General features: G+C 39.0%; 9 protein-coding genes and 1 long non-coding RNA gene across 13 annotated transcripts in view; 4 read left to right on the forward strand and 6 right to left on the reverse strand.

The window, feature by feature from the left end:
* Positions 1–15,416: 15,416 nt before the first annotated feature.
* On the reverse strand, positions 15,417–17,072 carry LOC130428317 (uncharacterized). The gene is made up of 3 exons (XR_008907439.1): positions 16,625–17,072; positions 16,051–16,366; positions 15,417–15,807 (listed from the first exon to the last, which is right to left on the reverse strand). It is a non-coding gene; the product is annotated as an uncharacterized LOC130428317 (long non-coding RNA).
* Positions 17,073–27,483: 10,411 nt separating this feature from the next.
* Positions 27,484–29,280, reverse strand: LOC130423334 (protein NLRC3-like). Its single transcript, XM_056749568.1, has one exon. The coding sequence runs from the start codon at positions 29,002–29,004 to the stop codon at positions 28,054–28,056; it is 951 nt and encodes a 316-aa protein (XP_056605546.1). The 5' UTR covers positions 29,005–29,280; the 3' UTR covers positions 27,484–28,053.
* A 2,338-nt stretch (positions 29,281–31,618) lies between these two features.
* LOC130423318 (protein NLRC3-like) lies at positions 31,619–58,098 on the reverse strand. The gene is given in 11 exon segments (XM_056749567.1): positions 31,619–32,988; positions 35,546–35,719; positions 36,395–36,568; positions 43,319–43,453; positions 43,695–43,868; positions 44,002–44,674; positions 44,677–45,857; positions 52,350–52,421; positions 53,017–53,130; positions 55,506–55,628; positions 57,885–58,098. Coding segments are annotated over 10 exon segments (2,820 nt in total). The 5' UTR covers positions 55,616–55,628; positions 57,885–58,098; the 3' UTR covers positions 31,619–32,975.
* A 2,510-nt stretch (positions 58,099–60,608) lies between these two features.
* Positions 60,609–76,764, forward strand: LOC130417568 (zona pellucida sperm-binding protein 4-like). Its single transcript, XM_056743201.1, has 14 exons — positions 60,609–60,805; positions 66,114–66,202; positions 66,291–66,357; positions 68,106–68,253; positions 68,331–68,406; positions 68,477–68,543; positions 75,042–75,295; positions 75,370–75,557; positions 75,625–75,722; positions 75,796–75,953; positions 76,060–76,252; positions 76,324–76,471; positions 76,549–76,624; positions 76,694–76,764. The coding sequence occupies exons 1-14, from the start codon at positions 60,609–60,611 to the stop codon at positions 76,762–76,764; spliced, it is 1,830 nt and encodes a 609-aa protein (XP_056599179.1).
* An 11,731-nt stretch (positions 76,765–88,495) lies between these two features.
* LOC130420696 (zona pellucida sperm-binding protein 4-like) lies at positions 88,496–90,480 on the forward strand. The gene is made up of 8 exons (XM_056748190.1): positions 88,496–89,014; positions 89,088–89,275; positions 89,343–89,440; positions 89,512–89,669; positions 89,776–89,968; positions 90,040–90,187; positions 90,265–90,337; positions 90,410–90,480. Exons 1-8 carry the CDS (start codon positions 88,699–88,701, stop codon positions 90,478–90,480), a joined length of 1,245 nt encoding a protein of 414 aa, XP_056604168.1. The 5' UTR covers positions 88,496–88,698.
* Positions 90,481–97,064: 6,584 nt separating this feature from the next.
* Positions 97,065–117,188, reverse strand: fes (FES proto-oncogene, tyrosine kinase). 3 transcript variants are annotated; one of them, XM_056751051.1, is made up of 20 exons: positions 117,027–117,188; positions 116,320–116,373; positions 115,858–116,084; positions 114,857–115,030; positions 111,164–111,260; positions 106,896–107,079; positions 106,336–106,473; positions 105,656–105,775; positions 103,946–104,068; positions 102,276–102,468; positions 101,039–101,122; positions 100,721–100,930; positions 99,942–100,064; positions 99,809–99,862; positions 99,481–99,599; positions 99,307–99,401; positions 99,107–99,230; positions 97,872–98,029; positions 97,628–97,759; positions 97,065–97,497 (listed from the first exon to the last, which is right to left on the reverse strand). In XM_056751051.1, exons 3-20 carry the CDS (start codon positions 116,080–116,082, stop codon positions 97,364–97,366), a joined length of 2,487 nt encoding a protein of 828 aa, XP_056607029.1. In that variant the 5' UTR covers positions 116,083–116,084; positions 116,320–116,373; positions 117,027–117,188; the 3' UTR covers positions 97,065–97,363. The 3 variants fall into 3 exon arrangements, with proteins under 3 accessions (XP_056607029.1, XP_056607022.1, XP_056607036.1); XM_056751044.1 differs by having other exon boundaries at positions 100,721–100,957; XM_056751058.1 differs by having other exon boundaries at positions 97,065–97,513; positions 100,721–100,957.
* Positions 117,189–119,506: 2,318 nt separating this feature from the next.
* furina (furin (paired basic amino acid cleaving enzyme) a) lies at positions 119,507–196,141 on the reverse strand. Of its 2 annotated transcripts, none has more exons than XM_056758097.1 (16): positions 195,985–196,141; positions 192,010–192,334; positions 158,695–158,793; positions 153,554–153,649; positions 151,222–151,350; positions 151,036–151,112; positions 140,624–140,712; positions 132,862–133,034; positions 130,027–130,239; positions 128,780–128,880; positions 128,365–128,468; positions 128,044–128,161; positions 126,696–126,875; positions 126,455–126,579; positions 124,236–124,364; positions 119,507–122,552 (listed from the first exon to the last, which is right to left on the reverse strand). In XM_056758097.1, the coding sequence occupies exons 2-16, from the start codon at positions 192,211–192,213 to the stop codon at positions 121,942–121,944; spliced, it is 2,448 nt and encodes an 815-aa protein (XP_056614075.1). In that variant the 5' UTR covers positions 192,214–192,334; positions 195,985–196,141; the 3' UTR covers positions 119,507–121,941. The 2 variants fall into 2 exon arrangements, with proteins under 2 accessions (XP_056614075.1, XP_056614067.1); XM_056758089.1 differs by lacking the exon at positions 195,985–196,141 and adding an exon at positions 194,794–194,938.
* Positions 196,142–197,967: 1,826 nt separating this feature from the next.
* LOC130417573 (stereocilin) lies at positions 197,968–209,894 on the reverse strand. The gene is made up of 30 exons (XM_056743215.1): positions 209,810–209,894; positions 209,410–209,589; positions 208,181–209,314; positions 207,768–207,792; positions 207,176–207,674; positions 206,205–207,092; positions 206,042–206,104; positions 205,800–205,925; positions 205,483–205,649; positions 204,966–205,152; positions 203,386–203,501; positions 203,177–203,309; positions 202,896–203,078; positions 202,778–202,816; positions 202,511–202,687; positions 202,271–202,420; positions 201,732–201,790; positions 201,172–201,295; positions 200,813–200,895; positions 200,595–200,730; positions 200,304–200,500; positions 199,874–199,964; positions 199,638–199,797; positions 199,383–199,552; positions 199,152–199,307; positions 198,934–199,076; positions 198,697–198,845; positions 198,509–198,606; positions 198,226–198,373; positions 197,968–198,065 (listed from the first exon to the last, which is right to left on the reverse strand). The coding sequence occupies exons 2-30, from the start codon at positions 209,480–209,482 to the stop codon at positions 197,968–197,970; spliced, it is 5,772 nt and encodes a 1,923-aa protein (XP_056599193.1). The 5' UTR covers positions 209,483–209,589; positions 209,810–209,894.
* Positions 209,895–213,018: 3,124 nt separating this feature from the next.
* Positions 213,019–217,040, forward strand: slc39a1 (solute carrier family 39 member 1). Its single transcript, XM_056749456.1, has 4 exons — positions 213,019–213,315; positions 214,324–214,454; positions 214,925–215,230; positions 215,963–217,040. Exons 1-4 carry the CDS (start codon positions 213,198–213,200, stop codon positions 216,314–216,316), a joined length of 909 nt encoding a protein of 302 aa, XP_056605434.1. The 5' UTR covers positions 213,019–213,197; the 3' UTR covers positions 216,317–217,040.
* A 3,953-nt stretch (positions 217,041–220,993) lies between these two features.
* Positions 220,994–224,789, forward strand: part of rlbp1a (retinaldehyde binding protein 1a) — a 5,842-nt gene continuing 2,046 nt past the window's right edge. The window contains exons 1-5 of the mRNA XM_056755025.1: positions 220,994–221,002; positions 221,272–221,400; positions 221,536–221,737; positions 223,501–223,679; positions 224,478–224,636. Coding sequence (XP_056611003.1) covers positions 220,994–221,002; positions 221,272–221,400; positions 221,536–221,737; positions 223,501–223,679; positions 224,478–224,636 — 678 coding nt within the window. The remainder of the gene's footprint in view (positions 221,003–221,271; positions 221,401–221,535; positions 221,738–223,500; positions 223,680–224,477; positions 224,637–224,789) is intronic.

Raw genomic sequence — 224,789 nt, forward strand, 5'->3', positions numbered from 1 at the left:
TCAACAGGGTCGAACAATCACCTCAACTACTAAAGATAGTTTTGTAAAGAACTTGCCAGATATGACTCCTTTAATAACCTTGTCAACAAATATAGAAAGGCTCGATGACATGACCAGCAACATGGGCACTATTTTCTCTAATACATTTGAAGCGGTCGCACCTATTGTCATGCCCGGCTTTGCCGTGCTGGGTGTGCTCACTCCACCATTGAAGAGAAAGTGTTTGGGCCGACTCTCTCCTCCCAGGCCGAAGGGGGAGCAGTCTGTTTCTGGTCCATCTGGTGGCAGCTGATTGGCCGAACTGTTTAAAAACCTCTCCTGCCAGTTGCTCTGGGCTCCGGTTGCTCTGGCTGCGCTGCTTTTGTTTTGCTCTGGCCGTCAGGCTGGCGGTATCACCATCCTATTCTTTTTTGTTGTTTGTGCATTACACATAGTCTATACATTTTACTGATCTGCACTACACTTTTGATTTGTTTTCTTGTGCTTCTCATTTACTGACTTTTATACATCCATCCATCCATCCATTTTCTACCGCTTATCCGAACTACCTCAGGTCACGGGGAGCCTGCGCCTATCTCAGGAGTCATCGGGCATCAAGGCAGGATACACCCTGGATGGAGTGCCAACCCATCGCAGGGCACACACATTCACTCATTCACTCACGCACTCACACCCTACGGACAATTTTTCCAGAGATGCCAATCAACCTACCATGCATGTACCCGGAGGAAACCCCCGAGGCACGGGGAGAACATGCAAACTCCACACACACAAGTCGGAAGCGGGAATCGAACCTCCAACCCTGGAGGTGTGAGGCGAACGTGCTAACCACTAAGCCACCGTGCCCCCGACTTTTATACATGTGATGATTTAAATTATAATTACATCGTATAATTTAATGTTTAATAAATTACTTTTGGTTTAACTGTACAAATGGTGTGGTCTCCCTTATGTCATTGCTACTGGAGCCAGGTAGTCGTGACACTATGAAGTAAAAAAATGTTTATCAAAAGATCATAGCACCATGGTACAATAGCACCACTCGCTCCCTAAAAATAGAAATGCGTAAACTGGAGCGCAAATGGAAACAAACCCTATTAGAGGTGTTTAAAATCGCATGGAAAGAGGGTGAAAACTGTTGTAAAAAGGCACAAAAAGCAGCAAAAGCCGCGTACCTCCGTTACCTCATAGAAACTAACAAAAACAATCCAAGGTTTTTATTTTGTACAATTGCTAAACTAACAAACAAACAGACTTCACCTGACCTGGCTGTTCCACCGCACCTTGGTAGCAATGAATTCATGATTTTTTTTTACAGAAAAAATGCGAGACAATATAGTTAAAATTCAACCTCCAAGTGGGTCTGATGAATAAGTATCATCCATCGCCCCAAAAGAAAAGCTACAGTGTTTTTCACCTATAAAACAGGAAGATTTAATTAAACTTATAGCAACTTCCAAATCGACAACATGCTTATTAGACCCCATTCCAACTAAATTATTAAAGGAGTTACTACCTGTTGCAATTGAGCCCATTTATAACATTATCAACTCGTCAATTAATCTAGGCCATGTCCCAGGACCTTTTGAGCTGGCTGTTATCAAAAAAACAAACTTAGACCCCAATGAACTTGGAAGCTATAGACCGATTTCAAATCTCCTGACTTGTCTAAAATACTAGAATAAGTAGTGTCCACTCAGTTGTCCTCTTTCCTACAAAATAATGACATACACAAAAAGTTTCAGTCTGGCTTTAGACCGCATCATATCACTGAATCTGCGCTCGTTAAAATTACAAATGACCTTCTTATTGCATCAGATAAAAGTAACATCTCACTCTTTGTCCTGCTTGACGTTAGTGCTGCTTTCGATCTTGTATGTAGACCATAAAATACTATAGATTGTTTACACAATCATACCGGTATTCAGGGACAGGCCCTAGAATGGTTCAGATCCTATTTAACAGACAGATATCAATATGTCCATTTAAATGGGGAATCGTCAAATCTAACGCAAGTAAATTATGGATTACCTCAGGGATCGGTTTTAGGACCCTTGCTTTTCTCCATATACATACTGCCCCTTGGCAATATTATTTGAAAATATGGAATTAGCTTCCACTGTTATGCAGACAATAGTCAGCTGCATATCTCATCAAGACCAGATGCCTCCTTCAAGCTATCCAAACTGGCAAAGTGCATCGAAGATATAAAACATTGGATGACTAGGAATTTTCTTCTTTTAAACTCTACCAAAACAGAAATACTACTAATAGCACCAAAAACACGTAAACAGAATATCTCAGATTATAACCTGCAAATTGAAGGCTGCAGTGTTACTCCAACAAAAACAGTTAAAGACCTAGGCGTTGTATTAGACGGCAACCTGTCATTTAAAAATCACAACTCAAATATCACAAAAACAGCCTTCTTACACCTTAGAAATGTTGCCAAATTACAAAATATTTTATGTCTTGCTGACGAAGAAAAGCTTATTCATGAATTTGTGACCTCAAGACTAGACTATTGTAATGCTCTACTTAGTGGTTGTCCTGTATCATCAATAAACAAACTACGGTTAGTTCAGAATGCAGCTGCCAGAGTTCTTACCAGGTCAAGAAAATACGATCACATAAACCCAGTTTTATCATGGCTTCACTGGCTATCCATTAAGTATCGTATTGGAACTCTGGAATAGCCTTCCCGATACTATTCTAGGATCAGACACACTCTCCCAAGTAAAATCTGGATTAAAGACACATCTTTTTAGCCAAGATTTCACTTAATGCATAGTTAATGAACACCAGCTACGTTAATTATTCTCTTTCTGCCTTCGCCTTGGGATGCCCATCCCGAGGTAGGGAGAAATTCCGCCAGGTCCAGATGATTGACATATGCCCATCCCCAACTAGAGATTTCGCCAGCTACAGCTGCAGACTGACTCACTCCTGAGGTTTGATTTTAATGCAATTCAATAGACACTGGACTGAAATGACTACAATACATCTAGAAATACTGATTAAATGAACATTTGAAATGGTCTATAAATTTTTCCAAGGCTGTATATAGGTACCTTAAAACATGTTAACCATCATACATGTTTTACATTCTTACTGATTGCAGGCATCTTCCACAAATCATGCACATGCAGGATAACATTCAAATTTAAAGGAGGGATCAATTCAAATCACAAATTTAACCCGAGATTTGTTATAAAACAAACATGCCGTTAAAGAAATATTGTGCCACCCCTGGATGTGGAAGAATACAGTCGCTGCATAACCTTCCTTCGGATTCCGACATTAGTACTGTTGGGTTAAAGTTTAATTTTAAAGATGTTCCAGCTCATGTGGGAAAAACATGAAGCGTGTGTTTGTTTAATTTCTCTGAGGGTTCCTTCGTGAACAAGGATCAACACTGAATTTTTCGAATGACTAAAATTTAAAAGCCGTGCTGTGTCGTGAATATTGGATCCATGTGACCCACACGGAAAAAACCTATATAAACCTATATGTTTTAATATAGGTTTTGATATAGGTTTTTAATATATGTGACATATATAAAATTGGCCGTTTTCCTATATTATATGTACATATATGCACATATATGCACATATATGCGTACATATATGCATACATATATGCGTACACATATGCGTACATATATGCACATATATGCGTACACATATGCCTACATATATGCGTAAATATATGCACATATATGCGTAAATATATGCACATATATGCGTACATATATGCACATATATGCATACATATATGCCTACATATATGCACATATATGCACATATATGCGTAAATATATGCACATATATGCGTACATATATGCGTAAATATATGCACATATATATGCGTAAATATATGCACATATATGCGTACATATATGCGTACATATATGCACATATATGCGTACACATATGCCTACATATATGCGTAAATATATGCACATATATGCGTACATATATGCGTACATATTTGCGTAAATATATGCACATATATGCGTAAATATATGCACATATATGCGTACATATATCCACATATATGCTTACATATATGCGTAAATTTATGCACATTTATGTGAACATATATGCGTACATATATGTGTACATATAGATGCATATATATGTGTGCATACATGTACCTATATAGGTACATATATGCATGTATATATGTGTGCATATATGCATGTATATGTCCACATATATATTCGTAAAATTATTAAAATCCATAGATGCTAGACAACATAAATAAAAGCCCACAATGTAGAAATTTACATTTTTTATTTACTTACAAACAATGAAATAGTACAAGAACAAAAATAAGACAAAAAATTATCTTGATGATCGTCTCAGCTCCGAGAGCTTCAAATTGATAAAAGTGCCTATTTGCCCTCAGGTGGCTGCTGGCCACTTCTTCAATGTAGTATCTAGAGGAGACAAAAATAATAATACAGTGTAATAATATTAATAATATATTGCTTCACCAGGAACCCAAACTGCTTATAGTACAGCTACAATTGGACACATATTTTGGATAAAGGGCTGATCATAATAATGCGTCATGTAAACACGTCATCCCCACTTTTTTTTAGCGGCATCGTTCTTTCGTATGCACGGTCAATCATGTGCATCCAAAGCAGAGAAAATTCTTGGATAAGAAAAATTTAGCCACTCCTGCAATTTTTTGGTTTGCTTCAAACACAAGTAAAGTACAATTTCTGCAGTTGTTCGGCAGACTGGTAGTGTACCTTGTTCGTTGCCTCCTCCTCCTCCTCCTCCTCCTCCTCCTCCTCCTCTTGGTTGTATTTAGAAGAACTTCTCTTCTTCACGCAAACCTTCGGAGGGAGAGGGAGAAACAGAGGAAAAAGAAAAAGCAATTTAATGGCGACAGTGGCACAGATGGGAGAGCGGATCGTCCTATGATCGAAGGTCGGGGGTTTGAATCCCAGCTCCTGCAGGTGCAGACTGTCATTGTGTGACAAGGCACTTGGGCAAGAGACTTTACCCAATCCTTATGTGTGAATGGTTCGTGGTCGTCAGAGGGACCGTTGGCGCAGATGTGAGCAGCCTCACTTCTGTCAGTCTAACCCTTGGGAAACTATGGCTACAATTGTAGCTTACCACTATCAGCATGGAGTGAATGAACCCCCTCCCTTTCATGTGTGAAGCGCTTTGGGTGTGACTTGTGTGTCTTGTGAAAAGCGCTATACAAATAAGATTCCCTTATCCCCCATAAAAATCATACTCATCATGAATGAAGTGTAACACCACACACACAGGATGCAGACTGGTAGTGTACCTTGTTCTTTGAAAGTCTGTCATGACCCTCCTCCTGCTTCTCACCCTCCTGGTGCTTATATTTGGAAGCCCCTCCCTTTTTGTTGTCAATCTTGAGAGACAGAGAGAGACAGACTGACTTTTAGCCCAACTCTTATTAACTTAAGTTACACCACCTTGCACATACATCTTGTCAACAAAGCACATGAAATCATCATAGATGAGACAATAACAAACCTAAACACATGCCTACACATTAAGAAACAAGAGAGAGAGGGGTAGATAACTTTAAGTAAAGCACCAATTGGTGCAGTCAGTTACCTTTTCTTTGAAGCATTCCCAGTCTGTCCCTGCTGCTCACTGTACTTTGATTTGGGGATGTGAGGACGTTTTGTTTGCCCTTGTGTGTCCCCCGGATGACGTCATCAACTACGCCGCATGCGGATGACGTCACAAACTAGAAAACATTGCATTTTGCATTGCATTTGTTGGATGTAACGGTGAATGTGTGGATGTGTATGAGCTGTAATGTGAATCTGGAAGTGACTTGAAATTGGAAAAAAGGCTTCATTGACAGAATAAAAATCGCCAAACCATTTTGTTGTACATTTCCTTCCTTTCCACTATCTTTATTCAAGAAAGAATTTACCTTAAATGTTTCAGGAAAACGTGTAGACATAGCTTTCCATCTCCTCTCACTTATTTGCCATATTTAAATTCCATAACATGCCAATTGCATGTGATACCAATTTCACATGTTCGCACATACATACGTTTTTTGCATTTTTTTTAGTTTGTTAATTATTGCCTTGATTTTAGAAAATATGAGCTAGGCATCATGTATGACAGTTGCCAAAGTGAGATATGAGCTACAAAATCACCAGATCCTGCCATGAGCTATATAGGAGACATATCTTGTATGTACATATAGGGCTTATAGGTGGATATAAAGGAGCAATATAGGAGACCTATATGGCCTGTATATGCACATATATGCACCTCAATTTGCCTATATGTGGCCTATATACTCATATATGTACGCATATATGTACACATATATGTGCATATATGTACGCATATATGTACCCATATATGTGCGCATATATGTGCATATATTTACGCATATATGTGCATATATGTACGCATATATGTGCATGTATGTATGCATGTATGTACGCATATATGTACGCATATATGTGCATGTATGTACGCATGTATGTGCATATATGTACGCATATATGTACGCATATATGTACGCATATATGTAGGCATATAAGTACGCATATATGTACGCATATATGTACGCATATATGTGCGCATATATATATATGTATACATTTACGCATACATGTACGCATATATGTGCATGTATGTACGCATGTATGTGCATATATGTACGCATATATGTACGCATATATGTACGCATACATTTACGCATACATGTACGCATATATGTGCATGTATGTACACATGTATGTGCATATATGTACGCATATATGTACGCATATATGTAGGCATATAAGTACGCATATATGTACGCATATATGTACGCATATATGTACGCATACATTTACGCATATATGTGCATGTATGTACGCATGTATGTGCATATATGTACGCATATATGTACGCATATATGTACGCATATATGTAGGCATATAAGTACGCATATATGTACGCATATATGTGCGCATATATATATATATGCATATATATACGCATATATGTGCATATATGTACATATAATATAGGAAAACGGCCAATTTTATATATGTCACATATATTAAAAACCTATATCAAAAACTATATTAAAACATATAGGTTCATATAGTTTTTTTCCGTGTGGGATATGAGCTACAAAATCACCAGATCCTGCCATGAGCTATATAGGAGACATATGTTGTATGTACATATATGGCATATATGTGTATATAAAGAAGCAATACAGGAGACCTATATGGCCTGTATATGCACATATATGCACCTCAATTTTGCCTATAAGTGGCATACATACGCATATATGTACGCATATATGTACGCATATATGTGCATATATGTACGCATATATGTACGCATATATGTAGGCATATATGTACGCATATATGTAGGCATATATGTACGCATATATGTAGGCATATATGTGCATATATGTGCATATATGTACATATAATATAGGAAAACGGCCAATTTTATATATGTTACATATATTAAAAACCTATATCAAAACCTATATTAAAACATATAGGTTTATATAGGTTTTTTCCGTGTGGGATATAAGCTACAAAATCACCAGATCCTGCCATGAGCTATATAGGAGACATATGTTGTATGTACATATAGGGCTTATATGTGGATGTAAAGAAGCAATACAGGAGACCTATATGGCCTGTATATGCACATATATGCACCTCAATTATGCCTATATGTGGCATATATACGCATATATGCAGCACATATGCAGCAAATATACGCATATATGCAGCATATATGCAGCAAATACACGCATATATGCAGCATATATGCAGCATATATACTCATATATGCAGCATATATATGAGCATATATCTGCATATATACTGCATATAGGTTTCATATATGTGCATATATCCTCATATAGGTTCTTTCCATGTGGGGAGTAAAACATGTTTGTACTATACGTCACTTTTGCTTTGTTAAAGATCGCTTGATGTACCCTGAGCACTATAGCACGAGATTAGTATTACCTGGGGACCTCTAGTCATTTGTAATACTTGCAGCGGTTGTCTGTGATCTGAAGCCTGTGTGAATCACCATCTCTGTAATTTGTGGGGCTAATATATACATTTTCAAGGTTTTATCCACTGTTTGCGAATAATGGAGGCTGTTTTGAAGTGTTTTGGTATTATTTCGGGTGCTGGGTGATATCCATAAGTCACAGAGAGTCTCCCGTTTGTTTATTTATAATGGAAACCCTCGAAACATTTGAGACATGTGACACGTTGATATTTTTTCCGGTTTGCGATCACGGGTCTCAAATGCAGACAGGTAAGGTCAGATATTATTAAACGCAATACAACTATAGGCTATACAAACTATACCGAAAGCCTTTCAATCAAATACGGGAAATAAGTCATTAAATTTGAGTAAAATTATAAATCATAGGAGCAGGGGCGTAGCTACATGGTGGCCATTAGTGGTCACGGCTAACCCTGATGTCAATCACACTCACCCCTTTAAAACCATCACCACTTCTCACTTTTCCCTTGTGCGATCGTTGAGGTTAGTCGCAGTGCTGTTCACTGGCTTCTAGCCTAGTCTTGTGTTCCTTTTTTTTTCAGTCCTCCTTCATCGTTAGACGCTGTCGTACACTGGGACTTACACTACTTCTGTACATCTGCTGAACCTACTGTCTGTCTGCTCTTCTTACGAACTCTTACACAGTCTGTAATGTGAATCTGTCAATAAAACTTACTGCAACCGCAAATGATTCCTTGAGTTCTGACCATCCCTGACATATACGCTGACGCAAACAGTATAAGCGCTATAGCTGAAAAGCTGCTAACCGCTTCGTGACAGTGTACTATTTTGTAGGAATGCAATGTCATTTGATTTATATAATTCAGTTCCATGTAGTCTTGCAAAGAATTTAGATGTTAGATTTTTCTTGATTTAAAAAAGTACATATACAGCACTATAATGTGTAATTGTTAAAAGAATGTACATGTGGTTGATAACAGAAAATGACTTCAGTTTCTTGTTTTACACACTTTGTTTCATATAATCCCTTGTTAATGTTCTTGTAATTTCTAACATCTTTTTTGTAATGATCCAACAGTTATCTGTTTGTATGGCAATTTTTTCATTTGCCCAACAAAAAACAAACACGTTGAGGAGTAAGCAGGAAAAGACATATGAATGCTTTTCAAATAAAATGTTTACTTTACGTTCTTTTTGTATGTTTTTGAACAGCAAACTATGTGTAATGAAGAATTGGTGTAAAAGGTAGAAACGAAAGAATTTCTGTCTGTAAGGATTTTTTGGTCACCCTATTATAATCACTGGGTCTTACCTGCCCATTACTAAAAAAAAGTGTTCTGGCTACGCCCCTCCATAGGAGGTCTCCAGATAATACTGATGCCGTGCGAAAACTGTGAATGGTGCTAATGTGTTACCATTACCCATTACAACCAAACATTTGCAGAGCTGGCCTCAAAACCAGTGTGGAAAATAGCCTATTACTTTTTGATTTTGAGGTTTATGAATATAAAGACAAGGCAAGGCAAGGCAAGTTTATTAATATAACACATTTCATACACAAGTGCAATTCAAAGTGCTTTACATAAAATGATTGACAGAAAGAAATTAAATGTATCTTTACAGTGCAAATGATTTAAGATCACAAAAACTTTAGATTTTTAACGAACAGTGAAACAGCAATAAAATTGATAAAAAAATGTTAAAAGAATAAGAGCAAAATAAAAAAAAATTATATAAAAGTATATAATTTATAAAGTATATTATAAAAAAGTGCAGTTGATGTAAACCAGCACAGTGCTCAGGTTGTGAATGCACAGCTAAACAAGTGTGTTTTTAATCTGGATTTTAAAGTAGCTACTGTTGGTGAACGTCTGATGTCTTCTGAGAGCAGATTCCAGCTACGGGTGGGGTAACGGCTAAACGCTGACTCGCCCTGTTTTGAGGGAACCCTTGTTATCTCTAACTGACTTGATCCTGATGATCTGAGAAGTCTGTTTGGTTTATATTCAATGAGCATATCTGAGATGTATTTAGGTCCTAGACCATTAAGTGATTTATAGACAATTAATAATACTTTGAAGTTGATTCTTAAAGTAACTGGTAACCAGTGTAAGGACCTGAGGATTGGAATGATATGCTCAGATTTTTTGGTTCTGGTCAGAATCCTGGCAGCAGCGTTCTGATTGAGCTGCAGCTGTTTGATGGTCTTTTTGGGAAGACCTGTAAGGAGTCCATTACAGTAATTCACCCTGCTGGTGATGAATGCATGAACTAGTTTTTCTAAATTTTGGCTTGAGACAAAACATCTGATTCTGGCTATGTTTCTGAGATGGTAGTAGGCTGATCTGCTTATTGCTTTGACATGACTGCTGAAACTTAGGTCAGACTCTAAAATTACCCCAAGATTTTTTACCTTACTTTGTGTCTTTAGACCTCTTAAGTCAAGGTATGTATTTAACTTGTTAGTTTCATCCTTGTTACCAAAAACAATGACTTCAGTTTTGTTTTTATTTAACTGAAGGAAGTTTTGACACATCCAGCTGTTAATTTCATCAATGCATTGGCAAAGAGAGTCAATAGGCCTGTAGTCATTGGGTGAGAGGGATAGTTAGATCTGAGTGTTGTCTGCATAGCAGTGGTAGGCAATTTGGTACTTTTTGATTATTTGGCAAAGTGGGAGCATATACAAATTGAAGAGGAGCGGAGCAAGAATTGAGCCCTGTGGAACACCACAAGTCATGGGTGTCAAATCAGATTTGTGGTTCCCTATGTTCACATAGTAACCTCTCCCTTTAAGGTATGACCCAAACCATTTAAGTACCAATCCAGAAAGCCCTACCCAGTTTTCCAGCCTATGTAAGAGTATGGTGTGATCTACCGTGTCAAAAGCAGCACTGAGATCTAGTAAAACCAGAACAGATATTTTGCCTGAATCAGAATTCAATAGAATATCATTAATTATCTTTATGAGCACTGTCTCTGTGCTATGATGCTGACGGAAACCAGACTGATAATTGTCCAGGTAGCCATTTAAATTCAAGAATTTGGTCAGCTGATTTAAGACAACCTTTTCAATGATCTTGCCTATAAAAGGAAGATTTGACATTGGTCTGTAGTTAGACAGTAAGGTTTTGTCTAGATTGCCCTTTTTTAGAAGAGTTTTGAACACGGCATTTTTTAGGGACTCTGGGAAAGTTCCTGAGAGCAGTGAGGCATTAACTATTTTCAGGAGATCTGCTTCCAAACAGTTAAACACTCTTTTGAAAAAGGATGTGGGAAGTGTGTCAAGGCTGCAAGTTGATGCCTTAAGATGCTGTACCGTTTCCTCCAAGGTTTTGAGATCAATTGTCTGAAATTCAGACAAAGTAACTAATTTCTGATGTACTGAAGTCACACTGACCTGACTGCCGCATGGAGCTTTGGCGATTTCCATTCTGATATTACTGATCGTTTGAAGGAAAAAAGTTGTTTATTTTGGAGTTTATAATGTTAGAGAAAAAAGTTTGTCTAGCTTTGCCTAAGTCAACATTGAATGCATGCAGACTGTCTTTATAGATGTTATAGCGAACTTCAAGTTTGGTTTTTCGCCACATACGCTCTGCTTTTCTGCATGTTCTTTTCATGCTTTGTACTTCTGGTGTGTTTCTCCAGGTTGCTTTACGCCTGCCAGTTATCGCCTTGACCTTTACTGGAGCAATGGCATCGATAGCATTTTTGACTTTTGCGTTAAAGCTATCGAGGAGAGCATCCATAGAGTCTGCAGATATACTTGGTGACAAAGACATAGCATTCATAAATAGCTCACTGGTGTTCTCATTTATGAATCTCTTTTTTATAGAGACGGGTCTATCTTCAGTGGCAGGACTGATTGATATATCAAAGAAAATACAGAAATGATCAGAAAGTGCCACATCTCTAATAATAGTGGATGAAATGTTTAGACCTTTCCTAATGAGCAGATCCAGAGTGTGTGCACGATTGTGTGTGGGATCGTGTACATGCTGGATCAGATCAAAAGTGTTTAAAACATTTAAAAGTTCATTTGCAGTGTTGTTTTCTGTCTTGTCTACATGAATATTAAAATCTCCAGCAATAACAAAGCAGTCAAATTCTGAGGAAATAGCTGATAGCAGTTCTGAAAAATCATCAACAAAGACTGGGGAGTATTTGGGAGGTCTGTAAATAATTGTAATCAGAATGCGTGGTGCACCTTTTAAAGCAATACTCAAGTATTCAAAGGACAGGTAGTCACCAAGTAAAACTTGCTTGCAGTCAAAGAGATCTTTAAATAGAGCAGCTATTCCTCCACCTCTCCTAACAGCTCTGCAAACATTTATAAAAGTAAAGTTTGGGGGGGCAGATTCATTGAGGATTGTAGCTCTACAACTATCATCTAACCAAGTTTCGTTTAGAAACATGAAGTCCAGTTTGTTACTGGTGATGAGGTCATTGACCAAAAAGGATTTGTTTTTTAGTGAACGGATGTTTAAAAGTGCTAATTGAATAGTAACTGTTTTAAGTTTTTACCCCTGTCATTCTCAGAATGACGTCTAAAAGGTATTAGATTAGATAGCTTTGCCATACGACTGGAAAGGGCCTTAGTTTTGCGTTCACTTATCAGGACAGATATAGGGAAAACTAAAGGAACACTGGGTTCCCACTTGTTCTGTAAATATTTGAGATTGTTGCTGTTATCATAGCAGGGACCCAATTCATATTAGTTACCAGTGCTCTTTGCAGTCTTGTTAAGTCCATCTCCAACAGATGGGGGTTTGTGTGATCCCTGTCGTTGTGGCAGAGGCCGGAGAGCTCTTTGAGGTTGACCCAGAGGCTTTGGTGGTTATGGGGCCCGTCGCTTTTTAGTTGAAACCTGTGGACTCGCGACAATAGAGTGGGAGAGTTTTGTTCCTGCAAATACTAGTTCCTCCATTTTCTCTGAGAAGCTCAAAAGAGATGATGTGGTAGAGAGGGAGAAAGTGTGTAGTGAGAGGGGCTGTGAGTCTGGTGTTTCTGAAGACTGAAGTATGTTGTTTTGGCTCTCCCGGTTGTTATCCACAGAAACGTCCTTGGGTGTCGAGTCCTCGTCATCATCCAACTGATGTGATGTCACTGGGCAGGGTACAGCCTGAGTAAAATCTCCAAATCTCCATCCAACTGCTGAGGTGGGTCACAATGGCCAGGTGTATTTGTGGCATTTAGGAGTGGAGTGGTCAGAATAGATTTAAGTTGTCAATGAAGTTCAGTCCTCTCATGGTGCAGGTTTTTTGCAGCCATATGTTCAGACTGAGTAGCCGAGAGAACATATTCGATCCCCGAGCTGGGAGAGGTCCACTGATGAATGACTGAACTTTTAGCTTTCCAAGCATTTCATAGAGGTCATTAAAATCCCTTTTTAGGAGCTCTGAATACTCTTTTCGAGTATCGTTTTTCCCCACATGTATGACAATCCGATTAACAGACTTATGTTGTTTCAGGATGTTTGACAGTTCCTTGCTTACATCAGCAATCATTGCTTGAGGGAAATAGTATGTACATATAGCCCTGCTACGAAGGTTTCTGATAATAGAGTCCCCCACTATCAGAGTATTTGGCTCGGCTTCTTTCTGAGCAGAGTGCCGTTGCCTGTTTGACACAGAGCGTCTGCCAACTGCAGTGTCCACTTTTGATTTTTGCCTGACCACATTTGGGTATTCTTCACCCATGTTCATCAGTGCCTCATATCTATTTTCAAGATGTACAGGGGGTGGCAGAGTACCAACATTGTCTAGTCGAGTCTTAGCCATATCTGGGGTAGATGAAGCTAATGCGGCAATTTGTGAAACTCTTGACAGTCTGATATTACGAGAATCTTTAGGTCTTGCGCCCTTTTTTTGCCAAGCCTTGTGTCCTCAGCTACCTTTCTTTGCATCTGTTCAGGTTTGTCTGAGCTAATTATAATCTGATGAGAAGTGCTGGGTTCATAGAACTCACCGGCTGTATGCTGAGGGGTCCACGGCGAGTATCAGCTGTGTGTTCTTGCAGGGACGGCAATATTGTGAGTAGCTTTGTTTCGAGTACTGCAATCTTTTGTAGAAGTTTGTGGCAGTGTGAGCAGCAGGTGGTTGTTGATCCAAAAGAAGGCATTTTCACACCAGTTTGAGAGTGGGCAGCGGAGTTATCCCAATGAGTTTCAATTGTCAGCAGTAAGCTGGTAAACTACCTTCCTAAAATAAATCCTGGTTGTTTGGCATTCGAAAGTTTTGAAGTATTTCCCAGTCTTTGGATTTAGTGCCTAATTGTTAAGTCTGAGCACTGTACTGAACTGCTGGTGTTTAAATAAGATAAAGCATAAAAGCAAAAGCGCAAAGCAGGGAGCGCTAGTAAATGCGTCCGATCAGTAGCAAAGCCGGAAGAAGAACCCCCATGCAAACGTCATAAATAGACCTCATATAATAGTATAGAACAATAAACAAGCACAGTTCATCAGGGGCCCGTTTCAGAAAGCAGGGTAAATGCAAACACCGAGTAAGTCAACCCCAGAAAACGGAATACTCAGGGTTTTTGGTTTCAGAACGTGGGGTATGTCAAACCCGCGACCGCGGGTCGAGTCAAGCCCATTTCAGAAATCGAGGTATCTTATACTCCGAGTGAGTAACCAGAGTAACATACTCCATGAACCTAACCTGGTCGGGGGCAGGTTTTATTACGCAAACCTAGGGTTTGTTCCAATCTCTACCCCTTTTCGAAGCGCGAGCGGTGTTGAAATGGCATACGCCATTTGATTATTGATTCGTGTTCCTAATCGCGATCAATTTAGTCACACAGACCTTAAAATGGTATGTCCATTTATTCAGGAACCCATAGATGATGAAGCTGCATTAATTCGTAGAGAGTTACATTTATGTCGGGAGAGAATGTTGAGGGCCCCGTTTGGAAGTTTTATCTTAAATTTTAAGGCCAGTTTAAGTAGTGCTGTCTTTTAACTTTCACTTGAGTAAAAGTACAAAAGTATTTGCCTTCAAATGTACTCAAGTATCCAAGTACTATTTTTCTTTATGGCTATAATGTCCTATTCTCTTTTTTGTCACAAGACTCTTGCTTAACTAAGTCTATGTGAAGACTCTAATGTCATTCTTGGCACACCAATCTATTAATAAAATTACATTCATTAGTCAGACAGACACTGATGTCTATTAAAATTACATAAACCCAAAACCTTGAAGCCAAACAATTTCCTTCAGAACAAAATTAAATAACAAGACTTGAGAGCAGGCAGTTTCAGATTAACATTTATTTGTAACAGTAATCCACGTTTATTTTTAAACTTAAACTTGCAATGGAACAAAAGAGAAACATTTTGTGGGTACTTGAATGTATAAGATGCTTTGGTGAGCATGCTAGCACGGTATGGCACTGATGATCTTAATTAACAATCTAACTAAAGTTGCAATATCTTTTATTCAGCTTGAGAAGGAGCTGATTCTCAAAGTTGTTTGAGTCCATTCTTGCCCTCCTGGGATGAAAATAAGCCCTGCTGTGCTTAAAAGACGTTCACAAGCTGCAGAGGCGGGTAAAGCAGTATTGAGCTTCTAAGACAACTTACAGATTGATGGGAAGGACTTGATAATTATTTTGTCATCAGCTTTGCAGGCAAGGTAGCCATCTAACTGCTTGATACCTTCCTGACCATGAGTAGGCTTCATGCTCGCAAAGAAGTCCTCTTCCTCAGAGCCACTGGAACCAACAACTGGCAGATGATTCAAAGTCTCTTCCTCCAGATGGTCCTTGATGTAGTCCAGGCCTGAAATGGACATTACCATGCTTAGAATCAAAACTTCACTGTAATCATACAGTTCTCCAGATTAAAATATCAAAAGAACAGTATTGCCCCATGTATTTCCGATGTGCATTTAAAACGAACCTAAACAAATTGAGAATGTCAAGATACAATTTTAGTTGGATATCTTTAAAAACGAAATAACATTTGGCTTAGTTTCTCTGAATCTTTAACTAATGACACTTTTCAAAAATAAAATAATCTTACCTAGTTTGACAATGTTTTCATCTGATGTCAAGGATGTTTTAAATTTCGGGACAAGGATTGCAGCCGCAATTAACTCTGGCTCCACCAGCATGTCTCCAAAGGGCTGCTGCAGGCCTTTTGGAGGGAATCAACCAGAGGTTTGCAGTACCTGGAGGTAATGCCAATTCGGTCAAGTTTCGAGATGAGGAGGGTCAGAGTAGGCAGAAGCCATATCATCTCAACATCAATTTCAGCCTGAAGAATGTTGAGGGCTTTGGCAACGGGGCTCATGGTTCTGGCATACTCCTCCACAAGGATAATTTAAACTGGACTCAACCTATCAGACATTGAAACGACAACAATGAATCATTTCATGTCATTATAATTTTACAAACAGTGGAATAACTAGGCCCTCAGGAGATAAATTCTTTTATTTCTCCCTGAACTGTATCTACTCCTATCCAATCCTTACTGAGCATGGAGTAGTCAAGCAACTATTCAAAGAAATGCATCAAAAAAAGCAGTTTTACAATTAACATTACTGGAACATGAATTTAAAGAAATTAAAAGAAAAAAAAACATCAACAGCACTTACATTGGCAACTTAAGTGAAGAGCAGACGGTTCTGATAGCCCCCTCTCCCTGATTTTTTATTATTCGAAGCATTCTCTCAATGGCGAGAAATAAGGAATTCCATCTTGTTGCGTTGGGACGGATCAGCTGAATTTTGCAAGCGTCTTCTATAATCTCTGTAGCAGCAGATCTGCCACACTTATTCCATAGTGCATGACACTTAGAGAATGCTGATCGGGACAGCTTCTTGTAAGCTTCATTTGAACAGGCTTTTGCTGCGTCCACCGTGGAAACCAAGTTTAATAAGTGGCAGGCACATCGATGATGTTTCGGAAGTTGGAATTGTAAGCCATCATCTTCATCTAAAACAGTTGTGAGCTCTACAAAGTCCACCTCAACACCATCCACATCCTCATTATCATCACATATCTCGTCATTGATCTCATCATCTTCAGCCTCACCTGAAGCAGAGATGTTGTTCTCATCTTGCTCTCCGTATATACGTAATGCCTTTAAAAAATTTGACCCATTGTCTGTAGTAGTTCGAACAAGCTTGTTCTGTATGCCGAATTCAGAATGTATGTAATTTAGTGTGCAAGCTAAAACATCAAAAGTGTGGACCTTTGAGCTGCCTGCATGCTAGTGCTACTGAGCACCTCTCCAGACTGTTGGGATCAACCCAGTGGCCAGTGACACTGATGAAACCTCATCTCCTTGAACTCCAACAATCTGTTGTCGTTGCTATGAAATCGATCTCCGACATTTTCATATTTTTCTTCATTTCAAGTGCTGCCACATCCATCTTACGTCGCAAAGTGGTCCTTGACATGAGAGAGGCGTCAGGCTGAAGTTCATGCAAGAAAGCTTGAAACGATGGCTGGTCCACCACACTAAAGGGTTGTAGACTCTGGGTCACAAAATTCAACAGTGCATGATCAACAATCTTCTGTGTGACTAGCTTGGTTTCTCTCAATTTCAACCGCTGGAAGTTTAAGGAGCCTCCTCGCTCTCCATTTTTCTTGTCCTTGGTGCTGTAATGGCAATATATCTCTGCATGTGGCTACCATGTTTTCTCAGCAAAAAGGCAACATTCAAAACATTAACTACATACCAGAGATCAGTCTCCACTCTTTGATTAAATAAAATAATAAAATATATTTTATGTGCTTTTCTTTTAGCATGTCATAAGAAATACAGAGTATATACAGAGTATATTATTTTCAGCATAGGCTTAGTTAAATCAGTCTTTGGAAGCTTTTGAAAAAAACAATACCTGTCAATAAGGAGCACTCCACTTCACCAGTCAACTGTTTTAGCATCATACATGCACCAATGCAAAATTTTCTTATAATATAATCATTGTGTTCCCAACTTGAAATAATTACTTTAATTAGCTCATTGTTTCCTTCTCTAAATTAATACATGATATTAGCTATAGTAGCATGATTTGTATTATCTTAAAACTGTACATTTAGATAACTTAGACAGTCACCTCTGATAAAAGATCACTCAAAATATTTATGTAGACAAATTCAAGCTGCTTTGAAACTATATGTATTGTGAAAAACACTAATACAAATAAATGTAAATCGATTCGCTGCAGCGTAGTCAAAATATAATCAATTTAAATTCCAACATAAAATTTTAAATTCAAATGATTCCAATTTCACAATATCAGAGCACTCAGCTTGAAAAATTTCAAATTCAAATATGAAATAAGGTGAAACAGGTAAATTTACATCTTCTAAATATATTTTCACAATCAAAGATTGTAAACTTTTAATAATCTAACAGTGTTCACTTCATTTTTTACTCAATCTTGTCATAGTTTTATAAACATAATTTTTCATTTCAGTTTTGTAATTAAAATGTTTTCATTATCTTCATGACGGACATGATTATCTGTTTGGCATAATGCGCATTAATACAGAAAGCCTTATTTGTTACTCAATTCTACCATGTTAATAGCACACACAGAACAATTGAATTAATCAACGTGATATATAGAGCCTATTGATTAAAGAACGTTCAACTACCACATATTGTTTAATAAAAATAACATAAATAATTGGTTCCAATTGCATCTGAAGTAGACTTTGAACTTGAGCTCGCACATAAAGAATGTAAGCTATGTGTTTTGTTTGCGATACAGAAATGTATGTAATATCAAACTGCATATACTTTGATTCTAACTAGTTAGTGCATGCCTGTGTGTGTGGGTCCGAGTAACTGTGTGATGCATGATTTGCCGATTCAGAAACAACACTGCAAAAGATTGCAAAGTAGACATTGTTATCTTATTATGAAAAGTGAAGGAAGATTTCCGGTTCATTTTGAAACTATGGCAAAATAAATTAGACTGTGGCAGGCCGGCAAAGTCTAAGTAATGAATGGGAAACACCTCATTTTGAAGATAATAACATACAGAGCAATTATCCCAAATTTCTCTGAAGCTCAAACAAATATAGGATTTGACAATTTAAATATTGAGAGCAGACAATGCGCCTCAACACATATATAGAATTTGACAATTTAAATATTGAGAGCAGTCAATGCGCCTCAACCCAATAATCTATGACAGTAACTGAAAAGAGCAAAAACACACTGAAATGGTTATGTTCGATGCAGTTGTTGTGATACAAAAATTTCTAGTTTCCACATTATGTGTTCTACAGACATTCCTCTTTAAGAAAGATGAAGTGCCAGATTTGTACAAATTGACCCATGTATGGTTTTTAATGACTGAAATGTGTACATTTTAACAGTTTCCTCATGAAGGGACTGAATCTCGTCTAGGACTGAACATTATGGGGCCTTAAAATGTAGTTCTCAAAATAAAAGCTGGTTGAGCACAAGAATCTACAGGACATTACAGGCTGGAACTGTCCAAGAATAAACCTGAATATCTCAGTTTATTTTTAGACAGATCCAGTTAACACCAAATGTAATTTATCACATCTTCGAACTGTCACCATTGGCATAAAATGTACCAAGGATTGCTAAAGTTAACAGATTTTAAATAAAGATATACAAATCTATGAAAAAAATAAATTAAGATGCTGGCATATTTCTCATCGTTTCTCAACCCATCTAATATGGCTTCAAATTTCATGTAAACATTGTCATTTTTACCCGTTTCTACAAATGAATGGAATACTCAGTTACTTTTTATTAGTGGCATTTAATATTTTGGATTTAAACACTTTCAATGTTTTTTGCTTCATTGAACAGGGAAATATGCAAATTTGTGTTGATTTGACATGGAATGAATCATTACAGATGTTGTAGTCTCCATATAGTCTCACTATAATCTATGTGATTTCTGTCTGAGCATCAGATTCTTACCCAACATTCTTACCCAAGTTTCTCCAGTTTACAGTGAGAATTCTCCAGTACAGTAGAGATCAGCTTCACTCCTGAATCTCCTACATTATTATCACACAGATCCAGATGTCTCAGGTGTGAGGGGTTTGATCTCAGAGCTGAAGTCAGAGCAACACAACCTTCGTCTGTGATCTTACACTGACTCAACCTGTAGAGAGGTAAATAACTGTCAGGCTTTGCCTGTTGTTTTATTTTATTTTTGGGTTTATTCTTATCCAGTTTGCTGTGTTTTGTCTTTTGCCTTTGTCTCACGTCTGGTACCCCATTTAGGCTCTTAGTGTTGTTGATTTCCCTCACCATTTGTGTTCCCTCTATTTCAGCTCGTTTTGCCATTCTCTCCGTGTGGCGATGTAAATTGTTTGTACCGTTTTTTGCTGTTTGTACCTGGAGTTTACCTGTTCTTCTATTCCAACATAGGATCGAGGCAGCCTGTGAGCCGGTTTGGATTTATTTTTCCCTTACGGCTCTCTTTTGGTTCTCGTGTTCCTTATTTGGATTTCAGTTGGATTATTCACTCACGGTGTCTTATATTACGGAGTACCGGTGTTTCGGTTTGGATTTCCCTGCCTGTCTTCTCTCTCACGGAGGTTATTGCCGGCCGTGTCTACTTTGTTCCCGTCAGGAGTGCCCTGCCGATTTATTGTTTGAACTGGTTGACGTTGTGCAAATAAACTGGTTTTGACTTGCCTGCATCTGAGTCCTTTTGCGAACCGTGACAAATAACAAAATGTTATTGTTAACAGTGACCATATTTGATTTTAATAATGTATGAATAAATGCTGAAATTAACAATCATTAATATTAATAAATGCTGTAAAGGTATTGTTCATTGTTAATTGATGTTGGCTAATGCATTAACTAATGGCACCTCATTGAAAGGGTTATCATTTTAATATATTTGTTGTGTTTGTTGTTAACGCGGCACTACATAGGATTGGCCTCTTTGTCACCATCTCAGTTTGTAATTGCTACTGCAGGTGATGTTCGGAGGTATGTTCTTTGCATGAGTTGTGGTTGGGCACTGCTCAACTATCCATGATATTTCATGCCACATGAAATACAGATGTGACGAGGTCATTTCTAAATCACACAAGGTCCTCAGATAATACTAATCCTGTTTGAAAAGAGCTTACATTACATTTATCTTAATGAACATAAAGACAAAAAGAACAACCTATGAAACTGTATCTGTCTGTATTAACACAACAAGGGAGCAACGGATTTTGTGTTATCTATTGAAATATTGAAATGTCCTACCTGTTTAGAAGAAATAAAGTCATGTCTGCATCTGTTTTAAATCCTTTCAGCTCACAGTAGACTGCGATTTTACGGACCCATTTCCCAGACATGATGGCAAGGCTTTGCGTATAGTTTATGTATATATAAATATTTGTATGGTGTAAAATGATATAATGTATGACCGAACCTGTCAGTATTTGAGACCCGCGGTCACTTTCGAGGATCTTCTGTCCGGTTGCCATCACGGGGGTTTCCATGATAAATAACAAAACAAATCGCTGCCAAAATTACAGTTTTGCGCTATTTGGGACTGGTTATGTTCTTATTTGTTTCTTGTTATATCATCTATCATGTTGACTCATCTATGCAGTTGAGCAATGCCCAATCACAACTCATGTAAAGAAAATAACTCTGCACATCACCTGCAGTAGCATTTACAAACAGAGATAGCGACAAAGAGGCCATTCTTACAGACAGCCACTTTAAGTTGATTCCTCGAGTACTAAAAATAGCGTGTGGTTTACAGTATTTTTGATTCTGTACCTAAGTGGTTGTGCATAGGCCGTAAGAAACTTGTGTAGTTTGCGCATAGGAAGGATCAGCTCTGATTGGGTGTAAAAACAATATCTACGTGCTCTTTGATTATGCCATTGTCACAAAAAAACATCAAACCAAGGAATTCGAGAATGTAGGAAAAATGTATCAACTGGTGTGAAATCAAGTACTTGGTTATGTTCCAGTGCAGGAGATTACAGATGTGTCAATTGCATTCATTGTAAAAAAATATTGTGAAGACAAATAAGTTTATAGGTTGAGAACTTAAAGTAAAATGATTTAGTTAATGCAATTCTTCATTTATTGTATATTGAAAGTAGTAGAAAATGTTCCTATGTACTCTGTGTTGTGTTCTTTCTTATTAATCTGCATGTTAATAGAAGACACCAAAAACACCGAGCTGTTCTCAAGTCTTTTTACTCTTTATTTGGCGCCGTCCTTAAAAGGGCCATACCAATTATTTTAACAACGCAGGGGAATACTGGACTAAACCATTAGCTGCATATACTACATCTCCCCCCTTTAGCTCAAACAGTAATAATGGCATAACTGGAGATAATAACAGTACAACTACTGTAGCCCTTATACATGTGAATGAAACACATCTTATGAGGAGTAACATAAACATTAACCGTAAACAGTAGCATAAACACTTATGGAACAGTTTAATAAACATCTGTTATGAACAAGTGACATGAATACTACTCTATGTCAGCAAATAATCATTGAACCTCACTGGTCGCCTGATGTTGCGTCCAGCTCTTGTGAGTCCCGAACTCCTTTCCAAGTTTTGAGGATCTACCTGTTCTGTTATCACATTGTCATTCAGGTCATCATCAGTGTAAATGGAACAGTCAGTTTGTGGCTCATTGTTTGCTGATCTGTCAGGCCTGAGGTGCCGTCTGTTCCTGCGGTAGGTTGTACCTGATGGTGTGATCACATCGTAAGAACGCGGTTCGTCTCTGACTCTGACCACTGTTGCAGGTTTCCAAGAGTTTTTATTTTTCATGTGTACCCTCTGTCCCCTCTGCAAGGTTGGTAGTAGAGCAGCTGTTCTGTCATACCACCTCTTCTGCTGCAACTGACGATGTTGTAGTTCCTCCTGGACACATCTGGGCGTTGAAGGTCGCAGTACAGCTTTACTTGCTGGTAAGTTGGAGCGAAGAACACGACCCATAAGGATCTGAGCAGGAGAGTATTTGAGACCAGTAATAGGCGTGTTGCGGAGAGCCAGTAATGCAAGGTAGGGGTCGGTGCCTGACTGAGCAGCAGCTTTCAGCATGGCTTTAACAGTCTTTACGGCTCTCTCAGCCATACCATTGGATTGAGGATAATTGGGGCTGGAGTGTTTGATGGCAAAACCCCAGCTATGGGCAAATTGAGCCATTTCAGCACTGGCAAAGGGTACATGATCCGCAATTAGAATCTCCGGCACTCCGTGCCTTGCAAAAACAGTCTTGAAATGTACTATCACAGACCCTGTTGTTTTATCTGGTAGCTGCAGGACTTCTGGGAATTTGGAGAAATAGTCGACTATCAGGAGAAACGCTTGTCCTTGAAAATCAAAGATGTCAGCAGCAATTTTCTGCCAGGGCCCTTCTGGAACTGAATGTGAAATAAGTGGTTCTTTCTGGTTATCAGGAAAGTTCTCCTGGCATGAACTGCAGGCCTCCACCAGTCGGGATACAGAATCACTGAGGCCTGGCCAGTAAATACATGATCGGGCATGAGCTAGAGACCGTTGAATACCCTGATGCGCAGCATGAAGTCGATTCAGCACATCTGATCGCAGCGCACGAGGGATGATGATGCGATCGTCTTTCATGATTAGCCCATCATTTATGCTGATTGTGTGTCTTACTGGCCAGTAGGCATGAGCAGCTAGTGGGACGTTTTTCTTTCTATCAGGCCATCCTTCCTCGTGCAGCTTCTTTATCAGACACAGTTCTTGATCTGTCTGTGTGGCGTGTTGAATCTTGCACATAATGTTGCTATCAAGTGAGTCTGCATTCAGTGCGTAGATTACCTTCTCTTCACTCAGGTCAAGGCTCTCCGCTTCGTCAGCCTGGATGTATGCTCTTGACAGTGTGTCTGCAATCAGCATCTGATTTCCTGGAGTGTAAACAACATGAATGTCATACCTTTGTATCTGTAGCAGCATTCTCTGGAGACGCGCTGGTGCGGCTCCGATGGGCTTGGTGAGGATTGCCTCCAGAGGTTTGTGATCCGACTGGACTCTGACAGGAACACCGTAGACGTACTGATGAAATTTTTTCAGAGCAAATACTATGGCTAGGAGCTCCTTTTCTATCTGGGCGTAGTTCTTTTCTGCCACAGATAGTGCTCTTGAAGCATATGCTATGGGCTGTTGTCTTTGCAGCAATGCAGCTCCCAAACCATCTTTCGAGGCATCCGCCTGTACCTCAACAGGCTCTGTCGGATCAAAGTATCTCAGCACTGGGGCTGTTGTTATGGCAGTTTGTAGTTGCTCTAGTGCTGTCTGCTGCTCCTGTTGCCACTGCCAGGTTACGTCTTTTCTTAGGAGAAGTCTGAGTGGGGCAGTGATAGTGGCTTCATTGGGTATGTAGTTAGCCAGGTAGCGAATCATTCCTAACAGGCGTTGGAGTGCTTTCCTGTCAGTAGGAGGAGGAAACTGCTTGATTGCTAACACTTTGTTATCATCTGGTTTCACTCCTTCGCTTGTGATTCTGTGGCCTAAATAAGTCACCTCACTGACCATGTACTGTAGCTTGTCTTTGTTGAACTTGACGTTAAGAGCTACGGCTCTCTTCATCACTTTTTCAAGGATGGCGTCATGTTCTGCTTTGGAAGACGCTGCTATAATCATGTCGTCAGCCACCATGAAGACACCGTCGATGTCCCCAAAGCTCTCAGAGTTCAGACGCTGAAATACTTCACTCGCCGATTTGATGCCAAACGGCATGCGGTGAAAACGATACCTGCCCCACGGCGTGTTGAAAGCACATAGGTTTGCTGATTCCTCATCCAGTTTAAGTTGCCAATATCCATCCTTTTCGTCTAGAATGGTGAACAGTTTTTTGCCCGCCAGTTTACACCGTATGTCTTCAAGGGTTGGTATTGCGTAATGCTGGCGTAGAATGGCCTTGTTCAAGTCTTTAGGGTCCAGACAAACTCTGAGGCTGCCGTTTTTCTTTTCCGTGATACACAAACTGCTGACCCATGCTGTGGGCTTAGTAACTTTGCTAATCACTCCTCTTTTCACTAGATCATCCAATGTTGCACAAAGTCGATCATGCACCGCAAACGGAATCTTTCTACAGCCATGTATTACAGGTGGGACTGTAGGATCGGTGTGTATATGATGCAGTCCTGGAAACTGACCTAGACCCTGAAACACAGAAGCATAACGTTCGAAAAGCTCTGTCTTTGTCGTGGGTGGTGACGTAGTGAGGACCTCCACTTTTCTAATGAGGTCCAGCTGAACGCATCCCTGTCTTCCAAGGAGGGCCGTGTCTGATGCAGTGGTAACATAAAACATCATGTCGGTGGTTTTATTTTTAAACTGCACTTGTAGCTTGATAACACCTTCTGGTTTGATACGAGTGCCACCATACGATATCAGCACTGTTTCTGTTTTCTGCACTCTCACAGGAGTTTGCAGCTTGTCAATGATTCTTTTTGGTAGGACATTGGCTTCAGCGCCTGTGTCGAGCTTAAACTCTACGACTGTGCCTCCTACACACAACTTTGTGTGCCAGCCTGTATCAGACTTGTTTGCCTTTTGTACAGTCCCTATGAACAAAGTGTTTATGTCATCCAACTCTGTTTCTACATCAAGTGTGTCCATGTTAACTTTTGACATGCACATCACCGCAAAGTGGTTCTTTTTGCCGCATTTTTTACACACCTCATTATAGGCAGGGCACTGTCTTGGCATGTGTATGCGTCCGCATCTGCTACAAGGCTTTGTTTGTCCTCTAGATGATTTTGGGGTTTGTTTTTTTACTGTTGTTTTGTTCATTTTGTGTGCAGCCCACTTCTTTGTAAGGGCGTTCACATACTGTGTTTCTGCTGTCGTAGCCATTGCAATCGCTTGCGCTTTTGTGACCTCTTTGGCCCTGCATATATCGATAGTCTTTGCTAGAGTTAGATCTGAGATTGACAGCAGACGTTCACGCAGTCCTGCGTCCGTTATACTGAATACAATCTTGTCTCGTATCATGAGATCTTCCGTCACGGTGAATTCGCACGTGCGCGCTTTGTTTCTCAACTCTGTAACAAACTTATCAATGCCCGCATGTTCAGCGAATTTGTGAGCCCAAAATTGATGTCGCTCAAAAACAGTATTTTTCCGCGGTGCACAATACTTCTGAAATGCATCGAGAACCTCTGACAATCGTTTGTTTTGTGGGTCAGCATACTCGATTTCTAGCGAGTTATAAATGTCTAGGGCCTCTTCACCAACGCAATGTAACAACACAGCGATCTTTCTCGAATCATCTTTATTCGACAGTCCAGAGGCAGTGAGATATAAATTGAATCTTTGCTCCCACTTACGCCAGTTTTCAGCCAAGTTCCCCGTCAAAGCTAAAGATGGTGGCGGATGCAGTGTTTCCATGTTTTCCGATCCTCTTGCCGTGGTCTTTTTTTTTTTCTGTAGCGGCGTGTGTTTTAACCTTATAATCCCACTTCTGACACCATGTTGTGTTCTTTCTTATTAATCTGCATGTTAATAGAAGACACCAAAAACACCGAGCTGTTCTCAAGTCTTTTTACTCTTTATTTGGCGCCGTCCTTAAAAGGGCCATACCAATTATTTTAACAACGCAGGGGAATACTGGACTAAACCATTAGCTGCATATACTACACTCTGTGATAGCGTCAGGTTTATCATATGCATTTCTGACTGAATTCTCAATAAATAACATGTTTTTCTGTACTAAACAACTCAATATATAAAAGTGATATTTACTTGCCACTATCACTGCTAAATGCTTTTCAGACAGCGTACACAATGAACCACTTCTTCTTCGACTCTTGTATTGGTTGGACACTGACGCCTAGTGGCCAATGCCAGTCGATGGTGAATAATGATGCACAAATATAAACGAAAACCATCGCCTTGCCCAAGGCGTAGGTCTGAGTCCTTTGAAGGCTGCATTTTAAGACCAATTGTGTCACAGCAGCTCCACTAAAGGCTGGTTAGGCCGTCCCAATTCGAAGACAGTTTCAAATGCAGCCTCAAAATGCTTATTTCTGCAGGGTTTTAAGGATAGAACGAATATATCCTCCACAGCCTTGGATATCCCGAGATTCATTGCGTCTCTGTCACCAGTCAACAGGAGCAGAAGGTGACACAATTAGGAAATCCTCCGCAAGGCTACACAGTCTCATTTCAGTTCGCTTCATGGACTTCTGGGACTAAGTCCTTTAAAGACAGAGTCCTCTTTTTTTTTAAGTCCCCCATATTGGGTTATATAAGAGTTACAAATCAGGTATTTTATAACAGCTTTTTCCTTTGAGGTTTCTGTATGCAATAAGGTGATTATGTCATGTGACTAATTGTTTGCAATATACAAAGTACCTTGTTATGTGTTTGTACACAGCAATGAATGATAAACACTTATTAGCCACAATGCGTTTGTGTATGGTTACTTGTTCATTTTAAATGCCTAAGCAATCACAAAATAAATACTTTATATTTTTCACTACATTCTCGAGTGCACTGGTTTGATGTGAGATGTTTACCCTTATAATTCTGCTATAAAGCTGCTTATAATTCACACACCAGATACTGTATACTGAATAATACATATAAACCCTCTGTACTGATGAAAAGATCAAAAGAAAATCATAAAATTAAGAAATTGTATTAATATGTTAACAGTCAACTGATTGTTGTTAGTTTTACTTACTGAACTTTTATCCAATACATTTATTCAGATCAAAGTTCATCCAAATGCTGTTCAGACATCAACAACACAAAAACTAAAGCTGACCACTGTGAAGAGGAGAGTTTGAAGCGTCCGACTGATTCATATTTCACATAATGTTGAATCTCCTGCAGCAGTGAATCATCATCCAGTTCACTGAGACAGTGATTAAGATTGATGGATTTCTCTGGAGACAGATTCTCAGTGATCTTCTGTTTAATGTACTCAACAGTTTTCTCTTTCTTGTAGGAGCATCTTCTCATATGTGTCAGTAGATCCTGTAAGAGAATCTGATTGGACTCTGATTGGAAACGCAGGAAAAGATCCAGATGTCCATTCTGACTCTGTAAAGCTTCATCTACAGCTCTCTCATGCAGCTCAAATAGTGAAACCTGCTCTGTGATTTTTGATTCTCAATGGTCCAATTGCTTGGAAACTGATCTGCAACAAACACATTTCTCTTGTTGTTTGTGATGGAGATGTGAGCATAAAGAGCTGCGAGATGTTCGTGAACGCTCAGATGAACAAAGCAGTAATCTTTCCCCTGATACAAGCCAAACTCCTCTCTGAAGATCTGAGTGCACAATTCTAAGTACACTGATGCTTCTGCTACATCAATGCCACACTCTCTCAGGTCCTCATCATAGAAGATCGGGTTCCCTTTCACAAGCTGCTCAAAAGCCAGTTTGGCCAGTTTGAAGATCATGTCTTCATCATTCTTCACTTTCTTCTCATAGTCCTTCTGATGTTTGATGTTTGTCTGAATGATCAGGAAGTGTGTGTACATTTGAGTGAGAGTCTTGAGGATCTCTCCTTCACTCTCTGCTTCACTCAACATTCTCTCTAGAACAGTGGCTGAAATCCAGCAGAACACTGGGATGTGACACATGATGTAGAGGCTCCTGGATGACTTCAGGTGTGAAATGATTCTGTTGGCCAGACTCTCATCACTGATTCTCTTGCTGAAGTATTCCTCCTTCTGTTTGTCAGTGAAGCCTCGTACCTCTGTGACTCGATCAACACACTCAGAGGGGATGAGATCAGCTGCTGCTGGTCTGGAGGTGATCCAGATGAGAGCAGAGGGAAGCAGATTCCCCTTCATGAGGTTTGTCAGCATCACATCCACTGAGGCTGATTCACTTACATCACACAACCTCACACTGCTGTGAAAATCCAGAGACACACGACACTCATCCAAACCATCAAAGATGAACAACACTTTATATTCACCGCTGGAGATTTCCATTTCTTTTGTCTCTGGGAAGAAAAGATGAAGAAGATGTAAAAGACTGAGTGTTTGGTTCTTCATCAGATTGTTCTCTCTGAAAGGAAGAGGAAATATGTGAATATGAGGTGGATGTCCTGATTCTCTTTCCCTTCAGCCCAGTCCAGAATGAACTTCTGCACAGAGACTGTTTTTCCAATGCCAGCGACTCCCTTTGTCAGCACACTTCTGATGGGTTTTCTTGTGCAGGAAAAGCTTTAAAGATGTCATTGCATTTGATTGGTGTGTCCTCTGTTGATGTTCTCCTGGATTGTGTCTCAATCTGTCTCACCTCATGTTCATTACTGATCTCTCCACTTTCACTCTCTGTGATGTAGAGCTCTGTGTAGATCTCATTCAGCAGTGTTGGGTTTCTCTCATCTGATGTTCCTTCACACAAACATTTAAACTTCTTCCTCAGGTTTGATTTAAATGTTCTCAAGACTTCAGGAGGTATAGCTGTTTAATGAAGATAACAGATTATATTCAAGATCGAAAACTAAATGCCTAGAGCAAGAATTCTTCTATGTTTTAGTATCATAAGCTGCAAAACATTTATAATGTGTTTAGAGGAATTGTTCACTCATTCTCTCATCGATTACTCTTCCTTAGGCCATCTTAGATGTATATTACTTTAGATAAATTCAGATGAATCATTTACAATTGTCATCATTTTAACATCTTATGTAGTTGATGTTGTTGACGCCCCAAAAATAACATGCACCCATTAAATTAGTCCAATCTAAAGCACAGTGGGTTAAAAATGTCTTCTGAAGTGGAACAATTGTTTTTTGTATGTATCGTGAGAAACAATAAGATCATGTATTGCTACAGCGCACACAGTTTTGACTTTATTCTCGAAATGTTACAATCTTTTTTTTTTATCGTACCACTTAATGCTGTTGGAAACGTCAATTATCTGTTGATTACTTGAGAGACATCGCTGAATCATTTCAAATCTGTTAACAGCAAGTACGAACGACAGGTGAAGGTTTATTTGACGTCACATGTTGTGAACATGACGAAATGTTTCCTTTATACACAATAAAATCCTCGTAAGAACATTACACGAAGCCTTCCATTTGGCTTTAATATGTAACTCTAAATGACATACTTTTGGAGAAGCACAATTTCTGTAGGTTCATAAGAATTCAGATTACGGTCTCTCTATTTAGCACCAATCAATAATGAAGCTGCTCTATAGACATTGACTCTCTTTAAATAAGCAGAACCAAATCTGCTGTCATCAACTTATTTTTCATTATCAGTAATACAGTTAGTTTTGGGAAAATGTGAATAAATGCATTGCTGACAGATTTAAGGTGCGCTCCTAAAATTTCAGTCAGGGGCTTCAGTGTTCCTAGTAGAAAAAGTTAGTCTGGAGCCCTGACTATGGCTTAATCATGATATTTTAATTGACACTGATGTGACCAGACATCCCCGTTTTCTGGAGACACAGTTTTAGGAAAAACCGAGAAACTGCTAGCACAGATATGTACATGAATAGTCACAGATTTACAGTCCATTTCACGTGTATTTCTTCCATACAATCGTATATTTATAATTTTTATGAATGTACATAATATGTATTTATTAAATAAAGCGATGGCAGTCAAAGTTATATCTTGTCATGAACGAGACCAGATTCAACGGGAGAAATATAGACTTTTATTGAACAACAGTATTGAAAAATAATACTTTTACTGCCGCAGAGGGGTCTCATTGCTTGGAACGAAATGCACACGACACAGTCCGCCAGCGCCCAGTCCTAAGATGGGAGCAAAGGGTCCAGATGCTTTGGCTGCATGGCCGGAGATGCTGCACCGGCTGCGCGGAGCCAGAGACCCAGAGAGATGACCCCTCGATGAGACCCTTTGCAAGACACGCGGTCAAAACATAAAGCCATGTGCTCGACACAACCACATATGCACACTGACACAAAAACAACAAAGCTAGGGAACCAGACCGTGAACATGAGACTTTCTGATTTTGACTTAGGCCTACAAATGAATTAGACTATTTGTATTTGAGCAAAGACAAGAAAATATACGTATAAAACCCTGTGTTGGGTGTGCACCTTTTAACCTATGCCTGCTTATTTGTCTTGTTTTTTTTGTGTGTGCGGGTAAAATGTGGGGATTATATTTTCATATTAACACATCAGAAATGTTGTAATGCTGATTTTCGTTAGAGAAGGAATTTATTTATCCCTCTATAATTTAAATTACAGACGAATCTTTTGAATGTATAGAAAACCAGAGCAAACATAAGATTCTTCTTCTTAAGTGTGAAACTAGTTTTATTCATACCGGTTATATTTGTTCATATTAATATTCAAGAAAACTAATGAAAACCTATTTCATTCTAAACATTTAAAAACCACACTAATGCTAGCTCTTGTGAGTATTATTGATTGGCCAACATGTGCTTATCTTATGAAAGCAGTCATTTTTCTATGCTCACAAATTATGTGTTCAGGCGACAAATTTGTTTTTTTTATATTTGTTTAATGTATTTTTAAAGAAAAAAAGGATTTCTATAAATAAATTCTATAAATAAATATAAATTCGTATTTATTTCAATAAAATTGTATTATAAAACATTACTTTAATTTCATCAAGTCTGATGAAACTTTAAACCTATTCTTTCTAACTGAAAATAAATAAAAAAGGGCCGTAGACAAGGTTTGAAAATTAGTAAGAATATAAAACCTAATATTACCAATATATTTTATAAATTATTCAACATGAACAAATTATAAACATATGTATTAATGGACAGAGCTTAAAACTGTGGATGGAGGTTTTCTAAAACTCATTTTGTTACAGAAGAATTAGTCTTCGAGGCGAGAGGGCTTCAATCCTACATTCACCCAGACACCATAATACAATGAATATGGGCAGCGTCTATAGCCCTACACCACTGAAACTGATACATCACTGGCGTCTTTTATTAATTTGTCTCTGCCACAACAGTCACTAACACGACCGGCCAATAAACGATAAAAAAGATTATAAACATCTATATCTAATAGCTTATTAGATAAATGGACACATAAAAAGATAATTGGATCTTTCGCATGTTACGTGCATTGTGATGGCAAGGAATCAGAAATGGAAGGCAGCCCGCCTAGGCCTACACTAATGGTTTAACCCTTCCGCTCAGCAGCCAATGGGAACTCATCACGCTTACACGTTCAATCTGGGCAAGTGGCCGGATGGCTCAAAAACGTGCGAAATTGACGTCTGACATCACGCGTAGAGTACGCATTGTTTGCGCGTCGAGAACGCGTTGTTTGCGCGTAGAGCACGCGACGATTTTGACGTGTTAAAATTTGCACGTTTTTGACCCTCTTGGCGTTCCATATGCCAACGCACAATTACGATCACGTTCGCAAAAAAATGTTACGTGTGGGTTAGGGTTAGCAAACCGTGTAAACACAAAAGATATTTGAAAGAAAGTTAGTAAGAGAAAAACATTTTTCCACATTGATTTTTCTTCATACAACAGAAGCAAAAGCAAAACCATTGGTAAATGATGACAGAAATTTCGTTTTGGCGGGGAACTACGGTACCTTTAATCATGACTTGACTTAATTTGACATATTACACATTTTACACATAGCTTACTGGAACATACTGCATTAGTAATGTTATTTTATTTTCCGTGGGTTTTTCTTTAATTTCTTTCCGTTTTTTGGTTTTCCACAAGGTTAAGCTGGATATGGATTTGAGATTCAAATCTACTGGAGTTTACACAACATTTGTGTGTGTTTAATGTCCTGACAACATTGTGAACATCATTTTCTTTTGTTGAAGAAGTTTTTAAGTCACTTTATAAAGACTATCACAGAACTATGAAACTGAATGTGTAGTGATTGTTTTCAAACAGTGTTATCAGTGTGAGGTGTTATTGTGTTAGTGTGTCTGTGATGTCACTATAGTGTCGTCTTCTTATTGTCCATTAGAAGATACTGAAGATCACATACACACCTTTAAACACACACATTACTGTCATCACCAGTGGGGCCTAAAAGAGAAACACAAAGACAGAAGTAATGTATCATCACTACACATATCAACAATAATAAACTCACTTTAATCTTCCTCTGTTAAATGTATAACCTGTATTATATGTGTCATCTGTCACTTTATTGTGTATTTGTTTTGTGTATATATTGTGTGTTGTTATTTCTACAGTCTGTCAGTATTCTGCAGTGTCTAAAGCACTCAAGACTTTCACTCACTGCACACGTGTGATGATGATGATTTGATCAATAATAATGATCAAGAGCATCACATAAAAACATCTACCCATGTGTGAACAAACACATCCATCAAATAAACAGCAGGAAATAAAAGAATAAAGTTCCAAATAAATACTAATCATATGTTTAAGAAGAGTAAGATGACAGAATTAAATCCTGAAGTGAACAGACTCTTCATCACACTCATTGAATTGAATTCTTATTGTGCTGCACTTATAAAACATCAAGTGTGTTGATCCGGTTAGAGCTATCTGTGATAGGTCATATAGTATCCGGGCCCAAGGGGGAAGGCTGCTCTGCCCAGCCAACCTCCAGGGGGTGCTTGTTTAGTGATGGATGGAATGCCTGTTCTTAACCAGTGTTTGGGTAAGAAGGGAGGTTGGTGAGATACCTGTTCTTAGCCATATGTTTGGGTAAGAAGAGAGGTAGATATCACACTGACCTAACCTCTTGGAGGGTGGGAAGGTGCTTTCGCAGGCATACGCCCCCCCGGATGCCAGTCCTACATGTCGAAACCGCAGGACGTGGGCTGACACCGGGTTTCCTTTGCGAAGGTGTTTGGGCATAGCCTTACCTGCAGCTCTACAGATGTCTGCTAGAGAGGCGCTTCTGGCCAGTGCCCCAGAGGTGGCTATACCCCTTGTGGAGTAAGCCCTCACTGCCAGTGGGCATGGGAGAATCTGAGATCGGAATACCGTTGTAACGGCATCCACGACCCAGTGCGCCAGCCTCTGCTTGTAGACAGCCTTCCCCTTCTACTGTCCTCCAATACAGACAAGGAGCTGGTCAGAGCTACTGAAGCTTTGCGTGCGGTCCAGGACATAACACGGATGTGGTTGGGTGCTCCTCCCGATGGGGAGCGCCTGCAAGTCAACCACTTGGTCCCGGAAGGGAGAAGTGGGAACCTTGGGCACATATCCGGGCCTGTGTCTCAAGATAACGTGAGAGTTTGCAAGGGCCGAATTTAAGGCAATCCGGAGACACAGAAAATGCTTGGAGGTCCCCTACCCTCTTGAAGGAAGTGAGCGCCCACAGGAGGCCGTCTTAATCGTCCGGTGAGGAAGATCGGAACCTCCGAGGGGCTCTTGGACCCATGACTATAGCGGTCCGTGAGTGGAGCGCTCAAAGTTTTACACAGCTCCTCATGCACCTCCGGGAAAAACATGGCTCCGGGGTGGGCGCGGTTTGCACCACGCTCCGACCTCAGGAACCACGTATCCCCGGGTTAGCACGGATGACATCACTTCTGCTTCCTCCTGAGCTCGACCGCTTGGGGTGGAGCTCGGATTCGTCAGAGTCGGATGCCAGTCTCCCTCCGATGCTGCGAGCTACATCTCATCTATGTCACGCATCGTTTCCGAGTGCGTGCCTGAGAATCCGGACGGTATGCCACCGCCGGTTGGGGAATATTCAGAAGAGCGAATCGGGGTGCGATCGGCCCGTGAGCACTTGGCTGTCGGGTTTACGTTCGCAGAGGTCCCCACATCACTAACGCTGCTAATACAGGCGGACATCGGGGCCGTAGACACCGATGTCATGCTCGGGTAGCAGACGAAATGGTGGCTGGTCCCCGTAGGAAGACAGCCACCATGACCGCAACTTTTGAATGACAATCTGCCCGCAGTGCGGGCAAGATGTATCAAGGAACACTGCTTCAGCGTGCTGGACGCCCAGACACCAAACTCAGCGATCGTGTACATTCCCCTCCTCGATGAGGGTGCTGCACCCAAGAGAAAAGCGAGACATGCCGCGCTGGAGATTGCTCAGTCCTGAAAAGGACCTTTTTTAGAAAAAATCTCTAACACCTCCGGAATTGCCGAGACTCCGAGGGGAAGGTCGCTGTAGGTAGGGACGATCCACTGCTCCATGTCGTAGATCCGGCAATGTAGAAGAAGAAGAATTTGTTGAATTCTTTTTTGTTCGTAGTCATGAGCGAAGGCTCTAAAGAACAAAAGGTAAATGAATGCTGCAAGCCGGCTTCCTTTTATACCGGACATCCGGGGGCGGAGACCGGCATGCAAATTTCATTCGCCAAATTTCATTGGCCTTTTCTATAGTAGTCAGAGTTGACTGGTTCTCAAGGGGGAACCCCATCTGTCGTTCTCGACACAACGTCGAGAGACCGACAGAAAGGGAACTTCAACTAGTCAGAGGGGTAGAGATGGGTAGAACGATTTTAAAAAACAAATTATAAGGAAATAATAATGAGAAATGTCTTAAAACAGCACCACTGATCTTATTACAGCACCAGAGTCATTTCCATTTATTTGAGTAAGTTTTATAGTTGTTGAAAAATTTATTTAAATGAGCTCTACTTACATCACTGTCTCTAGTTTATAATGTGGATCATCTCTCAGCTCACAGAGAAGCTTCTCTCCTGAATCTCCTACATTATTATAGCACAGATCCAGATTTCTCAGGTGTAAGGGGTTTGATCTCAGAGCTGAAGTCAGAGCAACACAACCTTCATCTGTGATCTTACACCTCCTCAACCTGTAGAGAACAATAACACACACTTCAGTCTCTCACTTCAGCAGAATGTCATGAATGAAAAAACACATCTTTCACTGAATAACATTCATCATCATGTTAAATCTTCACCTCCTTATTAAAATGCTGTTCTCACGCTCTCACAACACACATCTGTTTTCTTACACAGGGCCGTACGCACCATTGTTTCTATAGTGTGAAATTTTGTTTTTGTTTTTTTCTGGTGGTTGTTTGGGTACGTTAAGTGGTTTTCAGATTAAGCATTTTAGAATGTCCCAGTAAACAGTGTGGCTTTGAAAGTTTGTTCATTCGTTGAATCTATTCAAACAAAAATCTTATTTGCAAAACTTAAATTCATCATTTAACAATAAATTCTAAATGAGAAACTGTTTTCCTTTATTTGTCTTTATTTCTGTAGTTTTTTTCTTTATGGCGAGATCTTCATGTCTGTTCTGCGCTCAAAATTTAAAGGGACAGTTCACCTAAAATTAAAAGTAATTTTTGTTATCAAATGTTTTGACAATCAGAATACACTTATAATGCAAGGTTTTGTGTTTGTGTTTTTATAACATTCCTGCATCTCAAATACTCAAATACCCAACCAACCCATGAACATGAATATAGAAGATGATAAACTAAGAATCAGTACATTTGTGACTATCAGAGAGATGATCTTACTTCAGTGTCTCCAGTTTACAGTGAGGATTCTCCAGTACAGTAGAGATCATCTTCACTCCTGAATCTTTTACATTATTATAAGACAGATCCAGATGTCTCAGGTGTGAGGGGTTTGATCTCAGAGCTGAAGTCAGAGCAACACAACCTTCATCTGTGATCTTACAACTCCTCAACCTGTAGAGAACAATAACACACACTTCAGTCTCTCACTTCAGCAGAAATGTCATCATTAAATAAACAAGAAAAAAATCTCTAGATATTTTGCATTTTTCAGAGATTGTAATAGTCTTATGCTGTACTAGGTTTGTTGATTGTATGATTTCGATTTTTACATTATTAATGGAAACAATAGATTTAAAAAGATTCTCTCATCAAATTCTGTCATCATTATTTCGCCCACATGTGATTTTTAACCTGTCTGACTTTCTTACTTCTGCAGAATTTAAAAGATATTTGAAAGAACGCTGGTAACCAAACAACATTGAACCCTATTGACTTTCATTATATGGACACAAAACCACTGAGCCATTCCTCAAAATATCTTCTTTTGTGTTTCACAGTAGAGAAAAGGTCATATACAGGTTCCCTTTCTGTCGGACTCTCGGCGTTGTGTCGAGAACGACAGATGGGGTTCGCCCTTGAGAACCAATCAACTCTGACTACTATAGAAAAGGCCAATGAAATTTGGCAAATGAAATTTGCATGCCGGTCACCGCCTCCGGATGTCCGGTATAAAAGGAAGCCGGCGTGCAGCAACCATTTACCTTTCGTTCTTCAGAGCCTTCGTTCATGACTACGAACAGAACAAATTCAATGAATTCTTCTTCTTCTACATTGCCGGATCTACGACGTAGAGCAGCGGATCGTCCCTACCTGCAGCGACCTTCCCCTGGGCGTCTCGGCGATTCCGGGGATGTTAAAGATTTTTTCTAAAAAGGTCCTTTTCAGGACTGAGCATTCTCCAGCGCGGCATGTCCCGCTGTTCTCTTGGGTGCGGCACCCTCATCGAGGAGGGGAATGTACACGATCGCTGCATTAGGTGTCTGGGCGTCCAGCATGCTGAAGCAGTGTTAATTGACACATCTTTATTGTCATTCAGAAGTTGCGTTCTTCCTACGGGAACCAGCCACCATTTCGTCTGCTACCCGGGCTGTGACATCTGTGGCTATGGCCCCGATGACCACCCACGTTAGCAGCGTTAGTGATATGGGGAACTCTGCGAACGTAAACCCGCAAGCCAAGTGCTCACGGGCCGATCGCACCCCGATTCGCTCTTCTGAAAGTTCCCCAACCGGCGATGGCATACCGTCCGGATCCTCACGCACACACTCGGAAACGATGTGTGACATAGATGAGATGTCGCTCGCAACATCGGAGAAAACTGTCATCCGACTCTGACGAATCCAAGCTCCACCCCCAGCGGTCGAGTTCAGGAGGAAGCAGAAGTGATGTCATCCGTGCTAACCCGGGGATACGTGGTTCCTGAGGTCGGAGCTCGGTGCACACCGCGCCCGACCCGGGTGCCATGTTTTTCCCGGAGGTGCATGAGGAGCTGTGTAAAACTTGGAACGCTCCACTCACGAACCGTTCCAGTGAAACCAGCTCCGGCTCCCTTACTTCCCTCGATGGTGGGGCAGCCAAGGACTATGTCGAGATCCCCCGGGTGGAACGTCCGCTCGCGGTGCACCTGTGCCACGGACGGCTACCACCTGGGGGGAATCGGCCACGCCTACCGTGTAAAGCGCGCAAGACTTCGGCATCACTGGTGTCGAAAGCTTGCAATGCCGCGGGCCAGGCTGCCTCCTCTCTATGCCATGGCCATCCTGCAGGTCTGCCAGGCCAGGGCGTTGAGAGAGCTCCACGAGGGTATGGCCGACCCGGGTATAATGAAGGATCTCTGTGCCGCCGCTGACAGCACTCTACGGGCGACCAAGGCAGCTGCACGGGCCCTGGGTCGGACGATGTCCACGTTAGTGGTCCAGGAGAGGCACCCCCGGCTGTACCTTGCGCAGAAGAGTGACACCAAGGAAGTCCGCTTTCTTGATGCACCCATCTCACAGCGTGGGTTGTTGGTAACACCGTCGAGGACTGCGCTCAGCAGTTTTTGACGGTGAAGCAGGCAGTGGCAATTCGCCACATTTTTTCACACCGCAAATCGGCCGCCTAGAGGCCTCCGAGATCCCGCGTGACGTCTGTCACAGGCGGCACTACGGAAGCAGAGGTCGAGGGGGAATCCTCCACACCGTCAGCAATCTTCTCACGAGAAGGGACACTGACGTGAAGAACCCAGGGAGAACAACATCGGCGAGGCGTGAGGTCGTACACATGCGACAGCTGTCACCACTCTCAAACCGACAGTGCGTGCCGTTCTCCCGCCAGGCAGGCAAAAAGGCGGAGCCAACCTTCCCTGCAGGGACCCCCGGGGACAGACGGTTAGTTCCGCCAGCCGACGAACCAAATCCCTGTGGGAATGATGAAGCTGACCGTCCCCTTGGTCACCCTGTCACAGTCCCTGGGAGCTCGAGAGCTGCCCACACTGTCTCGCTGGCTTATGCGGGCGGTCCGTCTTGTTTACTCGATCCAGTATGCCAGACACTCTTCCAAGTTTCGGGGCATCATCTCTCCCTCTGTCAGAGGCAGGGACGCCTCCGTACTTCGGGTAGAGGTCACCAACCTTCTGGCAAAACAGGCATCGAGTTCGTCCCTCAAAACCAAGATGTTCAGTGGGTCACCACCCGCACTTCATCGTTCCCAAGAGACGGCGGGTTGCGCCCCATAGGTCTACGTACCCTGAACAAAGCACCTTCACAAGCTGCCGTTCAGGGTGCTCACGCAGAGGCGCATCTTGACATCTACCAGGTGTCAGGATTGGTTTGTGGCAATCGACCTGAAGCACGCTTACTTTCATGTCTCTATCCCCCTCGACACCAGCGTTCCCACGGTTCACATTCGAGGGGCGGGCATATCAGTACAGAGTCCTCCCTTTCTCCACGGGTCTTCACGAAGATCGTGGAAGTCGCCCTTTCTCCCCTTCGGGAAAAAGGTGTGCGGGTACTAAACTGTCACAGCGACTGGCTTATCTTGGCACACTCGCAAGATCTGTTGTGTACACAGAGGGACCTGGTGCTCCGGCATCTAGATCGATTGGGATTTCATGTCAACCGAGAAAAGAGCAAACTCTCCCAAGGTCAGAGCATTCTCTCCCCAGAGCAGAGCATCCTCTTTCTCGGTATGGAACTAAACTCTATCACCATGACGACGCAGCTGTCCGCAGCACGCGCCCAGTCAGTTTTGAACTGGAGGCTCCTGGGACACATGGCGTCCTCCGCGGGGGTAATACCCCTCGGATTGATGCACATGAGACCGCTTCAACACTGGCTACAGAGTCGAGTTCCGAGGACAGCGTGGCACACCGGCAGCGGATTACCTTAAATTCGGCCCTGGTAACTCTCACGTTATCCTGAGACCCAGGCCCGGATCCAGGCCCGGAAACCCGGTGTCAGCCCACGTCCTGCGTGGCGACATGTAGGACTGGCATCCGGGGGGGCGTATGCCTGCGAAAGCACCTTCCCACCCTCCAAGAGGTTGGGTCAGTGTGCTATCTACCTTTCTTCTTACCCAAACACATGGTTAAGAAACTGGTACCTCACCAACCGTCCTTCTTACCCAGACACTGGTTAAGAACAGGCATTCCATCCATCACTAAGCAAGCACCCCCCCGGGGGTTGGCTGGGCAGAGCAGCCTTCCCCCTTAGGCCGGGATACCATATGAACTATCACAGATACCTAGTGCTATCGGACGCAGTAACAAGCCCCCCCCCCCTTGGGCTGTTCCGTCTGATATGTCCTCATGGCAACGGTTCCAACACATGGTAACCCATGAGCTTCCCCAGGTGGGCCTCCACCTCGCAGTTAACTACCCAGTACGCACGTTCCATGCATTGTCCTCCAAGGACGAGACTATACCTATATCCACCATTCCCTCCCCGCGGGTAAGAGGTGGCCTCTGCAGGGCTTCTCTGATTAATAGTTGTGCTCACCCGGTGTAAACCCGAGCCAGACGGCCTCTTGCCAGTAGAGAGCTAAAGCCCCGTCTGTGAAAGGTTACCGGTCAGGGCTGTACCCATCTTTCACAAGAAAGCTCTGGGACCTTAAAATTGTATACGAGTGCTTGGGTCTTATGGATATTTATCTGTATCCTGAATATAAATTGTATTTTTTTTTTTAAGAGAGACATCCATTTAGTTAAGCTAGATTTAGGGCTTGTCAGGAACAGAAAGACGATATCTGCGTACATTCATATCTTGTGATCATCTCATTTAATTGTAATTCCCTTTATCTTAGGGTCCTCTCTTATTGCTTGAGCTAATGGTTCAATAAATAATGTGACCAAAGAGGGACTTAGTGGGCATTCCTGACGTGTCCCTCTTTCCAAAGTGACTGTTTTAGATAGATGTCCATTCATTTCGACTCTGGCTGTTGTTGAGGGGTATAATGTTTTAATGCACTAAATACATTTACTGTTAAAGCCAAAATTTAAGACCTGATACAAATAATCCATCCCACAGAGTCGAAAGCTTTCTCATCATCTAGACTCAATAACACCGTACTTGTATCTTCTTTCATGATATAACTGATATAACTCATTATTTGCACAGTTCTCCTTAAGTTCTCCTGTGTCTGTCTATTCATTATAAATCCAATTTGGTCCAGGTCTATCAGCTCAGGAATAATGCCCTCCAGCCTTTCGGACAGAATAGAAGCAAATAATTTGTAATCCACATTTAGGATGGATATCTGTCTATATGAGCCACATATATATACGCGCTCTCGTGGTCGTTCACCTCTCGACACATGTCCCCCTCCTTGGAGACAGCTTCTTCCAGCAGTTTGCTTCATCTAAGTTCGTTCTACCTTCGTCAGCCAATCCGGTTCTTTGATTTGAGCACCTTCAGGATCCCCGCATATGCCTTCCTTTTCTTTAAGATCTCAGAGGGGTAGTCATGGTGAAAATAGATCCTCTTACCCTCAAATCGCAATTTCTTTTTTCTCCATGCTGTGGACAGCACCTGCTCTTTCACTCTGTGCTCAAGGAAGCAGAGGGCCAGCGATCTGGGAGGTGCATCACGGGAGGCTTTGGAACAAGCGCTCGATGGCAGCGTTATATACCAAGCATATCCGTTAGCGGCAGTCACAGCTCAGATTTGATAAAGCCCTTCACAAACTCCAGCCAATTACTTCCCTCCGAGATTCCATATACGTGGAGATATTCTGCCTTGAGCGGGCCTCCAAGTCGATTAACTTTGCTTTTATCTCATTTGGGTTCTTCCCCCACAATTCATGACAGAATGACCAAACCTTCACAGAACCCAGTAGGCAGCAATATGGGCGATGCAGCGTCGATCCTACGGGCTCGCCAAGCCTGCTTGCTGTTTGGATTCCGTCAGGGGGTCCATGGGACCAGGGGTTCGCTGAGGTCTTTTCTTCTGTGGCTAGGAAGTCTGACTTCTGGGAGGCAGAGATAAAGGTAATCTTTGATGGCTGCCTCACCCGTCGTCTCACCCCATCGGAGAAGAGGATGATAAGACCCCTGGGGTTTGATGACATGGTCAGGTTTGTGATCAACCAGGGCAGCCCCGAGTCTGGGGTCCCAGTTGGGGCACCGGTTCCGTTGGCTTGTGTCCCGTGGGGATTGCGTCCTGGCTGTCACCAAACTTGGGTACTCGGCAACCTATGGCTCTAGCTCCAGCGTTTCGCTTCCGCCTGGCGGTCTCCGAGGTGAGCGGGGGAGGAGAGTTTGGTTGAAAACGTCTGCAGGCCTCCCCGACGCAGAACCTCCTCCCTCTCCCACTGCTTCTATGCAGTCGACCACTAGTGCATAGGAGATGGAGTCACAAAGATGTGCCCAAGCCGGTGCAGCAGCCGGCATCAAGCCCTGTCCAGCCGGCCTACCAGCCAGCGCAAAGCTCTGTCCATCTGGCCTTCCAGCTGGTGTCAAGCCCCATCCATCCGGCCTACCAGCTGGCGGCAAGGCCTGTAAGCCGGCCTTCCAGCTGGCTTCAAATCCCGTCCAGCTGGCCTTCCAGCCGGCGTCAAGCCCGGTGCAGCAGCCGACGTCCAGCCATGTGTCCAGTCCAGTGTCCAGTCCGGCAGTCCAGACGGTTGATTTTGACCCCTTAAAATAGTCTTCATGTTTCGTTGTCCTGTGTTCGGTCATTGTGTTTACTGTGTTGTAATTTGGATAGGTTTCTAATGTGAGTAACATTTGAAATAGCAGAGAAAATGATTACTTACATTGATATATCCAGGTAAAAATAAAAAAACACTATCATCAGAGAACATCACTGTCATTGAGGGATGTACACGGTCTGCAACAATCTTTACGTGAGGGGAACGTGTAAAAACAACATCCATATGAAAGACTGGACTCAAGACTTTCCAAAAGAAAATTATCCAGAACACAAACACTGCCTCCGAACAACCCATTAACCACCTGATATTAAAGAAATGTGATTAAGATTTTCATCACTTTAAACTCCAGACGTTCTTCACATCTGATCTGATCAGACAAGCTTGGCTTCACTCCACATGTTCATCAGTAAGTCTTGGGCACCTCTGACCCTGATGCCCATTCACCAGGAATGAGGAACACTGACAGGTCAAAGTGTTTTAAACATGAGCTGACCCAGTCTCTATCATCTCTATCTGGTCCTTGTCAAAGTCACTCAGATATTTTCACCACCTGATTTTTCTGCTTCAACACATGAACTTAAAGGACTGACTCATCACTTAATGTCGAGCCAAACAACTGAATTTAATGGACTGTTTACAGTATTATTTATCTATGTTTTAAAAGTACACACTGATAAACATGAATGAATGTTGTGTGGTCAGTGTGTGTGACTATCAGAGAGATGATCTTACTTCAGTGTCTCCAGTTTACAGTGAGGATTCTCCAGCACATCACAGATCAGCTTCACTTCTGAATTTCCTACATCATGTGTTGAAGTCAGAGCAACACAACCTTCATCTGTAATTGTGATCATACACCAGTTCAACCTGTAGAGAACAATAACACACACTTCAGTCTATCGGTTCAGCAGGAATGTCATAATTAAATAAACATGTTACATAAATGACAGTCACCTTTTTGTCTGAAGTGACAGAAATGTTTTTTTTTGTTTGTGTTTTTATAACATTCCTGCATCTCAAATACTCCCCAACCAACCCATGAACATGAATATAGAAGATGATCAACTAAGAATCAGTACATGTGTGACTATCAGAGAGATGATCTTACTTCAGTGTCTCCAGTTTACAGTGAGGATTCTCCAGTACAGTAGAGATAAGCTTCACTCCTGAATCTCTCAGATGAACCCCAGACAGATCCAGATGTCTCAGGTGTGAGGGGTTTGATCTCAGAGCTGAAGTCAAAGAAACACAACCTTCATCTGTAATCTTACAATCACACAACCTGTAGAGAAATGAAGACAAGTCTTGTGAAAACACTGAACACTAAACTCTGTTTGACATCTGCAGTACTGAAGATTTGTGAAACTTTTCTTCATGAATAATGTTTAAAGAGTGAAGAGACTGTTCACACTTACTGAACTGATCTGGATTCATGAATCACAGGCAGCAGATTCTTAATAACCTTCTGAATTTCAGCTTTGTTTCCTGTTTTCACATATTCATAGAGTTTAAACTCTTTCAGCTCGTGTTCTGATGTCAACAACACAAAAGCTACAGCTGACCACTGAGATGAAGACAGTTTGGTTCGACTTAATGTTCCAGATTTCAGATGATGTTGGATTTCCTCCACTAGTGAACCATCACCCAGTTCATTCAGACAGTGAAACAGATTGATGGATTTCTCTGTAGAGCGAGTGCTCCTGATCTTCTTCTTGATATACTCGACTGTTTTCTCATTGCTGTGAGAGCTTCTTACTGTCTGCGTCATCAAACCTCCTAGAAGATTCTGATTAGACTCCAGAGACAAACCCAGAAGAAAACGAAGAAAAAGATCCAGATGTCCATTCTGACGCTGTAAAGCTTCATCTACAGCTCTCTGATGCAGCTCAGATAATGAAACCTGCTCCGATGATTTATGAGTCACTTTGACAAAAATCTTTAAAAACAGACCTGGACTTTTAGCTTTATGGGGGTTTTCTGTCATTTCAGGACTTTGATCAAACACATTTCTGTTGTTGTTTGTGAAGGAAATGTGAGCATAAAGAGCTGCAAGATGTTCCTGAACGCTCAGATGAACAAAGCAGTAAACTTTCCCTGATACAAGCCAAACTCCTCTCTGAATATCTGAGTGCACAATTCTAAGTACACTGATGCTTCTGCTACATCAATGCCACACTCTCTCAGGTCCTCATCATAGAAGATCAGGTTCCCTTTCACAAGCTGCTCAAAAGCCAGTTTGGCCAGTTTGAAGATCATGTCTTCATCATTCACTTTCTTCTCATAGTCCTTCTGATGTTTGATGTTTGTCTGAATGATCAGGAAGTGTGTGTACATTTGAGTGAGAGTCTTGGGGATCTCTCCTTCACTCTCTGCTTCACACAACATTCTCTCTAGAACAGTGGCTGAAATCCAGCAGAACACTGGGATGTGACACATGATGTAGAGGCTCCTGGATGACTTCAGGTGTGAAATGATTCTGTTGTTCAGACTCTCATCACGGATTCTTTTGCTGAAGTATTCCTCCTTCTGTTTGTCAGTGAAGCCTCGTACCTCTGTGACTCGATCAACACACTCAGAGGGGATGAGATCAGCTGCTGCTGGTCTGGAGGTGATCCAGATGAGAGCAGAGGGAAGCAGATTCCCCTTCATGAGGTTTGTCAGCATCACATCCACTGAGGCTGATTCACTTACATCACACAACCTCACACTGCTGTGAAAATCCAGAGACACACGACACTCATCCAAACCATCAAAGATGAACAACACTTTATATTCACCGCTGGAGATTTCCATTTCTTTTGTCTCTGGGAAGAAAAGATGAAGAAGATGTAAAAGACTGAGTGTTTGGTTCTTCATCAGATTGATCTCTCTGAAAGGAAGTGGAAATATGAGGTGGACGTCCTGATTCTCTTTCCCTTCAGCCCAGTCCAGAATGAACTTCTGCACAGAGACTGTTTTTCCAATGCCAGCGACTCCCTTTGTCAGCACATGTCTGATGGGTTTGTCTTGTGCAGGAAAAGCTTTAAAGATGTCATTGCATTTGATTGGTGTGTCCTCTGTTGCTGTTCTCCTGGATTGTGTCTCAATCTGTCTCACCTCATGTTCATTACTGATCTCTCCACTTTCACTCTCTGTAATGTAGAGTTCTGTGAAGATCTCATTCAGCAGTGTTGGGTTTCTCTCATCTGATGTTCCTTCACACAAACACTCAAACTTCTTCCTCAGATTTGATCTGAATGTGTTCAGGACTTCAGGAGGTTTAGACTCATGGCTGTGAAATAACAGATTATTACAGTTAGATGAGTAAGAGAAGTAAACGTCTGGAACAAACCAGCTTTTATGTTTTTGTATCTTAAGACACAAAACATATCTACAGACCACTATCCCATGTGTCAACAAAACATCTCTGGTCCAGAAGCACTTCCTGTTTCAGTATTTAAAACTAAACAAATTTTAGCACAAAACACACCCAAGAGAACATTTAGAAACTGACCTGAAACGTTAAACAAATATATTTAAGAGTTTAACTGTTTATGTGAAATAATGAAAAACTAAAAAGTTGAAACAGGAAGTGCTTCTGGAACAGTGTTGTTCTGTAGGGTTTATAAAATGGCATTTATTTATAATGTGTTTAAAATAATTGTTCACACATAAATAATAAATGTCTGATAGTTTACTCTTCCTCATGTCATCTTAGATGTACATCACTTCTTCAGTTAAATACAAATGAATACATTTTTATTAAACTGTCGTCATTATATCTTCTGTTATGTATTTCATTACGTTATTTATTTGTTTTGGTATGTCTGTGGTCGGGTTTGTTTGGTTTTGCAGGAGCGCCTCTTGATGACCTAATTTCCAGAAGTGGTTACACCTGGATGTGGTTACAGGCGGTTATAGGATGGCACTCTCTTAATCGGTCTCCGTTTACCGCTCTGGGTAATTCTGGAGTTACCATGTTTCCGGGATGCCATTGGCTTCCTGTTTGTTTGGTTCCTCGGCTTATATTCTTTTGTTCTTAGTTATTACCCATCGATTCATTAACTTATTATTCTTATGTTAATAAATTTATTATTTTTGACTTTTATCCAGCGTGTAGTTTCCTTTGTCATGGCTTACTGCCGGCTGTGAAACTTCTTATATAGGTTTCGTCTTGTTGAAGAACCAGAAAACAAACGCATCCATCATACAATCGCATGAGCCATAATAAAGACACGTGAGAACCAACAATTCTGTCAGAACCTCTATCGTCAAATGTATGAACAATTGTGATGCATTGTGATGCAGACATTGATGCAAGATAAACTTAAAGCATACATTTTTATTTGGCGGAATTGATCTGTCTTGGGCAAGCTACTCGCTCATCATGGCAGCTAAACTGGACAAAGCAGAGAGCAAAGCGTTAAAATTCCCCAAAACAAAACCATTGCAAACAAATTATAAATACGAGTTACCCCCAACAAAATATAAAAGGCAAAAAGCAAATCAATGATGAAATAGATAATCTATAAGCAGCGAGCTGTTGTTGAGCACTTCTAATATAAAATGAAATAATTTCAACTGCTGTTACTGAGCAGATTTCTAAATAAATAAAATATATTTGAATGATGCAGCAAGCTGTTGCTGGGCGCTTTTCTAAATGGGAAGATTACTTGTATTTATTTGACGTTATAAAAGGCACATGAATTAGAACATACCCATGTGTTGACAGCTAAATCCTGTTGTTTATAGAGACCAGTGAAACGCTTAAGTCTTACGCTAATAAAGTAGATTCCATCCTTCTCTGCATGATTAGGATGTCCTTGGCTTCCGGGCGAACGTATCACCTGTAAGCACCAGAGGACCACCTCCCCATATCCTTTAGTGTGGAGACTGAAGTGAAGGATGATGCTGTAGTTGCTGCTCCAATATGAAAAGAGTGCGTTGTTTGTGATTCTGGGGAGATACCACAGATCTGGCAAATTGTCCGAAGCCGTGCTGCAAACCAGGTTCTTGATTTACTTTTCCCCTTGCTGATGATGAATAGTTGATTGTTGGGTTGAGCAAGAGGGCGAAGGTCCATAAAGCGAGAAAAAGAGTCAAAAGGGCAGAAAAGAGTGTTAATGCGAGCCATGAACACAGAAACACCTTTATGTTGTAGTGTATTTCGGGGGAAACTATGAGTTTGATCACAGTAAAAGACGTATAATTAATGATGATTAATTATACCTGTTTTATACACTTTATCGGATTCGGCAGACCTGATAATAGCGACAAACTAAATTCACTTGTCCAGCGAGTGATCCGCAGATCGTATATCCATCCATCCATCCATTTTCTACCGCTTTATCCGAACTACCTCGGGTCACGGGGAGTCATCGGGCATCAAGGCAGGACACACCCTGGATGGAGTGCCAACCCATCGCAGGGCACACACACTCACTCATTCACTCACGCACTCACACCCTACGGACAATTTTTCCAGAGATGCCAATCAACCTACCACGCATGTCTTTGGACCAGGGGAGGAAACCGGAGTACCCCGAGGAACCCCCCGAGGCACGGGGAGAACATGCAAACTCCACACACACAAGTCGGAGGCGGGAATCGAACCCCCAACTCTGGAGGTGTGAGGCGAACGTGCTAACCACTAAGCCACCGTGCCCCTTAGATCGTATATCAAATCTAAGAAATATTACTTTCCTGGCCTTGGAAACATAACACTCTTACTGTATGTAGTACAGTACCGCTCCAGAAATTATAACGAAATCAAGCAGTTTAAGTGACGTTAATATGTGATAAAGAGACTGAGCAACAATTCGAGCGTGCAGACAAATGCAGGTTTATTGACCACACTAAAGGGAAAACAAACCGACTAACTAAGAAATAACAAACAAACATGAAACGTAAAAGCAGTAAAGAAATGGAAGAAATAGAAAAAGCAAAGAGTGGCAGTATTACAAACAACTATTCACATCTGCATGAACCATCGAGGACCGTCTCCTTAGTTACAAGAGGTTACAGCTTAAACACACCTATTTAGGAAATAGTTGATACTTGCATTGGTTTCCTTTTGAGAGTGCTTGGACAAGGTTTTGTGTCCGTGGAAAAGTGTTCTCAAAGTCCTGATGGTTTCAAAGCAAGCGGGTGAGTCCGTCTACTTCTCTCTTAGAGCCGGGATTGGCTGACGAAGTTAGCCGAAGTAATTCTGCTGAAAGGAAAAACTGTCTCCGAAGAGAGGGACAGGTCTCAGGAGGTGTTCTTGAACTGGAACGCGCGAACACACGGAAGAGCTGAGCATCGTTTGCTCAGTTTACGGATGTTTTAAGCTTGGGCTTCACGCCCCTCTAAAGTGAGTGGTCCAATGTGATGAGCTGATTTTGGGGCGAGATCAAGATACTTTGTTCCGCTTATTAGCTCATTTGCATTTAGGGTCACTTAGGAGTTTGGTGCTGTAAAACTCTTAGAATTACATAAAATGAGTATGGTAGGAAACACCTTACTGTGCTATACATCATCTTTCAAGGAATGAAAAGAGAAACATTTAGATATAAAACATGCCAGGATTATAAGTACATTGACCTGAAGTTTGTACAAGAATGAAAATATAAACAGAATACAACTAAACACACATGCTTTTGAGGTTATAGGCGAGGCCGAATAACATGGGGACAAACATACAATGTGGAGATATAAAGGTATATCCATTTAGAACATTCTTTTGTGGATAAGGAGAAAAGACAGACAATTTCCAGAGGAGATGAAACCTAGGCCACATTCCTTTTAGAGCAAATGGTCCATCGTTGGAGAAGCACCCCATCCTCCCCGTTGGGACTTCTTTGAAGTCCAAGGGAGGTGTTAGAAACTATCCTGACCAAATGACGGATGCTTAAGAGAGAGGAGTTGGATCAGATCAACTCGCTAGGCAAGAGAATCTGTCGTGCCTGGTAGCGGATGTGGTCCAGAAGCAGTGGAACTGCCTGGTGAGGTGGGGAATCGCAGTCTGGGATGCCAACGGGATCTGTTGTAGGTGTAGTAGGGTAGATGACGATGCAGGAGAGAGAGAAAACATATAACTGTGATAGTGTAACACTAAACTAGGGCTGGAGCGGAGACGAAGCCAAAAGGCTAAGGCTAAGGCTAAGGCAAGAACTTGCTAAAGATGTCTAGCACACGCTAGAAACTCTGGCAGTCTAAGCTGGCAAAACATGCAACGGTCAGACAGGGAACGAGGGAAAACAGAGGGGTAATAAAGGTAAATCTAAGGAGAGGCAATAGACGGCAGGTGGGGGGTTATTACGGGAATGGGCTGCAGGTGTGCGTGATAATAACCAATGAATCACCGGTGAGGGGGAAAGCCCTGACCAGGGAAACACGAGCGCGGGGTGAATGACGTAGACACCTAGCGCGTGCTAGCCGCTAAGCCACGGGTTGCATGTGCTCGACAAAACAAACATAACACACCTCCCGTGCCAGACAAACACCAAGACGAAAACGGGATCATGACAGAGGGATTTCCCTGAAGACTGCAAACTAAGGGGTCTGGACATCTTAGATGAAACTAAATTCCTGATATTTTAATTTTAATAGATGATGCATGTAGTTTTTTGACAATGAGTGATATATTCACACACCATGTTAATATTCACAGGCACAACAGGGGCTAATAAAGACTGAGCAAACAGAAATGAAATAAAGCAAAGTGTGGCCATAGGTTTTTAAGGTGGATTTTGCTAAACCCTCTCGCATGAGTTTGGCAGCTGAATGTAAATAGCTTTTAAAGTAGCGTTTAGTTGAGGATGGTCTGAAAGAAAGGCAAGTACATCAGACTGCAAAGCATTGATTGTTAAAAATACCTCCAAAACCGATAGAAGGCGCGGCGTCTGTGAAAACCCTAAGCCCTAAGCCCCCCGGTCAGGTCCACTGGGTAAGCTCTATCTACCCAAGGGGGAACGAGCTACAGAGACCACATCCTACCGTAGGTAGGTTAGTGGAGATATCAGCATGGCTTTTCTTTTTGGAGGTGAGGTGCTTGGGCGAGATGACTTCTTTTTTGTGTAACATTATGTTAATGATTCTTTATTAGCATTACCTAGTTCCCTTCAACAGGTATCTTAGAGAATTCAAAAAGAGGGAGAAGACTGGTTTACAAATTGTAATCTCAGTTTATTATCACCACAGGTATGGTTTAAATATTTAAGGTTGACAAACAATACTATCCAGAGGCACACAAATGACCAACAGCAAGTCCTCACTACCACACAGAAACACAGTGCATTAAATACCTCAATCTCTGTTAGCAAAACTCTGTACCCAGCAAGCTCAAAACACGTGTGAAACCAAACCAAATCTAAGCTAGAGGCTGGCTTTGGCCAGTGCTTCACAATGTTATAATAATGTTTGTCAGACCATTCAAAGAAAGAAAACAAAAAGGAAAAAAAAAAAACGAAACAAATAAACAAAATATACAATAAACCTTGGAGGTACAGTATAATTGATACAATTACAATAGGGGGGAAAAGCGGCAATTACACCCAGAAGCACTCAGTTTCTTGCACTAAGGATGCCCGCTCTTAGTTGCATTAACTACTGGTGCTCTGCTTGGCCACTAAGCTTCCGGTTTGAGACCAAGGAGGTCCCCTTGCTTTCAGCTGAGAACTAAGGCGATGGGCCGACCAGTATGAATTAATTGTTCCCCTCCAACTTTTAACAAGTTGTACTTGACGCGGTAGATGAGAGTTCTGATTCCAGTGTGACAAACTTTTACCAGCTCGCACTTAACGCACACTAACCGGGCCAACCAAAAACAATCCCTCAACTCTGCACGCAGCTTTTATCTACTTCCTAGATGCAACCACACCCTATAGGACCCGAGTGGGAAACTAAGCAAAAGAGATTAACCTGCAACAGACTCCCTCTGGAGGAAGGGAGAAGGTATAGATAGCCTACATAGGTGTCTAGATCTTAACAAAACCGCTTCATCCGGTCACATCTGTTTTCCTGGGACCTGCAGCTGGTTGAGTAAAGGAGGATGTCTGGTTTGGTTCATCTAAGCTGGATAACAAAAAGAATTGAAATAGCTCATCGTGAGACGCTCCCAATGGGGCTTGAATTTCTTGGTCGTGCAAATTCTTCAGGATTTTCTCGGCTGGCCATTCGGAGATAGATAGCAAAGGTGATTTATTAGTGAGACGAGAGATTCGGCGTATGATTGATGAGCTTTGATCAGTTTCTGAAACGTCAACCAGAAGCCCATTGGCTGATCTGACGCCTGGTCGTCAGATATATCCGAAACTGACATGATAAGTGAAAATAGAGATACTAAATGAAAAATAATTAGAAGTGCAGACATCTCGAATAGCATGGACATTAACATGAAACCATGATCTGTTTACTAAGCAAATGTGCTGAAGTGGCCTTGCATGCCGAAATGGAGAATTTATAGCCCCGGTCTATTACGTGGGGCTTCCTTATTGGTTGACCTGAATCAGCTGACAGCGGGCTTGACTTGCGTGGCCGGCCAGAACTGACGCTAAAGCTTAATTTATGTTTCTTCCTAATTTTGACTTTCTCTAATATTGTAATATGATTGTTTTTATTTTTTTAACACGACACTAAAACACTGATGTAAGGATCTATAAAGTGACATATATGTTTAGCTAAAGGACAGAATAAACATTCTGTGAGGACATTAGGGTGAGTAAATTATTACAGCATTTTTATTTCTGGACGAACTATTCCATTAAGTTATGTATGCTGGGAACTCTTTCATCTTGTGATTTACCTGAAAGCAGGACTCATGTCTTCATTGAAGTGTTGTGGTTGATTCTCAGACGGATCAAACTTCATCTGGGTTCTGGTATCAGGACGATTGAAAAGCAAGAATCAGACACTTTGATATTAATGATTTTTTCTCATTACTTTAATAACTCTACAGTTTTTACACTGTTGTGAAAGTAACTTGCGAATAAATCCTAATTCTGATTTGTGTGTTAATAGGCTTAAGGCCGAATGTCACATGCAGAAAGCAGTTCAGGTCTTATGTATGTGATTCACTACACATAGAGCTGTTTTACTCAACATGATTTCAAATGAACAGAGTTGATGTCAATCACATGTTCAGATTGATAACTGAACTGAAAACTGAAACTAATCGTCTTCTTACTAACATTTGAATAATAAAAGAGAACAAAATGATAAAAACTTGTTTGGTTTGCTATTCACTGTTAGTTCATACGGCTGCAAACACTTTCTCTTAAAACCTGTTTTCTGGTTTAGTCATGTGACATACATTATTCATGTATGAGGGAATTCATGTTCATGCTCTTTCTGTGTGAGCGTGTATAATAATGAAGGGAAACAAATCATCACAAGAACAATTTCTCATCCCTTTTGCCAAATAAATCAAATCAAATGTCAAACTATAATCACATTTTTAAGCTATTTTATACCTGACATCAGGTCTTGTATCTCCACTCTTAAAGTTGAATGGTCGATGCATAGACCGGTTACTCTTCATAGACACACAGCTGAACTCTGGATCTGATCTCATCTGATCATCTGATCTATAACACACAACACATTACACTTCATTACTGTATTCCAACAAATAAAAGCATCTGTTATCTCATATTCATATTCATATTTTCAATAATAAAATTTCAATTGAACGGAGTGTTTATTAGATTTCATCTTGTCTTTCTGAGTTCATAAATGACATTTTATGAATCTGTTTCTCTTTGTGAACAATTTCGACAATGAGGATAAAATTTCTTCTTAACAATTTCTCATCAATTGAACTAAATAAATCCTCAAATAAAAAGTCAAACTATAGTCATTCAGTCATGAGCAGAAATATTGTCACTCTTGGTGAAAATGAGCAAAGAAGGCTTTAAAAATCAATCTGCATTGTTTCTCCTTTCGATATTTTATATAAAAATTTAATTGAAGTTAAGTGGAAGTGGGAACTATCTTCTTTGTTATACACATTATGATGAAAGATTTAAGGGGTTTGGCTTTATGTTACTATTATTTTATTCTCCTATTCAACAAGAAGTCTTGACAGGACAACATTAAGTTTCTAGTCACTGTGTTGTGATTAGAACATTTAATGGGAATATAATTGAGAGATATTTTACTCATAAGAATTATTAACAAAGCGTGTATAAATTTTTGAATTTTTTAGATTTCTTAATAAAAGATCAAAAGGAAAAACAATGCGATTTATTTTTACAGCCTTCTTTGCTCCTATTTTCCAAGGGTGCCAATATAAGTGGAGGTCACTGTAGATCCTCAACTACTCTGATCTATTTTCATGCCAGAACACCAGAAGGAATCCTCTCAGTCTCTTGCTCATGTTGTCACAGTGTGAGCTGATGTTTTATTAGTGTTGGTGCTTCACAGAGATGACGACTGTGAGAAAGTCTGATATCTTGTCAAATGTTTTTGTCAGGCACTAAAAGGTGGTTCTCACTTTCTTCTGTTAACAGTAAAGCCCGCCGTCTGTGATTTGATTGGACAGTACCTCACGCCTTCATTCTGTTGATTGGCCAAATCAACCATTTTTAACATTGACGAGCAGATCACCCTAAAATGCAACTTACAACTTGTCATCCTAGCAACATACATATTAGTGCGTAATAAAGAAGCAGCAATAAAAATATGAAGTATTGGGGTGAGGACTAACAGTGTTGAAGAAAAAAATCTTTCCAAATCTAAGATATTCTTTCTGGGAAATCATAAGATAAAACATGTTTTGATTAAAGTATTTTTTATATAAATCTTTGAATTGATTTCATGATCCTTGATCATTCATTAAAAGATAATTATGACATGAATGACTCACTCTCAAGTTGTTCTTAACCTGTAGAAATGTCTTTGGCTAAAAACAGAGAAGGATATTTGGACGAATGTTCTTGAACCTCATTGAATCCCACAGTAGGAAAATGACAATGATAGTCAAAAGTGGCCCAGAACTGTTTGCTGTCCAACATTCTTCAAAATGTTTTCTTTTGTGATCAACAGAACAAACAAATGTATCAAGTATTTTTATGGGAGTCAATGGGGGTCAAATCTGTCTGGGTATGTGCATTCTTCCAGATATCTTTCTCTGTGTTCATCAGAACAAAGAAATGTATACAGATTTGTAACAACTCGAGTGTGAGTAAATGATTACAGAATTAAAATTTTCGGGTGAAGTATCACTTTGAATATCACGTGCTAAAAAGTAGCTCTGAGTACTTCTTACCTTTACTTACTGTTAAGTAAACAAATACTGTTTCATTGCTGAACTTTTGATCACTTACAAGTCAAAGTACTGGTGTAGAAGTACTTAAGTCGAATTTCCACTTATCTTTCCATCACCAATGAGTTCTTATACTTTCTGCAAAGGGTTCTTGAATGAGAGCAAAATGAATAGGGGAAGTGGGGCGTCAAATCAAACAAATTCATTGAGATTTGACTGACTGGGTCAATGAAAGCGTATTAAACTGTTTCTGTGTGATATTACACTGGTCATGTATTGAAAAGCAACACAGACACACAATCTTTCCATACACTCAAAGCGGATCACTTCTGGCATTTTGAGCATCACTGATCCGAGTTTGACATCATGTAACAAGTCTTAGTGAAAATTAAACTCTGTGGAAAAATGAGAGAATTTCTGAAACTGCCACAGATATTGCAGAATTTGCCTGATTTTGTGTTAAAATCTACAACAAATTGAAAAATCCTGGAGGGACTGATGAGGGTCGTGACAAAACAAGAACCTCTTCTACCATCAGAGCAATTCAAGCCACACTTTTATACAAGTGATTTTAATACGAGATAAAGAACCACCCGAGACGAAGTGGAGGACATTAAAAATCCTTGAAATAAATAAATAAATATCATAAAGAATATAATGTAACATTATTAATATATTTATACAGAAACTGATTACCTGAAGTGAGGTTTCATCTCTGCACCTCTAAAATCTCTTTTAGGATCCATAGACGCGTCACTCTTCATGGACACACAGCTGAACTCTGGCAAGTCTGATCTCCTCTTCATTGTAAATGTCTCGCTGTAACAACACATTTTAAAGGATCATCTGATAGAGTTTCATGTTTTTCTTTCTCTTCAGTGTGTCATATAGTTGTTGTACAGATCTTTACGTTACAAAGTTCAAAGTCTCACACAAGATGAGAGAAGTCTGACTCAGACCTAAAGCATCTCAATCAAACACGGCCCATCATGTCTTCATCACGGAGTAGTTTTATTTACATAATGCCACATGAATGAGCAAAGAAAGAAGGCGTACAGTTTCAGTTAACCCAGTTGTGTGTCGCCGCCAGTTCAATAACATCACAGCTGACATGTACAAGATCAAATAAGAATGAACCTCTATAAAGAATCCTTCTGGTCTATCTGATTGTGTCATTATCTTAACAGGTTTGAAGGCAAAACTGACGCTGTTATTTCTGTTAATGCAACCGGTCTGATATGAAACTGGTCTAATGCCAAACCGCTCCGAGTGAGAGCCGAGCTGAACCGGTCATCCGTCTGACATGTGAGCTGCCAATCAGAGCACACTGCGCTTTTCAGAAGATCTCTGAGAACGATGAGCTTTGTGTCAATTAATGTGTTTAAGAAAGGCTGGACAGAGAGGAGCTAAAATAATGTCCAGTATGTGAAGATGATGTGTTTTCAAGCCTAAACCGTGTAAACACATTACATCACACCAATACACACAATAATGATCTTTTAAACCTAAATTATAAATAAGAAAAATGTCAGGAAGCATGATGTAACAAGAAATTATTCTACTTTGATCAACAAGCCTGACAGAAAAATAAAAGGACATGACGAGTTCTTCTTTCTAAAGCGCTTCAAATGATTAACATGAAGAATAAATAGTTAAAATTTTTGTTCAGGTCTATAGATCCAAACACGTTTTACTATTGTTTGTAATACAGACTACATCAGTCCAGATGACATAAAAGACCCAAACAAGCGTTAAGAAAGACAAAATACACCACTAGACTTAATTCAGTCTTAATTAAATGAATGTCACTGTGCGTTCACACCGCCACCGGCGAGAGCATCATATTCAACTCAACTCAACATTATTTATAAAGCACTTTTCACATTTTTTATTGTTACAAGGCAGCTGTACATGAGACATATTGACTATAAGCAAATCGATTAAAGTTATATTCCTGTAAAAACAGGAAAAAGGTGAAAACACAAAAGACGGACATACCCACGTACAAACACTCCACACACACAATATGCACACACATCGACATGGACACACACACGCACGCACTAAAGGCCACAACGTCAGAAGTCATTAGTCATTAGTGTGTGTGTGTGTGTGGTGTGTGTGTGTGGTGTGTGTGTGTGGTGTGTGTGTGTGGTGTGTGTGGTGTGTGTGTGTGGTGTGTGTGTGTGGTGCGTGTGTGTGTGTGTGTGTGTGGTGTGTGTGCGGTGTGGTGTGTGTGTGTGGTGTGTGTGGTGTGTGTGTGTGGTGTGTGTATGTGGTGTGTGTATGTGGTGTGTGTGTGGTGTGTGTGGTGTGTGTATGTGGTGCGTGGTGGTGTGGTGTGTGTGTGGTGTGTGTGGTGTGTGTGTGTGTGTGTGTGTGTGCGGTGTGTGTGGTGTGTGTGTGTGTAGCTGATTCTTGTAGCAGAAACTCTTGTGTTGATTTGGCTACTAATTGTTAACACATTATTTCAAATATTTATTGTGTTCTACAAAGTCAGTCATAGACGTCTAGAATGACACGAGTGTGAGTAAATAATATTTTGGGTGAACTTTCCCTTCAAAACAACGGAAAAAAAATGATTTTTGAATCAACAATAAAATAGACAAATAAATAAATAAGATGAAAATCGCATGTAATAAAAACTGAAATCTAAATAAAAACACTCGACGCAGCTTAACAAAATCTCTAGTAACGTAATTTCAGGCCTGTGGTCTTGAATAGAAATGAACGCAGCGTTACGTTCCGTAATGTAAATTTACATTACATTAATGTAGATGACAGAATTATAACATCCAACGAAAATATCGTTAGAATGTATCAAAAAAAATACATGATTAAACATTATGCATTATTAAATACAACTATTATCAAATACATCATTAAACATGTAAAAAAAATAAAAAATACATTCAATCCAATGAGACCGTTATCTCGACACGTGGCCGATAACAAAACTATGAAACAATTCTGAACGCAGATTTAAAGCACAACTCTTCTTTTCAACACTAATGATGTTTGTTTGTGAAATATAAATGTCTTTCTAGATAATAAATGATGAATAATTATACTTACTTCGTCTCTTAAAAGTTCATGAAACAAGCGCATCCTGAAATGCGTTTTCACTTTCGACTTGGAACACGTGTTTCCGGAGTCCAGCGGTCTAAATAATAATACTGTCAACTTACACACTTATCGACTATTACAACTTCTTCTATATTCTGATCAGATACAGGTTTAAATCCTATTGTGCAATACTTCACTGAATCTATTTGTGTGGTTAATGTCTTTTATCAAACGCTCTCATCATCACACTGTCTATGTCGCCCTCTGCTGGTGAAACACTGTAAACATCAGATCACAAACATCCTCACAGCAGCTGAAACACTCAAGTCTGACTGAACAATAAATAAATATAAATATATATATTTAAAGCTGTGAATAAATCGTTTTTTTAATAATAAATTATTGCTCTCGGTCACCTCTCAGGTCTGACATTTAACCAATAAAAGTATTAAAAGACTTTTGACTAAACCTGTAGTCTGTAATACCTCATATAAGTCCACAACGTCTCTATTGTGACTGAAGTGCTGAACACATTTTGAAGAGTCTCTGTTTGCACTGCTGCGTTTGTTTTTCTCCACAATTATCTATATTATAGAAACGCTAATGTTTTGTTGCACATTTACTTAAACCACATTCTTGTTTCCTTTTAGTATAACATCTAAAATCTTCCATTGGCCATATTATGGCCATATGACCATACTTAAATGGTTTGGGTCATACCTTAAAGGGAGAGGTTACTATGTAAACATAGGCAACAATAAATCTGATTTGACACCCATGACTTGTGGAGTTCCACAGGGCTCAATTCTTGCTCCTCTTCAATTTGTATATGCTCCCACTTGGCCAAATAATGAAAAAGTACCAAGTTGCCTACCACAGCTATGCAGATGACCCTCAAATCTACCTATCCCTCTCACCCAATGACTACAGGCCTATTGACTCTCTTTGTCAATGCATTGATGAAATTAACAGCTGGATCTGTCAAAACTTCCTTCAGTTAAATAAAAACAAAACTGAAGTCATTGTTTTTGGTAACAAGGATGAAACTAACAAGGTAAACACATACCTTGACTTAAGAGGTCTAAAGATACAAAGCAAGGTAAAAAAAATCTTGGGGTCATTTTAGATTCTGACCTTAGTTTCAGCAGTCATGTCAAAGCAATAAGCAAATCAGCGTACTACCATCTCAGAAACATAGCCAGAATCAGATGTTTTGTCTCAAGCCAAGATTTAGAGAAACTAGTCCATGTTTTCATCACCAGCAGGGTGAATTACTGTTATGGACTCCTTACAGGTCTTCCCAAAAAGACCATCAGACAGCTGCAGCTCATACAGAACGCTGCTGCCAGGATTCTGACCAGAACCAAAAAATCTGAGCATGTCACTCCAATCCTCAGGTCCTTACACAGGTTACCAGTTACTTTAAGAATCAACTTCAAAGTATTATTAATTGTCTATAAATCACTAAATGGTCTAGGACCTAAATACATCTCATCAAAATCAGGGCGAGTCAGCGTTTGGCTGTTACGCCACCCGTAGCTGGAATCTGCTCTCACAAGACATCAGACGTTCACCAACAGTAGCTACTTTTAAATCCAGATTAAAAACACACTTGTTTAGCTGTGCATTCACAACCTGAGCACTGTGCTGGTTTACATCAACTGCACTTCTATTTATAATTTATTTTTATTTTGCTCTTATTCTTTTTATATATACATTCACATTTTTAATCAATTTTATTGCTGTTTTATTGTTTCTTAAAATCTAAAGTATTTGTGATCTTAAATCATTTGCATTTTAAAGATACGTTTTATTTCTTTCTGTTAATCATTTTATGTAAAGCACTTTGAATTGCCCTTGTGTATGAAATGTGCCATATAAATAAACTTGCCTTGCCTTGCCTAATCCAAGAAGAACTAGCAGAAAGATCAGAGCGAAACCTGCAGCAGGTTTGATGATGACAAACAGGAAAAATGGAAAGTTATTATTACGCTTAGTAATGATAAAGGTCCTTTTCATCCAGTTCAGGTAACTAAAGCAATTGAGAAGGAAACAGGGAAAATATGCTAAATTGCTGAATAACAGAAGAATTGTAAATTCAGCAGTAAATAAGAAACAGCAGGAGATGATTCTGAAAATGAGAAGCCTTGGTGGTGGAAAGATTGAAGTGCATGTAACAGGAATGGCAGAAGAGTTACGAGGAGTGGTATCAAATGTGTGTCTGAAAATGTCCATGAAGGATGTGAAGAATGAGACACAAGGTGGGAATGTAACAGAAGCCAAAAGACTCCAAATGAATAAATGTGGTGTTAAATAAGATAGCCTGTCTGTACTGCAAGTGTTTGAAAAGAGAACGCCTACTGAAGCTCACATGGGTCGGATCAAATACAAAGTCACTGCATCCATTCCACCACCGATAATGTGCTTCAAGTGTCAGAGAATGGGACTAACAGAAGACCAAGATGTGCGACATGTGGAGGAGAACATGACAATGGCCGGGCTTGGTGCCGGTGGCTGGACCGGGCTTGGTGCCGGTGGCTGGACCGGGCTTGGTGCCGGCTCCACTGGGGATCCTGCCGCCGAGCGGACCGCTCGGACCTTCACCTCCCCACGGCGATCCCCCAAAAAACTTTTTGGACTCGGGACCTCCGGACTCGGGACCTCCGGACTCGGGACCTCCGGACTCGGGACCTCCGGACTGCCCTCCGTAGTTTTTTCCTCCCCCGCTTGCCAATGGTACTGGTGGGCGGTGGAGTGGCAGAGGAAAGCACGGTTACCTCAGTGCTGGCGGAGTCGGACGGGGACAGTGTGGAATGCCCAAGGGTCAGAGCACCCACCATACAGTCCTCCGGAATGGAGTCCATCCCCGTGGGAGAATCCGCCCCGGAAAGATCCCTGGACCACTGTCGCTCCAGCAAGAACTTAACAAGGTCCTCAAACCTCTGATGTTCAAGCTGGCGCATTTCAGCAGGTCCTAGGGGCTCATCGAGGCAAGTATTAAAAATAACAGTCAGCTCAGCCTCGCTGAATCCCAAAAAACGTGCAGTAGCCAAGAAGTCCATAACAAAGTCCTGTATGAGCTGCCCCTTCTGCTTGACCCCAAATAACAGGCGGGCTTGAAGGCTCCTTAATGCAGCTGCTTCTGTCTGCTGGGTTTGTTCTGGCTGGTTCATTCTGTCAGGAGTGGGGATCGAACTCGGTGCTCTGGCGTAGCAAATCCCCGACTCCACCACTGAGCCAGGGATAAGTGTGAGGGAAACCCAATTGCAGGCCGAAACAAAGGCGATGGTACGGGTAACAAAGGATATTTATATAATATATAACAAAAAACAGGAACAAAACAAAAACCCACGAGGGGGAAAAACAGATCCAGATGATATATTAAACAAAGGAACAAGAACTAAATAAACTACAAAACAAATACTTGAAACAAACAATTAACTAAGGAATTAATTAAGGAGTTGTTAATTAACAACTCCTAACTAACTGGTTTGTAAGTAATGTAATCCTTAGTTTAGAAATGATGAATTCATCCTTAATAAAATATGAAAATTTGATTATTAAGCATATTATATACATGCTAATAAATCAAGAACAAAGCATTTATAACTGTATTTATAAACTGCTTACTTATGTCTATTAATGTGGGGCCAATGCTTCATAAATGATTAATTAACTATGTACTGATGCTTAACTAATGATTCATAGCGTGCAGTTATTATAAAGTGTTACCGGAAAATCTAATGAATGATCAGAAGAAAAAGGCTGAAGCTGGACGAGAATTGAAGAATAGTAAAGGAAACACATGGAGGAGTTACTGAACTAGTATTGGAGAGAAGTTGAAATAGGAGAGATATGGTCAATGCTGAAGAAAATGAGTGGAAATAAAGTGGAGGTTAAAACAACAGGAGGAAGGAATAATGACCATGACAGATCAGGAAAAGACACATATATTAGGAAAGAATATTGGTGACCATTTAAAAGATATTCACGGACAAAATAAAGAAAAGATTGTAAATGAAACCAGGGATGTGTTTATTAAATAAGATCATGTGGAAGGTGTCATGAGTGAAGAACTGAATATGAATTAGTGATGGTATTAAATGATCTCAGAAATACTGCTACAGGAGAAGATCAGTTGAGCTGTGTCATGTTTCAGAAATGACCAGAACAAATATTAGAGATAATATCGTCTCTGTTTAAGAAGATTTGGGAATAAGGTCAAAATGCCAAAAAGTTGTAACTACAGACCCATCACCCTAACATCCAACCTGTACAAGTGGATGGAGAACATCTCATTTTCTTGAACACAAAGGTTTATTTGAACCAGAGTGCTTTCAGAAAAGGACGTTCTACAATGGATGTTTTTTGTGAGGGTAAGTAATGAGAAAACATTTCAAATGAAACAATTCATGAACACTAACAATCTTTGATCTTGAAAAAGCTTACGAGTGGAGTGAAGGGTTATGAATGAAACTAAATAAGATTGGAATAAGAGGTATGTGCTGTAATTGGGTTTTAGATGTTTTATCAGAAAGAAGACTTTGAGTTAAAGTGGATCAGAAGCGTCTGAGGAATTGAAATTATTAATGAAATAAGTCCAGTGCTGTTTAATGTTATGATTCATTATATTATTATGAATTTGGATAGAAGAGTCGGGTCAGCACCGTATGCAGATGATGGAGCCATTTGGGTAAGAGGAAGAGATCTCATAGTGATGAGTCAAATCAAGGAAGCAAAAGGAAAAGTAGAACAATGGTCATACAATTGGGGCTTTAAGATTTCTCAAAGTAAATCATGTAATGTGCTATTTACCAGGAATAAAGGGATAGACAAACACAACTTGAAGTTAAATGGTCACGATATGGAAACAGTCGACTGTTTTAAATATTTGGTTATGTGGTTAAATCAAAAGAGTTCATGGAAAGTACATCTGGAAAAGCTGGAATAAAAATGTAAGAAAGTTATAAACTGAATGAGAGCATTAGTTGGGAAAGACTGGAGCAGATAAACAATCAAAGATGTATATTAATAGGGCTGGAATGAGGTCAACAATAGATGACGGATGCTTTTTGTACAGAAAACACATTGAAGGAAAACAGATGGAGTTATTAATAAAGCTTTGGATTTGTTCTGCTGCGATGAGAGCAACACCAACTAAGGCAATCCAGGTAGATTTAGGAGAGGTGTCCTCAGACCTGAGAAGTGATAAACTCATGCTCACATACTGGTGTTGCTGACGTGGGTGTGCTGAGGAAAACCGCAATAGTGTTATTAAAGAATGATGGGAGTAGAACTCTGTTACCCATCCAAAGCCATGACCTTGAACAAAGGCCAAATCATAGGAATATAGATCACACAGAATCTGTTTTAACACTCCTACTCATGTTAGTAATATCCCTGTTGGGTTGTTTCCAAAAACTGAGGTGGATTTAAATATAATGAAACTAAAGGACACATGAGAAGAGAGTGAGAAAGGACACATGGCAAGTCAATACATAGAAAGCAAATCTGACAGTTATTTAGATATTTATACACATGGATCCAAAGATGGAGAAAATAGGGGAGAAATATGAATATACACACTGACATTTAATGCAAGTATAGAAAATATGAGCTGATCTGTTGTCAGAGATGATGGAGATTATTGTAGCGTTGCAGTGGGTAGAGGAAGTAAAACCAGATGAAGAGGTGTGTTGTGTTGACTCTATAGCAGCACTTTACACTATTCAATATATGAAATATTATAGAGAAGATTTAATCCATCAAAATTGATTAAATTTGAAGAGGCTTCAGATAGATGTGAGATTCTGCTCATGTAAATATAAAAGAGAATGAGGAAGAAGAGCAAAAAACCATCAACCAGGGCGAGCGATGTTATAAATATTGCCTTTGGTAAAGAAGAAGCTATAAGGCAAAATTTATAAAAGAAGTGATGAAGAAATGTCAGGACAGATGGGACATGGATAATAGTGGAAGGAAATATTATAGTATAGAGAAATAAATCAATGCACACAGGGTGTGAATGAAGGAATAGAAGGAGGAGTCAGTTTTAACCAGACTGAGGTTTGACCACACAGGGTTCAAGAAAACATTGTTTCTGTGGTCAAAGTAAAGCTGATGAATGTAAAATCACAGAAAATGAAGTATAGAGAAGAGAGGATTAGATTAAAGCAGAAGATCAGTCAGACAGGAAGAAAAAGGATCCTTGAGGCTGTTTGGGATCAACAGGAGAAAAGATGCACAGGATGCTGTTGTGGAATATGTGAAGGATGTAGATTCAGTGAGATATGATTCATACTGCATACAGTAGGTGGCGGTATGTACCTAATAAATGATGGTTGTAATCCTCCATAAAACGAAGAAGAAGAAGACTCAGGAGAGGAGACTGAAGCGAATCATCCGAGCAGAGCTGAGCTCCTTTATGGCTTATTTTGTTACCTGATTCATTTCTTTTCACACCGTTGTGTTTATATTTTGTTATTTAAATAGACACCCCTATAAACCAAGATGTGTGTTATATCCCTCCTTGTGTTATGGCAGTGTCTGAGAACTCACACCGTCTGATAGATTAAACTCCAAATGTGACAAACACCCCAGAGAATCCCTGCACGCTGAATTCTGTAGACACAAGAGTGAAATATCTGCTTGTATCTATAATAAATGCACATATCCACACACTGAATGTGCTTGAAAAGTCAAAGAACATGATTCTGACAGATGCTTACAGTTCTCAAGATGAACAAAAACCCTCACGTAAAAGCATGTAAATAAGAGCATCATCCACACCTATATAGGGCTGGTGTCCACTCTGGAGGAGATAAAAGTGCACACTTTAAGCCCGAGATAAGAAAGAACCCATTTCTCAAACGTCTTCATGATATAAGAGGTAAGAGCAACAGGAGTACTGCTGGATGTTTCACTGTGGGAACAGGAACTATACATCAGGTTTTCATGCACGTGGAAGGAACGCTCTTCAATTACAAACTCAGATTAAACGGGTGAGAAAGAATTCCTTGCAACTGTCTGAAGCTTTTAGGCGTTTAGGGCTCATCTCATCAGGCCCAGCCACCTTTCCCTGCTTTAGTCGATCCAATTCCCTCTTTACCTGAAGGGAGGAGACATTTAGAGGATTACTGTGGGTGAATTGGAAAGTCATCATTCCTTTCTGGAGTCAGATGTGGAATGATGGTGTGATCAAATCTATTCAAATACATCTTCAGCTCATCAGAAAGGTCTTGGTGTCCAATAAGCAGCGACCCCCCTTCTGCTCAAAACCTGTCATTTGTCTCATTCCAGACCAGACCTGCTTTGCTCCGTCCTGCTCCAGCTGATGTTCAATTTCTGTCTCTACATTTGATCGCTCTACAAAAGCGATTTAACACTTTTATCATCTCTGCAGTCTTACGTGTTTTCAACACCTCAGAAGAACACACGTAACTAGCGATTCTGGCTCCGCCTTCACGCAATGACGCTGTGTCGGGGGAGGGGGCGTGGCCATCTCAAAATGCATTTTCAAGTCCACATTGAATTTCTCAACGCACTGTATGTAAATGAAAATGCAATCCCAAATGTTCGACTGTTAATGTTAACGTTAATGCATTCATGCATTTTGCTACAGTTTGTTTGACTATCTTAAACGCATTTAATGAAACAGGGGAATGAATTTTAATTGTAATTTTGCAACTTAAATGGGCAGATTTTGATTTACAGCGGCCACTAGTGTTGCATTATAGATTTGCAACGAATGAGAGAGAGCGAGAGAGAGACAGAGAGAGAGAGAGAGAGAGAGAGAGAGAGAGAGAGAGAGAGAGAGAGAGAGATTGTTTGTCAGTTTAGGGCTTCTGTACAAAACATGGCGGTGAATTCAATGTATATATATAAACATCTTATTCTAAGGTATTACAAACATAACGGTTCACTATGTAAGGTCTTTGTACACCTCTGAAGAAGAAGTTTTTTATATTATATTGCATTTCTGTCAATAGATCCTGTTAAAAACCCTTTATTGTTCCTTTAAAGAGAGTTAAAAATATCTATTTAAATAACAAAACTAGTGTAGGAACTGACAAATGTTATTGACATAGAATTTTTATTTTCATTCTGCACCTAATGTTGCATGTATGTAATTTTAAATGTATATTTAAATACACATTTGCATTGTCATTTTACACACTATTGCCAATTTGCATGTTGCATTTCAAATTGATAATTGTAACCAATATGCTTCGGTCACAGGTCGGGCCAGACCACCAATACTCTAGCCCCGAACAACAGTACCACCTTGAGGAGACCCCGGAGTTCCCAAAATGCAGACAGCCAACAAAGTTAAAAATGAACAAATTTTATTTTATTAATTTAGTTTAAAACCGAGCACTCTAAAAACTAATCTTCTTTCCGGCTTCTCTCTTCCAGCCCAGCCAGGGCAGGTGGACGACGGGCCTCTTGCCCGTACTTCTCCTGAGGCCGGCCCAACACAACGGTAAGTATACAGGGGGGGGCTTCCTTTTACAGTTCGTCAACGGTGAGTATACAGAACAACTTCCCTTGGCAGGTGTAGAGTAGCAGATATGCTGAGGGAACTTCCCTTACAGGTCAGCAGCAGTAAGCAACCGGTAGGCTGGAGTGGGGGTTTCTCAGAAAGGGCTTTCCTGTGAGAGCAACAATAGGTATGTGAATGGAACTTTCCTTCTTCAGCAAGCAACAATGGGTACCAAAAGGCCATCCTGTGTACACAGACAGTGGTAGATATACAGACAGGTTTTTCTGGGTATGTAGGCAGTGGTAGATACAGAGGGGGCTTTCCTGTGCGGGCAGCAATAGACGTGCAGACGAGACGTCCCCTTGGGGACAACAGTTGCTGTGCCAACGAGTCGCACTTGTAGCATTGGTCTAAAACTCTAGATTGAGACCGTAGTGCAAATGTTAATCCTCAGGAGATGAGGCGTATACGTCCTATTACGGTGAGCAGTGGCGTTGCTAGGCCCTTTTTAGTGGAGCTAAAGCCCACCTAAAGTTCTAGCTCAGCCCCCCTAAAATCTTGTGTATTGTGTAATGTAATCTGTACAAGAATTCGAGATCGCTTTATAGCCCCCTTTGAAACTCTTTTTATGAAAACGGCGTTAGGCTGCGTTATTTAGCGCATTCTTCAGTTCACACACGTCACCACATTGGAGTTAACGTCATTAGCAGAGTAACTTTACAAGGTGTGTTCATTAACATGACATCTGCATTTTTTGCCATTCTTTGTGATAAATGCATCTTAATATGATGTGGAAGCAATACAAGACCCTTTCCCATTCACTGTTTAAAAGTTTAATGTGCGTTCACCCCTCTAACTATTTGTTAACGTTACCTCAAGCTAAAAAAGTAAGCACCAAACACCAATGGCGGCATACCTCCACGATCAAGATGATATTGTAGCGCACAGAAAGTGTCATTAATGATGATGTGCTAGAGTTATAGAGAGGTGACGGTAGTTTTGACAGCTCTGGGAAGAGGACGAGCAGATAAGAGTTACTGTAGATCAGCCCGGTGCGGAAGTGTTATTCATTGTTCTGAGTTCAGAGGAAATAAAAGTGTACAGAAGCTCTATGTCGTTTTTCAGACGCTTCAGTATTTTTATCATTAATTGAAAACATATTGTGGAGATAATAGATGAACACGCAGTCATGCAGAGAGTGACAGCGCTAGTGCTTAACAGAATGAATGGCAGAGAAACATATTAAGTTATTCTTACTAAATAATGATTCAGCAGTTGATTGTGACATTTTATTTTATGGATTTGTGGCTGTTGTTGTCACTTTGAAATATAAATGTTGCAGATTGACCGATTAGTGTGATATTCATTTGAATAACAATAACTTGTATTTATGCTTTTCTGCATATTCTTTATTTATTTTAGTAATGTATACAATATGTGGTGATTAGAGTGTGGCTCTCTCTATATATATCCTCATTGGAGGCTGAGCCCCCCTAATATTGAAAACCTAGAATCGCCCCTGACGGTGAGGATGAGTATCCAGTCACTAAAGTTCTGCGAGAGCCTGTGTATGTTGAGGTGCGTATTTTGGAGAGAACTGACCCCAATCTTGTTCTGCTGTTGGGCGACATCAACCCCTAGTCCTCTGTCTACCCCAGTGGGATTTTCTAGTTGATGGGTGAGTAAATCCCAATCATTTGTCCAGGTAGTCGGTGCTCGTTCACAGCGCACTGTCACTTCTGTTTTAGATGCCCTTACCAGGATGATCGTTACCTGACTGCACTGGTTCCCGTAGTTGGCTCGTATGGTCTTCAGTTCCCAAACCCCTACAATTGCTTTGTGGTGAAGATGTTCACGTTTGTGGATCCAGCGTCACTGGCCCCTCTGCAGGAGGCCGTATGATTTCTTTGCATCCTTGGGTGTCATCTATATTGCATTTTGTGTTTGCTAAAGCTGATCTCTCTGTTTGTCAGATCTACATTCACTGTAGTACTGCGGTGTGCCACCCTGCTTCTGGCTCATGTGAACAGAGCTGTGCCAGGAAAAGTAGTATGTTTCACTTGCTGGTTTGACTTGCTGTTTTACAATTTTGTCATCCTGACACTTTCTTGTGTTCCAGGGAAAGCGGTTGCTGACAAGAGCCATGAACAAACCGTGGTTTCCAGTAAAGGGATTTCCTTCACAATGTAAACTGAATTGCACTGTTTAATAAAGTCATTAGCCTCTAATGCATTTGTGCGGAAGTGTTAAGTAAATTACATGCGGAAAATAACTGCATCCCATTGAGATTAAATAAAGTGATCATATATTATTATATAGCACCGTTAAAAGTTGCTTTTTCATAGTGTTTCACACAGACATAATGTCAGGTAAAATACAATGACAACACTTTGTAAAACAACAAAGAAAACAAATAATTAAATCAAGTGAAAGCAATCCTAAAAACGTTTAGATATAAAAGTCGCTAGTGAATTTGCCTCCCTGATGTCGGAGATGATTAACTTTAGGACATTACCTGCACTCCTCTCAGAGGAGTGACTTTATCAGAGAATCCTTTTTGCAGATAGATTGAAATCCCATTTGATGATCTCTTAGCCACAAGTTAGACTAAATTTCACAATAACCATTGTTTTCATGATTCTTACAGAATGACCATTGAATTCATGATTCTTTGTTACATCTGGGTATATAAGGTACATTTGGGCAGTCGTGGCCTAATGGTTAGAGAGTCGGACTCATGACCAGAAGGTTGCCGGTTCGATTCTCAGGGCCGTTGGGTAATGGCTGAGGTGCCCTGGAGCAAGGCACCTTACCCCTACTTGCTCTCCGGTATCTGCAGTGATAGCTGCCCACTGCTCCGGGTGTATGTGTGTTCACCACTTGCTGTACATGTGTTCACTGCTCCCTGGATTGTTTAAAAGCATTTCACATTTTGGAAATGGGTCTCCACATCTGACAAACAGGTCACATTCACTTCAATTAACAAAGACTCCGGGAAGAATTTTTAACCAGAACTTCCCACACTGCAACTGTGTGTTTCGATTTTGCAAAGTATGATATACTTTGTTGTTTTATTTTGTTCTTATACTATGTTGATAATCTTTGCTTATTAAATTAAGATTTTCATAGTATGTCCATTCTATGACTTTGATTAATGTTGTACCTGCCTGGCATCATAAATTGTTATTGTTGATATCTGAATTCTTCCGAGTCTGTTATTACCGGTAGATTGAAAGGAGCCTGTTCTGTCATCGCAAAATTGATATGTCAGGATAGGATTTACTGTAGTTTTGATTTTAAACTACAACTGGGGCATAATTATTGAAGCTTACATTTAGTCATTAAGCAGATGCTTTTATCCAAAGTGACCTACAGGTGGGGTACGCAATGGAAGCTATTGGGACAGCATGAGGACAACAAAAAGCATAAGTGCAATTAAAAAGGAAGACTGGTCTAACCTAACACATTATACAGAGTTAAGTTAGATTTTTTTTTTATAAAGAGTAGAGCAGAAATCGAAGTCAGAACTGATCAGTCAGGTGTTGTCGGAAGAGATTGAGACGATTCTTAAAGATGGCTACAGAATCTGCAGATCTTGTAGCAGCAGAAAGATCATTCTACATAGGTGGAACAGATCCGGAGAAGGTATGTGAGAGATTTTTTACCTTTTTGGGATGGCACCACAAGACGTTGTTCGTTTGCAGAGCGTAGGGATCAGGCAGGTACATACTGTATGTCTGCATTAGTGAGTAAAGATAACGGGATGCCAAACCAGTGGTGGTCTTGTAGGCCAGGAGCAGAGTCTTGAATTTGATGCGAGTGACTATAGGGAGCCAATGTAACTTAACGAAGAGAGGAGTGATGTGTGCTCTCTTCGGTTCATTGAAGACCACTCTAGCTGCTTCATTCATGATCATCTTTAGAGGTTTATGTTGTGCAAGCTGGATGTCCACCCAGTAGCGCATTGCAGTAGTCTAGTCTGGACAGGACAAAAGTCTGTACTAGGACTTGCGTAGCATGCCCTGATAGGAAGGGTCTAATTTTCCAAATATTGTAGAGGATGAATCAACAGGACCGGGCAATGCTGCCAACTTGATCTGTGAAGTTAAGCTGATCATCGATCACCACTCCCAGGTTTCTTGCCTTTCTGGAAGATGTGATGGTTGATGAGCCCAGTTAAATGGAGAAGTTGTGATGAATCTTTGTGTCGGCTGGGATTACAAGCAGGTGATGGCCATTCATCTTGAGCAAGATGTCGGCTAGGCTGGCTGAGATGCGTGCAGAAACAGTTGGCCGTCAGGCCGAAAAGACAGGTAGAGTTGTGTATTATCCGCATAGCAGTGAAAGGAAAAGCCATGTTTCCAAATGAAAGAGCCTAGGGATCTCATAGAATAGCAACGGACTAAGCACTGAGCCCTGAGGCACACCTGTGTCGAGATGTTGGGACTCAGACACCTCATCTCTCCAGGATACTCTAAATGACCTACCTGAGAGGTAAGACCTGAACCATTGTAGCACCATTCCGGAGACACCTATAGCCTTAAGGGTGGACAGGAGAATTTAATGGTTAATGGTCTCAAAGGCGGCAGATAGATCCAGTAGAATGAGAACAGATGAGTTAGAGGAAGCTCTTTCCAGTCTCAGAGCTTCAATGACAAGAGAGCAGTGCAGTCTCAGTGGAATGACCGCTCTTGAAACCAGACTGGTTGCTGTCCAGGAGGTTGTTCTGGGTGAGAAAGGATAAGAGCTGGTTACATACAACACGTTCTAGAGTTTTAGCAATGGAGGGGAGGAGGGATACCGGTCTGTAGTTTTCTTACACTGCAGGATTAAGAGTGGGTTTCTTCAGTAGTTGGGTAATATGGGCCTCTTTGAAGAGTGTAGGATATGTACCAGTGTTAAGAGATGAGTTGATAATGTGGGTCAGAGAGGGAACAAGAGATGGAGAGATGGCCTGGAGGAGATGAGTGGGGATGGGATCTAGGGGCAGGTAGTTGGGTGGTTAGAAGAAATGACCTTGGAAACGTCCTCTTCAGATAGGAGAGAGAACGAGGGGAGCAAGCATGTGTCTGGGCATTAGGCATGGTCAAGAGACGGTGGCGCAGAGGATTGATTGCTGATGGTGGTTGTTTTCTTTACAAAGAATGACGCAAAATCGTCCGCTGTTAAGTCCGATGGAGGTGAGGGGATAGGGGGGCAAAGAAGAGAGAAAAGGTTTTAAAGAGAGTATGAGGGTCAGGAGAGTTGTTGATTTTCGCCTGGAAGTACTGGGTTTTCGCAGAGGAGACATCCGCAGAGAAAGAAGAGAGAATAGACTGATATAGAGAGAGGTCAGTAGGTTATTTTGATTTGCTCCACTTTCTCTGAGCAGACCTGAGAGTGACATGATGCTCACGGAGGACATCAGATAACCAGGGGACAGAAGGAGATCAACAAGATGGCCTAGATACAAGAGGGCATAAGATGTTTGCCGATTTTTAAGCTGCAACAAACTGCTTTTCCCACGGCAACCTCTGGCTAAAATCCAGAACTGCCAATTTTTTAACTGTGAGATCCATGAACCCACCCGGCGTGAGACACTGTGCAATTGCAGGTCAAAATCGAAAGGATAACTAAATATATATATATATATATATATATAGAGGATGAAGATTTACAGATAAAATAAAGATCAACAAGATACATTAGAAATGTCACATAACTTATTTGACATTATATAAAATTGGAGTCAGATCGGTCCTAACCACAGAATTGTAACAGTTTTTAAATAACTTAATGTAGAAATCATTGAGGGGAGAAGCAGATCACGAGATCCCTTCAACCACGCCATTGGATTCCGTTGTTGGGCCAGTGGGTGGTCTTTTACACAATAGTCAAGGCAAGACGTAATCAATGAATGAACTTGTGAGTCTGCATCTACTGATAAAAGGCGAAAGTTGCACAATTCGACGTGGATGAGAAAAAACAGATTTGGAGAGTTTGTGGATGTAGGCATCCAAGGTAAGTGAAGGGTCTAGACTGAAATGGAGATGGAGGACCAGATGTTAAAATTTAAGTTTTACCCAAGTTCAGGCTAAGAATATGTAACTGTAGCCAGACATTTAGTATATATCTGGATGTCATCCGCATAACAGTGGTAAATAAATCCATGGGGGTGAGTACACATTTATACTGAAGTGCTAAACTGAACCGGTCAAGATGTGTGTTCCAAATGGAGTAAAGCCACACCAGAGGTGCTTGTAAAAGTGGCAACTGCCGCGTCTACCACAAGGAAGGGCTGTTCCAAACTGATGTGCTCAAATCTGATCGCCTCAAAGGCTGTTTAGGGTGATGGATTTTGAAAGGGTAGCTACAACTGATGGACCATTCACTCTCATGAGTCTGTGTGTGACTGTGCCTCAAACACACCTGCATGGAAGTTTCTAGTGGTTGAGGACCCTGGTCTTGTCCTGATGCATCATACATTACATACATTGGTTAATTTCTCATTATTTCGCATTTGCATCACAAATCTCACCTCCCAGAACACCTCATCATAAAAGCAATTATCATCTGATGGGTCAAAAAACTATTATGTGTAATGTAACTGTTATGTGAGTGGAACGTAAGTGAAAGTGTTTATGGTTTTTAATGTCTCATGGACAAATTGATAAGGTGTTTTCATTTCATTTTAACGCTGTCAGTCTTTCACATTGCTGTTGGATGACTTTATGTCACTCCTGAGGTTTGATTTTAATGAAATCCAATAGACACTGGACTGAAAAGACCACAATACATCTAGAAATACTGATTAAATAAACATTTGCAATGGTCAGTTAATTTTTCAAAGGCTGTATATAGGTAACTTAAAAACTGAAATTGTTAACCATCATACATGTTTCACATTATTTCTGATTGCAGGCATCTTCCACGTATAATGCACATGCAGGATAACATTCAAATTTAAAGGAGGGATGAATTCAAATCACAATTTTAACCCGAGCTTTGCTATATGAGAGGGAATTGTATTCACGCGAACATAATGCATGTGTAAGAACTGAAAACGGCCTTGTTACTGAGACTACATGTTATTGACACCAGGCCCAGCGAACGCCAGGTTCTGGAATGCACCTCCATAGCAAAATATGAATGACTACTTCTCCAGCCTCGCCCAATGGTTCGCGCGAGACAATTCTGAAGTGGGGCTGAACCAGGTAGAGCGAGCAAGCTATAAACAAACATGCTGTTAAAAATAGCCAAATATTGTGCCACCCCTGGTTGTGGAAGAATATAGTCGCTGCATAACCTTGAGCCCTGAGCACTATCGCACAAGATGAGTCTTACCTGTGGACCTCTAATCATTTGTAATACTTGCAGCGGTTGTCTGTGATCTGAAGCCCGTGCGAATCGCCATATCTGTGATTTGATGGGCTCATATATAATTTTTCAAGGTTTTATCAACCGTTTGCGAATAATGGAGGCTGTTTTGAAGGGTTTTAGTATTATTTCGGGTGCTGGGTGATATCCATAAGTTACCGGGATTCCCCAGTTTGTTATTTATCATGGGAACTCTCGTAACATTTGAGACCCACAATCGAGTTAATCTTTTTTCCGGTTCGTGATCACGGGTTTCAAATCCAGACAGGTACAGTCATATATAATTAAATGCAATACAACTATAGGCTATTCAAACTATACGCAAAGCCTTTCAATCATATACCGGAAATAAGTCAGTAAATTTTACCATCCCGTGCGAATGCCTCACATGAAATACTGTTGTGGGGAGGTCATTTATAAACCATAGGAGGTCTCCAGATAATACTGATGCCATGCGAAAACTGTGAATGGTGCTAATGTGTTACCTAACGTTACATCTCTAATCATATTCACAGAAGGCTCCAACTACGCAAACTGCTGTCCAATCAAAGCAGTGGACGTTTACTTATAAAGTCTGCAATGCTGCACACCCATTAAAACCGTTTGTAGAGCTGGCCTCAAAACCTGTGTAGAAAGCCTCTTACTTATAGATTTTGAGGTTTATGAATATAAAAACCATGTGAACGTCATAAGTAAACCTCATATAATAGTATAAAACAATAAACAAGCACAGTTCATCAGACTTTAAGTGTGGCTGCTTTCTAAATCGACTTTTAAATAGCATTTGAAGTATGCTTGTTTAACAGTGGTTAAGAAGATCATTTATATGGCTTTTAATACATCACAGGTCAAAGAGAATTTAGGTCACGTCACAATGAAAACATGGTAAATGTTCCAGATGTTCATACCGCATCCACACATACTACATAGAACATATTAGTTGATATGTGTACTTCATCTTATTCAGTTTGTACTATCATACTTTATATTTCATACGCAGCCCTGCATTTTGATTTTATGTGCAGAAATAGTCTGTGGAGAAGCCCTAGTGTTGGACAAAATTTACACATGTTCACTACATTCAAATTTGTTTGGTAAGTGCTGTTCCCAAAAAATCTATTGTTTAACTTATTGATTGTGCAGAGCTGGACTGTGATGGATGCTAATTACAGAGCAGGGGTTCTCGTTATCTCTGATGAATCTACAGAGTAGAAAAAAGAAACTGCCATTCAGACTAACAGTGAGTGTATTCTTTTGTTGTAGACAATGGCTGGACACAGAAATTTACTGATTCAAGTACTTTTTCTTCTACTGAGCTCTGTTTGCAGAGCTGTTCCACAGAGAGGGATTCCAGCTCAAAGTCCACAAGCTCTTGGGTTCCAGCAAACTGAACAGAGATTTGTACCCCAACACCAAACTGATCAACAGTTTCAGAAGCAAGTTGTACAGTCAGAACCTCTTGACAAGTGCTCTGTAGCTGATTATGAGCAGATCCATTGTGGACAACCTGGTATCAGTGGTGCGGAGTGTGAAGCTATTAACTGCTGCTTTAATGGACAGCAGTGTTATTATGGGATGTCAGGTGAGGATGTTCGACCAGTTAAGTGTGTCTTGCCAAGTGATAACTCTGATAACTTCCTCTGTTTCTCTATACAGTGACTGTCCAGTGTATAAGAGATGGTCAGTTTGTGTTAGTGGTGGCAAGAGATGTCACTCTGCCTCGTCTGAGTCTGGACACTGTCCGTCTGCTGGGTGGAAATGAAGCACCTTGTGGTCCTGTTGGTTTCACACTTTCCTTTGCCATTTACCAGTTTCCAGTCACTGCCTGTGGCACCAGCATGATCGTGAGTTTAATGTGTTTGTGATCTGCCTGTCTAGAACAGACTTTGTCAACCATGTTTCCACTTGCAGGAGGAAAATGGTTATGTGGTGTATGAGAACCGAATGACTTCATCCTATGAAGTGGGGATTGGACCTCTTGGCTCCATCACAAGGGACAGTAGTTTTGAGTAGGTCATCTGTGTTTTCTCATGACTGAGAATCTTGAACAAGATGTCAGAAGCTCACTGTTTGCTTGTGTAGACTTCTCTTTCAGTGTAGGTATTCTGCCACTGCTGTGGAAGCTCTGGTTGTGGAGGTCAACACTGTTCCACCACCTCCACCTGTAGCTGCTCCTGGACCCCTCAGGGTGGAACTTAGACTGGCGAATGGCCAATGTGTCACTAAAGGCTGTGCAGAAGGTATTGATATGCTAGTCTTCAAAAACTGTGCCACTCGAAAGGAGTCGCACTTGTAGAATTGGTCTAAAACTCTAGATTGAGACTGTAATACAAGTGTTAATCTCAGGAGATGAGGCGTATACTTCCTACTATGGTGAAGATGAGTATCCAGTCACTAAAGTCCTGCGAGAGCCTGTGTATGTTGAGGTGCGTATCTTGGAGAGAACTGACCCCAATCTTGTCCTCCTGTTGGGGCGCTGTTGGGCGACATCAACCCCTAGTCCTCTCAGTCTTCCCCAGTGGGATCTTCTAGTTGATGGGTGAGCAAAATCCAAAGCATTTGTCCAGGTAGTCAGGGCTTGTTCACAGCGCACTGTCACCTCTGTTTTAGATGCCCTTATCAGGATGATCGTTACCTGACTGCACTGATTCCTGTAGTTGGCTCATCTGGTGTTCAGTTCCCAACCCACTTCAATCGCTTTGTGGTGAAGATGTTCACGTTTGTGGATCCAGCATCACTGGCCCCTCTGCAGGAGACAGTATGATTTCTTTGCAGCCTTGTGTGTCATCTATATTGCATTTTGTGCTTGCTAAAGCTGATCTCTTTGTTTGTCAGATCTACATTCACTGTAGTACTGCGGTGTGCCACCCTGCTTCTGGATCCTGTGAACAGAGCTGTGCCAGGAAAAGTAGTATGTGTTTCACTTTGGTTTGATTTGCTGTTTTACAATTTGTCATCCTGACACTTTCTTGTGTTCCAGGGAGAGCGGTTGCTGACAAGAGGCATGAAGAAACTGTGGTTTCCAGTGGAGAGATTTCCTTAACGATGTAAACTGAGTTGTCCTTTTTAATAAAGTCATTAGCCTCTTAAGCATTTGTATAGTGGTGTTTTCTCCCCAATGAGGATTTGGGGTTTTGTTCTGGTAAAAACTGCAACTATAAAAGAGATGTAAGGTCAAAGAACCGAAAACTAGCAAACTGATGGTTTGTGTTCTACAGTAGTAATGATCCTAAATGTTTCAATTTATATAGCGCCTTTCCCAGACTCAATGATGCTTTACAAGGGACACCAATTCAACAAATCCTTACAAAATGACAAAAGTGTGTTTGGACATATGTCCAATCGAAGTCACAAGGTGGTTGCATAACCATGTCATGAAGACAATATGAAAAGGTAGGTACAATAAGCAATTCATGAAGTGAACCAAAATAAGAGCAATACACAATGAATTTATGCTATTCAATACGTTCAAGAGATATCAAGGTAAGAAAGACTGTCAAATTAGCAACAGACATTTTAACTGATAGAGCTTTGGGTTAAATTCACTTGAAGTGGTTACTGTTCTGAATGCTAAGGGGAGCGAGTTCAAAAGTTTGGGTGCCGAAATAGTCCTGTTGCCAATTGGAGATAAACTGAACCTAGGCACGTGTCGAATTTCAGAACTGGAAAACTGGAGCAAACGTGATTATCGGAGAGATAATGAGCGAAGCCATTGAGTGCCCTGAAAGTGAGCGGAAGTGTCAAGTCACCCGGGAAAATAACTGCAACCTGTTGAGATTAAATAAACTGATCATATATTTATTTTTATAGTGCTGTTAAAGTTGCATTTTCATAGCGTTTCACACGGATATCATAGCATGTAAAACACAATGACAAGACTTTGTAAAACAAATCCAATCAAGTAAAAGCAATCCTAAAATAAAAAGTTTAGGTATTTAAGTCGTTTTTGCCTCCCTGGTGTCTGTCGAGAAAGAGTTCTAGGCCTTGGGAGCGTATGAGAATTCTCTATCACTCATGGAGTTGAGCCATGTCTTGGGAACGACTAAAAGATCACACTGAGAATGCAGATTTCAACATGGTGTGTAAGGCAATAACAGATCAGACAGGTACTGATGACCTAGTCTGACCTAGTCATGAAAAGCCTTAAATGTTAACATGGGGATTTTAAAATCAATACGATACCTGACAGGGAGCCAGTGTAAAGACTCCAAAACAGGAGAAATATGATCACCAGACCTGGTCCCAGACAGAATTCTAGCGGCGGGGTTTTGAACATATTGTTTGATAATGTAGGTTTTAGATACTCCATCAAGAAGTATCCAAGAAGTATCCACCTGTTGATCCATTGTAATGGTTTTCTTTATAAAAGGCTCAAATGAGACAGAGACAGATAATTATCAAGTGTTATATTAGGGGTGATACGAGCAGATATTTTAAGGAAGTTAGCATCCTGGCAGCAGAATTTTGTACTGCAAAACGGGAGATGGAGCGAGCTGGTAAACCAGAAAAATTGAGTTACAATAGTCAAGGCGAGATGTAATCAATGCATGAACTAATGATTCTGCATCTTTTCTACTGATAAAAGGGTGAAGTTGCACAATTCGACATGGCTGGGAAAAAGCAGATTTGGAGTGTTTGTGGATGTAGGCATCCAAGGTCAGTGAAGGGTCTAGAGGAAAACCTTAATTCATAACAGTGGCCGATGAAAAAATAGAAGTAGTGTTATTGTCAAGGCAAAAATCTTTTTATTAGAGATGGGGGACCAGATTTTTTAATTTCAGTTTTACCCAAATTTAGGCTTAGAAAATTAAACTTTAGCCAGACATTTAACTCTCTGATACATAAAGATAATGAGGCTATCAAGTGGATAGATCTGGCTGACAAACATATAACAGTGGATATAACAGTGGTAATTAAAACCATGGGGGTGAGTACACATTTATACTGAAGTGCTAAACTGAACCGGTCAAGATGTGTGTTCCAAATGGAGTAAAGCCACACCAGAGGTGCTTGTAAAAGTGGAAACTGCCGCGTCTACCACAAGGAAGGGCTGTTCCAAACTGATGTGCTCAAATCTGATCGCCTCAAAGGCTGTTTAGGGTGATGGATTTTGAAAGGGTACTGATGGACCATTCACTCTCATGAGTCTGTGTGTGACTGTGCCTCAAACACACCTGCATGGAAGTTTCTAGTGGTTGAGGACCCTGGTCTTGTCCTGATGCATCATACATTACATACATTGGTTAATTTCTCATTATTTCGCATTTGCATCACAAATCTCACCTCCCAGAACACCTCATCATAAAAGCAATTATCATCTGATGGGTCAAAAAACTATTATGTGTAATGTAACTGTTATGTGAGTGCAACGTAAGTGAAAGTGTTTATGGTTTTTAATGTCTCAATGGTCAGTTAATTTTTCAAAGGCTGTATATAGGTAACTTAAAAACTGAAATTGTTAACCATCATACATGTTTCACATTATTTCTGATTGCAGGCATCTTCCACGTATAATGCACATGCAGGATAACATTCAAATTTAAAGGAGGGATGAATTCAAATCACAATTTTAACCCGAGCTTTGCTATATGAGAGGGACCCAGCTAACAGGGAACGTTCCCGTAACTTTGGCTAACGTTCTCTGAAGGTTCTCTCAAAGTTATCAAAAACGTTCTTGCAATAACGTTTGTAGAACGTTTTCTTAACGTTATCTGCAATTTATAAACGTTCTTAAAACGTCAGCATTAAAAACGTTATAGTTGCATTGTTAGCAAAACGTTCTAAAAACATTAGCATTGAAAACGTTACCTTTGCGTTGTTAATGCAACGTTCTTAAAACGTTAAGATTAAAAACGTTATAGTTGCATTGTTAGCAAAACGTTCTAATAACATTAGCATTGAAAACGTTACCTTTGCGTTGTTAATGTAATGTTCTTAAAACGTTAGCATCAAAAACATTATAGTTGCATTGTTAGCAAAACGTTAAAAAAACATCTGCTTTGAAAACGTTACCTTTGCGTTGTTAATGTAACAGCCTTAAAACGTTAGCATTAAAAACGTTATAGTTGCATTGTTACCAAAACGTTCTAAAAACATTAGCTTTGAAAACGTTCCCATTGCGTTGTTAATGTAACATTCTTAAAACGTTAGCATTAAAAACGTTATAGTTGCATTGTTAGCAAAATGTTCTAAAAACATTAGCATTGAAAACGTTACCTTTGCGTTGTTAATGTAACGTTCTTAAAACATTAGCATTAAAAACGTTATAGTTGCATTGTTAGCAAAACGTTCTAAAAACATTAGCATTGAAAACGTTACCTTTGCGTTGTTAATCCAACGTTCTTAAAACGTTAAGATTAAAAACGTTATAGTTGCATTGTTAGCAAAACGTTCTAATAACATTAGCATTGTAAACGTTACCTTTGCGTTGTTAATGTAATGTTCTTAAAACGTTAGCATCAAAAACGTTATAGTTGCATTGTTAGCAAAACGTTCAAAAAACATCTGCTTTGAAAACGTTACATTTGCGTTGTTAATGTAACGGCCTTAAAACGTTAGCATTAAAAACGTTATAGTTGCATTGTTACCAAAACGTTCTAAAAACATTAGCTTTGAAAACGTTCCCATTGCGTTGTTAATGTAACATTCTTAAAACGTTAGCATTAAAAACGTTATAGTTGCATTGTTAGCAAAACGTTCTAACAACATTAGCATTGAAAACGTTACCTTTGCGTTGTTAATGTAATGTTTCCTAAAACGTTAGCATCAAAAACGTTATAGTTGCATTGTTAGCTAAACGTTCTTAAAACATTAGCATTGAAAACGTTACCTTTGCGTTGTTAATATAATGTTCTTAAAACGTTAGCATTAAAAACGTTATAGTTGCATTGTTAGCTAAACGTTCTAAAAACATTAGCATTGAAAACGTTACCTTTGCGTTGTTAATTTTAACGTTCTTAAAACGTTAAGATTAAAAACGTTATAGTTGCATTGTTAGCAAAACGTTCTAAAAATATTAGCATTGAAATGTTACCTTTGCGTTGTTGATGTAACGTTCTTAAAACGTTAGCATTAAAAACGTTATAGTTGCATTCTTAGCAAAACTTTCTAAAAATATTTGCTTTGAAAACGTTACCTCTGCGGTTTTAATGTAATGTTCTTAAAACGTTAGCATTAAAAACGTTACAGTTGCATTCTTAGCAAAACGTTCTAAAAATATTTGCTTTGAAAACGTTACCTCTGCGGTTTTAATGTAACGTACTTAAAACGTTAGCATTAAAAACGTTATTGTTGCATTGTTAGCAAAACGTTCCAAAAACATTTGATTTGAAAACGTTACCTTTGCCTTGTTAATATAATGTTCTTAAAACGTTAGCATTAAAAACGTTATAGTTGCATTGTTAGCGAAACGTTCTAAAAACATTAGGATTAAAAACGTTACCTTTGCGTTTTTAATGTAATGTTCTAAAAACTTCACACCCACCACCAGACGTCTTTTTGACGACTGGGATAAGCATTACAAAAGCTATAATTGCATTGTTAGGGGGACATTCAAAAAAAATTAGCAATGAGTGCCATCAATCAGCCGGACTTGGTTCTGTGGTGCAGCGCCAGGACAGTCCTCATAGTTGAGTTGACTGTACCTTTGGATTAGGTCATTAACAAAGCATTTGAAAGAAAGAATCTAATGCCAACTTGTCAGCGAAGGCTGAAGATCGGAGCTGGACATCGAAAGTGTTCCCCGGTGGAAGTGGGCTACAGGGGCTGTGTTTCCAATTCCACTATAAGGCTGCTTAAGAAAGTGGGGATCATAGGAAAGACCAAACGAACACTAGTCAAAGAACTTGCCACTCTCGTTGCGAGTTAGGCCACTGGCTCTGGTTGAAACAGAATGACAGAATATGGGCTGCCAAGTGACCACATAAAAAAATAGTGTTGTTTTATGATGCCATATGGGACCAGGGGCTCTGAGCTAACATTAACGGAGCCAGTGGGGCTATAACAGCCTTAGCCAATGGTTTGGTGTATTTGGTTGCGTTCATTTTGGTAATGTGTTGTAATGGTATGCCATACAGGACTGTGGGGGACTGAGCGCGCATTAACGGTTTGGGTAGTCTTGGCCTAATGGTTAGAGAGTCGGAATCGTGACTAGAAGATTGCCGGTTCGATTTCTTAGGTGCCGCCAGGAAACGACTGTGGTGCCTTTGAGCTGCTGTGATAGCTGCACACTGCTTCTGCCAGATGACCTTGTAACAATGCGCAACACACCCAGGTCTGATTAATCTGCGGTGGGCCTAGCTTGGCTGAGGGTGTCTTGTGATAAAGGGCTGAAACACCCAATGAGGCTGAGGTGCACAACTGACGATGTGTCGCATTGATGGGAACCATACAAAGGGCACTATCAGCAGCACCTCACCAAAAGGCATGGTATTGTGATGAAATTGGGACACACAACTCATGAGATGTCTCTCTGACAATGACAAGGAAAGGTAAGTATGCTATGTATTATAATCATTTATGCCCAAACACAGAGGATGGCTTCCCGACGAACCAGTGCAATCTCAGACATCCTTTACTCTATTCATATTCTTGATTGCTTCCCTCTGTATAAGGCATGGGAAATGTCTTATTGGGCAATTTAACTGTGCTGTAATGCGATTATAACAACTAGTCCTATTAAGCGAATCTGTTAGGAGATTTTTTTCGCTCATTTTTGCTCATATTTCTGATCCGAAATACAATTCTCAAAACTACTTATTCAAACTCCACAACATTTCTCAGCAGCGGAAGTTGTAGTGAATGGGAGAGTACCACAAATATTTTTTCCATTCCCATTTGCTCAAATAGCCAAAAATAGCCACAAAATAGGAAAAAATATAGAACTGAATGCAGTCAGCAGAGAGAATGAAATCAAGTTTACAGAAGCTGCATAAGAAACACCCCCACATTAGCATTAACTAGTTTTTTTTCTTGTTATTTGATACAAAGGCAGTATAATACCAAATATAATCTTATAAATGTACATTAGTTTAAAAAATATAAATACATATGAAAAACTTTCAAGGATTAACGATGCTGAAGACCGTGATAGTATGGGCGTGGTTTAAGAGAGCACACCACATGCGTTTTCAAACAGCGTGACTAACGGACGGACGACTTCAGAGCTACTTCGAATTTCAGGTAAGAATAGAGACCTTTGCTGATTCTATGAAAAATACATTAATAACAATGTTGATAATCTTAGTTTTGCAGCAGTTACTATTGTTTTAATGAGGTTATGATTGGGTTAACCGTAGGATTGAATTATCTCGAAAACTGCGGCCGTTATTCACAGAGCTGTTAGCTATAGCTATAGGCTAACGTTATTTAACGTAAGGAATACAGTTGAATGTCTTTGATAAATGTTTTTGCTAAGGCGATGTTTTTCCCGACCATTTAGTTCACTCTTTTGATTTATCGAAATGTTTTTCGTTGGACCACTTTCTTGATATTCAAACCAAATCGGCTAAGAGCATCGTCGGTCCTTGAGGGCCGCGTTAGAGTTTATAGCTCCAACCTTAATAAAACACACCCTAAAAAGCTAATCTGTGTATTCGGGATTAACGTTATTAACCCAGATAGCAAGACTTGTGTTTGATAACTTGGGTTGGATCGAGTTAAACTCAGCTAGCGCGGCCCTCAGTACCGACGTTGCCTTCACTGGGCTAAAATTAGATGACCGGATGAACAAGCCGCGCAATTTTACCCAAAGAGTTAAAGTTAGTTTGACGTTTGATATTCATTAGACATTTAGGTCTTTGCGCGTGTTATGTTTTCATATACGGTACTGAATCCATGTTTTTATGTTTAATATCCATCCATCCATTTTCTACCGCTTATCCGAACTACCTCGGGTCACGGGGAGCCTGTGCCTATCTCAGGAGTCTTTGGGCATCAAGGCAGGATACACCCTGGATGGAGTGCCAACCCATCGCAGGGCACACACATTCACTCATTCACTCACGCACTCACACCCTACGGACAATTTTTCCAGAGATGCCAATCAACCTACCATGCATGTCTTTGGACCAGGGGAGGAAACCGGAGTACCCGGAGGAAACCCCTGAGGCACGGGGAGAACATGCAAACTCCACACACACAAGTCGGAAGCGGGAATCGAACCTCCAACCCTGGAGGTGTGAGGCGAACGTGCTAACCACTAAGCCACCGTGCCCCCCTTATGTTTAATATGATGTACTTAAATTAATTTAACTCTGCCACCGTTTCAGATAAAGTTATCAAACCAACTGTCAAATTATCAGAATATTATTCACTATAACGCATCAGGCTGGTTTTATTTTCAGATTAATTAATTTCTCTGTTTTTTCTCATTTCTTTGACAGTGGTAAGTTTACAAAATATATCCCTCATGGAGTCTGACCGGGACTGGGTATGACCATTTTGTTCCCCCCTTTTAGTTTTTTTTATTTAAATTATTTTTTATATTTAAATTCAATTATTTTCAATATTTGCCATGTTAAAAATGTCTTTAAAATATTATTTTGCGCAAGGTAGAAAATTGAAACTCTTGTAAATAAAAAATATTTTTAACGATACAATAGCAAGACTATTTTGATGCAGTAATGCTCAGTGTTTGAATATTAGTTGTAAATACAAATGAAGAGTTTGGTTTTCAATTTTCAAAAATCATGTTTTTTTATTATGTTTCATTGTGTTAATTAGCTGTATTTTTTGAGTTAGTATGTCTTAAATCAAAACAAACAAACTGCAGTTTGATTGATATCACTCAATTGGAATGAACAATAATTTTTTTTAAACATAACTTTATTTTGGAATTATTGTTATCTCATTTTGGAGCATACTCTTCAAATACTAACTTAAAGGAACACCTGTCCATAACTCTGACTAATCATTAGTTCATAATACTTAAACAATAAAAAAAATATTCGCTCCTTTTTTTATAAGATCTTCTGCATGAGCAACTACAGTGTTCCAGTTATTTTATACTAAATCTCGCCTCACTTAAAGGGGAAGTTCACCCAAAATTATACTTGGTGTGATTTTTTTTTTTTTACTCACCCACATGACGTTAATCATGTTTATACAACTTCCGGCATCTTTGGACTACAAATAAAGTTATTTAGGTGACATCCGAGAAATTTCCAGGCCTCCTCATAGACATCATGGTGTCAGTTTTGCTAAGGTCCAGAAAAGTACTACAGACATCGTCAAATTGGTCCACCCGTGCATTGTGGCTCAGTTGAAATTTTTTGAAGCGACGAGAATGCTTTATGTGCGAACAACACACCAACATACAGATTTAATCGATACATTCTCCTCTGTCTTTTCAGTGTATTCACAAGAGCACTTCTTCATCTTCTTCTTCTTGAATGAGAGCACATTGACGCATGCGTATTAGGTTTGTGTGCCGAACAACGCATGGGGATTGCCCCTATTGGGCATTCTTACTCATAACACGGAAGCGCAACTCTGTGTTTCTTCATGCAGAAGAAGTGCTCTTGTGAACGCGTGGCATACACTGCCATTCGTCAGACACTGACACAAAACGGTAGTTTGGTTTGTTTTTCAAACATAAAGCATTCTTGTCGCTTCAAAAAATTCAACTGAGCCACTATGCACGGGTGGACCAATTTAACAATGTATTTAGTACTTTGCTGGACTTTGGCCAAAATGCACACCATGATGTCTATGAGGAGGCCTGGAAGTCTCTCTGATGTCACCTAAATATCTTCATTTGTGCTCCAAAGAAGCCGGAAGTTCTCTAAACCTGTTTAACGTCATCTGGGTGAGTAAAAAATCACACAAAATTGATTTGTGGGTGAACTTCCACTTACAATACTGTTGTCTTTTTGTCGTTCCAGTATCTCCCAACATTCTCTGAAGCTTAGGTCCACTAAGATGTCCCGTTGATTGAAGCTGACATGGAGTCACAGTGACATCCTTAAAAACTGTTGTCATGTATAATACATCTCTGCATCTTAAAATATTTCTCTGCATCTTTAAATATTTGTTTTTTTATTTTTTGTCTATGTTTAAGATTTAAGTGTTTAAGCTGTTTTCATGAAAAAATGTTGCCATGTCTACCTTTTTTTATGAATGTTCTAAATATTTTGAATAATTTCAATCCATTTAAAATTCTTAAAGTTCTTAATTTTGTTTTGTTTTGATTGTTTTTCATGTTTTATATTGATGTGAACTGGAAATACTGTTTGATCTGCAAGTTAATTATATTATAAACGGAATATAACTAAAATATAAAGTATACATTGAATTGTATCTTTGTACATGTCATTGATTTTGTATCCATACTATCTATACATTTGACCCATACAATGTATTGTTTGCTGTTGCTACAAAGAACCGGAATAGTATTTTTAGTTTCCTTATGTTTTATATAACGTTCTTAGAACATTTTTATAACAAGAGACTGGAACGTTCTTAAAAGATTTTAATAACTTTCTTATAGCCAAACAATAACGTTAATACAATGTTTTAAAACTGGTAGTTTTGAACATTCCAAGAATGTTTAAACATATTGTTTTTATAATTAACTGTGAACGGTGAAAACGTTCTTAGAACATTAATATGATGGCAAATGGAACGTTTGAATAACGTTCTTACAACCAAACAATAACGTTAATACAATGTTTATAAAACTGGACGTTTTGAATGTTCAAACATAAACGTTTTTAAAACTTTATGTGAACGTTAGGAAAACGTTCTTAGAATATTAATATAATGGCAAATGGAACGTTTTAATAACATTTTAAAAAACGTTCTTGGAACATTACTATAATGGAAAATGGAACGTTTTAAAAACGTTCTTAGAACATTTTTATAATGGCAAATGGAATGTTTTTATAACGTGTTTAAAAACGTTCTTAGAACATTAATATAACAACAGATGGAACCGTTCTAAAAACGTTTAGAATAACGTTCTTATAACCAAACAATAACGTTAATACAACGTCTAAAAAACTGGACGTTTTGAACGTTCTTAGAACGTTAAAACATAAACGTTTTTAAAACTTAATGTGAACGTTAGGAAAACGTTCTTAGAACATTCATATAATGGCAAATGGAACGTTTTAAAAACGTTCTTAGAACATTGTTATTATGGCAAATGGAATGTTTTTATAACGTTTTTAAAAACGTTCTTAGAACATTAATATAACCTCAAATGGAACCGTTCTAAAAACGTTTTGAATAACGTTCTTATAACCAAACAATAACGTTAATACAACGTCTAAAAAACTGGACGTTTTGAACGTTCTAAGAACGTTAGAACATAAACGTTTTTAAAACTTAATTGAAACGTTACAGGAACGTTTTTATAACGTAAAATTGTTAGCTGGGGAATTGTATTCACGCGAACATAATGCATGTGTAAGAACTGAAAACGGCCTTGTTACTGAGACTACATTTTATTGACACCAGGCCCAGCGAACGCCAGGTTCTGGAATGCACCTCCATAGCAAAATATGAATGACTACTTCTCCAGCCTCGCCCACTGGTTCGCGCGAGACAATTCTGAAGTGGGGCTGAACCAGGTAGAGCGAGCAAGCAATAAACAAACATGCTGTTAAAAATAGCCAAATATTGTGCCACCCCTGGTTGTGGAAGAATATAGTCGCTGCATAACCTTGAGCCCTGAGCACTATCGCACAAGATGAGTATTACCTGTGGACCTCTAATCATTTGTAATACTTGCAGCGGTTGTCTGTGATCTGAAGCCCGTGCGAATCGCCATATCTGTGATTTGATGGGCTCATATATAATTTTTCAAGGTTTTATCAACCGTTTGCGAATAATGGAGGCTGTTTTGAAGGGTTTTAGTATTATTTCGGGTGCTGGGTGATATGCATAAGTTACCGGGATTCCCCAGTTTGTTATTTATCATGGAAACTCTCGTAACATTTGAGACCCACAATCGAGTTAATCTTTTTTCCGGTTCGTGATCACGGGTTTCAAATCCAGACAGGTACAGTCATATATAATTAAATGCAATACAACTATAGGCTATTCAAACTATACGCAAAGCCTTTCAATCATATACCGGAAATACCATCCCGTGCGAATGCCTCACATGAAATACTGTTGTGGGGAGGTCATTTATAAACCATAGGAGGTCTCCAGATAATACTGATGCCATGCGAAAACTGTGAATGGTGCTAATGTGTTACCTAACGTTACATCTCTAATCATATTCACAGAAGGCTCCAACTACGCAAACTGCTGTCCAATCAAAGAAGTGGACGTTTACTTATAAAGTCTTCAATGCTGCACACCCATTAAAACCGTTTGTAGAGCTGGCCTCAAAACCTGTGTAGAAAGCCTCTTACTTATAGATTTTGAGGTTTATGAATATAAAAACCATGTGAACGTCATAAGTAAACCTCATATAATAGTATAAAACAATAAACAAGCACAGTTCATCAGACTTTAAGAGTGGCTGCTTTCTAAATCGACTTTTAAATAGCATTTGAAGTATGCTTGTTTAACAGTGGTTAAGAAGATCATTTATATGGCTTTTAATACATCACAGGTCAAAGAGAATTTAGGTCACGTGACAATGAAAACATGGTAAATGTTCCAGATGTTCATACCGCATCCACACATACTACATAGAACATATTAGTTGATACGTGTACTTCATCTTATTCAGTTTGTACTATCATACTTTATATTTCATACGCAGCCCTGCATTTTGATTTTATGTGCAGAAATAGTCTGTGGAGAAGCCCCAGTGTTGGACAAAATTTACACATGTTCACTACATTCAAATTTGTTTGGAAAGTGCTGTTCCCAAAAAATCTATTGTTTAACTTATTGATTGTGCAGAGCTGGACTGTGATGGATGCTAATTACAGAGCAGGGGTTCTCGTTATCTCTGATGAATCAACAGAGTAGAAAAAAGAAACTGCCATTCAGACTAACAGTGAGTGTATTCTTTTGTTGTAGACAATGGCTGGACACAGAAATTTACTGATTCAAGTACTTTTTCTTCTACTGAGCTCTGTTTGCAGAGCTGTTCCACAGAGAGGGATTCCAGCTCAAAGTCTACAAGCTCTTGGGTTCCAGCAAACTGAACAGAGCTTTTTACCCCAACACCAAACTGATCAACAGTTTCAGAAGCAAGTTGTACAGTCAGAACCTCTTGACAAGTGCTCTGTAGCTGATTATGAGCAGATCCATTGTGGACAACCTGGTATCAGTGGTGCGGAGTGTGAAGCTATTAACTGCTGCTTTAATGGACAGCAGTGTTATTATGGGATGTCAGGTGAGGATGTTCGACCAGTTAAATGTGTCTTGCCAAGTGATAACTCTTATAACTTCTCTGTTTCTCAAAACAGTGACTGTCCAGTGTATAAGAGATGGTCAGTTTGTGTTAGTGGTGGCAAGAGATGTCACTCTGCCTCGTCTGAGTCTGGACACTGTCCGTCTGCTGGGTGGAAATGAAGCACCTTGTGGTCCTGTCGGTTTCACACTTTCCTTTGCCATTTACCAGTTTCCAGTCACTGCCTGTGGCACCAGCATGATCGTGAGTTTAATGTGTTTGTGATCTGCCTGTCTAGAACAGACTTTGTCAACCATGTTTCCACTTGCAGGAGGAAAATGGTTATGTGGTGTATGAGAACCGAATGACTTCATCCTATGAAGTGGGGATTGGACCTCTTGGCTCCATCACAAGGGACAGTCATTTTGAGTAGGTCATCTGTTTTCTCATGACTGAAAATCTTGAACAAGATGTCAGAAGCTCACTGTTTGCTTGTGTAGACTTCTCTTTCAGTGTAGGTATTCTGCCACTGCTGTGGAAGCTCTGGTTGTGGAGGTCAACACTGTTCCACCACCTCCACCTGTAGCTGCTCCTGGACCCCTCAGGGTGGAACTTAGACTGGCGAATGGCCAATGTGTCACTAAAGGCTGTGCAGAAGGTATTGATGTGCTAGTCTTCAAAAACTGTCCCACTCGAAAGGAGTCGCACTTGTAGAATTGGTCTAAAACTCTAGATTGAGACTGTAATACAAGTGTTAATCTCAGGAGATGAGGCGTATACTTCCTACTATGGTGAAGATGAGTATCCAGTCACTAAAGTCCTGCGAGAGCCCGTGTATGTTGAGGTGCGTATCTTGGAGAGAACTGACCCCAATCTTGTCCTCCTGTTGGGGCGCTGTTGGGCGACATCAACCCCTAGTCCTATTAGTCTTCCCCAGTGGGATCTTCTAGTTGATGGGTGAGCAAAATCCAAAGCATTTGTCCAGGTAGTCAGGGCTTGTTCACAGCGCACTGTCACCTCTGTTTTAGATGCCCTTATCAGGATGATCGTTACCTGACTGCACTGATTCCTGTAGTTGGCTCATCTGGTCTTCAGTTCCCAACCCACTTCAATCGCTTTGTGGTGAAGATGTTCACGTTTGTGGATCCAGCATCACTGGCCCCTCTGCAGGAGACAGTATGATTTCTTTGCAGCCTTGTGTGTCATCTATATTGCATTTTGTGCTTGCTAAAGCTGATCTCTTTGTTTGTCAGATCTACATTCACTGTAGTACTGCGGTGTGCCACCCTGCTTCTGGATCCTGTGAACAGAGCTGTGCCAGGAAAAGTAGTATGTGTTTCACTTTGGTTTGATTTGCTGTTTTACAATTTGTCATCCTGACACTTTCTTGTGTTCCAGGGAGAGCGGTTGCTGACAAGAGGCATGAAGAAACTGTGGTTTCCAGTGGAGAGATTTCCTTAACGATGTAAACTGAATTGTCCTTTTTAATAAAGTCATTAGCCTCTTAAGCATTTGTATAGTGGTGTTTTCTCCCCAATGAGGATTTGGGGTTTTGTTCTGGTAAAAACTGCAACTATAAAAGAGATGTAAGGTCAAAGAACCGAAAACTAGCAAACTGATGGTTTTGTGTTCTACAGTAGTAATGATCCTAAATGTTTTAATTTATATAGCGCCTTTCCCAGACTCAATGATGCTTTACAAGGGACACCAATTCAACAAATCCTTACAAAATGACAAAAGTGTGTTTGGACATATGTCCAATCGAAGTCACAAGGTGGTTGCATAACCATGTCATGAAGACAATATGAAAAGGTAGGTACAATAAGCAATTCATGAAGTGAACCAAAATAAGAGCAATACACAATGAATTTATGCTATTCAATACGTTCAAGAGATATCAAGGTAAGAAAGACTGTCAAATTAGCAACAGACATTTTAACTGCTAGAGCTTTGGGTTAAATTCACTTGAAGTGGTTACTGTTCTGAATGCTAAGGGGAGCGAGTTCAAAAGTTTGGGTGCCGAAAAAGTCCTGTTGCCAATTGGAGATAAACTGAACCTAGGCACGTGTCGAATTTCAGAACTGGAAAACTGGAGCAAACGTGATTATCGGACAGATAATGAGCGAAGCCATTGAATGCCCTGAAAGTGAGCGGAAGTGTCAAGTCACCCGGGAAAATAACTGCAACCTGTTGAGATTAAATAAACTGATCATATATTTATTTTTATAGCGCTGTTAAAGTTGCATTTTCATAGCGTTTCACACTGATATCATAGCATGTAAAACACAATGACAAGACTTTGTAAAACAAATCCAATCAAGTAAAAGCAATCCTAAAATAAAAAGTTTAGGTATTTAAGTCGTTTTTGCCTCCCTGGTGTCTGTCGAGAAAGAGTTCTAGGCCTTGGGAGCGTATGAGAATTCTCTATCACTCATGGAGTTGAGCCATGTCTTGGGAACGACTAAAAGATCACACTGAGAATGCAGATTTCAACATGGTGTGTAAGGCAATAACAGATCAGACAGGTACTGAGGACCTAGTCTGACCTAGTCATGAAAAGCCTTAAATGTTAACATGGGGATTTTAAAATCAATACGATACCTGACAGGGAGCCAGTGTAAAGATTCCAAAACAGGAGAAATATGATCACCAGACCTGGTCCCAGACAGAATTCTAGCGGCGGAGTTTTGAACATATTGTTTGATAATGGAGGTTTTAGATACTCCAGCAAGAAGTATCCAAGAAGTATCCACCTGTTGATCAATTGTAATGGTTTTCTTTATAAAAGGCTCAAATGAGACAGAGACAGATAATTATCAAGTGTTATATTAGGGGTGATACGAGCAGATATTTTAAGGAAGTTAGCATCCTGGCAGCAGAATTTTGTACTGCAAAACGGGAGATGGAGCGAGCTGGTAAACCAGAAAAATTGAGTTACAATAGTCAAGGCGAGATGTAATCAATGCATGAACTAATGATTCTGCATCTTTTCTACTGATAAAAGGGTGAAGTTGCACAATTCGACATGGCTGGGAAAAAGCAGATTTGGGGTGTTTGTGGATGTAGGCATCCAAGGTCAGTGAAGGGTCCAGAGGAAAACCTTAATTCATAACAGTGGCCGATGAAAAAATAGAAGTAGTGTTATTGTCAAGGCAAAAATCTTTTTATTAGAGATGGGGGACCAGATTTTTTAATTTCAGTTTTACCCAAATTTAGGCTTAGAAAATTAAACTTTAGCCAGACATTTAACTCTCTGATACATAAAGATAATGAGGCTATCAAGTGGATAGATCTGGCTGACAAACATATAACAGTGGATATAACAGTGGTAATTAAAACCATGGGGGCGAGTACACATTTATACTAAAGTGCTAAACTGAACAGGTCAAGGGGTGTGTTCCAAATGGAGTAAAGCCACACCAGAGGTGCTTGTTAAAGTGGAAACTGCCGCGTCTACCACAAGGAAGGGCTGTTCCAAACTGGATGGATGGATTTTGAAAGGGTAGCTACAACTGATGGACCATTCACTCTCATGAGTCTGTGTGTGACTGTGCCTGAAACACACCTGCATGGAAGTTTCTAGTGGTTGAGGACCCTGGTCTTGTCCTGATGTATCATACAATACACACATTGGTTAATTCCTCATTATTTCACAATTGTGCTCTATGGTGCCACCTGATGGCGACATCACAAATCTCACCTCCCATAACAACTCATCATTAAAACAGTTATCATCTGATGGGTCAAAAAAACTATTATGTGTAATGTAAGTGTTTTACCGGTCTCATACTGAAGGTCTGATGATATTTAATTATCATGGTCAAATTGATAAGGTGTTTTCATTTGATGTCTTCTTAGGGCTGGTTAATTAGAGTTTTGTTTTTATTATGTCACAATAATGGACTGGCATGTAAAATTAATATCAATTGTCTCACCTATTAGCATTGAGGGTACAAAAAAGGTGGGGAATAGAAGAAATAGTAAAACCTTGTTTCTTAGAAATAAGCAAACTTTGCTCTCTACCATTGAAAAACCTGTAACAGAATTGGTACATTGTCTAAGTGTTCCTCTACGCTTAAATTTTGTACAATCTCTGCACAATCATGGCCGTATGGAGTTGCTTCAGACGGTGAAAGCAATGTGGCTGGGTTTGAAGGTGTAGCTTTTTCAATAACAATGTTTGGTAACTCCAGTGCTGTGGAACATTTGATCCATCTTGGATGTGTCACACGTGCAGCTCTGCCTACAGACAACAAAGCATGTACAGAATGTGGACAACGAGTGGTTTCTGGTAAAGCACTACAGGGGACACAATGCAATGCCAGATAAAGTGCTTGAACTGCTCGCAATCAGTTGAGTGTGAGAATCTTCACTGTACATCAGTAGCGCATAATAAACACAGATAACATGGCAGATTGTATAACACGAAACAAATACTGTACATAAACAGACACAAATAGCTCAAATGGAGGCTGTGTTGAAGTGTTTGGATATTATTTTGGGTCATTTTGTTATTTCTCATGGAAACTCCCGTAACGCGAACCGTACAGAAGATCCCCGAACGCGGGTCTCAAATGCTGACAGGCACGGTCATAAATCATTATACAACATACAACTATATTCTGTGTCATAAATATCATTCGTTCTGTGTAAAAATGTGACGAAAAGACGAAAGACACCATATAAGGATCTCCGGGATAGACGACCCGACAGGACAAATTACAAACCTTTATAACAAGCTATACGTGGTGAGTCCAGCAAGAGTAATGACACAGTTTTAAACACCGTTCTTTCGTGTACTTGCTCAATAATTGGTTTTAGCAAACTTTTTACTCAGGTTGAACCAAAGCACGTGCGCACCCATTGTAAACAAAACACAGACATCAGTTACACTCACCGCATGTCCGGCATCTTCTAGCGCTGGGACGGCTCCATATATCAGTTTCAAACGATCACCAAATCCAGCGTAATATCCACCGTTTATATAACATTCATCACCCAAATGCAGTAAACAAACAACACCTGAACTTCGCGAACGTATGCTCTCTCTCTCTCCTGCTTACAAGGGAAAGTGACGTCTGCGCATGCTCCTGCTCTCCTGTAAAGAAGTCCGAATGCATGAAACACCATTGCACCGCCACTTTAAGCCTTTTTCGGAGTTTAGGTTTTCCCAGGATTTTAGCATGCTATCCACATTTTATACATTTCCTGCATAAATAGTTTTTAAATATAAAAACGTATCGAATACAACCAGATCTCAGCCATTTGCTGTGAATTATGGATTCTGGGGTTATTGGGAAGAAGCACTGCATACACGTGAGACCTAGAAACTTGGTATTAACTGTTTTAATTGTAGATTGTATGATTATAGTTCATGGTTTAAGAAGATTTACATGATGTATAGAATTTATAGCACTGATAATTCAAAACATTTGAAACAAGATTTTCTTTACAAGACACAAGCTAAGAATTCAGTATCAATACATGTCAATCAGCTAAATGATTAAAAAATCGTATATATTAAGTTATAAATATCTTTGATTGTCTGGGTACATGCGTTAAAGTACTATTTCTTGACTGGCGCGTTATTTAACCAATCAGATATGAGAAAACAATGAGTCTTCAGGAACCCCATTTGATTGGTCACAAGAAGGTAGCCCCGCCTCTACATTCACGCTCGTTGCTTGCAAACCCAAATGATTGAGACAATCGTGCAAAAACTGTAAGCGCAGCTTATTTTACATACACAAATACATGTTCTGCGCGATGAATCCGTTTTGCAGTTCATTACACCATTGTTTTTGCACGCACGATTGTTTACAGACTCGCAAGGCTCTTGGCCGTATTTCGGTGCAAAAAACGAGGTCAGAAGTATGCAGATCATAATTATTTAACGTTATAGGTAGTTGCCGTTTCACAACACATGAATTACGGTCACAAAAAAATGATACAATGATGCAAAACGTGTTTTCTTTCGCTTGCAGCTTGATTTAGACCTTTACAAAAAAAATTGCAAATGCAAATTTATTTTATGCTTGCAAAGTCACGTAGGCTTTTACAAGCGTTATCATGCTTATGCAAATCTTTTAAGCGTGATTTTTGCTTAATAGAAGACCATATCCTTGTCGCTTTCCCTTCCAAAGTGATCATCCCTACTACTCCCTTTGAAGAGTTATGCTCTTGATGTGTAAACTTTGGATGGAACAACGCAACCGTATCTCCTAATGTGTATTCACTTGTCAAAAAGAGCATTTAAATCAATTTGTGGGTCGTCCCCTTCCAAAGGGGCCCTTCGGAGGGCAACATAGCCCGTTTGGAAAGCGTGGCCACCTATGAGTTCATTAAATCATCTCATCATTGATTGAGAATATATGTGTCCAGGCAGCTGGTAGGTTAGCTAACAGTTTGACCAGAGTTTGTGAACCAGCCTAGCTAGCAGGTTGAATCCCTGCTAATTTCAGCAGCTATTCTGCCAGAGGGGAACTGGAATCCCCTAGTTGGGCCTGGGTTCCCCTGAGTTTTTTTTTCTCGATGGGAGTTTTGGGTTCCTCACCACCGTTTGCATATTGTTTTGCACTATCTGCCTGGCCGGGGGGGCTGCTTTAGAATTCATACTTGTATTAAATGTGTCTCATGTACAGCTGCTTTGTAACAATGAAAATTGTAAAAAGCGCTATATAAATAAAGTTGAGTTGAGTTGAGTATTCTGACATTTGTGTAGTACTAGCTCTGATTCAGAAGGAAAGAAAAAACAGAAAATATTCTACATTATTATGGAATATTAATTTGCTATTTGCCTCTTCCCTGACATCTTTGAAATACACAAATGCAATAATTAATAATATGCATCGTCTGTATAAAATATACTGAAGTAGCCTATAGGCCAAACTACTGTGCTGAAGCCCTCAAAACCTGCTACCAACATCTGCTATAAACAATTCTAACCTATCTCTTTCTCTCACACTGACACACACAAACCTGCACGAAGAAATACTGAATTAAATCACATTTTTCAGATCAGACCCCCGTCCCCTACCAAAACCCTACAGCCGCCAAAACCTCACTCTGAACTCAGTTCAAAACTTGAGAGCCCTGAAGAAACATGAATTTAACCCATGCGGTATTAAAGAGACAGCTTATAAAAGGAAAGACGTTTAAATGTGTCCGCTGTAGCTCGGTATGCGCAACAATTAAAGATATTAGAAGAGATGTATTTTGCAGTAGGCCTACTCAACACGTATTACACCGATTTCATCAGGCTCCGAAAATTATTCAAAAAGAATACAAAGAATGGCCTTCTCAGCTACCATAGTTCATCTCAACAGGATTTTCAATCGCACCACCGTTTCGGTTCAAAAAACGTTTTTGTCTGTGCTGAACGCAGCCCTGTTTTCCTATAATTACGTTACAGTTTCTTGCAATAATTTAGATTGTTTTTCATTTGTATTAAAAAGCTAACTCATTTGGCATACATAGCAGTATCTAATAAACATACCAGATAATATAACTTAATATCAGTGTTTCAGTGTTGTTTTAGGGTGGCACTAGTCTGAACCTTGTGTTGCATTAGATGGAACAGGTCTGTGTTTCAAAGATGTGGGGAGTGATCATTGAAAAACATTCAGATGAAACTGATAAACTCATTGACATGCATTGCCTTGTGCAACAGGTTTATGTGGGAGTAGTTTAATTTCATCCCGACCAAATATTATAATGCCACATTCAGTTAAAGGGATAGTTCACCTGAAAAAATGTCATCATTTATTCACCTTCATGTGATTTAAATCCTGTCTGTGAGTCTTTATTCAGTGTCACACAATGGAAGTTAATGGGGTTTGATTATCAACATTCTTTAAAATATCTTCTTTAATGTTTTTGTAGAGGAAGACAGTCAAAAGACATTGGTTTGTTATGACAAAAGGATTAAAAAATTATATTTAAAAATCAGTTAATTTATTTTAATTTTGGTTTGGGCAAATACAAGGTCCTGTTGAATACGACTGCAATCTAGGATTATAGTACATATGTAAACATTTTTTAAGCAGACGAACACTGAATGATTTCATATTTTATTTATTTACAGTATTTTTGTACAAACAAATATCATAAGTAATTCACCATCTGCAGGAATGTATTAATTATTAAAACGTTATAAGACACAAACCATTTGAAGGACTGCATTCCAACTTCAAATACTGTAAATATATACAAAAAAATCTGCATCAACATTGATTCAGTTTAATATGCTGCTGTCTGAGGGCACAGATGGTTTTGCTTTATATTAATATGAAGAATAATTTTGAAATAATTTAATAAATTAATTTTCTTTGGTTCCTTCATTAGATAAATGTATTACTGGCATAAAGCATATAAATCTGCATTTAGTTTGTGAAACGAGGGTCGCTTTCTTGGGTCGTATTGCCAACACTGACACATCAGGCCGTAGATCTCATCTGGACAGTTTTTGGGTGCTGGCATGCGGTATCCTACCAACAAGAAACACTTTAAAACAAACATAAACAAAGTGATAAGATGTTCATTGTAACACAACGTTACAATAATATAATTTAACATTAACAGCAAGTGTGTGGTATGTGGAGTCATGAGCGGTTTTACCTTTCTCAATCTCTTCTCTGGTCTGTTGGTTAGTCATGTTGTGTGGTGCGGTGTATGGAGTGACTCCTCTGGAAAACGTCTCCCACAGCAACACTCCAAAACTCCACACGTCACTCTCAGTGGTGTAGCGTCCTGAGACACCACCAGAGGACAGCAGTGAGACATAAATCAAAAAGAAAACATCAGAGCACAACAGTAAAGCATATCTTTGAAGATTCTTGTGTCATGGTTAATGCTTCTGTACCGTAATTGAGTGCTTCTGGTGCGGTCCATTTGACAGGGATCTGCTTCATCCCTCCTGTAGCATCATACACACCATCCTGCTCCTGACGGGACATCCCAAAATCACTGATCTTTACCACACTTTCCTCTCCTACAAGGCAGTTACGTGCAGCCAGATCTCTAAAGAGAGAGAGGAGGAGAAATCCAATTGGTGATACAATAACGCATTTCGTTTGTGAAAACAACTTTAACTTCAGTGATACAGCCACAGAAATAAATATCCAACCGTTTCAAAATCATGTTCAGTTTTTCCAGATTTGACTACATAGGTAGGGCTCTGTACTTAGGTAAAATGATCAGTTTTGTTTTATTCTGTGAACTACTAACAATATTTCTTCCAAATGAAAATGAAAAATTTATTTCTATTTGCATTTATTTGCAGAAAACAAATCGGGTCAAAATAACAGAAAATATGCTCTGTATTTTTTCTGACCTCAGATACCGCAAAGAAAACAAATTCATGTTCACTGTTGTATTGATTAAAAGTAAACATGAACTTGTAATATTTCTACATGTATTTAGGAAAGGGAAAAAAATGATAACCTGAATTTTGTCACAGGTTTTATGTGTCTTGTCATGCTTTCAGTCTTTCACATTGCTGTTGGATGACTTTGTCACTCCTGAGGTTTGATTTTGTTGAAATTCAGCAGACACTGGATTTAAATGACCACAATACATCTGGTAATGCGGATTAAATTCACAATTTTTTCAACGGATGTATATTGGTGGATGTTTAAATAATAACCGTCATACATCTTGCTCGTCTTCCACATATCATGCACATGCAGGCTTTAACATACTCATTTCATTCGGTCTGTTATCTTAATCAACTTTTATATATCATATAAAAATGACACGCTACATCTTTCAAATTCAATTCTGCTCTTGTACACAAACCATTTGACCCAAATGTAACTGCGATGTTTCATTTCCGCTTGGCTCATTCTACCAAAATTTTCCTACGGGACACTGCTCCAAACCACCGGTCCTTTTTACCAAGAGACTTCAGCATAATGGAGAAATAGCTGCAGTCTCATTACAAGACGCAATAAAAACCATCTGCCAGCTCTTTATGAGCTCTTCTAATACTTTATGGAGCCAGCGCAGAACGGCTAGATTGGATATCCTGACTTGGCAAAAATCTTGTACATAATATTGCATCAATTGTATTGTTTAATTTTCCTGTTTTGCTCTCACCGGTGAATACACTTTTTGCCCTCCAGATAGGCCATGCCGGACACCACGTTCTCTGCCATCCGGATCAACATCTTGGTCCCTAAGTTTTGCCCCTCTGTACGCAGAAAGGTCAGAAAGTCTCCTCCTGACGGGGCAATGAGCCATTACGTTATTACGGTTTAAACTGTAAAAGTGAACGATAGTCAATAAAACCACTGTACCTTGCACCAGTTCCATGATGATATATATTGGCTGTTTCTGTGTGCAGACGCCAATAAGCTTCACTATGTTTGGATGGTCGTACTGTTTGAGAATCCTGGGATGGAGATCATAACTTAGTTCAAACGTGGACGCGCATTTATGTGTGTTTATATGCGTGTTGTGTAAATATAAACCTGGCCTCCATGAGGAATTTATTCTTCTGTTCTAATGGTAGATTTTCTCTGCAGGCTTTCACTGCCACTGGTGTGTTGTCCGAATGCAATCGTCCACTGAACACTTCACCAAAGTTCCCCTGATGACATTCATTCAGGAAGGTAAAACAACTCTTACATTTGGATTTTTTACACTTTGGTTTTGTAAAACAGTGATCGTGGCACAGTGTGTCTATCCATGCACACAAATTACTAAGCCACAGCATAACATTTAAAAAAAAGCAAAAGCATCAAGAAATTATAGTAGATATACTGTAAGTAGATATAAAAAGATCATCCGTGGGCTTACCCGGCCAATGCTCTGGCCCAGAACGACTTCATCATGTTCCAAAACCCATTTGTCCTAAAAGGAAGTACATAACCATAAGTTTATTTGGTTAAATAACAGCGGGAATAAAAGTGATGGAGGGTTAGCGGCCCACCTTGAGGATGGGTTTTTTCAGCACAATGTCTGTCCTCTTTGTGACGGCAGTTTTGGAGCTGAGGATGTGATTCACTAACAGTGGTACAGAAGAGAAACCTTCACCGTCAAGACGATACACACCCTGAAGACATACAACACACAAATATATAAATGAAAGAGCAGAAAAGAGTGTTCCAGTTTTAGGTAAAAGGGGACATTTTTGGTCTTTATTTCTGTGTGATTGAAAAGATGTCTTTTCTTGCTGTCATTTTCGGTTATTGAGCAAGAACATAAAACATCTGAGATAACAACGCTCTCCTTACTTTACCCGATTGACAACAGTATAAGCTTATAAATTATTATAATTTGAAAACTGAAGCACTAAAATGATTTAAACAAAAATACTTAAATAGCAAAATTATAAAGAAATACAAACAAACAAAAATATAAAATAAAATGACATACGCACAAACTAAACTAAACTAAATTTATAAAACTAAAAGCTTAAATCTAAATAAAACTACAATGAAACTGAAAACAGATCAATAGTAAACAGACCAATCACAACTCACTGAGTGAAAAAAATCATATAAAAAATAAGCAACTCAGTACACAAATATTACAATTTTATTTTGATATCATGCCTTTATTAAAAATCAGATTTAAAGATGATCACATTTGAACCTTATATCTCTTGTTGTCTTGCGAGTATTGTCATCCATCTAAATAAAACAACATCTACACACGTTGTCATTCTCCACCTCACACTTGCTGTCTCTCTCTCACACAAACACTTACGTCTGAGCTCTGAATAAGGAAGTGGCGACACTGGCTGCTCCAGTGCACAGACAGCACATACTCCTGCTTGCCCTGGCTTTCTCGAACCAGGAAATCTCCGTCATTCTTCAGCAGTTCCTGCACCTCCAGGCGAGGGATGGCACCGTGATACCAGCCCTGCTGAGTCAAGGGCTTCTCCCTCTCTGGCACAGGCGTCAGCACCGGAGGAACCTGTTGAGATGTATAAAACACGCTACTCTACAGAAAAACGTTTGGGTACAGCAGTGAGCGGAGAACAGAGACGAGACAGAAAGAGTCAGGAGAGAGAACGCCACTGACCGTGTACTTGGGCTTGAATAAACTGCTGAGGTGACTGACAATCACATCCATGCTGAGGAGTTTGTGCTCTTTGTCACGTTCCAGCTACAAACAAACGGCAGGAGAAAAAAATCAGAATAAATGTTAAAGGAACACTTCACCCAAAAATGAAAATTCAGTTTTTATGTTCTCACCCTTGAGTTGCTCCAAACCTTTATACATTTCTTTTTTGGTTGAACACAGAGAAAGATATTTGGGAAAATGCTTGGCCACTTTTGACTACCATAGTAGGAAAAATGACAGTGGTAGTCAAAAGTGCCCTAGAACTGTTTGCTTTCCTACATTCTTCAAAATATCTTCTTTTGTGTTCATCAGAACAAAGACATTTATAAAGCTATTCTTTCCGACTATGGTAGTCAATGGTGGCCAAGAACTGTTTGGTTACAAGCGTTCTTCCAAATATCTTTTCCTTTGTTCATCAGAACAAGCACAGATTTGAACTCGAATGTGAGTAAATGATGACAGAATTTTCATATCTGGGTCAACTGTTCTTTTTAAACATACAGTGAGTGATCATTATAATGGTAAACAACTTACAAACAACATATTCTTGCAATGACTATATTTTAATTGAGGGAGTAAATGTATACATTATGTGTATAATGCACAGTGAATCCCAGCACTTTGTGTGTGCATTTACAAAACATGCACTGTAAAACTTTTTAGGAAAAGAGCTGAATACGCTGTGTATGATTTACAGAGATTATTTTATAACTGCAGTTTTGTGATCTACAGCATGCGATGACAGTTAAGATATGACTACTACTTGTTCTCTGACTCAACTCATCTTTCAATGTCAATGTTAGAACACTGAGATACGGCCTGTAATATAGTCTTACAGTACATGTGCATTTTACAGCACTATCATCACATTTAAAACCACCTTCAATAGCTACTGAAGTCTTTAAAGGATTATATAGTAGAGACACACATTTTCTTCGTATCGTATAAAAAGAGCTTTACTATAAAAACACAGAGGAACTTCCAGTCCAGTCCAAACCCGTACTGAAACCAACCCGACAAATGACTCACGCTAAACAGTTGAATAATACCTATTCGATGCTCAGGTTCTAAGCCCCGTCAGACTATTATGTCACATAGCAAAATAACTATAACATATGGTCCCCTACTCGTTCTGGATAAACAAGTATAATAGAATTTGAGCTCAAGCTGTAATGACAGATAAAAGTGGGCTCACCACTGAATTGTTGGAGGTTATAGATATCCGATCATCATCCAGGTCCAGACCCGGAGCTTCCTTACTGCCCAGAGACTGAAGTTTATCAGAAAGAACCCTCCGCTGAGCCTCCAGCCGAGCTCGAGCCACCATGGACAGAACCACCTGCTGCCTGCTGTCCTCCAGAGCGTTACGCTTGCTGAACTGATACACCCTTAACGAACAGAGAATGAGCAAATTACATTCATGAATCTGACTGTGTGATGTCTTCATGTACTGTATTAAAATGATTCGATTTAATCTTCGTTTAAGAAAAAGTTTAGAGGTTTGAATCCGACATGGGCGATACTTGAATCAGAACAGCTTCTGGGATATACTCTTGCAAGTACATTAGCTGCACCAGGGTGACTGTACCAGAAAGGACTGAATTATGAGCCACTTTGGAAAGCAATGTCTTGTTAATTGACAACCTTCCAAAAACAAGACTTTGGAACGCGCAATATGGGAAGAAGTCCCAAAACAATAACAATCTCTCAATTTTAAATGTTGTAAACATCTGGAATTTATCAAGTACAGTATATTAGCAAACAAAATATAAAACGCTGTGGTAGATATTTTGGGATGTTGAATTGGGGGGAAATCTTACATATTGCACCTTTAATTCAATTCAATTCAATTCAAGTTTATTTATATAGCGCTTTTCACAATGTGTATTGTTTCAAAGCAGCTTTACAGGGGCAAACAGGAAAAACAGAAAAGTTAAAACACAGCACAGTGCATGGTATTTATACAACGAGTAAGTTCATTCTAATAAATAACCTCTAATTTCTAAATAAATAAATGAATGAATGCAGTCTCCCGGTGAGCAGGCCAACACTGCCCTGCTGTGGCGAGGAACCCAAACTCCAATGATTGATTAATGGAGAAAAAAACCTCGGGAGAAACCAGGCTCAACCGGGAGGGCCAGATCCCCTCTGACGTGTCATAGCTGCACTCAGACTGGTGACATGTGATTTTAGTTTAGCATTTAATACCAAATATTGTAACTTCAGCATTAATAAGACAAATAGTCCGTCTTTGCTCTTGGTTGGGGATGTAGTGGTCTGAGCTGGGATGGTCCGATGGTCATATTTCTCTTGGCAGCTGGTGGAATTGCCTTAGATGGAGCTGGGATGGTCAGTCAGTCTGCAGCTGTATCTGGTGTAATCTCAAATTGGGGATGGGCATCTGTCGGTCGTCTGGACATGGTGGAACTTCTTCCTACCTTTAAAGGTGCTATGTGTAATATTTTGGAAGATCTATTGACATGCAATATAATATACATAACTATATCTTCACAGGTGTATAAAGACCTTACATAATGAAGCGTTATGTTTTTATGACCTTAGAATGAGCTATTTCTGTCTACATAAACCCTTGGTTCCCCTTGCATGGAATTCGCCATGTTGTTTCTACAGTAGCCCTAAACGGACAAACTGCTCTACAGAGTGTGTTTTGTAAATACGTTATATCCTTCGGCAAAGAAGCGAAAACTACATCTTAGTCCTGTGTCAGCCTCCATAGTGCTTAGAAAGGGAGGGGTGGAGTGAGCCGTAGGTTGCAATTCCCAACCTCAGTGCTAGATGCCGCTGAAATCTCTACACCGAGTAAAATGTGCATTAAAGTTGAAAATCCAGAGTTCACAGGTTCACCTCTGTCCTATGTTTGCAGACCGTTCCTCAGCCTCCAGGTCCAACTCCAGCTGATTGACAGTAGCCTGTTGAGAACCCAGAGTACTGGCAAGACCCATGAGCTCTTCCTCCAAAGCAGTGAGTCTGTGACATACACACGATGAAAAGAGAAACACAACATAATGCTCGTTTACGTGTGAAGATACAGTACTATATGAACACATAAAGCTAGGGTAGACAGCTTAATAGCGACAAGCAGCAAGGCAGCTCCAATCAGACCTCCATCCAAAGCCTTGCCTCATCATGTCTTATTCACCGGTGAAACAACATTACAGTACAAAGCACATAAAAACAATAATATTTAACACCTTATTTAAGATTACTGTTGGGACTCATAGAGGTTTTGCCACCCCATTGTATATGTGGAAGCAGCGTGCAAAGTTATTTAAATACGTAGGCTGACCGGCAGGTAGGACCAGTGTCAGGTATAACTAGTTACTAAGTAATTAGTTACTATAATCTACTTACTTTTCCTTAAAAAAAGTAAATGAAGCGATTTCTTTTATTATTTCTGTAACTTAATAAGTTACATCTGATGTAATTGAACTAAATACTGTGTAATATATTCAATAGAGGAAATGACATCAAAATTATAAGTCTTACTTTTAAATGTATGCTTCAATGCATCCTCCTCACACTTGTATACTTTGGTCAGTTAATAATAATAATAGTTATTTATTATTTATTAGAATGAATTAAAAAAGCCATTTCATGTCTATCCTTGAATCAATTCCAATCAAGGTTGATGTAAAACTTAATTAGTTATAAGTAATTAAACACTTTTTGGAGAGAGTCATTTGTACAGGAATCTAATTACATTATTGAATATGTAATTAGTAACTAGTAATTCATTACTTTTTCTGAGTAACTTACCCAACGCTGGGTATGACATCACATTATTGCTTACAGACGGCATACAGATTCAATGCAGTGATTGGACGAATATTGTATGGGTACTGTTTAACATGAATACGTCGGTCGTTTATGTTATAAATTCAATCAGTGTTCACACCTCTGACACCAGTGTGAACTCGAGAGGTAGTGACTTTATTGTCACACACCACCTGGTTTTCCTGTTAGGCACTGTCCAAGCCTCCCCAGCTATGAGGGAATGTCCCCAATTTCATAACCTTCAGCAACGTTATTTAAAAGTTATGTAAACGTTAGTATGTTTTTTGAACTTTCTCATAATGTTTTCATTTTGATAGAATGGAATGTTCCTGTAACGTTCATGTGAACCAAGATACAACGTTCGTTAAGCATTAAAAAAACTGGACATCTTAAACTTGTACAATACATTCAGAAATTCATTACATTTTCATTTTGATAAAACAGAATGTTCCTGTAGCGTTCATATAAAACAAAAAATGGACCTTTTCAACATGTAGAAATAGAAAACATTCAGATACAACGTTTTCATAACATTATGGGAATTTTAAAAACCTTTTTTTGTAAGCCGGGTCCATGAAAAAGCATGTCGTCACTTTTTACCCTCAACTGATATTTCAGCACTTTTTAAATCAATTTGACCTAAAACCAGTAAATCTTGGCCCTTTGTATACACTTGTGTTTCGGTTACTAGAATAGTTTTTAATAGAATTGCAAACGGGAATCCCACCGGTTTTGTATTTACTTCTGTCTTCTGTTGAGCAAAAATAAGAAGAGACTGACCGATGCTGGATCGCCTCCACCGTGAGCTCATTGAGCTGCAGTTCTTCTGCTTTCAGACCGTCAGCTTCCTCCAGCAAACTGCTGTCAAACTCCAAACACGCGGGAATCTCTCCTCTTGATCTACAAGAAAACACACACAGACAAAAATCTCACCAAAGGCACAAAACTGCATTTAACACCAAATGTATTTTAATCAGCAGGAAAAAATAAAGGACTTCATGTATTGAGATTTAATTGAACTATATAAAGTAGGTGAAGACTAGGCTTCGATTTAGGTTAAGGCTAAGACTCTTAACTGGATGGTATGTCGCATTTTGTATTTTATAATACTATGAAAAGGATTCCTTGTAACACAAAGACAAGATTACGGGATATACGTACATCTCTCGAGATTCTGTCCTACTGCACTTTACTCTTGAAACATTGCATTATGGTACTTTAAGTATTAATAATAAATTCCTTGTGATGTTCCTCAAGTCTCATATTTAGAAAAAAAGTGCTTTCTTAAGGATTGTAAAATGTCAATTACATGCCCAAAAACCAATAAAGACAGTCACTTATTTTGTCATCACAATAAAAAGTGTATCAAATGCTACACAAAGGTTGAGCCTTTGTGTTCGCTCTTTTCTTTAGATGTTGTGTTGAACAGAGACTGGGAACGCAAGAAGAGAGTCAGATGCCTGTTCTGCTGAATGAAGTTCTCATATTCTCGGTGAGGTTGGATGACCTTCAGGGCGTCTGCCATTTCAGTGTGAACGCTCACCACCTCATGGTGCACGAGACTAGACAGGTCGAAATATTCCTGCAGAATCTCTTTCCTAACAAAACAAACATGCCAAGTCAGTCTTTCACTTACTGTATGAGTAATTTACATTGCGTGTGGGAAAGGCTGACTTAATATTATTTCAGAAAAGCAGAAGTTGTAAAAATGGCGTTTCCTCTATGATGCCAGATAGAGCATGTATATATACAGTATACTGAATAAAAGATTGTGTCAAAAAATGGTCGGGTGTGAGTACAAAGCAAATCTTTTGAAATCTTTTGTTTTTCTTTTATCCAAAGCTGCTTACAAAGCATTAATGGTATTTTAATAGCAACCTTTTTAACATCACGCTGCTATAAAAGTGCAATAAAGCACGGCGGTTCTCATGAAACTGCTTTTAATCTTGAGGAATTTACTTATCTGGGAAACATGATGCAAACCAAACATTGCGATGATGTACACACAAAGGGGACTCACAGTACGAGCATCATTTCCTCGTGCAGCGTTTGCAGAGCTCCCAGTAACGCTGGCTGACTCTTGCCGTAGTGGAGCTGATGATGCACCTGAGCTGCCTTCACCGACAGCACATACTCATTGTGATGCTCGTGTAGCTTCAGGGTAGCTTTGATGTATCGTTCCTTCGCTTTCTCGCGTTCTTTGTCTGGGCAAAGAATCATCCACACACACAAACACAAACAGGTGAAATGAGAAAGAAAGGAAACATTGTGTCATCAAAACTGTAGGCCGTCTGGGACTGCCAACTTGTCGCAATAGAAAGCACAGTTGCTTTAAAAGATAATTCAAAGCTGACGTCTATACCCGTTTGAGTGGTGTGTTTTACCCCGGAATGTCGTGACTGATCAGAGTCGAGTATTCCAGAGAGTCATGTAGTAAACAACACTACAGTTTTGGATGAATGAAATTTATTTACTTTGCAAAAAGGGACAGTTCAGCCAAAATTGAAAATTCTTTCATTACAAAGTGTAAAAAAAAATCTGTTTCCCCCAACCTTTATTGCGGTCATATTTATTTTCCTGTGGCATCAATGTTTTAGTATACAGTTGAAAGAAAAAGTATGTGAACCCTTTGGGCTTACTTGGATTTCTTCATAAATTGGTCATAAAATGTGTTCTGATCTTCATCTAAGTCACAACAATAGAGAAACACAGTCTGCTTAAACTAATACCGCAAAAACATTATACGTTTTCATGTTTTTATTGAACACAACATGTAAACATTCATAGTGCAGGGTGGAAAAAGTATGTGAAACTCTAGGCTAATGACTTCTCCAAGAGCTAATTGGAGCCAGGAGTCAGTCAACCTGGGGTCCAATCAATGTGATGAGATTGGATGTGTTGATTTAAGCTGGCCTGTCCAATAAAAAACACACACCAGTTTTGAGTTTGCTGTTCTGAAGAAGCGTTGTCTGATGTGAACCATGCCTCGCACAAAAGAGCTCTCAGAAGACCTACGATCAAGAATTGTTGACTTACATAAAGCTGGAGAGGGCTACAAAAGTATATCTAAAAGCCTTGATGTCCATGTGTCCACGGTAAGACAGATTGTCTACAAATGGAGAAAGTTCAGCACTGTTGCTACACTCCCTAGGCGTGGTCGTCCTGTAAAGATGACTGCAAGAGCACAGCGCAGAATGCTCAATGAGGTGAAGAAGAATCCTAGAGTGTCAGCTAAACACTTACAGAAATCTCTGGCACATGCTAACATTTTTGTTGACAAATCTACAATAAGGAAAACATTAAAAAAGAATGGACTTCATGGGAGGACACCACGGAGGAAGCCACTGCTGTCCAAAAAAACATTGCAGCACGTTTGAAGTTTGCAAAAGAGCACCTGGATGTTCCACAGCACTACTGGCAAAACATTCTGTGGACAGATGAAACCAAAATTGAGTTGTTTGGAAAGAACACACAACGCTATGTGTGGAGAACAAAAGGCACAGCACACCAACATCAAAACCTCATCCAGACTGTGAAATATGGTGGAGGGGGCATCATGGTTTGGGGCTGCTTTGTTGCCTCAGGCCCTGGACGGATTACTGTCATCGATGGAAAAATGAATTCCAAAGTTTATCAAGATATTTTGCAGGAAAACTTAAGACCATCTGTCCGCCAACTGAAGCTTAACAGAGGATGGACGATGCAACAGGACAACGACCCAAAGCATAGAAGTAGATCAACAACAGAATGGCTTCAACAGAAGAAAATACGCCTTCTGGAGTGGCCCAGTCAGAGTCCTGATCTCAACCCGATTGAGATGCTGTGGCATGACCTCAAGAGAGCGATTCACACCAGACATCCCAAGAATATTGCTGAACTGAAACACTTTTGTAAAGAGGAATGGTCCAAAATTTCTCCTGACCGTTGTGCAGGTCTGATCTGCAACTATAGGAAACGTTTGGTTGAGGTTATTGCTGCCAAAGGAGGGTCAACCAGTTATTAAACCCAAAGGTTCACATACTTTTTCCACCCTGCACTAGGAATGTTTACATGTTGTGTTCAATAAAAACATGAAAACGTATAATGTTTTTGCGGTATTAGTTTAAGCAGACTGTGTTTCTCTACTGTTGTGACTTAGATGAAGATCAGAACACATTTTATGACCAATTTATGAAGAAATCCAAGTAAGCCCAAAGGGTTCACATGCTTTTTCTTTCAACTGTATATTTAGCTGAAGTAGGTTCTGAGCTTATATCATTAATTACGATATATCGGCATAGAGAGGTGTGATCCTGCGCTGGGTCGTAGCCATACCTTGCGCTCGCATGCGGCGGGGGTTTCCGTACCCAACCTTAAGAATGTCCAATTTCTTTACATCATAAATAATATTTTTGCCCACGCAGTGCGTGACCGTCTGCTACGCCACTGCCCATATAACCAAAATGGCATGATCCCCATGCATTACTCCTCTGCAAAGATTCAAATGTGAAATTGGTAGTTGAATCAGGCTCCTCCTATCAAAGCATAGAATTTTCAACTATTTGGGGTCGCCACTAGTATATTGCAAAAGAACTGTAAAAAAAATCATATATTTTTATTAATATTTTCTTGCATTTTTTACTATCAGAAAATTCTAGAAATTTCTGTAGCACAGGAAAGTTGGGTTGAAGTGATGATGGGTGACTACGTCTGGAACTTGGTTCATGAGGACAGTATTAGTCATAAAAAAGACATTAACTACCAAATGTACGCGACTCAGTTTTAGAAGCTGTTATGTTAAAAAGTTAATCATTTGTGATTTTTACGGTCCAACTTTGGTTTATGGAGTTTCCGACAACAAGTTTACGTACATACACGGTGTCATTTTATTTTTATTTTCAAACAATAGGCAGTTACTCAAATGATTCGTTCGGCGATTCATCCGTCTAATTCCCTCCTTTCTGTCATCATACTCTGATCTTATTGATCAGATGGTCTAGTCTGCTTTGATTGTTCTACCGCATAATTGGTCTACCGCCTACAGCATGCAGTGCCACAAATGAAACATAGGTGGCCATTACACAGAGTGATGCAAATCTGACTCAGAACTGAAATTACATCGTCAGACGACTCGTTCACATGATTCAGAGTCGACTCTTTTTTCCCAAGCCAATAACTTTGTTATTCATTCACTTTCGGTTTTACAACACACTATAATAGTTACTCTTTAAACTTTTGTTTTGAGCTAAGTGTTATGCCAGTGCCTTGCAATTTCTGAGTTTGAGTAATAATACTGAATTGTATAAAAAATATCTGTTAGTTTCTCTATGATTGAAATGAAGATTAATGTGATTTTCGTATTTAGCATTTTAAACTTCATACAGAAGCTGTACAAATTAAAGCATAAAAACAACATTTAAAAAAACGTGTTACATTGTGTTATTTATTGGCCCTGGGGTCATTCCACATCTATTACTTTTTCTGGGAAACACAAAAGAAGATATTTTGAAGAATGTTGTTAACCAAAGAACACTTACCTGGCCCAATTGAGATGCATTATACGGACACAAAACCACCAAGACATTTCTCAAAATATCTTTTTTTGTGTTTTATGGAAAAAACGTCTGAGACAGGTTTTAAACGACATGAGGGTGAACGAATAATGGTAGATTTAAAGATTTTGGGTGAACTGTCTGTTTAAAATTCTACTTGAGCGAGATATCAAACCCTATAATCTAGTGATGCTTGCAAAAAAGCCACCACTTTGCATATCTGTTCCGTTCATCATATTTGAACGCAGACTACGGTTAGTTTTTAAAAGGCAAATAATTCCTTCTTTGTTGTCTGCCAGTTTGATACAAAGAAACAGGTTTCTGCTAAGAGTTTACAGCATGCCCACAAGAGCAAACCACCATCAGTTTCTTTGTTCATCTGTTGAACAGCATCACTTTCTGTAACATTGGTTTCCTGGTGTCACTTCTAAATCTAGACACAAAAAAGTGTAAGGACAGGTTCTTCAACTACTGCCCAAGTAGACAAAGCACACAATGTTTAAACACTAAACAATTCCACCGGCTCCTGATCAGACTCATTTCTTCTAAATAAACGGATTTTCAAAACAGACTGTACATATGCAGAAAAACGTTAAGAGTTTATAAATATAAATCTATCAAAGTCCTTATAACAAAAGCTCTAAGACACATTGAAGCTTATGGTCAAAACGTGTCAATAATAGCTGCTGTTGTGCAGTAAAACGAAATTAAAGTGGCTAGGCATTTTGAAGAACTGTAAACCATGAAGACATACTACCTTTGATCGCTTCTTGGTACTTCCGCTTGGCCTGAGCTGCGTCCCGTACCAGCTGTCTGTAACTGGACTTGAGTCGGTCCAGCTCTGTTTGGGTGATCTAACCTTCCACAACAGTACACGAAACGAAAGGAAAATCAAAATCCAATCGAGCATTGACACAAAGGATATCAAATGAACGTGTTTATTTCCCTTTTGCTAAAAATACACCAACAACCCAAGCAGGCAAAACAAACAGGTCAAAAGGAAGAAATGACAGACCAGTGTTGCAGAAGTAGGTCAAAAACCTTATGACAATGACCGTGAAAAGCGACGGTTATGAACTCCCTTCCTCAAAAACATCTCATATTCACAAGTTGTGTCTGAAACGTTTAGCATTGCCTTGGGTGTTTTAAAGCATTCCGAGTAGTTTTTAAGTTCTTATAGTGTTCTTGGAAGCTCCATGGCATGAGTATGTCTAGGCTCAGATGAAAAGAACATGACTGCTATCGTTTTGTCCACAAATAGCATGCACAATGTTTCTTGCCTTAGCAAACAGCACTAAAACAGGCACATGCCACAAACAAAAGACCGTTTTACAACACCACGTACTGGAAAAAAAAGTGTTAAAACTGATAAAGCACATGCTTTAAACAGTAACATGCAAAATCATTTTTCCACTTCCTCATCTTTGCAAACGTTTGCACATTAATCTCAACAGAAAGTTACATTTGAAGGCTATTCTTGCTTCACCTACATCAACCACAAAGAAATCGAACCCAAGATTAAAACAAAGAGTGGTGACATGGAAACCAAGCTAGTGTTTCTTAATAACCAAACAAAACGTGTGTCATCTGATGTGGGATTAGCTAGGGAAAAACAGTTGATTCTAGTCCTTAAATCTGATTGATCAAGAGATGTGCTAATAAAACCAGACTCCGGAAATAACACAAGAAAAGAACAAAGATGCTTTGACTTGGTTTCACTTGGCAGGGAGCCTTTCACGTTTTTTGTGGAGCGCTCTGAGCGCCAGATGTTGAAAAAACTGAACTCTGAGCAGAAAAGCGGTTGACGTAATTGCCCCTTTTTTCCATTGTCCAATCGAATGAACCGAGAGGCGGGGCTTCCGTAGTGGTGACGGAACTTTATAGTTGCTTGACACGTTCCGAGATGACAATGAAGGAGCAGAAACTTGTGGTGGCCGTCCCAGGTTAACCGAGGAAGGTCAGAGCGAGCACCCTCTGCTTTACCAGTTTCAAAGTTTCTGCTAATATGACAGTCAACAGCAACTAGAGAGCTTGCGCTATGTTCCTTGATTTACAGTACAGCTGTTTCGGTTGTTGCCTTGCAACATAAAAAACGGCACGCCTCGCGTTTCGAAACATTCGTAAGCCACTTACTGTGCAGTATGACCTAAGCATTTTACAAAATGTGGATTGTGCATAATTTCGTAAGATCTGAATTACACAAAAATGTACAATTAATAGGAAAAGCAAGAACAGAGCTCACTGGGAAGGCAAATTAGGTATGAATTTATAAAAATTCACCTCGTAAGTTATGAATCGACATCGTATTGTGTATTTTCAACACAATCTCACAGAAATTTGTCATTATTTTATAAGGCAACTAATTCACATAAATTTGTACGATCTTATACAGTATTGTTCAAAATAATAGCAGTACAATGTGACTAACCAGAATAATCAAGGTTTTTAGTATATTTTTTATTGCTACGTGGCAAACAAGTTACCAGTAGGTTCAGTAGATTCTCAGAAAACAAACAAGACCCAGCATTCATGATATGCACGCTCTTAAGGCTGTGCAATTGGGCAATTAGTTGAAAGGGGTGTGTTCAAAAAAATAGCAGTGTCTACCTTTGACTGTACAAACTCAAAACTATTTTGTACAAACATTTTTTTTCTTCTGGGATTTAGCAATCCTGTGAATCACTTAACTAATATTTAGTTGTATGACCACAGTTTTTTAAAACTGCTTGACATCTGTGTGGCATGGAGTCAACCAACTTGTGGCACCTCTCAGCTGTTATTCCACTCCATGATTCTTTAACAACATTCCACAATTCATTCACATTTCTTGGTTTTGCTTCAGAAACAGCATTTTTGATATCACCCCACAAGTTCTCAATTGGATTAAGGTCTGGAGATTGGGCTGGCCACTCCATAACATTAATTTTGTTGGTTTGGAACCAAGACTTTGCCCGTTTACTAGTGTGTTTTGGGTCATTGTTTTGTTGAAACAACCATTTCAAGGGCATGTCCTCTTCAGCATAGGGCAACATGACCTCTTCAAGTATTTTAACATATGCAAACTGATCCATGATCCCTGGTATGTGATAAATAGGCCCAACACCATAGTAGGAGAAACATGCCCATATCATGATGCTTGCACCTCCATGCTTCACTGTCTTCACTGTGTACTGTGGCTTGAATTCAGAGTTTGGGGGTCGTCTCACAAACTGCCTGTGGCCCTTGGACCCAAAAAGAACAATTTTACTCTCATCAGTCCACAAAATGTTCCTCCATTTCTCTTTAGGCCAGATGATGTGTTCTTTGGCAAATTGTAACCTCTTCTGCACATGCCTTTTTTTTAACAGAGGGACTTTGCGGGGGATTCTTGAAAATAGATTAGCTTCACACAGACGTCTTCTAACTGTCACAGTACTTACAGGTAACTCCAGACTGTCTTTGATCATCCTGGAGGTGATCATTGGCTGAGCCTTTGCCATTCTGGTTATTCTTCTATCCATTTTGATGGTTGTCTTCCGTTTTCTTCCACGTCTCTCTGGTTTTGCTCTCAATTTTAAGGCATTGGAGATCATTTTAGCTGAACAGCCTATCATTTTTTGCACCTCTTTATAGGTTTTCCCATCTCCAATCAACTTTTTAATCAAAGTACGCTGTTCTTCTGAACAATGTCTTGAACGACCCATTTTCCTCAGCTTTCAAATGCATGTTCAACAAGTGTTGGCTTCATCCTTAAATAGGGGCCACCTGATTCACACCTGTTTCTTCACAAAATTGATGACCTCAGTGATTGAATGCCACACTGCTATTTTTTTGAACACACCCCTTTCAACTAATTGACCAATTGCACAGCCTTAAGAGCGTGCATATCATGAATGCTGGGTCTCATTTGTTTTCTGAGAATCTACTGAACCTACTGGTAACTTGTTTGCCACGTAGCAATAAAAAATATACTAAAAACCTTGATTATTCTGGTTAGTCACATTGTACTGCTATTATTTTGAACAATACTGTATATATGTTTTAGTATGATTTGCTGTCGCACCACTGATGTTTTGATTAGGGGTGGGGTTAGGGGAGGAGCTTCAGTGTTGCTTCTTTCTAAGAAATTAGACAAATTAACAAATTAGCTACCTCGAAACAGTTACGAACTCCTTTGAAATCAGTTTGCTAAGATGCTACTACGTCATGATTACCTCATCTGCGGACATGTCTTTACAACTCAAAACCTCAATCTGTGATGTAAGAAAGCAGTTTGACTAACGTGATGTTTTTTTCATATTTGTTTATGTACTTTTATTTACGCACTTTTTTAGCTAGTGTCGAACACGCAAACACATGCAGAAAGGAGAGAAATGAGAGGAAAGTTAGATAAAGAAATGCCAGAGTGAATAGTGACGATGAAAAACATCTGTGAGTTGTTATGAAAGTGATCTTTAAATGTAGCGCTGACCCTGCTGAGCTCCTGGTTGAGAAGGTTCCACTGTTCCCCATACGTCTTCCTCAGCTGCTGTTTGTCCCGAATGAGGAGGGTGAGTTTGCTGAGCGGACCCACCAACAGTTCCTCGGAGCGTTTGCGCAGGATTCCACTGAGGCTCTGCGTTTGACTGACCAACACGTTCCACGACTGCGAGAATGGGAAAGTCTCTTTAAGGGGACGGTCCACTCAAAAATCTAAATTTGGTCAACATTTTATTACCTGTGTTGTTCAAAGCCTTTTTATGACTCTTTTTCTTCTGTGAAACACAAAAGAAGATATTTTGAGTGGATTTGTGTTCATATATTGGAAGTCAATGGGGTCCAATATAGTTTACTTCCCAACATACTCAAAATATCTTCTTTTGGAAAGTCATACAGGTTTGGAAAGACCTGAGAGTGAGTAAACTATCCCATTTAGCATAATAATATTAGAGTAGAATAATATTTGATATTAGTTCATTTTACTTTTGTATGTCAAACAGAACATCGAGTATGGTTTGACAAACCAAACACCTTTATTCAAAGGATTGGTCAAACTTCTAAATGTTTCCGTTTGGATCTATAAAAACTATGCTTGTGTTTACACTCAACTAGAATTTAATGATCTTTATAATATCTAAACACCATTGAAAGATCTCCAAAACCACCATGTATTTCAGGAAATGTTTCTCAAACTGGGGGCCATGGCCCACTGGTGGACTCCAAGATGGATCCAAGGGGGCCACAAAATTTATGGCATTCTATGAAATCTAGAAATATATCATATCATATCATATATCATCGACTTACATTGCTGTATCCTATACATTTTAAATAGGTATTTGCAATCCCCTGGGAATCGAACCCACAATAACACAATGATCTTGCCACTGAGCTACAGGAAAGCTATAGAAGCCTAGCATATATAAAGCTATAGCCATAGAATCTTCTGAAATTAAACATCTAACATTGAAGGAACATTGAAACAGTTCCTACTTTGTTAAACTGGCTGATGTAGTCCAGACCTCCACCGGACTGAGAGCCTTCCAGCTTCTCCACCATTGCTGACATCTGATGCAGCTGCGTGGAGAACTCGCGATCGCTCTTCGCCCGCTGCGTCATCCACTTCTTCATGACCTCCATCAGACGCAGCTCAGAGTCCTGGAGTTTCATCAGGGCCGCATGACCCTGAGGACACCATAAATCCTCTGCAAAGGCCATACCTGCAGCACACCCAAATATCCTTATATGGACAAGCCCAACCAATAGGATAAATTGAACCAACATTTTCTGGGTCAGATATGAAGAAACTCAACCACTTAACCACAAATTTCCTAGGTTAATTTAACCCAACGGTTGGGTTATTCCACGTCTTACCCAACCTTGAATACAAAAAAACATTCTGAACTGAAGTAATAATTGCTAGACAAAGTGATCACACAAAGTTGTTTCAAATACCTGAGTGTGTGGTTTGTTGGCAAAAGTTCTATGAGAAACGGCACAAACCAAGATCTACAAAAAAAGTAAAAAAACATGATATTTTATGATCCATTTGCATTCAGTTTAAAGCCAACACTCAAACGTTTCATGTTCACGTGACCAGTCAATTTCTAATCTAATAGACTGGAAGTTCATATACTTTCACTTCCATGCGGTGCAATTCGGGGCAAAAAGGGACGTTGTACATAATGACCACTTCCTATATCACAGTGGCATTTGAAACATGAACTGCCATAGAAGGCAAACAGTCTCACTGTAAAACTGAGTCATGAGGAAAAATATAATATGTAAAGTTAATAATTTACAAAGCATTAAACGATCTTTTCGTTTTATAGAGAGCTGCATACAACAATCCAGCAACCTTGGTGTTAACATGCAAAATTGATCAATTTTATGCGATTAGTAAACACAGACGTTTACATGAATAATAGAAGAAAGTTACATGAGCGACAAATGAAGTCCAAATGTTTATTGTCTGACGCACATCCCATTATAAGGGTCCTGTCAGTCACCCGATGTACATGGTTACAAACATGATATTATTATAGCCTGGTCGCCGTTTTTAACAGAATAATCTTGTTATAAACGCCTGGACATTAGGCTACACATCGACTATCAGCAAGCGAATCTTTTTAGAAGAGAAATGACATGCTGTAAATTCTCACCTCCGGCTGTCACGTCTCTTCTCATTGGTTTGTATCCATTAAAACAATGCGCTGGAAATAAAAGCAAAAGAGAAGGTTGAAATAAAACAGCGCAGTATGTTGAATATAAGCAGCACTGTATGGAGAGGTGAAGAGCAGCTGACTCCTCCGATGTGTTGAAGCAGGAAGACATGACCATCCACAACGCGCGCGCAACTGCGGCGACGCACACACACCCTACACACATCGACGCACTTGCCATGGTCTATAATATTTATTTACAACTTTTATGACACTTTAATGTGAATAAATCAATCAAATAATATTTAAATGAGAATAGGCTATATGTTAAAAAAGTAATGTAAGATTTATATTCAGTACATATATTTAGATTTAATAGAATTTATCCCTCATTTTAATATAATATACCATGTATACTAATACAGTGAGTTAAATAATTATTTGACCCCCTGCTGATTTTGTACGTTTGCCAGCTTAAATATTTGTATGGTAGGATAGGTTTATTTGAACTTATCGAGATATAAAAAATCAGGGGGGAATGTTATATAAAGGTATAAATTGATTTGAAACGCGGTCCGCTTCGTTGGGTGCGCAAGCGGTGCTCGTGCATCCAAAACCCCGCAACTTCCGCGGGCACCACATGTGCAGGTAAAGATACAAATATTATATGATTTGGGGAAGGCTGCGGTAGCCAAATCGGGTTAAAGGCGGCTGCCGCGCGTCAATTCCATCGCTGGTGTGAATCAATTGTATCCAGCTGCAGGCCCGCAGCCACTTGTTTTATGGCACACGATCCAGACCAACAGTTTCAGGCCGGAAGGGGCGGGCCACGGACGAGAACAGTATGGCGGAGGGAATGGCGAGTTCTGTCCAGTTGTTGTTTTTATGTATAGAAATGTGCTTTATGTTTATGTTGTTGTTTTAAATGTATATATTACGTTAGGTGTTTAACGCAACTATTATGTGCACGTCTTTCACATATTATAAATGTCGTTATAGTGTTCAATAGTTTCTGTTTTAACGTTAGGTGTTGTGAGGGATGTCTGTCTTTATTATTGGTTATTATTTTTCTTTCCAATTCTTCCATAGTTCATTAATTTATGGTTGGTGATACGTTACTTTAAGACACTTAACTGTTAGTTTACTTTGTCAGTTTAGACAGTGAGTATGTGCATGTGAGTATGTGAGTATGTGCAACTTTTGTCCATTTTAGGGGAAATAATTACCTCAACGGTGTACAAACTGTTGCAGTCACAGTTTTTAAGTCAGCCAGACTACATACATTACAATTACATCTCAAGAGCCACTCTAAGAAGGCAAACTACTAAAGCTTCTGGTAGCGCAATCCGCACCTAACCATATATGGTCATTTCCGGACTGAGACTGGTGGGCTGGATCGTGTGTCCAGAAACATGTGATGCTGCGAGGCTGCAGCTGGATATATCTCGTGTGAATATCAGTCTAATTCAGTCTCTAAAGAGGCACTGTGACCACGTCTTTGTTGCTTGGCAACATCTTTGAATGTATAATGTAATGAATGTAAATGTTTCAGTGTAAAAGTCCTCAAATCAAAAATGGGATTTTGCAGATATCTCTCATGCTTTACTGTAGACCCATGTTGTATGTGCAATGTTTATTTGAGAATGACATTTAGAAATGTATTCTCAAATTATCGAAATTTAGACTTATTTAATTGGAATATTTTATTTGTATATCTTCACTTATATTTAACCAATATAAAGTTTTGGGTTTCTTCGGTAGGTGCTTTATTTCACACATTCAGAAACTTCTGTCCTCTACTTTGTAGTAGATAATCCTGTTTTAGATATGAAATCAATTAAGAACATCAGATTTGATACAATGGTGTCATAATGAAAAGAGTTTGTTGGTTCTGGAAACTGTCAAATGAACACGCGTGTAGCTGACAATTACACGTGTCAAGCACTGACATAACATTTTGACAAACTCTGTAATTCTCTGGAAGTTCACTACTGTTGCAAAACTGGCAGTGCACACAATCTTTCACTTTCAGTTTCATTCCTCTGTGTTTACGATGAAGTGATAAATTCCCCATTTTATTTCCCTAACTGCAAATCTTAACATTACAGACGGATCAAAATATTTGCCTGGGTTTCAGAACCAGTTGAATCTGATAAATGACACAACAGATTAATTAAGTGGATCAGGTGCAGTCATAATGAATATACAGACCACGACACTGACCAGACGGTCCTTTATAACTCCGATGCAATACATCACTTTATGAGCCAAAAGTCAAATAGAAAGCAACTCAACCTCGACAGGACGTATGTCTGGTGGCTTTGTTAAAAAACATTTCCAGAAGAAAACTTTTGAATCAGAGTATATGTTTAAAAGAGCATCTCAACACTAATGCAATCCACTGACAATTAAAAAAATATCATGCTGAATTCATCAGACCACTTTTAAACCGCACCCAAAGAAGTCAAAAAGCCAAACTGTGAGGTTTGCATAGATTTTTAATTTTGTATAATCTATAATTCGCATATTGACATCAATTAAATAAGAAATAAAGAGCAAAATAATCTTTAAATTAGGCTACATGTAAATGACAATGCACCATATATAGTACAAAAATAGGCCTTATTCTTATATAGCTGTCCCATCTCAGGTAGTCATACAAATGATTGGTATCTTTAATTCGGGGCTCTACATGCATCAGTTGATTCTTGTACAGGTGGAAGTAACATCCTATGAGTCCTGAAAGTTTAGTGTGAATGAGGCTTGAGCATGAACACAATGACATTAAAGCTTATGCAACCAAATCATTGCAACATAAAGGTGAAGCCAGACTGAGTTTGGCTGGTGTAAAATCTTTTTCCGTTACACCAAGGCGTTGTGACCGCAATACAATAGATCTCAGGATTACAACAGCCCCTTTACACACATTTCGGAGAATAATTAAATAAAAAAAATAATCACATTAATTGTATTTTTCACATAGGTTATTCCTTTTGGTAAAACAGATATTTATCCTCTGGTCTTTGGTCATATCTTGAGGCTTTTAAATGCACTGCTGTAATTCCCAATCAGCACTGAAGGGGGGGCGTATATAAATTTTATATTTTCATATTCAATTTTTCTATTGCTATGGAGCAAAACAATTGTTTTGCAAGAGGGCAACTTATTTAACGGAAGGAAACAACAACACTGTAAAGTCTTGAGATATTTAACACCCACAGTGAGTAAAAAAAAAAGGGGTGGGCGAAGATAAACAGGATGCATTTTGAATTCAAATAAACTGTACTGATGCATCTACTGTGATAAGAGTGTTTGGTTACCCGATGAACAACAGTCTGGTACGACTACAAATTTTACAAGGCTGCAGAGAGCGTAAATAGTTTGTGAGTGTTTTATAACTGGCCACAGTACGCTCTTTCTCTATAAACTGATGCTTTGTTCAGCAACAACAATATTTTTGAGAAGCAGATAATGCTAAACCAGCATATGATGACGGCAGAATGCTGAGGACCCCTGACCTCACCCATCAGCTACACGAACAACCACTATGAGCATAAAAAGGATGTCATGTCCTCCGGAAGAAATCTTGTCTAGTATTTTACCCTCATGACTGTAGCGGAGGGTTACAGGTTTTAAAGATAACATGTTTACTGGACAAAATCTGTCATTTACTAATCCTCGTAACATTTCAAACCCACATGAAAAGCTTTCTTTCGTGAAAACCAAGATAAATTTTAAGCCATAATCAGGATAGTCGGTTTTATACAATGAATACAAATGGTGATTGTAGCTGTTTGTGTCCAAAGTAGGGCTGTTCCTACGATTAATTGCATCCAGAATAAAAGTTTGTGTTTGCATAATATATTCCTGTGTATTGTGCATATTTATTTAGTATTTAGAAACACAAACACATACAAATAAATATTTAGGAATAAGAATACTTTGTTTCCAAAATGAGTAAAAAAATCTTTTTTATGTTGTTGGTCAGCTGTATTTTTTTAGTTATTATGGCTTAGATCAAAACAAACCAACTAACTGCAGTTGAATGATATTAATTGGAATGCACAATAAAAACATCATATGTATATTATACATAAACATATGATTTTATATTTCTCTTAAACAACGTTTTAAATAAATATGTACTGTTAAATATTAAGTAAACATGTACTCTAATTCTGGATGCGTTTAATCGTTTAATTGAAAAATCATAAAACGTTTTTTTAAAGCAACACAGCTTTGTGTGACGTATAAAGCAAACATAAGCTATCATATGATCCAAATCGTTTGTAATTTCACACAAACCATTAAAATATCTTTCATATTTTTTGTTCACAGAAAGGTCACATGGATTCTTAACATCCTCAGCGTGAGTAAATTACAAAAGATTTATTATTGGGTGAAGTAATCTTTGAACTTCCCACAAAAATATATCCATGTAAAAGCTCTTGGGGGAGCAGTGAGCTCTACAACCAAGTGTGTATGTAAAACACGACACGTCCTTGTCTTTAGATCCTGACCATGGACAAATAGTGATATGTTCTTCTAAAAGGCTCCCTGCAAAGCCAGCGGCGTTAAATTGCTGCCACGCGGTCTGACTTTATATAAACGGTTACACTCACTCTATAAAAAAAACCCTCCTTCATTTTTAAATCTCAAGGAAGAGGCCCAAACCATAAACACATTTTTATTGTTTAAAGACATCCCGATCAACATCTCCTCGTTGGGATTGGAAGCGTTCCACACAGAGGCACCGCATCAATCAACGTGAATCATGGCTCAAAACTAATAGAGGTGAGAAAAACACGAAAAAAACCCAGAGAGAGAGAAACAGGAAGTCAGAAGAGCCCCAGAAGAGAAGAACAACCGGTGGCTACAAAAAGAGACAACAGGGTGGGACGTGGTGAAGAAAGGGTTAAAGAGCACTTTGTGTTTTGATGAAGGCTGTCCTCTCGTTGTGGATATCAAACTCCTCGTTCTCAGACTCCGAATTCACGTCGTCCTCCCGCCAAACGCTGGGGATGCCCTTATATGCGACTGCGGTTCGATTCAATCCCAGCCCCACCAGTAATCCGGAGCCCGGCACCGCCTCAGCAGAGTTCTGTTTGTTCTGTTTGCGGCTGCGAAACTGGAGTAGGCCGAACACGACCACGAACGTGGCCATGATGAAGGCACAGCTGAGCATTGCCACGACTGCGGGCAGGTGAGAGGCAAGTTGGGGACCGAGGTTCCTGGATGAGCCGTCGCCGCCCGTCCGACTGTCCTGAGTCTCTCGATGGATCTGGTTCTGGTGCAAACAGGTGCTGGTGACCAGGTCCAGGTGGCTGTGAGGGGGGCAGGAGAGGCAGTCCTGAGGTCCTGTGGCACTGCAGGTGAGGCAGACTTCGTGACAGGGCAGGCAGGCGGGGTGGTGGACGGACGACACCTCGTTGTTGGGGAGGAAAGTGGAGCGGGTGCCTGGCGTGAAGCCGGGTGAACAGTCTCTCACGCAGCCCTTCTGGTACAGGTAGAACCCGGGGTTACACTCTGCACGAGGAAGAAAAGAACATCAAATTTAATCACACTTAAAAACATTTTGCACATTTACACTTAACACAACTCTTGCACACCGATAAAAAATATGTTCCAAAAATCTTTCAAAACAGCCAAGTACAGTTTACGTTCATCTCGCTTCTGAGTTTTTTACTCCGGTCAGCATCAACTGCAAACTGGTGCTTTTTAGCATGAAATCCTATTTGGAAGGTCGGTTGGACAATTGTTGCCGTAACAACAGTATCACACATGACGTCAGTGGAGGAACATCTATAACGGAGGGGACTCTCAACCACTGGTCAGGCACATTATACAAATAATAAATTGATGATTCAATTAAACAAATGCTCTATATGACCTTCATCACATCAAGTCTAATTTATCATGAAGTCTCAGAGGAAACGGCCACCATTTTTTGACGGTCTGAGGTTGATATCAACTACTGCAGATAGGGATGATTGAGTCACCAGTTTTCCCTTGGCAAGAATTTCTCAAATGTTGTGTGATTTTGCTTTGCCAACCAAACTACAATCATCTACAACACGTGGTTACACCAGCAAGTGCTTGGTGGCGCTGTAAGAATGGAGGGAGAATTGTGTCACCTGCATTCAGACAAAGTAAAGGGTATAATTTTGTTAAAACTGACCATTGTGTTGTGTGCAAACTTTGCAAGGTTTATCTTAAATTTAAACAAGGCTCCATCAATCTTGATCAATGGAAGTAGAAAAGCCAATTGATGCTCGGATGTGCATCTCTCAGCCCAAGTGCGCTGAGAAGACAACTTAACAAATTGCATTCAAATATTTAATTCCTCTGAGAAATTTCAAGAGCGATATAAGAAAGCTGTGAAGTTTTTTCTACTGTGTATGTTGTTAAGAAGAAAAAAAACAAGCGAGATGTAATATAAACGCGGTATAATATACCAACATATAGGACTAGAAATGGTTCACAGAAAATTCTATTTCACACTTTGGCCATCATAATGCTCACAGGGCACAGGTAAAGAATCACAGAGCATGGCATTGAGGGATTGCCAGCGTTGCTTTGAGGAACTTTAACTAAGGTGACATTAGGAGGAGAGCAGGAGACTCCAGCGGAGCAGAGAGGAGGAGATGGCGAGATGATATAGTAACATGCGCAAGGGGGTAAGAATGAGCTGGCAGTACCCACAGAGAGTGAGAGAGACATGACCACAGGCTACGCTGGACAGATGCCCTGTACACTTCTGCCAATGCAGCTGGCATTGTGAGCTCACTCTAGGAAGCAGTTATGAACACACAATTTAACAGCTAAGACATGAGCTGAACAAAACGCTTAACACCGGCATAATATGAAAGGTTAACAGCTCTACTGTAAAGCTTTCAATCAGCAGGGGGATTATCAGTTACAACTCATGCTGAAGTTATTATATTATTTAATACTATCAATACTAGAAATTGCATTGCATTGTGGGATTCAGCTTTTCCACACAATGTGCTCTGGTTGTATGCTGAAGATTTTCTTCAATCAAGCAGGTCCTTCTATACATACTTTGCACAAAATGCATGGTGTAAAAAGTATGATAAAAGAAAATAGAAATGTTCTCTGGAAAATAATTGAGTACTTGGTGCAGATATGTGTGTACTATTAGTAACAAGTAGGGGGCGCACTTCCACCGTCAATAACTCTGACACGCACCTGTGCAGATCTGATTGAGGTCGTAGGTTTTGCAGCTGCTGTCAACTGTCTCTCCGGAGTCTGGCGTGGAAGAGCCGGGCAAACTGGAAGCAGTGCCGTACAGGACCAGAGTGAACTGAGTCAAAGTGCCTGAATATAAAGAGAGAGAGAGAAACAGTGAGCGAGAGACACACACAAAGAAAAAAGCTTTTGATTCAAAATGTGTCTGAAAGTTTCAAATAAAACAAACCAGAGCAAAACATTATACGTTTTTTAGAGGAGTTAATGGAGACATTACATTTAAGGGCATTACAGTGATTCTACCATGGTTAGCTAAGAAAAATATTGATAAAGAGGCCCAACACGAACCCTTAGCTGTGACTAAAGTAAAGCCTCTCGTTATTATTTGCTTTTCATAAAATAGATAATAGTTTTCATTAGTATTACATAGAATTACAACACCCCAGTTAATTGCACACTAAAGAAAATCTGTAAAAATAGGTCACAATATACTGTATAATCATCAAGGAACTTCCCGTATTCATTTTTTTTTACAGTTGTTGTACCGGTATTCATTTTTTCCCAATGCATTAAATTACATTTTAGCATTAACGGAATTGTGAGAAAAATAAACAGAAGTACCGGGAGAAAATGACCTTCTCCTTTATTTTTCCAGTGAATACTGTAGATATTTTGACATTCAACTGATATTAAGTCACCGTTTTGCATACAGCATTTCTGTTTCTTTACAATGGCTTTGAATGTGGCTCTCAATAGATTTTACAGCCCACTAATTGTTAATACACCCCTTCCTGGAATGAAACAGATTCTGAATGGTCAATTATGGCAGTCACATCATTTTGTATAGTGACCAATAAATGATCCTAAGCAACGGATTTCCTACACTGCTGTGCTAGTTTCCGTTTCCCGTATCACGGGCTCTTTCATCCGAAACAAAATGACATGAAATCGATATTACACGTCCATGTGTTTGATTGTGTGGTAAGTAGCAGCGTAATGAAAAAGAGCCAGGCTGCTGTAATAACTGGATGACCGTAAAGTATCCCTTACATAATCTCATCTAGACAACACTAAATTTGTGCATGTGGGCTCAAGAACTTCATTTTGCCATGGAACACAACACAGAATATCTCTACACATTTTCTAAGCACACCATCCAGTAAATGTAGTGCCACACCGCTTAGACACACATTACTGTTTAGACCAAACGCGAATGGCGCGTTAAGCGCGAATGATTTACATGTTAAGTCAATGCAAAGACGCCATAGACCTACTTGCAGCATCATTCCATGAGGTGGATTCGTGTCTGTAGTGAAGTGAATTTGACTCGCGATGAAGCAAATTTGACATGTGAATGAAGTGAGTTAACTCAAAATGTTCAAGCATCCAACTACGCGCGAATAGCGCAATTCATTTGTGCAAGTAGCGTTTGGTCTGAACACACAGTTAGATGGGACGGTTTCACTCTTTAAAATCTAACGATGAAGTCAGTAACTCCTTAAATGTCTTAAACCAACAAAGAGAAATGGACGAGCTAATGCACTAGACCAATGACTCTTCCAGCCCAGACACAGAGCGGTTAAGTTAAGAGTCTGAGCAAAACAAATGAATTTGCTTTGGCTGGACGTCGGTCTATATTTACTGTGTTCGGGGGCAGCGCGATAGTGGGGGAAGAAACTCAATCCTCTGATTTACTTAGCAGTAAATCCAATTAATTAAATCTTGCTGAGTTAGGTGAAGGAAAACAAATTAACTGTGACAAAGAAGAGGGAAAAGGAATTGGGCTGGTTTGGACTGAAAATTGTCCTGGCTTGGTGCGAAGGGCTGAACACTTGGATATATAAAAGAGGATCACGTTTTATGTGAAATGCAATCAATTGTTTTTAAAACGCATATTAGATTTTAAAAGCTTCTAACAGACAGTACCACCAGTTGTTTCCAGTACGCAGTCTCTATTTTCTTGATATCAGTGATGGGTAGTGTAGAAAGGACTTCCAACATCCTACTAGCAAAAGTGCACTAAAATGCAATTCCTTGTCTATCTTCCAACTTCCAAACTTGATTTGTGTGTGTATGATTTCGCAGGAACATACCGGCACCAAATGAGGCGTTCAGCAAACAACAACAACAAAAACATCCAAGCTAAATTTGCAAACCAGTCAATGTAAACAGAAATGATCCTAAGAGACCGCCTTGATAGGACAGACTGAACAGGCTACCGTAATCGCTGGTTCCAGCCGTGTTTTCAATCTCCAGGCTCCATTCTCCACGAGGGTCCTCGTCCCAGGAGTGGGTGGTCATGAAAGCCCAGTCATTGAAGCCCTCCGAGGAGTAATCGTGAGGTCTGAGAGAAGACACGACACAGACTGTTAGACTCATCTAAACAAGGGGGATATTGATGAAAAGCTCCCACGGCAGCTTTATATGAAGGATTGTGGATGTGTGTCATTTAGTGCTAACCGTGGTGCCAGCAATGTGGATCGGGTCCCCTGTGGGCTGACCAGGTAGATGGCCAGATTTCCTCTGCGGTTGTAGGACAGGGTGAGCTGGGCTTGGGCGTGCTCTAACGAGCTCACAAAGTTGGGAGTGCCAGCGCAGGCGTCCACAGTTGTAGTGATAACCAAATGACTCCCGATGTTCCTGAAAATCGGGCAAAAAAAGACTGATATTAAAACAAAACATTAAATGGGCCCATATTTAACATGTGACAAAAGTAATTATATTTAATTAAAAATTTGAATGGTGTTTGTGTGGAATAAACATGTTTAATATCCCAGGTTAAATAAATTGTTTTTATATAAAAAATCCTTAAGACTTGCTGGGCCACCATCATTCGCACAAAATAAGCTCCGCCCCTCTACCATTAGTAGCACGACAGTGTTTATACACGAGAAAGTCAGCATACGACACAAGGTTATAGTACATTAAAAATAAATATATGCTAACATTTCTGCTCAGTAAAATCTAAATATTGTTAATCTAATCTAATATTGCCCCTTAAATAATATCTCAGGGGGAGAAAAAAAACTAAATAAGATTCCAAATCCTTCAGATTAAAGACTGTCCCCCTGACTGCTCCCCCCAGGTTAAGGATTGTGCCACCGATGGCCCCATCAGGTCCTGAGCACCAGACTCTTGCCACTCTAAACTCAATCCCGTAAAACATTTAGAGCAGTCAATCCCTGCCCACCAGAGACAGGGAGAGGCTTCAACTGGAAGAAGAGTTTCAAGCCAAGGGACGGATAACAGGCACAGGCCTACGACAGCTCTGTGAGGAATGAAGCGTAAACCTGCTCGTACGCATCCAGTAACGCTACAAAAATTGTGCAGTGGAGCTGGCATGAGGCAGAGGTAATCTACTTGCCCTGTCACTGCTACGTTAAATTGGGCTTTGCTCTAAAATCCCTTGATCTTTCTGTAACGTCTGTGAACCAGAAAGGATGACGAGAGGGTTTTTAGAGAGACATTGATGGAGGGCAACTTTGAGGCGACTGTCTAAACTCGGGTCCTAAGATGTCAGCAGCAACAATACGAAACTTGCACTTTCTTATGCATTTTGACACACCACAGACCAAAGCATCATCTAAGTAGCACAGTTTATTCATGGCTTTGTGTGCAAAAAACAGAAAGTATATATTTTGTCAAATATTTTTCAAAATATATGCTTTTTCATACGTACGTTATCCATATGTTATATAGACGTTATATAGTCCTTGTAAAGACATTTTTTTTCGTCAAGTTATATTTATAAAACAACACAAGAACTCATTGTTGCTCAAACTATCTAGTAGGTATGATTGAAACTCACCTAGGCTCAGACAACATAGACAGGACACACTTCTGCTGTGGTCCAACATTTGTCCAGTTCTTTGCTAGAGCGACTATGGCCCCCGCGTCCAACAATCCATATCCATATGAATGGCTCACTGTGCGACAAAGAAATCAATAGGGTTGAAGAAAAAAGCCCAAAACAAGATTGACATTATAAGTAAAGAGGTGAATTAAACGGGCTGATATCTCGAGCTGATTGGTGCAGTCAACGATAATGTTATCGATCGTGTTCAAGCAGCTGGAACATGGCTAGACAAACTAGAAAGGCAAGAAAGGACGAGATGAGATGGGCTCTAACCTCGACGACCCACTCCATTTTTCTTCCAGTCGTTTGTGGAGAGGTGGGCGGGGTTTGATGTCCTCACGACTAGATGCTGCATGTCTCTCCATGTTAGGTTTTTACTACGGACACAGAACACATTCGGGGGATTATAAATGAAACACAAAACTTGTTGCACGGTTATAAGATAATCTCTCTTGACCTTTAATAAAGGGCACAAATAGCTCCAGGTAGAGTCATAAAGGTGATAATATTGCAGGTGAATTCATTGAAAGCGATATGAATGCAAAGGCTAACCACTGCATATTTGATCAAAATCAGACAGGTTCATTTCAGTCTGACTAACAGAGATGTGGGCAAAAAAGCCTTGGGTAACTCAAAGCATGATGAAGAGGGATGACCTTGCCCGAGGATGAGTCAAACTCTGACTTACTTTGCCTCGAGTGCGAGGGCGATGATCCCGGCGGCCAGAGGAGCAGAGGCTGAGGTGCCTGTGTGGGAGTCTGTGCACTTCTGCCTGAGGTCTGTAGTGATCTGAAAGGAAATGTGGACCAAAATCACATCACAGATACGAGTCCGAAATCCTAAACCAGGAGCAGGACAATGATGTCTTAAAGCAAAGTAACTTTGTTATTAATTTCACTTGGGCTAAGGAATTTAAGGTATTAAACCAACTCGGTTTCTGTTCTGCTGTGGATGTGGACGACAAATTAAATTAAAAGTGCTACTACTTACTTTTTTTTACATATTAAATGAGGTAGTTCTCTATTCCTGCCCTAATAGCAAAGCCCTGGGAAGCCCCCACAACACCCTTCAGAAAGTGTAAAAACACATCCTAGTTGTCATTCGCTTTCTGCACGGCAAGCGACTATAGAGTTTAAGTGTTTGACGTTCCTGACACAAGTGCAACATCTGACAACGTTCTGGGTCACGCAGACGGAAAAGACAAAGAAAACTGTTGAGACAGTCGAAAGTATATTAGGGGTGATGATCGACACTTAAAACTGAGGCATCATTGGATTGCTGTGACTTAGCCATTAGTCTCACAAAAGGGGGTCTAAGAATGGCAGCGGGAAAATAACAGTTCTGAGGGAGTAAAGCCTGGTTAAAAACTGATCTTTGGAGAGCAAAAGGATGAGTATATACTTTTACACGTTAAAGCACATCAGATGCACTTTTTCAATGTAAAATGAATAAGGAGGAAAGGATGACCCTGCCACGCAAATCCAGCTATGAAAATAATACAGTATTTGGGAGTGTGTCTCGGTTGACATTGTTGTTGGTAAAGAAACAAAACCAAATACTAGAGATAGAGTTGAAACGCAGGCGTTCTCACGGTTATGATGTTTTTGACAAGAAAATATTGCTTTTGCAAATTTATATGTTATTAAGGTGTGGGTGGTTGCCAGGATGCTGTAAAAGGGTTGCTAAGGTATTCTCAATGGTTGCTAGAGCATTTCTATGGGGTTGAACAGGTTTGGCTCCAAAATAAAAACAAAAAAGTCTCCCTGCTAAGGTCAAAAATGTTAGTAGACATACAAAATCCTTTAGAGCTTTTGAAACCATTCTTCATGAATAAACATGACTTTTTAACTTTGAGGATTACATTGTCTACGCCATTTCAGCAATTAAAGGATAACTGATGCTGATTTTCTTGAGGCCGGAGAGAGAGACACTCACAATCTGTTTCTCATTGAGTCCTCCGCTGCTGTAGGTTGTGGCGAGCGTGGAGGAGCAGGCCTCGCTGTACCACGGCACGTTCCCGCTCTGCGTGCTGCTGCTGATAGACAGCGTGTAGATGCTGTTGGTGTAGCCGTCGCAATTACAGCTGTCCCTCTCCCGTCCCCCATTCCCCGACGCCCAAACGAAGATGGAGCCCCGTCCACCACGGCCCTGACATAAAAAAAAAAAAACACTCAGTCAGAAATAATGTTGTTGAAGGCCAGATGGAAAAGAGATGCTGCCAAACAAACCGACATATATGCAGCTTGGGATGGATTTTCTCCAAAAGGGATTTTTAAAGCACTGAAGTGCTCTCACTGCTTCGATCGCCGGGCCAGCTTTAAATAAAAACCTTTTGGGACAATGCTAATGTTCTCAAGTCATTTATCAGGGAAAAACAAAGAGGCGAGCAGTGCCAGACTCGTGCAGTCTACTTCTCAGACGAACCGCAGTGATGCAAAAGCAAACCGTCAGAGACGATAATAAGCTTGTGAAGAATGTGCGCACCACATTAATGAGGCATGTTTGAACGGCCGCATGACTTTCATTTCCCAAGGCAAGCGCAAAGAAAAGGCCAGCCGTGCAAATAATTTGATACAGATGTTGTTTGCTTGTTACCTTTGATCGTTTTATTTCTTTGTTCGGTGCTGTACTGTACCTTACAAATTCAACAACAAGGCAATAAAAGCCCGCGGGACGGATGGCGTGCTGAGAGAGAGTCTGCGGCGCAAAGCTTGGCTCCCCGTCTCAGAGTTTGTTCTGTTAGTGAACACCTGCTTGATTGTGGCTTTCCATTGAGGGAGGGTGTTTACACAGAGCAGACGCACATTTGCATTGGCGCAACATGGATCTTGTTTCCCAAACAAATCTGACTGCTGGCACACGTGGCGCTCGGGATTCAGACCCAAGAAATTATGGCTAGAAAAAGCTGAAAAATGGGATAAAACTGGCCTGTTCTGTGATATAGATACGCAAGAAGATGGATTCAAAATGAGAACCATAGTGTTGGAACATGCCAGAATATAATTGCTAATATATAATAAGTTGTAAAACTGGCAAATCATTTTAGTTTGATTGTAGCGTTTACATTTTATGTTATTACTTGGCGACATTCTGCACAATGTGCCTTGGCAATGACAAAGCAATAAAAAGTAATACCAAGAACCCTACTAACGTCTACTTAAAATTTATATTTTCACTAGCCAACTGATATTTTACTATAGTATGATACGAATATTATTTCATATTTACCTCTGGCTATGGATACTCAATACAATAACAATTACTTTTTGTTTAGATCTGTTGACGTTTTAGTGACCAATCGACATCACACAATGAACCTATTGATACACAATGAACCTATGGTGGTCTCAACCATGTAGCGTAAAAAATGTGTGATTAATCAAATTAATCGCACATAATAATAATATTTTAAAATATACTTTTACTTAATTTCACATTTGATGTAGAAACAAAATATTTCTTTAACAGCGTCATTTTATGAATGAAAGCAAACATTCTGATATTAGTACTGTAACTGTTGTCTCTATTAAATTGATTATTTGAACATTAATTATAGCCATTCAACTGGATATTTGAGAGCTATCATGTAGGAAATATACAGACATTTAAGGAAGTTCTCAAACACTTTATAACACTCAAAACACTCCTAAATTATCAATTAAATGCTGAAGAATTCTCGTGAAAGCTACAAAATGACATTGATTTGATCTTTTCTTTTTTTCTTTGATTAACATTAGTGACAGGAGTCACAGCAGCACGTTAAAGAACGTGACCCTTCTAAGAGCTGTCTCAGTACGCAGATCTGACTCTCACCTACTTTCAACTTTGAAGTCTGTGCTTTCTGACATAATCTTGTGTGGTTTTTATCCATTTAAGCACAAAAGAGAACTTGACACAGATCTGACAGAGATTCACCGACACAGCCTTTAGCCAGTTACTTTACACACGAGAATGGACCTCGCATTGCATTTTGCCGCGTCCCAAAGTTTAGAAGCTAGCTATCTTCATTGAACATGTCAAACAACCATTTCAAATCACGCTTAAGTGGTTTAAAAGCCTGTACACGAAAAAGAGCAGGATTACATAATGTAACGCTAGACAAAGGATGTCAAAACAGATGCTGCGTTAATTGCGTTAAATATTTTTCACGCGTTAATTTGAAAAGATTAATCTCATCTCAACAGCCCTAGAAAAAATACTTTGTCATGTGACAAAAAGCTGAAATAAGAATCTGTTAACCAATTATAACTTCATAGTGGGTGCTAAAGGTGTATATTCAAAATCCCAATTAATGACCTGCCTATCAAAGAATTAATTCATGCATTGCCTGAATGTTTCTACTAACACGAAAGTAACGCATGTCTAATACAAATTCAGTTAAGATCCAAGATGGTTGGAAATGAATAGTGCCAAAATCAAAACAGAGCAAGTATCACTTTACCACCATCAATGGTTTCAAAGCAAAAACAAAGAATCAGCTCAATCTGTTTTAAATGCTGTTAAAGGTTAAGAGGCCGGATACTCTGACTCGGATCCAAACTGGACTGCTTCAGTCGCAAGAATATCAATTAGGGTTTATTCACAGGACAACTGATGAAGATGATGACAAGAAGCAGTATAATTAATGACGAAGATGGAAACAGGACCTTCTTTGCACTCTTATATAAAAAAACTGGATGATTGAAATTAACAAAATCACAGTATTTTGGGATGAAGTATTTATCTAAAATAGCACGTAGGTAACCCGTTCAGGTATAACAGCGGTCACACCTCTGTCACGCCGCGCAGAAAAGCTTCCTTGGCCATTTTCGCGGGTCCATCCACCGTTTTGCCGTCATCTTCGGGTCCCCAGCTGGCGCTGTAGACGTCGATGTGCTGTGGGTTGAGACTGAGGGACTGAGCTTCCACCACGTCTGTGACCTCACCATCCAACATTCGCACCCCTGCAGGACAAATTGGAAAGAAAATTATTTTCAGAATTGTTTTATATATTGGTACATTGTGAGAAACAAAAATAAATGTTTTGTGAACTACCGCTCTTCGGTCAGTAGGAAGTACTGCTCAATCTAAATTCACTACGATATTGGTCTTTTATAAAGTGCATTTAAAAAAAGCAACACTCGTCAAGCATCATCATTACAAATATACTTTATTATCATGAAAATACCTGAAAGGGTTTGGAAAACGGATAGAATATGACCATTGGCATTTCTTGGAACTACATATGTAACTCGTTCTTCTTCTGCGTATTTGGAGTTTTGCCATGATAGCACCCTCTGGCTTTCGCATGTGGCAGCATTGAACAGTAATTCACTAAGAAACTGAGCATAAGAATTGCACGATATATCGTCCCAAGTGAGGGTGCACTTGATTTTGGAGTTTATTCAAAGCTGACAAGCATCTGCATTCTTCCCTTTCAAACGCTCCCTTTACAGCGTCTAAACAACAGAGCAGCCCATCTTATCTTCTTCCACCTCCCTGCACAAAAGGGAACCCTAAACCGAACAGGAGGTTTGGGAATGAGCCAAGCGTTTGGTCCAAAATGTCAAAAGTGTTGAGTTATTGTGATCTCCTATCTGAAAGTAATCCTGGCTGCGGGCACTCGCGGTACACGCTCTCCTTTCATACAAAGCTCTTTAGTTTTAAGGAGCGAAGAGAAGTCACAGTGAAGCATCTACAAAACAACGCGAACCGCCCGTTCGATACACAAGGGGGCGAAATTACTCCAGGTTGCCCTTATGCGGGTTAACACAAATAAACAAAACGTTTAGGTTTCCAAAGCAATATGAGGGGTTTGTTGCAGACAGTCCTGCAAAGAAACCAAACGCTGCAGAGCACAACAAAGACATCACCGGCCGTGTCCTAAATCGTCATTGTCTTGAAGGGGTGTTTAGGACATTTACAAAGACAAAGTTGGCTATGATTGCTTCGCAGGAAATGAGAAAGGCATAAGATATATGCGGATGCACTGTTGTGGAGTAAATATAAATAACTTTTCAATCCCCTCCTGCTATCAGAGTCCAATATTCTCATTTAAAGAGTTCTGGCAGAGTAATTAGCAGTGTGCCTGCCATCTCTGCTAGCCTGCTGATATCTCCACATTAAGCTTTCCTATAGCAAAAATCGACTGGTCACCTGACCTATTAGTCAAAATCAGCTGGATGGGTGCAGCAGCACGGAACAGAATGCTTTGGCCTCCAGAAATGTTAAAAACTGGTGATGCACCGAAATTTCGGCTTCCGAAAATGGCATTACCGGTTTTGCCTGAATGAAAAAAATAGGCAGAAATATCTTTCACCGCTGCCTCACTCTTCACTGAACGCGCTCACTTTGATCTGCGACCCACTCTAGATGTTATCAAAGGGCGATCACATAAGCCCTCCATAAGAAAGCCTAAAAGTAATAAATATAACAAGAAAAGCTCAAAACCAGCAGACAGAAAATGACACGCAAGCTCAGTGTGATACGCGACTGCACCATCTATTAAAGAGTAGGTAACATATGTTTTTTTTAGGCCCTACTTTGGGTAATGGAGTGTCCAACAACAAGTTTATCTACATACAATGAACACTTTAATCTCGTAATTATATGCAGTTATTCGTACCCTACTTCTTGACTGACTCTCAAACGATTCGTTCCGCCATTCACCCGTCTAGGCCCCTCCTACCCGGTAACCTTGTGTCATGTGATTGGTCAGATGGTGTAGTCTGTTGTGATTGGTCAAACGCGTTCATCATTGTTTGCAAAGTGAACGCCTACCATCATTACAGGATTACGGTTTACATGTGTTTGGATCTCTTTATATATATATATGTGTGTAGATAGAGATGGCGGCGATTTTACCGTACCAGTTTGAGCCCGAGTCTGACGAGGAAGAAGACGCTAATCCTCCACAAACTCTACCACGACTGGAGAAGGATGATAGTCAGTGTCAAGTGACAAGTCTTATCATAAAAACTCTCAGTGTGACAACTTGCATGTTGTGTTTTGCTTATCAATTAAATAAATTATTATTTTTCTTAAAATACGTTTGTAATACTATTATTTCGTCTAATTGTGCGTTGTCATGGTACATAGAGCATTTCAAAAAGTCGACTTTATGAAAAATTATTGAAGTTTCACCCAAATATATCTATATAGGTGCACGTGCGGCAAATGCGTCAAACTGCAAAGCGAGGATGAATATATTTGCTGCCAGGAAGTGCAACAGGTTGTTTACACATTATTATGAATCAATTTATGTTATGAAAAATATTTTCTATCGTTTGTTGCGTCCACAACAAAATTATTTCATAAAACATTCTATTAAGTTCATTAACGTTTAAAGTATTTAGAGAATTAATTCATCCTTCTGCAGATCCCAGTAAGAAAAAGGACATTTACAATTCTCTTGTAACAGTATTATACATGGACTAGTTGACACAGCATACAGTGTGTGTTCGTATCTTCAGATGTTATTACAATACAGATAGTACTCGTCTTAGTTCTTGAAACAAATACTTTGTGAATTCATGGATTGAACAATTAAATCAGCCGAGTAAATAGCAAGATAAACAAACTGTAACACACCAGAAATAACGCTAGATGCTAATGTTAGCGATATATCTAAACACAGACATAAGGTACGAAAATATTTCTTGAAGTTCAGACAAATATCAAAAGTCACACTTACAGGTACAACCCTGGGGTTATACTCCTTTGGTATCATTGGAAAAATGAATTTTAACCATTTTCCCCTCAGACGTTCTTCCTTTGGTAGTTGAAATAAGACCGACTGTGTCACACCGTAGAACACAGCTTCTAGACATGATACACATGCATCACGAACGAGCGACAGTGTTTGGGGGAGGAGACATAAGTTTTCCCGGCAGTCTCAGCAACACGTTTATGTATAGTGACGTAGATATGCATCCACGGCTCGTTTGTGGGATTCAGAGTCGACTCTCATTTTTACAAGCAAATAACTTCGTTATTTATTCACCTTCGGACTTACAACTTGGCAGACAGCTTACTTTCAAACACGGCAATATAACAGACTGCATGAAACGTCATTTTCATGATGTCATGTTACGTACGCTTTAAAGTATTGCATTAGCAAGAGCTACTGGGTTTGACTTACGGCTGTCCTCGACTAGAGATTTCTGTAGTCGACTTGTAGTTGTTCATTTAGGCCATTAGTCGACTATTTGCACGATTATGATATTAATTCAAATAGTTCAATATACATGTGGAACGGGGACATCAGATGATGGTTTAAGCTTCATGTTTGTAAAATAGAGCCTATAATGTATAGTGTATTTTGTATAGTGTATTTTCTTCAAAAACAAGATTCAACCGTAGCAATATTTTAAACATGGAATATAAAATAAATTGTAAATAAACGAATAAATCAAAATACAGCAAATTGAAGCACTTAAAAGAAAACAAACCAGTGGAAATAATCAAGGAGACCTGACCGATAATTTCTGATTTCTAAATCTTTTCTAAAAAAGATATATAAAAAAAGAAAGCTCATTTAATCTTAGATAAACTAAACTTGGCTCTGTACACCGTATTAGGGTTTGTGGGACATGTTTTTATTGCTCTTATGCTTTTTGTTGTCATAATGTTTGACCCAATTTCTTCTATTGTTTACTCAACTTGTAAGTCGCTTTGGATGAAAGCGTCTGCTAAATGACTAAATATAAATGTAAATGAGATGGTTTTAAAACCGAAAGACAAGTCTGAGGTCAATAAAAATAGGAATAAATAAATATATTCAATACATTGTATTAACAACTAAATAAAATATAAAGCAGTAACTAAACACTACAATAATATAGACCATTAACTTAACTCGCCTCAGGTTTTCCTTCATTTCCTGCGTCTCTGCAGTGATGCCCTTCTTCGTAAAGATGGGCACACCGGTTTCAGGGAGAACACTTTTCCCAATAATAAGGCCAAACTTTATTTCCTGCGACATTTCAAAACACTAAATGTTCTGTATACACAGTATAATAAAGCATATTATGTAAAGAAATGCAGAAGCCACGAACATAAATGCAAACTGCTCACACTTTGTCCTGTGATCATTTATTGATTGTTTTTGTTACATAATATGGCTTTATTAAGGTGAATACTGAAACTTAACTCTTTCCCCGCCATTGACAAGTTATCTTGTTCCCTGCCAAAGACGAGTTATTACAGCAATTGGTGTTTGTACTGTTATACAGCAGGTGGCGCTATTACACACCTTTGGAAGAAGTACAGAAGCTCTGAACCTTGAACATATACGTTTTATCTGTTTTTAATTATTGTTCTGATTGTAATCTGGGTGGAGTCTTTGACCAAAAAATTATTATAATTATCTCCGCTGTTTAATCAAAGAGATGTGGGTAGGTTTCTTAAAAAAATACATCAAAGGGGTGATAAAAAAAGGACATGAAGATAGAAGAATACAGTTTTTTGTTTGAAAGCTGAGACTCTGTTCTTTCATTTGATATATTGTTTGTCCATAAATTGATTACAGAAAATGTACTGTTAGCAATCAAAATTTAGTGAAAATGTTAAAAAACCTTTTTGAAAAGGCTGGCGGGGAAGAGTTAATGAATTAAGCAGGAACCCAAGTTTGTCTGCATTGCCAAAAATCTGTGCTTTGTGTCCCGCACACAATGAAGTCGATGCGACTAGAAGCGCACAGATGGCGGAGGTATGCAGCGCATGTGCTCAACAGATCTGGCAAACAGGATCGCATATTCCTCATTTTTAGCCACCGTGTTACTCTTAAACCATTGTACAAATACACATTTAAACATACTCATAATAGCATTGTGTTAGAGCTAACGGCTATGTAAAGCAACCAACGTGGTGCGTGTACACTTTAAAAAAGGATATGCAGACACATTGACTAATAAAATGTGTTTGAATAAGTGTCTTCTAGTCAAATAACGTATAGTTGACAAAGGGGGCAGCCCCGTCTGACCATAACTTGAATACTGTTATACATATAATAATTCTAGAAATAAAATGTAAAGATGATGTGTTGCAATGACCAAGGAAGAATAATATATTTAGTATTTTTAAATTCTCTTCCATTTTTGTGGTTTTAGTGTGTGCAATTAATACGATTATATAAAAACAATTTTAAAAAGTTTAAATCATTTTGGATTCGGTGTATCCTGAATTATCCTTAAAGGTTTCGGCCCAGAATTTTCATTTCGGATCATCACTATAATGAATGCTTTAGAGAACTCTATTATTTAACTCCATCTCCTAAAGCTGCAATCTGTATTTTTTTATAAAAAATTATTTACCAAGTGAATACATAAAAACTTTGTATTGCAATCCGTTGACACTTTCAGAGACAAAAGTTATGGACAGTGTGCTTTGATGGATTATGGGGTTTGCTGGTCTCGACTGCAGTTTAAAAAGCACATTGGCTTCAGTGCCAGATTACGTTATTTCAAAAACAGCTACTTTACAATAGGGACATGTACATCTCCTAGATGCATTATCCATCGAAGAGCAAAGCTTTAATGCGAGCAGAACATGGTAATGCAAAATGACTCTGAACGCCGTGTATTGGCATCGATATATGGTTGCAAGTGTTCTGTTTTTTTTTTTCTAGCATAGTGCTATGTAGTGAAAAGAGAACAAACTGCGCAAAATGCGTTTCATGCAAACGCTTACAATTTAAAGTTGGGGTTTGTTCAAAATTCCATTCCAGGAAATAATAATGCTCTTATAACAACTGCTATTATACATTTTACATTAGAGAGAATACATAAAGGCTGGATGCATGTAACATTCAAAAATCACATTACCCTTTTAATAAACTTGCTCAAAAATGCTTCTACTGGCTGCCATCGCACAAAGCAAAACTGACTTCAAAAATAGATGAAAAATCAACCAATCTATGTTAATATAGATACAAGTATATTTATATTTTTAAGAATAATGAATATTAAATGCAAGTTTCTCCAAACGTCCTACGACTATTGCGTAATGCACAATGCTGACGATAAAACAAAATGCTATCCATGTAATCTTTTAATCTACTGCAGATCCTGTATCTCATTCACACGTGCACATTCACATATCTCTTTTTGTTCAATGAAAGAAAGTCATGCGGGTTTGAAACAACATGAAGGTAAGCAAAAGACCAGTCCCTTTAAGAAAAAGCTTCACATCGCATTTATAAATCTATAAATTTAATTCCATCTAAAGAGCTGCGTTTCAGCTTGGCTACAAAACCACCGCAGACAAAAGCTACATCTATAATGAAACTCATCTGCCTCCTAGAGCACAGCCAGCAGAGTAGAGAATCATGATTAAAAAAAATGCGTTGAATAGGATAAAAGCACATCCGCCAATTAAATGGATTACATATGATAGAGTCCAAATCTTTGGCTCTAAGGGGCCCGGGGTGCTGGAGCAGATGATAATTAACCGGTCATGAAGCCAAAACTAATGTAATGTAGTAACTCTTCCAATGTGCCATTGGTAGAGAACCGAGAGACGGGTTTCAGGGCTCTACACACAGGTGATGTCCTTAGTCTGTGCAGGTGTGTTTCATCAGGTGTCATTTGGAGGGGTGTGTGTCTTGCATAACGGACACTTGTTGGACGCAGGATAATGTGTGGTGTTTCTATGAGCAATAGTTTGACAGCTTTCTTTAGTTATACAATCTTACTTTTGGTGCTAATAAATAAATGTTTGGTTGCATAGGCGTAACATGTCCCCACCAATCTTTGGAAGAAATTGACAAATGTTTGCGGAAGGTGTGTATTGTTAAGGTGCATAGAAGTATACCCCACTTTCTCACCAGGTCTCGTTGCTTACACTTTAGTTATATTTTGGGGAATACAGAGAGCCGCGACTCCAGCGCTTGCTTGTGTATCCAGTGTCCAAGCACAAAAACGCGTAAACCAATGAACAAGTGACATTTTTAGTCTAATGAATAAATAGTTTTTAAGTGAAATGCACCACAACAGCCAAGTTGCTTCCCCAAATGACAGTTTTGGAACCACATACTGTGAGAACTGGAGTCGAAAAGCGGAGTAGCCAATGGACAGACCGCCCACTCTATAATAAATATTCCCAACGAGTTACTAAAGAAACGATTTATTAAAGTGCTGCGTCTGATCTCCCTCTTTTGTATCAGTTTGAGAGCTGGAGAAACCAAGGCAAAACACAAAGTTTACACAAGATTTATGTGCAATTTGAATTCATCGTTTTTAAACCTCAAATCAAGTGTTATTAGGGATTTGTATATTTAATATATTTTAATGATTCCCTGTGTGTTTCAGTTTGTCTGTGTACTGTGGTGGATAGTAGGCTGAGTATAATAACGTTATACAAGTCCTAAAAAACTAAGTAACCATAGAGCCTTGGGTTTCATAAAGCCACTATGAACCCGAACGGGAAGATAATCTGACATTTCATTGAGATATTTTGCAATTCAAATTTTGGAATGGAGGAGCCGTGTGGTGATAGATAAGACTATACGTGTTGAAACATGGAAAATGTGTCGGAGTTAAATATTCCAACTCACCTCCGATCTTGGCATTGTATGCCACCCCGACGCCACAGATGTCATTGTTGGCAACAGCGGCGACCTCGCCGGCACAGCGTGTCCCATGTCTTGAAAAACCAAACAGACAGAGAGAACAAGTTTGAATTCCTATTATTCTGCACCTATCTACCATTCCAAGAATTCATACAGATGTTGTTTGTGAATTTCCATTTTGAAGTAATATTCCAGATAAAAACGTTTTTTAATACAAATACTGTTACAAGGACGACACATGAAAAACGCAACTAAGCAAATATCATGTGTAGAATATTTCTCTAAAGTTTTCAAAGACGAAGGAAAAAAGTAAATTTTTCATGAACTCTGTAATGTTTATAAAAGTAGGACTCAAGGTCATTCGCATTACCCTCTCAGAAGAACTTGACTTTCTGCTTTAAATACTTCACACCTAATGTCTCATTTGCTATAATTGGCCTGGTTTGAAAATCACGTTCATTTGGATTAGTTTCTCGCTCCCTTTCAGCTAAAACGAAGCATTGAAATGCCAGATAAGCGCTTGTCCTTGGGGCATCAAAAGCGGACCAAGGTCAACCTATGATTTCTCTAAGAGGTGTGATTTCTCCTAAACTTGAACTTGACGCAGGTATTCTTTGCACCCTCAGTGATACACGTCACAGCTTCACTAATCGCCGTGGGATGGAATACATGGGCCTCATTTCAAGCAGGTAACAAAAGCTCATTCAGAGCTCTTGTGAATGTGTGTAACAGGCAGTTATCTGTTGAATATGACAGCAGGTGAGGAAGTGATAAGCGCTGCCTCTGGGACGAAGATTACAGTGCGAGACAATGTGCAAATGCCACTCGCTTCATGCATGTAATTATAAATTCAGCGAAGACCAAGTTCTCTCTTCAGTTTTATCACCAGAAAAAGGTGTAAGAATTTAAACCATGCATCTCTAATGAAAGTGTTTTTATTTTAGTACAGATTATTTGATATGTATCATGTATTCACTATTAAAGGTGAAAATAATAAGGAACATTGACCATAAAGAAAATATATGTATGCAAACACGATAATTACTGGTAATTATCGCAGAATACTGAATTGCCGCAACACAAAATGTCAGTACAAAAAGATTCTGAAAAACTTCTGTTCTTAAGCCTGACTATAAAAACCTTGTCTATTTCAGCATCAATAAATAAATATATAAATAAAATGTAAACAAACTAAATTAGATACTTTTTTCAAATGCAAAAGACTATAAAGAACAATAATCATAAAATGCATAAATTTAAAATCTCAAATATAAAATGTTTTATTGTAAATATCTTCGAAAAAGATTACGAGTTATGCAAAATTGAAAATAATTAAACTTATTATGCTTTATATGTAGTTATTATACACAGTACAGAGTCTGTGTTGTGTATTTGAGAGGTAGATGGAAAAAGAAGGAAATGTACATTCGACCACAAAAACAGGTACTTCTAAATATTTGTGATATTTTGAAGTGTGTACGATAATACCACACGTTTATTACCATAATATTTATAGAAGTAGAGATTAATCAATTCATCATCCAATAATCGGTATCGGCTGTAAGAAACATCACCACTTTGAAGGTCAATATTAATAATCAAATGAATTAATAATAACATTCAGAAAGTACAGAAATATTCATTTAATCTTCAGAATTGGTATCGACCAATTACAAACGGAATAAGCGGATATTGATGTCGGAAATTTTGTATATGTGCATCTATATATATCGTATTATTGAAACCAGACATAGTCCAAATTATAGACAGATTTATAGCTGCACATAGAGTACTGCAATGTGCAAACAAACAAGGCATGTTAAAGTCAAGAGGGCAAGAAAGAAAAGTGGACAGATAAGTTAAATCCCTAGAGAGCCCTTTCTAGCTATCCATACCTGGAGATCACAAAGGCTAATGTCGCAGACAGACTCACTTCTACAAAAAGTACAGTCATGGGACTGATATTACCAAGAGGGCGACTGTTTTAGTACAACTTATGTTGTGGCGTATAGAACAACAGGAGGGTACAAGGATGCGTATGAGTTCATTTCTTTTGTAGAACACAAAATATGAAATTATAAGAACGTTAGTAACCAAACAACATTGACCCCCATTGACTTCCATTAAAACCACTGTGACATTTCTCGAAAAATCTTTTGTGTTCCACTGATACAGGTATGAACAACATGAGGGTAAATACATGATATCAGAATTTTCATTTTTGTATGAACTATCCCTTTAAAAAACAAGTTTGAAAAGAAGACACTGCATTCAGCACTTCCCGGAGAATATCCACTGAAATCCTTTTCGATCACTATTAAAATCGATTTTTGGACTCTCTGTATCCTGCTGTGTCACCCAAGGGGTTTATTCTCATTTCAATAAAATCCAGTTTTGCCAGTAGATGCACCATCCACACAACAGATGTGCATCCTCAAAAAGGTTCACACTTCGCGAGGTCACACGGCAAATGCTTCACACCATGACTCACGCTGAGATCTCTAGTCTCGAAACATCACGCTATATAATGGAGATAAACGCTGGTGAATCGGCATCATTGGAGACGAGACCTGGAAGAGCGGCACTGTGTCTAATAAAAACCTGTCCAGACGCGACAATATATTTGAATGATTTGGATGCGAGACAGTCTTCAGACGTACCGCATTGCCAATATTTGTTTATTCTTCACACCCCACCGAGCAGTAATACCACCCACAATTTGGCGAAAAAATATAATGTGGCTTTCTTGTTTGCAATCATTTCAGACTAAAATAAGAATCAATATCTCATATGTGTCTCATATCGACATGTCTTGTGTGTAAAACCTGAAGCAGTCCAAATTTTCATCATGGTCTATTCATTTTTTGGATTCACAAGTCAAGAAGTGACTAAGTGTTTTTTCATACATAAATGGTCTGCATGGAATAAATATAAAGTGTTGTGTAGTAAGACACTCTCTTAAAATGTGTCTCGGTGTTAAAAATCAAACGTTGCAACACTACATGACTGGCAGCATTCACGTCAAACACAGATATCATGATTGGATGAGGATGTAGTTTGGTTGTACACCGAGTTAATATCCACTATGTCCCCTATGTGTAAGTTTCACTTTGAAGCTGAATGCATGCAGGTTTCGGTTTTTGTGAGTGAGATATGCCACTTTTGAGGTGTCTGATAGAAGCAAAGCAAGTCTTGACAGGTACAAGAGGGTTTCTAAACATTTACATGTAGGACCAGTTGTAATGACTCGATCCGCAGGTTATGAGACATTTCACACAAGTTATAAAGTAGGCGATAAATGTTTGAGTACACAAGCATTTCTATGTAATACACAATTGTAACAATAAAACCGACAGCAATCATCTTGTTTAATTTAAAGATGTCATTCTTTTTTGAAACTACGGAAGTTTGGCAGTTTAAAATTAAAGGGATAGTTCACCCAACAATTAAAATTCTGTTATAATTTCTTCACCCTGAAGTTGTTGAAAACCTGTAAATAATTAATTTATTCTAATGTACACAAAGATAGATATTTGGAAGAATATTAGCAATTTTCAGTTCTGGGACATCATTGACTGACTACCATTTAAATTTTTCCTACTGTTGTAAAGGTTCCCCAGACTTGTTTGCTTTCAAAAATTCTTCAAAATATCCAAGATTGTGTTCAACAGAACATAAAACACAGAAACAATTCTACTATGTTAGAGAACGATGTCCCAAAACTGAAAATTGCTAACATTCTTCCAAATATCTTTCTTATTAAATGCATTTCATTATAAAAAGGTTCAATAAAAAGGTCTTAAACAAAATACACTTAATTTAACTTGGTTCAGAGATAAATTTGGTATTTAAGTAGTTTTTTTATTAAGTTAAGTTTGTATAAATTTGTATTTATTAACATTTCTTTGGTTAAAATATTATGATACTTATTCATGAACCTAGTATCAAGCATCCTAACAAATTGCTAGCCGAGCGTATCGTTACAAATGGAGATGCACCGATATATCGGCTCATATTCAGTATCGGACGATAAAAGCAAATTTTCACATTATCAGCAGATTTAAAATTTTAAAGCAGCTGATGATCAGGGCCGATATATCCTGTCACTCAAAAGACAGAAAAATGCAATGAATTAGTGTTGCTCTGTATATAAAACTCACAAGTTGGATGTTTAATATCAAAAGTCATTTTATGAAATAAGAACATTCAGCAAGTTGAGAAATATTTATTTAATCTTCAGAATAGAGTTAATGTGAGTTAATATAACCACCAAACTACTGGTATTGGTCTCTGCAGATATCACTCTGAATATTCAGTATCTATTCTGTATCGTTGCATCTCTAGTTGCTAATATACAACAAAATGTCAGTCAAACAGGACACGAACACACTTGGTACACAAAAACACAGAGGTTGGAATTAGAGTAAAAAAAGAAATTCTACCATATAACCTCCGAATAAAATAATGACAACTAAGAGAAAATCAAAGCTATTTCTGGTTCACCTTAAACAAGAACAATCAGTTTTTTTAAGACAACAGTGCATCACCAGAAGCGTTTCACCAAAGACATACAGCCTTTATATAACCCTGAATCAGACCTGAGAATGTACTGACACTAACGTACAGCTTACATTTGATAAGAATGAGATTATTCTGCACAGGACTGTTCGCCAATTAAGATCCTCATTTAAGGCATGGCAGTAAGTCACCCTGAGACTCAGCAGGGAAAAACTTGATTTATGCTTCGATGACACAACAAGTGTGGAAATGACTAGCGGATCCGTAGATTAATTGCTTTTACAAGGGTATGTCCCGTTTGTTTGTTTGTCTGTCAGAGGACAGATCTAACATTTAAACAGATCAAAATCAGCAACGGGCAGGAAACTCCAGAAGACTTTTAAGACATCACATCTGTCATTTACACTAGGCTTGACATTTCGTGCGCTTGAGGTAAAGCCACATATCGTCAAGCGTTGATTCAACATCACACGTGGGTCTTGCCATTTAACAGAATGGTTTGGTTTGGTTGCTGACAGCACGACACGGATGCATGCGGTTAAACAAGTCAGCGTAATGGAAGAATCCTTATTGCGTACGATAATACTCACATCACATATAAGAGCATGCTGGAGATTTCGAAAAGTTTGTCGATAAAGTTGGTTTGTCAAGTAGGAATGTTACACTTTAGTGTATTCTACAGAAATTGGGTCTTTTAAACACCCAATCTGTGCCGGTGTGACCCCAATTTGCACCCTAACAAAACTCTCACTTAAATATATATTCATAAACATTTTAAAGTGGATTACGCTGCGTTCTAACCAACCTATCAGTTTCCTAAGAATTTTTTTAAGAATCTGCTTCTTGTTTGAAACACAGAAGATGAAGCTCACAGGAGCTCATCTAGAGATCTTAACCAGAACATTCAAGGGAAGCTTCGCACGCCAGTTCCAGTGATATTTCTAAAGAAGATCATTGCTGTTCTGATCGACTTCACGCAACATATTTCTTTCTCTCCATTCATATCGTACCTCCTGAATTAATGACCCGAGGTGTATTTTTGAGGTGCTGATAGCCATAATGTATTGGACTGCCTAGAGCAAACCGCATTGTGGGAATTGTGTACTGAAGAATAATTCATCCTGCCTTTGTTCGAACAAAAGCCGTTTCCAGATATCCAACCATAACACTCCAACAACACGACGTGTAAGGGTAACCTCTGATGTTTTATCATAAAGTCTAGATCTGTGTCAGATTCAACCCGGAGAGAAGTTCTCTGTTAATTGGTGCCAAACACCCATAAAGCACAGCATTTCTTAAAAAGTGATCTATAAAAGATTAGCTTCTTAGATGGGGCTGACTTTTAATACATATTCATCTTTGCTTTAACTCACTGCTGCATATTTTAGATATGAATCTCCACTTCAGATTCGCTATCTGCAATAAAACAGAGGGACTTCAATTGAATTTGATAAGAATCGAAACAGAACTGCACATGCATGATATGTTATCTTATAAAAGGAAAAGTTCACCTTCAAAATGAAAATTCTGTCATTATGTACTCCCCCTCTAGTTATTTCAAACCACCCTTTCTTCTGTAGAACACAAAGGAAGAAATGTTGAAGAATGTTGGAAAACCGTTGGTCCCCATTGACTTGCATTGGTTTTCTGTCCACAAATTAGAAGTCAAGGTGAAGCAATGGTTTTTGGTCACCAACATTTTTCTTAAAATCTTCTTTTGTGTTTTGGAGGAGAAGAAGATCACAAAGGTTAAAATGACAACAGAGTGAGTAAATGATGCAGAATTTACATTTTGAATGTGAACTATTCCTTTAAGATGTATGCTATAGCAATAGACAAACATAACGTGACTATTAAATAACAAAGGTGGCTGGAATATGAGTTATTATATCTATAAATCAGTCAATATTTATACACATTAAAAATGGTTACAGTTGTATTTTATTATATTATATTAAGACACAGTTTTACTGACTAAAATGTATTATTTGGTTAACAACAATTATGTGGCATTTTAGTCAGAACAAATTGGACTTGACAGTGCCTAAAAGACAATAATACAATAAATACAATAAAAACTGTGATTTGGATTAATGTTGACCATGATACAGATGCTTGCAAGATTAAAGACATAGTTATGCGTCTGTGTTGAAAGTTTCTTATCACAGCTCTGGTTTCTGCTCATGGGGACTCAAACATGCCCCACTTTTGTGTAAACGCGCTTAAAATTTTAATTGTGCAATGCATTATTTAACCACATTACATTTTATGTTATTCAGTTCTATGTTATATAGCACACTATATAGGCATTTGCTCGAAACTGACTTTTTCATTTCTTTTAAAAGGAAACCATAATTTCAACAGTCAGGAGATAAACAATTTTGTTTAAAGGGGTCATATGGCGCGAACACGTGTTTTTCTGTGTCTTTGGTGTGTTATAAGTTGCCCATGCATGTAATAGACACGTAAAATTGCAAACATTTAAGTGTCGGAACAAAAGATCCATTCTATCTAAAAGCGAATGCTCACCCAGACCTGCCTGAAACGTCTCGTGTAACCACACCCCCACAAATCTACATCAGCTCGAAGTATGATTTGACCAAGACCACCGAAATATAGACATACGTAAGATGGGCATACCTGACAGTACAATTACTTTTGAACCAAATATGGTTTGAGAAGTCACATTTCCGGCACACGCTTGCAGTATTCGACCAATCACTACACATTGGTAAACTGGCCAGGCATAGCACTGCTCGCTTTTCAGAGCTTTGACCTTTGTTAAAAATCTGCGCATTTCAGAGAGGTGGGGCAAGGGGGAGAAACCAACATGCACGGTATGTGGAAAATACAGTGTTTTTTAAGCTTAAATCTTGTTTACACATTGCATTACATCTTAAACAAATGATAGTATTTGTTTAAACCGGGTCATATGACTCCTTGAAGGTCTAAGTAAAATCCAGCACACATGGAAAAACAATATCTAGATCACTAAGTCACATTCACTATTAAAACAACCCATGCCAACAAGGGCAGATGTTCATCTACATTTGTTTAACTCTTTCCCCGCCACTGACAAGTTATCTCGTCATTTAAGAAAAAACGTTCCCCGCCAAAGACTAGTTATTACGGCAATCAGTGTTTGTACTGTTTTACAGCAGGTGTCGCTATTGAACACCTTTGGAAAAAGTACAGAATCTCTGAACCTAGAAGGTATACGTTTCATCTGTTTTTAATGATTGTTCTGACTCTAAAAAAAATTTGGTCAAAGACTCCAAAAATGTATCACTTTGAGATAATTAATTTGGGTTAAGAAACCTACCCACATCTAAGGGGTGATAAAAAAAGAATAAATGAAGACTGAAGAATACAGTTTGTTTTGTTTGAAACCAGAGACTCCGTTCTTTCATTTGATATATTGTTTGACCATAAATTAATTACAGAAGTGAGCGGTAAAGTACTGTTCGCCATCAAAATGTAGTGTAAATGTAAAAAAGCGCTGGCAGGCAACTTTTTTTTAAAGACTAGCCGGGAATGAGTTAAAACATTTTGGAGGAACAGGTGCCCCCCCTTGGCTTGGCCATAGTCATTTTTATTCCTACTGTGGAAAGTCAATGACGACCATATTTTGGGTGAACTATCACTTTAATGGCATGACAATATATACTGAATTGTGTGGATTTGCTACTAATGTTAAAAGCATAATTTATGTAAGCAGCAAGACAGATGATTACATAACTATAATCCAAAGTCACTTCAAAAAATAAACAGCCTCCCTAAAACTGATAAAACTCTTTTGCTTTTTAAGTTACACGGAAGCATATGAACAGATTGGTTCCAAAATGGGATAACACAGTTTTCACATATTTTTACAAAATCATGTTTTTTTTATGTTATCATGTATTTTGGGTGTTTTATTGTGTTAAATAGCTGAATTTCGAGTTATTATGGCTTAAATCAAAACAAACCAACTGCAGTTTGATTGACATTACTTGAAATGCACAATAAAATGGATGATTTTTTATTTATTTTTTAAACTGAGTTAGAAGCAAACTTCATATATATAGTGAATATTTAATGAACTGCAGAGCTCGAACAAACATTGTGGTTATCATCACTGAGCTTTTCGCTGAAACTGATGGTGTTACTTAACATTTCCTGCTACTGTAGCAGTTATAAAAAAATCCTTGAGGTTTCTGTGGTATAAGATGCAGAGACTAGATCTGTGCATGGTGTGAACCGTCCTCGAGAAGTAAAGAATAACACCTATGTTCTGATGATAAGAAAAGATGGGTTTTGAAAGGGAAAATGTTTGAGAAGGGGTTTTTCATAGCGGGCTAAATAACAACGCATGGGGCGGGAATAACTGACAAAGCTATAGAACAACTGCTACTAATGTATCTCCTGCTGTTTGTGTGCATTAGAGACATTTACATTGATTTACACGTTTTTGTTCATTCCAATGAAGAAACACAAGGACAGCGCACACATTCCAGGTCGCTCTTAACTATATGCTTTCTGCCTGTCATCACCAATCATGGTTAGCCTCAAGATAAAAATGCCTCTTTGGGAGTACAATGTACAATGAAGGAAAATCCCAAAGTGAAGTCAGGATAAGACCACCAGAGTTCAGCTCTTACATTCAGCCGCGATGGCTATCCACGACTTAACAAATGTTGACGTTCGATCGAATCTGGAGGGTATTGTGGCAAACCTGAAATTTTAAACAACCCTTAATATAATCCGCTTCCAACGCTAATGTTGTTACTTCGCAATTTTACCTAAACCTCTGTAGAATTCGGAACTATGAAACAATATTGCCCAGTGTTGTGGACGGCCATTACCAAGGCAACAAAACACAATCCAAGGAGAGAGCTAAACTCATAACACATCAATCATAGCGAGAACAATTTCCCGGCAGAAAACCCACAGACAGCAGAATGCAGACTCTGGAAGCATTCGAAATATCTACAATCCTGCATGTATTGAGTTGTTAAAGTGAATATAAATTTAAGAGTAAATGCCAGAGGAACTCGAGGGTATATTTCAATCAGACCACCATGCACAAGCAACTTGTTTCACACCATCTGCTTGTATTTCTAAATTCTAGCTTGACAGTGAAGCGACCAAAGTCATTTATGTCCAATGAGAGTTGACAAAGTTAAGTAGAGCACATCTTTATGCAAATGAGCGGCGATGCGCCGCAGCGACTACCAATGAGTGCGCTCTGTGACCTCTACAGATTCAATCGCTGTGAAACTGCATTCACGCTCAAGTCAAATTACGTTTTAGGGGTTTCAAGTTCAGTTCTCAAAACTCCATCACTGGTTATGAAGAAATGCAAAAACCAACTCATTTACACTGCAAACTGCATTAGGCCGAGAGTGACCATGTGTAACGCCATTTGATAGGTAAATGATGTAACAAATGAACGATCACCTCATAACACACCAAAATTACACATCCCTCTTTCATTTATTTTAAATGATGTGATTCTGTTTACAAGCAGGGAAGGCAAAACTCAATAAACGCAACTGAAATGGGCTATGGCAAATGCACTAATCATGTCGAGGCCATTACAGTCCAGTATCTCTGCTCTCGTCGACACACAGCCGAAGAAAAATTTGGCGGTAATATGGAAAGGAGTAAATGTATGGTAGTATTCATACTTGAGCTGGTTTTACGCCAAGAGCATCAAGCCCAAGCAAAAAAAAAGTGTGATGCCGCCAAGGACAGGAAAACAAATATTGACAATCCAGCCCACAAAGAAATGAACTTGCAAAAGGGGTCTTATCTGTAAAACAGAGAATCCATACCAGAAGCCAGAAGAAAAGGTTTCATTCATTAAAATCAGAACTCTGGATGTTTTGTAGACATACCTGTTATCATTCAGTTGGGTGTATCTTGGCTGAGGGTCTGGGTCGCCGTCGTTTACATCATAACTAGCGTCAGGATCCTGCAAAAATATGAGGAACGCTTAGAAAAACGGAATAGTTTACTCATCATTTACTCACACCCATAATGTTCATTTTTAGGAAAAAGAATCTTTGAGTTTGGAGACTCACGTAGTTCTGAATCAGGTCTGGGTGATTTTTCTCGATCCCATCGTCCAGAATGGACACCACGACGCCTTGTCCGGTGAATCCCTGCTTCCAGGCTTCTTTCACGTTGAGGTCTCGATGTTCCTCATTGTTCTGTGTAAGAGACAGAACAGCTCAGCATCACCATTTGTTTTCTCACCGAGGATCACATTTCAGCCACCAAACATCAACTCTCCTAAAGCTCAGCTGGCCATTCTTGTTAATTCTTGATGCCCTGATTTACCCCTATTCCTCAATCTGAGCCCCACTGAACACGTTTCCAAAAAATTCTAGTGAAAAAAACCTTGCACAATTCTTAAAGGACACTCTTAGGGTATGTTTTATTTACAATGTTTAATAGTCTCAAATGTCACTGCCTGTGAGCAGCACTGCTCAAACACACATTAGGAATTGTTTCTATTCTGCAGATCTGCTGACCAAGGTTGACTTAAATGCGAAAGAAAACATCCAAATGTCTTGAGAACTGACATGCAAGACAACCAGCCGGACTAACCCACATAAGCGCCGAGAATTGACCTCAGTCAACACGCATCCCCCTCAAGCGCAGTAGTGAGTGCAGCCGTCTGAGTTTATCGGAGCAGAATATTGAATTTATTTCACAGCGTGGCTCCTTGACTTTCCAATTGGTCACACTACTGCCTGACTTTTCCCCAGAGAGGTCGGAGTGTGAAAACCCAGTTAGTAAGGTGCTGTCGGGTCCGACGACCCCAACATGATACAGTCTCCTGGTTATCCTGGGATTGAGAGTCAGGCTTAGAGCTTTACCAGTTTATTTCTGAAGCCTGCATCAGGCCAAACGATGCAATATCTCGTCTCAAAAACCCATTAATGATGGCGACGGGGTTCATCAATTGTTGAGGATAACCTTTGGTCAACTGTTGCAATTGTAGAGAAAACTTATACTTTTCTGTAGAAAATGTCATCGAGTCGCATCTACACACTGTAGTGGTAAACATGATTGATAACTCCACCGAAGTACAAGAATGGTGGAGAATAGACTGCAGCTCAGAGCAGCCAATAATTTCATCGTTTTTCAAAAGCGAGAAAAGGCATCTATTATTTTTGATTCATTAGCTGAAATTAAATGTCCTGGTATGCTGGATCGCTGCTGAGTGTGGAATGATAGAGCGATGCTTTGGAAAAATAAACGATTTCCATTTCACAGCAAGAATCTCATGAATTAGAAATCTAACCATGCTGGCCTTTGAAACAGAACTGCAATGAGTCTCAAAGTTTATATGCTATTCCTCATGGCTTAATAAGAATATATTATTAAAGTGGTGTTTTTGGTTTATTTTTCCAATAACCTTGAGGCAAAAACAGGAATATCTAAGACAGGACTTTAGAGCTGTAAGCACGGCAGTCGATATTGGAATATATACTTGCACTGATATATGACTTTATAAAAATAGACACCTTTATAAAATAGACACCTTATTAAAAAAGTAAGTAAATGTCACTTTAATGAAAGCCTGAAATACCAAAAGGCCACAGAATATTTCACAGTATTTATATTTTAGTGCCTCACTATTTAAGAATAAAAAAAACAAGAGTCAAATCCACATCCTGATGCAAAAGTACCCACCACAATGACAGGCCATTGCTCTGCAGTTTCTGAAGTTGAATGTTTTTATTATCATAAGGCAACGCATCATATATCAAAAACTCCTTTTATATCAACAATCATTTTGGAAAAACAAATAAATTAATTTCTTAAAATCAAATAAAAAATCAGCCCAAATATCATTTGAAAACTTAAACTAAAAGTTAAAATGTTGCCTAATTAATAAACCAAAGTTTAAATTGGGGCATTAAAATGAAAAAAGGTAATAATTAAAAACAAATTAAAATTTAATTGAACAAACAGCAATAAAATAATAATAATGTTAAAACACAGTACACTAAACTAAAACATAACGTAACAGAAAATACAAACCAAACTCAAAAAATTTGATTTGTGGGCACAAACATACCAGCCTCACTAAATAAACAAAACCTTCATGCTCTCGTATCTAAGCAGATCTCCTGCTTCCAAGTAAGAAGATGATGGAGTGAGTGCACGGCAACGGTGGAATTTTTCAGAAGAACCAAATCGCAGCCGGCTGATTAAACTTTACGTTCCACCGGATGACCACAATGGAAACAAGTTCACAATTACGCAACTTCTAATCTACAAGGGGCAAGTGTCCCGTGCATCCAAACAGAACATTACGGCATCTCATGCAGACCTTCGGATCCGAGCGGGAAGTATTGTGTTACAAACAAACACACACACTCAAATGAGCTGTTTACTCACCAAGTACCACTGCTGTGTAAACTTCGGATCGACTGGCTCGTAGTAAATATCTCTCTTCGTCCTTCGCCTCACCACCTGCTGTTCCGCCCACAGTACCTTTGAGAAAACCAACAAACAGTCAGAGGCATACGGGAAGCACAGCTTTCCACGCTTTCCTGACAGTTCAGCTCTGCACATTCAAAATGAATATCAATGAATCAGAAATCTGAAGTCTTTATTGATTTTAGCTTTCCGACACATAATTAAAGCTGCAATATGTTACTTTTGTTTATGGTTAAGGCAGGTGGGCTGCCAAACGATTAATTGTGATTAATTGCATCCAGAATAAAGGTTTGTGCTGTCATAACATATGTCTGAGTACTGTGCATAATTTTGTATTTAAAAGCACAAAAACATACGCGTACATGTAAACTTTTAGGAAATTTAAAATATGAAAACATATTTCACAGGTGACGGAAGTGTTACATCTGATTGAGATTTAAAAAAAAAAAAAATTACTAATCACAACATTTATTAGGGAGTAAAAGAGATGGATGTTGATATAATGACTTTAAAAAAAAAAGAGACAAGTGCAAGAACTGTCAACAGCAGAGGAAAGCTGCTGACAGACAGAAAGCACACGATGTCCCTCTTCTGTCTCCCCGGGCTCTTCCTCCACTCAACACTGAGGAATGGAGAGCTTGCTGAAAGATTTGAAGTTGTTTCTCTCGAGCGGTGACTGCCGCAGCCGGGCTTAGGGACAAAATGCAGACGCTGGCAGACAGTTTGATTGACGGCTCAGTGTTGCTCACGCCACTTCTTACCGACAACTGTCTGCCAGGAGTTTTAGTTTATTGGATGAAATGTACAGAGATGTGACAGGAAAGTAAAGAACATACATGACATGATAGTCATGGGTCTGAACGTGTGCCAATCTGAACGACCAATAAGAAACCTTTGAGGAGACGGGGTTGTAATTAGGGATGGGCATTTATCAAAAATTTCATATTCAAATATTTGAGCTCATAAAAAAATATATATGTTCTGATATTTGTTTATTTTAACTGATTTAAAAAATAAAACGCAAGAAATTATGTATTTAATTAAAATTCATAATATCTGGCTTTATTGTTTATAATGTTGATAATAAATGAAGTAAACAGGCTTGATACCTCCATGCCATAGTATAGAGCCATTACAGATGAAGTAAAGAAGCGTTAAATAAGACGAGACTATTCTAACCCTGTGGTGATGCAGTTTTCTATATTTCAAACATTCGTGCACATCCCTAGTTATCATGTTGCGTTTCGAATGCTTTTCCCGATTAACCGATTGCACCAAAGTAGGTTCTTGGGCAGAAAATATGACATGTGGGTGTGTGTCATTTATAACACTTTGCTACGGTATATGGCTGCAAACTGGTCCAATTAAAATTGCCCTAAAGTCTAATCGGCACAAAATTTGATTTCATCATTTGCCAGGTAAAAATTGTGTGGTTGACTGCTTTGGCAAATAATAGCAAACCTCGCCTCAACAAAACACATTTTCTGTGGGTATCATTTATGCTTCTAACCCAGTGGTGCTCAAACTTTTTCATTGTAATACCCCTGTGTGTAAAGTGCATCGATTCGTGGCCCCTACATACAGAGTTTTAATTACACAAAATCTATGCTAAATTTCTATGGTTCATAAAATGCCAAAAAAACTGTGGCCCCCTTGGATCCATCTTGGGGCACCCCTAGTTTGAGAAACACTGCTCAGACGCAAATGGCATGGATTAGCTTATCTGCTTGAAAACTAGTTAAAATCTAAAGTAGGTACAAATGTCTCGGTACAATTAAAGATAAAAAGATGGATTTGTTAATAATTAATGAATCACTGTATACAGACTACTGATCAAAGTTTAGGTCATGTTGCCAGAGTCTAAGTTTGTGGGTGAGGGGAAACTCTTAAATGCTATGTATTTATTCACTATATAAATATTAATGATCACAACTTATTTTTTATTCTATCCAGCCGATCTTAGATAAGAATTCAGATGAGAAACCCAAATGAGAACCTATCAGAGATAAAAACTTGAATGAAAAAGAAAAAGGGAAAACCCCATTTCAAAGCCCTCGCTCCAACCAAAACGAGACTTTAAAAACACATTTTTCTCATTTTCTCGACTTTTCAAGTCTCTTTGTGGCTAGATATTATTGAACGAATGCGAGATAAGGTCAACCTCAAAAACCACTGATGTTATCGTCAGAATCCAGGCCAACAAAAATGCACGGAAACTTCAAGCACTGGATAAGAACCCGAATGTACTTTAGATCTGAGCCCATCCGTTTGGCAGGTTATTAGGGAGAGACGTTCCGTCTGAACAGTATCCTTTTTCCCCGTTGATTAATTACCACAGTAATTATAAAAGTAGCACACACACAAGCGTTTCTAACTTTAAAGCTCGACCTCATCTGAAATCGAGCTCGATTTAAGCCAGGATTTTGTTTGCCAGTTCTAATAGGTTTGACTTTAAGGCCAGGCAGTGCGTTTTATAATGAATATCTTCATGATTCACACAGCTGTGACGATGACAGCTCTGATGTTTGCCTTGAGCAAAACGTGTTTTTAAAGAGAATATGAACGCTGCCAAAGGACTTCGAAATAGGAAATGAATTTTTGGACCTGATGGAGTGATACTGAGAGTTTTGATAAGATCTCCATTATAAATAAATCCGGATGGCATTAATCAGGGACATCTAGACTCTGACCATTTATTTCTAGCCAGTGAAAATCTATTTGCAAAACGCATTGTTTTAGTGACTATAAAAGGAAATTCTGGATAAATAACTTATGTGCCATTTACAATTTCTGCATTAAAAAAAGTGATGTGATAAACAACGGATTAAGACTGCAGAGATTTAACATGCCAACACTGTCCAAAGATGCTATTGTTTGGGTAGACGCGTATCAGAGGCTCCACTGTCGGAGCGAAATGGACCGGAGGAATTCAACAACAGGAAGTGGAGCAGGGCAGTGAGAGGAAATGCCACAGGGAGCTGATGAGAGTCAAGGCAAAAGGGCTGATACATTCGCCAAAGTAAACAGCAGAACGCAACTTTCACCAGGCGCTCTTCTCCACCTCTTTAAAGTGAATTCACACTGACAGCATTTTTCATTGTCAACAAACCAAACATCATTTTAAATGACAACAGGTGGTTTGAGGCAACATATTCTGACGAGAATGCAAAATTTCATGCCTACATTTCCACCTACAGCAGTTGAATGCATCGGTAGGTACGTTATATGCACCTGTTTTGGTCGATCCAAATGAACAATAGTTGGGTGTATAGGTATCCTAAACTCACAGTTTGTGACATCAACTTCACACCAAATGGAGAGTAGCTAAGAAAGCCATTATCTTGAAATTTAATGAGTAAATAATTGTTTTCGTATTACTGCATTTAAAAGGAAATGGCAGGAATGTATTTTTAAATGTTACTTGCTTTAATTGGCCAATAAAGAAAATGCGAAGTGGCGAATGACACAACATTAAAAAAGGTTACTAAAACACGTCAACCCTGTTAATGCCTGTTGCCATTGTCTTCTGCCAATCTGGTGTTCGCAGTTTCTTTGTGAACTATATTTTTGATTGAGAAAATTCTCAAGACTTAACATGACTATGTTTCCTATTTATTGAATTATTTTAGAACGACCCACTTCAAATTCGATCAAATTTCAATTAACGTTAAGGCTTTTAGATCTATAGAGAGATTACTAACAGATTATTTGTTTACATATAAACATATATAGGGTGATAATGATGCAGTGAAAATGTCTCCTAAAACCAAACCTCAACATCATGTAAGCTATCAGACTGGTAGATATGACCCAAAATGACAATATGCTTTTCTGACCAATCACAGATTTTATTTCTGACTATGTGTGCTCACTCCTACTGTGAAATCACCCTGCTGCAAGTAAGAAAATCAGCTTTGAAAGATGACTAAAATTTGCACGGCTCAGAGACAAATTGTTGGCTGTAGATGAACAGAAGCAATACGTTTTGCTCTCATTACAGAAAGAAATGAGGCAAACCCAGCTCAGCACAGAGTTGGGAGTCAGGTAGGCTCATTATTCACACATCTCATCTCAGCACACTGGACAATAGAGAGATTTTATCGTCTCCAGGGAAGTCCGTCTTGCTCCTGGAAGCCATTCTGGCTGATGGAGCGCGTCGCTGAAACCATGTTTCACGACAGACTTTTTAAACCCCTCTAGAAGGTGAGTAATGGGCCATACGGGTCCAGTCGGTGATTTCCATTAAAGGGGTTTCGAGCCCTTTGAGTCCTCCGCCATTAAAACTGCATGGTCTGTGTTTCAAACCGCTCTGAAACTCACCATCTGGATCGAAGCAACCGGCGAGCGACAAATACGCCGGCTGTGGTGAACGAATGCAGATGTCAGGTCCATGCATTGTGGCCTAGGCAACTTTAAATGCTCGTATTTCAAACTGTGACACCAAAACCTAACGGGCTTTTAGTCTGTGTGCTTCATAAATAAGTGATATTGAGAAGGGTCAAGTTTCTGTATACGTTTTATCCGACATGCATGTCTGGAGGTGTGAACGGAAAGATCATATTCCCAATTACATTCAGAAGAAACGGAAGTCGTAACAAACTATGTTTCTAGGAAATGCTGGATAAAGGAAAATGGGGTAAAGAAAAATCCCACCCTCGTTTCTTTACAAGACAAAAATGAAAAGAAATCTAAAGATTTACAGGGTGTCGGGGTAAAGATAACAAAGATGAAAAACTTGAAACCGAGTACACTGCTCATTGTGCCATATATTCCCAATAGTGATCAGTCTTTATGTGTACTCTATGAGTAATGAAAAAGTTTGAGCTCTTTGAAAAGCCAGACAAACAAAAAAATATTTAAAGAATTATATTTAAACCAGATATATTCACTTTCTTAAGTCAACATTTTGTTCTTCATTTTCACAGTCTGTAATTCTCTTGTACTTTCACATCCTCTGACATTTAAAGTTCCCAGTGACCTCATCAGCTTTTGTGACTGTTGTCTGGCAAAAATGTTTAAATGTAACCTTTGAGTTTGTAGGGGTAAAATCTAGAGGGATGGGTTCATATAGGAGTCTGGCTCATACATTTCACACATACCTGTGGTTCTGATTGGAGACGGTCGTGTGTTTCACTGTGCTCTGATAAAGACCTCTTCTCCACCGCATGGTGCTGAAAGTGATAATAATCTCCAAATATCTGGAAACAAAAAAGCCACAGTTAGCTCACCACAATAAAAAAGCACAAGGGGAAATACAGTGATTCATTTATACGATCTATATATCAGACCTGCAAACTCGGAAGTGGTAAATAAGGTGACAGCCTCATGACTGGGGGTGTGCGGTGCGATGGGTCTGTATTTTTTAAATTGTAAAATTAATCTTTTTTTTTTAATAATGTAAATTATGCTTTCTGGCACAAAATTGGCAACTGTCTCTCATAACAACAGACAACATTTTCACCAAACTTTATTGGCTCACAATACATTTTCTGTAAAGAATATATGGACATGTCCAATGAAAGAACAGAGTCTCTGCTTTTAAACAAAAGAAACCGTATTCTTCTATCTTCATTTGTTCTTTTTTATCACTCCGTAGATGTGGGTAGGTTTCTTAAAAACAATGCATGACTTCGATTAAACAGTCGAGATAATTAACGTTTTTGTCAAAGATTCCGCACAGATTACACTCAGAACAATCATTAAAACCCGATAAGAAATATACGTTCTAGGTAGAAAAAAATATGGGTACTCGTACTCGGTCTTTAAAAAATAGTATCGTGTAACCACGGCATTTTCTCTTTATCCGAGACAACACTTTGATTACGTCTCTTTCGGTCTATACGATTCTCAAAAAAGTCAAGTTTGGATTCCAAACAGCAAAGTTTGCCGAAAAGCGGTGAGTTTGCAGGGATGATGAATACAAACATGATCAGAAGAAATAGTCACATTAATGAAGAAAGCTGTGTAAAGAAACAGCTTTGTGTGTCTAACACCCTTAAGTACAAGTGACGGTGAATAAGTTCAGCTCCTGTCAGTCGAGTGCACAATCAAACATGACAAGATCAACGAGAGGCTGAGACATCAAACCAGCGGTGGAACAGATCGATTTCTCTTTTGTTCTGATGAAGGTTAAATGTCAGGAGTGAGCCACAGTTCACGTTATGTCAGGCTCTTGATTTAGACTATAGACAGAGAATCTCGCAGTAATTCAAACGCTCTATAGCGAGACAGAGGCAGTCTTCATTTCTTTAAACTGGGGCAAGAACATATACTATAGACAAGTAGACTGATGGGAATGCTTGGCCAATGCAACGCAAGCGCACAGTCCCAGTGTACATAATATTTACATAAAGTTGGGTGATTCTCACAAAATCTTGCTTTTCAAGATGTCCAATACTTACATCAACACATTTCCTTTTGATTCATTAAAAAAATGTATTACATGTATGAAACAACATGTATGACATGTTTAAAAACATTCATTTAAAAATATTATCATTACCGTAAAAACGGTCAATCCCATAGCAACCTTTGCTAAAAAAGCAAAGCCATAAGGTCTAAGCAAATTTTTACATGTAACATTTTTGTAATGCAGAAAACTATCTGTATTGGTATTGAGAATGAAAAAAGTTGTGTTCACAGCGTGACAAGAGAATATTAAGCTTTGAACTAGAGAAAGATTATGTAATCTGCTAACCTGATAGCAATTTGAAGGGTATTGGTAGATGAAAATCTACCTTAATATCTTTGTGTGTGTGGTAACAGTTCTTTAAAAATATCGTTTTTTCCCACCATTACTTCATTTTTATTATACAGTACATGAATATTCTTTTTTTTTTCATTCAAGATCATCTAGAAGAAGATCTAATTGTCTTTTCAGAATATTTTAATTTTACTGTCTTTAAATAAGAACATATAATGCACTCAGGCAAATTGGGAAGTGTTACGGTGAGAATTAAGCATAAAAAACAATAAAATACATAATTCATTCACGCTTAAATTATGCTTTGTGCAAGGTATGTAGGTCTGTTTGGAAGATGGTTACAAAGCATTTTTTTTGTTTAAAGGGCGGTAATGTGTAATCAAAATCCATCAGGACGGAATTGAGGACATTAGATCTACATTTCTTCCATGACGCCCTCAATAAACAGACTGGGTTACAGCAGGCTGAAACAAACATCTCCACCCAAACAAAGCCGGTGCGCCAATAGCCTATTGTGAAACCAAATATGAACACTAGGAGACCCAATAAAAGTCAAAAGCATGTGACACTGAAGCTATCACCAAAAACATGATGATGAAAGCACAATCAGACAGAAAAAGAAAGGATACACATCAGCGAAACTTTGACATGGTAATGAAATCAGCAAAAGCCGTCTATGATAAAAAAAAAAGATCAATCTCACGAAAAGATAAAGAAAGATAAAAAGAGCAAGAAGTGGAAAAACACTCAAGTTAAAATGTCCTAGCAGAGCTTTGAGAGCTTTTTTCCTTAACAAAAGGAAATTGAGTGAGGACGACTTTGGCTGCTTTGTGTGGTAAAGTAAGATAAGAGTTATGAGGAGATGAACATCAATCTGAGAAAGGCCCGAATCTACCGGCTCCAGGGTGCGTGGAGAGCAGATGGAGATACGCTTGCCTTGTCATGTCAGACCACCATCAGACAACCATCTAAACTGCCTGGAAACCTCTGAGAGGAAAGGCATGTGGAGGAGAAGGCTGGGGGGTTGTATAGACACTAAAACGTTCAATCTACATCTGAAAATCATATCAGTGTATGTTAAACAGTGGGCCTTCATTAAATATGTTCCTTATGTCCGTATGGAACCTATACAATGTGACGCCCTCTCGGTTTATGGACTAGACTACGATACTTTTTCTAGTGCACTTTCCGAGAATAGAGTACATGTTCCTTTCTTAAAGGAATAAAAATGAGAGAGAAAATAAAATCAAACATTCAAATAATAAAACCTCTCTTTGTTTAGAACAAACTTTCAATTTTGTCAATAAAACTGCAACAAAAATAAAAAACCTCCTGCAGCAGTCAAACATTTTCTGATGATCACCCCCCTTCACCAAAAATTTGACTGATTTTTAATAGATTCAAATCATATATGTACATTTGGAAAGCCCCCGGAGCAACATGCCTAACACATAGACACAATGACCAAGCTTATGCCTTTCGGGAACTGAACTGGCAACCTTCCGGCTAGCAGCCTTATCCTCTAAACCACACCCTTGTTTTTCACCTTGCATGGCAAGGTTTAGTAGCCTGCTCAACACTGACCAAAGATATAACCTGACCTGCAATTACAAGGAGCTTGGTTAAACCTGCGGCATTTAAGATATTTATAAGAGCATAAGCCAACACGCTTATGCCACGCTAATGTGTAAGAATTACATTATAACAGCGTTCAAGAGAACAGATCAACAGAAAACACCTTGGTGTCTGACCCATTGTTTGAGGTGTACACTAGACGGCACAGGATTGACCAGTAGCTTGTCTGGTCCACAGATTCCCATACAGATTAGAGTTATTATCTAAAATTAGCCGCCACCTCGACTTTTAACTACCATTAACATTCCTCGCTATCAGCTTCATAATGAATGCTAGCACACGTTCCGTGGTTTAAACTTTAAATAAAGTGGGCTGAATAAAACAGTGGAAAAAGCAAACTCTAGATAAGGAAAGCACAAACAATGACGGAAAATGAGTGTCTGCCGTGGGAAAAATGTGGTGGCACATGGCGCACAGGCTGAATCGGTAATAATCTTAAAGAGCAAATACAAATGAAAGGAACAATCTATCAGGTTCGTTGTGATGCAGAGCAGGTAATTAGTCATTGGTCAAGTGAAAAAGAGTTTGTATGACTGTAGATCTCTTATTGTCATTCCATTGTTTATCCAAGTACAGCACACTGAAGTGATATTGACATTCCTAGAGTTTTCACATTCGTTGATTTTTCAAAGTACTTTATCTTTACAAAAGGAAATGCAGCATTTCCTACAAACAATTTCAGCTTTTAAAAAATACAAGACCAATATATAGTCCATGCAAATAGAATGTGGAAATTTGATGATTTTAAAGCTTTGAATGCGCAACTTTTGGTAAAGGGGGATTTAACATTGTTTCATGGATTCGGATTTCTTTACATTGTTAAACATAATGTCTTCTCATGCTTAACATGGTCAACTTGTCATTAAAACAAAATGGACATATTACGTAGTATTTCTGTGCTCTATACACTCCCCCAACGTTTGTATAAGTTTCGGATAGTTTTTTCGAACATGAAAAACAGTTACGAAACACCTTTTCTTAGTCCTCACGCCCAAGGCAAGGTGAAAGAAATAGCCCATCCACGCATCAACTGACGAGCTATAGGAAGATACGCCTACCATCAAGATTGGCTGCGCTACGTCAAAATTGGCTGCACTGAGGGCCTGCAGCTGCAGCTCATTACTCTTGCGATAGTGAGAGAAGTTGAGGCGAGTTTGATCGTTCACGCCATTTCAGTGATGGATGTTATAGCGCCAACGAAACTTACGATTGCAGTTTGTAGCATGGACAAATCATGTCATAAGAGTGTGTGCCGCTTATCACTGTATTAATGCAGAATCTACGCTATTAGAGCTTTTTCATTTCACAAACATATATATATATGGAGCAGTTTGGGACAAGGTAAGCAGGACAGGTTGCATGTCACGATGTCGCACGTATCCAAAGTTTAATTATCTTATGGTGACTGAATGAGGAATTTAAACCGTCTCATGCCTGTCATGCATTTATATCCGCGTTTCTGGAGCAGTTGACTATCAAATTGGGTTCTGTGCCTGAGCAACAAACAAGAAAATCTCAAAACATTTTTCACAAAATATATCTAATTTACCATTGAAAACAAAACTATTTTAAGGGCTGCAACGGTTTAAACAGTTTCCATGTTATGTATTTAAATCCGCACTCCAGCGCAGTTGGCAAACAAACTATGCTAGCACCTAAACCACACACAAAAACTACTCCAAAACTGAACTATTTTAATGTGAGGCGTGCCACTTCCGGCTCGTGCTGCTCTGTGGTTTATTAAGTTTATTAGTTCTGAACATATCACGTGTCCATCCATATTGCACCAAAATGCGACACAAGGTGCAAGGCACAAGGCGCAAGGCGCTGCAGTGATAGCTGCCCACTGCTCCGGTTGTACGTGTGATCACCACTTGCTGTGCGTGTGTTCACTATTCACAGGATGGGTTTAAAGCAGAGGTCACATTTCGGGTATGGGTTACTTTCACTTACAATATGGAACGCTTCGTTACAGCTAACCATTATGACCATTGCTTTTCCACTGACAACAGGTAGGCTTGAAAGTATTTATCGACGTCATTCTCATGCAACAAAGCAATCTGTAAATGACAATGCAACTCTGGTGCTTTTTTGAGAGAAAACAGCGCGGTTGCCATTTTGGGGTGAAAATGCATGACATCAAAAAAGGTTTCTAGCAAGCCAAGGCTTTTTCCGTCATGTATTATCATCATTCAGGTTGATTTTCAGCTTTAATGTTTTATTTTTTAAACAAAGCAGCTGATATTGCCATCGCAAGAAGCATTCTGCAGTGAGACTGGATCCACCCATTAGGTTCTGGTATTATTGTGCTAGGTTCCCTAACGAAAGGGTCCCAAAAAAGTGGAACGGTACGGTTCGCTATTTGGGTACCATTCACAGTGGAAACAGAAAAAAATGAGTACCGTAGTGAACCGTACCACTCCGTGGAAAAAAGGCAAAAGACTAAAACAGTCGAAGATTGGGTCCTTTAAATCACAAGGACAAATTTGAACTATAGATATATGCATATTAAAGTGGATGCTAAGTACGGCTGTACTGCCAATGCTTCGGTTTCTTGTACTGAGCTTGGTATAAAAAGTCAACGTTTATGCAACACTGAACATGCTCAGAATCAAACTATTAACTTCAGAGTTGATAGGCTGAAACTGATCATGCAGATAAGGTCTCATGCAAACATTCTTTTTCACACATTTGCTGCAATCACGACATGCCGTGCGGTACAGTAATTGCAGACTGCTAAAATCTATCCTATGCATAATTGACTTTCTCAACACTGTTACCTTCTTTCCTTCACTTTCTATTCTACTGGCCATTTCTTCCCTACTTCTATACCCACAGCTCTTTATTTTTCCACTTAAGCGTTAATTTTCTTACTCCGTGTGTCTCACTTGTTTTGCACATCAATTCTGCTGCAGCTATACTCTTGCTGGGCCAGATGAATGATCGCAGCCATCAATCCACATCAGTGTTCTTCATGTCCACCACATTTTCAACCAACATTAAGGGGACATTAAATTGCACCAACATGTCAGCAATCTCTCGAGACTCATGTCCAAATGTAAAGGAATATAAAACAATTACGAGCATCTTTACAGATGGACCAAGTATGGGTCAAAAAGCCACAAACAATAACAATCCAGTGAAAATTTTGGTACATGTGCACAACCGCACATTGTTGTTAACCCAAATAATTTTTCTTTCCATTGAGTTTTATTCAGATTTATGAAGACAATCAAAGACGAGGTTCCAGCTGAACGGAGCCGTCCCAAGAAAAAATCTGTCAGCTGGCTGCCTTATAGCTGCCAACGCAGAAGAAAAATTACAACATCTAAACCTGCGAAAGAACCATTTAGGGGAAGACGTGGGCTTCTACTTGCTTGGGTAAACTGAGTTTATTGAGTGCAACGACATAAATTTTTTTTACAAGTACAGATGACTGTAGAGCAGGTCCACAATCTGACTTCAATGTCATTTCCACGGGGGATGATTAGGCATAAAGAGTAATTTAGAAATACAATTCAACAAGAAAAAATCCAAAATAAGAGGTGAACTTCCAACAAAAAAAATATTGTAAGCGTACACACGTAAAAGTAGTCAACTTACAGTTTCTAATAATGTCTTGCATATATGTGTATACCCCAAATAAACTGAATATTGATATATATTTTAGGGCTGCAACTTACGATTATTTTAATAATCGATTAATCTATTGATAATTTTTTTCCCGATTAATCGATGAATCGGATAAAAACCAAAAACAAGAAAAGCATTAATTTTCAACCCTTTATTCAAAAACAGAACTAAATTTCTTCAGAAAGTGTACAAACATGTTGCTCCTTGATCATCCCTGAGCTGTTATAATAATAATAAAATAAAATAATATTGTTGACTAACACAAAAAACAAAGACATGTTTGCCATTTTTTTTTTTTGAAAATAAACTACCACCTGAGCTGCCAGAACAATTAATAATTTATAAAAAATAAAGAACAATACAAATCAGAACATTTAGCAGGATTTGTTTGAATGTCAGAACATGTTCTCTAAACTACACTGCAGACGCACACACTAGCAGATGCACAAACTCGCGCACGCACGCTCACGCACGCTCGCTCACGCACGCACACGCACGCACGCACACTCACGCACGCACACTCACACTCACGCACGCACGCACACTCACGCACGCACACTCACGCACGCACACTCACGCACGCACACTCACGCACGCACACTCACGCACGCACGCACACTCACGCACGCACACGCACACTCTCTCTTAAGTTCACATGAAGCTTATTCGTTCAATTATTACCATTATTGTAGTAAGTGTAAGGTTCATTTATACACCACATTTAAACACAGCTTAAGATGACCAAGTGCTATAAAAGAACTTTAAAATTCAATTAAAAAGTACAACACACACAAATATATTTGTCAATAATAACCTATATGGGACAAAGCACAGAATATACACTGCATAAATTGCTTTTCTAATTTAGTAGTTTTGTCCTGTTGTCAGTCCAAATATCAAAAAAATCTTAAATCAAGATACATTTACTAGACACATGAAATAGCAAAAGAAATTATGTCTTGTTTTCTGAAAAAAAAAACACGTCAAAATTTAGTGATTGTTTGCTTAAATAAAGCAAAATGATCTCCCAATGGGGTAAGAAAAATTATCTTAATGAGATATAACCTCAAATAGAAGTTTTAAGTGTAAATGTAACAAAAATTGTACCAAAATTTTCACTGGATTGTTATTGTTTGTGGCCTTTTGACCCATACTTGGTCCATCTGTAAAGATGCTCGTAATTGTTTTATATTCCTGTACATTTGGACATGAGTCTCGAGAGATTGCTGACATGTTGGTGCAATTTAATGTCCCCTTAATGTTGGTTGAAAATGTGATGGACATGAAGAAAGGACACTGATGTGGATTGATTCCTGCGATCATTCATCAGGCCCAGCAAGAGAATAATTTTTTTTCAAAATCAATTATGCCAGAAAAGCAAACTTGAGAACTCCAAATATAACAGGTGTCTCGTTTCAACTCAAGAATTGTTAAAAAGAGATTCGAAAAAGGTACTCCATGAAAAAGATGGAGAGAGCAATGACTGGCATAAAAACTCCAAACCTGACCACCCGTGGTTACTATAGAAACAGCCAGAGGTAGGCAACGTATTGGACATCTTGGTCACAGTAGGAGCAAAACCAGATGGATCTAAAAGCCTTCCTGAGAGATAATCTTCCTGTCGTGGTGTCATGCCTCAATGATATGCCCATCACAGTACAATATTCAGGATGGACACAGAGTTTAAATTGAATTCAGTGTGGTTTAAGTGAAATGGAATATGTTTTCCTGAGGTAATTTCCCAAGGTGGTTGAACCCCACAAGTACACATGAATGACTGGCTGAACAAATTTAGTTTCAAGTCAATAAAGTGTCAAATTTGCGATGTAATGGAATAAATCCAACAATATAGCTCGCCGTATTGCAAAACACCAAAAAACTTCCCAGGCTACAATAATGTGACTCAGTAGAAGGCAGCATTGATAACCGCAAACCCTGCTGATGAACGAAAAATGACAAGGACTGCAGGGACAATACAGGTACTAAACTCCTTCCAATGATTAACACAATTAGGACATAATGGTGCTGTGAAAAGCACTGAAAAACATTTCAGTATCAACCAGTTTACTTTTGAATGGTTCGGATCTGGCTTCACTATGAGCAACACAAAATTAGGCAAAACTAGCCAAATAAAAGAGATCTTGATGATAAGACCTTGAAGAAGATGAAACAAAACAGTGCTACGGGCAATTAAAAAGATTCCTTTTGTTTGCACAGCAAATTAAAATCTGAACCATGTTCCTTATTCCGAAAAAAGAGCCACAGCAGATTCAATGTTCAGAGACCTCAGACAAGCAAATTTCACAATTTTTCACATTTAATCTCACTAAAAGATATATGAGCCCTACAGGACTACACCCATAACAGGAAGTAACATGTTTCACATGCTATCTCTGAAAAGTCCCTGTTGTTCCTAGAACAGCACATGTTTACCTTTAAGGAAAAGGATCCTCACAGATTTGCAGGTTTACATCATGCGATATGCAATAAAGAATCACAGACAATTTTCAAGGGAGAGGAAGCCATTAAAAAGGCATAATAAGTGTTGCAGGAAATTAAGTTTAAAACTATAAATCCAGTGTAGCTCCTAAAGATTCTTTTTGTGGAAAGTTAAAAGTAAAATAATGGATTTAATTAAAGTCCCATGAGGCAAAACAAGCGACTTTTCTTCTTTTGCTTCTGCAACAATAAACGATTCACTGAAATGTATGACAAATCTTTCCCTGAAGTGTGAAAAATGAAATCTAATTCTGAGTCCAGGACTGCTGTGCTGTTGCTAGTCTATAAAAATATCCAGTTTGACATAAGTCACTTTTAATTTTGTTAAAGGCAGGTGATATTATTTGCTGTCTACATTACAGACAGTTGTAGGCATATCTTAAAATTTAGTTCCAAAAAGATCATCGGCGTGATGTGAAACATCCATCCCACAGTTCTCAACATCATTCGTCACGGTAAGACTACAAGAGTCACAGACTTCTTTCCCAAAAAAGAAACTATAGATAGATAAGCACCTTTTCCGAAAATTACAGATTCTGATGGAAAAACAAAGCGGTGCGGATGGACAGCGAGCCGCACCATTAAACAGTAGTGCATGTCAAAGAGTCAACAAGCTGCAGCGCTGGCCTATGCAGAACTCCAGGCTAAAATGCTGAGGGGAAAATGTGCAGCAAAACTGCACCACCCTGCTCCAGTGCACAAAAAACACGTTCACAATCCAAAAAGATGCAAAACATATGCATATCTGAAACATTTGACATGTGATTTCATGTTTGCTCTGGGAAACCGATGTTGCATCCCTGCAGGGCGTCTGCATAAAGGCATCTCGGAAAGCACTTGACTAGTAAATCTATGCTAGGCAGAAAAACTTTATCTGAGGTTTTGGAGGGTCTTTTAAATGGCAGTCTGTTTCATATTGAAAGAAATCCACACATGGTTTTCATTTACGGAGGAGACCAAAAGAATGCCTGAACTTTGGATTTTCAAAAAGATTTCAACATTAGCTCCCAATATTAAATCAAAGAGAGAAGCAGAACCCGGTTACGCAAGCAAAGTCATCTATTTAACACGTCTTCTCATTAAAACCAGCCTGATCACCCTCGTGATACAAATTTTGTCTCATAAAAACTACAACAATAGACTTTCATTCTAAGATCAATACGACATCCAACACAATTCCGGTTGTGTCGAGTATTTTTGCAGCGTTTTTTTTTTTAAATAAAAAACAAAACATTATTGAGCAAGTACATAAAAGAACAGTGTTTTAAACTGTGTCATTAACCTTGCTGGATTCACCTTGGAAAGCTTGTAATAATGGTTTGTAATTTTCTTTGTTGGTATTCGTGAACAGAACGAAGAGGATCCGGCTGCTAGCCTGTGTGTTGATGCTGCGGGTGACCGGTAGCATTGTACTCAGATTTTTTTTTTAAATACTTTTTGTATACTGGCGGCGTTTAGTACTTTTACTTTAAAACACCAAGCAGCGCTGACATGTGGGGATTCATCAGTTGTGAATATTAAGTACGAAATGATGAGAGTTTACAAAGAAACATGGAATGTGATAGGACGAACAAGAATAAATAGTGGCAAGGCATTTCAGAGGTGGGCCTGAACTCTGTGATCCGAAAGGATTGAAAACAGATGCATACATCACTTTATTTCTTCGGAAAAAGAACAGGTAAGACATTTCAATATTTCAATAGACAATCCACAAACCGTAGCGCCCTCGTGAGTAAATGCGGACGGGTACAGTTTTATCAGTTGTTCTTTCACTCGGTTATGTTCATTATAAAAAAAAAAATATTTAGCCCTATTTGCATGGGATTAGTATTATCTGGGGACCCCGTGTGATTTTGAAATGATCTCCCCACGTCTGTATTTCATGTGGCGCACTTACACAGGCTAAGTGAAGCCTGTGAAATTACTCAAAATTACTTATTTTCCTGGAAATGTTGACAAGGTTTTGCATATAGTTTATGTTTATATAGTTGTGTTGTGTAAATGATATATAACTGTATATCACTGTACAAACAATTAAGGAAAATGTAAGAATAGAAAGAAAATTAAAAAAGGTACAGAGAAAAGTTTGTAATCAAATTTTAAATATACCATTACCCAACATATTTTGTGCATATTAAAGCATCACTGGAAGGTCCCTGTGTAGATAAGTCAAAGAGATTTTCTATCTTCTATCTGCAGGAAAATATGTACGAAATAAAGACTTACAGCTGTAAACACATTACTGTATTCTCTGGACTGTGTGCGAGCTAAAAGTTCTGGGATTAATATTCCTTCTAAAAATGGCATGTGCCAATGAATGTCAGGAGATTTTTTTTATGGAAATCAAAATCAGAATCCGATTTATGATGCTACAGTAACATCTAAGGCTTATACACATCAAGGGTCAAAACGAGACACCGTTCACTGCTCGGTTGAACGGGATTAATGCAACACAGAGAAAAATGATAAAAGAAAGAAAACCGGGGTGGCAGGATGACAACTTCGGGAGTTTCTAGATGGCTGAGTACCTCTAACTTACGATAATAAAAAGTATCTCTCCAAACATTCAAGTTTACTGACTCCACTAGTCATTGCTCCGTCCTGGCATGTTATCTGAATATTTCAGACTGATAAATATAGCTGCAAGCAGAACTTCGGGGATCAAGCCATTCAACGGCACAAATGAAAATATTAATATATCTCATATATTGAGCTGCTGAGACAATATCAAATAATAAACTATTTATTGCAGCACATGCTTTACATATAATCTTTAATGTTCTTCTGTTTCATGTTACAAACATAATCAATTTGCTCAATATTCTTTTTTTACAAAAATGTTGTGATAACACTAATGAAAGCAGGCACTCAGGATGGTAAAATGAAAAAAAAAAACATCTGCATCTGTATCGCTTGCACCCCATAGGCCAATCATTTAATGGCACTGACATCACTGACTATCACACAGACAGTCAGTTACAATTTGCAGATGTCAAACTAATGGCAAATACTGATTTATAAGTTGAGCTGTCAGGCACATTTATGTGGGAACAGCCACATAGAGTGAAAGGCGAAATAATAATGAAACATGTCTGTGATACATCTGTCTTCAGAGACATAAAATGTAAAATGAGGACAAGCCTCAATCAAAAAAGCCAGTCACAAATGCACAAAATGTACTGTTCCGCTCTTTGTCTGCTGAAAACCCAAGCAATGACTGACATGTCAAAACAAGGCTGACAAAGAGGATGACTGCGGAAAAATAATAATCCACTGGAGTCTGTGATGCTAAACCACAACAGACTAGCGTTGTGGCACGATCTTCAGATGTTAGGACCAACTCGCTGAATAATAAGCCCTTCTCACGCACTTTATTATGCATGCTCATTCCACAAAATGACTCAAAATAAATAAATAAAAGAAGTGAGAGCGGAAGAGAAGACCAACACACCTACTCCAGATGGCACACAACAGAGTTCCAGCCGGCTGCTGGTCACTACGCTTCCCATGGAGCCTGTGCTACTAAATTCACTACAAAGTTAAGTTTTTCCCCTCAATGTCTCCACAGAGTGACTGTTTTTCATTGTCTGAGTGAAACTACACGATCCAGGCGCTTTGTTGCGACAGCAGATTTGGAGATGCTATTTGACATGGTTGGCTATCAAGTTTTATTGAATAAATTGAACAGACAATGAAGGAGCGCTGGCAGCTTGTGATAGGAGGCGCAGCTAATTGCTCCCTATTACCGCTGCCATAAATCCAGCATCTCTTCTCAGTGAAAACAGTTTTTCTAACGCACACACCTGCTAGCTGACCGCTCGTGCCCTTTTCTGTTCCTACACCTGCATTGTTGCAACATTCTCTGTTTTTATTTGCAATGAAACAACATTTAAGACATGTCACAACATATTTCCACTGCTCTCGTCCGCACAGTAATCCTGAATAATTCAAACAAAACAACATGCGGATATGCAAATCAAGTCACATGAGGACACGCTCGCCAGAACAATCGACTTTAACGTTTAGCTTAAATCAAACACTCTCCTGACCTTGGGAAACACAATCTAGCTCGAAGACTGAATGCATGGATTTTGGCAAAACTGAACTATTTAACTCTTCACACTTTTACTCCCCCTGATGAGGATGGGTTGTGTCAGAAGAACATCATTAATGCAAGGTAAATTAGAAAAATTCAGACAACAAGACAGCTAGGTGAGTTTGTGAAGATCATACAGGTTAAATGACTTGCCAACATGAGAAGCAAAAATGACTTGACATTGAAGTGTCACCGTTCTCAGGAGAAATTACAGCGAGGGGGTAAAAGCATTAAAATGTGTTCAAATTGGGTCAGAGCCGTTTTGAGGTCTGTCAAAAGAATTCCATATGGAGGGAAGAGTGAATAAGTAAAAGCGCTCCACTGGATAATTTAAAATGGAAGAAGGGATTATAGGACAATATTGAGCTACAGCCATTTCACAACATCTAACACCACAAAAACAATTTAGGCAATTACGATGAAATAAAGACACCAAAGTGTAATAAAAAAAAAAAATTGCCATTACCAATCCAAATAAACAACATGTTCACAGAGTGATCTACTTGATCAAGCTATTGATCTTTGATGTCACTTTATAAAATTTACAAATAAATGTCCTAGTCAGTGTAAAAAAGGGTTTTCGCATGCTGGCATCCTAAGTTATAGTTGCAATACTTGTTAACATGTTTCTAATTTATATATTCATCAGCTGAAAATAAAAATCAAAAAAAATAAATACAATTATTTGTTTATTTAAATTAAGTTAATAATGACGTAATTGGTTATGTTTTTATTAAGTCACAATTTCACACCAAGCTTATAGTTATTAAATATTCATAACGCGTTAATATTATATCCAGTCTATAGGTTTCTTAATTTTGAAAAAAAACTACTGCATTTAAACCTGCACTAATTCTTAATAAGAAAAACAAGCATACAGGTTTTACTCTGGTGAAAGTCTGTTCAACAAACCGACAGCGGAGAAAACACGCTGCTCTTTAACTACCGGTTTACAAAACTCCGATATGAAAAGAATAATAAAAGAAGTAAACGGGCCCCGCAAGAAAGACAAAGTTTCCCATATAAGTGAACGTCATATGAGGAAGATATTTCCTGCTGTTTTGTTTGTTGTTCATGGTCAGTGTCTTGTTTTGCTTTGCATCAATAAATAAGGTAGGCCTATTTATTTCAACTAACTGAATGCAGTGTGAAACAGAGTCATATGTCTGTGATTTGTTGGCAATGGGTTCGGACGTGCTTTAGTTCTGCCTAATTTTTATTTTATTTTTCGGAAATAATCGTACAGCTGTATTTGTCTTTATATTATAAATGTGATCAAACTGTAGACACCACGGATATTTGAAGGTTATGATACTATTCTGCAAGTAGTCAAGATTAAAAGAGATATGCATAAATTATCACAGTTACGGACACTGTACATCTTATTCCCTTAATTTTCCTCTATCTATTTTAAAATCTATTTTCTTTGGAAATGACTGTCTGCAATTTCAAAACAGTCTGTAATGCTCCACTTGTATAATTACTACTTCCTTGAGACAGTTATGTGACTTTTCCCAATTATGTCATTTTTTCTGAGATAGCAGCCGTGAGGAAAGAAACAATTCCTGCGGATCTTGTGGTGGTTTGCTCATTTTTATACGGAGTAAGTGATGTAATGAACTGACATTAAACTAGCTTAATGAGCAATGCCATGGCTAAAGAAAAACATGTAAGATCACCCAAATTTTTATTTTTTTGCAGTTACATGTGTCAGAGAAACTGGTCAAAATTTTGAGCTTATTAAGCAAGCATTACGTCACATATAAACATAAACAGACTGTATACAGAACTGCCAGCCACGTAGTCAAGTTCAAATATGGCAGAACGTCAAAGATGTTGAATCTCATTGGTTCTCGTTTCACTCAATACATCCATTAGCCCACCAGAGTATGGATTGGATTACATTCATGATGCAGATATGTTTTCGGGCTTCAAAATATGAATTGTTCATTGCCATTGCAAAGTTATGAAGATTCAGAATATTATTTAATATGAATTCTGATTGCATTTGGCTAGAGTAGAGTCAAATTGAGTAATTTTAATTTTCTGGTGAAGCATTTCTTTAAAATGCATAATTAAAACTACTGTATCACCCAGAATCGAAGCACCTCATCACATGCTTACGTAATCCACAGTGATGCTTTCTATAGTCTCAATGCTTTTAAGCAGAACTACATGTTGCCTTCAGCTATCCAGGTGCTTGCACGTGCTCTGTGATTACTCTACGCCGTTCCCGTTCAGTTCTGACACAGAACATTCCATTCTCTCCCAAGAGGCCACTTCCATGCCCAACTTCTGTAGTTGCTTGGGAAGGTCAGACGATCACCATAGCGACAGTTCTGAGGTCGCAGGTCAACCCAGCCACACTGCTGACTGGTGATATGAGATGACAGCACAAGGGGCCACAGGGAACTCTTTGAAGTTTACACAAAAACCTGTCGCATGGACTCCATTACGGTCCCTCTGTGGGCACGTTGTGAGATCTAATATATAAACGCAAGTTCGTTAACCTTCTTTAGCGTTACAACAGGCACTGCGCATGATAAATGCACCTCTGCTAACGAGCAGAGAGCATATTAAACATTTCACCACCCAGCTTCATTAAACATCTCACAAGTAGGCCTGTCGTGATGGTCAATTACTTATTGGGTAATGTTTGGTGATGCAATATATCGCCATTGTGTTTATATATGCATTGTTTATCTGCCCTGTGTCGGTGTGTCAAAACCAGGGCTCGTGTGCAGAAACAATCAGAAGCGCGCACACAGACGCACACATGGGGCGGACAGCGGCAGGTGAAAAGACTTGGAGTTATGCGGTGTTATCCTAATGAATAAAGCCAGTTTAGAAAAGTAGAAAGGTGTCAAAGCCACAAACCTCCCATTCTGATTAGGGATGCTCCGATCCACCTTTTTTGCTTCCGATACCGATTCCGATACCTGAGATTCAGTATTGGCCGATACCGAGTACCGATCCGATACTAAGGTAACATTTTTAAAGAGCACAATTACTTAATAAACTGTGTGCATTGCTGTGCAAGACATCAAGCTCGACTTAACATTAATTTCCTGACCCCGTAAAACAAAATAACAAACAAATGATTCACAAATTTTGTGAATTATTTATTAAACCAGCAAAATAAAACAAAATGTTCACTATCTTAAACTTGAAATTCAAAATTAAAGTGCAAATTAAGCAGCTGAATAAAAAAACAGCTTCACTAGCTTGATAAACAGGTATAAATTAATGGAAACAAAATCTCTGAATAACTGTTATGTGCAAATATAATTTAAAAAATCAATGCACAATAAACAATAAAGCAGCTGAAATTGAGCAAAAAAGCAATAGCTTCACTGCTTTAGATATTCAAACAGGAATCAGCTCTTTTTAATGCTTTAGTCATTAAAGCAAAGTCCACTAAACTAAGCTAAAGTTTAGTGGAAATCAAATTTAACATCCAACACCGAAAGATAAACAAAACACTAGCTTCCCTAGCTTGTGCTGCACATGTAAAAATAAACGGAAAAAGATAGAATAGTTTAGTCGGTGCAAATAGAAATTCAAAGTCAAATTATCCCCAAAACTCACCGCATTAACATCTTTATTTTTTTCGTATACATGTTTGCAGACTTTTTGGTACAGTTCAGGTCTCAGTTACGCTTCACAATGTCGTACCGCGGCTCCAGGTGGTTTATAAGGAGTCTGAAGACATTGTTCGCTATGAAGGACAGCGGTTGCAAATCCATTACCATGAAATTCAAAATGCTTTCAATGATTTTCGCTGCTTTCACACTACTAGATGGAAATTTCTGAATTCTTTCCGCTGTCTCCTCCAAAGTTAGCTGCTTCGTACCGTCTCGTTTTAGTTTCTTCAGCTTATTGAACTCGGCGTGCTTAAATTAGTAGTATTATAATGAACAGCTTTATCACCACCCCTCGGAACATTTACTTCTCATGTATTGCAAACAGAGGTGTAACTTGTTGGCGTAGCTGTTCTAAAGTAAATCTAAATGGCAGATATTTTTTGTCGCTCCATGCTGTTCGCTGCTCAATGTAAGCTATGTTCGCTTGTTCACGCACACTACGTAAAGAGCACGTTGCTAGCGTATGATGTCACACGCTTCGCAAAGCACAGCCACGAGAGAGTTTAAGCGCCGGTGTCTCCAGGAACTTTTACATCGCCTAGCAGAAATTTTATGCAAGCTAGATCGGGTATCGGTGCAATTTTTTCACCGATACCCGATCTAGAATTTTATTCAGTATCGACGCCGATTTCCGATACAAATATCGGATCGGAGCATCCCTAATTCTGATATGAAAACAAAGACGCTCTACTCTTCAAATACGAAGGTAGGTTTATAGAGGTAAAAAAAAAAAAAACTATTTAAAACAAAAAACGCATTTAGAGCTCGAAAGAGGTCTTATAGACAGTTGAGTTAAATATGACATGTCACATTGTATGAATACACCTTAGACAAATTTCATGCACCGTTTTTTTTTTTTTTGAAAGGCACTTCACGAATGGAAAGTCGTTCCAGATAAAGAGACATTGTTTTTTATTGTGCATTTGAGCAAGTGTATTTTAAACGGCCACATTATGAAATACAATCTTGCTGCACTCTCCATGGTTTACATATCAAGGCCTCTGCCTACCCTAAACTTCAAAACAGCTTGTAACGTAATTCAACTAAATATAATTAAGGACTGTAAGTGTCTGCTTTATTGATTTTAAATATCTACACACTTATTATTTACTTTTCAAATGTCCAAATATTCTATTAAAATTAGTCTGTAAAAGGGTGTTCTTGCAATAATATGTCGATACTTAACCAGTGCCATAAAATATTTATAAAATGACAATAATATCGACTACAAATTATTTCTGATTTAATCAGCACACACAAAGTTATCCTGACAGGCCTACACACAAGATGTTTGTCAACCTGACAACGTCTCCATTCACAGAGCAGTGTGACTTGCAATATGGTTGCAAGTCCCGTTTAAAAGTGCCAAGCACATATTATAAAAAGCACCTTAACTAGGCTAACAATAATGTATTAAAACTATTCAAATCCGTTTTACAACAATTCTTAAAATCAACTTTTTAAGTCGTCAAATTAATTTTATTAGCGCTTGATACAATTTTCATCTAATCAAAGCTGCCGTTTGTGAAAAAACATGATAAACCAACTTAAACATATATAAATGTAGATATATACCCTAATGAATAAAAAATATAATTGATAAAAAAACTTGCATCAATTGTGGTAAAGATCTGTTATTCGAATGTCAAAAGCATTTATATTTATTTAGGTCATTGTCACTTTGGTTTGATTTACAGACAATATTCACATCTATCGTTAGAACAAATTCAAACGTAACTTTGGTTATTTGTTATACAGACAGTTTATAGATGCACTGCTCCTGTAGGTTGTTGCATGAACAGGACAATTCTGACAGTCTGTAATCCCAACACTCAATCCCGAATTGTGTGAACATATCCTCCGTGCTCCAGCAGTTCACAAACATCTGAATATCACTTCCGAAAATAACAACTGCTTTAAAAAAATGAGCCAATTTCAAATAACAAGTGGTTCTTATTGCACTGCAGCTGTTACTGGGAGCTTTGTTGACGAGTACACAAAGCTGGAGAGGAAAGCGGTGTTCTGCGGACAAAAACCCGCTGGTCACAGAATGGCCCAGACAACACATAGCTCAGCTATTTCCAAACGATTGTAATTGCATGCTATGCGGTTCATGCAATGTACAGACATACCCGGGAATGGAAAAGCTAGATTTTCCTCAAAACCAAAGCAGCAGGTTCCAAAACACCACAGCAGACGATCCAAAAGGAGATGACTGGCCTTGGTCCCGGCGTGCCAACGAGATGCAAGGAGCGAGTCTGGTCCGCTACGGCTATCCAATAATAACCTCCCAGAGTTTCCTGTCCAAACTCAGCATTCAAGTCTTCCCTGGCCAACTCACCCTTGAGCTTTAAGCTTAGATGAAGACATTTCACCAAATTTAAAATAAATCTTCAGCTCCGCCATAGCACCATCTGGGAGTACCTTTGATATTGTTCATCATCCTTTCATCACAAAGGATATGATTGAAATGAATAAAATTTGGCCCAACAATGAGACAAAGGGAATGCTGACAATGCATTCATTAAATGTAGTTAGTAGATGTTGTAGAGCAGGTTGAAGCCTGGGTAATTTTAAATGCACAAGTTTAAATGGCTCAAGAAAGAGCCATGATGTTGTTGATTACCGCCTGAAATCGCAATTATCTAACGCAGATTTGGATTATATTCATAGACAAGAGCCTCAACCTTATTTTAAGGTTACCATAGTCACTCAAGAAAAAGTACAGGAAAACAAAACGTACAGCGCTGGTCTGCCTCTGGACCGAAACGTCCTCTTAAACAGAGACAGTGTGAGCATATAAGATAATGTGGTGGACAGGAAACAAAAAGGTCTACCACCCAGCAACAAGGAATCAGAGCCCAGGATCTGTGTCGCTGTCCTTGGTGTCATCACAGCAAGACAAGTTTTATCTGAGGTGTCACAAAAGCCAGCAGATAAATGTCCCGCAGGTGGTTAGCCCCTGTTGCATAGCTACATACTGCACTGTTAATCGAAGGTTTCTGTAGATCACTCATGCTGTAACGCAAGATTGATATGTCTGACAGCAAGCCTCAGACCGAGCTTTGTCTTCAAAAACAAACAGCGGGTTGCATTTTGTTCCAAGCATAATATATCGGCTCATGACGCAAATAGAAATCGCCAAGAAGGAATCTGAGAATCCAAACCAAGAGGTGGGATGCCAAGCCAAAGCTGCTGGCTTATTTTTCCCCATCTTGGAGTTACAAACAGTAGATATATATAGAGAGAGATTTAGAAGGGTAGACATTAATTCCTTACTTTCAGAAAAATGCACACCATCTGGAGAAAATTTTATCACACAAACTTTCATAATATTAGTGGTCAACCAGGGTGGCCAATGGTTGATAATTTGTAAAACATCTCATAAACACTTTGTAATATTTACTCAACCAACAATAGTTTTTAAAACAGAACAGCATTCAGTGTCAACGTCAAAAGAGAATAACCATTTTATTTAGATGGAAACGGCATATTACAACTAAATTAATTACAAACTGCAACTGCACACCTTAATTCTCTGTAGCTACAAAGTACCAAAATTCCTTTAACACATCTTCAAAAGAAATAAACACGCCAAATGCTTTCCAATGGCTCAGCACTTCAGGGCTCCCATGATCTTACTGGCATTATGCTGATCGCTGAACACGCAAGCGCAGCAGACTACTCAATATTCAATTAGCATTAATAGGATTCATTAGTTGTTTATTTGCTGCAGTCACAACAGAGAAATCCACCCTTCATCCACCGAATTTTCTTATCTCCCATGCTCCGTGTCTCCCTCAATTAAAATAACAGATGAGTGTTTGCATTTTTAGACTACTGTCCACTCTTGCACCAGATAAACACAACACAAGGAAACACAACTTATAGCTCTGGGCCGGTTGCAAGAAACCCCTTAGGGTGAGAAAAGTCTTAATTCTAATGGTAACAGTATTGATACTAAGGGTTTTCATACTCCAAGGGGAATCTTGCAACCGGGCCCTGTACTGCAAAATCTGATGAACTTGAAGCAGGAGCAAATTGACAATACCCAGGCATATCCCCAGGACGATGAAAATGCCCACAGGACAGAGCTGGAGCGTTTTGGCAAACAAATAGAACTAAAATGCAATCGAGTGAAAATGTTGACTTGGGCTGAAACCAAATTATGTACACACAGCCCAACTCAAATATAGAGGCACATAGCTCAAATCAAACGTTATCGATTACATCAAACCAAAATGGGTTTCCCCATCTTAATGTCAAGACATCATGATCATTATCCATGCACAAAATATTTCGGTGTTTGGTTCTCACCAAAATGTATAGCGTTTTGGAAATGTACACCTTTTAAATCATTGAACTGCTAGTATTAATCGCCAAACATTTCACAAACGGTTAGTGGTTAAATTATCAATAGGAACATCGTACAGTAGATGTCTTCTGCGCAGAAGACAACAACAGTAGTGAGCAACCTTTGTGTTTACAGCCAACATTTTACTTTAATTTTAGTCATATTTAATGATAGGAGGCAGGGATGAGTAGGAATAAGAGATGTGGGGACCAAAAATGGGAAAAACTGAATAATAAGATGTTGGACATTTACTGTTGCGTGTTTGGATAGTCTGCTCCATGCTCAACCATGCCCGAGATGTAAAAGCAGCAAAGAGAGAAAAGGTTTTAAAATGCTGTCTAGATATATTTACATTAAGTCATTCAGCAGATTCCAGAAGAGTCATTCAGTCTGTTGTGGGGCTGCCAGCTTGGTCCATGGAGCAAACATCTCAAAAGGGCAAAAATGAACTCTACCATCTGCTGTCAAGATAAAAAACATTTAATGTCCTCCTAGACAAACGTCTCACCCCCAATCTCTACTCCATCCCTTTAAGCTCTTGCTAACATCAATAAAAATAATGGATATTTAAACGTTATTCAGCAGCGTGACATTCTGAAGCACAAGAACTTCACCACTACACTAGCTCAGCACAATATCAAAAGTTAGTTTTTCGAGTCTCACCCACGGCCTTGCTCATTTTAAGCAATTCCTTTCCATTCACAGGCGATTTATCTCTGTGACAGGCCAAGGGGCATGGTGCGTACACCAGCCTGTCCTTGACAAATTGAGCCAAGGCCTCAGAGTGGGGGAAAAAATGCAGACCATCTAATGAAATCTCACTCTATCTGACCATGTCGTACTATGCCACGCTTTAATTAAACTGTTTTTAGAGAAACCGAGCTGGAGTGGGCGGCAAGGTGCTGGTGCTCGACGAGAAGGACATTAAGAGTGCACCATCAACACATCTGGCTTTGGTTACGAACCCTGCCTCGGGTCCCAACTGCGTTCCCCGAATAAATCTTTGCTCAATTTAGGCAGCTGCACAGATCCACAAAACTGTTCGCGTTTGGTGTGAACACAGCCTAACAATCGTGTTCCATGCTCTTTATTACTCATGGGAAAAGTTTGTCATTTTCACATGAGTGACATGAAAAACTTTACTCGACGGGGAGTGTCTTCACATGTTTGGACCCATCAAACAGTAGGTGTCAATGAAGACACGATAGAGAAAATCAGAGAGCATCTTTTCGAAGCGGTTACGGTGCCTTTGCTCCAGATGCAGTTTTGCAATAAAAGTGTTATTAGAGGGGTGTTATTTCTTTGAAACTGTAGGAGATGGTTTGTGTGGAAGTGTTGAGGTGCGGTCAAAGCCCAGATCAAACCCCAGACAGTTGCATCATTACCCTGCTAATGTCAGAAAGCTCAAGTTAAAGCTTGTTTTGCAAGTTTGAGGCGTGTCCAAGATTCTCAGGGATATCATTGTTCTGTATTGACATACAGGATGAATCTGAACACTTATTATCCTTTGAATCTAATCCTTTGTTTTTTGGTTTTCTACCGAGTGAGAACAACTGTATACGTGACAATTCAAAATCACATCTTGTGTTTCCTCTGAAGAACATCGTCAATGAACAGACTGTCTTTGGTTTACCATTGAATGAAAGTGCATTTATTGATTCTGAAATATCATACCATATATGCTATAGTATTTCACTAGTGATGGTCTTGATCAGTCAATGAGAGTCAGTTTTTCAACCCGTTTTATTATCTCAAGTGTGATAACTAAGAGAAATAATAGCCCCCATCACCTCACGAAGCAATATTTCTCAGGAATCATTCATGTCTATAGCACAACCGTGCAGGACAAGTTTCACACTGAAGCTTAATACTTGGGGTTAGAATTTCTTCTACAGCATCCGAATGTCAAACTGATAAATACCTTGAGAGTTATAGCACCATTTAACATCAGTCACAATCACAACACTAAATGTTGCATGAATGCAAGTTTAGCAAATGAGCTGGGCTGTATACAGTAAACAGCTGCACAGTTTCTTGCAGGAGGGTCTTGCAGAAACAGTTTGAGTTTATTACACTTTTAACTTTATCTTGGGCTACAACTACAAATAACTGCAGGAGACATCAGAAACGTTGCAGTGATTCCCAACTGAGTCACACCTAAGAATATTACACATTGAGTAAACCATCGCAAAAATATATGAAAGAAGTGTATGGAATTACAGAGTGGTATGAAAAACATTAAATGTAACATGTGAACTGATTTTCCGCAAAAAATAAAAATGTAACAAATCACATTTATTCAACATAAATAATAATTTGTGTGAAGGCTTAATGTCTTATACATAACCTTATAAAGCAATGATGGCCTTCAAACTCTTAGGCAAACACAAACAGTGGCACGGTGTTATTTTAAGTTGTTTAATCATGAAATCTTTTAGAAAAATCCAGGACAGGAAAGTTGCTCTCATCATGTCTCTACTTAACACACAAACTGCAAATGTTTAACGAATTAAAGGTCATGTCTAACTGTTTGGCAATAATCTGAGAATGACCTACGTTTACAAAAAATTATGCATTACAAGAAAAAATAGCAATAGACTGGATGCACGGAGTGCTGCCTACGTAACTCCGGTAAAATCTCAGGGGGCAGAGAAGCTTCCGGGTGGTATTCACCCATAGAAAATGTGCTTTAGCAGCACTCGCTTTGGGGGGAATATAAGAATGGCAGAAACTCTGTGTTAGGGCCACTTTAATAAATGCAGCGGTGACACGTGGTAGATGACTTGCCTGGGATCTTTAGCAGCTTGGAAGGGCGCTTGGGCTTTTATCTGTTAAACACGTCAAGAGATGTAAAAACTGAAATAAATCTTGCAAGACTGCTCAACAACATGAATCAAATGTTTTTCTAGAGAATGTCAATATATAATGAAACAAGCGGGCTTATTCAACACTCTAAAAGCGAAACTGGCTTTCATTCTCCTGAGGTGTGATCTTTATTACAAATAGCGTTTTGGCTAAATGGCACAGGTAGCACTCCTTTAAAATTCTGGCTCAACCAGCAGCATTCGGGGTTCAATGTTAACTTGTGACTATTTGTTATTTTGCTTGTAGAAAACAAGCATGTGGATCTATATGTCAATATCTATTGACTGAGTTTAGGACTTCCACTGCGAAAGACTGATGCTTGCAGTTCTGTAGGAAAGTACAATCTGTGGATCCCTCTATTCTCGTTCTCTCTGTACCACAGCAGACTGATCAATGTTCATACCTCATTAGCTCTCACTAGGAATATTCAACTACACTGTGATGTTTCTATAGAGAGCAGTATAGTAGTCATGGTGTGAGAACGAAGACAATGAGAGCTGAGTGGTATAATACATTTCTCTACTGGTAAATAGGGATGCACCAAAATTTAAATTCAGATAGATAAATGTGCACTAGGCTGAAAACAGATCCCGAAAATTTGTTTTAAAAACTTTGAAATAGTTTTTATTGGATTATATTAAATACACACACTTAAACAATAAAAATGGAGGAGAACATATTTTAAAACAATTTTTTTACCAATAATCTAAACATTGTATTGCTTGAATTATCAGGTCTATATTCATAAAAGTAGTCAAGTTATAGTCAAACTTAAACTCGTGCAAAAAGTTTATATATGATGCACTATATATTATATATGATCATTTTAATGAAAATAACAGGTAGAATACAGGGGGGCAGTGAATCTTTTCATGCAAACAGGCTTAACATGAGCTTCAGTGATATCAGTACCTGCCGGATGACGGTCCACGTGAGCTACATCATCAGCACCTGACAATTCGATCCGCTGATCATTCACGTCTGTCAAGAGTCTGTTGCGTTTAAAGTTCGGCTTTAAAACGAGCACGAGTCAATGCACGTGACCTTCAACAATAAAGAATAAACCCCATCACGCGAAGTTTCACAGAGCTTACGTGTCATTTTCTCCTCGCTGGTTTTGAGCTTTAATTATCATATGTATTAGATTTAGACCGTTATGTCGCGCTTACATGATTGCCCTTTGATAAAAGATAGTGAGAGTGAATGCGAGCACTGAATGGAGGCCCAGGCACTTGATATTTCGGCCAGTTTTTTTTCTTTCACCTGAAACTAATAATGCCATTTATTTGAAATCGATAATTATTGAAGCATCATATCGTTGATATATTTTTTTAGCCAAATCGCCCAGCCCTACATTGGCTAAATTAATTACATGTTTGTGAAGTGTAGCTTGATTTCTGCGCAGTTCGGTGGAGCTAGCTAACTCTTCTTAGCTCTCAGTGCAGTTTGTTCGTGCTTGGTAGCTACTGGCGCCTAGACAGCTGTGTTTAGCTAACCTTAGTTATCATCTAATGTTGGCTTCAATGGAAGCTAGCTTGCGGCTGCAGAACACTGGTTTCTATAGTAGCTTACGTTAGCTAACATAAACGTTAGCTACTAACCTTGCACGAACAAACTGCACAGCTGCTAGATAGTCAAGTTAGCATTCAAATAAACTAATCATAGCATAGCACTACAATAAGGTTAGTGTACATTTAAAATACCCCAGTGTCAAAGCTGTTGTTCTAATATGCATTGCTTTCGTGTTTTGTAGGACAAAACGAAGAACCTTGGGCTATCTTGTGAAAGAGATGCAATGCACGCGAAATATACGCAAAAACAGGAATTGTATAGTGTGTTAAACGCTCAGGAATGTCTATATGTTTTTTTTTTTGCACAAGAAAGTTATGTTGGTACTGTAAAGAGCAAACCGGCTGGTCTTTCATTTTGTATAAGTATTTTTTTTATTTTATTTTATTTTGAGTAAAGCAGAATATTTTTTGCTGTGCAAAACTGTGGTTTAATATAATATATTATTAACATTTTGTTGGTATTTATTTGAGATACATTATTGTTTTTATTAATCGAGCAACAGAAAAATAATCTTTAGGTTAAGCGTCCAATTAGTTTAGTCGACTAATCGATAAAATAATAGGTAGATTAATCTTTTAATAAATAATCATTTACCCCCAGCCCTACCTTTCACAGACAATATATAATTATACAAATACCAAAGCATCACTTTACTTATTGATTGCTATCATGATGTTAAAACCCCATTCACACAGACCGCTGATTCTGGAAAATTGGAAAAAAAATTGCCAGACTGCCTTCTGTGTGAACACAAATGCCTCCCGGATAGATACGAAAAATAATTCCGGAAAGGGGACCTAACAACATTTACGAGATTAGTCCCGGAAAGCCCCCTGTGTGAACGAAAGGCAGGAGCAATTCGGAAGGGGTGTGTCGTAGTGCTGACGCACCCGTCATTACAATGACATAGATCTCATACGACTGTTTGAGCGGGGGGTTTAAAAACCAGAAAGCACTTTGATATACAAAGTTTGCAACGTCCGATCAGCTGCTATGTTTTTCAAAACAATTTGTGAATGAATAAAATCTAACGATTCCGGGACAAATTATGGAACTTGTTTTCCGTGCATTTTCCAGGATCTCTGTTTGAAAAGGGCTTAAGAGACTTCCAACCAGCATGACAAAAAAATTCTGGACAGGATTGCCTACTCAGCCTTTAACTTATCTGTCTGTTTTCACTACCTCTTTATTTAAAGAGTATAGCGACTTGTTCACACACTTCTTTGCTTTCATATCCGAGTGGAGGATTGCAGATTTGACACCAGTCGACCATTACTATTCCGAACTTGCTTTATTCATCAGAAAAACACACAACTCCTCAAGTTTTTTTGTGTGTGTGCGAGCCCCGATTTCGACACAGGGCTGCGCAAATGGAGACAGCACAATCGAATAAAATGTTAATGTCATTCAGTTTTATGTAAACAAACGCATATATAAACTCACAGGCGATATATTGAATCACCAAAAACTACCGACATCAAGTTTATATAATCGCACGATAAGTCGATAAAATCACAACAGGCCTATCAACGATAAGAGTTTATTCTTTAATGCTTTACTTGGAGAAGTCAACCCTTGAACGGATCAACAACACGCCTGTACAAACATGCAGAGTTACAAAACACAGCAAACTCTGATGCAATATTTATCATTCAAGAACATCATCTTTCTATGAAGCAGTATGATTCAAATAACGGAAGTTTCTGAGAAAAAAAAAAATGTTTTGTGACACAAAGAAGTTCCCATGCAGAATACACTCGTCTACAGAAATGCTGAGAGAAAGGCGAGACCCGTACCGGTTCATAAATACACGCAGTACAGACTTGAACGATTACGGTCAGGCCTGCAAAGTGCCATTTTCTTTCAACCTTCTTCATCGCAATAGCTTAAGCTCTCCAGGGGCCAATTACATGCTCGGAAAGAATTTCTCTCCCCTTCTGGGTCATTTGTGGCCCTTGGGTGCCTTAGTTTCATATCATCTCTTAATGCAATATTTTTAAGGAGCGAAAGGAATTTGAGGGAGCTAAAAAAGGTTAAATGTGATACATCAACCACAGGAATACACACCGCTACAGGGAAAAACCGGCGTGCCTAAAACATGTTTGTGGTTCCCATGAATGTTGCACTGTTTTCCTACTCAAGATCCACACAGTAACAAAAAGAGGCGTGGGAAGCCATCAAAACCCATAAATCATTTTACAGGAAAGTTTACACGTAAACATTCTTTTGAAAAATTGTATAACTGTATCAATGTGAACTGCTTTTCTTCCTCTTAATGTTCTGCAATCCATTCCTCATAAAGAAGAAATTGCATCTTGGAAGGCAAACGAGGTTAGGGGTCGAAATAACATCCAGAGCAAAAATAACCTGCATTTGGCGCATTTCAGCTACAGAAATGCGTTTAAGGCAAGCAGAGAGATATTACTAGGCTGATCTCTGACACTGACATAATCAACATTATATAAAAGTAATCAAGCATCAAGAGACAGAAATAGTAAAAAAAAACGCAACAAAGTTTTCAGCATAGTAATTTGTTTGCTCGTGTAAAAACACAACCACTTTGCATGATAGCAGACTTGAGTTATGGTGTATGGGTCATCAAAGTATCCACAAAATGTTAGCAGTAACAAATGAAGATGCAAGCATAACCCAAAGGCAAAACCAACAATCTCCCAAGTATGGCTATTCTTTCTCCAAATACTACTAGTTATTCATTTTCCAGCAGAACACATCTCAACACAAATGAAACCAGATCATACATGTGAAGATTGCACAAATCCGACACAATTCACATTCAAGTGGTAATGAAAAAGCTCTAAAGTCTTATCTTCAGCTATTTTATAACATTAGTCTCGTGATGCCCAAAATGCCAATTCACCAAAGGACGAATGGGGACCTCCCCTCCTGGAAATCATTTGTCACAGGCCGGTCACGAGCCCACCCGGAAGAAACGCGGCTGTGGTTGGGCGGAACACGATCGCTAATGCCGGAAAGCGCGCAGATATTCTTACCACCTGCATCTCAAAGTTATATTGAACCCATACGATTCCTTAAAACCTAACAATCTGCATGTCTTCACATAGCATATAATCTGGAAAATCTTGAGACTGAAGTTTTAAACATCAGTCAACTATGGTTGCTCATTATCTTGATATTGCTCCATGCCCCTGTAATTCAACTAAATGCATCGAAGGAAATTTATTGATTTGTACTCCTGGCACAGTTACGTGCCATAAAACGTCAGCTGCAGACAGGATCTTGCGTTCTCCCGACTTCAGTAGAAACACCTGCGAGTAACAGTCTGGTATTGTAGCTGTGAAATCTTTCAATCGGATACATTTCTGGGAATCCAAGCCCTTGTTTCCCCATCAGCATAATAATCACAAAAATAGAACAAGGAGCATCTTGCAAAAAAATCTGTGATTTTGGGTGGGATCCTAATAATAAAGTTGCTCCTTGCAGTAAACTACATTACAACGTAGGAAAAAAAAAAAAAAAAAAAAAAAACTTACCCGTAACTTGGCCCTGAAGCTTTCCAATTCTGATCTTAAGGAAATAAACTTAAGGATAACTACAATGGAACAGATGGAACAGCATTAAGTGGTTTCATACAGTCCTAAAGACTTCACCGTAAAACCATAAAGCTGTATCAGCTGCCTAAACTCCAGCCCCAGAGGGAGGTAACAAACTGAATCCTGAGCAAGCAAGCAGGAAAATAATGAGATGAGGTAACTGGACGGTTTCCAGGACTCCACAAGCATCCACCTATAACCCATTTCTTAAAAAATGGAGTTGGGAACTTTACTGTACTTAAGCTTTCCCTCATAAATCTAATAATGCCACTCTTCAATAATACAACCACATCACTTCCATTATTAAATGACAATCTCACTGCCTCACCAGACAAATCTTTAATACCTTTTCACCTTTGCCTTATAAGTTTATCTGTTAGCAAATGTTGCCATGCTCCAGAGAAAGTCAATGACTTATTCATAACTCTCATGACATCACCTTCTTAAAGAAAAAAAATGGGAGAGCAAACTACGCATAGTCATCTTTAACTGCTGAAGAAAAATAACAGGGACTGTTTGGATGAATTAGAAGCTTCTCTCTGTCTGGAAAAGTAATCCCCCACTTGGAAAACAAATGAGAACTGTTAAAAACATTAAGCCTCCGGCACTGGCGCAACAAAACGATATGCTTTTCAAACTCGGCCAACAGTGCTGTCAGCATGTCACATCGAACAATGTGGGTCTGGGGCTTGGCCAGGTGCGATTTCTGTTCAGCTGAGCTGCACGCTTTTACGCTGAAAAAAAGCAATGCTGCAATCTTATTACGGAGATCAAATAGATGACTTATGATGATCCACGACGGCTGGCTGGGCCAACAAAAACGATTTCATTTTAAAGCTCGGCAACATCCCGTACACTAACGTTTATTTAGAAGTTTCATTGTAAACTTCAATAGCACTAGCCGCAGATTAAACTTCAAACCAAGCATCGCAGCCACACAGTTTCAAAGAAAACTCTTGGTATGGAAATTGCAGATGTTAGGAAATGACACATTTGGTTCTTTTATCGGTAAGAGATCTGGTTAAGTGCCAACTTACACTTCTGAAGAATTCAACTGAATAACTTGTGAATCTAAGAGGGTTTTGCCCCTTTATCTCAATAAAAAAACAAGCTGTTTCTTAATGAACCAGAATAACATCGTTAAGCGACAAGCCCTCAATTACCAACCTGACCAATGTAGTTGCCTATAGAAAAGCTCATACGCAGTCTGGCAACTGGCAGCCTGGTTTTATTAGCTTCCTTCTCCAGATATACAGAACCCACCTATATGCCAGAGTAGACCCTGGGCATCAATTTAAAGCAATTACTAACCGCAGTATATTCGCTGCTCTCTACAAAGCACACGGGGATCCATTCATCATCACCTGGCAGTACATTACGATCTGGACACCTGCCCGTCTATCTTTGAAAGCAAACCAAATCCTTTACAGGAAGGACAGGCGGTAATATTTATCTAAATGAATCACCTCAGCTAATGAATTGACTTTTTATCCCTTTAAAGTGTTTTGTGATTTAGATATCAATAACTCGCACAATCATTAATGTACTCATCGAGGACATAAAAGTGAGTGAGGGTCGTTTTTGCAAGTAAGCACAATATTGTGAAAGCTGAAAATAAACTCCAGGTTTGGTTAAATGAAACACATTGACTAGGAGCAATGATTAAACACACCGGCCAGAAAGTTATGTAGCAGCTCATTCCACACATGCCTGAAAAGAAGGGTCAAGTACACGGAAACAAGCAGAGAATGTCAAATGACACCCGAAGAAAGAAGATCTTTTATGCATTCCATCGGAGAGCTGAGCATAAGACGCAACATGAAGAAAATTTTCTGAAATTCATGAGTTTGTTCTAAATAAAGGACGAAAGGACTGAATCTCTGTTTTTCATAATGAGTTCCATGGTACGACGAATCACTTAGAGTCTGTCCTGTGATAGTTTTATCCTTCGGATTAGATGCACAACAACCATGCTGCTTTTCAAAATATTATACAAGAACAGACGTGAACAAAACAAAGGAGTCCTAGAATGCATTAGGATAGAATTGGTGCATAAACATTGTTGAAAATGTAAAACCTGTTCTGGGTCGGTCAGATTTGACTAATGTTACTTAAAGAGGGTAGTTCAAAAAGTCTTATTTCACAAAAAAATCTAATTTATTTACACTTTTAGAAAAAAAAGGTTCTTTGGGGTTCTATATAGAACCATAGGGTTCTTAGTTTCAAAGAACATTTTATGCCAAAAAGGTTCAATGCTATCCAAAAGGGTTCTATGGTTCTTTGGGCTCAACTTTGCTTCATGCATTTGGAGTATTGTGCCATAAATTTAATTGGCTTTTACATTGATTTTAGATGTTTTTTCAATAACAATCAAACTGTAAGATCGTAATTTCGTTTTTGACATAAAAGTAATGTCAAAACCTGTTTAAATTCCAATAGTCAAGAAGAGTCAAGTGCTTTGCGTCGGGTTAACAGAGACATTTCTGTTGCAAGTCAGACAAATTTTTGTGTTACATAAATTACATGTTACAACACATTTGTTAAATTATCTTGTGTCAGATTAGTTTGTGCACAAAATATCTATGGAATATGTTTCAAGTAACAGATAAATTATTTAAAACGAACAGTTTGAAACATTGTGGCAGCTAGCATTGAATAGACTTACAATACAAGTAAATAATGTTTTTTTATGTATTAGCCTTCATAGAACTGGACTACAGGTCTCAGCAAACTGTTTCAAAAACCAAAATGTCATTTAGCACTATTTGTTTGAACTTTTTAGTGGCTACAACAGACTTTCTATCCTGATTCCCAAATTGTACAACCATATTTATTATCAATTCAATTCAATTCAATTCAAGTTTATTTATATAGCGCTTTTCACAATGTGTATTGTTTCAAAGCAGCTTTACAGGGGCAAACAGGAAAAACAGATGAGTTAGAACACAGCACAGTGCATGGTGTTTATACAACGAGTAAGATCATTCTAATAAATAATATCTAATTTCTAAATAAATAAATAGATGAATGAATAAATATGTATTATGTATTATGAATTGCTTTAGCATGATGAACCTTGTGGTTATTGGTTTAATGTGAGTTTGTACATTTAAAGACTTACTAATATATGGTAAAAAAGCTCATATAAAAGGCCTGTGTTGTTTAACTAGTAAATTAACATATTGCTTAAATTCATAGATTATGTTTCATTTATTTTAGTGCACATACTCAGGAACAAATGTATAGTATAATGTATAGACTATGTAAGTCGCTTTGGATAAAAGCGTTTGCCAAATGCATTAATGTAAATGTATAACTTTATTTATGGGTGATATTCGTGTCATGTTTACAGTCATTAATATATTTTTTAATCAAACTGTTCCATTTAATGATTTTTTTTATTCTAAATGTTAGTCTACTGTGGTTTCTTAAGAGTGTATCAAATAAATATTTTTTTAAGAACAATTCAGGATATGTCCTCCAGAATCCATGAACATCTTTTTTTAAGATTTTCAGAATAAAGTTTGATTGTGAAGTACAGCTGACACTTCTTCACAACATTTCCACATTTTATTTCAAAAGTTACAAATACTTTTTTACAATATTTCAGTTTTTTTAAACGATGTTATAGGAAAAGCCCTCTTGATTTTGGGATGAAATACGACTGGGATGGTCTGACATTCACAGAGGAACTGTCTTTGGTGGAATTAGGGACATGTCTAAAAGAAGACAGTTCATCACTTTTGTGCAATGAAGCGATACACCTTCCGTTAAAAGTAAACCTAAACACCAACCATCCACCCTAAAACACAAAAATGACATGACTAAACGCTGTACTCACATTCCCCTGGTTTACAAAGCCATGTGTCTTGGCAATCCGGTCAGCTTCCTGCTCTCCCCCAGCTATGTGGACGGCCCACGTGTTCGTGAAAACCTTCTGTCCAATGGATGGTCGCGGCCCAGAGGTCACGAGAATCAGTAGTGTGCCGAGCGTCAATAAGGTCAGTCGGAGATCCATCAGAGATGATGGAAATAACCAAGGCATGAGCTGTTAATGTCACCAAGTCCCTCAGCACAGTGACCCACTGCGATACCTGAGCTGCTCAAGGCACATGTATGGAGAGAGCTCGGGATGAGCGCTGGATTCGTAAGGGTTCAGGAATCACCTGGGGAGGGAAAGAGACGCAGGGTTGCAGAGTGAATCATTTGAGGTAACACTTTAACAGTATAATTGAGGAAATGAATCGCAGACCAACTCTCTTGTAAAAAAAAAAAGGGCTGCACACCCAAGGCAATGTTTCGTTCTGCTGGTGGTGGATAAATGCAGGGCTTGAATGAAAATTAGTTCAAGGATTTAAGTTAGAGAAGATGGTATATTTAACTTGGCCTAATGAGATGATGATAGGTGCGTTTACATGGACCCATAATAACCCATTTAAACAATCCTTAGTTTGAATAATTCACATGTAACCACGTCAATTGAAAAAAATCACGATTATGAAGTTAATTAAATTAGTTTAAATTGTCTGTTCTTTTACAATGATCACAATTAATTGTGATACAAATTATCATAGATTTTTGTGATCTTCATTATATAATCGCCACAAATTATGGCAATTTAATATAATCCCAGACTGCAAAACTCAAGTGTTCAGAATCGACTGTAAACTGCATTTAAAGAGTAAATAATTTGTGATACTTAGGCGTGTCCAACAACAAGTTGTATACCTACATACAAGGTGTAAAAACACTTTCATTTTCTAATAATAGACAGTTATTATTACCTTACTTCCTGCCTGACTCTCAAATGATTTGTTCGTCGGTTCATCTTTCTAATCCCCTCCTTTCTGTCAGCCTAGTCTGATCGGTCTGATGTCTAGTCTGCTGTGATTAGTGTATCGCGTGCAACGTCGCAAATGGAACGTAGGCGGGCATTATGCGGACTGACCCGGAAAAGAAATCTGAACGGCAGACAACTTGTTCGCATGATTCAGAGTCGACTCTTTGATTGGTTTGTTTGGGCCTGGAGGGGAGGCCTAAAAAAGCCTAGCCATTGGTGACTTGAAGGAAGTAACTCTTTAATTACGGTTCTTATTTCATTCACACAGTTACTCTGTTAATAGATGAGTATCATTTGGAACCAAATGCTACTGACAAACTCAACCTTTATATTCAAGTTAAAGTCATCAGCTATAACACAAGGTTTTGCTTTCTGAAGGCTGTTGAAAAAAGTAAAGGTCCCTGTTCTTCAATAGTCATGTGACAAGTCATCATCCTTCACGATAAGACGCCAGAAAAGCGAATATTGAAGAGAGGACAGCTGACTTGTTCTGCCACTGTAAACTTGCATCAACTTCCACAACCGACTGCTTTTTACAGCAAAATCATCTTTCCACTCGTATGACTAAACAAACACTAAACGCAAGATTCATGTTGACTTTAGGCTCAACATGCACTAAAGCTAAGTCTTTGCATTAGGGCAGAAAGCAGCCAACTGTTATTTGATTGGGAGGGTGATTTGGCTTAAATCTAAATTAATTATTAAAAATTGACCGCATTATCTGACTCATTTACTTTATATACCACACACACACACTTTCAACTTCAAAGTTCTTTTCAAGTCTTTTTGTGTCTGTTCCGAATAAATAGGGTAGTGTCAACAGAACTCTCTGATGGTTTAAATCCAAGTACGGTAGGTGGAGCAATACATACTGAACCCAACCGACCTGTCCACACCCCTAATGGTTCATCCTAGATGGAAAAATATTATTTTTTCATGTACACAACAGAAGCAAAGGCCAAAAACAACTGTGCCATTTCATACAGGACAGGCCTTTTATTCTACGAGACAATGTGTGGGCTTCAAATGACATGTCCCTCTTTACTCACTCTTTGACACGCACAAACAATGTAATTATCACCATAACAATGTCAAAGAATGCAGTCAGCTCTGTACTTCATTGAAATAAAGACCTGTTCTACTACATGTTCTTACCGTCAGGGAAGTAAATTTACTGTATATTCTGAAACATAAATGGCCTTTCACAAAAACACCAATAAACTGAATTGATATGCTGTGCAAATACATCTAGGAACCTACGTGGCAATCTGTAAAGTTTTAATCAGCCTATTTCCTAATAGTTAAATGAAACCATACATATACTATAAACATTAACCGCCAGCATTTACCATGTTTAAAGTCCAAGCACAAACATTCATCAAGTCAAAAAAACACCACAAAGTCAGACAAATTAAATGTGTAATGAAAATCTAACAGAGAATGTGAATTACACAAATGAGTAACAAACAAACAATTTTCCAATCTAGTAAAATCATATCACCACACATTCATAAACGTTCTCAAAATCTGTAATCTTTGAAAAACTGAAATAACCAGACAAGAAGATATAATCATATGCTGAGAGATGATCGAGTCATAAAATTATCAACATTACAAGCAAAAAGTAAAGATCATGAGTGTTAACAGCTTTTTTGCTTAAATGGAAAGCCGCAAAATTACTGCACACGGCTTATCTCTCTAGTACAATTTGTCAGGAATGTTCTAACGTCTGTAATCATTATCTTTATCAAGTCAGGAGACTGAAAACAAACATAAAATACTCACTTGAGCCCGAGCGTGTCTCTAGCCCTGCCTAGGTCGGTTCGAAGCGAGAACTGCGTAACTTTCCTGACAGCGATTTAAACCTTTGCCAACCCTGATTTCTAAGTACACCCACATTCATGACATCACTATATGGTTAACACGTCAAAGGGAAAGAAAACCTGTGTAAAGGGCTGGAGGCATTAGAGACAAGAGAAAACCTGGTGCATTTGGATTCAAACAAGTCGACTGTTTCAGTCACTGCTGAGGGAAACATAAATTCTAACAGGCAGACCTTTTCTTGGAGGTAATGCGATCCGTTTTTCATTTCAAAACACAGAAGCGAACGCTCTTTTCCTGAGTAAGAGACAAGTTTCCTGGCGAGTCACAGCATAACACTGGAACTGGTAATGGCTGATACATGATGAATAAGAAGAACAAGTACATGGTCAATTTAACTTAAGAACGAGCCAAGGACCAGAGAAGACTTGGATCATTCATGTAACAGATTATGAATGCCAATTTGCTTTTAGACGGTTCATTTGTGGGACTATTACAGTGTTAAATTTCCATTTGACAAAAATAACAGCATCACTAAATATAAATTGCGGTTCAATAACTAGCATTTGTATTTGTGCACTCAAGCCCCATATAATTTTATTTATAAAATGTCAATGTAATTACATGATCTTGTGAATGTCAACATTGGCGTAATCTCTCTTCTGAACTATTTTTGTCATTACTTTTATTTAATCTGTCCCATTTGATTTTTTGATGTAGGAATTTATTGTACACTTTCCCATTTTCTTTTTCAGATTGACCACTGGTGTATTTCACTTTGAACAATATATCACTCTCAATTAATCTTTTACCAAACAAGCCTCTTTTTGACACGATGCACAATGCTCATTATGGACAATTTCTGCTTGCTTGTTATTGCAATTTGTGGCTCAAATTTCAAAATACATTTTCAGGGACACTGTTTATGCATGAAACTCTTTTGCTGTACGCAAAATTGCCAATTCTTCGGCCCGAGCAGATAAAATGTACGTCAACAAAGTTAATGTTGGTCATAAAAACTTTGTGGTTCACACTTTGCTAACAACAGGGAGCGAGTCAGAAGTCTACTTACTCTTCTACAAAACGATTGCAACCATACTGAAGGGGCAAGTAAACAAAGTATTTACTTCAAATTAAGACAAATGAATGTCTTACCTCAACAGCATCGGTTTCCTCTACTCTCCTCGTTCCTTGGACACAAGGTATATCCACTAAACAGCCTCAAAGCTGATATGAGCCTGCCCGGATTAAATAGAGTCCGAAGGGCAAAAGTTAGCTCGAGACGCCGATAAAGTAGTGTTTTAAAGACGACATGCACCTTCTTCGACACGATACACTGAACTGTCGTCGCTCAGTCTGACAGTGTAGAAGAGACGTATTAAGTCCACACGCACTCTCATCTGCTGTACAATAGAGAAACTTTACGATAGGTTTGCTCGCGCTGTGTCACGTAACGAGACGGTGAGGCGTCACTGAGTCCCGGTTCGTCTGAGCCGCCTCTGGACCGAGACACCGACATAGTTACAAAAGCATGTTTGAACGTTTAAAAACGACAGAACAAGTAAATAAACAGAGTGTAAAATATCTCCCTCCAAGCACTGGACCGGAGAGCTGGTCTACGTACTGCTTCTCAGGAAATACGTCACAGCACGCCATGAGAAGCGACGTCAAGACGCGCCCACTTAAGCAAAGGACGCCGTGTTCGGTTTTCTCGCGCCATCTTCTGGACGCACGCGCAGTTTACGTGCTGGGTGATTTGTCTTTATTTAAATAAAGTCATCAAGATGTAAAAATAAACATTGAAAAAATCAATAACAATACACTGGTAAATGTTACAAGCAAAGATCTTTAAAAAAATGTGTTCAAATTTAGGCATTATCCAACTATTTAAATATATAAATATGTAAAAGGCAAGCCAGTAAAACAACTATCATTAAATAACATTTATATTATTTCTAATAGAAAGATACACTCACATAGGCCTATTTTTTATAAATAATTCGTCACTGTAATGTATAGTACGTTTAGCACTGGACATTTTAAAGTAACGTTACAGGAAAAGAATGTTTAATTACTGTTAAACTTTTTATTTACCCAAAATGTAAAGACTGCCCATGACATTTTCCAGTCTTTAAGTACTCTTTTAATGCACATGCGCAGTTGCCTTCCCACGCAGTACATGTGGAGCTGCAGTTGCACAATCTTACCATTAACTTCGATCATTTGGTCACAGACGTAATCACGACGCTGTTTTTACATTGATTGTTTCTTGGTGGGCTTAGACGTGTTTGTTTTTCTTGTTTAAAAACAGCAACTTTCGAGTACGACGAAGCAAGACGACCTCTCAAGGCGAGATGCAAATGAGGCTAGTAAACGCGTCACTCCAGCGTTCATCAATTACCCACAGCTGGCTTAATGATGCAATTAATGAAGCTCCTGAAGCCCGTCACGCCAGCCGGGGTCATGTTTCAAAGTGTGTATTTCATTATTTTCCTTCTTGCTTGTCATTATTGTAATATTCAGGCATCGTTGCCTTAATCCCCAAAGGTCAGGCTGCTGTGCGTTTTATTTGTCAGGAGTCTGTGAATAAAGTATTTCAAAGAACAGAGCACTCATTATGAAGCCACACAGATTTTAGCATGCTGTAGGCCCTATTGCATTATAAATACATTAGAATGGAAGGAAAGCAGGCTTTAGGCGTCTGTCCTGTCTGTAATTCATGTATGAACTTTACCATTTAGATTTGTTTCAAAAAGTTTAAAACAAACACAAACCGATATTGTCTACAGGAAAATGTTTGGCTTGTTTATTTGTATAGTTTTAAGTGGCTGGGTGATCATCATCTCCATAACTATGTTCTTAAAACTAATAATGTCATAAAACATTAGTAGCTTTTATAAATGTGCATTTTGTTTCTGTAAGAGAAATCTTACTAGCATAAAATGTTTTTTTGTGTGCACATGCACATCCAGCTATTGCAGAATATGACTAATTTAATACAGAAGTGTTTATTTGTGAGTTAAATAAAGTAAAACTTCCATGCTTTGATGACATTCATCTTTCAGGCCATTTTGTGTTTGAGGTGACATTTAATTAAAAATGTAATAATTCAAGAAAGAGGAATAAATAAACAATTTTTTATAGTCTGTATGACAAATTCCACAATGCACAGACAAAAACCAATAAACACTCTGTTAAGCTGTCAGCACAATGCAGTGATGGAGCCTGATTCCTGCCTGTGGAGACAAATCTATTAGTATCACAGAGACATATATCAAATTCAAAAGAAAGAAATGTTTTCAGCTTTAAGCTACTTTAGCATATTAAATTGTAAATGGGGCCGAATTACAAATAACTACTACAAAAGCTGGTCTGGACTTGAGCAGTACTGCATACCTCTGTGCCCAAACATGAGTTCCCCTTCATATTGTGCCATGCCAAGCGCTTGTCTCTGCTCGCTGTCTAGTTCTGCCCACTGGTCTTCTGTCACTGCCCACGCTTGTTCAGGGCTCAGCCAAGACAGCTGCATTGCACTGAATACCACCTAGGAAGAAATGTAGGTTAAAACCTTTGAGCTATCATTGGAAAGACATTTAGATGTATTCAAATATTTCAGGCACCTCAAATCCTTATAACTATAACAACAGATTTATATGAAGACAAAACATCTGTCACTCACAGCCAATTTTCTTGGAGGTATCAGAGCTATTGCAGCTGATGTCAATCCTTCTATTTGCTCTTTGACGAGTGCAGACATTATCATATCGTCTAGCCCAGCTGAAAACAGTAAGTTGTCTTATTATGAGCTTACGTGTGGCAAAACAGTATTGTCCACTAAAATCATTGCAATGGAACCCTACTCAGTACCTGCCAATGTCCCAATCTCAGTAAAGACCTCAGAGCCCCAGCTACTGACTGGACCGAAGCCCAGATGATTGGATAGGCGTGATGTCAGCGTATCGGTCTGCTGCCCTGAACATGGCAGTGCGGTCTCCCTCAGAAACAAAGCAGCCACACTAATGGACACATATACAGCACAATGCTTTCAAGGCTTTTGATGGGAATTTCATTGCTTTTACCTGTGTAAATTGATCTCTTTCCTACCTTAGGTTGAACGGGTCTAGACGGGAAATTTCTGAAGAGGTCAAGCCACAAAGCAGATGTCCGAAGGAAACAAGCTCCAGCACACCAAGTTCTTCGGGTTTCCGTTTAAGTCGCCTCATTATGCCAAGAACAGCTGCTCTCATCTGTTAAAAAAAAACTACTATGAGTTTCTCTTTGTTTGTGCTCTCCTAATAATTTCACACAACTTGAAAACGCACTTTCTTAGCGTTCCATCCGTTGAGACTGCCAAGATTAGCTATCACAGCCAGATTGGACAAGTCAACAGCCTGTAGCTCTCTTTCACCCATTTCAGTCAATATACAGCCCAGTTCCAACACCCGTTCTGGTTTGAGAAGCCTCACTGGCTTATAAACCTAAAAGATAATGCTTGTTATATAAGACTGACTTAAGAATAGTTATAGTACTGGCACGACCACAAGTGTCTCAACTGGTCTGAGTTCCATCCAAAGTGCTTCACGTTGCTCTGCATCAAGCGTGCCATCCTGACCCATGAATTCAACACACTCCTTAAGCTCCCTCCTCTTCATTCGGTTCAGCTGATAGGGCCTCCATGCCGAGGGGAACGTTCCTATAATATCTGCACAGCTTGGAATGGGTCCTAATGAACAAATACTTACAATTTATCTTCCAAAGAGCTCATGATGTTGGACGGATTGTGAAAGTAAATACAGTTAATGTCTCACCTCTTCTCATCCACCATTGACCTCTGATAATCTTGTGAATGAGGCTGTTGATCGTGTCGGGTAGTCCTTTCAAATCAGAGCATGCTTTACCCACTTTGCTTTCTTTCCAAAGCCACTGGCTCATCAGGACCTGCTCAACTGTGTCTTTTTGTAAATCACCCTTGAAAGAAAATGTACAAGTTCACCATACCGTGTACCAATCTTTAGTTCAAAGAAAATGCCTGTGTCTGCCTTACCAGTGGTAGTGATTTTATCTGCCGAGGTGAAAGGGTAAACACAAGTCTACCCACATGCTCAACGTCCCCAACTGTCCATGTTTTCGGGTCCCTGCAAACAAATCAATTGTCCTGTTTTTCACCAAGCCCCAACCATGCTTGTGCAACATAAGTTCTTCGGTCAACTTCGTCAGCTATTAACAGTAGGTTTACAAGCTTAGACCAGTACCAAACCACCTCGATCCAGCATGGATCAGTCTTTTCAGCTGGGATCACAGCACTGATGAAACTAGTATTCCAGTTTCAGGACCTTGCTTTCACAATGATACATTACCAAAACTAGATAAGCATTTCACAGATTAAAGCAAGACTGATAGAGTAGTCGCCCAGCTTTATCAAGTCCATACAAGGACAAGGTTGAAAAAATGAAAATGTAACTAAATTGTTTTACCCCAGCATGCTCCTCTCTGTTAGCAAAGCTGATATTTGTCTGAAGGAATCAGAGGGCAGGCAATATTGTTTTAGCTCCTCCAGTCGAGGTTTGAGAGCCTCTCTATCAATGTCAGCTAACACCTCCCTGTCCAGAAAGGGCAGAAGAGGACCAAGCATGTCCATGGAGACCCCAGTGAGGCCATATTCAGAGATGCCCTATCGATAAACATGGGAACAATCGTAATTTTTTTTACAAATGTTGATTAGAGTCTGTATTATCATTCAACATTTTAAGTGATTTTGCACTTACAAGTACATCCATTGCTTTCTCAGCCAAGGCGGCCTGCTTATGTCGCGGTAGCTGCAAAAAGTCAATAAAGTGTTGTCGAAGGTAAGCCAGTACTCTTATAAGTGAGGAATTAGAAAGGTGCTCCATCATGGTCACCCTGTTAGACAAAATACAGAAATAAGACCCTACAAGTGAAGAAATGTGTCAATGATCTTTGCTAGTAGTATAAGGAATCTTACGGTAGGTTTGCAACAAATGTGGGTTCCAAGTTGTTAAGGTCTATGTCTGCCCGTTTCCGTAGCTCCATCACAACGCACATCCTCTGTTTAAACACATAATAAATGTTTGTAATATTCCGTTTTGGTTGCATGAGTGATTGCAATGTTACTTTCCCTGCCAAGATAAGTGATAAGTTGAATAACACGATAACGAAATGCACTGTTAGTATAACACATTATTTTAAGCGCCATGAGAAAATGTGACTCTACGGTTATATTACCGCACGTTGGTTAATCAAAATCGCTGCAATTTACATTTGGACAGAAAGTGCTTTTAGGTGTGATGTGTATAAACAAAGGATTGTATGTGGTATTCCTACCAAAGGAGGTCTGAGTCCTCCTGGCAATTTAGTGATAAACTGCAATAATTCAGTGAAGCCTGAGTCATTAACCCAAAGTCTCAGCCATTCACAGCTCATCCCGCCTGCAATACGACCTAAATCTCTTCATTAGAGAGAAACATTGTGCATTTGTTATTACATTTAAAAACGATGGAAATGCTATTCATAAAACCTCACACTTGGTGAGGCTGACTGACCACAATACTTCTGGTTTAAGGAATAGTTAATTAGAAAAATATATATTCTGTCATCATTTATTCATCGCCATCTCATTCAAAACCTGTAAGATTGTCTCCTTTGTGGAATTTAAGATCATTTGAGAAATGTCTTAGTGGTTTTGTATCCATACAGTGGACATCAATAGGGGCCAAAATATCTTGTGTTCTGCCAATGAAAAACTCACACAGGTTTGTAATGACATTGCAGTTTAAGAATTCTATACTGGGGACCAGTATCTAATCGAAAGCTGGTCCCTTTCAGGCGTTCGTTATAATGAGGAGTGACAATCTAGAAGTTTGCTAATGCTTGATATCACTTACAGTATTGATTCTCTTGTGATGTTCACGGTCCGATGAATCATTTTGAACAGCATTTGAGCCTGTTGTGTCAAATACAACAAGCAAGTCTGAGAAACTGGATAGCCCGGGCAGGTTGTATCTGATACACTTTTAGCTGAGACGACGTCTCTTTAATGTGAGCGATAATTAATTTATATTCTCCGGTGAGTGCTATTGTACCACAATAAGATCAATTTGCTTGATGGCTGTTGAGGGGCTCAGATTATTCATTTACTGAAAGGCTCCATTGAAGCATACTAGATAATCTGCCCAAGAACTCGAGATCATTTTTGCCCAGCCGAGTACAGAGCACTGAATGTCATGTGATCTAAACTGCTTCCTCTGTGTGTTAACAGCTGGTGTGGTGTTTTCAAACTCCTTTTTGCATTTGGGGGGTAAATAAATAGTCTGTTTCAGTCCATTTGATGACTAATACCTTACAATGACAGCTTGTGGGCTAGCATAAAAGCAAGTATCGGAAAATGTAGCGATATACAGTACATAAAATGTTAGACGTATACCTGTTGATGAGACCAGGGCATATACTTAAACAGAGATATGTGACGAAGAACTGTCTCTCCATCTAGATCATACAATAATTTCCTCAAGGAGACAAAAGGTATAAGACAATGTAACTGCTGTGTTACGTTTGCAGATCTGCGTTCCAGAACCTGCAAACAGACAGCATGTCTTATTCAAATGCACATGTTGTAATAAAAATTACTAAACAAAATCGGGTTCATCTTCAAATTACTTTGTACCTGTTGGAGTGCTAAAAGGACCATTGTCCGATGAGCAGGCTGAAGGTCAGATAGTAGTTGAGACCAACAGTGACAATCGGCTGTTTCAGTAGACTCGGATAAAACTAAGTTTTTCAAGACAGATGGCCCCAGACCTGAAAACAACGGCTTCAATCTGCAGAGGGTGTTGGCACTAAGCTAAACAAGATTGATGCCATGAACAGCTGTAAGACGGTTTGTATCATGATTGGATTCCCTTTACTGTAGATTGATTCAATGTATACTTACGTTAGTTTCCTCAGCTATTTTGTTTAGTATCTGGAATGCCTACATTGAAAGTAATGGAAAGGGTTGAAATGTATATGGCCAAAAAATATACTAACACCCACCATTATACTGTGCTTACCTGTGCAGGTGGGAAAGTGGGCACACCCGGCAAAGTTACAATATTCAATAACTCAACTGAGGACAGTGTCTCCAAGAATGAAGTCCCCATTTGTGGCAGAATCCCATGTAATGAGGCCAGTGCCGAAGCAGATAAGACGCTGCTGTTTAAAGATTTTAGAGCCATTCCAAGCCAGTGTGACAGCTGCGCAAGTAAGAAGTCTTTGTGGATACAGCATGGCACATTATAACAAAACGTTTGCTTTAAAAATAGTCCTATGTTAGGTATAAATATATGCTCACTCTGCCACTCCCACTAATGTGTCCCTCTGATACGCATCGTGCAAGCTGCTGCCACAGGGTGGATGAAAGTGTTAGTGAGGACAATAACTGCCGTAGATCCTCTGAATTCAGGTAACATATGAGAACTCCTAACCTGTTGTGAGAAACATGGTCTCATCATATGCATTTGTTATTGCAAATTGTCAAATGAGGCTAAACTTGATTTGTACCTTAATACAGTGTCACTTGTAAGATTCTTTCCCTTGTTGAAAACAGTACGTAGAACATGGTGCCCCCTTGTGGCATCCAGGCTGCTATTTCCCAACATCTCTATTAAGGGGGTGAGCTGTGGGGAACATTGTTTATAAAGATTGAAGTGAAAAATCTGTAAAGTGTGACTGACTCAGGCCCGGCTCCATATATGAGATGAAAGGTGGGTCAAGTGATTTTCAAGGTGGGCTAAGCTATATATAGCTATATATATTTTTTTTTGGCCTAAACTATGTACTATATACGAACTAGTACTACAAAAGTACTAATTAGTTTTTTCCTAAATTTTAACAGTTATTCCTAAATTATTATTTTTACATTCTTAAGTATATATTAACTTTTTTTGACATTTACATTTATTTTGCTTTTGAGTTACTTAAGATTTGATGAAAACATAAAAGAGCTAATCATATCACTATAATATTCAAAACATTAACTTTTTGCTCCTTTTAGAGAATGGGTCACAAACCCATGTTCAATCCATGTTATTGCTTTTTCATGAGCAAAAAGCACAAAATAAAGTTTTTTCCTCTCATGAAGCGTTATTCGGTGGAAAGGTCAGAACCATCACCCGTCGGGTGAACCGTTAATAATTGATGTAACGGACGGAATAATTCAGCTTTTCATCTGTGGTTCAGGAAATAATATGCACGGGCGGAACACGGATACAGCAGCCCAGACTATTTCGACTCACCTCAGCTGCTTTTACACGGTCCTGTGCTTATTTGAGTTCAAGCTCTGTCTGAAGAGCTGATTTCTAATGGCAGCGTTGATTATTGTAGCCGATCGCGTGCAACTGATGGACAGCTTTGACTCATTCTTATCACAATTTAAGTATAAGCTCATGCTCCTGCTTTTCTGCATTAAGTTTTATTTAGCCTTGATGGCAGCAATCAGCTTTGGTATAATTTTACATGAAAAAGGTGAGGAAAACTTGTTAATATAACATGAACAATACAGGCTATATTAACGCATGAATCAAAACACATTTCGTTAATCACTCATCAAATTGTATAGTTATAGCTATATAAAATTGCTACTATTAGCTAACAATAAATAAATAAAATGTGGATTCAGTATGGTTGTCTCTCCCGAAACACTGCCATATTGAGTTACTACATGTTTACAAATAATTTACACAGGAATTCCTAATATTTTGTTACTTGTGAAGTTAGAAAATAAATGGTTTTGTCTACATCATGTAGATTTAATGCGGGGGCAGTTAGGGACGTGGCATTTTTATCAAAAGGGTTGGGTCGGGTACGAAATTGAATTAGTGTTGCTGTCTGATGTCGGGTGTTCTTTTAATTACTGTGGGTGAGGGTTTATCAAACAGGGCAGGTGCAGAACTCTGACGCAGAGACCCGCCACGTCTGTTCACTGCAATGGAACAGTTTTATCACAGCAACAGCGGTTCACGGATCCCTCTCTCTCCTTGGCTCCGGGTGGAGGCAGGATGTACAAAACTTTTGATAAGGTGGGCATAGCCCACCCTGGCCCCCCGGGGAGCCAGGCCTGCTCTGACTGAGGAATTACTTACTTGCTGACATGTAAGCTGCTGAAAGTGACTGACTGGGAGATGTGGAAGCAGAGGCAGAATAGAACTGAGGAAGGGTGGCGGCCAAGAAGGGACATCTCCAGCTACATTGGACTGCAACAGCCGGTTTACAAAGGCCTGTTTCTGTGGGGACTTCATCTCCGAGCTGTGATCACTAATGGCCATCAGTCTGGAATAAAATGAGGCCATTGGCCATTCTGATTAGAGGGTTAAATCATACCACGTTTAGGCCTGGTTTCACAGAAAAGGCTTAGTTTAAGCCAGGAGGACTATGCCTTGGTTGGATTAGAATATTTGAGTCACTTTTATAAAAACACTTTAGAAAGAAACATTACGTATGTGCATCTTTAGACAAAACAATGGCACTGACATATTTTACGATATGTTAGAGCATGTTATTTTCAGCTGAGACAGCTCAAACATTCATAGAAGTCTGGGACTAGCCTTAAGCCTTGTCTATGAAACCTGGACATATTATGCATCAGTTTAATCCACTTACACACTTTCATTGACCATAAGAGATGCAGGAAAGGTCATAATGTCAGAGACAGACATGTACGGTATGAACTGGGAGAGGTCAATAAAGAGTTCTGGTGTGACACGTGGAAACTTGTGAATGAAAGCAGCTGTCATGGTCTCCATGGCTTCTTGTTCCTCTGGAGAGACCTGTGAATGAAACCAATCAGTTATTTGCAAGGTTGGCAATCTGAGTCAATAATGTTGATAAATTGTAAATAATTGTCTGTTTACTCCAAAGAGCTGGCTACACATTATGGAGCCACATCCCCTTAAATTACTTGCAGAAAACAGTTTTACCTGCATGGTTTCCACTTGAATCTGATCCCAACTCTGATGAACATAGGAAAGGAATCGTTTTACGGCATCTTTTTCTGCTGACAGTACGACACTGCGAATTCTATCCCTGGGCATCTGTAGGTACTCCTTAAAGAATATCTATCTATGCATTAGATGTAATGATGACAAACAAATAATACCATTTTGGAGAACCCAGTGTTTAGCTAAATACTTAAAATACATTCAGAGAGCAAGAGTTATACCTGCATCAAAAACCGTAAAGCAGAAGAATTGACCTCCCTCTGAATCAGGTCCCACAGGACAGGCTGCTGGGGAGAAAAGCCTTTGAAATGGAATGCATCAAACTTTATAACTGAGATGAATTATTAGAGTAATAAGATGAAACCATAGCAATGCTTAACATACACTGAAACAGCTTAAAAGATCTTCTTTAAGGGATGAGTTTTGCTCCCTCTTGAGGAAGATGCCAACAGTGTGAAGAACACTCATGGATGCATCTGGCCGTAGTGTTGCCCAGAAGGAAGCATTGTCCTGGAGGCTAGACAGTAGAATAGCCTGGCTGAGCCCTTGACGCACCTCTTTTTCTCCCTCCTCCAAACCTTCAGAAAGTCCCACCACATAGTCTAAAACTTGCAGCACATAGCTCACAGTAGCTAACCAGCCTGTGCGTTCATCCACTACACCCTCACATAGGGTGAGCTGATGAATGGCTTCCTGTAGAATCGGCAAGGGGTTGACACAAAGTTGAGAGGTGTCAAAGTCATATGGGGCTGGAAGCATGTCAAACAGTTGCTGAAGGACACACTTGCTGTCCTGTTTCTCATTAGAGTTCAGACAGTATTCTAAAAAAGAAGGCTGCTGTTGGACCAGCATGAGGTACAGTGTGTTATTTTTGCAAATAAAATCCTTCAGACCATCAGTAGTTCTGCAAAGCTCAGAGGTGGTGGAGTTAATAAAATGTTCTATCTTCCAGTTTGAGTAGTCACAGAGTCTGTCTTTGGACCCACTGTAGGAGTGAATGGGGTTGACCTTAGAGCAGTACTCCGCTGCCCAGGTCCCATCTTGGGGTACTTGCGATGACTCGTTACCACACAGAGAGGCAATGAGGGCTGTGTTATTGGGCAGAAAACATTTTCTGAAATCCAGAGCAGTGATAGTTTTGCTGCTCAGCAGGGCTAAGCAGTTCTCCGTGGCATCTGGATGAGATACCCCAGAAACATCTGTGGAGAGCTGAAGACAGATGTCATCGATGCTTGTGAGGTTTATGAACTGGTAATCCCTAGCAGCTTCTTCCTGAGTAAACACAAAGTAAAGACATTAATATTAAAAACTGTAGGATGTTTAGTGGAATTATGCAAAAAAATTGTTCACAGTACCTGATGAGCATGTTCCAACCAAAATGTAGAGTTGGCACACACTGTTTTGTTAAACTCGTGAGCAAAGAATTCGCTACAAACATGAACCCATAAAAAATCCTGCTCTGCGGCAGAGAGGTACCAAGCTGCGTCAGAGCAGGTTGCATGGAGGTCTATCCCTAAATGGCTGACTTCAGGGTCCTTTGAGCCGTCGTTTCCCTCGAAAAGAGTACAGTACAGAAAGACTGTAAAATTTGAAACCCCTGTGAGACCAGGTATAGTGTCATTACAAGCAGCTTCTAGAATTTCATCAGAAGGTGAAAGGTCCAGGTCGCCAAGCCCATAGACATTCAGCGGATGCTGGTGTTGTCTAGAACTTCCAGATGATAGTTGTTGTTGCTTCAACGTCTTTTTTCTCTCTTCTGAAGAAGGGCAGGACATGAAAGATGGCCTGCTGGGTAAACCCTCTGAGCGGAAACCCATTGCTTGAGCGTTCCATGTCAAGTTATGTCTAATACCCCTGTATCAAAAAGGAGGGATTAAAGGACTTGATTTTAAATAAGTTTACACATAAATGAGTTTAAAACGATAAACTGTTTCTCATGACACTTACCACAAAATCAGTTGTCTGAGGTCACCTTTACAAAGAAACAAACGTGAATGGAAAATTTTAGAGTGGATGGTTCATACAAATCACAGATAATCATAGAAGATTATTTAATGAGGAAATGGAGAGGCAGCCACTGTATTATACAATTGAACCTGGTGTAATTGCATACCCGAGCACATAGTACCAGGAGTGTATGGTTACCAACATAAACAAAGAAAGGGGAGATTATCCAGGCTACAGCATTTAGTGTAACAAAGATCTGGTTTATGACTATCATGGCCATTGTGATTTTAATAGTGAGCCATAGCTATCATACAGCATATACTGTACAGCAAAAAGTAGCAAATTATTCTATTTTACAGGTAAACTGTTATATGTGTTACAGACTTTAGAGTCTACATCTGTGCTTTACTTGCCTACTGAACATCTTCCATGATGACTGTACTGTGGTTCTCCAACCATGGTGCTCACATCATCCAGCAGTGCCTTGGTCATATGCAACACTTTTCGTCTCAGATTACCATACACCCTGCGGCCAACATTGTGCAGGAATCCATGTCTTAGGTTATCCAAACCCTGCAGGAGGGCAGGATTACGCTCTGCAAACTGTACTGCCCTTTCTCCTGCATTTGACCTTGACAAAGCCTGGAGGAGCAGTGCTTGCATAGAAGCAAGACTCTCTGAATCAGTGCCTGTTTGGTTCAGCAAGAGTTGCTCTTGACGTAGCACCTCAGGTGGCACTAGGAACGGCTTAAAACGTCCCGTGGAGAGAGATGCGTCTCTTTGACTGTTTTCCACACTTAAAGGGTGTAGACTGACTACAGGCTTCCAGTTTCTGGTTTCCATAAAGCTGAGGAGCTGCTGCATCCAGCTCAGATTGATGGCACAGTCATTTCGTCCTTTCAGGACACAGATGAAACCCTGTAGACCTAGAACAGCTTGGCTGTAAGTCCCGCTAACCAAAGCTTGTAGAACAGTTTCGAGCAAAGCGCTGATGGTCTTCCAGTTCTGGGAAACAAAAGTCAAGATGGGTTTTTGTGGCTGCTGCTCGGTAAGGGTCAAAATGCTTTGAATTAACCCTAGGAGCCCATCCCAGTGTGGGCTGCCTCTGAGAGACAGAAACAGATCTTGAAGCTTGAAACTGGGTCGTGGTGGAGTTTTGTCATCCCATATTCCAAGTGATGTTTCCCTTCCAGTTTGAAGCAAAGTGTAGAGCAGGTTCGCCCAAAACTGGTCATCGCTGGAAGGTTGCGGTTGATCGTCTAACTCTGCACTCATCTCTTGCAAGTACATGGAGATGTTATAAAGAAATCCTGAGAGTCTGTTTCGATCAAAGGCCTTATTTAGAGATGGTAGACCTGTGGATTTTCTTGGCAAGAAACCTAGAGACTTGAGACTTCCCATAATGCTCCTCACTATGGAATGAATTTGTTGATCTTGCTGTCTTTCTACAGGTGGCTGTGTCTTGTGAGGGTTCCAGCCTCCAATTTTTTTCCATATCCCAACCAGTTCTTTAAAAATGGCTTCCTTCTGGTCTTCCTTTTCACTCACTAGGTTTTGGTAAAAGCAAAATTTTGAACATTTGGAAAACATTTGAATCATTGATAGTACCAAAAGACAAAACGAAGAGCTAATGTTGTCTTACCTCCATTAATCGCCACTTGTCCCAGTAAAAGCAAAATCAGAACAATTCCTAACTTGGCCATCCTTAAATCCATTGACAAGGTAACGAGGACAAACTCATTTTGTTAAATTTTTTAAAACTGTGGCTGCATTAGGGTTCCTTTAGTAGCTGTCGGAGACACTCAGAGAGTAAAGTGTCGCACTGTGCAGTGCACATAAAACCTTAATGACCATTCACTCTCTCTTGGCTAAATTTTCACAAAGAAAAGCTTACCACTTTAATTCAATAATATTAACTTACAGGCTGTTTGGTTTATATTGTACTGAATTCTACAGATTTGCCTTATATAATTAAACATATTTGTTTTGTACGACACCTTCAGGTAAATTAGACAGAAAAAAAGCATTATTTGAATACTTACGTACTAGCGATTAATAGTATTGAATCCTTGCCAAATCATTGCAAAGAGAAAATAGGTTGAATGTGTCATAAATTGACCATGTTATTTCCACAATTACTGTCCTCTGACTTTCTGTATTCCCCCTCTCTCTCCTTCTTTCCCTCTTTTTCTCTCTCTCTCTCTTTTAGCATTTGTCACTTTGTGATCTGTTCCCCCTCCCAGTCTTTGAGATTCAATTGTATCAAGTAAAGCAGCTTCGTGTTTCAGCGACATGGTCCCGTCATGTGCCAGCTGACTGTGCTGGAGTCAGAGGGCAGAGGCAGTGATGTAATATGAGAAAAGAGAAAGGCCAAGAAACTTTAAGAGGGTTTACTCTTGTATCACAATGTAATTTCATAGTAATTAACATTAACGTAGTTACAAAGGTAGGTCATCATTGAGGCTAAAAGGGCCGCTGCAGATATACAGTAGATAATGAACATGAACTATGTATTTCAAGCTGTGAAAAATATGAATCTTGTTAAAAGCTTGTTGAAACAAATATGTTTCAAATCTGTTGATGGGATCAGTGTAATACAATTTGATGTCTTTCAAAAATATATTTACATTTGTTAATACAAACTTTGTTTTGATTTAATCACTACAATCCCTTTTCAATTCCTCTCAGTTCAGTATGACACATCTCATGGGCAGTTTTCCCGCAAGCCTACACTTGAACAAACAAAGTTACCCTTCAACACTAGACAGTGTCCTTTTGAGTATTGTTTTACTTCTGTGGCAGCCAGCAGGTCGCCTACAGCTGTCATAAAACAAAACATCCCTGAGCCACCATCAGCAGAGAATCAGGCCCTTCACTGATGTTTGAAATCATCTCGCTCTTGTCACGGCCTGTCTGCCGCACCTGAAACCCGAGTGAGATGAGTGAAAGGCCCCGTACAGGCTCCCCACAAGCCCTTTAATTCTGTGTTGCTGTCGCCTGTAGCGGAACAATAACTTCCTCTTGTATTATTGATGCCTGAGGGAGCGGCAGTCAGTCAACAGTGTGGAGCTCAGTTGGCTGCAGGAATATTAAATGAGAAACTTTACTCTCCAACTCAAATCGCACACAGCAGTGAGCTTGTTTTTTGATCTGTATGACTTTGATGACTAAGGTGGAGACTCGAGTCATTTTGAGAATTACTGGATGAAAATGTTGTTTAAAAGCAATTAGTCTTGTTGAGATTAAGCACTGTATAGATCCATTGTTGGCCAACTCAAGTTATTATTCCCCTCTTTACATTTAAATGTAGTCATTTAGCAGATTACACATGAGAAACATCTCAAGTTTGACATATAAGAGCTGATATCTGCACTTACACTACCAAGATAAAGTCCTGTAGAATTTCGTCATTTTAACAATGTAACACTTTATTATAACACCTTCTCTGAACTGTCTTGAAATGCATGTCTGTTTGATGCATTGACAACTGGGAGGCTCAAAGATGACATATTTTTTGAGAGTTTGCATTTTAGGACTTCTGGTTCCATGGCCCTAATGTCAATGCGTTTTACGAATGGGTTTTTGGTAAATCGCCTGAAATAAGGTCTGTGATTAATAAAACCTCTAAATATTTTCACGTTTCATTCGATGACATAAAAAACACCAGATCACCCGCTTGTAATTTTTTAAAGCCTTATTGTGTCTTAAAAACGGCTGTTGCTGTCAAGTAGCTAAATGCAACGACTTCCATTGGCTGGGACGTTAGACATTATCACACATACAAAGGTCACAAATGATGCAACATGGGCACAAATCCTTAAAGCATAGATGCAGATTCATTCACATAGTAACAACTTACCAGGGAACACATTTTTAATAAAGTTTGAAAGGTTTCGGAGAATTGGTGGTGTTGACGTTGGTTTTGTACAACCTTAAAGTCAACATGAAACGATGTTACGATTGACTTCTTTTCCAAATAGTGCCGTGTATCCGAGTGAAACGGCTTCTGAAATAAGAAACAACTGTAGGGCAGCACTTTATTTTGCCCTTCCCTATTTGAATGGTTTGTTGTAAGTTGGGCCTGGAGGGGAGGGCTCAAAATGCCAGGCCCGTGGACAGTGAGTATAGTCCCACCTCTTTTTGTTGCTGATGTCATGTGGTGAAGAGTTGTTGTTGAGAGGGGGTGAGGAACTCAGTGTTTTTGATAAAAGTGCAAATAAAATAAAATTGTGTGGACAGAAAAATCAATTATAAAAATCACTGCCATTCTGGTTAATGAATCATCATTAAAACTCAATTTAAGAAAATTGGTAATAGGTTATAAAAATCATGCTCAATACTGGTAATACTGGTTTAATAAAAGCACTCTGAGATATATAGAAACTGTGACGTTTACAGCTGATCACTTATTGGTCCATTGGGCAGGCGAAAAAAAAGATAATAAATAAACCTATTAAGGAATACACATTTGAAACAAAGGCACACGGAAAGAGGAGATATTGTTATTGATGTTCTGTAACTCAATCAAGTCGTTGATAATAAAAATCAATCAAGCAACATGATAATGGGAGCATCATCCTTTTGTCTAGTCAACAGTTCAAGTTGCCTCTCTAAAATAAATGTAATTGACATAAAAGCATTGCACATGACATCTCAACTTTACGTAACCGCTGATATGAGTAGTTCCTCCAGTCACAAGACAGTCATGTGCAGTTTAGTCACAACGGGAACCTCGAACTCCATGTCCCCTCATCGCACTTTCCATTGAAGTTACCAAAGTTTACGACAGGGGGCGCTCGAAGGCTCAGAAAATTACACAAATTCAAATTACGGCGATTTGTCTGGTTGTAAACATTTATTCATGAATAATTGTTTGCCATTTTAAAAACGGACAAATCAGCAACGTAAGATGTTCAGTAAGTCAATCGAGTAAATCAATAAAAAGCTGGACTACAAAAGACGCAATACCAAAGACTGTATTCTCAACAAGACTGCAGGTATATTACTATGTGATTGTGGAAAAGTGCAACGCTCTGGGGACAATCATCAAAATTTATTTTATCTATTTTTCAGTTGATATCAACTGTTATATTGGCAGGTACAATGTTGTTTTTTGTCAAATATATCGCTTTCCCCCATAAGATAAGGCTTTGTCTTGCGCGACTGAAATAGCCGACTGTGCCTCGAGTATGATGACTTTCCTTCGAATGTCTTGACGTGTACGTCACAGTACGTGGGGCGGGGCGAAGCAGTGACGGGGCGCGTAGTGGCTAGTCATCGGAGGATAAACATACCAGAGTGAAAACTGACCAGAATGAACCTACTGATCTATTAAATATCCTAAACATGGGGCTCATCATTCTAAGCCAACTCCATATGATTGTGTGTTCATTTATATTTTATTAATCCGTTGTTGTCAGTGTTTTTAAAATGATGGAGTTCCTGCTGCAGGTCAAAGTTGGAGCTTTGGTAGGGTTGCTCTTTTTAACCCTGCTTTTTGGACTCATCCCTGCGCGAATGAAGTGGTTTCATGACACAAGCGGAACAGGTAAACTCGTCATTTTAAATCCCGAACATACGTGTTTGTTTGGGATTTTCAGTTTTTCTTTTAGCCCTCCTAACACAATCACGGTTCTGCATGTATGTGTGTATATGTCGCGTATATACCTGTACACGTGATCATGCATGTGACCTTTCGTGTGTTTCAGATATGTTTATGTTTGTATGGATGAATTATGTATAGAACGTATGGCTCTGGTCAGACACATCAGAGTCACATGATAAGAATGGAGCTGAAAGACACTATGTGTAGCGTTAGAGCAAGAAGTTACACTTACAGATTTTTGTCATGGAGGAAGTGAAACTGCTCTTTTAATGTGCTGCTTAAGCAAACAATGCTGCTAAACATGATTTCTAACAAAAAGGAGAACAAATAACACAGCAATAGCTTCATAGGATAAAATATAATACGTAAAATTAAAGTAATAGTATTTTTTTAATGCATGTGACGTTACACAGTAAGATATCAAAGACATCGACTTGTTCATTCAGCAACAGATGTGTTTCAGTGTGTTAAGGATTGTGTCTTTCACACATTAATGAGCCGTCAAAATTTTAGGTGTATAAAATGTCATCAGCACTTTGTTTAGGTCATTTTTAAAGGGACAGTTCACCCAGAAATGACCATTCTTTCTTCATTTATTCGCCCTCATGTCGTTCCAAACCTGTGTGACTTTCTTTCTTCTGCACAACACAAAATAATATATTTTGAAGAACGCCGATAACCTTACAACATCGTCTTCCAATAAAACCACTGAAACATTTCTCAAAATATCTTATTCTGTGTTCCACTGAAAAAAAGAGTCATAAACAGGTTTTGAACGGCATGGCGGTGAGTAAATGATGACGGAATTTTTGTATTTGGCTTTAACTTGTAGTGCTCTGCTAAGCTTAATGAAATAGTAGTGAAACTTTTATTTAAAAAAAACATTGCAGCAATGACAGTAATGGTATCATTTATCAATGTGTTGTGTGTTTGCGTTGTGTTTCTCTGCAGAAATCCACAAGGCCGTGCTGAGTTTCGTGAGTTGTTTTGCGGGAGGTGTCTTCCTATCTGCCTGTTTATTAGACATTATCCCGGACTACCTGTCTGACATACAGAAAGAACTGCAAATACGAGGCCTTGATGTGAGTGCGTCTTTTTTGTTTTGTTTACTGGAAAGATGTATTCATTCTTATGCCAACCCTGATGTATGAATTGTTTTGGTCAGGTAAAGGGAAAGTTCACCCAAAAATGAAAATTCTGTCATAAATTACTCAACTGAGATTTGTGGGGCACCATTGACTACGATAGTAGAAATGTTCTTTCGTATATCTTCTTTTGTGTTCAACGCAAATTTTTACAATCATTTTTTCTACCATGGTATTCAATGATTTACTTGAGGTTACGTGAATCTTGACAGATTTTTTTGGGGCGGGGTGAAATGTCCCTTTTAATGAAGTTCACTGAATTAAGCCGCTGAATAGTTAGTATTTTTGTTAGTCGAAACTAACAAAAAAATTCCCAATATGGCAGATATTTTCCTTTTCATTTGTTTTTTATGGAGCCCTTCAAAACTGACTCGTTTTCAATATTTCTGATTCTCCTCATCCACCAGAATGGCTTTCCGCTGGCAGAGTTCATCATGGCATGCGGCTTCTTCATGGTCCTTATCCTGGAGAAGGTAGTCATGAGCTTCAGGGAGGCTCACAGAGAAGAAGAGAGGTCCCCTCTGTTAGCCCCGGCGGGCCACGGGCACGCTGACGGACATCACTCGCTGAACGACCTGGAGGGGAGCGGCCACCACGTCCACGTGGACAGGCACGCTCACTCGTCCTTCCGTTCCTTCATGCTCTTCCTGTCTCTCTCTCTCCACTCTGTGTTTGAGGGCTTGGCCATCGGCCTGCAGACCACAGACACCAAGGTGATTGAATCGGGTCTTCTCGGCGTTTCTCGATGCTGACCTTGCAAGATGCATGATAAGGTTGTGGGTTCAAGTGTTTATAGCGTTAACAGTTAAGGAATGCCGTTTACACTTACTCACAGCATTGTGACTTTAAATCAGCCAAGTTTCGCAAGGTTTTATCTCTGTTCAGACATTGATCTGTTAGCTTGAGAAGTTTCACATGTCATCATTTAATGCAACAAGTGGCATGGGTTCAGGGTCGGGACTAGCCTTTCTTCCACACTGCACCTTTAAATAACAAGGGGGTTTTCCAATGAAAAAAAATTGAATCTCTTTAAAGGGATGATTCACCCAAAAATGAAGATTCTGTCATTTACCCTCAGATTGTTCCAAACCTGTATATATGTCATGTCCTGCTAAACAAAAAGAAAGATATTTGGAAGAATGTCAGTATCAAAACAGATCTCATCCTCTATTTATAGCCATAGTAGGAAAAATAAATACTCTTTGTAAAGAAAAAATCTTTCTATGTGTTTAGCAGAACTAAAACATTTAAACAGCTTTGGAACAATCTGAGGGTGAGTAAATGACGACCGTATTTTCCTTGTTGGGTGAACTGTCCCTTTAATATCTAAATTTTTGCTCTTAGACATTATTTTCGTCGACAATTGCATTATAAGGACAGCAAATGGAAATCTCTTCCCTGAAAAAGAGCCAGAAAGTATTTTAATTTCATTCATTCCTCAACAGGTGTTGGAGATCTGCATCGCTATCCTGGTCCACAAAAGCATCATCGTCTTCAGTCTGTCGGTGAAGCTGGTTCAGAGCGAGGTCAAGCCCATGTGGGTTGTTTTGTACGTGACGGTCTTCGCCATGATGTCTCCCCTCGGCATCGGGATCGGCATCATTGTGATCGAGGCCGAGCTGGAGGCCGGAGCGTTCATCCAAGCGGTGCTGGAGGGGCTGGCGGCCGGAACGTTCATCTACATCACATTCCTGGAGATCCTTCCACATGAGCTGAACTCCCCGGAGCGACCGCTGCTCAAGGTTCTGTTCCTCCTCTGTGGTTTCTCAGTAATGGCCGCCCTAAGTTTCATGGGATGAGAGACGCTTTTATATTTCGAACTGTGTTCGACAAAGAACGCTTGAGGAGATCGAGCTCGGCGGGATGTGACTTTCAAACGGCTCGTGATTTCAGTCATCTTGTTTTACAAAGAGCTTGTTTCAAAAAATTATGTTTCAAAAAGTATTTTTAATTGACTTTTATAAAGCACACTTTGAGGAAAACATGCACACGACTTGGGGTAAAATATTTTTACTTGAAATTCGGATTTCACTTTTTCACTGTGATTCAGATTGTTTGTGTATTCACTTTCAGATATTCTGTACAAATAACTGACATATTTTTCAATCATGTTTCTGCATTTCATCACTAACTTTTTGTTCCTCCTACATGTGCCACATTACCTGTCAGTTTGACTGAACATACTGAAGTCTGCACGGTTGATTCTCTATAAACATTTTATAAGATTTCACCAAAAATACAAAGATGGAACTCAGCTGCCAAAACAGATTTTCTCTTAAATCATATTAAAGTGTGATTCATTTTTTTATTGAATTTCAAATATAGAAAGCGTACTACAAACACATTAATGAACATTTAAAAAATGTTGAATTAACATGCAGTTTTATTGCATGTGCCTTTTTACAGGATTAATGACATCTGTGTTAAACACTATCAGTAAATCTGGGTTTGCGTGCTATTGTCTGTAGTAGTTATGTTTTTTAACATGTTTCTGACAATCAAGTAAAAACAAGTAAAACCTAATGTGTGTACTGTTATTACTATACAAGCAGCTCTGTTATAACACACATTAATGGTTCAAACTAAACCTAAATATATATCTTATCTTGCAACACCGTCTTTAGCCGTTAGATTTGGGCACAGGAATAAATGAGGTTTTGGCTGTAATGGCACTATTTTTATTTTAATATGTCCTGTATCTAAATTTTCTGTAGTTGTGCAATACCCAGCGAGGAACTAGTTACTTTTTCTGGATTTGAACCAGATTAACATCTCTTTCTTAAATGGATAGTTCACCCAATAGTGAAAATTCTGTCATCCTCTACTCACCCTTAAATTGTTTTAAAGTTGTTAGACTAGAAAAGTATTTGGAAATGTGTTTGCAACTTATTTTTTTTATATCTGTTGAACTCGAAATGAAAAGCAAACAGTTACTTTCGTTTACAAACAGTTGCGCCTTCGACAGCTATTCAAATTTTATTGTCCCAAAAATGTCAGTTGCTCACATAATATCTTTCTTTGGGTTTAACAGAACAAAGAAATATATACAGATTTGCGACTGAATTATTCATCCATGTGAGGTCTGTGGTATGTCTCGTGACATTAAATAAAACTTTATGCATAGAATAACAAAATTACATCACAACATATACCATGAACTATTTATACATGTGGTTGCTTTACTGTCAAGAATATCTTAGGGGGAGATCTTTGTTCTCTTTAAGTGGTAGATGTGCTTTTTTATTTAAATTATCGCACTGCCGAACATAAAATTTTTGTCCTTGATGGTTAACCACTCTAGACCACAAGTCCAAGATTTTTCTGACACCCCAATTTCCCTTTTTAAACACTGAAAAGGCAGTTTGAAAATAACAGTGGTTATTCTGGAACTCAATAAACTTTACCAATTTTTTTGGTGGCAAAAAGACACTAAGACCCTTAATGCATGATTGTCACGGTATTTAAATCTCCCATGCCCTCCCCCCAAAAATATATTGAAACAAAAGAGCTTTAGACCTTCTGTTTAAAATAAAGTCACTTAAACATGGTGACAGAATGAAAAAGTGTTTCGTGGACACATCATTTGTTAGCAAATATAGATATTGTGTTATCAAATGCAACCACTTATTCAATTCAATTCAAGTTTATTTATATAGCTCTTCTCACAATGTGCATTGTTCCAAAGCAGCTTTACAGGAGCAAACAGGAAGAACAGAATAACACAAAGGTAAAACACAGCACAGTGCATGGTGTTTATAGAACAAGCAAGATCATTTTAATAAATATATATCTAATTGATAAATAAATAGAGTCTCCTGGTGAGCAGGCCAACACTGCCCTGCTGTGGTGAGGAACATACATCCAAACGTACATGAAGCCCATGCGTCTTCATTCTGAAGCATGAAAGAAAAACGCCGATCAGGAATCCAGCACTAATGAGTGAAATGTAAATGAAAACAATGTAGAGAGTGTTGCTGATCTGTGAACAGTGACGTGTCTGTTTGTGTGTGTGCAGTAGAGCAGCAGGGTTCTTTGCCGGACACATCTCTCACATGCTCATTATCCACTTGTGTTCACATGCCTGAATGAACAACATCTTTATAAACTCCTGCCCTAAGTTTATCTCAGTCATGAATGCACTGACTGAACTCCAGTCACGTCAAAATCTTCTACTACATTCTTTGTGTGTTGCTGTAGCTCCTCTAGTAGCGCTATGCACTAGTATCACAAAGGTCATTGGTTCAATCCCAGGGAACACATAAACAGATTAAAACATGTATATATTGCACTGTACAGTGCGAAAAATGGAAAAATGCATAAAATGACATCTGCCAAACGCTTAAATGCATGTAACGTTATGTTTAAAAATAAGGATATGGCAGCCACATCCCTCCATTACTGAAAGCGCCATTTTTTCAACTGATGTTTTTATAGTATCCCTTTCAATTCAGTATTAATGTAATATAGACCCGGTTCTCCAGACACGGCTTATCTTAAACCAGGACTATGCCTTAGTTGAATTAAGATATTTTATGTTGCTTTTATAAAACTGCCTTAGAAGAATACATTAATGGTGTGCATCTTGAGACAAAACAATGGTACTTATATATTTTAAGATATTTCTAGGCAAGTTATATTCAGTTAAGACAGGACAAGTAGATTGATACTGTATTAGTATTTATACCTAAAAAATCTTAACCTAAAGTGTACTTGATACATTTTATTTTAAAATATTTTAAAACTTCTCTTAAAACTTACATTTTAGGGTTGCTTTTATGTGACAAATGTATGTTGTCTTTATTTATATTTGTTATGTATTATGTATATTATGCGTTTAGTCTAATTTCTTGGTTTAATTTCTGTTTGTTTCTATCTTGTTGTTATTTTGTTTGAATTCTGTTACGTTTAGAATTTCTGTTACCTATATTATATCTTTTATTATTTTTGTATTATATAAGTGCTTTGAGATGCTATCTTTAAAGGCGCTTTGTAAAATAAAGTTGTTAATAATATTATTATTATTAAAATGAACTGTAAGTTTATATTTTTGAGGGGTAGTTCTTGGGTGACAATGTTGCACATTTTGTGACAATTGTATTTATGTGTTTGTAAAAGGGAACTGGATCAGAGATGTTGAGGTAGGATTATACAATGAGAAGCCCCTGTCATTGCAAACTGCTTTTAATAATAATTCATATTTATATATTGATAATTTTGCTGCTTTTCACAGATACGTGTACATCATGCACATGGCTGCTGAGGTTTGAAGAAATTAGTTGTTTTAATGGAATCTGTATTTACTGGTTTTATCAGGTGCTCCAGTCTGTGACTAAACTTCATCCTTTAATCCAGATCATCAGAGCTCAGAATCAACATTCTGTTGTAAATAAGACATGGGGGTCGCTGGTTGAGATGAGACCTTGATTTGATAACGTTCTCAAAAGTATTTTAGTCTCATATGTTTCCATTATAAAGACAGTTTTTCAAATAGGTGTTCAAATGGGGTTCAAATGGTCAATTATACTATTGTTGTAATGTACAGCAACTACTGATTAGTTCCTTGCTGGTTGCCATTTATGTCCCAACCCCCCATTTTGTTTAGTTGTTGGCCAGTTTTGGGTCCTCCCCTCATGATTTATTATGTAGTTAGAGATGAATGTGTTGTGACAGGTTAACCTCACCTCATTCTGCTTGCTGAGAGATTTTGGGTTCCGTCTCTTCAGGCACTTCAGCATCTCTCTCGGCAGAGGTAAGTAACTCAAAGTCTGTCCGTATTACTTTAAGCTTATAGGCTAAGAGGATGTATTTTGTGCATTGCCTGCTACTATAACAATCGATAGATGCATCTTTCTCTTATTTGTTTAATAGGTGTAAATTTTAGGGTGATAAATGTACCTTATGCTGTGGGTTGCAATAAAAAACATATTGCAAAAATGTTGCTATTTTAATCAAATACTCTATTTTAACTAAGATTTCAAATAAAAAATATTTTACATTTTTTCTGTCAAATCAAATATCACTGCTGTCCTTCTGAAACCTTGTATCTCCATATTTCTTGATTTTCAATTTTTGCAATAATTCAGAAATATTAGGCTATTCTGTCTTTATGTTTGTCACTGGGTTTAGCAATAAAAAATATTAAAAAGTGCTTTGAACTTTGAAAACAAAGTATTTAATCATTTGAAAAGTACAGAGTTTGGTCCATTTGCTGAATAACTAAAATTTGAACATCCGAGGTTTGAGAAGTGAAGATATGCATCAGTAAATCAGTAAAAACTGGCTTAAACGTTTTGTGTTATGCCACACAGAGAATACCAAAAGAAATCAAATCAACAGAAATAACAGATCTGAAAGAAACAACTTTTTTTTTAAATTGTGGGACAATTTTTTTATGTAAAAATAGAGATGCACCTCAAGAATTGTTATTTGCTTTGTTTTCCAGTTTTTATTTCAAGTCATTAGAGGATCGGTGCATCATGGCTGCTGTAAGTCCACTTTTTATATGTGTATACTTCCATTGTATGCTTTTCATAGACCGCTTTGACTCCTACTGTTAAGTGCACCCGGTAGGATGAACTAATCCGTTGTTTCTCAAGGTGTTCTGCTGGGTCATGTGAAGGGGATTATTAAATAGTTAGGGCTCACTCCTCGCAGTAGGGGCATAAAGACATGAGATTGGTTTTCTCTCAACATTCTTGTGTCCATGTCAAGCGAGACACAATATATTGCTTTGTCGTTCATTTCATCCCATTAGACCGGAACGTTCCGTATGGTGTCCGAGGAGGAACGGGCCTTACGTACTAAGCTCGAGTATCTGACTGTTAAGGACCACGGGCCGGTGTACGGACCCTGCGTCAAACTGCCAGATCACACCGCACAGAAGGTAAAGTATCATCGCAGTGTGCAAGCACTATAAAGAGTTTGGGTTATAAAAAGTACTGTTCTAGAAATGCTTGAACAACCTGTGGGTTCTAATCTCAAAATTTCTCATGCATGTGAATATTTTATATTTTTATAGGCTAAAGATGAATTAAGTGAAACAGCAGAGAAAAGAATGTCATCTATAAAGGAACTGAGGGCCTTGATCAAAGAAAAGGCGAGCGGGGACGATCTCTACAAAGCTGTGGAGGAACGTTTTGAGGGAAAACCCGATTCACTCCTGCTGAGATTCATACGTGCCCGCAAGTTTGATGTGACAAGAGCACACGAGCTCATGAGAGGTTAATGATAGCACTTGATTTATTCATGTGCTTTTCAAGCACCTTTAAAGGCTTAAAGGGATAGTCATTTTTTCACCCCTGTGACCTAATTCACCTTTCTTCTGAGGGACACAAAATAACATATTTTGAGAAATGTCTAGGTGGGTTTGAGTCCAAACTATGGAAGTCAATTGGGGTCAGTATTGTGTGGTTGACAACATTCTTCAAAAGATCTTCTTTTGCATTCTGCAGAAGAAAAAAAGTCCTACAGTTTTTTTTAAAGAAAAACAACCCCTTGAACATCGTTTCTCTGCTACTGTGTTACAGGATTTTGTGACAGACTAAGCATGCTTTTGTGTTCGTTTATGCTTCTCATCATCGAGGACCGATGCTCTGCTTTAATTGGGCTTTCTCAAAAGGGACCCTTTGTACGCAAATAGGGCAGATTGTTTTTTGCAGGGACTGGGAGATTGCTCTGAACACACTATGCTTTGATGTTCCGGGCATTCCACAAAAAAAAGACCCTGACCCATAGAATCATGGCAGCCACAATCACATACATGACTGAACCCTTCAATAGAGAATCGGGACTAATGCAAAACAACAATTCAACATTCGCTGCTTAAAGAAACAGTTTACAAAAAAAATTTAATGACCCCATAATTTACTAGCCCTCATGCCATTCATATTTAGCCAAACACATCAGAGTAATGTTGTTAACACAATGTAAACCCAAATGTTCCAAATAATCAAACAGATTAAGTAATGTAAACTTAATTTTATAAAAAAGTTCTACTTACTTAAATATTTCAAGTTTCTGAAACACTCTTTTACTTTTGAATAAAGTATAATGATTATTTTTTATTAACTTCAATTTACTTAATTTAAAGAAGTTAATGCAACACAATTAGTCAAGAAGGATTTCCAATTCCCAGTATTCTTTGCGTCAGACCATATAAGAAGAGTAAAATTTAAAAAATATAATTCATTTATATAATTTATTTTTAGTAAAGTTAAAGACTTGTTAGTGTTTAATGTTCTGTTTTTTTTAGATATTTCAAAGAGTTTGACATATTTTTCAGTTTTGTGGTTACCATTGTTTAGAAGAGTGGTGCATGTGCTTAGTCTCTGCAAAGCTATATTTGACCTGTTATATGTGTTATGTTACCAGTGAGCAGGAACTGTGCTAATGCAAGTTCTGAGATCAGTCTATTCTTGCTTATTTTGGGTCACGTTGGTAAAAGTGTTTGATTAATGCATATTAAAACACTTTAGGCAAAAAATATGCAAAATAAAAAAACTGAAAGAATTTAGTTTATTTAACTCAAAAATGCTACTTTGGTGTAGTTATTTAAGTTCTGTCTACTTCATTTCATAAAAACGATAAATTAAATATTTAAGTCGCACTTGCTAAGATTGGGTAAGAATCTTTGGTAAATTTGGTAACTTTAACTTAACAGTAATAAAAATGTGTAAGTTCTGCTTACTTAAACCAAGGACCTCTAAAACTCCAAAAAAATATTGGCAAGTTAACCCAGTTTGCAGTGCATCTGCATATTTTTATATTAAACTTAATGTTCAACTGAAAAAGTCTGAAATGACATAAGGGTGAGTAAATGTTGAGAGAACTTAATTTTTTCTGTGAACTACTGCTTCAAGAATCAACTTTGTCTCAGGTGTTTTTCCTGAAATTAAAAAAAAAATACTTATAAGCCCATCTGCCAGAATATATCATGCTTTTTTATTGTGTATGATTCCTGACTGGTGTAACTGTTCTTTTACAGGTTATGTGCGTTTCAGGCGAGATTACCCTGAGTTGTTTGAGAATTTAACCCCAGAAGCCGTACGCAGCACTATTGAAGCTGGTTACCCCCGAATCCTCTCCACAAGAGACAAATATGGCCGAGTGGTCCTGCTCTTCAATATCGACAACTGGGATTTAGAAGAGGTCACATTTGACGAAGTATGTACGACATCTATGATGTTTTTATTTCATGTTAAAATGTCTGTTTAAATGTCCAATGTTTTAAATTTAGCAACATCTAGTGGTGAGGTTACGAATTGCATCCAACGTCTCACTCCAACCCTCACTTTAGAAGCATTACGGTGGGTGATGCGGGACTAAGATGTCGTCACGTTTTCGCTTCTTTGTCGAAGGAGATAACGTATTACGAAACGATTTATTTAAGGTTACTATGGAAACAACATGACGAACTCTTTGCAAGGAGTCTGTAGATAGTAATAGCTTATTCTAAGGTAATAAAAACATAACGCTTCATCATGTAAGGTCTTTATACACCTCTGAACACATAGATAAGTATATTTAATTGCATTTCTGTCAATAGATCTTCAAAAAAATTACACATTGGACCTTTAAATCATCATCCATAGATTTAGTATTTTACGACATGAATAGTGAAAATTTGTTTACAGAATGCAAAACAGTGTTTTTGTATTGTATTGTATTTGTGTTTTCTATAGGTTCCTTTAAAGTACCTGAAATGCCATTTTACAAATTTTAACATGTTTTTATTATAGTTAATGTATAGTAACCCTTTTCTGTCCACAAATACCATGGTTAAACTTTTGTAATGTGAGTTGTACTACAGATAAAGCCAAAAGCTAGTATGGTTACATTGGTTACTCCATGACTAAGCTATTGCCAAATACCATCTTTACCATGGTACTGTCTTGGTCTTTCTTGTTAGGCCAAATACACAGAAAACTGTGTCTTTAACTTTTCTTTAAATTATGTTTACAGTGTCTGCGAGCGTACTGCGTGATCCTTGAAAAGCTTTTGGAAAACGAAGAGACTCAAATCAACGGTTTTGTCCTCGTTGAGAATTTCAAGGGCTTCACTATGCAGCACGCGTCAGGCATCAAACACACTGAGCTTAAAAAGATGGTGGACATGTTACAGGTACAGTATGTGCTTGCTTATTCAAACTTAATTTACAATTGTGAGTTTTCATTTACTTCCAGAAGATGCTATTAGAAATGAACAATGCAGCGAATAACTTTTAACAATCTGGGTGTAAATCCGCCCCTTTTTAATACAAAAATTAAACATCAG

This window comes from Triplophysa dalaica, chromosome 1, assembly GCF_015846415.1.
Source record: "Triplophysa dalaica isolate WHDGS20190420 chromosome 1, ASM1584641v1, whole genome shotgun sequence".
In the NCBI taxonomy this organism is placed as follows: Eukaryota; Metazoa; Chordata; class Actinopteri; order Cypriniformes; family Nemacheilidae; genus Triplophysa; species Triplophysa dalaica.

Excerpts from the sequence above, each read along its gene's own strand:
- fes (XM_056751044.1), bottom strand. The coding sequence starts at position 116,082 with ATGGCCTTTGCAGAGGATTTATGGTGTCCTCAGGGTCATGCGGCCCTG. Across the intron at positions 106,474-106,895 it reads GAGGAAATGATGCTCGTACT|GAAAGAGATTCTGCAGGAAT; the intron begins GTGAGTCCCCTT and ends TTGTTTTGTTAG. Across the intron at positions 99,863-99,941 it reads TGAAAAAACCCATCCTCAAG|GACAAATGGGTTTTGGAACA; the intron begins GTGGGCCGCTAA and ends ACTTCCTTTTAG.
- LOC130423334 (XM_056749568.1), bottom strand. The coding sequence starts at position 29,004 with ATGAAGAACCAAACACTCAGTCTTTTACATCTTCTTCATCTTTTCTTC.
- LOC130420696 (XM_056748190.1), top strand. The coding sequence starts at position 88,699 with ATGGCTGGACACAGAAATTTACTGATTCAAGTACTTTTTCTTCTACTG. Across the intron at positions 89,015-89,087 it reads GTGTTATTATGGGATGTCAG|TGACTGTCCAGTGTATAAGA; the intron begins GTGAGGATGTTC and ends TTCTCAAAACAG. Across the intron at positions 90,188-90,264 it reads TGGCCCCTCTGCAGGAGACA|ATCTACATTCACTGTAGTAC; the intron begins GTATGATTTCTT and ends TTTGTTTGTCAG.
- slc39a1 (XM_056749456.1), top strand. The coding sequence starts at position 213,198 with ATGATGGAGTTCCTGCTGCAGGTCAAAGTTGGAGCTTTGGTAGGGTTG. Across the intron at positions 213,316-214,323 it reads TCATGACACAAGCGGAACAG|AAATCCACAAGGCCGTGCTG; the intron begins GTAAACTCGTCA and ends GTTTCTCTGCAG. Across the intron at positions 214,455-214,924 it reads TGCAAATACGAGGCCTTGAT|AATGGCTTTCCGCTGGCAGA; the intron begins GTGAGTGCGTCT and ends CTCATCCACCAG.
- LOC130417573 (XM_056743215.1), bottom strand. The coding sequence starts at position 209,482 with ATGGATTTAAGGATGGCCAAGTTAGGAATTGTTCTGATTTTGCTTTTA. Across the intron at positions 199,798-199,873 it reads AGATAAAATCACTACCACTG|GGTGATTTACAAAAAGACAC; the intron begins GTAAGGCAGACA and ends TTTTCTTTCAAG. Across the intron at positions 199,077-199,151 it reads ACGGATGGAACGCTAAGAAA|ATGAGAGCAGCTGTTCTTGG; the intron begins GTGCGTTTTCAA and ends TTTTTTTAACAG.
- LOC130417568 (XM_056743201.1), top strand. The coding sequence starts at position 60,609 with ATGGTACTGGTGGGCGGTGGAGTGGCAGAGGAAAGCACGGTTACCTCA. Across the intron at positions 66,203-66,290 it reads AAATGCAGACAGCCAACAAA|CCCAGCCAGGGCAGGTGGAC; the intron begins GTTAAAAATGAA and ends TCTCTCTTCCAG. Across the intron at positions 75,723-75,795 it reads ACAAGGGACAGTAGTTTTGA|ACTTCTCTTTCAGTGTAGGT; the intron begins GTAGGTCATCTG and ends TTGCTTGTGTAG.
- furina (XM_056758097.1), bottom strand. The coding sequence starts at position 192,213 with ATGCCTTGGTTATTTCCATCATCTCTGATGGATCTCCGACTGACCTTA. Across the intron at positions 153,650-158,694 it reads GTCTCCAATCAGAACCACAG|GTACTGTGGGCGGAACAGCA; the intron begins GTATGTGTGAAA and ends GTTTTCTCAAAG. Across the intron at positions 133,035-140,623 it reads ATACAATGCCAAGATCGGAG|GGGTGCGAATGTTGGATGGT; the intron begins GTGAGTTGGAAT and ends TTTGTCCTGCAG.